The sequence below is a fragment of the Lepisosteus oculatus genome, chromosome 7 (genome assembly GCF_040954835.1).
Source record: "Lepisosteus oculatus isolate fLepOcu1 chromosome 7, fLepOcu1.hap2, whole genome shotgun sequence".
Classification (NCBI taxonomy): Eukaryota; Metazoa; Chordata; class Actinopteri; order Semionotiformes; family Lepisosteidae; genus Lepisosteus; species Lepisosteus oculatus.
This window is the reverse complement of record NC_090702.1, coordinates 17,257,651-17,546,008: the sequence shown is the minus strand read 5'-3', so window position 1 is coordinate 17,546,008 and position 288,358 is coordinate 17,257,651. Positions and strand designations below refer to the sequence as shown.

The window sequence follows — 288,358 nt, the reverse complement described above, 5'->3', positions numbered from 1 at the left end:
ATACAATCACATTGAAATTTGTGGAAAACCTAAATTAATTTAAGTGCTCGAAATGATCTTAAGGAAGCACCCAATAAGTTGGGTGTCATCAATTATCAATGTTCACATTAATATTCACCCCCTTTGCTCAGGCAAACCTCAGTTAGTTTTGCATAATTAATTGAATGGTCTCTATGTACAACGTTGTTCACATGATTTAAGAATAAATACATCTATCTCTCTGTCAGGTTGTACAATTCAAGCAAGTATTCAAACATGAAGATCAAGAAACTTTAAAAATAACGCAGGGGTAAAGCTGTTGAAAGGCATGCACCAGGAGAAGGGTAAAAAATATTGAAATTACTCTTAATATTTCTCTATAACATGGTGAACGAAAACGGAAACGCGGTAAGAGAGCTGGGCTACAAACAAGACTAAAGACCGAACATAACAAACATCCTTTACCAACCATTTTACTCGCCAATGTCCGATCCCTCGACAACAAACTCGCTGAATTGGTCCTGCAGGACTGTTTTGAATGCACTGACTGGAATGTGTTTAAAGAGGCAGCCACACAGGGATCATACACCGACATACAGGAATATGCATTGTCAGTCACTAGCTACATCAGGAAATGTGCTGACGATGTCACACTCACAAAAGAAATAAGAACCTTTCCTAACCATAAACCATGGATGAACAGTGAAGTTTGCACCCTAATCAAAGCAAGGGATGCAGCATTCAAATCAGGCAATAACTCAGAACTAAGGTCAGCCAGGATCAATCTTAACAATGGTATTAAACATGCAAAAAACACGCTCAAACAGGAATTAGAAGAACACTTCACCACTAATGACCCAAGGCGCATGTGGCAAGGTATACAGGCCCTCACAGACTACAAGAGGAAGAACATCTGTGCACCTGCCCATGATGCCTCCCTACCTAATGAGCTCAACACCTTCTATGCTCGGTTTGAAGCCAATAACACAGAACCAGTCATCAGAACTGCACCCTCCACAGCTGACCAGCTGCTCTCACTGTCTGCAGATGAGGTGAGGAGATCTCTGCTAAAAGTGAACACACGCAAGGCTGCAGGACCCGACGGCATACCTAGTCGCGTCCTCAGAGCCTGCGCCAATCAACTGGCGGGTGTATTCACAGACATTTTCAACATGTCTCTGGCCCAAGCCATAGTCCCCACCTGCTTCAAGACAACCACCATCATCCCAATACCAAAGAAAACCACAGTGACATGTCTTAATGACTACCGACCAGTGGCACTAACACCTGTCATCATGAAGTGCTTCGAGAGGCTGGTCATGAAGCACATTAAGGACACCATCCCAAACACAGTGGACCCGTACCAGTTTGCCTACTGGTCCAACAGATCAACAGATGACGCAATCTCCATTGCCACACACACAACCCTATCCCATCTGGACAAAAAGAACACATACACAAGACTACTATTCATCGACTTCAGCTCAGATTTTAACACTATCATCCCAGAGATACTAGTCAAGAAACTCAGTGCACTGGGTCTCACCACCACCCTCTGCAACTGGATTCGGGACTTTCTGACAGGCAGACCTCAGGCTGTCAAGCTTGGAAACCACACCTCCAGCACACTAACTCTGAACACTGGGGTCCCCCAGGGGTGTGTGCTTAGTCCATTGCTCTACTCCCTCTATACCCACGACTGTAAGGCCAAACACCAACTCTATCATCAAGTTTGCCGATGACACCACAGTTGTAGGTCTGATCACAGACAATGATGAGAGGGCCTACAGGGAGGAGGTCAATCTCCTTACAACATGGTGTGATGACAACAACCTCACCCTCAACGTCAGCAAAACCAAAGAGCTGATCGTTGATTTCAGGAAACTGCAAACAGGACATGCCCCTATCCACATCAACGGGACTGAAGTGAAAAGGGTCAGTAACTTTAAATTCCTTGGTGTCCATATCACCGAGGACCTCACATGGTCTCTCAACACCACCTGTCTGATCAAGGAAGTGCAACAGCGCCTGTACTTCCTAAGACGGTTGAAGAAGGCTAAGATATGTCCCCAGATCCTCACTAACTTTTACAGATGCACTACAGAAAGCACATTGACAGGCTGCATCACAGTGTGGTATGGCAACTGCAGTGCTGCTGACCGCAAAGCCCTACAGCGGGTGGTGAAAACTGCCCAGTCCATCACTGGGGTTACCCTCCCATCTATCCAGGACATTTATGACAGACGGTGCTTGAGGAAACCTCTAAGCATAATCAAAGACCCCACACACCCCAGCTACAGACTTTATGATCTGCTACCATCTGGAAAACGGTACCGGAGCATTCGGGCCCGGACTACCAGACTCAGAGACAGTTTTTACCCCCGCACTATCAAATTGTTAAATTCCCAGCCTCTCTCACTCTCACTCTCACCTCACCTCTCACCTATGATCTGAACCTCACAGTGCCTTCTTCCTTTCTTTCTTTCTTACCAAAAACCAAAACACACATTGAAAATCTACCTCTACCATACATGTCAAAAGCTCACTCCCCATAATTTCTATCCCTTTATTTTATTCTGTTGATGCATATTTTTGCACATAACCTGTTACCTTTTTGTTGTTTTGCACATTGCTTGTTGTTGTTTTTTTGCACATTGCCTGTTGTTGTTTTTATGCACATCGTCTGTTGTTGTTTTTTGCACACTGCCTGTTGTCTCTGCCTTTCTTTTCCTTCACAATTGTATTGTTGCTGTTTTTTTTCTCTTTGTACCACTTATGTCCGAGAGCTAGCTAAATAACATTTCGTTATACCATATACCATGTATATGAGTGTAATGACAATAAACTTGAAACTTGAAATTGAATATTAAAAAAGAAACACTGTACTGTTACACCGTGGAAAACCAGGAGGACAGGTTTCACAGATGTCTGCTCTTTATTGTGCATAACTCCAAACTGACACAGAACGTCAAACACCTGCCAAGGCACCTAAGTGCCGTAAAGTGGGGTGCGCGGGGAAGAGCAGGACAGGAGTGAAAGTGGTCAGGGTGGGGTTTAGGAAGGCCGCCAAACAGTGTGGCTGTCCCACAGTGAAGCGGGTGTACAGTCTGGGGAGGTATCCTTTTTCCTTGTAAATAGTTCCCTGCTTCTGCACCCCCGGGTCTTACTCTCTCTCTCTTTTCTCTCTCTCTCGGGCGCGCGGGCTGTGTGTTGGCTCGTGCTGTTGGCGGGCGGGGGCGCGGAAGAAGCGGGCTAGCAGGTGGTGACGGAGAAGAAAAATAAAGGCTTTAACTTGCTTTAAGTCCGCAAGTCTGAGTTCTTGTGTCCGTCCTATCCAAACCCGAAAGTATTACAATATGTATCTGTATAGCAGGTTGTGTACAGCTTTTTAGTATAGATTACACTTTTCTAAAATGTATTTAAAAAATAAAAACCAAATTTGATCCCAAAATCCCAAGAAAAATAAAGCTAAATGGGGAGAAAGCTATGCTGAAAGTTTATTAAGATACTTAGAAGACAAAGATACTGTATCAATTTATGTTGCATTTGTATGATTATGATTAAAAAAACACATATAATTAAACACACATTTGCGATTTAAATCAATATAAATGTTTATATTGTAATGCATACTGTACAGCCTCCATTTCTCTATAAAAATTTAAAAGATCATGTGCGCAGCCTAAGAGGGGGGTCCACTGTCAGTAACAGCTGACAATCCTCCATACACCCATGTGAAAAATTAATAATGCCAATGTAAACGTCGTATTTACAATTTGTTGACAATAGAAATGTTAGGTTCCCTAAAGCTTTGTGAGGGTTGACCCAGGCAACAAAAGATCAGTTGCACTGGTACCGATGCGACACCGAAGATATGATTAATAACCTTTTAAATCTGAAGGGAGATCTAAAGGGATCCCCCCCCACACACACACACAATAGAAGCAGGAAGCAGAAGCAGGGACTGTTGTCAGAAGGGAAGAAGGTGACTATTCATTGCTATCAAAAATGACTTAAATTCGATCATGTTGTGATATTTAGAAATATAAAAGTCAATTGATTGTCCATAATATTGCTATTCTATTTTTTCAAAGAAATGTTTGTTAAAAGAAAAGTCACAGCGCCAGTTGGATTTGAACACACAACCTGTAGGTTAGTAATCAGGCATGTAGACCAGTGGGCTACTAGGGAAGTCACATAAAGAGAGAGGCTAAACAGCCCTACACAGCCCTGTCGCAGTACACATATGTAATCATATCGTTATTAATTTCTTTAGATACGTGATTCCATATTATAATAGCAGAAAAGCTTAAAACTACCACTTTTTTACACGCTATTTCACATGTTAGTTAAAGACTTCGATACTTAAAATGTTTAGGGAGAAATGGAATACCGGTGTGTATTTTTTCTTTAAAGTACCGATTCCTGGAATCTGACTGGCTGACACCCTTCTGAAGTGGTTCCATAATAATAATAATAATAATAATAATAATAATAATAATAATAATAATAATAATAATAATAATAATAATAATATCTGGTATACGGAAAAGAAAGCGTTGATAAAAAAGCCTGGATTATCATGTATCTGATACAAGTATCTTTTAATACAGTCTTTGCTGTGCTCTTGAGGATCCTTGTGATATTTTGAGCTCTGGTTGAATGATAAGTGTCGCAGTTTAAATAATTTTCGTAGTTAGAAATTATGAAATGCTCTGTTAAAAGCAAGGGAGTTTTTATGTTCGTTGCAGTAAAAGAAAATGCCTGACAAAGTAGGGCTTGGATAGATTCCAAGTGCTTGTACAAATGTGCTAAAGAAATTATACTTTGAGTTTACAGCTTGTCCAAAGTAATTCATTATTAATACTATTAGTAATATCTTCGGTAAAGGCTTTGATGCATAAATATTTCTGATAAAGGTAGGTTGTGTACTTTTGTCCAACTGAGCAATCTTGCTTTCATAAAATATACCAACTTTTTAATAACTGATGATTAACATGCTGTAATACACAGTTTAAATTTAAAAGCTCAAATGCTGTACATGAGAGGTTAAGCTTTATTGGCTCCTTCTCGCGGTTTTACAAGGTGATGCCGGATACTTTCCGGCATGACGTCAAAAGACGCGATATACCTCGTGGTACTGCGTGATACTGCGTTTTGATGCGACACGCCCACCGGGGTATACCGCGAAATACCCCACCCATTTTGAATGCCTACATCTGTAAAAGTCATCTTCTCATGGGAACCCCAGAAATTCTCAATGAACAACATGAATGTGCATGCATGCACACACTCACATACACATATAATTAATATTATAATAATTGTAGCGGCATGGCTTATTAAAAATACAGGAATTAAGTTTGCTGCCCCCTACCAGTCCCTCTCTCCCTCATCTCAGTGGTACTGGATACAGAGAGGCCATTCCATCTGGTTCACATTTAAGGTGTTTTTCTAGCTGATAGAGTTTCCTGATAAGGAACAGCTCCCAAGGCTGAGATTCACCAGCCACCCTAATAAATGGTCATCTCTGGCGCCTTACTGACTGGGAGATTCCATGGGAGAGTCTCATCCTAAGGTTTACAACCCTAAGGTTAGAGTGCATTGTTACTCATTCTTCACCTCAATCAGCCAATCGGGAACTGGAAGGGCAGGGTAACGCCGCGTGGGTCTCGAATGCCCGTGGAACATTCAACCAATGAACGACCGTAGTTCTTCCAGATAAAACAGGCAGCAGAGGGTCCAAAAAGGGGCTCCTCCAGGACATTCTCAGACTCATCTCGGACAATCACGTGATGTCCAGTGTGTCCGAGTGCCAGGACTTTACTTAATTCTAAGAGTTGAGACTGGAGGTCGCCTGCATGTAACCAAAGGTTCTGCCCGAGGTTAGCCCAGAACCAAGCCCAGCCCTGATTCAATTCACAACAGAGTATAACAGATTTTAAATCGTCAGGCATTTCCTTGACAGGAAAGGTCTCACGGTGGATGTTGCAATGTGTCCATTCATTTCTGGAGCAACCTCTCTAATTCATGCAACTACACCGCTGTGCCAGCTTGTCATTGCTCTTGCACTGTCTGTACAAACTCCTACGCATTTTATCCAGTTGATGCCATTCTCTTCGATAAATTCTTTCAGAAGCTGAAGTATGTGCTCTCCTGTAGTTCCTGCTGGTAGTCCTCATGGGACATACCCTCAAATTCGTATCTAACGTAAACGAGCAAATTGGCCAAATCGACGACATCTACAGACTCATCTAATTGCAGTGAAAAACATTTGCTCATCTTAACGTGCTCTATCAGCGTACTTTTGAAATCATCCGCCGTATCAATAATTCTATGAGAGACTGTGTCTTTCAGAGGGGGCAGCAGGTCGACCTGTTTAGCAGCCTTTTCTCCACATATAATACGTTTCAGCTCTTTTGCCAATGGTAAATAAGGTTCTTCAAAAATTGTGTGGTGCTTACCTGCTTTAGAAATCCGCAAGCTTGCATTTTTCCTTGTTTCTGTTTCAGGAGTCTGTCTCAGAAGTTAAAAGAAGTTTTTACTTCATACACATGGAAGCGAAACACAGAGACGCTCTGCATATTTTTCTCAAATTAACCTAGAACAGTTCTTAAATACTTTTTTGTTATCAATCACGCTTTCCTGTGCTCACAAGATTGCCAGAATTCGTAGCACGCATTTCTATGCATTCCTGTGCTTCGTCATTGGCATTGTTCCAAAATCACGCGCATTCTCCTACCTCCCTATTTGCTGGAGATACATTTTTTAAATATAATTGGTCACTTATATTTGTAACACGCATTCCTATACAATGGTATAGAATTACATAGTAGCTCTTGCGTCCTCTCAAGTAGCAGCGCATGCTGTATCGTAGTAAGTAGGCTGCGTATTCTAAACATATGAAAATAGAAAATATGAATACCCGTCCCGATTTTTCAGTGCACACAACAAAGTTCCAGGGTCATATGGCGTACCACCTGCCGGCGTTCCACGTACCACTCGTGGTACATGTACCATAGTTTGAGAACCACTGCTTTAGACCATCAAGTGCAGATGTTGATTATAATTCAGCATTGTATAATTAAATTAATACTGTAAGTAGTTTTTATGAGAGACTTTAACTTTCCCAACAGAGACTTGCCAAGAGCTCTAGGAATTTTAGCAGAATCAGAAGTTGTAGACATGGTTAATAGATTTTTTCTTACTAAGTTTGTTCAAGCACCTCCAAGAGAAAATGCTGTGTAAATCTTTTAATACATTTAAGACATAGGTGACAAACAGAGGTAAAAGACCTATTTGGGTGACTGTGATCATGATATGATGTGTCTTGAAGTATATTTTGAAGCTGTCCAAAGCAAATGTTTATAATTTCCAGTAAGCAGACTTGAAGGAATAGGACACAGATTAAGAGAAATAAAATCAGATAGAATAGATATAAAGTTGGTAGAAAATGAATGGCAACAGTTTAAACAAATTCAACTTCAAAAGCAAAGAACCAAGTTATTTCAAAAAATGGTTGACTAAAACAATGAGCTAAAACAATGGTATCTCAAATCGTTCAACAAATACATTAGAATAAATGCAAAGGAAAATATAATGCTTAATATAATGATTAGAAAATAATTGCATCTAGTTAACATAAAAGAGTACAATGAATTGCAAGCACAGCTAAAAAAGTATATAAGAAAGGCCAATAAAGAAATTGAAAGGAATATTGCAACGGAGGAAAAAATAATCAGTAAAAGTTGTTTCAGTACTACAACAGCAAAAGAACCATCAGGGCTGAAGTAAAATATCTGAGGTGGAAATGGGAAATTTCCAGACCATGAAAGGTTAGTGGCTGATGTACTATATGAGCATACAGTATCACTTAGGTGTTTACTAAGAAACAAGTCAACAACATGCCCCAGGCAGCAGAAGCTTTAAGTTCTGTATTAAATAGTATAAGTATAGAGGTGGCAAGTGATTCGGGTACAACAAGAACTCAACACTAACAAAGCCTAATGGTATCTTACAAATTGTACTAAAAGAAACAAAAAGGTTTGATGCTACTCTTCCAATAACACTTGTCTTTATTATCTGATGCCGCCCTGGATGAAAGAGTAATAAATCAGAGGCAAATATGAATAAATTATTTATTAACAGTCACACAACTAAATAAGATAAAACATTATACAACATACAATATAAAACAAAAATACACTATTTACAAAATGTGGTATATCAGAAACTGTAAGGAATTTCCTTAGTCCTTATGCTCTAAAACTGTGCAAGGGAGAAAAAAAAGAGCAACACTTAATTAGCAACATACCTACAGTAGGTGAAAAGGGTTGAAATGTGTTGAACTTGACTTTTCTGACATTCAGTATTGAGTGGACATCTAAAGAAAATGTGGCAATAGCCTTTAAAGCCTGAGTGTTGAATAAGGATAAGAAAAGTAATTGCTATAACTATAACTTGTGTCAAATTATAGTGAAGGGACTTTTACAGTTGGTGTATGATTTTTCTTTTAAATCTTACCACTATTCTCATCTTAATGTGACATTTACTGATTCTCTAACCTCCTAATTTGACATAATAGATTGCTTTCATGTGGCAGCGTCAAACCACTGGAAGAGGTATTATTTGTCAGAAGACCTTTTATTTTCCTCTATAAGACACATTTCTATTGATTTGTCTGTGTAATTTTGTTTGGAAAGATTGAGCCTTAGCTCTAAATCTGACTGTTGTAAATCCACCAAAGCTCATTCTATGGGATCACAAAAATATATGTGCATCATTTTCTTTATTTGAGTTTTTTCATCATCAACGTCTATTATTTTTGTCCAGACGTGAGGAACTCTTTACAATTAGTATTTTAAATTCCAAACATGTCATGGAGTTTTATTTAAAAATCTTAATCTTGAAACAGAATAGCATTTTTGTTATACAAAAATATAAATGTGGTGCATTAGGTTAATTCTATTGGATCATGATATATTTATATATATATATCATACATGACATACATAAGAATTTGTTTTAAAATACACAAAACAAAGAAACAAATGAAAATGAAAAAGAAAACACTTATTTTTATTTACTATTTAGCTGGGCCAATTATGTTGGTATTTGTACAGTTGTGTACATCTCTAAAATATCAATTTGTCATAATACACCTACTGTACCAAAATACACCTAATTAAAATGTGTCAATGTATAAAATCCTGCAGTCATTTAGAAAATTCCCAGTTTCTTTCTCTTTTGTGGGGCCTGTCTGCCCTTACAGAGACAGCTACTGTCAAGATGCTGTCAGGAATGATTTTGATATGGCTGATTTATGCAGATATGGTTCCAATATAATTTTATTTGTAATGCATCCAAAATACATTATGCTTCAAAATTCCCTGCAAATAAAAATAATAAATGTTATATTTCAGAAGAGTGCTCCTCAATTATTTCTTCTTAAATACTGTTACTTATAGTACATATATCCACCTCATAATTGTATTTTTTGTATACTCAAATGTCTTGTGTAATTAACTGACTAGTTCTCAGACATGAGTCTTAAGTGTACTTTATGTGGAATCAATCGACAGAACAACAAAGAGTCTTCACAAGGATTTACAACACAGAGAATTCATTTATTGATATTGCCCTAGCCTCGCACTGACAGTCGATTCTCTCAAATGGATTGTCCAGGTCGGTGCTGAGCTGAACTGGGAACAAAGTCTGTGCACAGGGGGGGTGACTTCACAGTCGGCGGAAGTCACATTAAAAGGTCCAAACTTGATTTGCTCCCAGCGTAGCAGCTACTAATGAATAATGCTCTATTTAAGCGTGTCAAGTCCAACCGTATTGCTCTGGTGCTCAAGCAGACACACAGTGGTAGCTAGCTGGTCTCAAGGTCCTGCTACAGGCTAGACCTCGGGCAGAATTCTGTCTTGATGTGCAGGCTCACCCCCTCAGTTGGTACTTTGGGAAAAAGTTTAAGTCCCGAAGCTCAGACAACAAGTGTGGCAAGCACATGGTTCTGTTGTCAGTCAACCAAGTTGGTTCAGCGGAGAGAGGAGGGCGGCCAAGTTAGAGGCAATACGCTGGTTTTATGTGGGGAAAAATACACTTGGTGATTGGTGAAGAAGCTACCAGGTGAGGTGGGTTTCCATACCCTGCAGTTGCCTGATTGGTTGGTCATCTTGTTGGATGATTGACCATGCCCTGTGACTTTTAGGATTATTTCCATATGTGACTATGTCCCTCAACAAGACATCCAGGCATCAGCAGTGGAAATACATCTTAAGGGAATATTGCTAATGAATGTTGACTGTCCCAGGAAACATCCTTATCCAAAATATAAGCTCATCTCCCTCACTTGCTCACACACAAAGACCATTAGGTCATCTTGTGGCTGACCACAGAGAGGATTCTCTTTCGAAACATTCCTATGACAGGCAACAGGCTGTTTGGTTCAGACACACAAAGATTTTTAGAAATACTTAATATCACTTAATTCTAGGCCTCGTCCCTATAAGAGATAGGATGAACTGTCCATTTACGTGAAGGTGGAGGGGGAAGAAGCTGCTGAAAGAAAGAAACTTGATTAGTTTATCTGAAAGCAATTGCGGAAAAAAGGTCTAAATGATGGCATTATTGTGGAATAAAGATGAATTATCAAAAACGAGGTTTCGAAGAGCTTGGTAAAAGGGTAGTCATAGAAGTAAATCTAGTAAGTGTGTCTTTGGAATCACACCACTATTTAGAGCATTTGAAGATTGATGCAGTGTAGCTGACAGAACAAGGGAATGTAAAGGAACAGGTAATTAATTCTATGCTGAAAGATAGAGAAAAGCAACACTACATTTTGTAGAAGGCTGTGGAGCCTTCTTCAGGTGTGAGGTAGAGAGGGAAAGTAGCAAATAAATAAAGCATAGAAGAACAAAACACAGAGAAAGTAAGAAGAGGCAGGGATCAGGGGGGAAATTGGCATAAAGCAGTGAGAATGAGTAGCCAAACTAAGGGAGAACAGGAGGAGAGGTGTGGAAAGCTGAAATCTGCAAATGAATCTTCTCTAAATTTTCACCTGATTATTGTATCATGTTATGATAAGTTATCATATTGTAACTCTTTGGGGTTCACGTGGGCACCCTCGCCGCTGCTGCATCAAGTCAGCCCCCCACCGTCGGGGACTCAAACCCAGGCCTCCAGCATCACTCAACAGTGACCGAGTCTCTTGAGCCAAAGGGAAATCTCCCCTCAGCCTGGCGGCTGCGGCCCCTGCTATCCACAGGGAAGGGTGGTGACATCACCGCTCTGGTAAGCCAGCTCTCACAAGCAATGGAGGCCATATGCGTTACAATATTAACCACCATAATCAAACATGTAGCACCTTTTCTTTGATCTAAGCTAAAACATTACATTTTTAACTAAGGATTTTCAACACAAAATATTAATTTTGTGATTATCAGACAAATACTACCAAAGGTCAATTTCAGATATTTTCTCAGTTAATAATGAAAATATTATCCTTTTGTTTTGTGTTCCTCACAGCTTATAAAACCGTTTAAGTATCACATACATTTTCACTTTTTCCACATTGAGTTTACAATTAATCAGAATATTCTGATTCTTTTTATGTCATAACATAATTTTCCTACAACAAATGCATTTGATCCTTTCTGACCAGAGTCTATTGCCCATGATATTTCAGTCTCTTCAATACACAATTCCCTGCAGGTATTAAAGTCTGCTATGTGTTGCTAGTAATATATAATTGAAAACTGCACATAATAGCAATAGAGCTAAACAGCACTGGAAGACATTAATATCATCTTTATATGGAACTGCCTAACAATCACAGAATATTTCAAAGGGAATAAAATAGGGATGGTACTTAGGATACCCTACAGCAATTCATATGTTCATACGAGATTTCAAGTCTATTTCAGGAAGAGACTGGCAAAGGCAAGGAACAGTAACTATCAGATGATAGTGCAATACTGTTAACACCAAGGTCAATTGCCTTATGCCTGCTTTTGTCTCATCATAACAGGGCTGACTATCTAACTGTGCACACAGACACATACTCATAGGTGCAATCCATCTATCCATCCATTTTCAATAACCACTTTTTCCAAGGGTCATGGTGAAGTTCAATCCAATGCTGAAATTGTTATTTAAAGTTTATGTAGTAACTTGTGATGGGGGTATCCAAATGTTTAATTTAATCTCACAGTACTTCTTGTCTTTTAGGTAAGACAATAGTTATTGCTTGAAGTTTTTGATCTCACTCAGTTTAAACTGTCCCGAGCTATTTTGTCACTCTAGTACTGACAATGACCAGAATCCAGATGGCCAGACAATTAAACTAATATTTCATATTGACCAAACTGTTTCTGGTAGATTATTCAATTAGCCTGCATAATGGCCTGGGGCATACATAAAACATTTTCCCTCATACAGGGCTCCTCCTTTGACAAACCAGACTACAGAACATATTCGGGTAACTGGAGCAACTTCAGGTTTTAAATAAAGAACAGCAGGTTCATAGTTGTGGAAATATGTAATTCCCTTTTTCCTGTATACACCAGGCTAAAATAAATCTCTTAATGGTTTAGTGATGTAGTATTTGAAATAGGGAAAACGTTCCTATTAATTTAGCACCCATTTTAGGTGGTGATTTATAACTGTGTAGGGGTTTTTATTTAAAAGGAATAGGTTCTCTCTTTTGCCTCAATAGAATTTGTACCTGAGTTACAGTGTTGATTTCTGTTTTCTGTTTCTGTAGAAGGCAGGGCCCTGATACTCTCAGTCCATATACTGTACAGTAAATATGTACACATGATAGGAGATGACAGTGTGAGTTTCAGAATAATTGTAAAAATATATTTGTCTTTTTAAGCTTTCTGTCAAGATTATTAATTTATTATTTCACTATACAGGAGAACAACAACATGTCTGCAAGTACTGCAGTTTAGTATTCCTTGATTTCTTATTTTTGCATTTTAGTCTTATTTATTTAAATATTCAGCCTAGACTGTACAAAATACTGTACAGTATATAGTTTAAGAAACACTTTACAAACATGTTCAATATTATTTTGTTCTATTTTTCCTCCCTTAGAAGCTAGAAAAGGTTGGGAACATTTTTTCAATAGTGTTAAATACAAAATTAATATTGTCTCACTATGTTTGCTACTTTTATTAAATTATAAAATGGGTCAAATTGTAATTCCTGGGACCTATTTGAAGTGTTCTTCTGTTTACTGTATAAATGAGTGTCATTCTAGTTTGGTTAATCTTGAGCATATCCTGCTGTTTTTCATTTAATCACAACAGAAATATATTGGGGATTTTAACTTGTAAGGTATCTCCTGACTATTAGATTTGAATGCTTACATTACCATTTTCTCTTAAGTGAACGAGTTAAATGGTTGCTCACTCTTTTGTTTAATTGAATTCTTATGTGTTTAATTGTATCGCCTTCTACAGTATGTAACACAATTAAAATAATGTGCGCTGATCTCATTCACACAACATCAGGTCACTGAACATCTGCATTTCTAATTATGTTCTTTTTTTTCCAACTAAAGACTTACAGACTTGCTAAAATATAATCTAAATTATTTTAATTAAGAAATACATTAATAGAATATTAAACATTTGCAGGATGTTGCAGCAAACCATTACTGTCAACAGGGATACAAGAATGATAAAGTACTGTATAAAATATGATGTTAGGCACAGTATATACATGATATTTCTTGTAAGTTTAATTAAACTTAAAAAAGCCATGTCATTTCTACTTGTCACAGAAATGGCAAGAACGAAATGCGTTTTACCTGGAAGTGCTTACTGATTCATTGTTGTACTTCATGTATACAAAAAACAGAACACGTGCTCCTTTTTTTTCCAAAAAGAGGAGTGTGACGATATTTTACTGCAGTTGAAGTCATTGATACTTTGCATGTGAAAATGTTATTGCATAGACAGTACAATGCAATATACAGTACAGCATTAATACAGTAGGCAACATAGTTCACAAATTAACTATTGTGTTAAAATGGAATACTATTTTCATATTCTCGTATAAACATGTTTTGTTTTCTCTGTGGCACTAATAAGCTTCCGAAGGTTACATATAATTTTTATTTGCATAATATCGGTCATGCACTGAAATCATTGAAATAGTTCCTTAGGAAAAGGGTAGAATTAATTTTAAATTTGGTTTCCTTCATGGAAAATGTTTTGAGGCCTTTGCTACATTAACTTGGATAAACACGATTTTCAAATGCTTCTTGCCATCATTTGGTAACTTAAAACATACTCAACAACATCATTTGTGCCAAAATTTAGTTGTGTTGAATGCCAAATATTTAAGCCAATTCTAGTTAATATAAAATATTTTCATTTATTGTGAAGCATTTCTAACTGAATTTGGATACTCATAGATGAAAACATTCATCTATGAGTTGAGGAATATAGTCTTGTTGCTGCCATCTCAGGTCTGCTCCATGTCACTATCCAGTTTTCAGAGGGGTTCCCAGGTGGTAGCACACAACTGATCCAGCTTCACTGAACTATTACCACACATTAGTTTGCAAAAGATACTTGGCTTTCCAGCGTGCAGCAGCTCCATTGACCTTCAAGCACCTACAGGCACCAGCAAGCTTCCACTGATGCATCTCTTATATCTTACAGTTGATGCTAATTGTCAATGGCTGTGTCATTTACACGTAAAATACCAAGTTGCATTCTCTTGAGTGGTACAAATTCAATGCAGCTGTAACGTTGAGTCATATAAAATTAGAAATTCTAAATTTGGTGGGCATAAAAGTAAATAATGTTTTTTTTTTTCTGAGGGGAAAGGTTATTTTTATTTTTTGTATATTACTGAATTTTTGGAATACAAATATAAAGAGTAGTGAAACACTTGAAGATAACTACAATTGCACCATCCTGCATTTTTTAATCACTACTTTGTTGTAGGAAATGTACAGTACCTTGCAAAATAATACACCCCCCTCAGTGTTGTCTCATGTTGTTGAATTAAAAATGATCTATGCATATTTTAAGTGAATATTTTAATCAAAATGTGATAGCTCCGATTTAATGCTAAAAAAACTGAACATTTTTGTTTATTTTGAATGTGAACAGCTTATGAATCTCAACAAAATCTATAAAGAATATAATGTGAATTACAAAAGTATACACCCCATTTGTTAAGGCAAAACAATGTTAGTTCACATATACAATACTTTCCAAGTCACATAATTGGCTGAACGACCTCTGTCTATCTCCAATAATAGTAGTTCGCATGTTTTCAGAATAATAAATAAAAACATTTGAGTTGAATCCAAAAATGAAACCTGGTGACTTGTAACTATCAAGGTATTGTGACAGGAATGATTAGGAGAAGGATGTAAAAATGGTGTATAGATAATATGTATTTCTAAATAGAGATGTTTCTTTTGATGTTCATATTATTATAATTAATAAATAATTTATGCAGTGCCTTGAAAATAAATTATCATAAAATGCTTTACAAAACAATTCTTTCTGACAAATTAAGTTTTTAGGCTGTATCATCCAATGAGTCTGTGATTTCTTTGGGGATGGTGTTCCAGCGTTTTTGTGGCACAGCAACAAAAGGTCTTGATACTCATTGAATATATTCCAAAATATGTCATTATTAATACTGTACTACTATTATTTATGTGTCATGTGTGTCTTAGTCTTCAGCACACTCATAACTCCATACATTAAAGGATAGACTTTCATACAAAAAAGGAGCATCCTGGAAAATTATATCTGCCAATTCAACTTTCAATTCAAATTAATTTTGCTTGCATTCATTAACTGTTGAAATCTAATCTGCAATATCTAGCAGCTTTGTTGTTTTTTTTTTTCTTAATTAAATAGCACTTCCAGAATATTCCTTAATAACACTTTTATAGATTTACAGGCTGGTGAAGTGAAGGGGACCAATCAAGCAATAAACCATCTTTCCAGGTTTATTTTCAAGACATAAATCTCCAGGAATAGGAAAAGATTTCAAAGTGCAAATCTTCGGAGCTCCTACCTCACCTTTGTTTTCTGAACCGTCTCCTGACTTTTCTCGATACGAACCATGGACCTTGCCTTTGACCTCGTCTCTCCCCTAGCCCTCTCCTGGATTGGAAACCTGCTTGTTACTCTCCACTATACGAAGCATGGAACTTCCCTTTGACTACGTCTCTTGCCTAGCCCTCATTTACTTTGGAAGCTACCTTCCTGCCTCTTGACCACCTAAGGTACTGCACAGGGTTCATCCTCCCGTTTGCACAGCGGGTCATTCGTGACAGAATACCGGGCGCGGATCATGGACCCCGCGGACCTACACCCTATATCCTCCCTACTTTACCAGCACTCTCAAACTTTGTCCCAGTTCCATCACTCCCTCCAACTCCTCACGGATCAGGTCTCTTGGCTCCCCATCCCCGCAGCAGCAGCTGTCTCACCGTTTGCTGCAGCCCTGCTGCTGATCTTTCTGGACAAGTTTGACGGTAATCCTGCTAAATGCCGGAGTTTCATGCATCTGGAACACTTTCCTTCAAATCATGAAGCTATTGCCTTTGTGATTTCGCTTATCATGGCCAGGGTTCTGGATTGGGTCATGGCTTTATTGTCTAGAGGAGCCCCTGAACTTTTGGATTTTTACCTTTTTATCGAGAAACTCTGGACGACTTTTGACCTTTCTAGCTCGGACCTCTGTAATCTCTGCCTGCCCTCACTCCAACAGGGGCTACGACCCCTTCAGGACTATGTTATTGAATTTCAAGCTCTGGCCACAGCCTCTGCGTATATGCCAGTTTCGTAAGGGTCTCTCCAAAGATCTGAAGGACCACTTAGTCCTTATTCCCCTTAGCCCCCAATCTCTGGATCTTGCTATCTCCCAGGTGATGGAATTAGACACTTGTCTTCAGGCTAGGAAGATGGAACGACTTCAGGAGGACGCAGGCTTCTCTCCCCTGACACCACAGCAACCCGCAATGTCATATACCCGACTTACCCTGGAGGAAAAACACAGACACTGTAGGGAACGACTGTGCCTCAACTGCGGTTCTCCAGGTCATCTCCTGTCCACCTGTCCCACTAAGCCTCTCAGTACCTGACCGGCGTGCTCAATCTCCACAACTGTCAGCAATATCTGTCATTCTCCTGTTCTTTGTGTCCTTTCCTCTCCCTATTTTTGTCCTGGAATACTTTTAAGATCTCCCTTTCGACTTCTATTGATTCAGGTGCCACTGAAAACCTCCTAGACGCCTCATTGCATGGAAATAGAAAATTCCCACAGTTCCCCTCCCTCCTCCTGTCTCTGTGCACACCCTGGACGGTTCCCCCCTGTTGCCTGGATTGATTGATTGGCAAACCATAACCATCACCATCAGCGCCACCCATGTGGAACAAATCCAATTCCTCATCCTCAATTCTCCATCAAACCCGCTCCTTCAAGGCTACCCCTGGCTTGTTAAACATGACCCCAATTTTTCTTGGTCACGAAACGAGATCCTCGCCTGGAATCCCCGCTGCCTGTCGTCATGCTGCCGTCGTCCTATCAGGATTTCTTCAGCCCAACCTCCTCATGACAACTCGTCTCTCATTCCATCTCAATACGCTGACCCGCACTCAGTCTTCAGAAAACAAAAGGCTCTGTCACTCCCACCGCACCGCCCCTATGACTGCGCAATTGATCTTCTTCCAGGAACTCTAACCCCCAGAGGGTATATCTATCCTCTTTTGAGGGTGGAGTCTGGAACCTTGGAGGAATACATCTGGGAATTCCTGCAGTCTGGTTTAATTCATCCCTCCATGTCACCGGAGTGCACTGGTTTCTTTTTTAAGAAGAAGGACTGCTCCTTACACCATTGTATTGATTACAGAGACCTTAATAAAATCATTGTTAAGAACCACTACCTGCCTCTTATACCAGCAGCCTTAGAATCTCTACATGGAGCCTCTCTCTTTACCAAATTGGATCTCAAGGGGGTTTACAATCTGATTCAGATTAAAATGGAAGACTGCTTTTATGACCACCCACGGGCACTATGGGTACCTTGTGATGCTCTTTGGGCTTGTCAATGCCCCATCTGTCTTCCAGGCATTTATGAATGACATCTTCAGGGATCTTATCCACAAATCTGTTTTGGATCCACCTGGATGACATCATAATTTTTTCCTCTAATATTCAGGGTCATATAACACATGTCAACTAGGTTCTCTCTCATATAGTTGAAAATAATCTTTATGCTAAGCTGGAAAAATGCTCCTTTCATGTGTCCAAGATCAATTTCCTTGGCTACGTCATCTCTTTCAGGGGTGTTGAGATAGACCCATCTAAGGCTTCTGCTATTCAGGACTGGCCCACTCCCTGCAATCTAAAGCAGATTCAGCGCTTTCTCAGCTTTGCCAATTTCTACAGGCGTTTTATCAGGAACTTCAGTTCCATCGCAGCCCACACTGTCTTTACTCGCAAGGGTTCCAACATTGGCAGATGGACCCCAGAGGCCAACCAGGCTTTTCTTAGACTCAAACACCTCTTTACCACAGCCCCCTTGTTGCATCACCTGGATCCCTCTCTCCTGTTTATAGTTGAAGCTCACACATCTGTATATGGAGTAGGAGCCGTTCTCTCTCAATGCCATGGTGAAAAGAATCTTCCTCATCCCTGTGCTTTCTTTTCTAGGAAACTATCCCCTGCCGAGGTCAACTACGATGTGGGTAATTGAGAGCCCCTAGCCATTAAATTGGTCTTAGAGGAGCGGAGACATTGGCTTGTGGGAGCTTTGTGATAATTACCGACCATAAGAATCTAGCCTATATCCAGTCTGCTAAGTGCCTCAATCCTTGACAGGCTAGATGGGCCCTGTTCTTTTCCAGGTTCGATTTCGTCATCACATACAAACCTAGCCCGAAGAACCTGAAGGCAGACACCCTCTCCCACCTGCACAACCCTCCAGACCTTGACAAGATTCCCGAACCCATCATCCCTCCCAACAAGATTGTCGCTGTGGTCCAGTGCTCCATCGATCACCAGGTCAGATGTGTCCACGCCAACACTACCATTCCCTCACAATGTCCATCGGATAGGCTCTTTGTCCCCAAATCATCGCGTTCCTCCGTCCTACAATGGGGGCACGATTCACACTCAGCAGGCCACCCTGGTACCAGACGAACCCTGGACCATATCATCTGAGATTTCTGGTGGCCCTCTATGAAGAAAGACATCCCTGATTATTTCCGGGCATGCCCTGTGTGCACGAGGTCCAAGACCCCATGATGTAAGAGGACCGGTCTTCTTCACCCTCTCCCCATTCCGGATCATCCCATTTGTCAGTGGATTTCATTACTGATCTTCCCAAGAGTTGTGGTAACACCACTATCGTAGTCGTGACAGATAGGTTCTCTAAGGCAGCACATTTCATCCCCTTACCTATTTTACCCTCAGCCAATGTAATGGCGGCGCTCTTTGTCCAGCACATCTTCCGCCTCCATGGTATACCTAACGACATTGTTTCCGACAGGGGTCCGCAATTTAAAAGGACTAACCAAAGCCTCGTCACCTACTTGAGGTCCTACACCTCATCTGTTCAGGATGACTGGTCAGCACTGCTCCCCTGGGCGGAATACGCCCACAACTCGCTGCTCAATTCAGCCACAGGAATGTCTCCTTTTTTCTGCTCCCTGGGATATCAACCCTCCCTTATTCCTGAAACCACTCTGGCCACTGACATTCCTTCCGTCCGCCTCTACTTTTTGAAGCTACGACGCATCTGGAAATCTGCCAAGGTTTCTCTCCAAAGGACCTCCCTACGTCACGCAGGTGCCGCTAACCATCACCGGCATCCGGCTCCCTGGCTTAGGAGGAGTCAGTTCATAGGGCTCTCCACTAGGAATCTACACCTGTGTCAACCCTCGAAGAAACTCGGTCCTCGGTTCATCGGTTCCTTCCGCATCCTCTCTCAAATCACTCCTGTCTCCTACCGCCTGGCTCTCCCCTCCTCTCTCAAGGTTCACCCCACTCTTCATGTCTCCTTCTTGCGGCCTTTCTGTCGTTCTCCTCTTTCTGGACCCCGACCTCCCCCCCTTGTTTGATCGATGGTCTTCCGGCCTACACAGTCCACAGAATTCTAGACTCCCGTTGGAACAGGGGTTACGGACCAGAGTAGAGATCTTGGGTTCGCGAGAAGGACATTCTGGATTGGACACTTATCCTCAATTTCCATCGTACCACTGAGGATAGATCTACGAGGGCATCCGGAGCCGCCCGTGTTACACCCTCATCCCAACACATTAGCCGCATAGCACTCGCGCTAATTGTACTCCAGCCCCGAGCAAACAACACTGGCAAACAACACTGCTCCTGTCAATCAGCGCACCTTCTTCCTCGCACAATACTTAAACCCTTCAATACCAACTCTTCGCCTGGTATTGGTCTGAACCGTCTCCTGACTTTTCTCGATGCGAACAACGGACCTTGCCTTTGACCACATCTCTCGCCTAGCCCTCTCCTGGATTGGAAGCCTGCTTGTTGCTCTTCACTATACGAACCACAGAACTTGTGTTTGACCATGTCTCTTGCCTAGCCCTCGTTTACTTTGGAAGCTACCTTCCTGTCACTTGACCACCTAAGGTACCGCACAGGGTTCATCCTCCCGTTTGACAGCAGGTCATTTGTGACAGCAACTTTTGGACATAAAAATGATCCAGTCAAATGCACAGCATATTTACACCACACAGACATGCCAACACACAGACTCTAGGGTCATAATAAATGACAGAACAAAATGGTACTGTAAACCAGTAGAAAAAGCATTAAACAGGAGCTAAGGATTGAAACACCTATCGAGTTCACCTTTCCATGCTTCTTTTTTCATAATTTATTTAATATTATCAAATCCAAAGCAGAGCAGCATGGTGGCACTGTGGATGTCATTGCTGCTTCTCCGTGCTGGAGCTCTGGGTTCAATTCCTGGGGTGCTACAGTATCTGCACAAATTTTGTATGTTCTTACAGTACATGTATGTGTGGGATTCCTCAGGGTACTCTGGGTTCCTCCCACAGTCTAGAGAAATACAGTGTAATGTAGTGTGCTCTCTGAAGGCACCAGTTCTGTAGGGTTTGGGTTTTTACTGGGACAATTATTAATTGTAGCAGTAAATCACAAAATTGATTCTTTTGATGGCTTTAGAATCCAACCATGCGATATAACTCAAACAACTCACACACACAGGTACTAATACACGAGGATACATTTATTAATACATATAATATGCAATATAAAACTAACAGATCTTATTGAGAGGGTTATCAGAATACAAAAGGTATATAATCCGTCAGTTACAAAGAGCTACATATATCAAGAGGACATACGTTCAGTATATCATTCATTTAGACCGTTTCATAAATGCACTTGGTTATAACTTCTACATTAGATACTCAAAACAAGTACATAACTCTTAGGAATTAAATTGATATCAACTGGTTGGGATAACAATTGAATTCTCGAGCTGTAATGCATTGAAGTTGAATACTCATCCAATCTCTGGGGATTCAGATCTCCTGCGGGCACAAAGAAACAGTTGCAGGCTGTTGCTGTCCAATCCTCGCTCTCTGGCTGTGTGCCAGGCTGTGCTGTGCGGTTTGCGACGGTGCTCTGCTGAAGCTCACTGACCGGCTAGTTAGTGTTGGCTTTAACTAACAAAGTTTGCGCACAGGAGAAAAGATGACTGTGGGTCCCAGCAAGTCAGGAAGAGGACCGGTTCGTTCCTGATGAAGAGCTAGTTCTGAATAGTGATTCAGCTGTCCACATTTCCGACCTGTTCACGAGGCCTGCTGCTGGTGCTAACCTCGGGTGGATCCTCTGGTTACTCTCTGGCAACCTCCGCTCTCGACTCTTAGAACAAAGGAAAGTTCTGGCACTCAGACACACTGGCCGTTCCGTGGTTGTCCGGGCTGAGTCTCAGGATGGTCAGGAGGCGCGCTGCGAGAATGTCCTGCCCTTGGGAGCCTTCTGCTCCTGGGCCGTCCTGCCCTGGAATTCTCATTTGAATTCCCTTTAGAAAAGTCTCAGAAGTCCACTGAATCTTGAATCTCTTGAATCTCTCAGGCTCTCTGTGTTGCCTGTTTTTACCTGGAGGAACTTCAGCTCATTGATTGGCTGAAAGTTCCATGGGCATCAGAGTCCCACGTGGGTTACTCGGCCCTACCAGTCCCTGATTGGTTGATCAAGGTGAGAAATGAGTCACTTACTCCTGACACTTAGGAATGCAGTCCAGATGTCCATCTGGCACTCCCTAGACAGATAGGCGCCAATGGATGACCATTGATCATGATAGCCAGGCTTAGCTAAGTGCATCCCCGTCTGGGAGCTTGTTCCTTATCAAAAGAAAACATCTTAAATCAGCCTGCATGAATACTTTCTCTGTGGCTGCACCACAGAGATGGAGGGTGAGATGGGGCCTCCTTTAGGACAGCTCAGAACACTTAATTCTTTCTTATTAATAAGCCTCACCGCTACAACAGGTTGTATCTCACCTTGTACCCGTTGCTTGCCAGTGTGGGCTCTGGCCTCCCCCTTGACTCTGTACCCGATGAAGTGGTTTAGAAGAAGGATAAATGGAATCCAAAGAACAGTATGTCATATAATAACCTATTGCTTCTGAGTGTTCAGGGAATTTGCAACAAATTAGTCGCTAAAGAGATCCTGTAATGTTAGCTTAAACGTTGTTGATTTCTATGCCCAAAGGAAAGAGAACCCTCCTACTGTGCTACTGAGAGCAGGTCTCTTTAGCAGGCTCCTATCCAAGTACTTGCGACCTTGAATTGAGATCTGAAAAGATGAGGTGCCAGGGTGTTACAGACAGAGCTAAAGAAATATTATCTAGACTATGCCATCAATCATATTAGCTCTAGATCATTAAGGTATTCACTATTGGATCAGCCTTATATTACAGGTCCTTAAATAGCCTTATTTAGGAAGCAATTTTATAGTCAGGGTGACATTCTGAAGCCTTCAAAACACTATATAGAATCTAAAAAATATCAAGATGATTTCTTTCTGCATAGACAATTCAAAATGAAAAAAACAGCTGACATAAAGAAGGCACTGTGTCCATAAGAATGTCTATTTTTGTTATACTAAAGGCATAGTATAAAGTATGTTCTGTATGTCATTTACAATTAAGTGATAGTTTAAAATAGGATTGGAATAGTTATTCATTGTGTTAAAAGGAAGGAATTGCATTTCAATATTAGGTTATCAGATACATTTAATTTAATTTATTTGAAAAGGAAACAGTATTTCCACAATCCCCTGTAGAAAATGCATCTGGAATTATTAGAGAGACTTATCAGTTTGTAATGAGGTGTTAGAAAGTGACACTGGTGACATGTCTATGTTATGGATGAATTCTTTCAAGCTCATAGGGAATATCTGTCTAAACATGTTTCTTCAAAGATCAAATTAGCCTTTTGATCTGCCAATCAATCTAATCTTCAAAAAACACATTGTCTACAACAGCTATCAACAATATTTGTGTGGGTCTATTAAGTTTGAGATAAATGTTTGTCAAAATCAAGTTAAAATAAGGGTACACATCATTTTAGGCAGTAAAGTTCAGTCTTTATTCTGCAGATTTTGTCTGGTATTAATACTGTTCTGAGGACATATTTTATTTTCTTGATGATTTAACAAATACACAATATTTATTACTATTTATGACCATTCATTTACTTCATTTATTCTGTAACCAAAGCTGCACACTGAACCCTTTTTTACAAAAGGTGTCCTACAAAATTATGGCAAAACAGGCAGCAGCAATAAACAAAATAAACCCATTTTTTTTGGCCTCCACTGCACTATTCTTTATCATTATTGCTATTTCTAATACCTATTTTTGCTCTGTTCTTGAAATTCACTATATTTTTACAAGATGTGTTTCTTGATAAATCATTTTATGAAGTGCTTTATTTCTTCTTACTTTTTAATTATGGATTTATTGAATTATGTGTACACGTGTTTTCCAGCTTTTGAGTTTTTTATGTTTGTTGCTTAGCAAACAAAGTAAGAGACAAGTTATAACACATATATGAACTGAATTTTATGTAGCAATCATGTACATGTAACAAGTTAATAAAATTAAATATAAGGGAAGCACAAACAAGGATTGTAATACATGCAAAATAAAATAATTTACTTACAAGAAAGTGAGTTAAATGAAAATATCAGAATACAGAATATACAGGATATTCCTAGGAAAGAAATTCCTAGAAATCTCAGTATGATGCATTGGATTCTTAAGACAAAAAGTGTTGTTTGTAAGATAACATTAAATCAATTTGTTTTTGTATGCATGTACAGTACTGTATACAAATATCTCAATATATTATTATAAAGATCTTACTTAAATATAATATGAACAAGAAAACAAGAAAACATTTTAAATCTTCACAAGTATTGTAGGAAATATAAAAGATCATCATATTGTATCAAAGGTAGTTTGGAATAACCAGGATAAATAGACATAATATAATACCATGCAAATCAGTGTTTCCTTCATTCTCTGAAAAGTCACAGTCTCCTCTACAATTTCCAAGCAATATGGCTTGAAAATTAAACTTAATTTGATATGCAAATGTATAACCAGTCACTGATGAAGTTGATGCCATGCTTAAGAAAGTGATTAAAATTAAGACAAAGCAAGTTGGTGATGTGGAGGAAAGCATATGAATATTCATTGTTCTTACCCCGGACACGCTGCTCACACTGTGATGTGTATCTATGATTAATCACACCTCTGGTATGATTAATAATTTCAAAGGTTTGTGGGAGGAACAATAAAACATTAAAAGAGAATATCTCATATTCAATGGATTATATGCTTATTGCTTTAAACAGCAGGGAATTTGGCCAGCATCTGTCTTGCAGAAATGCTTACAGTTTGTACTCCTGACGATACCTTTTGCACCCGTAGAAGTTGGAAAGGTTGTTTGATGGCATGCCAAACTTCTTTAGTCTGCAGAGAAAGGATAGGCGCTGCCATGCTGTCTTGTCTACATGGTTGGTGTGGTGGTCCAGGATCCAATTGCAGAGAGGGGAGTTAGTCCTAGATCCAGGAGCTTGGTGATAAGCCTTGAGGTTACAATGGTGTTGAATGCTGAGCTGTAATCAACAAACAGCATTCTCACATACGCTCCTTTCTTATCTAGGTGTGAAATGATAGGGTATAGAGCAGTGGCAATGGTATCCTCAGTTGATCTGTTCTGTCTATATGCAAATTGCAGTGGGTCCAAGGTGTCAGGCAGTAAAGAGGTGATATGTGCTTTGATCAGCTGCTCAAAGCATTTCATGATGATAGATGTGAGTGCCATGGGGCGGTAATCATTCAGACAGCTAACTCTGGTTTTCTTGGGGATCAGAACAGGTGGTTTTCTTGAAGCAAGAGGGGACTGTGCATTGAGTGAGGGAGAGATTAAATATGTCCATGAAGATGTCTACCAGTTGATCTGTGCAGGTCTTCATGACACGACCAGGGATAACGTGTGGGCCAGGAGCTTTGAGTGGATTAGTTATTTTAAAGACTTTTTTACATCAGCTCTGGAGACAGACAGTTGGTATTCCCCCTGGTTTACTGGGATTCCCATACCTGCTTCAGTGTTATGGACTTCGAACCATGCATAAAATGAATTTAGTTCATCGAAGGGAAATGTTGTGGATGTTGTGTTGCTGTGTTTTGCTTTGAAGTCTGTGATGATCCGAATTCCACATGTTCCAAGCAGTCGTCATGATAGCGTGATTCTAGTTTCACTCTGTAGTTATATTTGGCTTTTTTGATGGCTTTTCTGAGATCAGATAGGGATTTTCTGTACTTGTCCTAGTCTCCAGAGTTGAAAGCAGATGTTCAAACTCTGGGTTTAGCGCATACTTTGCCATTTAGCCATGGTTTTTGATTTTGGTATGTGTGAACAGTAATCCTATGGACAAAATCTTCTATGCATTTGCTGATGTAGCTTAGGACAGTACACATATAGGTTAATGTCGTGAAAAATCTGCCAGTCAGTGGAGGCAAAGCTGTACCGTGGGTTTCCAGGTGCAGGTGGCCGCAGTACGTGATTCTCTGGCCAAAGATGATCGACAGGTGGCACTTGTGATGCATTAGTTATTAGTGAAATTATTGTTTTATTTAATCTCTCTACTATGCATCCGCTTAATATAGAATTTTACAACTAAAAGGAAATTGTGGTAGCTGAGCATAAAAATAAGAGGAGCATACCGTCTCTGAATGTCATAAAAGATATTAATTTAGGAATAAAAATATATTATACAAACGGTATATGGGTGGTAGTGGTAGTTTAAATAAAAAATACACAACAGTATTCCACTTTCTTTGTAAACATTTTATGTATCAAAGTCTTTCACTCAGTCACTTAGTGTGACCTTCCTTAGTCTTTTTAAAGTTTTTTCCAACTATCTACAGTAAATATTAGGGGTATTCAGTATGATGGAGCAATAGTATACTTTTCAATTTATTTTTTTCTTATTCAACTTAGATAAGACTCTTCAGAAGCTTTTCTTTAATGGAGAATACGAATTTAAGCAGAGAAAGCCTGCCAGCCGAAATCACATTTATAAGGAGTAGCACAAAACAGAGACACTACTTGCTGTTTTGCAATTGTAAGGATAAAATTCATTCTTCAGTGCTATGGCACAGAATCCTATATGAAAGAATGTTTTTTTATAGATTGAAGTCAGCACAGTAGACAGTTCTGAACACCACAGCACTGAAACTGTCAATCCCCAGTTTGTTGTGAGCTATCAGCATGCATTGAGCAAATCACCAGTTCTTTCATACTGTGAACATTTTTTTTTTGCTAGTTTGTGTCTTATATTTTCAAACTATTCTGACTTTATAAACTCATTGTTCACAGCGGGAAAAATGGGAAGCTCTGAAACCCGACATCTATGTCACACAAATTATGAATGTTTTTAAGCTCACAAAAACAGTGTGTTACTATCCTCTTTCACCATGTAGCTACTGTTAATTAACCTAGTGTTTCACTACACTTAAACATTTTTTAGCACTTTATATTTCCTTGTGAATCTTATGTGTTAAATAATCTCCTATTATTGGGTCTTACAAATCCATTATCTATCTTTTAAAAGTATTATACATTACTGTTCAGATTAAATCATTGTTACTGTTTTTGCTTTTGCTCTGAAGCTGAAACAAAACCAGAGCCCAGAATCTATCTGGATGTGCTTGAAAAAAAAATGCTTCAAACAGTTCAATTGATAACAAAACAGTAAAACATGTTCAGCTTCTTCAACTGATGAATGCAAGTTATTGATCTGTTCAATTATGGAGGCAGAAAATGAATGGGCTGGCCTATGCTGCTTCTGCACTATTGCCCACGTTGATTAGACAGAAATTCATTTTCTCCAGTCAAGACCTCTATGGAACATTTTAGCACACTTTATGAAGTTCAGTGCATCTCAAGATAGCAATTTAGTGCTTTAGCACTCATAGCCCACTACCAAAGAAATTACTAAATTCAACTGTGGAGACAGCTACATCAGAAGAGAGCTCCTCCAGAGTATCTTATTCACTGCCAGAAAGACTGCATGTAGATGAAGCCAGATGGCAGGCTGCCCCTGGTGAGCCCCTGTCAGAAGAAGACTAGAATTTTCAATTAGGAGATAAGGAAAAAGAATCTCTACCTCTCATGACAGCGCTAAAATGAAGCCAAAAACCTTTGCTCTGCAAAGAAAAATATCTAGAGTGTCAGTTTTGATCCTCTGGGTGCACATCATGCACATAATGGCAACGTGTTCTTAAATGGGATCGGCTAATGGCACCATTTCATTATGTCATTTACCGTACCTTGCAACAGTTTTCATATCCTTTCTATGTTGTCTCTTTTTATGAAATTACAAAATGCAAACACATTTTTTTAATTATTATTTTACTGAAATTCCTAATGCTTAAACTGAACACTTAACATTGTTAATACAACACTCACAGTATGATGGGTTAGAGTAAATGTCACTAACACTAACGAGGTAAAAACTGAAATATGATGATTGCGTAACTATTGAGACCTGTGACCTCAATATTTTATGGTAGGAACGTTGACAGAACATACAGCTGCATATCTTTTTGTGTAAGTTTCTACCAGCTTTGCACACTGGATTGATGGAATTTTTGCTCAGATAAAGTAACTTTCTGGTGGAAGTTATCAGTGGTTTTAAAAATAATGGTCATATGTCGTAGGACACATATAAAAGAACATTTTGACATATTATAGTAAAGAGAAAAAAATAAAATTAAAGACATTTAACAGGAAAAACAATACCTTGGAGAAATATTCATCAAACTCTGACAGCAATTACAGCCACAGCCAAGTTTTTGTGGATAAGAATACCAGCTTTGCACACTGCATTGGTGCAATTTTTCAGGTTGCTTGGGGATCGTTTATGGCCAGCGCATTTTAAGTCTTTCCACAGATTTTGACTCACCCAAGGATATCTATCCATCTATTTTCTAAACTACTTTATCCAGTGCAGTATCATGGGGCAACCAAAGCCTGGTGCAAGGCAAGGTACACCTTGGATGTGATGCCAACATATCCCAGGTAACTCCATGCAGATAGCACCCTAGGTCTGGATCTGAATGCAGGACTCCAATGCTGCAAGGCGGCAATTCTAACTACTGCACCACAATGCCACTGATCAGGGTTGAACAGTTGCTTGTAATGTATTGACTGAGAGACTTTACAGAGATAATTCTAACCACTATAATTATACATAGATAGAGGCTACTCATCTGATTGTGATTGAGGATTGTTAATGTAATTCTGTACACTTAAATTTATTTAACTTTACCACGGCAAAGGATTTGAATACTTATGCAATAATGACTGCCATTTTTTCATATTTACTTCTTTTCATTTTTTGCTTTGAATGTGTGGAGTAGTAGCTTTCTGTTTATGGCAACAAATATCAATTTGTCATGATTGCAAGCCTTAAACCAACAAAATGCAAAAAATGCAAGTTATAGTTGTAATGACCCCAAGTGTCAAGGGGTAAAGGGCTGTAACATCTGGGATGGTTTTGGATGCAGGTGGGTTTCTGGTGAGGGACTTAGGAAGTGTGACAACAGGTTTGGTGCAAAAGGGATTTATTCTTAAGTGAATAAGTGACCGGTACGTAAATAGGACACAATAAAACACAGAGAAAGGGAACTAGAGTGGTGCCAAAGAAAAGAAAAGAAACAAAATGGAGCTGGCTAATAAAGTGAGGGAAAGCTTACCTACCTGTATCTACCAAAACAAAAACCCGAAACATTCAGTCTTTGGCATCGTCTAATGCCCTAGCTAACCTTGACTGACTGCCCAAAACCATACAAGACAAAAGGCACTCACCCATCCTAGTGTTTCTGATACAAAGATCAAAAATGTGTGCAGAATATACCCGACAACTTAAACTAATACTTACTCAAAGGTTCACACAAATACACAAGTTTTTTTAACACACAAATCCACAACTAAACATACAAATAAGGGAAAATAAGTATAGACAAGGAATAGGGTACAAAATAATACAGAGGTTGATATAACACGTTAGGGCAAGGTAATCAGGGAAAAAAAAGATAAACACAAACAAACGAAAGTACAAGTAGATGAAAACAAACCAACAAAGCCAAAGCTATACTAAAACACGCACACACATAAAGCAAAATGAACAAAAACGGAGAAGCAAACCCAATGCAAAAGTAAAACGAAGCTGAGACAAGCAGAACAGAAGTCAAGCAAAAGGCCCCTTTGTTCTGAACCTCCAAGCTATATAGTGAAGAAGTTGAGTTCTGATTGGTTGAGAAGCTGATTGAAGATGATGTCACAGCTGCAAAGATGGTGTAGTGATGGACCAATGGGGGGGGGGGGGGTAGCTGAATACAGGAAATGGAAAAACAAAACAAAACATATGAACACACACGGGAACGTAACAATAGTGTTCATGGAAATCAAATGTGGTACAACGTTCAAACCAAAGTGTTTTGGAAAGGGAATTGCAGTGCATAGTTTTATTCAAATTTAATTCCACATTCAGCTAGATGTTTTCCTAGTTTTTATTCTAGTTGAACTTTCAGTGATATATTTTAAGCTTTATTTCTGCTAAAATTAAAAATACATTGTACTGTATAGTTGACGAATCTTAAAGGTCTGATTAACCATTCTCAACAAATTAATGAGATTTTACTTACAACAAAGACAGTGACAGTGTAGTCACAAGTACTAGATTTTGTATTAAACTTTGGTTTATTATTATATTGTAGTAAAATTCAGGATGAACTTTCCTTGAAAACCTACAAACCTGTTCACCACAAAAGCAATTAAAACATACAGTACATACAGTTTGAAAAGCCACTCAATCTATTTTCTCCTTACTCTACCCATTGTTTTTAGAACTGCATGGCCTACTTTTCTAATACAAAGATTAGTCCCACTATTAAAGCTGTTTAATTGAGGGAGACAGCAGCTTTAGATCTGTGACTTTCCCTTTCTTCTTTAGAATTGTGTACTTCCAGGTTATGCTTGTGACTGATTTTCAAGCCATTGGTCGTGACATTTACATCGCCTTGAACAAATCTCGAAATAACCATGAGCTTTTGTGCATGATCTGTTTTTTTTTCCCCAACTCTGTTTTCTGATATACATTTAACTGTCATTAGTTAATCATTCTGTCCTATTTCAACGCCCCTAAAAGTTTTTCCCAATGTGGACATACAGTAGGCCACATTGGGAGAAAACACTGGGACAAAAACTGAGACTTGATAATCACTACTCCAGTTACTGGAATGTGGGTAACCCATGGGTTCCTCTATACCTTGGCTTTACTGATCTTACAAACCCTTCGATTTCAACGATCAACAACTGAGAATCACTGTGTAGGAATCTTCTGAAGTTCAAATGCCCCCTGAAATATTTCAGTATTCTTTGCCTACTTTTTGATGTTATGTAAGCAGTGATTGATGGATTCATCATAAGCCTATTTGGAGTTAAGGCAGGAAGCAACGAAGGTTGTTTTGCCGCCCCAAATCTGTTTTGAATATTGTTACTGTGATGCACTGTAAGAGCGCAGCTAGTTCAGACAAAATGGAGATTTGTCTTGCCTGAACCACATTCCTCAGAATGCTGCAGGGGATGATATGTCACCCTCGGTCACCTGACCATTTGAAAAAAGACAATTGGAGAGGAAACAATTTAAATGCCAGGAAGTAAACTGGACTGGCTCCTGTTTTAAGACTGCAGTTTTCATCAGTTTGAATATAGCATTTACAATCCAAGAACAACTTAGGTGGACTGCCATATTGTCTGCCTGAATCCCTACTCCCAAAGAATCATGTTCTTTCATATAAGCCATGGCATAAACTCAGGAAGTGGCAAAAGTACTGCAGTACTTAAGTTGACCAGATCAACAACCCAGGATCACCTGCTGTACTAATCAACACAATCGTAAACTGAAACAGACTCTGTCATCTCTGAATCCACAAATAAGATAATCATGGTAGCTAATCATACTTGACTGTGAGGGGTGTCAGGACTGATTGATTGATAAGCTTTCCTTATTTGTAAACCTGAAACTGACATCTGTTATGGATTGAAAGCCATTGCAACAGCATTTCTAAGACAGAGAACACAGTCAAACAGTGCTCTCCAAAAGATATTGGAACAGCAAAATCAGTCAAGAGCTCTGTGTTTCTATAGCAAAGCTTCTAAAATGTTTACAAAATGTGTTGGATGAGTTCAATGGGTTCAATGGGTTGCAGTTGTCATGCAGTTATTACCTCAAACGTTTTTGTTTAAACTAATTGGTTGAACACAATGTATGTTTTTTCCTAATATGTAAATGTACAAATGGAAACATAATTAAAACATCTATTATATTCTACTCATCATTCATATAAATCTCATGATTTACAAATTGCTTAAGCTGAAACAAAAATACTTGTTTTTTTATGCTGCTGTTCCCTTTACTTTTGGAGACCACTGTACAGTATACACACAAGTACAAAAAAATAACATTCTGTCCTCTAATCAGGAAAAAAGATGGTCTTCTCTTTAAAGATTCATAGTTTTATGAATTTGTATAGGAAGAAAATCAAATACAGCAAAAAAACAATCCAACAAACCTGTCCACAGAGAACCATCCCAATAAATATTCATTGGTTCTTAAGTGGGACACCATTATTCTTATCTGTTTAAAATTGAGGCAACTAAGTCAGCTCCAGAAACTGATTGAGCATCTTGGAACAAACATCCCCTTTGCTAGGAATAATGTTTCTGTTCTTATGAAGAGATCAAAGAGTGATGTATTTTTCAGTCATACTGTTGTGTGTGAGGTATTGCAATTCACTGAATTTTGCAGATAGATTTATATGTTTTGATATAATAATAATATTATTCAGATACAAAATGACAGAGCCTGAGCAATTTATGAGAGTGTGTTGTTAGGATGGAGAAGTGGAAAAAAAGTTTTCCTCTTTGAAAATGTTCTATTAGTATCATGGATATTATGTCAAAGTCATTTTATATCTGTGTCAGTACACTCGTCATTGGGACAATATGACAATTCCTTCTGGGTTTCCCTTGCCAATTTCAAGTTATTAAATATGTTATTGCCTGTAACTTCTGCTTCCACAAATCCAATCTTGTATTTGACCCTTTTTTTCTTTTCCACATAAAGTAGATATCTCCTATATCTGCAATCATACACGTATTAAGGTTTCAATCACAATTGCACACATTTATTTAAACATTATCAAATTAATGTATTTGTTGTATAAGATTATTTAAAATATATATCTGTTATTACACACTTTAAAATATTATGTGCTGTTATGCGGTCAATTTATTGTTATGCTTTCTTTGAAAGCTTAATTTACTTATATTGTATATCTAGTTTAATTAGTAGCATGTTTAAAGACAAGTAATCATGGCTAAAGATACAGGTGATCGAAGAAATGGTACTAATTGGTAACTTGGGCTAAACCATATCACTGTTAAATCATCACATCAGTAGCTTATAACTGCAAAATAAATTTTAAAAGTTTCAGACCACATTGTAGAAATGTGGATCCACAATGACACTATAAATATGAAATGTATAACAATGAGTATGAAGAAGCTATTTTCATCTCACCTACTGAAGAATCAGTAAGAAGGGCAATGTCAGCATATGATTAAAAATGCAGATTGATAATTAAGGAATGTTGTTAAAATTGTACAATGCATTGTAAGACATCATATTTAAATATTATGTGCCATTATGGTCACAACGATACAAAAAATCAGCTACTGTATTAGCCCTGTAAAGAACAAAAAAATGTCTTGGCTCAAAGGAATGCTCTACAGAAAGAATGAAAGGACAGAACCTTTATTGTCTGAAATGGAGATTATAACAAGGACTGATTCAAATATTCAAAATTCTCAAAGACACTGACAAAGTCAAACCAGTAGATTTTACAATCAGTAAAATATGAAACAAAGGATTCAAGTAGAAACTATGTGGAAGAGCAGCTTGCAGTCTTTTTTTTACACAAAAGGGTTGTGGGACTCCAGAATAAGCTCCTTAACCATGTTATAGAAGTCTATACTCTGTCTTCTTTCAAAAAAAGGCATGATGAGATTTTTAGATGAGTAAGCAACTGAAAACTAAATGAGCAAAAAAGGTTTCCAAAGGAACAAGTAATAGGTTTATACCATGCTGAAAAAAAGAAGAAAAAGAGAACACAACGTTTCGGCCATGGAGCCTTCTTCAGGTGTGAGAGAGACAAGGGCAGTAGCCAAAGGTAAAGTAGCGGGAGAACAAAGGTTGGGAGAGGGGAGGAGTGAGAGGCAGGAGCAGGGGACAGAAAGAGAGGCCAATCAAGAGCTGTGAAGTCAGAAGTCAGAATGGGTGCAGAGAGGTGTGAAATGAAACTTCCAATGAATGGAGAAAAGTTAAAAGAACACTAGTCTGTCATTAAGAGAAGGGAGAATGTGTGATCCCAGCTGCAGACTAATTTTGGTTTCGGTGTTCTTTCTGATGTATGAGTTCGGAAAACCGTCTTTGAGAACACAGATGGAGAGATTAGAGTGGTCGTGGCCGTCAGAGGTGAAATGAGAAACAATGGGCTTGGAGAGATCTTTAATCTTCACAGCCCTGATGTGTTCTCTGAAGCGGTCTCCGATTCTTCTTCCTGTTTCTCCAATGTAGATGGCTGGGCATTTACTGCAAGAGATACAGTAAATAAGGTTGCTGTCTGGGTGATCCGGAATTGTCCTGATGGGCCTTGAATGAGCATGGTGGTGGATGTGTACTTGCAGGTGATACAACGAGCTCTGTTGCAAGGGAAAGTGCCAGGTGTGGATGGTTGTTGAGGGCGGTCGAGGGAGCTACCCACCTGAAAAAAGGTTTCCACCATGTTTGTAACTGTACTTTAATAAAAACACTAACCGTTTAGTGTAACTGTATATGTGTAACTGTATATGTAGCACATACAAAAGATATAGTGAACACAACTTAGACTTTCAACTTTCTTTAATGGCAGAGCCCTGTTAAGTCACCTCCACTACAGTACATATGGCACAGATGGTAACTTGCTAATACTTAGTGTTACATTTGTGTTAGTGAAATGTGTACAGTATGTGCCGCTTTGGTTTCTGATATTGTTTTTGAGGGGTGGAGCTTGATCTCACTCAGCCGCCCTGCAAAAATGTAGATGGGTAAAACTGGTCTTAATAGTGTGTGCTACGTTTTTTGCTGGTTTGGAGATTGTACAAGGATGGGCTGTTAGGTTACTGATTTACTGTATGCTAGTAAACATATCTCTTTGCATATCTCTAGCATATCTCTAGTAAGCATATCTCTTTGCGCAGGTCAAGAAAAGTCTAACTTCTTTCACTGCCTGCAAAGGAGCAATCAAAGACAAGAACGAGAAGGTCCTGACTGGCCAGCAATGCATCAGAACCAGATGGAGAGAATACACGGAAGAGTTGAATGCAAGCACTAGCGACCCTGAGACACCCCACAACGACCCAGTGGAAATGGAGCCAGCTATCCTGGATGAGGAAGTCGTATGGGTGCTGAAGTAGTTACCAAACAACAATTTATCAAGAAGCAACTGTTCGAACACAAGATGGAGACACCGAATGTTTCAAAATCGAGAAAGGTGTGCGACAAGGCTGTATTCTGTACCCTTTTCTTTATGCAGAAATGATCATGAGGAAATTAGATCTGGAAGAATCAGAAATCGGTGTGAAGATTGGAGGCAGAAATATTAATAATCTCCGCTATGCTGATGATACAACATTACTGGCGGAAACGGAAGATGGCCTGAAATACCTCATTTTAAGAATCAAAAAGGAAAGTGAAAAGATGGGTCTCCACCTCAACATCAAAAAGACAAAGATCATGACAACAGCTGGAAATGGAGCAGTCAAACTAACCATCAATAGTGAAGAGATCAAATGCGTCAAGGTTTTCTGCTTCCTGGGATCCATGATCGACCGAACTGGAGACTGCGGCCCTGAAATCAGGCGACAAATTGCGTTAGGCCGTAGTGCGATGCTGAGCATGCACCAAATCTGGAAGAGCAAAGACATCAGCCTCACAACCAAATGCAAAATGGTCCATGTTATTGTGTTCCCCATATCAATGTATGGGTGTGAAAGCTGGACCCTGAAAAAAGCTGACCGAAAGAGGATGGATACTTTCGAGCTAAGGTGCTGAAGAAGACTGTTACAGATACCATGGACAGCAAGGGTCACCAATAAAGAGGTTCTGGAGCGCATCAAGCCAAAAATTTCCCTTGAGGGAAAGATCACCAGACTCCGGCTCACTTATTTTGATCACGTGATGCAATCAGATTCATTGGAAAAAGCAATGATGCTTGGAATGGTCAGTGGAACAAGAAGACGAGGCCACCAAAGAACACGGTGGCTCGACGCCATCAAAACAGACACTTAGGCATAGGCTTAGGCATAGAACAGCAAAAAATGTCCAAGACTGGAAAGCGTGGCGAGAGATGGCCTATAGAATCGCCGAGAGTCGGATCCGACTGACCGGATAACATCATCATCATCAGTAAGCATATGGAGTTGTCTAATAAAGGGGACAGAATCAGAGGATTTGACATCAGGTGCATAGCAAAGCTCATCGAATTTGTGACACTGGAAGATGCAAAAGAAATCATTTAGGCTTTCGCCGCTGAAGCATTAAAGAAAGCAGAAGGCAGTCCTGGAATGGGAAAGCCTGGCACTTCTGGGACATGCAATATTTTTCTCCAGAAATGAAGAAATAAATGGATATGTTGTAAGGTACAGTATGTGCATGGACTATCCACTGATAATTTCCAACAAAACAAAGAGTAGTTTAACCTAACACCAAGGTAAATAATTAAGAGTTTAACATAAATAATGTGGTTCAAATAATATGTATGATATGGAAACCCTGGAATATTCAATATACTATTAAATATTATTTATTGACTTTAATTATGTCAGTATTTTTAAACTGCAGGTTTATGTTGATTCAACACTCTTCTATTGATAATGGCACGAGGGGAAACAATTAATTATCATAAGGCATGAATTTAGTTTTTTGCCGATTTCCTAAGACAAACTGAAATGAAGGAACAATTTTATTATGATAAATTAGGTTGTAGCCCTGTATACTTGTTATCTTTGACTCTCATTCCAGCAAACTACACCATGACTAGGCAGTAGTCCCTAGCTCTTACATAATAAACCAAGTCATGCTCAATACTTTGAATTTATGGAGTCGTGGCTTTTTTATTGGTTGCATGTAACATGGCACGAGGTTAATAGCAGTTCTCTATATAGATCCCTGAGGTTCATTTTCTTCATTTTATCAAGGTTAACAACCATGAATACATCGATCTGAATCATGTTACATTTTTTTACATCTACTGTAGATCACTACTTTTTTTTCCTGATGTGTTTGGCTTCATCACAATGTTGAAGTTTTATATCAGGCAGTCTAAGCTTGTTCTAAGCTCTCAGGATTTTATTAAAACTACCGGGTATGTATTTGTCAGGCACAAGTACCTTTTCAGTTGTCTTGGTATGCGGGGACCTTCAGTTCCTTTGGGGTTGCATCTGCACACTCACTGTTTAGCTACGGCAGTAAACACTCCCACTTTGAAGCAAAAGGAGAAGTAATTTCTACTCAAATTACCTGGGGTACTACTTTTCCATTAATGTGTAAAAACTCAGCCAATTTTCACAAAGGGCATGCATGCCTTTCTTTGTGACTTATAGCAGGAGACTACCTATTTGGTTATATTTTTCAGCTAAAGCTGTTGCAGACTGCAAAGATCCTTGCAAACAAACAAGACTTTCTCTGGTTAGTGACCAAATGCATCTGTTCTGATTTAAATAATCTCATTAAATCAAATGATCCAACAAAACAGTTATCTGTTTAAAATGTGTAATTGGATCATTGCATTTCTTTCCATTCTGAGTTCACTGAACTAACAAAAGGGCTGCGAACCAAGGAATGAGCTGCAAAACAAAGTTATGTGATTAGTGTTTTTATTAAGAATGCTCACTTATTTCTATGGTCTGAAATTGTTGACTTTTCCTACCTAACAATAAATCAATCTGTATGTTTTCTTGAGTGAAATTTTAAAAACTGTATGTTGTGTTTTGAATGTCTCTTAGTATACTGGTGTTATTGGTTTAAGTGTGTAGGCGGAGTCACTGTGCAGTGGCAGCTGGCATGCCATCGTGACCCAGCAGAGAGGCGGAAGGTGGAGGGACTGCTCTGTGACCTGTAAAGGAAAAGACCAAAAGGAGTGGAGCTTGTGCTTCCGATTGGGTCATCGGATCTTGACCCGTTCCTGGACAGAAATTCCAGGTGGCTTCACCCTGTGTGACCTGTCATACCCCTTTTTCATCTAAATCTGGCATCCTACCACCCTGCTGTGGGCGTGTGCTGGAGGGGTCAGAGCTGGGTACACCTGTCCAAGGGCATTTGTAGCTCATGGCCGAGGAAGGCTGGTCTTGGCTTGCTGTGTGGCCCTGTAGTGGAGAAGAGTGTGGAGGAGCTCGGGTGAGAAGGAGCAGACCACAGACAGGTGGGCTTTGATGCTGTTTTTGAAAGTCTGTCGTTCCACACCCCCATTCACCTTTGGGTTGTGGAATGCAGTGCAGATCTGTTGAATGCCTCGGTCAGCCAAGAAAGATTCAAACTCTCCAGACACAAACTGTGGCCTGTTATCGGTGGTGATGATGGTTAGCAGCCCCCAGCGGGGAAAGAGAGATTCCAGGAAGTCCATGACTGCCTGGATTGTGACAGATCCTGTGGAGGCTACTTCTGGCCATTTTGAAGGGAGGTCACAGGCTTCTATGAGAAAGCGCTGATGGGGCAGGACACCATGTACATCCCCACAGATGTCCAGCTGGAGGTGATCCCAGGGCTTGGCAGGCCAGTCTAGGACCTGAAGAGAAGGCAGAGGAGGCCCTCCTCTTTCCTCACTGTTTTCTGACCAGTGTTTTTCCTAGCCACCACACCAGATCCTGGCGCCATTGCTTGAGTTTAACAATGCCCAGGTGGCCCTTATGTGCTATCTGCAGGACACATGCTTGGAGACTGGCTGGAACAACTGTGCAGGTCCCCTGGGCAACACAGTTGTCGTTCAAACAAGAGAGCAGATCTTTTACACGATGGAAGGGGCCCAGTTTGGAGGGCCAGCCCAAGCGTATAAAAATGTGGAGCTGGGAGAGCAGTGGGTCCTGTCCTGAGGCCTTGTGGAATTCCTGGAGAGAGACTGTGGCCTGAAGTGGAGTGTGGAGCATCTGGATGAGGTCGGACTCGAGTGTATCTGAATCAGGGCTTTCAGGCGGGTTAGATGAAGAGCGGGAGAGTAGATCTGCAACTACGTTCTCACATCCTGTAGTGAACTTTAGTGTAAAATTGGATTGCTGGAGGCTCTCTAACCAGCGGTGGAGTCAATGATCTGTTCGTGAAGTGACAAAGCAGCACAGTGAGGGCCTGTTGGTCCATCCCTAGTATGAATGCACGACCATCCAAATACATGTGTCACCTCACTCATGCTCAGACACAGGCTAGGGTCTTTCGCTCTCCAACAGAGCACTTCTGTTCAGTTGGACTGAGAGCCTGGGAGGCGACGGTCATAGGTCGCTCCATCCTGTTGTGAAGTACAGCTGCCACGGCAGTTCTGGAGGCGTCACAGGTGATGAAGGTGGGGCTGGAGAGGTCAAAGTGTGCTAGGACATGTGGTGAGGTGATCTGGGCCTTCAGGAGGTGGATGGCTTCAGAGCAGGCGGGCGTCCGAACCCAAGGGGCTTCCTTTTGCAGTAACTGTTGCAGCGGGGCTGTAATGGCTGAGTAGTGTGGCACAAACCAGAGGTAGTAAGCAGTCATCCCAAGGAAGGAGGTGACCTGTGCTGGTGTGGTAGGCTCTGGGATGCGCTGAATGGCCTCGATGTTAGACTGCAGTGGAGTGAGGCCAGCAGGTGTAAGGCAAAAAACCCACAAACTTGATGGCGTCAGTGGCAAACACACATTTCTCTCCATTGAGGGTGAGGTGGTGGTAGTGGAGCACCTTGAACACCCTGTGGAGGTGCTCATCATGGATGGCAAGGGTTGGGCCATGAACCACAATGTCATCGAGATATATGCCATTGTTCTCTTCTTTTGAGTGTTTTGTTTTGTTTTAAAAGTCTCTGTTCTCTATTCCAGTATTATTGTTACTGTCCCACCAAGCCTCACAATGCCACAACTATGCCTCCAGTTTTGCCTAGGAATCATCAGAACTCCTCTTCTTTGTGTTTTACAAATAAAATGTCTTGTCCATATGAACATTTTGTGGATTTAGTCTCTTTTCAGTTTTTTTAATGTGCATCTGTGGTGGGTCATGAGTGGTCTGCTGTAAAAGTTTTGTTACATACACCTGCAGGTCAAGTAGGTCAGCTGCCTGTTATTTAGCAGTTTTAGTGGGCTCATAACTATATAACTTGTAACTCTATATGATGACTGCTGCATCTTTCATCTAGTTTATTATCATCCTATTATCATTTTGTTAGATAAATTATTTTTACAGATTATATTAAACCAATTTAAGTGAATTTTTTATTAATATTGTAAAATACTGTAATATTTTACAATTTTAATGAATATTGTAAAAGTCCCTAAGAATTGTATTAGTCATCTTTATTGAATATTAAGATTAAAAAATTCTACCTGACCTAGTAATTTGTTATAGGAGCTGTGCTTAAAATGTGGGGAAAAATCAAAGAGAATGTTTGTACTGTACTTATAAAACTATGCTCCTACAGATACCTAATATGCTTAAGGATAAACAGTTCAGAGACAAACATCTTTAATAAATTCCATAACAAAGCTTTGTCTTTTCTCATTGTGGATTTTGTTGTGTTCCAGGGAAGTGAATAATTCAATTTTTATACATTTATGTTTGTAGGTCATTCACCTATGAAAAACATACTAAAATGCCAAATCAGAAACGAAATGGAACAAATCTCCATGTTTGTATAGTCATTTCGGTTAATGAAATATCACTTCCTGAGTGGTCACTTATCATCATTTCAAATGGTATTTTTGGTTTAACTGAAGTTTACAGAGAAACCTATCGGCATTAGAGGGATGGAGAAAGAGATATGCCTGCTTACATACAGTTCCACCATGCTAACTTTCTGTAATACAGGTATATACAAGTATATACTCTGTATCAAATTTTTATATTCTGGTGCTATCAGAGGGCACTGAAGGAGATTAATTTTTTTATAAATTAATCCTCTTCAATTTTCACAAACTATACTGTAATTACTACATTTGTTGGCCTCCTCCAGGACCACTGGTTCATAAGGATGATAAGTGTAGGTTTCATATTTTCATGAACACCAACATTTCCACCACCTCAGAGTAGAACTCCCCCGACTATGTCCTGTTCCAGTTTCCACATACTGTATTCCGGAACAGCACTGTACTGCTGCATTCTTATTCCTTGCATTTCTGTGTCCTGTCTCTTTTTATTACTTACTGTATGTGTTTTATGCTGTCAAAGTAAATTCTCCTGTTATAATTTTTTATCATTCTCTGCTGTCTCCCTGGTACTCTTCATCATTTTCTCAAAACTTTATTTCTGCCTTTCCTTCCTTTCCTCTCTCTAACCCAGTGTTCTTTTTAAGTGGGTTCTCCTTTCCAATATTCCAATCAGAATAGGATTACTTCTTATTCTGCATTTTTTCATCTTTTCTCTCTCCTTCTCCTGTTACTCACAAAAATGGTCAAGTGCTTGATCTTACATTCTCTGGGATCTGCTCACCAAATTCTATTTCAATGGAAATTCTGCTCATTATTTAAACTTTTCCTTCTCTCAGTACCAAGACTTCATCTTCAACCACTTCCTACTGTCACCTTCTGCTGCAATTTTCAATTTCTGTCCTCTTCTACTTTTGCTTCAACTTTATGCATACATTTCTGTTGTTCTGTCCATTCACTTTATCCCCTGACCTCCACATGTATGGCTACTCACTTTTCACCCTGGCTTCCAATTCCCAGCCCTAGCTCCAGTTCATGTTCCATTTTGCCAGAAACAGGTTCCACTTTACTAAAAAGATATGTCAAACTGTCAGGCAATCTAAAAATGTTTCTCCCTTTAATTTCTCTCAGTCACGTCTTCAGCACTCACCCCTTTCAAATGTAACAACTGTAACAATCTCTGTAGGTTATTCTTCACCTTCTCCCTTCTCATCAGCCCATTTATCTCTATTTCATACCCAAATTTTAATATTTCTCCCTCTGCAAGCTTTTCAACAATTACTCTCTTCATCCACAATACCCCATTCTCAACCTACTCATTTCCCACCCTCTCCAACTTTACCCCACTGTTTTTCTCTCCTTCTCCTCCTTCACATTATCTGACATCTGTTTCTTTTTTCCAGGGCCACAAGCATTCTGGACATCCTCCCAGCTCCCTTTTCCAATGCTGTTGTCCTCAGTCTCCTTTCTATATTTCCCCTCTCTGTGACAGAGGACTCTGTCACTAGGCATGGGTAGCACAGGAAAATAACACAAACACACATTTTCCACCAACCACTTGCTAGCTAGCTCCTGAAGGTGCACAATCAGGGCTTGGCTGGTGACTCCTTTTGTGTGTCCATTCATTAATTTGAGGCACAGTGGTGCCCAGATACATACAAACATAAGCATAAATGGTGATAGTATTGTCCGTTTTTATGTTCCTATCGTGTGAATGGAGAGCTCCCTCAATTTGTGTGGTACTTACTGTTTGTTTGTTGTGAGATACTTCTTGGTTGTGTTAAAGTGTCAGTCTATGGTGGCTCCAAAGGTCCAAACCTAATCTCAAGTTCTAAAGGCATATTTATAGTGAGTTAAGGAAATACCACATGTATGCTTCAATGGGAAGATTCAATTTTCTACTTTTACTTGGGGAAAGGGTAAAAGTGAAGCGGTAAAATTTTATTTTTCAATATGGGTTTTTTTGTTTGTTTTAGTTTTGTTTTGGAAATCATTGTGACAAGACTGAATGAATTGTTAAATATTTTATGTGTAAAATCAAATTAAGACAATGGTTGATTCCAGGGGAGGGGCTTCCAAATGATATTGTTGGACGCTCTGGAGTGAAGGATTAAGACTGTCAAAGTATGTCCTGTATGCAGAGTTCTAGCTATTTCTTTTTACTTCCTGTTGTCTCTGTTTTAAGAGCTGGGGTTTTTTTTGTAAATCTTTTTGCATTTTTCTTGCTGGGAAGAAGAGCACTGTAAATAAATTGCACTTTGATATATCTGAGTGCTTTACGGCAGTACTATCATTTGGGGAAAAGGACCTGCTTTGGCCACCGCTTGGGCCATAACCTTCAGCTCTTGACAGATTTAAAAAACAGATGAAGAGATGAAGTGTAGCTAGAGATCAAAGAAGAGGTCTATTTATTTTGTCTGGATTTTGTTTTTCCTCTCACTGTAAAAATATATGTTTCTGCATTAAAGACACATTACCTGTGACAGCCACCTGTTTAAAACTCAGATTATGGTGTGTGAGTGCCACACACTCCTCTACTCTCCATTGCCCTCTCCCATCCGTTCTCTCATTTCAAGAGCCAGTTTATACTCTATCTTATCTTTTCTGTGGAGGCTTGGTCAACCTGCACAAATCAGAACTGTCCTTGACTATGTTTTTTTTACGTCTGTTTAGTTAGAACCTGTGACTTTGTCTGGGCTCTGTTGTTCAGCTCTCAACCTGAGTAATGTTTACATTGCATTGCACTAATTGTGTTTACTTCTCTGTTTCATCTTTATTTTGTTGAACTTATTAACTGGAAACAGAATCATGGAATTCACATCAACTGAGTGTCTGCATTATTGCTTTGCACTCACACTACTGTTACCCATTTATTCATTTATTTAAATTTAGTTTTTCTCTAGCACTTGCATTGCACTTCCAACATTAGTACTCTTGCTTTCTTTCTATTTTTGTTGTCCTGATTTGTAATCAAATTCATTGTTAGCTTTCATTCTTGCACTTATTGTTAAGTTATATACAGTAAACACTTTAAGAAATTGTGGATAGGGATGTCTGTTAAACAAGTAGCATTCTTTAAACTATGTTTTTATACTGATTGAAAGCTTGCCTTTCAGGCAGGTAAAAGATTAGATGTACCAAATTGACATGACAGTGTTTTACTCTGTTCTCCTTGTATTGTTCCATTTTTAATGTATAGTACAGAAAAGAGTTTGCCCTGGAGCACAAATCCCTTTCTCGGTTTGGAGCCTCCCATTTGACCCAGTCAAGCTGAACATTATCCACAGAGGTTAGTCCAGTCTGTGGAAGACAGCACTTGAAGCAGAAAGCTTAGTCTCAGAGCTCCAGAGAAATGATGTCTATTTTACAATCTACACTAGTTGGAATTTGAGTCACCATCCCACTCTCTTTTTTTCCCTAAAAGCTAGAGCAAATAATTCCTGGATTTCTTTGCAAACCAGATGTTTTAATTTGGTGAAACAGAAAATACATAAATGTTCTGATGACACCCTGGAGAAGGGATGGTTACTGAAAAATAAGCCTCTACTATTAGCAAATTTAGCTGTAACAGTCCAGAGTGGTAGTTTTTAAATATATCGTCCTGATTGAAAGTGTCATGAGTGCTTCCTCTTATAGCAACAACATGAAATCAACTTTTGCCATCTGAGCTTTACAGGGGGGTTATTGATTCTGCTCTTTAGAGATGTGTTCTTGAAATATTCAACTATATCCAGTATTTCTGATATTCCACTATTTCGGTTCATTTGATTGTGGGAATCATTTGTGGTAAACACTAGTGATTTAATTCTTTCTTGTATCAGAATGAAACCTCTTTTAAAACATCTCTCTGAAAGTTTAGAAGATAATTTACAATAATTCTGAAATTAACCACCATGTTTGAGCAATCTCTGAATGCTTTTACCAGGGGCTAGTGATTTGTGTCTTTTTCTAATCTTAAAAGACACCATAGGCAGTCTCCTCAGGTGAACCTCAATCCTTCAGTTAAAAAAAAAAGAAAATGTAAATTCCTGGAGAGTCAGACATATGGTCATTATGAAAGTGACTCTAATGCACAAGACACTTCTAAATTATCATTATGTGGATTTTGTACTGTAGGACAGAAACAAATTGACCATTTTTTCTTATATGGTGAATGTTGAATGCAAGAATTATGTTAAATCCTTTAACCCTAGCAGATATATAAGTTTTATAAGACTACTATTCATATGTCATCACTTTCAAAGCCTAGCACAAGGATGTTGAAACCCACTAAAATTTACTCCTGAACAGGTGATGATTTAGATGTTCTTATTCCCCGAAGGAGTCAAAGGCAGCTGCTCAGTCTATGCAGAAGTAAAACCCTCCTGACTTGGGTGACATTACACCTGAATGGGTGCTGGCAGTTTGGGAACACGTTAGGTACTTTATAAATCTAAAGTGCTCATTGCAAGATGGATAAAAATTGTAGAAACTTCTATTCATCTTATTATTACAAAACGGTAGCTGCAGGTCATTATTGCTATTAAATTCGATGTCTTCAGATTGAAGGTGAAAAGAACTAAAGAACACAACTGTAAGGATTGTGAAAATGCATTTAAAACAAATGGCATCAACTAGTTTCTTGTGCAATGATTTATTTAGAAAAGCTATCACTTTGGAATGGAAGTACTTGTGGGCTGTTTTCAAATGCTTTGATAATGGCTACTAACTTATTGATACAGTATGTTAATACAGCTAGACAGATGTAGTCCAATTAAAGTATCCCAGACTCTTCTCAGACCCCCCCTACCAGTGCCTTGAAATATTGTTTTGATCTTATATATAAAATATAGTTTAAATCTTTTCACAATGCCTGCTCTGGGACATGTTAAATCCCTGTCTCTGCACAAACAAACCCACAAGTAGATTGTTTACCTTTTAGGTCAAAATTGTATCTCTAGCTCTCCTGCCATTTTGATTCAATGCCTACTCTACATAAGATCAAAAATAGCCGCCTGCAGTGTTCCTCCCCGGATCATCACAGGTCATTTTCATTCAGAGATGTGGAGAAGTGGAATTACTCTTTATACATTTTCAGTAGTGATTATCCCCTTCAATATTGCTTTGTATACTTGCACAAAAGCAACAACCTGATTTCCTGTCTTTACTGTCTTACATGCTATTGATAATTTAATCTCAGTTAAGTCACTCAATCTAAAGCCAATCAAGTACTAGTGGATAGAATTTAATATTCATTGTTGTTTTTTTAAGAAGATTTATTACCTGCCACAGCACTTTGTCAAATTGCAGCTTTTTAAATGCTTGAAGACTCGATCAATATGTCGCTGAAACAAAATCTGAAGACGAGAGACCCAAGAGGGTTTTATCAGTCTTTATAGAGGGTAAGTAAAAGTTTAATGATATGGAAATCCAGAAAACTATTGGCCAAATTCTGGAACTAATAAAAGCCTGGATTTTGTAACATTATGTTATCTTTCCCTTTTTACATATTGAAAAGTATATAACTTCAGGATAATCCTTCTTTTCTCTCATTTTTTTTTCTTCAGCTTGGAAGTGTGTGCATACTCTGAAATACTCCCATCTTTTTTAGAAAATCTATTGACGCCTTACAGTTGTTAATAATCATAGTTTGTTATTTGCCTATGTAAAATTCTAATCAGCAGCTTTCTTAAACAAAAACCTATTTTGAATATCTTTAATAAGAATAAATATGTTACTGACATTTTGGGATGTTGTTACTAGCTTTAGCATTGTGGTATTCTAACACAGCATAAGTTTCCTACTAAAAGAGATTCTACCATAAGTGATTTAAATTTGAATGGCAGCTGTCCCTTGAAATATTTGCTATTCATTTATTTTCATAGCATTGTTTGATTTCTGGTTGCAGGTGAGGGGCTATAGTGGCACAAACTCCTTCTGCTCCTGTTGGTAGTTCCAGTTACCTTGTTTTATACATTGTTTTCTTCCATGTTTTGCTACAACTTGATTTGTAGTTTAACTGCTACCTATTGCTGTTTTAATTACTGCACTTGCCCTGCAATCAGACTAACACTGACTTCCTTCCTGCTGCCTGTTGAATCGAGGTGCTCTTCTAAACCACCTACATTCGTCTGATCCAAGTTTTTGTTTGTTTTTTTCAGTTTCTGTTGCACCATCCCAGGATTTCACCACAATTCTTGTAAGGTACACCTCATTTTTCATTGAAATTGCTGCATTTGAACACAATTATTTCCTTGAAAACTCTGCCTTTGAGTATCGCCAGGATATTGGGATCTTGCGACCAACGAGATATGTCCACCTCAGCACTGGATGCCGGATTTCTGGCGTCCTCTTCTAGTGGTGTTATGGTGCCTGTTTATTTGGCACCAGGCTGCTAGAAAGTCCCATGCTGGTGCTGACCTGATCAACCTAAGCACTCCTCCTCTCCTGCAGCACACTCCACTCTGTGCTTAACCCTCTGGCTCACCTAGAGTGGCCAAATCAGCATTTTCAGCACCTAACCAATGAATAACAAGGACTCTTATTAAATGACTTCATCACAGACAAAAACTTGATTTTCTATGCCTGACTAAAACCTGGCACAGACATAATGATGATCTCCCATTTAACAAGATTGTTCCTCAATGTTATGGTTTATTCAAGCAACCTCACCCTTCTGGCCATAGTAGAGACATAACTTGTATATATAATCTCCTCTGCGTGAGTCTCATTAATCTACCTCTGCCTTCTTCATTTGAGTGCCTTGTTTTAAACATTTCTGTTCTCCATTCTGCTATCATTGTTACAATTTGCTGACTCCCCAAGCATACAGTAACAATGCCTTTTTAGGTGAGTCTGTGGATTAACTTTCTTTTACGTTTCAGATTTCACGTGTTTAATAGCTTTTTTTAACTACTCTTCACACCTTAGATCCTATCAAAATGTGAATCATCTCCTTTACTTGTTTGACATGCATGTGCAAAATATTGTCAAAACATTTTTATTCCATCTCAGAAATCTTGCCAGATTATATCTTATGTTGTTTCTAACTGTGGTTGAAAAGTTGGTCAACACATTCATCTTCTCTAGGATTGATTAATGCAATGCCCTGCTCACTGGGGTATCTAAATCCACACTGAACAAACATCAGTATGTCCAGAATTCAGTAGCCAGAATACTGACCAGGTTCCTAGGACTTGATCACATTACTTCCTTCCTGGAGTCCTTGCATTGGCATCCTGTCAGGTTTAGAGTTGACTTCAAAATGCTCACCTATAAAACTTTGCATGGCTGGACAGCTCATGTGTCTGACTTATTATTGTCCTACTCCCCACCTCACAATATTTGTTCATCTGATGATGTCTTGAATTATCAGAGTCACCTTCCCTGAGCACTTTCAAATCCAGACTCAAAATCTTCTTCTTCAAAAGGGCTTTTACTTTTGCATGTTGCACAACACTCAAAACTCTTGTTTTCTTTTTTATTGTATTAGCTTTTTATCTCCTATGATTGTTGTTTTTGTACTGTAAATCACTTTAACTACTACTTTTAAAGGCACTATATAAAATAAAATGTAATATTATTAGAATTTTGACAGCAGTCTTAAGAAGTCATATGTAGCTGATAGTTAATATATTGAGAATCAAAATAAATATATCACTCTGTTTATGTATGTATAATACAGTATGTTGTACATACATAAAACTGAGTTTTGATATTGATTGAATGTTTTAGAATCATTTTAATTAATTGATCATTCAAATTGGAGAAAAACTTTTTTTTTGCCCCAAAAGACTTAATTATTCAATAGATAACATTGCACATTTTAATGTGTACTGTATAACACCAATAATCTTACTAACATGACATTTGTGCAATGATAATTTGAACTTGTGTTTGTCATCATAAGATAAAACATCTACAATTGACTCTTATACCTGTACCATTTAGATATCAGTGACCAGGCTTATTTTTGTCCAGGCTACACAAGAAGAAAGGAATAGATTTTCGTAAAACTAGAGCAAATATGCATTGTAGCTGTATAATTTATTGCTTCCATTTGTGGCCACATACACAGCTAGCCTGTGACTTTCGTGGTAGACCCCCAGTTGATCAATTTTGTTAATAGAAAATGTTAATCAGTATAATGAATTTACCTTTCTCATTAAAACCTGTTACAAAATAAAGATTTGATCATTTCCCTGTTAATTTGCCGAATGTATTTGTTGCAGTTATGAGTCATCATTTTCTTTAATGTTTTAATGTATAACTGGCACATTGCTAAACCAAAAGAACAGATGGCACATTTAAAGGGTTTGCATTTTAATTTTAAATGGGAAACATTTTAATTTATGTGTAAATTCTAGGCTTCTTCCCTATTCTTAAATATTTTCAAATGTTAAAAAAAATTAAAAAGAGGGGATATGTGGGGTTTTAATTATTCTTGTGCAATGTCTTCCTTATTTAATCATATTTGCAAGAGGGAATTATATTCTATTCAAGGAAACCTAGATAATTAATTTGTCAAGACACAGAGAGAAAAAGAGCAATACAATCTCCACCCCAGCCCATTTGCACATCATTTTTAAAATTAAAATATTTTGACTGATACTGAACATTTCAAAACAGAAGGAATAGCTTATTAACTTTCATTCCAGGGACAATGTGTCTGTAATGACACTGCCTTCTGTACCAACAAAAAATATTCCTTATTATTTCAACCACTCCATGCTCAAGTAAAGCAAATATCCATTTAAGAAGACTTCTAATAGACCAGCTGGAAAGTTGGACTAGATGAGATAACACAAGACTGTCTCTAGCAAAGGATAAATGAATGCCTTCAAGGTAAAGACATCTCTTTTGTGCTACATGGTGAGTATCATAATATGAGACTTATTCTCCTGCCTCAGGCTCTAATTTGTATCAAACATAAAGTCTGTGACTTTTAAACAAGTAAAAATAGGAAGAAGTCTTCTTGGGAATAAGCTTGATTCATTTTTTGTACCTTCTGTTTTTTGTATTTTAATTGTATTCCTGTGGAAATGTAGTCCTTGTGACCTCAGTTGCAATTAAGCATACATAGTAGAACAATGACACTACTATTATACTACAGTGGTATAATGCAAAGAAATTCAGGTGGGTAGCTGCATCGGCATCCGTAGGCTGCAAAGGAATAAGTAATAGGTTTATTCCATGCTGAAAAAAAGAAGGAAGAAAACACAATGTTTCAGCCATGAAGCCTTCTTCGGGTGTGAGAAAGACAAGGCAGTAAGCAAAGGTTATGTAGCGGGAGAACAAAAGCTGGGAGAGAGGAGGAGCGAGAGGCGGGAGCAGGGAACAGAAAGAGAGGCCAATCAAGAGGTGTGAAGTTAGAATAGGTGTAGAGAGGTGTGAAATGAAACCTTCAATGAATATAGAGAATTTAGAAGAAACGTAGTCTGTCGTTAAGAGAAGGGGGAAGGTGTGATCCTAGCTTCAGGATAATTTTGGTTATCGCTGCAATATCTTTTTATATTTCATAACAAAAGTTGCTATACTAACAAGCACTAGATATCTAAAATGACACTGAAGCCATGAAAACTGAACCTTTCTTTGAATGCACTGTTTCATATCACAGTCATGTGTACTGTAGGTATTTTTCACCAGCTGTGACAGCAGTCGGAGAGATATGTCTCAAGTCCTTAAATAAAGCTTCAGATCTTTCTTGATTTCTGAAATCTCTCTGTCCCTAGACAGCAACCAAAGCTTGGGCTGCCATGCTAGACATGCAGCCAACATTAAAAACCTGTGACAGCTGAATCAAATGGCTTGGTTGATGTAATGAGATACTTTGCTTCCATTTTTTTTTATTTATGCAGTTTTGAAAGCATTGTATATTTCCATCAATGAAAATAAAGTTACTATATACAGTAAGTATTAAGTTGGAAGCTGGATTATTGTTAAGTAATAATTTTTCAGCATGAGTTTTCAGAGCACATTTCAATGATGCAGCTGCCCATCATTTATTATATTTCAATATAATTTATGACTTCAGTCAAAAAACGCTGCAAGCAACATTTTCTTCTACCTGTGTTGTTTTGCAGTTCTCAGTAACCTGCTGGAAAACTGCAGAAGCGCTGAAATAGCCTACTATCTCATCATAACATACAATTGTTTTTTTAAGTGTACATTTGTAAAATCATAATCTGAAACATATAACCCTAGATTATGATATTTAAAGTGCTACTAGAGAGATTTTGTTAAAAGATAAGGTTTGCCTGTTTATTTGCTTTACTGTATTATATTCATGTTGTGAACTGAACTAAAACAGCAATGAATGAAACCCTGGTATCTTTATACATTTTTAAAGAATTGCCCACAAAACACTCGCTCTGAGTTTCCTTAACACAAACTCTGTGTAATTAATATACGGCAATTTTGTAGACCTGCTTTGGTTTACATACATTATAAGCATGTTGCTGCCTTGTAAAGGTCTGTGTTAGATGTCTGTTCTTAAATTAATTGACTGTTCTAAATTAATTTTAATGAAAATTCAGAATATATACTGTAGTTCCAGTGCTTTGAAACCTTTATTTCCTAGTATTCAGTGACAGCAAATGTGAATGTACAAAAGCCAAAGACAAGAACTTTTAAAGGGAATTATTATATATTTTTTAAATTTTCCTGCTTTTTAATTTTTGCTGCATCGAGACTCTCTGAAAGAGACCGTTTTGGAACTCGTTAAAGGAAGCATACCTATCACCTCTGCAGACAGTATGTGTCCTGATTATAACAGGCACTGTAAAGAGCTGAAAAAGTGTTGTGCCACCATCAATACAGAAGATTGCTTGATATTAAAAAACAGAAAATATTTTAAAATATGAAGAAAATCAAATAAATGTAATCAAAAATATTTTTTAATTCTACTGGAAAAAATAATAGATAAAAATTACTGTCTGAATATTCTGATAGGTAATTCATAACTGGAATCATATCTTCCAATAACTTGAATATAAATCTACAGTTTTGAAGTAGAAAACAATTCTAAGATGAAGTCCCTTTAATTAAAGAAAATGCAGAGTGGCTGTAAAAAATTCAGCAAAGATTTAATAACCTTTAATACATTTAAAGATTTCAGGTATTTTTCATAGTAATTTGGATAAAATTTATCTTAATTGTTTCTGTATCTCATAGGGATACTGAAGTATCAGCACAATAAAACTGATCACCTCCATTCATACGGAGGAAAAGATGCAAATTGTAATACAATTGCAAGACAGCCAAAATTAGAAGTCGTTATGTGAAGTTAATGTTCTTAGTGATATATAACAAAACAAACTCAATAATTCATGCTGTAACTATAGTGTTTTGCAAACGTATTCAAATATTTGTACTCAAATTATGTATTTACAAAAAAAGTGTATAAAACATGCTTGAGCTAAACAATATTATGGGTGGAAGCAGTTAAATGTCAACAAACACTATGAAGAAAAATCAAAAACTAAAATATGTTGATTGTGTAAGCATTCACCCTTTCTGCTACAGTACACCTAAGTTAGTTTGAGTGCTTAAAAATGTCTTGATAAGGCACACAATTAGTTGATTTGCCTTTGTGTACAATAATAGTGGTCCCCAAGATTTCAGAATAAATACATCTATGCATCTCTCAATTGAGTAGTCAATTTCCAGTAAAATGTCAAGGAAGTGAAAACCAAGGAACTTTTCAAACAATTCAAGAATAAAGCTGTAGAAAAGCACAGATCAGGACCTGGCTCATGTTGTCCATCCAAATAGAGCAGCTGGGCAAGGATGTAACCTTGAGGCAGCAGCAACTCTGACTGTTCAATGGCTGAGATGGGAGAAAATATGGGAGACATTTCCCAGTTACAGTATCCCAGTCACTCCCAGTTACTCCACAAAGTTGTCAAATCATTAAGTAGGAACATAGTCTTTAAACTATAAAGGCTGTTTCAGTTTTCTAGGGGAACTGAACCCTCAGAGTAACCTTACTAAAAAAATTAAATAAGAAAGATGTCCAAAAATTGGGAGTGGTGGAGGGAAAAATAGCCATACTGGAAGGTACAGGGTGACCTGAAGGCCCTCCATAGCTTCAGAAGGAGGCTGCCAAGTAAACATCGCCAATGTTCCCCCTCTCAGAATGTCATAATTACCTCAGACTTTCTGTAGGTGGTTTGCATTCCACCTGGACGTATTATGCAAGAGTTATGTGGTAGTTCTAGGCCTTTTCACAATGCACAAAGGTTCTGAGCACTGGGACTATAGTTTCCTGCTGCACCGAGGAAGCCAGATGCACTCTCAGCCCTGCTCCTGCAGAGAAGGGACTTTCACCCTCTTGAACCCATCAAACTGTTGTTGTATCTGATGCTTAAGTATTTTCAGTCTGATGCTCAATTTCCACAGTTCTCTCAAGTGTTAAGGAATCAGGTTCCAATAACAGGTATGTTATTGGAACAAACATTATGTTTTTTCAATCCGCTGGTCATGGATGAATTTGTCCTGTAATGCTCCAAATTTGCAGTTTGAAACAAGCTAATGCAAAGCCTACACAAATTGAGAGACTGACTCGCCTGGTCGCTAACACTGTTGGCAAAACTGAAAGTGACTGAGGACATTCAGCTGGAGGCCAAAGACAAAAGCTGTCTGCAGAGTTGAAAATAAGTGCTGTCCTTCTGCACCCAAGCAACATAAGAGGGGGGCTTGTTTCTTGGGCTCTGCCATGGTGTCTAAACTGAACACCAAGTGGTACAGTATGTCCCAAAAGACTAGATCCACTCGCTATGGGGCAAAGGGGACATGTTGTGACCCTGCAGAAATAGAGGTGGTGGAGGTTAAGAAAATTCAGACGTCCTTGTTACCCAATTTTTTGTACAGAAATGTACAGTATTAAACAAGAGAATGTTGAGTCACTACAAGCACATTATAGTGACTCCATTACTCACAAACTCCACTTAGCATGGAAACCAGTGGAAACATAAATTGAACTTGCTGTCAAACTAATATGTCAGCTGCCAAAAACCCTGGAACACCAAGAACATTAATACTAACGTTTTTACTTCTTTCTCCCATAAAAATGTTCAGTTTGCCCATTTCCGTTTTGATTAAAATATTTAAATGTACAGTATGTATGGCGGCAGATAGCTTTCAGGACACAGGAGCACAGAACATCTTCAACTTTATTCTACGCAACTGTTGTAGAGGTAGCATGACTAGCTTTCTTATGCTAAGTTTAACTTGGAGTAATTACTTCCCAACAAACTGCCTCCAAACTTAAATGTTTTACATTTTGGAGGCACTTCAAGTTTTCTGCACTTTGTATACATTTTTTGTAGTAATTGCACTATATTAGATGTTATCACAACTGGTTATCAACAGATGATATCAACAGATGATAAGGCTAATAAGAAGAGCTAGCACTTAAAATCCAATTGCATGGCGATCTGCCTAATTTATCTTTATCACCAAATAAATTGAGTTGTATATGACCCATCCTGTACAGTGTCTGCCAGCCACACTGCTGTTTCCGTTCCTGGATTTACTATTTGCCCTTTCTTGATATTCTTTAAAGTTTCCTTAAGTGTAATTGCTCTGGACACTGTAGCTCAAGCTACCTCTTCTGGTTCGCCATCTTCAGTTAGCTCTGCCTTCCATCAAGGACTAAATTACAGTTGTCCCCGAATGTGAAGGAGTCTGACATTCATAAGGGGAATTTGGTTGCACCAGGCAGTGTAGGTATTATATATGTACAATCTATTGCTGCTGTAAGAAACACCACTGGGTTGGCAATACCTACACAGTCTTTAAAGAGTCAATGATTCTGTCACTGACATTATTTAGCATTCAAGAAGTGCCATGGGTTTTGCATTCAAGTAGTGCCATGGGGTCATAAAATATAATGAGCTGACTCAGTGCAACACTCATAGAGGTTACCTGTGCCGTCCACCCTGACTGAACTTTGTGACATTCATGATCCATACTATATATTTTTCTTCCTGTACTTTAACCTAAAGATGAAAAAATCAGGGTTTCATGTAGAGTATTGCACAGAGCTATGTGAGGGTACACTAGTGAAAAAATTATAACTCCCTTTACTGTATATCATTGAATAAGTCACCACCAATTCACTGTTAGTCAGCTGGGCACAATATCCAAATATAAGTTAATTATGTCTTATCTAACTTATTAACTCAAACTCTGTAACATATTAAACATAATTTAATAAAACAATCCCAAAATTTTTTAGAATTAAAATGTCTGTATTATACTGTATATAAGCTAAAAACTATCATGTAATATCATCTTTGGTTATACTGTATTCTGTTTTTGAATGAGCCTCCCTTTTGTTATTTCTTACATGTTTCTAAGAGAAAATACAAAAGGGAATAAGATCTGTAGGCATCATCTCGCGAGGAACCAATAAATGTAGGGGCATTTACTGGGACAATTATTAATTGTAGCAGTAAGTCACAAAATGATTCTTTGATGGCTGTTAGAAGACCGACACAGTGGGATACTCAGCAACGCACAGACGGATACTAATACACGAGAATACATTTATTAATACATAAAATGTGCATATAAACATAACAGAACTTATCGTGAGGGTTAGCAGAATACAAAAGGTATATATTCAATCACGAAGAGTTACAAACTAAGAGGGAGATACATTCAGTATACCATTCATTTATACTGTTTTGTTAATGAACTTGGTTACAACTTCTACACTGGATACTCAAACAAGTACATCACTCATAGGAATTAAATTGATATCAACTGGGGTTGAGGTAACAATGGAATTCTCGAGCTGTAATGCAAAATGTTGAATACTCATCCAATCTCTGGGGATTCAGATCTCCAACAGACACAAAGGAACAGTGGCAGGCTGTTGCTGTGTCCAATCGGTGCTCTCTGGCTCGGTGCCAGGCAGTGCTGTTGTGGCTGTAGAGAAGTGGGAGAAATTCCTGCTGCGATGCTCTAGCAGTGGGCTCTCTGAAGACAGGCTAGTAGTTCTGGCTTACTAGCAAGTTTGTGTACAGAAGTAAAGTAACTGTGGGTCCAAACAGGTCACACTCTTTAGACAGGAAGAAGGCCGGTTTGTTTCTGATGTAGCGCTAGTCCTGAATCCTGAGATTCAGCTGTCCACAGTTCCGATCGTAGTTCACTTGATGATCAGGTGAGCATTCGCAGTGGGTTCACGAGGCTTGCTGCTGGGCTAACCTCGGGTGGATCCTATGGTTACACGCTGGCGACCTCCGTTCTCGACTCTTAGAACAAAGGAAAGTCCTAGCACTCGGACATACTGGCCAGAACAGAATGTCCAGGAGGAGCACCGGAGGGGCTCTGTGCTGCCTGTTTTACCTGGAGGAACTACGGTCGTTCATTGGTTGAAAGTTTCATGGGCATCCGAGACCTGCGTGGGGTTAACCTGCCCTACCAGTTCCTGATTGGCTGAGGATGAGTAACAATGCACTCTGACCTTAGGGTTGTAAACAACTTGGGATGAGACTCTCCCTTGGAATCTCCCAGACAGTAAGGCGCCAAAGATGACCATTCATTAGGGTGGCTGATGTTTCTCAGCTTTAGGAGTTGTTCCTCTTCAGGACACTCTATCAGCTAGAAAAACACCTTAAATGTGAAGCAAATGGAATGGCCTCTCTGTATCCAGCACCACTTAAATGAGAGAGAGAGAGACTGGCAAGGGAGCAGGAAACTTAATCCCTGTATTTTAATGAGCCTTGCCGCTACAGATCTATGACAAAAATGAGCTTTGTTTATAGTAAAGTTTATATATAATTCAAGATATGGCAAGAATGGTATACTAAGTGGATAAACTGGAACAATATAAAGCGCTGAAAACCTGTACAAGGTGTTCTATACTTTCTGTAAATATTTTCTAAACGTAGTGTTAGTAAGAAGGGTCTCAGGCTGGAGGTTTCTTTTCATGACCACTATAACGCTTTGAAAAAAAAACATGCTCTTTCAACCATAAAACAAGGACAGCATGCATTGCTAAACCCCTGCAGTTCACAAATTCATCCAGTTCTCTTTTCTGTTCTTTGTTGCTACCCATTCGTTCAAACGTAAGAAATCAAGTTTAGATTACCTAAGGCTCTCAGTCCTAATAGGAAATAAGCAAAGATATTGTTCTAGGTAAAAAATGCAAAACAGATAATGCAGTATAACAATAATCATCTAAGACTTAATGTATTTCAATTGTAACATTTATAATTGGCATCTCTTTTGTAGATATTTACTTTTACATTTAACATAAATCATTATTTCTAAATAAAAAAAAATAATACAGTGTAACTGGTTTAACTTCATTTCTTAATAATAGCTGAGGTATGAATCCTCAATTTTTATATTAAGTACGTCATAAAGTAAGTCATGTTTCACAAATCAATAATGAGAATTAAAGAGAGAAAAAATAACAGAGAAGATCAATAGAGCATTACCTTCAAGACCTAAAAAAAATTGTAAATAAATATCCAGGCACTTATAAGAAGATATTGGTATTTCTAATTAGACTTTCAAACACGTAAGCCTCTAGTGAGTATAAATATATATTTTTTACTCTTATTTCATTCATTCTAAATTTCAAACCGGCCAAGGTCAAACACAATGCAATCAATCAAACCCAAACAGTCACAGTCCAGACACACATACTACAGTATATTCAAGAAACCTTTATTCTTCTTAGTAACTGCTGCAATAATTGAATTTAAACCCAAAAAACAACAACTATGCATTTATAACTATGCATTTGCTTGTGCCCCATGTTTAGTAAAGAGATGCACCCCATTTCTTTGCTATTGTATTCATGATAATGAAAAATTCTTGGAAGCCATTAAAAGTTCTGCCATTTTCCATTAAAATACTGCTATTGTAGTTGCAGTATTCAGTAGGTTCCTTTTGGATTTAAATGTTTATCAGTAGTCCATGAATGTGACTATATGCAAGAGTGAAACATTTTACAAAGAACAATATCAAGTGCTTGACATTTACCTAAATAAAATAAAAATGTTTGCACATGGTAAAAGTGATTGCATAGTGAATTACAGAAAAAAGGAAACATTTACACAAAAAATGCTAAAACAAATAAGTGGTATACTAGTGGCATAATCAAATAACTATCATTTTCTAACATGTTAAAATCTGTTTAATAATACATTATATATTTTATGTTTTATCAACAATATTTCCCTTAACTAAGTTTTTTTTTTCATTCAATAACATTCATACCGTTCCACAAGGCATGGAGGTTACGTGTTATTATATTTGTTTTTTACAACATTAAAAACCATTTGATCTCTGTAAATGAATTAAGTTTTTACTATACTTAATTCAATGTAGTTCTACAACAAATGGCAAAAAAGGACATTTGCCTTTAACTGATGCCTTTGACTTTTTTGATTGATGTTTCACTGCTGGAACAGTGAATGTAGTGAATGGCAGTTTTTTTCAAGATACCCAAGGTAACGTTTTGGGCTTTTTATTGCTTTTAATTAATATACTGCTTTTTGTGGTGTCTTTGTCTTCCTTCTGTTTTGGTGTTTATTGCACAGTTTAAATTGGAAAAGCTTGTGTATGCTTCAGGTATTGTATTGCAATGGTTAAACTCTCTTGAGAGCTTAAACAGGAAATTGTATATTCTGCTACAGACCTTACTTTTTAAAAGTAAACTTAAACCAGCACTATGTTTGCACTTTACAGTATATGACCCTGCCATAGGGTGATGAGCAAGATGATAAACACCAGTAGACACTCTGGGGATTGGTTTTGGGCTCCATCTTCGTTTTAGCAGTGGTAATTATGTGGTAAAAGGATGCATCATAATACTCATTGCAAATTTTAGATATGTCATGTTTGTGCTTATTGGTTAGATATTGTTGGCCGTGAGAGCACTTGATTTCTTGTATTACAACTGCTTGTATGATTTCTAATTAGTCTTATACTTCATACATTCCTATCCGCCAGCATGAATAGCCTGGTCATTTTGTTCAGTTGTTGCATCCTTCATTTCCATTTTCAGCCTCCAAGACCTGAGGACATCATTAAAGTCCATTTGTCCCTCTTTTAACGGATATAGTCAATCATATACAGTGAATCAGGTCATAAATCTGTGTCTAAACCTTCCTTCCTTTTGTGAATGTTCAAGCCTTCCTGACCACCTTTGTGAAAAATTCAATCACCACTTTTTCCATGGTGCCACTTTGACAGGAAAACTAGTGCCCTCTAAGAAACGAGACAGCGGTTACCCCAGTAGTTTCCATCATCAAGTGACAGCCAACCTGCCAGGTAGGTTTTGACAAGAATTGATTGAGCTTTTTTGATTCCTAGCAGATATCTAAATCTCACTCTATTGATGTGCATCTACACATCCACACAGCCCATCAGCTCCATTTATCTTCACAGTCATTTTCACCTTGACAAAACTCCCCTTCATTCCACGGAAAATCCTTTTTTTGTGAGTTACAATGTCACAAAAGGTCATAATACTTTGAAATTGAACTACAAAGTTCTGCCACATGAAACAAACTGACAGTACAAACTTTTGACAATATGTGACTGTATTGTGAATTACTATTCATGACTTTGGTTTTCTTTATAAGTAGTTTGCAACAGCTTTGCTACTCCACCATATGATCTAACTGATTTAAAAATAGTGAATTTACTAAATTAACTAATTTACAATAATAAACTTAGTTAAGAATTTGATGTTTTATACACTTCCCATCTTGGAATCCCCAATTATTATTCAACCAATCCACCCATCCATTTTCTAGTGGTTTTATGCAATTTAGGATGGAGCCTATCACACAAGTAATGGATGCCAGGCTGGAATAACTCTAAAGAACTTTCTAAAGAAGCATATGAATCTATCGGTATGTCTTTGGACTGTGGCAGGTAACCAGAGTATCCACTCCACACAGATAGCACCCTAGGTCTGGAATTGAACCCTGGGCCACAAAGCTGTGAGGCAGCAATGCTAACCACAAACCATAAAGGGTCTGCTTAACAGATTAGGTTCTCAGTAGAAACACTTCCCTCTGCACCTTAAGTGCAAGATGAAGGACAATATAAACCACCAGCCTACATATTCATATTAAACCTATCACACAACAAAACATTTTATTTATAAGTACTTTTCAAAATACTTGATTATGTACAACAAAACACACAAAAAAACAAATGTAGGAAAATACAAAATAGCAAAATAAAATCAAGAGTAAAACTAAAAGTTATATAGTAAAACTACACAGTAGATCCAAGTTTTTAAAATATCTACACGAGCAAATCCAGTGAAATTGGGAATAATGTCCACAGTCATGGAGAGATTGCTCTACAGACTGTTGTATGGAGCCTGGTCTTAAAACAGATTAAATAGAACAGTTACCTGAGGAAGGACACATAAAAAAATACAAATGTATATTTTTAAAGTTTTCTTATCTTTAACAAATTGAACTTCTAGATCTTTCCTAGAAATTCTTTGACACTATTGCAGTGTTTTATGCTTTAACAATTCACTAACAGTAATCCTAGTACTACATACAGTATGTCATTTTAAACATTAATTGAAAAATAAGTCTAATTGTCTAAATCATAACTGTGTCATACTAAAAATCTTAATCACATTATTAGACTATTTAGTCTGCTTTTTGCTTGCTATCACTATTGCTAATGATCTGTGATTTTTTTAATCAAAAATAAAAAAAATTGCTGTCCATAACATGTACATTATGGATTATACAGCTAATTAGGTCCTTGATATTTGTAGTAATTATTTTGTTAATTACATTAAGTGGAGGATTAATGGAGGGTCTGTGTTCAGGGTGATGATGGTCAGTAGTCCATGGAGGTGAGGCTCTACTCATTGGGATTTTTCCCAGACCATGCAACCCTAAAGGGACTGCACTGGTGGCTGAATTCTGGAAATACTTAAGCCTATATAGTACATTTGTTGGTTCCCCAATAAGTACAGCATTAAAGTAGTCTAGAACTGATCAATAAAGCCAAATATTGATTTTTCTTTAACTATTACACAAATATTAAAAGTTAGCCTTGTATGGTCCTTAACATGGGCTTCAAATGACAGGAATAATCAGCAAGTCATAAACTATCAAGGACTGTTTCAGTACTGTCTTTGTCTTAACCCCTACTGGAAAGATTCAAATAGTATTGTAAGATAGCAATTGAGGTACAACCACCCATTCCAGAACTTTTACAAGAAAGGGTAAATAATAAATATAATGGTAATTATCAAGCACTTTGCGATCAGGCCAAAATGTTTTTAACTCAGGTGTGACAGTAGCCAACTTTAAGCTTCTAGTTACAAGACTAGATTTATTGTTGAAGTTGGTAATCAATGGTAATAAAAACAAGGATTTAGATCTGGACAATGACAGGGCTAGGAATAGGATCCAAAGCAGAGGCAGAAGTTTCACCTTTTCTAATACCTCAAGCTTTAGTTCTTTAACCCTCATATAAACAGGATTATGTGTATAAGTTTCTGTAGCATAAACTGCTGAGCCATCAACAATTTTTCAATACCCACAGCAATCATAAAGTTGAGGAATGATGCACCAGACGGTCCTGCAAGTCTACAATTAATTGGTAAGCCACAGGGGTAGCTGTTGCAAGACAAACAGTGGATACCCCAGACAGCTCAGGGACTGAGGCAATTGAAATGGAAATCTAATAAGTAAATGGATTCTTAAAATGTAGAGAGCTTTGCAAAAAATATATATTGGTGTTTTTAGAAAATATATTTCAAGGATGTAACCGCTGTGCTACGGGCAGAAGTTTAGAAAACAGTGCATCAACAAAGTACACCCTGTTTAGGTTACTTTAGAAGACAATGTACCAAAACAATATATGCTGTCTGTGTCATTAGATTAGCCGAAAGTAACTGATAAGCTTTGAAAAACAAATCTAGTGGTGCTTCTTCTTTCGTTTTATGATGTAATCTGTTTTGTCTTAGGGAAAGGGGAAGTGTTAGAAGGGACAAAGTTTTGAGCTTTCTCTTACAGCGCAACATCTTATAAAAACCCTGTACTGCTTGTAACAAATTGAGTCTCTGGTGCACTTTGCAGAGTGGCAAAAGGGCTCCCAATATTGCAATATTGAAATAAAGACCTTACTCAGGTGAGAACTCTCTCTCGTGGCTTCTTTGATAGGTATATTTCCATTACACTCAACATGATGTTTTTTCCAGTTTTTGGATAACCCATCAGTAAAAAAGTGATGGTTTAAAAAAAAGAACTTTCACACATTACATAGGTTACAAAAAGTTACAGCCTCTGCTGATTATCATTTCTTTTTTGCTTGCATGAACTTTTTGTCATAAAATTGTCAAAACTGTGTATCAATGATATTTTTACTTAAAATTTTAAACATTTCAGCACATTTCAAGAAGTAAGATTTCATTTAATAACATTAGTGTGTGGTGTAATTCTCTTTTATTATAGTTATTCCTACTATATATCCAACATTTTACATATTGGCCCATACACCCTTCCCCAGTAATTGGGTATTCAAAGAAAACATAATTTAAAAATGTACAATGCAGTGCATAAATATCTAATGTAGGACAAAATCTAAAATATAAGAAACAATGTTTTTATTTGTTTATTACTGTGTATGCTGAAGTATTAAAACATATCAGATTATACACTCTGTGTATTCAGTCCTAAGCCTCATTTACATAAGTCTTAGTTTGGCAAGCTGTAGCAAAAGCTCAGCACATATTGACTGTTCCCTTTCCAATTAAATTGCTGGCTTTTCTAAAGGTTCTGTTGCTATCCCACATTGTTTGCCTTGTATAGTTTTCATTACCCTTGGATTATGATGAACTGTGATCTGCACTTCTGTGAATATGAGTAAATATATATTCAAAAGCCATCTAATTCCCAACTTTGGGTCACATTCAAGAAGCAAAGCTGAGAAAAGTACACTGGTGGCAATACAGCATTTGTTTCTGGATTTTATGACTATAGATTTTATTATTTAAAGAAAAAAATAGCTTTTCTCACTCAATTAACCGTCTTGGTTCCAATTTATATTTCAACAGATATTTGAGGAGATAAATAAACTCGATGTTTGGCATTAAACACATTTAAAACTAGGGCAAAGTATAAGCACATTTGGTGTTCTCTCGGTTAAATGGATTGAAGTGTGGTCAAAATATTAAATCCAAAAGAACAAGATTTTAAAGTGTGAATTTTAAGGTGCTATGGCTAAATACATTTTTATGATCCCACAGTTTTGGAAAATAAGTTGTTTATCAACTAAGGTTACTGCTGTGACTCACAAAGCAGTTCAGAAGCACAATCTTCTGAAATGATGAGATATAATTTTCCACACATTGAGCTCCACTAGAAATACTGGGGCTCTCTCACATGTTACAAGCACACAAACGCCAAGCAAGTCAAATTTATTGAGACCCAGCGAGCTATCTCAAATATTTTTGTTTTTTTTTTGTTTTGTTTTTTATTGTTACTGTTCTTAGTTTTCAGTTTCTCTCTCCCCAATGTTCATGTCCGTAACTTATGATCGACAAACACTTTTAGACATAGGAACAAAATCTGCAGGACTATCACTTAGTCTGAAAGACCTGGACTGCACCAGCTGGGAGCCACTGTATCACCGGAACAAGGTAACCAGAAAGCGTTGCAAGCGATGTGAACAGAAACGCTGTAAGCCGCCTGGGCTGTAAACTAGACTAAAGACCAAATTGAACGTAACAAACATCCTTTACCAACCATTTTACTGGCCAATGTCCGATCCCTTGACAACAAACTTGATGAACTTAGACTGAGACTTTCCACACAACAAAAAAGTAAAGAATGCGTTTATTTTCAATGGCTGACAGTATTATGGTTCTCTGCCTTCCGCATGGACAGAACTACAGAGTCCGGTAAAACCAGAGGTGGGGGAGTATGCATTTTTATTAACAACACCTGGTGCAACAATGTATCTACCATCACAAAATACTGCTCACCCGCTCTGGAACTTCTAATGATCAAATGCCGCGCCTTCTGTCTGCCGAAGGAATTTACAACTGTTATTATCACTGCTGTCTGACGTTAATGGCAAAGAAGCGCTAGAGGTACTGTACACTGCAATAAACAAACAGGAATCTCCACATCCCGACGCAGCCTTTATCATGACTTTAATGACTTTAATCATACAAATCTCAAATTCCTTATCCCGAAATACCATCAGCATGTCTCCTTCCCAACGAGAGTAAAAAACACTCTGGACCACGTTTACACTACGATTCGGAATGCTTACAAGGCTGTACCCCTCCCCCACTTTGGACACTCAGACCACATCACTCTGTTTCTCCTCCCAGCATACATACAGCTGCACAGGCGAGTGAAACCAGTGGTCAGAACGGTGAAAGTGTGGCCTGAAGGAGCTGAATCAGTCCTACAGGACTATTTTGAATGCACTGATTGGGATGTGTTCAAAGAGGCAGCCACACAGGGATCACACACTGACATACAGTGCCTTCGGAAAGTATTCAGGCCCCTCCCCTTTTTCCAGACTTTGTTGTGTTGTAGACTTATTTCAAAATGGATTGAATTGATTCTTTTTTGCCATCAACACACAATACCCCACAATGACAAAGTGAAAACAGATTTTTAGGAATTTTTGCAAATGTATTAAAAATAAAAGAGTGAAATCTCCCATTGGAGATTTGCAGGCCCTGACGACATACCCAGTCACATCCTCAGAGCCTGCGCCAATCAACTAACAGGTGTATTTACAGACATTTTCAACATGTCCCTGGCCCAAGCTCCAGTGCCCACCTGCTTCAAGACAACCACCATCATCCCAATACTGAAGAAAACCACAGTGACATGCCTTAATGACTACCGCCCGGTGGTACTAACCCCTTATATCATGAAGTATTTCGAGAGGCTGGTCATGGGGTACATTAAGGACGCCATTCCAGACACACTAGACCCGTATCAATTCACCTACTGGCCCAACAGATTCACCGATGACGCAATCTCCATTGCCATACACACTACCCTATCTCATCTGGATAAAAATAACACATATGCAAGACTGCTTTTTATCGACTACAGCTCAGCTTTTAACACCATCCTTCCAGAGAAACTAGTAAAAAAAAAACAGTGCACTGGGTCTTGACACCACCCTCTGCAACTGGATTCTGGACTTCCTGATAGGCAGACCCCAGGCTGTCAGGCTTGAAAACCACATCTCCAGCACACTAACTCTGAACACTGGGGTCCCCCAGGGTTGTGTGCTTAGTCCAATGCTCTACTCCCTCTACACCCTCAACTGTAAGGCCAAACATAACACCAAAACAATCATCAAGTTTGCCGATGACACCACAGTTGTAGGTCTGATCACAGACACTGATGAGAGGACCTACAGGGTGGAGGTCAATCTCCTTGTGTGAAGACACCTTGTGGTGTGAAGACAACAACCACACCCTCAACGTCAGCAAAACCAAGGAGCTGATCGTTGATGTCAGGAAACTGCAAAACAGTCATGCCCCTGTCCACATCAACGGGACTGAAGTCAGTAAAGGGTCAGTAACTTCAAAATCCTTGGTGTCCATATCACCGAGGACCTCACATGGTCTCACAACGCCACCTGTCTGATCAAGAAAGCACAACAGTGCCTGTACTTCATAAGACGGTTAAAGAAGTTTTAGATATCTCACCAGATCCTCACTAACTTTTTCAGATGCAGTACAAAAAGCATACTGACAGGTTGCATCACCGTGTGGTATGGCAACTGCAGTATTGCTGACCGCAAAGCCCTACAGCGGGTGGTGAACACTGCCAAGTCCATCACTGGGGTTGCTCTCCCATCCATCCAGGACATTTATGACAGACGGTGCTTGAGGAAATCTCTAAGCATCATCAAAGACCCCAGACACCCCAGCTACAGACTGTTTGACCCTCTACCATCTGGAAAACAGTACAAAAGCATTCGGGCCTGGACTACCAGACTCGGAGACAGTTCAACCCCCATATTATTAAACTCCCAGTCTCTCTCACCTACGATCTGAACCCTTACGGTGCCTTCTCTCTTTATCAAAACTCAAACGTAAATTGAAATCTACAGTACCTCTACCTCACATGTCATGACATTTACTCTCTATAAATTTGTATCTTTTATTTCATTCTGTTGATGTATGATTTTACATAACTGTTGTTTTTTTTTGCACATTGCCTGTTGTCTTCTTTTCTTTCAGAATTGTATTGTTGTTTGCATTACCATCTGAGAGCTAGCTAAATAGCACTTCATTATACCATATACCTGTATATGCGTATGATAACAATAAACTTGAACTTGACTTGTTTGTTAGCTAAGATTGGTGGTATTTGCAATATCAGCACTTAGGAAATTGTGGTCACAGTTAGCCTAGCGACGCATGCCACACTCAGGCTGACATTGTATGGACTTTCCGGTTCAACCTGTGCTCCGAACAATGGCCTTTACTGGCTGAGACAACTAGGTGTCCCCAGCGTACTTTTAAGAAATCAAAAAATAAAAACAGAAATATTTAAATGGATGTAAATTGGGATTTAACAGCATATCTAATTATCCATTCCTTAAACTTTAAAGGTCTGTTTTTTACAAATGCAGATAAAAATTTCATTTCAAGTCAGGGGTTTCCACTTTTGATCCTGCAGGACAACCCATCAAGCTCTAAGTGACTATAATGTTATTTATACTATAGTATATACTAATGTTAGCCTCAATATCAGGATTAATTTGAACGGTTGAACTATTTTTAGCTCTTAAACATGTTGGACCTTGTTTTTTTTAACCATTGCATTTCATAAGTAAAAATAGTATTTTAAACATTTGAATTAAAAAAAATGCAAATATTAAAATCAAGTGACTTGGTGGATCAGTTAAGGCTAAAGTAGGTCATTAAAATCAGGAATGAATATAAAAGTGTATTACCTCCAGGACCACAATTGAGAATCTGCATTAAATTGTATAGAGCTAGATTTTTAGATTAAGGTGAATGAAATGAGCTAGATATCATGACTTTTATATAATATTATGAACACTAAATTACTTCTCTAATAATATATGCATATTGAAGTTAAGAATTTATTGAATGTTTAGATTATCCCTATTCTCAGTTATTTCAGTTATTTCTAGTGATTGTAACTAGTATTTTTCACTTATTACCGAACGTCAGACCATAGCGCTTCGTAGTCTGGATAAGGATTCAATTCCTGACAATATCTAAATACCTTAGCCAGACAGTTTTGCACTTTACATTTCACAATTTTTTTTTTAAAACATATACTGTATGAAGTGATCTAATAATTTGTTTACAACATAGCAAATCTAGCATTATATTGAAATTATATTGAAAGGGCAGACTCTATTATTAGTCTAGGGATTAAGACTACTAAAAACTATAGTTCTTTATCATGTAACTTCTTGAGTTATTACCCTGTAATGTAAGTGTACCTGTGGATACTATGAATAATCCATTCATCCTTTTTCCAATCACTTTATCCAATACAGGGTTATAGGGGAGTTGGAGTCTGTTCTTGCAAGCAACAGGTGCAAGGAAGGATACATCTTGGATGGGAACACACAAAAACACACACACTAGAGTCAATTTTCCTTAAAAACAATTAACCTATCAGTATATCTTTGACTGTGCGAAGAAACTGGAACACTATGAATAATACCAATAAAAAAGTTATCTAACTCAGCTTGGATATGGAACAATTTTATCATTCACTGTACAGTAATTCGTACCAATTCAATCAGTTACAAGAACCGTGAGAATATTAAATTAAATAATATTAGTGGTAAGACAATAAAATAAAAATAAAAAATACTAACTGGTTGGTGCACATAAAAATAACAAATGGTATAGATGCTGCAAAAGTAGTTTTATGTGTCAAGGTTATAATCAATGAAGAGCATAGTTTTAAATTATTTACTTCTTTTTGTGCACTTTCCTGTTATGATGTGGTGATGAACCTCTTATTATTATCAATGTGGAAATTCTGAAGCAGAGTAACCAATATTATTTGCGTGATCACATGAGAGCAAGGGAATGGCCTAAAAAGCATGAACATTCTTTAGGTTGAAATGTTACACATTTTTACTCATAAAATAATAACAAAAAATGTAAAGTCATTTGAGAAACTTAATGTTCATTTCAAGTAATCGTCCCTCAACACACTATTTTTGCATACATTTCACTAAAACATCCATTAAGATGATTGGTTTTATTTAAAAGTAATGCTGTACATGCAAAAGCTTTTTATTTATATATGAACCACTACATGAATATCATTCTAATGGAAATACATGAATAATTCAAGCCCCCTGGTCCACATTTGGAACCAGAAAGAAGTGGATAACATTTTCTTCTTAGGAATAATAAAAGCTATGCAAGTTTCAAATGAAACTCTCAGCTCATATTTTGAAAATAAATGAAACATCTCGTAGAAAATGTTCGACACATCTTTCTGTGTAAATCTTTCCAAAACATTTTAAAAGGCCCCATCACACACTTTACGTTGCAAATTCAAACGACTTTTTTGGCTCTATTGTTGAAGCTGCAATAATTTTGAACATTCAATATTTTAGTATAAATTATCTTTAATAAACTAAGTTTTACTAGATATCAATTTTAAAATGGCAGTGCCTGAGGGATATTCTTCCTGTTTCTTAACATTAAATTTCAACTGTCTGCAAGGCTAAACTGCTACCCAGAGATTAAACATTATGTGTTAAATTGATTATCCATTACTTGGCCTGAAGTAATTGGTCCCTATCCAGTTGATGGCATACACCAAACTACATTTAAGGTGATTCTAGTGGGAAGCCAGATCACTACAAAATGCTAAAATAAGGAGCACAACATCTGTTACTAGCAAGATATACATAGTAGAAAAAATAGTTTAAACTGAAATGACATATTAAAGGGGTAAGGTTAATTGAGCAAACAAGTGAAGCAGAAAATCAAACTTGTTTTTTAATAGTCAGTACTGTAGATTAACTGGAAGGAGTTCTGTAAAGCTGTAGTATTTTCATTATGAAAAATACCTAACATTATCATTAGTTCAGATAGCCCTACAATTAATTGTTCACTTTGCTACAATTAGTGTCCTTAGGATGATTACTTAGTTATTACCTTGTGATTTATTAAAAATGAGTCAGTTATCTTTGCAGGCCACATTTCTGATGCCAGATTTTTTTTTAAGTTGAAAGCACATAATTCTGTCATCTTGGTAGACTCCGATATTTTTGTTGCCAAAGTATTAACTAATTTTAATCTAAGTCTAATCTTATTTCCATGTACTGTACATTTAGTGCCAAATTTATGACTGCATTAAAATTTTATTGCTGACTTACAAAACATTAACCCATTTAAATTAGTAGGATTTGTCTTCTGTTTCACGTTTGTATGGCCACAATGATAGTGTTCTGCCGAATTCATCCCTGCTTACATATTCTGTTTTCACATCATCACATCTCTTTCAGTAACTGTTTATCAAATTCAAGGTCATGGTGGCCCGGAGAGTATCCCAGAAGTCTTTGAATGCAAGGACACCCTGGACAAGACAGCATACCATCGCTGGGCACACATTCACACCAGGCAGAATTTTACAGAAGCCAATTACCCTACGAGCATGTCATTTGACTGTGGGAAGAAACCAGAGCATCCAGAGGAAACCCACATAAACATGGAGAGATTCCACCCAGATAACAACCAGGGCCGGGAAATGAACCCAGGGCCCCAGCAATGTGAGTCTGGATTACTAACCACTGTCCTACAGTAGGCTGCTCTCATTCTGTCAGCAAAAACTAAAAAGAAAAAAATGAAATATTCTGATTGCATAAGTATTCAGACCCTTCAACTCAATATTTAGTGAAAGCATCTTTGGCAACAATTACAGTCACCAGAATTTTTGGTTAAGTCTCAATCAACTCTTTGGCTTTGCCTATTCTTTTTGGCAGATTTACTCAAGCTCTCTCATACTGCTTGAGTGTCTTTTATGGACAAGAGCTTTTTACTCTTTCCACAAATTCTCAGTAGGATTCAAGTCAAGACTTTGACCTAACCACACAAGGACATTGACTTATTATAATTTATTATTTAGTTTCTTATTCTTAAGCCACTGTAGTGAAGGTTTTGCCTTCTGCTCTGCAACAGGCCTGCTGAGAGGTGAATTTTCATCCTAGTTTAAAGCCTTTAACAGACAAATACAGTTTTTTATTTAGTCCTAACAAGCTTGCTATTCCCTGCTAAAAACGCATCTCCATAGCATAAGGCTGACATCACCATGTTTGGCAGCAGGGATAATGTTTACCGGGTAATGTAAAGAGTAGATTTCATGCCAAATGTAACACTTTGCAATTAAAAGTTCCAATTTTGTCTCATTTGACCAGAAAAAAACTTTTGCCTTATTTTAAAATATGACTTAAATGTGGAGATTGACATGGGTTTGTGTCACAAAAGCATTCTTTCCAGACCCTATGCAGACGACACAATCCGGGGTTGAGTGAGGAAACACTGGGGAAAAGTCATGCAAGATACGGGAATAAAAACAGGGGGGCGTGTCCAAGGAGTGCTGGTGGTCGGGGAAGGTGTAGAGAGGCAAACGATCCAGGGACGAGTCCAAAGAGAAGTCCAAAAACATGGATACATGGATGTATCCATGGCCAGGTGATACATCCAAGACAGAAGAATAAAAACCAGAACCAGGTGGGGACCGGCAGGGGGAACGGGAACATGAACAGAAACTTAAAACCATGACGGAGCCAGACGCATCCAGGACCCAGACTCGCATGATACGGGACCCGATGCAGAGCCCAGACTGGCATCTGTATCTGGCTTTTAAGGGGGAAGTGAAAAGGGGCTGGAACAAGGAACAGGTGCGGGGAATGAGGCAAACAAGGAAGGGCTGGAGCGCCCTTAAGAGGAGGGGTTTGTGATCATGACAGTTTGCCACTCTGCAAACTTTGTGGAGTAACTTGGATGTTGACTCATGGACATTTTCTCCAGTCCAAGCATTGAACACTGTAGCTCTTTCAAAGGTATTGTCTGTCACAGTGGCATCCCTCATCGGTTTCCTCCTTGCCTCTCAGTTTGGAGGGCAGACCTGATCAATGCAGTGTCTGGGTGATTTGATGCACCTTCCATTTCTTGATAATTTAGTAAATTGTACTACTATAGTAGAATATGAACTTAATTTTTGTTTGATTCTTCTATTACTTCTATTCAATGATTTAACCCTGACTTGCATTGAAAGGTTTTTGGTCTTCATGGTAAAGTCTTTGCTTAGAATTCACTACCTGACTAAGGAATCTCACAGAGACAATTGAGACAGACAATTCTTTTTTATAATTCAATCACAAGGACTACTATTACTGCACAGAGGGCATTCAACTAATTGTATTGCTCATGAATGTAATTTTGTGCACCTATATTGATGTAGGTTTGCCCCATCAAAGGATTAAAATAATCATGCCATCATGACATTAAAATTTTCCATTTGTATTTAATCTAAATTATCTCCATATCTTCTTTTTTTGCTTTGAAAATGAAAAGTGGAACGGCACAGTGGCGCAGTAGTTAGCATTGGTGACCACTGGTTTAATTCCGAACCTGGGGTTCTATCACCATGGTGGTTGTATGTTTTCCCCGTGTTCTTGTGGGTTTCATTCACGCCCTCCAGTTTCCTCCCACAGTCCAAAAACACACTGGTAGGAGGATTGTGTTCGCATGTTTGTGTCTGTGTATCTGCCCTGTTGTGGATTGGCATCCCATCCAGGATGTACCCCATCTTGCACCCGTTGCTTGCCAGGATAGCCTCCAGTTCCTTCATGATCCTGTATTGGAAGAAGCGGTTACATGAGGGATGGATCTAAGGATCCACAGTCCATATTGTGTCCATACAGTCCATACAGTCCACATCCATATTGGGTATATAACAAATATTAAATAGCTGCTTTGAAGTATAATAATTGTAAGGTTTAAAGCAAAATGTTATAATGCAATAATGAATATGAAGCAAAGTTGTAGGCTGGAACAAAAAAAAAGAACAGGTATGAATGGTTATGGAAGATGAGAAAGATTATCCAAATTAAAGTAAGAACAGCCAAAATATGTGAATGAATGGAGAAATGTAAAAAGAAATGAGTCACTCAATGAGGGCAAATGGAAGGTGCAGTGCTAGTTTAAGGAAAGATTTGGTTTCTGATTAAGTTTCACAGTAAGAGTCTTGGAATCCCTTTTAAAGGGTGTCGTTCAAAGAGATGAAAAGATCAAAGTAATGACTGTATAGCCAAGAGAGTAAAGAGTGGGACCTGCTGGCTTGGAGAGATATTTGATCCAAATATGAATTTGGAAACAATGTTTCAGCTTCATTTGTAAGAAAACGATCCTAATATAGAACATGCATTTGGACAGTTAAAGGAACTGTGGATAAGAGAACTGTACAGATTAGGTGGTCATCGCAGAAATGATTGAGGCATCTGGAAAAAATCTTCATTTTAAATGGTCATCCTGCACTTACACTGCATTGACAGAACCCTCACTTGATCCCTAGGTAGTCCTCAGAATATCAACCCCATCAGGAATTCCTGCACCCCAAAATTCTACTTGTCTTTTCCTTCTACCCCAACACCCTTTCGTTTCCAAGGTTGTCTAACAAAACTTGATTTAATAGGATGGACCCTCTTTTCCTCCACTGTAGAAACATTGTGTTTTCTGTTTCTACTTTGCAATGTACTGTAGAATTAACCTCTAATTGTTCTGTAAGAAATTGATCTGTACTCTGTTGCTTGGTGGAGCGGGATTCAAACAAGAGGACTATCCATATTTACCTGGGAGTGTGTAGTTGAGAGTGTAATCTCTAGCCCTTTATATTCTTTGGGATCTCCCTTTCAGCCAGTATGATGATTGAGAATATTCCTGCATCACTGATGCACTACTGAGGGTTCACCATGCTGTATACTGTATAAAAAATAAACATCAGCAAGTATAGTGTTACTAAAATGACACATACCAGCACCATCACACGCACCATTGCCATCACAACATGAACTACTGTACAATACTATGACAGCACTTTGACAAACAAGAGATTGTTTTCTCTCAAACTATTTTTTGGTGGTTTCAAAGCATTCATTGCTCTTAAGTGATTAAACTCTTACCTAACTGACTGCTGACACTTTGAAATCCCCAAAAGAGTCAATTCTGAATGATGTTTGATGCATGAAGTCTGATGTTTCTCAAGGCACAATACTGGTCTCCTTCTATTCAGCATTTGGATATTCCCACTTGATCAGCTATTAAGATCACATGGTCTGAATGATCATTTCTATGCTGATGACTACAACAACATCCCACTCACTAAGGTATCTAAATCCTTACTCAAACATCTCAAACATCAGTATGGTCAGAATTTAGCAGCCAGAATGCTGACCAGGTTCTATATAGCTTGGCACCTCAGTACCAGTTTGACTTATTATCTTCCTATTCTCCACCTCACAACCTTTGTTCATCTGACTCTGGTTTCCTGTTTGTCCTCCAAGTATATCTACTGTACAAACTATGGGTGAAGTGGCTTCTCTTGCTGTGCCCCAAATCCAGACTCAAAACCTTCGTCTTCAAAAAGGCTTTTATTTAATTAATGTCTTTGTCTATCCCTTTGCATCTTCTACTGTATTCTAAACCCTTGTTTTTAGTTCTGCTAATCCTGTTATCCACTTTCCTGGTTCTTTTTTCTGACTGTAAAGTGCTTTGAGAAGCTACGTTTAAAGGTGCTATATAAAATAAAGATTATTATTATCCACCCTGCAGTATTAAAAGCAGTATTTATTCTATTCAGTATATAATTACTTACTGACATATATGAAACATTATTTTACACATATTATTGTAAATTATATATATATTAATATATACATTTATATTAATTATTTTTCATAATTACTTCTCTTTACAGAGACATTATTTTTACACAATAGAAAATTCCTTCCCCATTCTCCTTGAGTGTAAAAAGAAAGAGTAAATGAAAGCATTTGTATATCATTTACCTGGTGTAAATGGAAGGGAATCAAAATCAACCTGTTAAGGGAAAGAACCATACAGTTAGATTTCCAAGGATCTTGCTCTTCAAAAATATACAAGTTGGTGCGACTGGCACTGTACAAAGATACAATTACGAATTTACTTGTTTTCACTTAGTCCCCTTCAAAAAAGGTATGTAACAGTTGAGGAAAGAGGAAAACAAAAAGATTTCCCAAATACAAATGTATTTTAAAAATTATTCAATAAATGCTACTGTATATTCCATTAATATAAATGTATGTCAATACTCTAAGAAAACACTTGGCCAGTTTATTTAATATCTGTGGAGCACTCATTATCAAAATGGAAAAACCTTGTTTCCTAAACTGGTCTGTTTTCCAGTATGTTCTTGACCATGTCTGCCACCTGGATTACACAGAACAAATTGCTGCTCTACATATTTGAAACTCTTGGAAAAAAACTAGCAAAGGTCTAATAAAAGGCCATCTGTAATACATTAATACTAGGCCATCTGTACAATACAAAACAGGCACCAAGCTAAATGCCAGTCATTTCTTGTCTTTTAAACACTCCAGAATATCATTACCTATTTTAAACTATTTGAAATGATATGCCATATATTTCTAAACATACAGTAGCCCCTAATCTCACTAAGACACAACCCCTGTTTTGCAGGCAGACTTGGGAGAAGAGAACTCTGGGGCTTACTGTTTTCAAGGTATGCCATGTCATCTTAAAATCAAATTTTGATTCTGAATTCTTCTGTTTCAGTTTTGGGTTTTAGGTTTGTGTTACCGTTCTAAAGAAAATGGATGTTTCTGCTTCTTTTTCGATGTGGTAATAGCTATGTCATCATGGTTAGGTGCTGAGTGTTATGCTCAAGATGCTGAGTACTGCAGGTTTGACATTCTCCTGGAGGTAGTAACTAGGAAATTTTATATTCACAGTGTGGAAGTAGCAAGATTAGTGGAGTATCAGGAATGCTAAAAGCATTGGCAGAGCAGTGAAATAGCATACTGCTAGCTCTGCACGTGGCCTCTGACCACGGGCAGCTTCTGATTTCCAATACCATTGGGACCCCTACAGCAATGGCTTTAGCTGCCTCTGCTAATTAAAAATCCTTGTTTTGCAAGTAAACAAATTTCACTAAGCCTGGCTTAGGGGTTGTTGTTCAGGTGCAACTACTGTATGCTCTGTTAACACTGTCCTTCTCATTATCTTCACTGTCAGAGGAGAAAAAAAATAACACCTGAAAATATGCTGACTGGGTCATGAAGACCTGATAAATATTATATTCTTGGTGTTCTAGTATTTATACCACTTACAGTTTTAATTAAAAGAAATGTATTATCTCAGATTTAGTAGAAGTAAATCCGATGTGAAGGCACTTTAGTTATGTACATGAAAAAAGTGATTTCCAAGACAAGTCATTCTGATGTAATAGCAGTAGATAAAATGAGAATGAAGATTATGGTCTCTAAAAGTTATTATTCTTCTTGTGCTATCTATACGTTTTGCTGTTTTGTTTTCAATGGTAATAGACCTGCCATGAAATATGAATAGTGGCTTTACTACAATAAGCTACTTTGTCCCCACTGTGATCATTTTTTATCTCTTTGTTCCAAATTAATTTTCCATTGATGGACTAGAAACTTCTTTACCATAGTAAATTGTCTTTCTTTCCTCTTGTACTGTACTTTATCTTTTCTCCTGTCTAATCAGATCTTTTCCTTTTATGTCTACATGTTCAAGTTCAAGGTTAGGTTTATTGTCATATGTATTATTATCGTCATATGTATCTGAATAAAATAAAAATCTGCAAAACTCAAGCATTTTGAGTTCAGTGCAAAATTCAAGTAGTGGGAGTATTTGAGTTCCAAGCAAAAACAAAGGGGTGTAAGTGGAGGAGGATTTAAGAGGTAGAGTTTAGGAGTCTTATTGCTGTGGGGCAGAAGCTTTCTTTGAACCTTTACACTCCTAAATCTTCTGAAAGATTTAGAAGAGAGAAAAGTGCATTCCTAGGTTTTGGTTTTCGATTATATCATTTTTAGTTCTGAGACAGCATGTGGTAAAGATGGTCTAGATAGAAAGAAGTTCTGTACCAGTGATGACCTCAGTAACACATTCATTGAGAATATTTTCTACAGTGTATCTGTAGAAATTTGTGAGTGTTTGTGAAGAGATACCAAATCTCCTGAGTCTCCTGAGGCATCACATATGGTCTCATGATTACTTAATCGATATGATGAAACTAGGTCAGATTGTTGGTTATGTAAATGCCCAGGAACTTGAAGCTGCTGACCAACTCCACAAAAGCTCCACTGATATACTGTAGATAGGGGTGTGTGCTCCTCCCTGCATCCAGAAGTCAACAAACAACTTTATTATTAGTTTTCCTGACATCGAGGGAGAGGTTGTTGTACTGGAACCACCAGTACCACCAGGTCCTCAACCTCTTTCCTGTAGTCTGTTTCATTATTATTTATGATCAAACCTACAACTGTGACAGAGAGAGCAGAGTCATTAGGAGCTGTAGGGGCTTGCACGGGTGATTCCGTGTTTGCATGTTCAAAAAGGGCATGAAAGGCATTAAGCTCATCTGGGAGACAGGTATTAGTTAGATGTGATTCAACATGGTTTTACTTTAAAGTCTGTGTCGGCCTGTACTGTAGTCCTTGTCACATACGCCAAGCATCTGAGGAGTTAGACTGCAGTTCTAGCTTGCTCTGGTGTTGTTGTTTAGCACTTCTGATGGCTTTCCAGAGGTTGTACCAGGTTTTCTTGTATAATTCAAAGTCACTTGATTTAAAAGGCATGGAATTAATTTAACTGTTAATCCACAGTATTTGGGTGGGAAAAACCCAGATACTTTGTCATTCACACATTTCTGGATAAAGTCTATAACGACGCTGTGTACTTGTTCAGGTTGAATGATGTGTCTTTGAACATGGTCCAGTCCACAGACTGAAAGCAGTCTTGTAGCATTTTCTCTGTTTCCTCAGACCAGCATTGTAGCGTTCTCACTAACACATTTGCACGCTTCAGTTTCTGCTTGTAAACAGGAAGCAGCAGCACAGACAGGTGATCTGATTGACCGAAATGAGGATGAGGGAAAGAGGGAAATAGGCATCCTTGATGGTTGTGTAACAGTGGGTGAGAGTATTACTGACAATATAGTTTGTTGAGTGTGCGTTTGAAAGTAACAATAATAATAATAATAATAATAAACTTTATTTTATATAGCGCCTTTAAAGGTGGCTTCTCAAAGCGCTTTACAGGATGACAATAACAATAAATAAGAAGACTACAACAATAAATAAGAAAATTTCACAAGACAGGACACAATTATAATTACAACAATACAACAATAACAATAGAGGAGACCGTGGAAGATGGTATTAAGAAGAGCAGAGGGGTGAAGAATGGAACCAGTTAAGTAAAGGCTTTTCTGAAAAGGAGGGTTTTGAGTCTGGATTTGAAGGAGTTTAGAGAAGGTGACTCTCTAATATCCTTGGGCAAGGAGTTCCAGAGCTTGGGGGCATAGCAGGAGAAGGCCCTGTCGCCCATACAATGTAGACGGGCTTGGGGGACAGTAAGGAGGGCAGAATTTGAAGAGCGGAGGTTGCGAGGTGGGGAGTAGGGCGATAAAAGTTCAGACAGGTATTGAGGTGCCAAGCCATGTAAAGCCTTGTAGGTGAGCATGAGGATTTTAAAGTCTACGCGGAATTTGACCGGAAGCCAGTGCAAGGACTCCAGGATAGGAGTAATGTGAACACTTGCACTAGATCTGGTCAGGATTCTGGCTGCTGAATTTTGGACATACTGCAGCTTGTTCAGAGTAGATTTAGATACCCCAGGGAGCAGAGCATTGCAGTAGTCAATTCGAGAGAATACAAATATGTTGATCAGCTTTTCAGCCACAGTTAATGATAGCATAGGGCGTAGTCTTGCGATATTTCTAAGGTGAAAAAAAGATGTTTTGACAGTATGCTGTACATGTGGGTCGAATGTTAAGCCAGAATCGAATGTAACCCCAAGGTTTTTCAATTTTGATTTGAGCTCAAGTACAGAGCCATCTACAGACAGGGTTACAGGACTGGCTTTACGAAGTTGATGGGGGGTACCAATAAGCATGACTTCAGTCTTGTCACGGTTAAGATGAAGGAAGTTTTGAGTCATCCAAATTTTTGCTGTTATAATAATTAAAAAATAATTTTTGCAGCATAATGCTGTTATGAACATGTATAATCACATTGCTAAAGAAAGAAAAACACAAAGTTATATGTGTTAAATTCTTTGTCTTTCTTCTTCAAGCATAATGTCAGTGGATCTATCTATTGATCTATTATGGGATTGAATCTATCGACAACCATAAACAAAAATATCTGGACACTCACTTGAAAAACAGAAAATACAAAGTAATGTTTCAGTTACTGCTTTTTTCTTCTGATATAAAGTTTAAACATGAATTTATTTTTATATTAAAAGATTACATGAATGAAATGAAAAACAATGCAAAAAGTCATGTGTTGATAAAAGATTCTGGGGTATCCACATTATTTGTACAGAAACACCATTGCTGAGTACTGAGAATTATCATATTTGTAATCCATCACTTGATAATTAATGTACAGTAGGGTTGGGTGCATTGGGTGTATCGAAAACGCTACACAGCCATGTTGTTAAACCCGATTCTGTCACTTCTTTCAGCTAGATACGCTCAATTGCTGTGTAGATCATAGACTATGGGGAGGGGGGGAGGATTTCACTGGACTGGCAGATATACAGTAGGAGCACAGAACTTAGTGCACTTAATTTAATTCTAAAAGGAAAGAGACTTGACTTTTCAAACTGAAAGCCACATCATTTTTTCAACTATTTTTATGGTCTGACATATCAAAAATAGAACTTTCTTCTGAACATACTGAAAGCGGCAGACTGGATGGAGTCAATGAGGATAAAAGTTGCTCATGTCCGGTGTTACAGTATATATGGTGGAGGCTGTGATGCTGTGAGTTACTTTCTTCCCCCTGCACTGGAAATCCTTGCTTTATAGAAGGATTTATGAAGCCTGCATACTTGGATGTTAACCATTGCTAAAAGATTAATTGTACAGTAGTTTGCGTCCTAGAAGGATAATGACTCCAAACTTTCTCTAAAGACTGCACAGGAATTTGTGTAGAAATGGAAGATTACAGTTATGGATCAGTAATCTCACTCCACAGACTTGAATAACAGAAAAAATGTCGGGATTGATTTGAAGGCTGCTTTTGCAAAAAGGAAACCAAAGTTGATTGCAGAACTTCAAGCATTTAAAGTGCTGAAGAACAGACAAAAAATCTGTGGAAAATGCCAGAAGCTGGTTTTAATATACCGTATAAAACAATTACTGCAATCTGTAAAAGAAGCAAAGATCTACTTTTGTAAAACATATAAATTTGGTATTTGTGTGGGTGGCACATTGGTACCTCATAGTGCTGGGGTCCTAGGTTCAATTCCTTTGATGAACTCTGCATGGAGTATGTATGTTCTCCCTGTATTTGTGTAGGTTTCCTCTGGGCGCTCTGGTTTCATCCCAATTTTTAATTTACTTGCTGATAGGTTAATTGGCTTCTGTAAAACTGGCCCTAGGTGTGAGTGTGTGCACGTTTGTGTCTATGTGTCTTCCAAGCGAAGGAGTATCACCCTATCCAAAATGTATCCTCTTTTGCGTCCATTGCTTTGCCTAGATACATGAAAAGATAATATTTTTGTGTTATTTTTCTAGTATAGAAATACTTTTATTGTTTGGTTTATTTTTTAACAGCCACAGCCTCAAAGTTTAAAAACCAATAAATAATTCACAAATAAATCTTAATTTTTCCAAACAGACCTAAAGGTCGATACATAGCCATGTTAACCTATTTATCTTGGTGTGCAAGCAGCAGGCAATCTTGCTTAATAAAGTATCAGCTAAATCTTTGGAGATACCACTCCTATGATAGAGTGAGGCTATTGATTTTCACTACATGTGAACTGGCATGCATTTAATACAATGCAGATACTTATAACTTTTACTGCTGAAAAAATACAGTATGGTTCAATGGTAAAACGACTGATATAAGATGCAGATAAGTGGGTGAGATTTGAAAAAGTAGGACAGTTAATCATTTAAATCAGATACTCCCTTTTCAATAGCAAAGAAGTATGCTGATTTCCAGGAAGTTCCAATCTGACTTTTTGAAGTTGATGAAAGACTGAGTACATAGAAATTCTGTAGAAAAAAAGTGTTTAGTAAAACTCCCTCAGGCTATTGCTCTATAGATCTCTGCTCATAGAAACTGATGTTTTTAAAACATCACTAAAACATATTTGTACGAAGATTTCTTCACATTTTTAAGATTCATGCAGAATGCTTCAAAAAGATTTAATAAAAGATTTAATTGTGCATCTTTTGTTTTAAAGAATATATCTTCTAGAGGCCGACACTTGAAATATTTAGGTTATACACAGGACGTGCTATATTCCAGAAACAGGACACATTTGTTTCTAAAATACAGCGCTGACAAAAGTGAAATTCCTTTTTAAGTAACTCTGAATGAGACTTCCTAAACATACTAAATTATACTTGTATAGTATATACTGTATTTTTCCACAGTACAGACTGCCCAGGCTCACTTGCTGAAAATGACAAGCACAAATGAAGAATTCTGTTGCCTGGAAGTATGTTTTAGGTTCTATGAATATAAATGACCTTAATGTGTGACAGTTTAAATTTCAAGCTTCAGTATAAATACCAGGATACATTGTTTTTGACACCTGATATTTTCATGAACTTGGGATATCTTTAAAAAAAATAACTGTTATTAGAACAAAAAATTGAAATAGTACTGTAAATTTTATGATCTGTGGAACAAAGTAGAAAGGATAGGTTTTAAAACACATCCATTCATTCAGTTTCTAACCACTTCATCCAATACAGGGTGATGGGGGAGCTGGCAATTGTTGCAAGACAGGGTACACTCTGGTAGGGATACCAGTCCATCAGAGGGCACACACAGACACGCACACATTAACGCCATGGGCATTTTTCCCAGAAGCCAATTAATCTATCATTATGTGTTTGACTGTGCAAGGAAACTGGAGCACCAGAGGAAGAACCCACACAAACACAAGAATAATGTCACTAATGTCACTAGGGACTTGTGAGAAAAGGTGGTCGGACCCTATGCAGTGCTGAGAGAGAAGGTAGTAAGAGTAGGTGTCCAAAATCCTAGGAGTGAAAGGCAGTATACGAGGTCGGGGTCGGCAGAGTCTGGTGGAGAGTATACAAATCCAAAAGAGATAGGCAGAGACAAAGTCGAAACCGGAAACAGGGCTGGGTCGGGTATCCAGAAGTCAGGTCAGTAAGTTATCCAAATCCAATAGCCGCTAGACAGAAACAAAGACGTAGCCGAAGACAAAACAGGGTCGGAATCCAGAAGTCTGGTCAGTAAGGTACGCACACAAGAGAAAAGCTAAAGTTGATCTCAACAGTGAGCGAGGACTGAGAGGAGTGAGAGGGTATAAATAGGTAAAAAGGGCGTGAACAGTGCTAATAGCTTAACTAGTGCGCAGGTGTTGACGCCGAGAAGTGCAGACGGGAATACGGTTCGTGACAAATAACATGCAATCTCCACACAGATACTGTAGCACCCCAAGTCCAGGACTGAACCAAAGGCTCCAGCACTGCAAGGCAGCAATGCTAAGCACTTTGTCACTGAAATATAAAGTACATTGTTTTGAAAATATTTCTGTATATTTAGCATATAATCAAAGCATAAATAGTTCCTCGTATATAAAGTATATTCAATTGTCAATCCTTTAAAAGTATACTTTTCTGTTATATTCAGTTCCACAAAAAAGTGCGTTAAAAGACAAAACATAATGTGAAAATGACAAAAATGGGAAAAATGATTAAATATTTGTGAAACCTGATCTTTTCTGACATGTTGTGTTGATTTTCACTGTTTGACATAAGATTTACTGTAAGATCTCTGATTAGAACTGATGTTTTTTTTTTCCTCACAATCTCATTTTAAAAGTTTTAATGCTTGTATTTACAAAGGTATTCTACAGCTCAATGTTTTAGGAATTTGGTTAAATCTTCTTTATTTCTGTCTTTTTTTACAAGATGCATATCCAATATTCTACGCCATGGTAACAGGGCTCGTTGTGCCTAATGTTACCTGTTACACTTCCCCAGTTCTCACAATAACTGAGACTAAACAGAAAGCAGTACCAAGCTGCTTCTAAGCCAATTCCACATTGATGTACATTCCATGGTGGGCACCTGTAAAGGTCATCAGATAGATCGTAATTAACATGTCAAAATCCCATTTTGTGAATTTGTTGTTTTCTTTTTGTTGTGTTTTGTGTGTTTTAGCTCAGAATGTGCTAATGGGTTCTTAGAATTATGTCCAGCAGCCATATCACCCTGCAACTCACATCTGGCAACCCACTGAAGCTAAGCAGGTGTGAGCCTTGTCAGTACCTGGATGGGAGACCTCCTGGGAAAAACTAAGGTTGCTGCTGGAAGAGGTGTTAGTGGGGCCAGCAGGGGGTGCTCACCCTGCGGTCCATGTGGGTCCTAATGCCCCAGTATAGTGATGGGGACACTATACTGTAAACAGGAGCCGTCCTTCGGATGAGACGTAAAACTGAGGTCCTGACTCTCTGTGGTCATTAAAAATCCCAGGGCGCGTCTCGAAAAGAATAGGGGTGTAACGCCGGTATCATGGCCAAATTTCTCATTGGCCCTTACCAAAAATGGCCTCCTAATAATCCCCAACTATGAATTGGCTTCATTACTCTGTTCTCCTCTCCACTAATATCTGATGTGTGGTGAGCATTCTGGCACACTATGGCTGCTGTCGCATCATCCAGGTGGATGGTGCACATTGGTGGTGGTGGAGGGGAGTCCCCATTACCTGTAAAGTGCTTTGAGTGGAGTGCCCAGAAAAGCACTATATAAGTGTAAGCAATTATTATTATTATTAATTAGAATTAGGAAGTATAGGATTCTGATTGCAATGCAAATGAGAACAGAGTTTAGCTAAGAAGCAAAGTAACCAGTAGGCCTCTCACAAAGTTGGTGTGTAGTATTAAGTAGAGGAGGATGGCACATTGTGGTTACTAGACCAGAGCAAAAGGTAAAATTACCAAACAGTATATGTTCTTGGTTGCTGTTTGTTTTACATTCTAAAGTTGTATCCTAGTTAACAGTTTTAAAGAGAAAAGCAAATATACCAAAAATAATATGGCAATAAATTGCAGTAATAATTGATCAGGTGTTTGTAATAAAGCAAAAAGTATCTGTAGCAAGGAGTTCTACTGTATGTTTATGGTGGTGTGCAGATAGTATCAGCTGCACATAAGGAGTGGCAGAACATCCCACATTTATTTCTCACAAGGCTGATAAGGTTTTTGCATCAAGGTTGATGCTTAGAGAGAATATACTGGAGCTGGTACAAACTTTGAAATGTTTTCAATTTGACAGTGTTCACATTTCAATATGGATCATCTATGGTTCATTGATCTGTATATTTGTTCCCATTTTCTGTGATGTTGCTTGACATCTGTGATTCAAAATACTTGATCTATTTCACTTGAATATTGATTTATTTTGTGCTTCAGTTATGTGCTGATGCAGACGACTTTTTGCTCCTACTATATATAGGCCAATAATCTGTGGAGACACTCAAGATTCATAAGGTATTATACTCAATTTACGTATTACAGTAGCCTACTTTTGATTAAATATAGATATTTGTGAAAGGCAGTCACCCAATTCACTTTCTGAGAGGAGTTTGCTGTCATGATTGTAATACCTCTGTAAAGATGTTCTCCCCTTTCAAACAGGTTTATGAGGCAGCCGGTAGCAGAGCCTTGACATCACACTTACAGTAGGAGTCCAATAGGAGAACTCCAAAACTGAGATTAGACGAATGAGCAAAGAATCTGAGAATTTGAGAAAGACCAGACGAACACACTGAACGTCCGAACTGCTGTCAGGGGAAAATAGAGCTAAGGAGACCAGACAAAGAGCTCCAGTCCTCCTGAGAGGCAGCCTACAGTAACTACAGTAAATACCTTTTCTTTTTAGTTCACACTGTGGATGCTTTTTTGAAAACAGATTTATTTTGTTAATAAGAATTAGAATAAAGAGTGCTTCAACACTGCGACTATGTCACCTCTCTCTATTGCTGTCCTTTCATTGTCCAGCTTGTAATGGGATGTATGAGTTTATTAGCATCAGATACAGTAGGCAGACCAAGCAATGTTTTGCAGGTGGTAGAAACGTATCACTTTGACGGTTTTTACACATGCTTCAAATACTTGTTGTGACTAGGTAGTACTCAATGGATACTCACAGTCATACACATAGTTTACTTCCCTAACAAAGAAAGAAATGCAGTCATTAGAAGAGATACTGCATTAAGGTTTGTATGATGTGGGTGATGCATTAGCTATCTTGGCAGATGCACACACAGAATGAAGGAAAGTCATTCATACAGTACAATGCAAAATAAACATGTGCATAAATAAAAATCAGTACTCTTTTTACACAAAAAAGCTATAGGAATGGGCATAGTCTTTCAAAACAAAATGGATTAAAAATTTTAACTGTCATATATAAAACTGTATCACTAATTTTCACGTTTCAAGCAAATGTGACAAGATATAACACCTACAGTACATGCTAAGTAATCAGTGCATTTGCAATACTCCATCGATTTGTCAAAAAAAACAAATATATTCAAAATAAATGTTCTGTAAATTAAATCTAATTTACCTTCTTGATATTGAATACACTACTCCCCAAATTAAATCTGGACAACAATAACATCATTTTAAGGAACATCCATTTAAATTAAAAATAAAAAAAAATGATTTCTAAATTATTTAGATTTTAACCAGATTATACTGTATAATTATGATTGATACACTTAACATAATCTGAAATAAAGCTTTTAATAGAACAACTATTGTTTAAGAATATAACACTACATATTGAGAAAATTTCAGACTTTAAAAAGAGTTAATCTCAGGTAATATAACTATCAGAAATAGCACATACTTAGAATGAGTGGAAAAAGGTAAAATAGGAATTACACTACATTTTGAAAAAGGGCAATAACTGGGAAATGCAGAGGATATTACAGTATACCTACTATATACAACATATATAATACCATATACAGCATACATGATAAGAACAACACAACATATATAAAATAATGTCAAAAAGGAAATAATTACCTAAATAATTTTCAAATATTTGTGAAATGTTTTATTTAATTGATAAAAGGCAAAATTACAAAACAGAAATATTTACTTTCCTGCAATTAACTATACATTATGGGGAACATATGATATCAGTATGGTGCCAATTGCTAAATGGTACATAATGAACAGAATTTTAAACTAAATTACATTGGACATATTAAATAATTTATGTATTGTGGAAAGGGTTTCCCCAAAATATAATTTGTCCCTGTTATTATAAAATGTGTTGGTTATTCAAGGAATTCTTTAATTAAAGAATCAATTGTCATTTACAATCAGTATATAGTGACATAGCATAACAGAATTTACTTCACAACAAGCTAATTACAATTACATTGACTGCAATTGGATACTTTTTCTTACTTATTGGGAAATGCTGACACCTGGTGGTAGACATAATTGGAAACAATAGAAAAATAAAGATGAGGACAAAGATGAAGATCTTTTATATTGATTAAATATTTTCTTAAGTTTATTAAATAGTGATGCATACACCATAATAATACCCCTGAATTGACAAGGCATAAGGAATTATATGAAGGACTGCTGAATTACTACTGCACATAAATACATTTTATTTCTGGTACTTCACTGTAGTCTTAGACCAAGTAATAAAAATGTCATTTTGTGAGATGATACAAATTGTAGACCAAAAAGAATATCCTGTACAGACAAAACTATAAACTATTTAACAAATAAACATTGTTTAAAATTAACTAAACAAGGTTCAATTGAGATTAAACAGTATACAACTTTATGTAACATCATTTTCTCGTTGTCTAGGAAACTCTGAACAATCAATTTTCAGATCTTCCAATAAAGCATAGAAACTCCAAATATCTTTTCTGTGTCGTCCTTTGTTCTGCAGCACTTTTATAATTAAGAAACTAGTACGCATTCTGTTGTATACTGACAATGAGAAGAATAAAGAAACCAAAAGATGGATAAAGCTGCTAATTATTTAGTAATCTGTCATTCAAATTCTTGTTTGCACTGCCCACAAGGCTGTTGTCTTAAAAACAATCTAGTCACGACTTGCTCTTCATGCTTTGTGGAGTCTGGATTCCACTGACAGCTTCATGTTTCTTCTGGGTACCTCTTAATAAGTCATCAGTAGTTGTGCTCCCCCACAGATCAGATAGCCTGTGCTCCTAATTACTCAGAGATGAAAGTGGTGAAAAAATAAACTGTCGGAGGTCTGAAATGATAAATTACCACATTAGCAAGAGCAGACTGAAAGAAGCTTCGATTTCAAAGCAAGATTTCAGTATGTTAATTGGTTTGCATTGTTTGATAATACGTTGCTCCCTTTCCATTGTACTGGTGTTAGAGTTTTGTGATATAAACTTATACTGTATATAATTTTAGTTAAACATACTGCTACAAATGTATGAGATCAAATAAGTACATTGTGGTGAAAGAATAAGTACATCTTAAGATTTTATGATTTATCTTGCTTAGACATATTTGACCGTCACCTAATTCTCTCCAAATAATAATAATAATAATTCCTTACAATTATATAGTGCTTTTCTGGACACTCCACACCAATGTGCAGTACCCACCTGGATGATATGATGGCAGCCATAGTGCGCCAGTACGTTCACCACACATCAGCTATCAGTGGGGAGGAGAACAGAGTGATGATGCCAATTCATAGATGGGGATTATTAGGAGGCCATGATTGGAAAAGGCCAATGTGAAATTTGGGCAAGACACCAGTGTAACACCCCTTCTTTTTTCAGGAAACACTGGGGGATTTTTTAAGACCACAGTCAGCATGTCAGTTTTACATCTTATCCAAAGGACAGCACCTTTTAACAGTATAGTGTCCCTGTCACTATACTGGCATTAGGACCCACACAGACTGCAGGGTGAACATCCCCTATTGGCCCCACTAACACCACATCCATCAGCAACCTTAGCTTTCCCATGATGTCTCACATCCAGGTACTGACCAGGCTCACACCCGCTTAGCTTCAGCGGGTTGTCAGTTGTGAGTTGCAGGGTGATGTAGTCGCTGGCCAATTCCTAACAGTAGATAATACTAACTTCTTTTGAAAATGAACATACAAAAATTATCATTAATTATTTAAAAAGTAGCCAGCATTCAATATCTTTGTGTAAAAATGTGTTGTAAGTGCATCCTTAGTTCTACTGTGTCAATTAAGAAGGTATGTAAAATTAGATGCACCAAAACATGTGCAAATCATAAGGAAGTGATTCCACTTGTACATAATATCAGAAACTTTGTTAGTTTGAACTAACAAACACTCAGGTTCATAGGAAGACACAATGCCCAGATCAGAAGACATTTGTGACAGTCTTAGAGAAATAATTGTTGCTGCTTATAGTTTGGGAAGGGTTACTGTCACGAACCGCACGTGAGCACTTAAACGTCACCAGGATTTGGATACTTTTGGAACTTTATGAAACCTTTCCGGGATTAATCTACCACAGCCTCGCATAGGGTCCTAACCAGCCACTTCGCTGTAACTCCTGACAGTTACAAAGCCATTTCCAAACAATATGAAGTCCATAATTCATGTTAAGAAAGATATTGGACAAATGGGCAACATTCAAGACCGTTGACAGATTTCTACCCATGAGTGGCTGTCCTACTAAATTCTCTCCAAGATCTGACATGAGGCTCCAGGCCTCTCATAATATGGTAAATGTCAGAGTTCATGAGTTCACCATCAAGAAAAGATCGAATAATAATGGTTTCATAGAAGGATAGCCAGGAGAAAACCCTGGCTCTCCAAGAAGAACATTGCTACAGTACATGGCCTAAGTTTGCAAAACAGAGCTTTATTAAAAAACATTTTGAACAATGTGCTCTGGACAGATGAGTCAAAGTAGAATTGTCTGGCCATAATGCAAAACTTCATTGTTACAAAAACCAAACATTGCCTTTGACCAGAAGAATCTCATACCAACCATCAAATATGTTTTGGGCCTGCTTTGCTGCCTCAGGCCCTGATTGCCTTGCTATCCATGAGTCTACTATGAATTCCTCTCTGTATCAGAGTATTCTAGAAGAAAATGTAAGACCATCTGTTTAACAGCTAAAGCTGGACTGAAAGTGGCTAGTTAAAGTCCAGATATAAACCCCACTGAGAAGCTGTGGCAGGGCCTAAAGAGAGCTGTGAATACAAGAAAGCCCTAAGGATCTGTAAGGAAGTTTGGGCCAGAACTCCTCCCTTTTGATACAAGAGACTGATCAACTCTTACAGGAAATATTTAATTCAAAGGTTGTCCCATTCATGCATTTCCCTTTGTCTGCTATTTTTCACTTCAGATGATCACACATTAACTGAATCGAATCATTAATTGAACTAATAATGTGATTCATTTTAATTTAAAATTATTTTTAGATTTTTAGAATTGTCAAATCCCAGTTACAAATGTCGATATACCCTATAAACAACAACTTCCTGTTTTAATTAGTTTGCACTTAACAAACAGGTTTAATTTTCCAAGAGTGTGATGGAGTAAGCTTAAGCTTGGTTAAAGCCTCCTCCTCCTATTGGATTATTGAATTATTGAGTTAATTAGACACACCTGCCTTAATTAACCGATTTGCCTCCTGTGGAATGGAATATTTTCTAGCCAGAAAAAGGAGCATCTGACTGGCCCTGTGCATAATTGGACATTACTCAGGAGTAGCAGAAGTCAATATATCAGCAGTCAGGAGCTGAGGGTCGAAACTCCTGCAGTTCAGGAAGAGTAAAAGTGTTAGTAGCATCCTGAATTGTAGAGTATTTACATAGGAGTGTTTATTCAACTTTTGTGCTTTAACATCAGCAGCCAGTTGGCAGTCTTTACTCCAGTTTAAGGTTAAAGAGATAATGAAGCCGTGCAAGAATTTTGTTATGGATTGGAATTAGAAAAAAACAATACATCCAGAGAAAATTTTGCATTTGTTATTCTAGTGCGTATTCCTGGATTCAATTGTATTCTGTGTAGTCTCTATAGAGCAGTAGATTAGGTTTGTTTATAGCTGGAAACTGGGCGCCAGTGGTTAATCTGAGTTTGGTGAACGAGTAGGTCTCCAATGAGACAGGGAATGCGTAATGTGTCTTCCATTGAATGGAAGGATGGATGAGCCGGGCTATGCCAAGGATTCTAGGGAATGAAAAGGAAGAGTTAATATTTTGTGAGGAAGAGGAGTGGGGTTTGACAGGAATTTGTCAGTTCTAGCTCTTTTAGAGGAAATGAGGACTAAAGACTTATTTCACAGAGGAAGACTAACTGAAGATCTGTTGCCGTCTAATAGTTCTGTGATGATGTGATGTGATGTTTTTTAGGACTGAGCAGTCTTCTCTAAAAGGGTACATCCTAGGAGTCTGGAGGGGTTCTGAAAGCCAACAGTGACAGACCCCCCCAAATGTGCATGCATAATCTAGCGACATGCTGGCCTACGTCAACCCTATTTCTGGACAGGATGTTTTATTGGGAGCTTTAAATGATCAATAAGTAGAGAATGTATGTTCAAACTCCTGATTTAAGACTTTTTATCATTCCCCACTGATTGCTAATCGTACCAGAAAAAAAATATAATTGCTATAGATTTCTATAGAAATATAGAAAGGACTGCAAACAGACCCTGTGGTATACCAGTGCTTTCAAATGCCATTACACTATGTGCCCCTTAAATATATAGTTGTAAACAGGTGGTATTCAGATTTTGAACTAGGTATTTACATTACCTTACATTCATGTGACTTTTTTTATTGTGGATTAACCTTTTATGACAGATCTTATAAAGCTTTCTGGAAATTTAAATAAATCATACTTTAGGCTTTGGACTTATAGCCCGCTCTTGTTCCATGTTCGAAGAATTCTAATAAGTTAATGAAGACCTTCTCTTTCTAAATCTTTCTAAGTTGGTCAATGTCAAGAAACACTTATCAACAATGCACCAGGATTTGCTGAAAGATGTTCTGGCAGAAGGCCAACTGTATTCAATAGAATTGAACTGAAACCAGCATTACAGTCAAAGACACTAAATTACTTTTATTGAGTTAGTGAAGAAAATTGTTATTTTAAAAGACTAATCTTTTCTAGATGCTTTAAAGGAAGAATAAAACACTGTATAAAAACAACAAATTGGAGTATGGAGACGACAAAATACTATGAAGTGAGACTGAAATTTTACATGCAATGAGTGAATGAAAACATTGTAAAGATTGACCAAAATGCTGTGAATGGAGAAAAAATATTGTATATGAAGACCCACTTACTCAAGAGAGAGATAAAAGCACCATATGAGAGAACATAATTTTGCATTAGAAGACCAACATGCTGTATAGTAAGAAACATAAATTACTATAGGGAGACTATAATCCATACAGTGAGAACTACAGTAAATGCAACATAAAAGGGAAAATGCTTTATAAAAAAAATAAAATGTTGCAAAGGTAGAAAAAAAATGTTGGGTGAATAACAGACTATATGCTGTAGGTAATAAGCTTTTATGAAATCAAGAAATGAAAATAAACCCAAATATCAGACACTAGGTGGCTGTTTGACTTTGCATTTCTAACAGATGTGAAACTGAATAATTGAACAGCCTGAGCTGTGAATTGTGAGAAAAAGAACAGACAATTACATTATATCATTAGTACAGTGAAGGCTATTCTTTCTGTTTGGTGCTTTAAATGCTGGTAGAAATTTAAGACAATGCTTACAGCCTGGACATAAGTAAGTAGAGTGACCTCTTGGATAGGCTTGGCCTATAATTTAATGACAGATTTAAATTCAACCAGCTGAACCTCTGTGGGATATTTACTTCAACCCCTTCATAGATTGAGCTATTAGTATCATCCATCCATTTTCTAACTGTTGAATCCAATACATGTTCACAAAGGAGCCAGAGCCTAGCCCAGCGAGCAAGAGATGCAATACGGGATATACACTGGATGAGACAGCAGTCCATTGCAGGGCATACACAGACACAAACACACACACTCACACCAGGGCCAATTTTCAAGGAAGCCAATTAACCTCCCAAGTATGTCTCTGGACTGTAGGAGTACACTGATGCACCAGGTGAAAACTCACATGGACATGAGGAGAACATGCAAATTCCACCTAGATAGCACCCTAGGTCAGACAATAAACCCAGGGCCCCAGTGCTGTGAGGCAGCAATGCTAACCACTATGCCACCTTGCCTCCATGTTAGTGTAATTTCTCAACCAATTATTTAAACTGGATTGTATAGCTTCAAAAATTGAAATTATATTCAAAATATACATACTGTATGAACAAAACTGTTGTATGTTCAAAATGACATTTGATTCCACACACCTATGTGAGTCCAATTAAAAACCTGTCTAACTGATAAGCATTATAATGACTCCATCAAGGTTGACCTTGCATAATACAAAGCTGATTTCACACCTCTATTTGATGTAATGTTATGTTAATTAACACACTGAAATAAAGGTGAGATCAGTTTTCCTTCATTTTAAATGTAGTGCCTTGTAAAAGACTCTTCCTATAGTTTCCCATTTTGTGAAATTACTGAATGCTAAGACTGAAGACTTCTACAGGTAAGATTAGTAGTAAATGTCTGTAAATATGTAAGAGAAAAAAAAATGGAATATAATGATTACATAAATATTCATACCAGTGAACTCAATATTTGTTAGAAGCACCTTTAGCAGCAATTACAGCTGCAATCTGGGTAAGTCTCTTCTGTCTTGGCACACTGGCCTGGTACCAAGAAGAATGGGCAAAAATTGTCCATTCTTCTTGGCAGAATTCCTCTGCATCTTCAAGTTGCTTGGGAATTTCTTACGGACAGCATTTTTCAAGCCACTCAAGGACATTCACTGTCTTATTCTTAAGTCACTAGAATTTAACTTTGGCCATGTGCTTTTGTTCATTCTCTTATTGAAATGTAATAAAAAATCATGTTAATCCTTCTTCATCAGCTTGAAAATAACTTGATAAGGATACTACAACTCAAAATTATTTTACTTTAACTGTTGTATTCATATATTATTTTTCAATAGTTTATCATGACAACAAATATTAAGTGTGTATTTGGATGGGGTGGGGGAGAGTTACAATGTTGTACACTGTACAGAATATTTCAAACATCTATACACAATCTGAAGTTACATTATATGTATTATAAGCATCAGGAATAAAAGTTTCCACCTGTGTTTTCTACTATTATAATTACTTTGATGGTTATTGATACAGTTTAGTGAGAAAAATCCCAAACTCCTCTAGCAACCTTTAATTCAAATTGATAAAAATCTTTAAAATCTTGATCATCACTGCTCAAGTTCAGCAAATACATAAGGGGTTCATGTGAATTCTATAAAAATATAAAGTAACACTCCACTCAAAATGCTTTACAGGTTTAATGGGGACTCCACTCCACCACCACCAATATGCAGCATCCACCTGGATGATGCAACAGCAGCCAAAGTGCACCAGTACGCTCACACATCAGCTATCAGTGGGGAGAAAAACAGTGATTAAGCCAATTCAAAGATGGGGATTATTAGGAGGCCATGATTGGTAAAGGCCAATGGTAAATTTGGCCAGGACCCAGGGTAACACACCTATTCTTTTCGAGACCTCGGTTTTACATCTCATCTCAAGGATGGCGCCTTTTTACTGTATAGTGTCCCTGACTGGGGCATTAGTACCCACAGAGACCGCAGGGTGAGTGCTCCCTACTGGCCCCACTAACACCTCTTCCAGCAGCAACCTTAGTTTTTCCCATGAGGTCTCCTATCCAAGTACAGGCCAGCCTAACACCTGCTTAGCTTCGTTTATCTATAAGCTAAAAGGGTCCCTTTTGTATTACAGTAAACTGATCTATCAAATGTAACTGTTACCTTAGAGCAAAATGTATAGATTTTTACATCTAATTTCTCATCTGATCTTTTGTAAAGGGTCACCATTTAATTCTGTGTCTGCATACAGGAGAGATATTATGCCAAAAAAGGAAGGTACAGTATATAGAAAATGTTCATAGATGTAAACTTTAATTCTCTGAATTCTTGTAAATTTTGCAAATCTTTTAGTGTTTGTCAGATACGAGGTAAATAAAGAAGTACACGTTGATCTTTTATTCTGCAAACCTATGCCCAGACATACAACTGGGGAAGCTATTTTTAAAGTTATTGATGTATTTATTCAAGAAAATAAATTGAATTGGAGTCGATATGTTGGAACAAGCACGGATGGAGCAAAAGCCACGATTAAGAAAGGACTTGGTCCACGTGTTCAAGCTGTTGCACCAGAAGCAAAATCAACACATTGTTATATACACGGAGAAGCACTTGCCATGCACAACATGCTTGCAGATCTAGAAAAAGTACTTGATGAAGCCGTTAAAATGGTAAATTTTCTGAATGCCCGGCTTTTGTCTCAGCTTTGTGAAGAGATGGACAGTGATCACACTCAACTCCTTTTTCACACTGAACTGTGGTGGCTTTCGTGTGAAAAAGTCCTCAATCACCTGTTTGAGCTTCGGGAAATACTTAAATTTTTTGGGGGGGATAAAACTTTTAACCTGCAGGACCATTTACATGACAGGAAATGCAGACTGGAAATGCATCTTTGCTCATTTAAAAAAACCTCAATCTGTCCTTGTAAGGGGAACACATTTCTATATTCCATTTTCAAGACAAAGGCAACGCCATGATCACAAAATTACAACTGTGGTATAAATGTCTAAGTAGTGGTGAATTAGATTCCTTTCCATCTCTTCATGAATTAGTAATAAATTTGGCTAACTAAATTGATAGCGATATGCTGCAAACTATGAAGCTAAATTTGGAAAGTTTGCAGAAAGATCTTTCTAAGTATTTCCCTGAATCGGACAACAACTTTGAATGGATAAGGAACCCTTTCATTATCAGTGTTCAAACATTTCCAAACAAAATAAATAAAATCTCACATTCAGAAGAAGAACACCTCTTGGAACTGGCTTCAGATGGCTTCCCGAAAACAAAATTTGAGCAAAATACACTGACATCATTTTGGTTGGATGTTAGTTCTGTACAGTACAGTATATCCAGCGTTGTCAGATAATGCTGTTATGTATCTTCTGCCCTTTCCAACTTCATATTTGTGAGAAGTTGGATTTTCTGCGCAAGTTGGCATGAAGACAAAAAAATGAAACCGTCTTATTGACGTGGAGCCCCATCTATGTCTAAAAATGACAAATATAGTCCCAGACATCTCCTCACTAATTTCATCTCAGCACAAGAAGTTCCATCTCTCACATTAAACAGTTTGTTTTGCTATTGAAAATTTCAATATCATTATTTTATTTTAGGTTTTTTATTTAATTATTTATAATATATTTAGTATTAAGAAATAAATACCATGTTTGCTCTAGATAAAAATAGTATAGATAAAATATTATTATTATCACTACCCCCAAATTACCTTTGCCTGAAAAGGGTATGCTGGTAAGACTAAAATCTCAAAAGGGGTATGCGATTATTGAAAGTTTGGCAAACACTGCTTTTGAGGAAGTCAAGAAACAACAACAGTAGTCCAACCTGGAGAATGAGATTTGCTTTAGGGGACAACCTGAAGAAACAATCTTTTCTCCTCCATAAAAATGCCTAAAAGAAGAGGTGGTTTTAAAAGTATCAAAGAGAATAATCAAGGCACATATCAAGTGAACTGTGAGCAGAACACAAAGACATAACTAGACCCAGAAACATAAGGGAATATTCATAAGCTATTTTCACAAGGATATAACAAAACATTTTTGAACAGAATTATTATTGCATTGGAAATTATTTAGAATTGTTATGGAGAAAGAGATCATTGGATCCTTCAAAACAAAGACTGCTGTGATAGTATCACTTAGTGGGTTTTGAAATCGATAAATTCTTAGGAGTTGAGTGGTCTGTTATAGTAATTAACATTTTTGTGTTCTATTTTCGTTTAGTGATGACATACAGTATCCTAATGTTATATCCTGTATCACAATGTGGTCGTCCTCGACATCCTGGCAAAGACGTTTCAACACAACTTGCATTGAGTGATATACTGTAGCTGAGAGTTCAATTTTTAAATAAAACTGAGCATAGTTGTATGGTTAAGGAGCAGAATAGTAAATTATAATATTTTAATTATATATTTGGACAAAAAAACCCAAAACAAACAATACAATTAAGAATGTTTTTGTATACGTTCTACAAGAACGGTAAAATACTTAAATGGCAGAATTGGATATAAAGAAATACAATTCCCATCATGCATTTGCCAGTGTTACACGAAATGAGTCATCCGGGAAGGGGGATGGTTTTAAATGTAACTGACTTGCTTGCATACAGTTCCATATGTGAAAGCTTTAATATTTTTTGTTTATTTTAAATAAAACCCCAAACTAATTTGACTTACGTTAAGGATGCGCCGTCTAGGCTCGGTCCAACAAAAGATACCGTGCGTTTTTCTGACTGAAGTGAAAAATGAACCTTCAAGAAAACGCGAATGTCAGGTGTGGTTTGTATGCGCCCATAGTCTTATTTTTAATCTAACTTTGTATTTGGAAGACAGAACATCACTCCTGCTGTATAAACTTACGTTTTTAATTTATTTATTACTGTTTTTTAGCATTGACATACTATATTGGCTTCGTATTACTACTTTAGCGATATAATGTGTATTTTTCACTGTGAACAATTGCAGTTTGAAATGAACAGTAGCCAGTACATGCAGATTAAAGTCGATAATTTAATGTTAATTATTAACATTTATGCACGACGTTTTTGCAGAGCTACAATAATAGCTACAACACCAACTTTGTAAAGGCCAATTAAACAATCTCGAATCTTGTTCTTTGATTCGAGCCTTTAGAGTTTTTGGAGACCTCTCATCCTCATATTTTTGTGATTTCTTTGCATAGCAATTTCAGGTTTTTGCAACAGAACACCTTAATCCGAAGGCATTGGCATCAGATGTAGCAAATGCGATTGCGACTGAAAAGCTTGATGGCACGTGCTGCTATGTTTCCAGTTACAAAGGTAAAGGCATCTGTGATTAAATTGAAAGCACTTTAGTGCATGCCGATGTCGTTGTGAATACCTTTTTTTTAAAAAAAAAAGGTTAATACTAGAACTAAATGATAAAATTAGGTCAACATAACGTATACATGTTACAAGAAATACTCCAGTATAGACTAATGAACGTTTTAAGTGATTCATTCCTTTTTAATTTTACTTTTGTCAGTCGTGTAGTTCGCATTATTTAAATCCTCTAGCCTTTAACTTTAGACCTTTACCTTTTTAAAACTTTAGACACTTTTACTGGCATTTGGTTTTTCTACAGAATTGTAAGAAATGTATTGCTCGACTCACTAAACAGTGATGTGGTAATAAAAACAAATCATACATCAAAATACACTTGAAACATGAGGGTGTCTCGGTAGTCAGGTACTCAGTCTGCTATGCAATGTGCCTATCTATAATAATAGTAATACCTTTGCATTATTAAAGATACTGCCATTCTGGCTGGTTTGCAAGTGTAGTCAAACATCTCGTACTCTGAACCATTTTTTCTGATTTGCTAGAAATAGCTTGTGTTGCTCTCTCAGGCTACAGACTGCTTGCATTTACCTCTGCTTGCATTATCATGGGAGTGCTTGTTGCCTTCCATAAGTGAACTTTGCTTTTATGTTGATTATAATTTGATTCAAACTTTTTAAATCAAGTGTAGTCATTTGTTAATACAGTAAAAGGACAATTTTGGTCATGCTTTATGATCTAAACTAATGTTATCCTTAAATTCATCAATCCATCAATTTCTTTAATCATTCCTTCTTTAAAGTTGGATATACATGTTTAAAAACATTCCCATGATGCATTTAATTTCACATGTGCCTAATTGGTTTGATTCCAAAAATCTGATAATTGAAGCAATATGCTTGGATGTGGGACATTTCGGAACTTTCCGTGTTGTTCCTCATATACTAATAATTTCTAACCCTGTCCTGCTTTTTGAGATCTGAAAACTTTTAAAAATATTTTATAGGACTCAGTTGACCTAAGAAAAAGTTTAGGTTGACAGAAAGCTAGATGTGGCAGGACATAACAAAGATGATTAAGGACCCTTCCCCTAAGTGAAGTGTTTTCAGTTGATTTCATAATATACTACTGACATTTATGAAAGTGAATAATACGTTTTTTATTCCTGTAGGAAAACCATATCTCTGGGCTCGATTTGATAGGAAGCCCAACAAGCAAGCTGACAAGAGGTTTAAAAAGTTCCAGTATTCTCAGAAGAATTCCACAGGTATTCATTAATGTATTCTTGTTTTACAGCAATATTGTAAGACATTGAGATCATTAAAACCCTTTAAGGTATATGTTTGATCTTAGCTTTGCAGTTAAACAATAGTTTTTTTTTTCACAGGATCTCACTCAATAGTTGAAATAATACTAAAACTAAAGAATCACAATTTACCAGTAACTATAAAAGAAAACTTCTCCTAGTCTTCTCAGCCCTAGTGTCTTTTGAGTGTTTTAGCTCAGTTCTTAGTTGCTTAATGGAGCTCGCCAATGAGATAAACGTCTGTGATCGCATGGACCAGGTCTGCGGAACCCATTTGTGCATTCTGTAAGCAGGGTGTTATGTAACATTTTCTACAGAGTGCTCTGTTATCCCAGAAAACACCATAACATTAGCTTATGGAGTGTTAATTGGCTTTTTGGAATGTCCATGGAAAGAGGAAAGTGAAAAAAAATGGTTTGCATCTTTGCGATCAAATATAAATAACATTTTTCATTTTATTTTATTTTAACTTGGTCCATGACAGTATTTTAAATTCTAGATCCTGTTTTTCTACAGAGTCTTTCATAAACTGGTTGTATTTTTCTATTTTACTATTGGCTTGAAAGCCTTTTGCCATAAAAGTATGAGGTAAGAAATAATTTGTAACTTGTGCTGCCATAGTGAGCATTTATTAGCAAGTTATTTATCTAAACATAATGTCATTCTTTCTGTCAGTTACAGTTATTTCTAGCTGACTGTGGTAAATATGATACCAAATTGGATTAGAAGTCAATCTGTATTGAGAAATAGTGGAAGTACTCCAGTCATGAACTCTGTAACTTAATAAAAGTGAAGTACAGCAAATTTAAAGCATTCTGAACACCACGGTATTGTTGTTACAAATAAATGTAAGCAGCAATCCCAGTGATGTTTCCAGTATTTAACATTGCATTCTTCTCATTAAGAATTTACATGGAGTGTTGAGGAAGACTTTAAGGCTGTTCCAGATTCTTGGATTGCTGCCCACGGAGTTCAGCGTTGCAATGGGCAGCCTCAACCTGATGAATGCGGCCACATTCCAGGTAGTCTATTTCAGGGTTCTTCTGTGGAATTGGAAATGCTGCTTGGCAGATGCTACTTGGTTACTGCTTGGCAGATTTGTAAACCCACTGCCAAATTCAAGGCTTTTCAATGCTGATAGTAATTGCAGTTATGTACACTTGTAAGGAAAAATAGAAATGGACATAGATTTTCTATTTGGGTCAAGAGATTTATCCTGTATGGAAACTCCTGAATTATCTGGTGTGTTCCATTATTTTGAAGTGAAAAGCTTTAAAAAATATTAAAACAAGCATAGAAATAGGAGATCACAGACTTAATGAAAGGAAAGAAAATCCTTAACAAGTAAACTTATTGATAATGCACTTGAACTGTGACTTGATTTATTGCTCCTATCAGATACTTATTTTTCCAGTGTTACTGTCAGTATCTGTGGTCTCAGATTTGTATTCACCTTTTTTAATACGGAGGTTATTTTTTTAAATACTACTACTACTACTACTACTACTAATAATATTTCTTTATACATGTAATTTTATGTCATTTTGATCACAAAATTCAAATAATATTAATTAATTGATACAGTTTTTAATTGATTCAGTTAAGCTATTATTTTCCTTCCTGTATTTTACAATGCTAAGAACAACCTGTCCTTTTCATCCTTGAGGAATTTCTTTCACAAGCAGTTACAATTGGAGAAGATATCTAACATGAGTATGAACAGGCATTTATGCTGGTAATTATGTAGTTAAGTAGATACAGTATATATAAATATTAAAATTACAGATGTAGTGGAAAATCAAAAAACAGGTCTCTAGCATCTTAAACAGACATACTTAAAAGACAATTATACAAATGTTTTATGTTTTCAAACATAGCAAAAAACATAATCAGAAGAGCTAGCAGACCGGACATAGTTCCTGCAGTTAGACCAAATAGACTAGATTGTCATGGAAGTTACAGACTCCATTAGGAGACCCTCCTAAGCTACTGGCTAAATCCTTGTGGGGTTAACCACTCCAACCCTATTACAATGACAAAGCTGAGTGGAAACAATAGTCGAGAAATGAGGAGAACAGATTTGAATGGACAAGTAAAGCAACAATTAATGAATGAGCGTAATAGGAACAGAGATGACTTGAAGTCCCTCACTGTAATGTTGTGTGTTTAGTATTCTCTTTGTTCAAAAAGATGTGTTGACGTGTACATATTAACAAAGAGGTTTTGGATATTGAAAATGTAGTGTAGAAGCAAAATAAAAAGATCATTAAAAATTGCTGTACTGCAAGCAATTCATTTACAGTTATATATAAACAACAGCTAAACAATCCCAGATTTAAAAAGGAAAAAACACTTTTTTTTCCTCATGCTTATTCATTTTATGGTGCGTCATCATTTTTTTTGTTTAGTGTGATTTGATGATTTTATCACTGATTTGTTCATATGAAAGCTGTAAAGAATGTTAGGAAGATGCAGCATTTTTTTCTTTTTTTCTGAAGGATGGGTTCCAGTAGAAAAAAATAACAAGCAGTATTGCTGGCATTCATCAGTGGTGAATTATGAAGCTGGAGTAGCCCTTGTTCTAAGACCTTGGGGTGAAGAAGAACTAGAAATCACCATTGTTCCCCTGTCTGAACTCCTTGAACAAACACTAGAGCTTATAGGAACTAATATCAATGGAAATCCTTATGGTGAGTATTTTTTAATGAAAATGTAGTTTGTATTTCTATATCATAAACAGCAGATATTCACATGCAGTCACTGATTACCAATATTATGGGTGAAATGAGTGCGGTAATGGTGCCACTTTCTGCACCTTTTGGGAGGACAAGCTCACTAAAGCTGAGAAGTGGCTGTACTGGAGTGCTTGTACATGGAACAATAGACAGTGGTTCACTTGTTCATGCAGTGTTCCGTTACATGAGTGTAAACCAGGTCATCAGCTATAATAATAGTCTATTTCAGGTGGGTGATCATTGGCATAGACTGGCTGATACTCCTCTTTACCTTAAGTGTCAGGCAAAAAGTTGCCATGCTTTTGTAGACCATCAGCTATGACAACTAGAGAACAGCGAAACCCACTTCTGTTTTGCCAGAAATGACTGTAATCTTGCAGAGCAGAATTGTTACTTATTTATACAAAAGTGTGCTGTGGTCTTGTACAGGGAGAGGTCTAAAAAATGTGGAATATCCAGGGTTTCCTCGGTTGTATATAGACCAGGCAGGGTGCCTGGGCGAAATGTTTCGCTGCCAGGCAAAACGAATGCGTGAATGGCAACAATGTACAAAAGAATCCCAAGTTGAAATACTTTTTCATAGTATTACACCGCAAGATCATTTGCCAGCCGGCGGCTTTGATGGTACATAATCAAATAGCTCTGAAGTGTCACAGCTTGGTCTGAAAAACGAATGCATTTGCAGCAAGTTTTAAGTTGAATAAAAATGATGAAATGATGAACATGAACTTTTGAAGAGTTATTATAGAGAGAGATTCCTTTAATTAACCAGAATGTTTTTTGTTTGTGAATAAAAGAAATAGTCCCAATAAAAGTAATAATATCAAGGGTATGCAATTACAGTTTTCAATGAAAAATCTGACTATATCAGGGTTTTGGACCTATGTGGTGAAGATGTAGAAAAACACAGGGTTTCCTCAAAGCTGAATCATTGAGTCACAGACAAATAGTGTCCGTTTGTTGCTTGCCACTTAATTTTCAAGTGGGAAAAAAGTTATTGCCTGAATGAGTGCAAAATAATAAACAGTGCCGCAACAGCGAAAAAAAGAACACAATGGCTTGACACATACAGAAAATAGCAAATAGCATATTTCAAGTACAAAGCTCTTCCTCATACAGCATCATAGGTAGACTACATCTTTAATGAATGCTATGTTGAAACTAGTTGTTGCACTCAGATAATGTCTAGTATGGGATAATATTATTTACAATAATAAGATAGTTTGCAATCTAGTACAGTAATCTAGCTGTTGGATAGCTATGGAGTGGGCGTGGAGCTGGGGAATGTAGGTTATATATGCTTTTTCCTGTGGGGAACCCTTGATAACTATTGCGAAGAGTGGTGAAAAATTGACTTTTACTTTCCTACAGTAAATAATTGTAAACAATGTATTACTGAATAGTTATTTTTTTTCTCCGAAGTGTCTGTCAGGATTATGTTGGCATGAGCATATGCAATAATGTTGCTTTCTTTCTTTGTAAAAGGAGCCTTATTTAATCTACTGTTTCATGGAAAATTCAAACTTCAAAAGCAGCACTGCCTCATATGCCTATGCATGCATAGTCTTCAAGTATCATCAGATTCTAGTTTAGGTTTTATGGAAATTTGAAAATATTAAGTCTCTGTTTCACAGAATATATTACTGAATTGTTTGAAGTATCTCGTTGTCCATTTCAGTTTCATCCTTCCTTATTGTCATCTTGTATCCTCTTTTTAGGACTTGGAAGTAAAAAGAAACCATTTCACCTTTTAGTACCACACGGAGTCCTAAAAATCAGAAATGCTCCTGCAGTCAATTACCAGCAGCTAGTTGGGTGGTTTCAGAGATGTGGTGAAGCAAATGTAGAAGGCATTGTATGGCACTGCAATGATGGCACTCTAGTGAAGGTAAATATTGCACATTTCAGCAAAGTACTTATCAATGATGAATTGATTGATTTTTGGATAAAATGTGTTTCTTTTTTTTTAGCTTCATCGTCATCATTTAGGTTTGAAATGGCCGGATGTGGATACTTACTTAAACTCTAGACCAGTTGTTGTCCATGTTGATGTGACAAGGTATGAATGGGAATTTCCAGTGATGGATTTGTTCACAGCTTTGTCACAATTTAATGGACAGAAGTTTGAGCACATACGGGACATTCAGTTTGACGTATAAGAAAATGGCAGCAACATGGAATTGGATGATCTGTAAGTGTATAAATATCATAGAAGACATTTGCATTTTACAGAGCAATAAAACAATTTTGGACAATCAACTTCATAAGAGAAACTAGCCATTGAAGATGAGATGTATTGCAAATATATGGTGTAAACAATTATTTAAACAGTAGAGGTATTGCTGAAACAGAGTATCTTAAAAACAATTTAAAGTATTTTCCTGTGAAGTGTGCTCTATGTATTGTACAAAAATTGCATTGCATGGTACAGTATGACCACAGTACCACTTAATTATAATTATGCATCAATAAACATTGGATGTCAGAAATGAAATCGAACCAAAAACTGTCTTTGATACTTTTAAAAATGTTGTACTAGGAACTTAAATTTTAGAATTAAGATGCTTTGATGTTCCCATGTTCTCACAAGAAACTACTGAACAAGCTAGACGGCATTCATTATCAGCGTCCAGAGTTGACGATTCAGTCCCTTCAAGATTCATATGGCTTACATTTTATTAACTTAAATCAATTTCAATTCTTTATTCAAAGTCATCTTAGAACACAAATGTGTCCTCTTCAGAAATCTGATTTTTTGATCCAGAAACTTGATCTATGTAGTGTACTAAATCAGACTTACAAAACGATAAAAAACATTAAAAGGACATTTAAAATAAGTGTATTTCTTAAAACCTGTGGTATATCACAAGTTTAAATAAAATGTTTTTTTTATTTATTAGATAACATTCACATCACAGCTGAAAAATACATTTTTCATTATATTACATTACAATCATAAAGTATCAGTATGTATCAGTTTAAATGTAAAATTCAGATTATGTACATTTTATGAAGTGGGTTTGTAATTTTAAAAATATACATTTCATTTAATGTTAAGATAGCCTCCAAAATTGTTTAATGTCATTGTACCGATAAACAATGTATAATAAATCTTGAGTCCTCTTTTTTCATATATATTAAATTAAAACATGTTAAGACACCAAACCTTTCTGCCTTCTAGTCAACAGACACATTGGTTGGAATATCAACCTCAACACCAAACTGTTGTGATAGTTTCTTCAGCTGTTCCTCCAGGAGAATATTTCTTTTTACTTCTACATTATAGTTGAACTTCAGATCCTCAATCTCTTCAAAGAATGTAGGGTCAAAGTTTTCCAGTTCTTTTTTCATTTTCTTTACTTCTTCCTGAGGTTCAGAAATGGAAAGTTTTAGCAAGAACAATATTATTGAAAAACCTAAATTTAAATGTAGTTATATAAAAGTATTATTTTCAGTTGATTTATGACAAGGCCAAACTTGGATAAACTATATGTATGTTTTTTTTTTCTATTTTTTCATTTAATTTGTAACATGTCATGTAAGTACTTAGCTAATGTTACATGTATAATATACACACTATATATTTTGTATTGTAGGAATATACAATACTATGTAAACTAAAGAATTTAAAACAGGCTATTATCATTATTGTACTATTACAAAATAAGCAAAGGTGGCTTAACCTTGGGAATGCTTGAATTTAGATCTACAAAGAACAGCTTTGAGGGTTACTGAAAATTGTCAAAGAATCAGATAAAGCATTCCTCGATAACCCTCTGAGGTTAGCTGCAACTACATCATATATAGCTACATTTGTACAAAACTCTTTCCCTGCACACAGTATGTATACAAAACTATTGGCTTGCAAGGAGCTAAATAGCATTAAAAAGCATATTATAATCTGTTTACCTGCATATGTCTTTTATCTAGATCTGCCGCCTTAAGATGGGTTTGCAGCTCAACCAACTCTTCCATCAGCTTATCATGTTTCATGGCTTTCTCTAGGAGTTCATCAAATACTAAATATAAAATTCAAGTTGAAAGAAGCACATTAAACTTCAGAGTCAGTTGAATGAGAGCATTTGATACAGTGGAGAGAAAGCATTTTTTCTTTATTGCCTTGAATATAAGCAATTTACATTTTATGTCTGCTCATCATATCTTCAAAGACTTAAGTCCAGATGTTTCCAAATGTGATAATACATCATAGTGTATTTTTGTGGATCCTCATGTAGTAACCCGCTGTGAATACTAGTCTTAATCTTTGATTTGTTGTTTTTCTTCTCAAAATACTATCAAGCTACTAGATACTAAATGCAAGACCTTGGTTTTCACCGAGATTAAGATACACTGCAGTTCTCAGTTACAACTTAAACAAGCTTAAAAAATGTCAATTGGCCTCCCACAATCACACTTTTTCATTATTTACAGATCAGACACTTTGTTCTGCAAAATGTACCTGTTTGAAAATCTGCCAATCTGTTCAATGATCTTGTGCAACAGCCAACCAGTTTTAGACATTTAATATCAGTTTATTTTATTTTTTTCTAGGCATATGGAGGTGTCTGTTAATCACCTGAAAGATTCTTGATGTAAGGAACTTAATATTGAAATTTCTAAGGAGGTTTTGGAAAAGAGTATAAGCAACATTCAAAGGTACTCTATTAATGTTAGACAGTACAATGCAAGGTCATCCTCTACAACGACTCTATTACTTTAAAGCTAAATTGATCAAGATACAGTCACGTGAAAAAGAAAGTACACCCTCTTTCAATTCAATGGTTTTACATATCAGGGTATAAATAACAATCGTCTGGTCCTCACCAACTTCTATTATTAGACAATTCTAGCCTCAGATAACAGAAAACACGTAACGGATTTCACTATGTCATTATTTATTCAACAAAAACTAAGCCAAAATGCAGAAACCATGTGGGAAAAATTAAGTACATCCTTACTGCTTCCATAGGAATTAAGAAAGTAATAAGCAGCCAGGTGCAGCTAATCAAATGCATTTGATTCGTTGATCATCAGGAAGTGTGGCCACCTCTATAAAAGCAGAACTTTTGGCAGTTTGGTGATCTGGAGCATTCAGGTGTGTGTTAACACCATGCCAAGGAGGAAAGACATTAGCAATGACCTCAGAGAAGCAATAGTTGCTGCTCATCAATCTGGGAAGGGTTATAAGGCCATTTCCAAACAATTTGAAATCTATCATTCTACAGTGAGAAGGATTATTTACAAATGGAGAACATACAAGACAGTTGCCGATCTTCCCAAGAGTGGGCGTCCCAGGAAATTCACCCCAAATAACATTTATGTTAAGTTTACCGTTAATTCTTAATGTATGTAAGCATTTATATTATTAATGCACGCAACCCTTTTTTCCACAGGTTTAAAGTACTGCTTTAATGCGATTCCCCTTTAAACAAGGTTTTTGCAGAACGTAACCCTTGCATAAAATAGGGGACACCTGTATTTAGTGATTTTAGATATTGTGTGTTGTTTCTTGGTTATTGTAGTCTTAAAATTTTCAAAATTTTGTTAAATGAAATATTTAATTTCAAATGAACTATTGGATGTTACAGTATATATACATAACAAGCTTTGTAGGAGTGTTGAGTTATTGTAATATAGATTCCTTATGGTTATACATCTGTAGTTAGTAGCAATTCAGCAATAAAAGCTCTGGTTGGGAAAACAAAGCCTATTGTGAAATATGTATATTTCTATTAGGGTTTTTTATGGGATTGTACTGTTTGAGCCCTGGAGCTGTTGGTAAAATAGGTGGGATCAAGGTGGGTACTGCACATTGGTGGTGAAGGAGGGGAGTCCCCATTATCTGTAAAGTGCTTTGAGTGGAGTGTCCAAAAAAAAACTATAAGTGTAAGCAATTAATAATAATAATATCATCATCATCATCATGGATCCAATAATTTGGCCAAACACTTGCTTCTCTCTATCAGGAAGCACAAGGTTTAACATTTCAGCTTGATAATGATCTAAAGCATGCAACCAAATGGACAAAGAAATTGTTAACTGCACAAAAATAAATGTTCTTGATACAGATCTGTTTCAACACCTTAATTCAATCAAACTTTTGAAATCAAGGAGACAGTTTTTTGGAAACCAAAGAGGGACGATCACATAACTCCTCTAAGAAGTGCCAGATACTCCAGAGGAATTTTGTCAGCATATTTCAATAACTAAATCAACTCAGAAAGAGATGTGCTTTCTGGAGTTTAATTATTTCTGACAATTATGACTTTGCTCTATTCAATGTTATTAAGCCTTCAGGTGTATGCACAAATTTGGAAGTTTTATTCTTTATGGAAGTTAATATTGTAAAATTAAATTTTCAAAACTTAAATGTTCAAACTGAACATTTTTATGAATGAAAGAATTTAAATGTCAGCAGAAAATGCCCAAAAAATATAAAATATATTGATTTTACCTTTACCTCCCTGAATCAGTACTTGGTGGAAGTACCTTTCTTGGTAATTACAGCTGGGAGCCATTTTGAGTCTCTACCAACTGTACATTGACATAGTGCACTTTTTCCTTTCTTTTTAAACACTTGTTCAAATCTTACATAGAAGAGCAGATAATTAGCAGATAATTAACTTCAGCTGAATACAGATTTGTTTTGTGACAAAGTTATAAGTGGAAATTCTTCTCACCATGTAGATTTCTGTTAATTTTCTGATGTTTTTTTTTTACTTGACATTTCAGAGATGGTGCTGGATTTCTATAGTTTATATAAAAGTGATTTTCTGACTAAGATAACTGACCTTTGAATTCACCACTTTCATTCCAAATCTACGAGGTGGTGGTATTTGCTTTTAAACTGATTATAGAACTGTGCAGAACAATTTAATTATTTAAAGCAACAGTACAGATTTATATTTATACTTTTGTTAAAACAACAGCTACTTTTTTAAATGGAAGCAAACAACAAAAGAACATATTGGTGTTATCAAATACATTGGAAATAACTATTTCAAACTGACATGCAGCGTTCATTATCATGAAAATCCCATTTATAAATACATACAGTATCTTACCAGGCTCAGTGGTACTGTCAGCTTCTGCTCCTCTTTGCTGCCTATAAATAGCCAACTGATGAACAAGCTCTGCCTTTTCTTTCTCCAGGCGACTGTTTGTCAGCCTTTCAAAGAGAAAACATTTAATTGTCTCAACTGTCTTATTATTTGAACCACACATTCCACAATTGTTTTTTTGTTAGCAAATAGCACATCTTCTACTTATTTCTGTCAATAACCAGATACCTACAGTATATTATTTAAAGCCTCTTTGCATTTTTTTGCATGAGCAATGCCATACCATTTGTCCAACAGTAGATAAAAATGATTTAATCTAGAAAACCTTTCAAACAGATGAGTTTTACTCTAAAAGAAACATATTAAAGTTTTTCTCAGGCACACCATCATTCAAAGATGGCAGCAATAACAGTTTCACATCTTCTAACAGCTATGTAAAAAACATGAAGTTAAATCTTTTCTTATTTGATAGAAGACCTTTACCTGAAAAGTTGCAATTCCTTGGCAAGACCTGACTCTGTTTTAGCATCCTCTGGGAAGTGTTTTAGAATCTCAATCTAAATATAAAAATGAAATTATTATAAGACACATGTGATACTGCTTATCACCAATCAGAAAGTACTTAGGAGGAAGCAGATTTTGATCCGTTTAGCAAAGTACTCTCAATAGCCAAAAAGTTACAGACCTCCATCAATTACACTTTTAGACCACTGTGAACAACAAGAACAGCTTAAACAACATGTGATGTATATGCAGCCCGGTTCCACCCTATTCCTCTAGCAGTTTTTCATAGGGTTGGGATGTGGCGTTGTTCAGACAAAGAGGACAAAATGTCTTATTCTTCTCATCCATTCACACAAAGCAAGCTAGTGATAAAGTTTATTAATATTTTTTAGAGGTTCTATAGTATTTCCACCAGTGAATGTACTTAAAAATGTAGCCTTGGAACTGATGTCTAAGCCATCATTATAAGCATAATTAATAAGCACAGAGCATCACATAGGCACAATGGTTGCATTTAGGATACGTTTCATTTCAAACAATTTTATATTACTAAGTTAGTGGTGGAAAGCTTAGAATATTATGCCAGCATGTTTTAATCCTCCAAAAACAAACATTTTCTTGTAATTAATCAAAGTTTGAGTTCACAAAAAAATGTTTACATACTAACATTGTACATATTAATTTAATAGCAAAGGGCTCACCTGCTCTTTTAGATCATTGATAACAAGTCTAGTTTTCTGTTCCCGTTCCACAGCTTCTTTTAGAAGCTGCTTCACGTCAGTGATACTGCTGTTCTTTCTGGCAATATCCGATTCAAGTTCTTTCATTTTACTCTCATACATCCTTAAAAAACAAAAATCATGCTTATCTAGATGCAGGCTGATATAATGTTTGTTATCCAATTGCAAAAATTTAAAATATATAATTCTCATCTTTAATGTTGCATCTTAGCCAAAATCATATCATATTTTATGCCTTGCTGTTCAAATAGACAAAATAAGAATGACTGAATACTTGAGTGTCTAACGCACCTTGTTACCACAATAGATTTCCAACTTTTGCTATCAGCTCCCTCCAGTTGTGGTCCTCTGCTTTCAGCAATGCTGAGCCTTTGATTGGTTTCCTCCAGCTGCACCCTTAGTTTCTCATTTGTAAGTTCCAAATTATTCTTTGCTATTCTCAGTTTTTCTGCTGCTTCTGCTTCCTGTAAAAATTATACACGCAGTCTGCATTCTTAGTTTTTGATCCGACAGTGGGTGCCCTAAAAATGAAAAGGCTAAATCTCCCTTTATTTCCAGTATTGGCCATATTACCTAAAAGCCTAAATGTAACAAAAAAATGAACTAAAGAGTGTAAAAGATGTGTATTGTTAAAAATTAAATGATATGTCATATTCTATTTATTGTACCAATTGAGTGTACCATGGAATATTTCTAAACATTTTAGGTTCAGTAAAAAGGAGGATAAAAGCAGTTGCAAGAATGTTAAATTGGTTATTTATAACAGTCTAGATGTTTTCCTGACTAACCATTACCTTTTTGAGATCCTTGCGTAAACGCTCATTCTCTGAAATTATTTTCTCCATTCCCTTTGTTTTTGACTCATACCTCATGCTTAATTGACCTCCGACTTGTAACTTCAGTTTTTCATAGTCAGACTAAAGTGGAAACAAGGAAGAAGATAAGAGTTAATACTCTGCAAGATAGTCAACACTGACAAGGAAAAACAAGTGAAAATTTCAAAAGGAAGCTTGTTATAATTTCACAAATTGTCAAATTGACAATTCACTGCTTAAGAAGAGCAGAAATTACATGAGATATAAATGGGGTCTTTCACAGACATCCCATTCTCTGACCAAATGCACATAATCAGACCATTTTTTCCTGACTTGAAAATAATGTCTGTACATGCAAATTACATTTTGATATTAAAATAAATTCTCATTTTAAAGTGAAATGCAATTAAGTTCCTGTCATTATCTATGGGAGTGATCTACTGCATATTTCTAAACCAATGAGCAAAACCCTTAGAAGTAAGTTTTTTTCAACTTGACTATAAAAGAACTGGAACATGGGACTCATTTGTTCAAAAAATATTTTAATTTGCAACCATCCGGCAACAATTGTGTTTTAGTCCTCTAATCTTTGGTCAGATGGAAATAATATTTTTAACGTTAAAGGAAGTTTAATTATCATGACAGAATAACAGAGTCTGTCTCCTCTTAGCGGCTCACTGCCTCTAATTTGATAACTTTAAAATGTGTCTGTGAAACTACCTCAAGGGACAATGAACTTGCTGCTTTTCCAGGAACCTCAGCTTTGCATAAGCATAAATGGTTTTCTGAAGAGGTTAACTGAAGAGATAAATCAGCTAAATCGCATCTGTTGGGTGGGGTAATGGTGTCTGCCACATGCAGCACTAAAAGCAATTTAAAGAAGGACTAACTAATGAAATAAATCTGATGAGCATTTTCTTGTTAGTAAATCCATTAATTATGTTTGTATCACACAAATTGTCTAATACAGTAAGATTTACAAGTCACAGACAGCTATATGTTTTACAAAAATGACTAATTTAATCAATTGTGTTGTTCACACTTGAACCTGGCTGTAAATCTTAGGTTTTTAGATACCTAAAATATACATGATGCAAGTACGTTTTTATAAATTAAAGAGAACCATAAATATTTTTGTTATACAATGCAAATTGTTCCATATAAAACTTTGTTTTTCCATGTTCCATGAAACAACATTTATATATTAAATCAGTCAAAAAACATATTGTCCCTTTTGAAACCAGTATACGATAATGCTTAAAAAAACATTTGATAGTTGTACATGTTGTTAGACAGTGAAGCTACATTACCTTGCAAAAGTAGTCACCCCCTCTCCAATTTTGTTGAATTACAAATGATGTATTCACAGGTTTAAAGTGATCACAATGTGAATGCTAAAGCGGAACACATTCGTGGGTGAAATCAGTCAAATGTTACACAAAAGTGAAAAGAAAAATACAAAACTAAAATATTTTAAATCACCTTTGGCAGGAACTGCAGTCTTAAGGGTAGGTTTCAACTTTAAACATACATTCTGATATGTAATTAAATGTGTATTACCCTAACATACAGGAATTACCCTTCATTCCTTAAGCATTGCACAGTGAAAATGTAAGATGAGATAACTTAAATAAAATGTTATACCATAACATAACATATAGTTTGTACTGATTCTGAACCTGAATGTATTGATTCTAAATGACCTGAAAAGCATGTTTTGCTGTTGTGAAACATTATAAAGGAAACATGCCAATATTGAGAAAAAGTTTTAAAGAGCACCTGGTAAGCAACTACCCTTAACTTTTAACTAATTTAAAGGGAATACAACATGAGATTCAGAAGGTGTGATGTATGATACTGGTAAAATGTGTATGACACACAGCATTTGTGAAAATACAATAAAAAGATATGATTCTTCATATCTTTTTCTCATATAAAAAGATATGATTCTTCATATCTTTTGTCTGATCAATTTTAAGAAACACTAACTCAATGATTTAAATGTTCTGAGTAATTGAAAAGATTGATAAAAGGTATTGAGAGATAAAAACCATGACAAACAGTTACAAAAAGAAGTAAAATTATTTGATTATTTTGACCCTGTTTCTGTTATGGCCTAAATGGAGAACATGGTTTGTTTTGCTTTGTGAAAATTGAAATTGAAATACAGTATATAACTGTTCAGCAGCTAAACACAAACCAGAGATCAGATCTATTCTTCAACTACTTGTGATAATTGTATGTGGAAGTACATTTTAAACTGAGAAAAAGATGGACTACCCAAGTTTGTAGCTAGTCAGCTATGTTGTTAAAATTGATAACCTGCCTTATTTCAAGAATTGGCTGAGTGTGATTCTTGTATGAATTAGCTACTAACCAAATTAGGAAAAGGGAATACTAATGTATTTCCTTGTAGCATATATTTAGCATACATTGGTGTTATAGTGGAGCATTTTAGTAGCTTTTTAGAGGAGCATTTAGTGAAGCATTTTAAACCCATTTGAACCCTTTTCCGATTTACATACATATTATTTTCCATAAGCATTATGAATTGCACATGTACAGTGTCTTGGAAAATATCTGACACTTGCAGTTTTCACATTTTGTTGCTTTAAAGCTTGCAGTTATGACACTTTGAAGTAGTGATTAATGCTATATATATATAGTGATTCATGTTATACTGTATACACACACTATTCCATAATATTCCATAATTTCCTTTAAAATTATTATTGCATAAGTATTCAAAACCTTTGCTGTATGAAACCTATATTTAGGGGCACAATATTATCTTAACAAGCCATACAATTAGTTCAGTGGTCCCTTTCTGTGCAATAACAGTGGTTTACATGATTTCAGAATATACATATCTCTCTGAGGTTCCGTGGTCAGGTAGTGAATTTCTAAGCTTTCAAAGGAAGTCAGGGATAAAGTCACTTCAATTATTAAGAAACTGAAGTTGCATTTTACCACCCAGACAGTGCTTAGATCAGTCCATGTCTTCAGACTGAGCAGCTGGGCAAGGAGGAAATGGATGAGGGGTAGAAAACATCTCAGCAACATTCTAATCTCACCACAAGGCTGACTCAACAACAATATACCTATCAACAGGACAGTGACCCAAAGCACAGGGCTAAAGCAATGCTAGAGTGCCTGAAAAGCTACTGAGCTCAATGGCTGAGATGGGAGAAAATGTGCATTAGTCAGCCAATATTTCAGTGACTCTACACAGCTCACCTATAGGGCAGAGGGACAACCCACCTAAAATCCCACATGCAGTTTGCAACAAAGCATTTAAGTGATATTGAAAACATGAAGCAAAAAGGTTTTGTTTTCAGATGAGACAAAATTGGAATATATAAATGCAAAACATTACATCTGGCACCAAACCAACACAATGCATCATCCAGTTAAGGCAGTTTGTACTGCCAAGAATGGTGGTGGCAGCCTCTTGCTGCATATTCTCTTTAGCAGAGGCTGAAAAGCTTGTTATAATTGAAGGAAAATGGATGTATCAAAGAACAGGAAAATACAAAAGGACGATCTATTTCAGTCTGCTACAGACTTAAAACTAGAGGGGAAATCCACCTTTCGGAAATGAATTGTAAATGACAGTGCAAACTAAAGCCAAGAAAGTGAATGCCATTAATTGGCACAGTTAAAGGTCTGACCTGAGTGCTACTGAGAATCTGAAGAAAGATCTGAAAATTTGCACCAAACCTTTATGAAAAGAGACTTACCCAAAAAGACACTGCAGCTTTACTTGCTGCAGAAAGTGCTTCTTCCAAATATTGAGTTCACGGGTCTGAATGCTTATGCTATCAACACAATTTATTCTCTTTAGATTTTGCCAACATTTAATGTAACTTATCCCAAGAAGTTTTCAGTTTGAGCATTCAGGTTTTTAATAAAATAATAGGTTTACAAAATGGTATAATACAGGAATGGGCAGAATACAGGGATACAGGATGGCTTCTGTAAGGACACCTGAACTAACATTCCACTCACAAATTTAGATTTCTTTAAAAACATTTAATTCTTTTTTTGCATAAGTACAGATGACTCCCAGTTTCACTTTTTAATTTGCTGTTTCATGATTTTCTTTCCCAATTTCCTGGTTTCTGTTATGTATTATATGTGTACTATTGTACAGCACTTCATGTTCCTTGTATAAACACAAATTAAATTGGAATATCATCAGCTATTAAGACTCTATACTAATAGCCGTGCATCAAAAGCACATTGTGACCAAAGCACAGGCATGCTCTCCTACATGTGGTCTGTTTTGTATTGTGTAATTATTCACTGTGTGGTTGAATTTTCTATATGTGAATCTAGTAACATCTAGTTTACTTTCCTTTTTTACTGGAGATGGTCTTCACACACCTTGGAGTGGACACAATGAAAAATGTGAAAATTGCACAAGAAAGGTTATGGAACTCTGATCCATAAGTTTTGGTTAGCACTTTAGAAAAAAAAATTTGACTCTGAACCATTGTGGAAGTGTCCTCTTTATATGTGACTTATCCAATAATTGTATTTGTTTTGATATTGTCATACTCTGTTAACTACTGTATAATACTTTTGGAAATTGTACTCTATTTGTTCTGTATTTCTTATTGTTTAGTAACCTATAATAGTCCGGGCATCTGTCAAAACAAATATGCAAATGTAAATTTCCTGTGATTAAAGGATTTATTACACACCACATAAGATAACAGCATGACAGCTATTTATAGAGACTTAATAGAGACAAAAAGCCATCTGAAGTTCTATGGCCCAACTGAGTCCATTCAGTATGAACTATAAGCTACAGACACCAAAGTATTAAACACAGTATTAGGCACTTTTCAAGTAATCCTTGTACAAGCCATTTTTGATTGCTAAGAATATTTTCTAAGAAATAGCTATGAGAACTCCACATACTCATTACCTTGAGCTTTTCGTTTTCATTTTCCAGAGCGGTCAGTTGCTCCCTGGATACTATTCCTGGTGCCTTTTTCAGTGCTTCATTTTCTCTTTGCACTCTTTCTACCACCTTCTTCATTAGCCCAATCGTTTTCTCCAGCTCAGGGACTGTCTTACCACTACGTCCGGACTGTACATTAAAAAAGCATTAATATGACATCACTTCCAGGTTCACATGACTTTATATAAGCAAAGAAGCAAAAATTATGTTTCAAAGACTAAACAGTAGACTAGAGCACTATCCTTACCCCACGGACATTGCCAAGTTTTCGCTCAAGTTCAGTCTTCTCCTTTTTAACAATATCACACATCTCCTTAAGGTCTGCAACTTGGTCCTGAAAGTCAGAGTAACTGTGTAAGTACCAGAAATTTTAAACTAAAATACTGTTTACAACCACCATCTTTTTTATTTTATCTGCTGCATTTAACTCTGTACGCTGTATAGCCTTATTTCTACATAAATAACAATATATTCCAGGTATCAAAAGACCACTTTTACTTAGTATTGGAACAAATTACAGAAATTTATTATCAGAAAAAGAATAATGTTTTTGTAGCAAGTGCACTAATATTATATTGAACAGGTATGACATACTGTAAGTAAATTAATTATACTGATAATGCTGTATCTTATCAGCAATATGCAATCTTATGGGATTCTGTATAATTAATCTCATACAGCCGGGGCAAGTATGTGCCTGTTCATTGATTTCTGAGCAACGTGTGGTCGCACAAATGTTCATAACTCAAGTCTGGCATGTAGTGCATCCATGGCTTGAACGTCACATTCCTATCTTGAAAAAAAGCCATTGTTACATGACCAGTATGTTGCATGCTACACATTAGTACATGCATCATCTTGCTACCATGCAGTCGGGTTGCCATTTATCACTACAAGTGGAGTACCATATTGGCTATACAATCATGAACAAATCATCACACTTGGACCTCCCCATCGATCCTGGTGAAGTACTGTATCCTGTGGATCACTGCCTATCATTGACAGACTAAGTCTGGATATAATGTCTTCCCAGGTTAGAAACTGCTTGCTGTGAAAACCCATATTATCTAGATAACAGGGGAATTATACAGTAGGTTTCTTTCTGTGTTTTTCTTGATTTTCAAAAGGAGTGACACTCAATAGGTCAAATCATCTGTGAGCCACATCTCTTTCATTAGTGAGGTGTTTTAACACTTACACAATAGTCACTAAAGAGTATCATGAATAGTCATTATTGATCACCTAACCAAAATGACACCAAAAGCATTTAATAAATATTCAAAATATATTCCTTTACTTTTCAAAAAATAAACATTAAAATAAAGTGATAGGTAAATAGTGTTTCTTTGGAAGTTTATTTTACTCAAACTATGTTGCTGGGCGTTTTACTTTACAAAACAGTAATGGCCAGCTGATTCCAGATTTATGTACCAAGTCAAGGTCAATCCTACTTTTAAATGAAAATCTTTAAAGAACAGATTTCTTTATCCTTACAATGTACAAAGTTTAATAGTAACTTACATCAAAACCCTTGGGTTATATTTAAATCAAAATGAAACTGATTTAATAGTTTCCACCAATGGTAAACAACTCTGGATGTAAAATGTTTTGATCAATATAGTTTTTTCAAAATATTTCCACTTACATTTAATCTAGGTAAATCTTTTCTGGCCTGTTCCAACTGGAAGCGCAATTCCAAGTTTTCTGAAGACAGCTTAAGATTTTGACGCTGCAATTCATGCTCTGCTTGAGATGGTGTATCAGAACCCCTACCAGATGTCTAAAACAAGAATGTTAAAATGTTTAATAGCATTCAATGCAGAAACGTCTTGAACAAATTTGACAAGCTAAATATAAACCATATGAATAGACTGAATTGAAAAAAGAAGCTTAGTTTATTAAAGAAGACAAAATTAGCAATTAGAAACAAGGGAAATATTCTATTCTATTATTCTACTTCTGGGGATGGTACATTTTCATTTATACAATTGAAAATGTCACTCATTCCACTTTTAATTCAGAGACTGTGCTTAGGGTTTCTGCAACTGTGGAGTGGGCTAAAAGCACATTTTTATTCTAACCTCATGAACTTCAGAGTGCTTCAGTTCTGGGTCCTCAATGTATTCGCTTTCAGGTAATGTCCCCATATCTTTATCTGAAATATAAGCTTCATGTTCTACTATTTGTGGTTCTTCTTCATGAACATCTTCACCAGTTTCAAAAGATGGTTCAAGTTCCTGTCCACATTTTAAAGAAAGAACTGACTTTTTCTTGGCAGAATCCTCCTTTACTTCATTCATATCATGTCCATTATTTTCTTCAGTGCTTCCATTTTCTCTCTGTTTTGCACATAGTTCACCCTCTTCATTAGTCACACTTTCACTGTGTTCTGAGTCAGTCTTTTCAGATACAGGATGATCACAGTCAGCAATGTTCAGTTTACCCTCCTTATCATGATCTCTAGCACTTTCACATTCATCAGGGGACCACAATACGTCAAGATTAGACCCTTCAACATCAGTCTGTTCTTCTGTCATGGGATTCTCTGCTATTCCTGGATCTCTCTCATCAAGTTTATCCTTATTCAACCCTGCTCTGTCTTCAAGGTAGGTTTCATAAAAATGTGTGTCACTTTGGTTCTTTTCTTCAATATCACTTATGCTCTTAGCTTCTTGTGGAAATAGTTTTTCACTCTCAGTAATGGTGCACTCTTTACCTGAGCTTTCATTTTTAACTGCATATTCTTTATATTGAGTCTCCTTAGGAGATGTGATCATATTAGACGAGGAATGGAGAACTGAAATTTTATCCTTAGAGCACAGAAGAAGATAAAAACAGTTGGAAAAGAAAGAAAAAGATAAAGATAAGGAACAGGATAAGAAAAACATCATAATGTTTTATGTTAAAGGTAAATGACATGAAATTAGCCAAGACTACCTTACATATGCACTTTCATTTTTAAAGTTCATTATAACTGTGATTGTGAATACATATAATCTGTAATAAACTTATGTTTAATGTTTGAACATTATTTTTTTAACCATTTCTTGCTCAACCCCTTTACATTAACTAAAAGACCATTAACTCTATTGTAAATCTAAATTTAATCTAAAGCATCAATGTTTTTTTCCTAAATTACTTTGATTAATGAAGAACACTACATATTTCTTTCTAATTTCAATGTATCCTTCTAATGTTACATACACAACAATGCAATATGCAATATCTTTAGAAAAGTAATTTAACGAATCCCCACAGTATTTTGCAAAATATTAAACACCTTTATACAGGTGTCTTATCTTAAAGGCTATTATCATGTTTTCCTGTTCACCTTGGGTTCACACTTACACAGTGCAATACAGTATAAATTACATGAAGGTATTGCTTTTCATTCTGAATGACTCCAAAGTGCTTTACACTTTGGGGGTGAGGGAATTTTAGGCAGCCCAGATTGTGCAATATCAAGAAGGATAAAAGGCAGAACACTGGGGCTAACATGCCTACTCTTATAAAAACTACCACGGAATCTTTAATGACGAAGTCAAGAACCCGGTTTAATGTCTCATCTACAGGGTGGGATAGTTTGGAAATTCTGAACCAGAGGGAAGAGTGCAATCTGCAACTAGCACCACAGCACCAAACCTTTTGTTTTTTTATATAAAAACAAATAATATATACTGCCTTACAGCTTAGATCCTGGGTTTCACTGAGACAGGAGAAGCTTCTTTGTGGAGCTTACATGTTCTCTCTGAGGCCATGTGGGTTTACATAATATCTAAGTTAACTGACAGATTTAGATTTGTACACCCTGCAATTGACTGGCATCCAATCCAAAGTGTCATATTTTGTGCCCATAGAGTCCCACATTGGGCTTTATACAGATACAAGAGAACAAAATGGCATCACCAAGGTAAAGTCACTTAAAAGGGCATTAAACCAACATTTGCAGTCAGTCTACCAGCATTTGGATATTCTGCAGGAATTAAGCAGAACCATTCATCCACAAGAAAATCAATCAACTCACACCTGGGTGACAAAGGTGGAAAAAGCTGTCTAGGGTGCCATTCTTAAGTAAATCCCATAAATGCTTGACAGAGGTCAGAGCTCCACATGTGGAAGTGCATTAAAATCGAGACTCAAAACCATTCTTTTCAGAAAAGCTTTTAATTAGTGTCTGTATCTGCTCCATTGCTCCATTTAGCACTTCTAAATATTTTTCTTTCTTATATGTACTTACTTTGTAATTTGATATTATTAGAACTGTTTTTTATACCTACTGTAAAGCACTTTAAGATACTATACTACTTTTAAAGGTGCTATAATCCTCTTCTTTTTCTTATTATATGTGCTCTGTGAATGGGGGCATTATCATCCTAGAAGACACCCTTTCTGGCAAAAAATAAATGCTGGAACACATGGTGAAGATAATCCCTTATTATCATTAAGTAGCAATTAGCACTGACCTTGCCAAAGAGTGCACCTAAACCCTGGAACCATCTGGAATCTTCAATATTGCAACCAAGTGCTCATGACTGTAGAGTTCACGTTGGTGCCACACTTGCACTTGTCTATATTACTTTTCTTAACTGCTTGGTAGTCCTTTGCACTACTTGACTCACAAACATGCATTGCCAGGCGTGATGAATCATTTGTACATTGCAATCCAACTAAGGAATGCGTTGTTATGTTTTTGAACCACATCTACAGTAGAATGTCTCAATATACAGTACATGGGATATATTGCTTTCAACATATTGGTTGTCCATCATTTAACCAGGTGTTTCCATTTTGTCATCCACCACATATATATACAAAATAGTTCCTTTTTAAGCCTCATGCAAAATATTTAAAAATAAACAAGCCGTATCATACTTGTACTAACAGCTTTTCCTGTTTTATATGTATGTCACAAGTACCAAATTGATTTCCATATGCCTATGATTTTTTATAGAAGTGTAAGGAACAAAAAGCAACTCAAGATTTCTGCATTAAAAGGGAAATAACATTACAGGACTACTGAAACTTATATTTTTCAGTAGACTATATCAGATTCTAATATTATAATTGATTACATAAGTTTCAGTCAGTCACAAAAAAGGGGAATGTGTCGAACAGAAACAGCAGCAAACGAACTGTAAAAACACCAAACACAAATCATTGATTGGGTACTCAGCAACTGAAATTTAATGTTGATTAAGACAAAGAGATATATAGGAGGTAGAATTAACACTTTTTAAAAACTGTATACATAATTCTGGACTGCAGGAAGCTATGTGTGAGGGTCTGAATGCTTATGTATTATGCATCCCAAAAGTAAGGGGAGTAACAATTTGAATTTAAATTGAGTTATGATTATGTTATGAATAAATCTAATGCACTTGTAAGACCAAAACAATGATATAGTAGTTTTAGAAAGAACCAAAGTAAAGCAACATGAATGACTGTTAGTCGTATATTTCTGCCAGGACACTGTTCTATTAAAAGCTTTAGGTAATATTTTAAAGATTTTCTTCCAAGAACAGAAAGATATTGTACTTACTGAAGGTCTTGAAAGTGGTTCTTTTGTAAGCTGCTTTTCTAGAGAATGAATTTTTTCCTCTAGGTATCGATTTTTCAGATTTAAGTCTTCCATTGCTATGTCTCGGGGCAAAGCCTGCTGTTGTCTGAAAATGAAACAATTTACAATAATGAAATTCAATATTAATAGATATGTGATTTCAAAACTGAACATCAATACATAAGTTGAGGGAAGAGTGTGTTTCAATTTATCATAATGGGAAATAACATGTTAAGAGGAGAAAGAAAATGACAGCACACTATGATACCTGACTCTATCTCCTTTTCAACAGAGAAAATCAGAATTTCTAAAGGTAGTACATTCACCAAAACATGTGTTAAATTCTAAGGCTTTTAGTACTCTTTAAAACTTAATTCTTTGAGACTTGGACAACACACTGAGTTTGTGAAAGGGATTTTACTTAAGTTTACTCTTGGTTAACCATGCATTTTCCATCTTTAATGTCACAACAGTCAAGAGACTAGAAGAAAAGCCTAATATACTACACTCACTTTATTAAAACAATTTGGTGCTCAAGGTCTGAATTTCTCCTCTTGAGTTCTTCAATCATTTTTTCAGATTCTAAAGTTCGAGCTCCCACTACCTGATCTACAGTCACACCACGGCTTTTGAGTTTCTTCTGCAGGGCTGCTTTTTCCTGATCAGTTCTAAAAGTTGAAAATATTCAGGATAAAAGTAAAAGAGCACAGGGAAATACTTTTCCATACATAAATAGCTATGACTAAACAGGAAATTCAGAAAAACACCATCGTAATGTGCAATTGTGGCAAAGGGCAATGATAGGGGTGGTGAAGATATGAAAAGGGACAAAAGTGAAGTTTTGTCATCTCTCCAAAAATTATGTTTCTTGAAATCCAATTATCATTATTAATAAAATAAACATTGACAATATTACTATCACAAATAATGATTTTGTTTAAAATCATAGTACCCCGGAAAAACATCACAACTTATTAAGCATTACTTGCTTGAAGTTTAGTTATGCAGTGACATCTAGTGTTCATATAAGCGATATATACTGACCCCTAGGATGGTTGGACAACTACAATTTTTAACTACAGTTGTTTACACCTTAATCAAATAAAATTGGCTATGGTTAATTATGAAACATGCTAAACCTACAAAAAAGTTACTGGGAGAAAAACACACTGAAACTGACCTGGCATAGAGGTCCTTTAATGTACTGAGCTGTTTTGTTAGGGTATCAACCTCTTTCTCCTTTTCTTTTAATTTGTTCCGAACACTTTCTAGTTTAGCTTGCCATTTTTTGCTTTCTTCCCATCTTATTATTTCTTCTTTTGTTGTCTAAATGAAGACAGGACATGAAAGGAATAATGATTAATGGTTCTAGAAGTTGCCTTATGTTTCAGAAAACACTCACAGAAACAGTGCAAAATCACTAAATTATGTACATTCAAGAACATGAAAAAACAAACCAAAATTAAGCCACTCTAGAGAAAAGTTTAATAAAACCATTAGGCCTAAGTCTTCTTTCAAATACAAATACAATAGGATCTCAACATCTGCAAATTTAACATAATCAGTGTGGGACCATATGTTTATCTGCAATTATTTGTGATCAGAGGATGTGCAGAGCCAATATGTGTGCTGTATTTGTGCCTTTTGAATGGTTAGGAGCTAAAACACTTTTCCTCAATTTTTGAACCAAATATTAATCTTTATTCTATCAATATGTTTTAATAGAAGGATGGAAAAATATACTATTTTTACAAAAAAATTACATTTGTTTGACAACATAGAACTATAATAAAATGTTAACACTGGATTCTAAAGTCTCACTGTCTTAAAAGAAATTCACATTATTCATGTTTGGAAATTATGCTGCCCATTCATGTTTTTTAAAGTAAGGTTTCAACATTTGTGAATTTAACATTTGCAAAAAAAAATTATTTGCGAAATTGGTCTGGCCAACAAGGTCTTGTATGTATGCAGCGCAAGATGAAACCAAGCTAAAGGTTGTTAACTGCAACTTTCAAATTAGTGATGCAACAGACTAGGATGTGAGACAAATCTAGCTGGTTGAGTAAGCCTCTCCCTGTCTCCTGTCCAAGTATCCCCCACCCAGCACTCTCTTCTAAACATGGTCTTGTTTTTATACTGCAATACACAATCCTGGTTCTGTGTTGGCTGTATAGGGAACAACAGGCTGGAGACTACTTCGTTTAGAGTACCTGTAGTTTTATTGCTCATTTCACTACAGCGGGGCATGCTAATCACGAAGGCAGAGAGAGAAAAAAGGATTCATGTTCTGTATTTTAGTTTATTAAAATTAGTTTCTGATTACTGTTGATTCTTTTAGTGGACCAATCATATCTAAATTAACTAAAAACCAACACATTAGTATTGTAATTACACTATAAGGGAGGGTTACTTGTGTCTTTTAACCATACTGTAGATACAATATACTGTAGTACATTATGGGATAGCATAGGGGTGGACTTGGTTGTATGTGATTTTGACTATTTGTTACAGTTCTCTGCACCAAACCCTCATGAATGTCAAGACCCTACTTCACTCTCCTACTGTTCTAACAGTGATTCTACTACTCTGGTAACACGGAAGTTTTACTTCAGAATTCAAAACCCGCATTTTCCCCAAAACTTATTTTTAATATTGTACTTATATGTAAGTGGAATGCAGTATTTTTCTAATTATACATATTTATATGAAGAAAAAAACATCCTGAATAAGTCCTTCAGACAGGAGCAGCAGAACTTAACTACAATAAGCAGTATTAGTATTTTCAAATTATCTATTTATATTGAGTGACCTCTTTCAATGGAGGGAAGCATTTTTTCCTGAATTTATTTTCAGATGTATTTATTTTCAACATAATCAGCTCTCATGAAGTGACACACTTGATACACTGTGTATCAATGTTTCACTGTAATTAGTGACAATAATAGAATGCGCATTTCCACACTGATGTCTGGAAGATTAAATGCAATATTTAAAAAGCTACAGTAGGTCTTTTTCAGATGTACTGTACCTGTATTTTGTATTTACCAAGTGTGGGATTAGTTTAACATAGCAGGTGCTGCAATTCACTGCAGAACTTAATGCAGACGGCATGGTGGCTATAGTTAAAGTACCTAGCTCAAAGATGTTTATCTAATGATTTTCATGCAAACTAATGGCATATAATAATAATCATCATCATCTATATTTTTGTACTTTCAAATATAAAACTAATGTATTCTTATTATTTTGAAGAACATTGTAACTGGTTTCAAACAGCACCTAGCAACTAAAAGGGACTCTTTCACTATATTTGAAGGGGAATAATAATATTCAATGAATTATCCATTAGATTATTATACTTTATATACAAATTATACTCCATAACTAGTAACTATTTATCTTACCTAACTCAAATTAATAATTATTTTACAGACACATTGTTTATATAACAATATATAATATAAGAACTAATTTATGTTCTGAAAGTTGAGTCTTCTAAGAATAGCTTGTACCAACAGATTTATCTTATGAAAGCTGAAACATGCAGTGTTAGGCAAATATGTTTTTTGTTAATTTACATAATGTACTTTTCCCCTTAGCTGTTTACAGGCATATCTGCTATAACACGATAGTGGTAGAAACCACCATGTTACAGAAAATTGTTATAGAAACCATTGGTTCAATGGGAATGAAGTTGTTATGGGGCAAATAGTAAGGATTCACTATAAGAAAGGCATTTGTTCTACAGTTATTAGTCATATTATTAGTTTCAATGTATGACTTTTGTATAATTTGTGTTTTGTGATCATTTGAAATATAAAACAGTGGGAAAAAATTAAATAAGACATAATATGCATCAGTATTTCCATCACTAAACAAAGACTAATTTTGCAGTGGAGGAGAGTGAAAACATTTTTCATTAGAAACTTTAACAATATACAGTACACTACTAAAAGCCCAGCAGCACAAATGCTATCATGTATCCTTTAGTTTCTCTCATGTCATTTTATAACATCAAACATTCGTTCTGGATTAATAGTTTTCCTTTTCATGTGCACCACACATATGTATGTAATGGTACAAGCCAAAGCTTTGGTCAGGGCCTCCTCTGGGAGTAGAAACTGGAAACACCTGGCTTAATTGCCTAATTAGTAACCTGTGTGACTGGAGTGCCTGAGAAAATCCATGAGGTTGCTGGTGGTCCAGATTGGGCCCCAGGGCCTTAATTAATCTATTGTTTGTCCTGGAACCTTGATTTGTGAGCTTTTGGAATTTGGTCTGTCTCGTTGGAGGAAAGAGGTCCTGGTCTACACTACCCTGGCAGACAGGATTCTATGACACTAGTAGAATGTCTCATACTCATTGTATGAATATAAAGCACCTACATGTATATTTATTATTTTTATTGCTGTTTCCAAAGAATTAAAATATAGTGGGTGAGGACTGTGAACAACTTTAATATGTATATAGGTTGGATAAAGACTGCTGTCAATGCATAAGAGAATATGCCAGCATCCCAAGCACGTGTTGGTTGTGCAGCAGCCTCACTGCAGCAGTTTTATTCTATGTGTGTGACTAATTCCAGTATGGTTAAATTGTGTTAGAGCCAACATGCACTCATAATCAACTGTGTTATATCCAATTTGTGGTATGGAAATGTTATAGCAGAAATGACTGTACTTAAAAGCTAAACAGAAATCAAGAAACTATTTTACCTTATCTTCTTTCATGGGTTTTCTTTCCACTGGAGGTTCTGTATTTTTACTCTCTAACTCAGATTCTAGCCTTTTCACCTTCTTTTGAAGTTCATCTAGTGTAGCACATTTTCCTTCACCATCAGACTTATTCTGAAAATATTAAGTATAAAAAATCATGAACTATACAAGGTATATTTTCAATTTTATAGAGTGCTGTTGATTTGAAGTAGTTTCAGAATTCAGGAATAATTTCAGGAATAATTTCTTTAAAATACATATTCTGTAGATTAAAAGGCCAGCCAGATTATTTAACAAGAATAACACTATCTACATTGTTAGCACATTCTAGGGTCAGCTAGAGAGTAAAGCTAAAATTCACATATTGAAATGTTCCAAAGAAAATCTAACATTTTTGGTGAAGAAACAGGACAAAAGTCTTTTGAGATTTGCTACTGGAAATTTCACAAAGATAAGCTCTGCTGTAATCACTGCTTACAATGCTTTAGCCTGTTTTAGAACAAACACATTGCCCATGCAATTGGCAAGTTAAAGGTAAACATAGTTTACATAAATATGGTGAATTCAAAAAATTATCCCTGACTTGACATTTTTTCAGCATGGTAAGAAAAAATCTCCCTTTTGCCCCGTGTGCATCAGAATAGAAAAGAAAAGCATATTATAAAGAAAACAAAAAAAGCTTAGTTCTAACACAAAACAAATTATCAGCGTGACTTCTGAAATGAGATAAATAATTAAGAGTTAGGTGCTGGACATTCAGAGACACATATATCCTACAGATGCTGAAAAGCTCACAAAGTTCTGCTATAAAATCATAATTCTACAGCTCACTTGACTCAAAACAAATCATACCTATTCAGCACTATTATAGGGAATTTATAAAATCAGCCACTATGAGGCACAGACTTGATTTGAACCTACATTATAAAAGTTGAAGGGCTCTGCTCATTGAAAGGATGCTGTTGAAACAAAGTTAGACAAAACTTTCCTTCACAATGTTAAAATGTGGAACAGAAAAATTTAAGCCTAGAATGCTTTTTTTCTTATTAAATATATACAGCTATAAAAATTAAGCTTTAGCTTTAGGTTCCACACATTCATCACCTGCAGGCTGCTGGTGAGCCTCTTGATTCTTTTTTTCAGCTCTTCATTCTCTTTGTCCAGTTCATCTCTCTCTGTCTGCAGTTTGGACTGAGACTTCTGACTTCTTTGCAATTCTCTGTTCAAACTTTCCACCTCGTCTTTCAAGGAGTTTTCCCTGTTCTTTATCATTTTAAGGCTGTCCTTGGCTGTCTGGAGTTCTTCACTTAGATCTTGAATACGAGACTAAAATTACAAATAAAATGAGGAAGAGTGACATTTATATATTGTAAAGAAATTGTCATATACATTTTGGAAGGATAGATAAAAATAAAGAAATAAATGTGGTCTGACAGTGTTAAGACATAGTGAAGCAAATATCATCCAGTATAAGAATTAAAATAAAGTTTTACTAAGGCCATTTTCTAGAAGTTTCACACTGTCCATCCTTATTTCTCATATGTTTAACCATCTGTATCATACAAATATTATTTACAATATAATCCTAGACATCATTTAATACAAGGGCCTGAAAAACAAATCTTTGAGTGCCTAGTACAAATTGGTTTCGTAAAGGACTTCAGAGCCTAATTAGATACTGTACATAAGTAAATTACAATTATGTACAGTATCTTAGAAAAGCTCAATAATTAATATTAGTCACACATCAATAGATTTTGACATATTAAAGACTGTTAATCTCCGTTTTGATTTTACAAACCTGTCTATTGTCATCTAGTTGATAAACATAATTTATTTTATTTTTATACTTGCCTTCAGATCTTTAGTGTGCTTATCTACAATCTGTTGCACATTTAAGTTTTGCTCCTTTTGTGCTGCACTTGCAATTATCTGCTGCTCTGCATGAGCTGTCATTTCTGAACGAAGTTCTAACAGTGCTTTACTGAGGGCCTTAAAAAGAGAAAATAAATATAATGGTGAAAATAAATTAAAATACAACAAAATTAAGGAGTACAATCAATTCATTTTTGATGAACTTGTTTGTATGTTGTAAACAAGTACACTTCAACATTCTATAAAAGTTACCTTAATACCACAAACTTTTTTGTTACCTTTTGTTGTTTTTCCTTCAGCATTAATTGTGATTTAAGTCTTTCAACTAGGTTTTTCATTGTAGCAGTAGGAGACTTGACATTGGCTTCTTTCTGTGCTTCCAGCTCTGTTTTCAGATACTGAACCTCCTTCTCTGTTTGCGACAGCTGTTCACGTAATTCATCAGCTTCCTCCCTCAGCTTTTTTGACTGAGTAGCATATTTTCCTTCAAGCCTGTTGTACAATAACATCTTTAGTACAGCATAAGATAACATAATTATCATTTTGTTGGTGATTGCTTTAATGTAGACCTTACTTAAGGGATACTGAAAGTAGAAAGTGAAGATAAAACTAAATATTACAATAATAATTATGGCAGTTTGGTCCAGGAGAGGCACCAGAGGAAACCAGAAGGAACCATATGAGTGGTCACACCACCCTAAGGAGCAGGAAGGTCATGTAACACCATAGTATTCCATATCAGTATTAAACCTATTCAAAAGATGTGCATATGGAACCACCCACAGGTGAGATCTAAAGAGGGATCACTTAGAAGACATCACTCAGAAAAAGAGACTCAAATCTCCTCCAGAACTCTAGGACAGGTTTATAGTCCTGGAACTATCAGCGAGTTGAAAGGAAGGCTCGGAAAGATGAGGGAAGAGAGCCTCTTTACAGTCAGTTAAAACATTCACACAAAGAAAGAAAGGATAATTAAGGGTAGAAGTGAGGACACTTTCATGTAAACTACAGGTACAGAATAAACAGGATTATGATAAAAAGAAGGGAGAAATTAAATCAACAGTATACCATATTGTACATAAAGAATAAAGAGGTAACAATTACACCTAATCCATTCATAAGTATAGGAGACTACACACGGCCAGGTGTATTAATTAGTAAAATCTATACTGTATATTAACAGCTCTTCCTCCTTATACTTTCTAGAGACATAATACCTTATTGCCAAACAAACCTGTTTTCACACAACATTAACAAATATCTCAAAGACAACCATCAAAACTTACTTGGCTTTCTCATTTTCATGTTCCTTCATTTTCATTGATGTTATTTGTTTCTGCTTCTCTAGATCAGCTGTCACTCTTTTTAATTTTTCAGTGAGAGAAGAAAGGGAGTTGTCTTGCTCAGCTACAGTTTGTTCCATCTCAGCCAATCGGACTAGGTGTTTTGTAGTAGGAACTGCAATGTTGGGCTTCTTCATCAATTCCTAAATGTGAAAACAAAAAAATGATTTCAAACTATGTATATCTTATGTGACTGACAACACATATACATAAATGATTAAAAAAGGTATTTTTTTAAATTACTAAAAGGTGCTAAAGGATATAACATCAAGATTAAGTAAAACATTTATTAAAATCTTTAAGCCTATGAAACACACACAAGTGTCATTTTAACATAAGAGCTAGGATAAGAGTTGGTGGCTTTTTGGTCCTTTTGGTTGCTCATTACTGTCTTTACTTCAGTATTGGTGATGGTATTATCCCGACTATTTCATTTTATTTCTGTCAGTGAAATGGTATTTATTTCCACTTTTGACATCATACTGTGTTTTTGTAGAATTTTGAATACTTCAATCCAAAGTCCTTCTCTTCATAAAAGTAAAGAGAAATTGTTTGAAATTGTTTGTCTGTGCCTTTGACACCCAGTTACTGTACATGTGTATGTTTTTGAATTTTTGTATATGTTTTCATTTATTTAATACAAAAAGTTTAAGTCACCATTTGCTAGCAAGGAACAATACAGTAGCATTACTGAAAACTATCGTATTAAGAGTGATATTTTGTGACCGAAAATTATACTGCTGCAAGAATGTTTTACACATAATTAAATTTAGGCTAGATTTAGGCATTGCTTGATGTGAGATCTAGGCTGTATGACCAGCCAGTAGGTCCAGCCACCATATTCAACAGTGTATACAGTATCAATGAAACCTACTGCACACACCCTCCATGTGTGCCCAAGGCTTAGACTACAAAAGAAAAACCAAGATCAGCGACGGCAGATAGCATAAATAACTGTGAGCTTAATAAAGAATTGCTAACCAGGGCTGTTTGTTTGAATTTGTTCAAAGATGTATCAGAATGCAAATCCAGTTTTTGATGCAAAACTCTAATTTGCTCTTCATGCTTCTTTGTCATATCTTCCTGTTCCTGTAATGAACATCAATTGGATTATCATTAGTACATATACAATAATTGAAAACAGTCACAATCTACAGTGCTTTGCACAAGTATTCAGACATGTTTCACATATTGCTATTTTAAAGCTGGTATTCATGATACTTTAAAATAGCAATTAATATTTGTTATATACACAGGCTATTCCACACATTAATAGTAAAACACACGAGGCAGTAAACAGACAAGTAATATGAAAGATGATTGCAAAATTTCCAAACCTTTTGCTGTGTTAAACCTTATTTCTAATTATCTTAACATAACTAACTAAATGAGCCACACAATTAGTTGAGTGGCTTGTCTGTGGTCACTTGTGGTTCACATGATTTCAGAATAAATACACATATATCTTTGTAACAGCACTCAGTCAGGTAGTGAATTGAAAGCACCAATTCAACCATGAAGACCAAGGAGCCCATGGACTCGGTGAAAAAGTTGTATAATTGCATAGAGCAGGAAAAGGGTATAAATACATATCGAAGACCTTTAATATCTCTTTGAGCATGGTGAAGCCAAACATTAAGAAGTGGAACAAACTAAGATTAGGTTGTCCTCCCAAACTGAATAGCTGGACAAGAAGGAAATTGTTCAGTAACGCCTACTGTGAGTCTGAAAAAGCTACAGAGTTCAGCGCCTCAAGGCTCAACAATATCTCAGACCACTTTAGAAAGGAGGCTTGTATGGAACTGAACAACATATTAGATCCTGTATGGAATTTGTAACATAGCACCAAAATTATATCGTAAATGTGAAAAATGTTTTGTGATCAGACAGACAAAATTTGAACTTTTTGAAATGAGTGACATAAGAGAACTTGAGTAAATCTGACAAGAACGGGCAAAAACTGCACCATGTTGATGTCCAAAATTTGTAGACTTACCCAAAAAAACTTTTGTAATTGCTACCGAAAATGCTTCCATCATATCTTGAGTTCATGGGTCTGAACACAGTACTTATGAAACCAACATACTGTACAGTATTTCAGTTTTTTCCTTTTAGATTTAACTGACATTTACTGTAATTTATCTTACCCTCAAAGACTTCAGTTTGGGCATTAAGATTTTGAATAAACTTTTATGTTTAAAAAATGTGTATCCATCATTTTGTTATTTCACAAACTAGGACATCGCAGGAAAGGTCTGAATATAGTTGCAAGACACTGTAAAAAGACATTTGGTAAAATAGCAATATGAAAGGTTGTTTTATATTTTAGGCCTTGAACTAGGCAATTTAAGAAAACCATTAATCAAATTAACTAAATGCAGGTTCCTGTCTTTCCTTTTGCAAACCCCTGTATTTATATGAATCCAAAAGACTCAGATAACCGGATCAAAGAGTAAAACACAAAATGCAAGTGTGAAACACAAACTACTGTAATAATAAAGATTATAATGCCAAGAGACAAATATAAGGCAAAGAGACAAAATGTGAGTTCCAATTAATGACTAAGCACTGTTTAAATACCTGTCTTGCTCTAGCCAAGAGGTTCTGGTATTTTTTCACAATGTCTTCTTTCTGGTTTAATCTGGCCTGAAGGTTGGCAATGGTTTGATGGGCCACCTTTAGTGCTTGTTGGTACTCTGGGTCCTCTCCTCTCTTTCCTAACTCCGCAATCAGTTTCTCTCTCTCAGCCGTAGCAGGCAGACGAAGCCTCAGCTCATTGATGACCTTGTCCCTTGAAAGCACATTTTGTTCCGCCTTCCACAGAGCTTCCTCTTTTTCTTTGAGTTTCTGTGACAAAACAAAAAAAATATGTTTGCTATATATGTCTGCTTTTTTTACCACATTTATCGTTTTATTTTATTACACAACAATCTTGATTTTGATCAAGAACTAAAATGGAGTGAGATTTAACATTAACCCCCAAAGAAAACACTATTGTCATGTTTTCTCCTCCCTCTGACACGCTATTTTTTGTTCAATCACAAAATGAATTTGATTGTAAATGACAGCACAAAAATTAATTGGGTTTCCTTTCACAAAACAGATCTGCCAAATACATTTGCGCAGTTAAAAATGAATAGTTTTCCAAAATACTTCACTTCTTCTAAAATCTTGCAAGTTGACTGTGTTTCTAGAATGGTGCGGAGATGTTCTTTGATCTTCCTTAGAGCGAAATCAAGCTGCTGAGGTAGAGGCAAGCTGGGGTCTGGGATATTTCCAGTTGCTTCTTCAAACTGCAAAAAAAAAAACTATTAAACTAAATGAAAATATTAACTAAACCACATTTTAAGTAGAGTGCATATTCACACTATGGCATCCAACTGCTTTTCCAATTACAAAGTGTGTAAGAATGATAGCATTCCTGCTTTTGTGACAAGAAATAAGTACAGAGAAATAAAAGAAAAATAATTGAGTTCAAACTTTGATAATAAATACCTAGAATGCATTAAATAATATCTCATACATTCACCAATACAGTATATACTGTAGCATATATTAGATTTACACAGTATCTCAACCTACACATTTCACATGGTGGCTAAACAAATAGAAGCTCATCACACTGAAAAAAAATCACAATCACAATTCACCCTTTGCTTTGAAAATGAACCACCCTTTTGTTGATTGTACAATCAGCCCGTGGCAACTGTGGATTCGATATCCACAATATACTGAACATGGTTTTCCCTGTGTGACTAGACTTCGCAAATGTGGGGAAGAAAGCAGCTATCTGTTGTGCTTTTTAGTTTTATCCTGTTTTAGTGCTTTTTGCTATTTAAAAACATGGTCTCAAAATGTAGAGAAAATCATTGACCAAAATGATGCCAAAAAGCCACGAGACAATATTAGATATTAGTTTATTAATTTTATAATATTAGTTTTGAGAGAATATTAGTTTCAGTTAACCTTGCCCATGGTGACACTTTTGTGTCAGTGTGAAAGTTGATGGTTTCATAGTCAATGGTTTGGATTCAAGGTAAATTTAACTATTTTATTTTACAATAATCATTTTATTGATTTTTACATGTTAGTTTATATGTGTTTATTTTGTTTAGTAAGCTAACATATCACTTAAATTGTGTGCCACAGCCTTTTTAGCCTCACTTATTATTCCCATAAATGTATGTATTTGCCAGCCCTAGTTTACTTAACTTCAGTAAATTCAGTTTAAGTTAATAAAAACCTCTATGGTAGACAAGGGATTATTGTACCTTTCTTGCAGTGCTTAGCACTTCATTCTGCTGTCGTTCATACAGATCCAGCTGTCGCTCCAGCTCTACTTCTCTCTGATCCCAAGATAGTTGTTGTTCTTCATGGAGCTAGAAGAAAAAAAAACATACATAATATATTCAGTTTTTTTAAACATTCTGCCAAACTCTGGTGTAGGTACAAGTGCTGTTGTCAGGCTTTTGGATCCTAAGCAAAACACCAATTTATCAAATATTAACAAGGGAGCAATAAAGCAACACATTCTAGATCTTTTTAGCAATAAAGATTGAAACAGTCAAAACAGTGAAGAAAACAAAGTGGAGATAACTAATAGGGAAATGTAATCTTAACACAATGTGCTTTATTCTACATTTTGAAACTGCACAACATTTCAAAACAAAAGCATAGAATTCCAGAAAAACAGACTATGACTGCATAAGACAAAACTAAAATGATAAACTTATTTAGAACAGCCAGAATCAGGAGGAAATGGATGGCAGCTGGTTATGGATGCTTGAAGTACAAAACAGATTTATCCAGTGAGTGTGACTTATGCGGGGTTTATTTTGATAAGTACTTCAAAACAACGCCAGGAAAGTAGTGGCATAAATGGTAAAATAAATCAAATATAAATAATATAAGGAGAAAGAAAGCACTCTATAAAATGTTAAAAAGTGTAAATGCAAAGAAAAGGAATATAGGCTAATGAAGTGTAAGAACAAGTTAAAAGGGATATTAGAAAGGACAGGAAAGTTAATATCGCAAGGAAGGCCAGAACAATAGAAGTAATTTTTCAGTATTACACAAGTCAAACAGTAAATGGTGATGCAATGAACCTATCTAAAACAAAGAAACTTTTTGATTACGAAATGTTAAACATATTACCAAGAAAAATTTAGACAATATGCCTCAGAAAAGATATTTAAAAAAAACAATAGCATAGAAAATACAGATGTTTTACAGGAATTAGACTCTAGTGTAGCCTAATCATAAGACATAAAAATATTTTTTTGTAGTAAGTGAATTATGCTTAATTATTTTAATGTAAAAAGAAAAGGAAATGTAATCACAAATGCACAACATTCACCAAGCAGGAAAAAAAACAAAAGTAACGAAAGTACCTTTAAAATGAATATCATACGAGCTATAAAATATTTATTAAAAATATGTCTCACATTTTTCTGCTGGATAACTTCTTCTTCTAGACTGCTAATTGTACGTTCTTGCCCAGCAATAACATTCTTCAAATATTTTATCTCTTCTTTTTGAAAGCCAAACTCTCTACTACGCTTTAAATCTTGTAGACGAAGCTCTTCCATTTTCTTATGCCATTCAGTCACCTGTTGAGAAATTGAAAACAAAAAATAAAATTTATTTTATTGCAAAAACAATATTTTATTGTAATCACTACATGGCATTTAGCCATTAATATACTGGCAGTGTTTATATATCTACAGTCTGACCTAGCCAATATTATGTTTAAATGTTTATTTTTTTCTATGTACTATATTTCTATGAACAGTATACTGATTTAATGTAGATACATCTAAGTTTGAATGCATTTAAGATTTGTAAAGAAAAGCTAATTAATGATACATTTTGCTGTGATATTAAAGACATAAACCAAAACATAATATTAAGAAAAAAGATTTTAAGAAACTACTGCAGAATCAACTCCCTAACATTATATTTTAGCTGCTTACCTTTTGTGCTCCTTTTACATCTTTCAGCGTGCTAATGAGCTCCTCCAGTCCTTTCATCTTGATTTCCAGTTCAAGGGCCTTTTCTTCAGTCTTCCTCTTTTCCTGCTCTGTTCGCTGTACATCCTGAAGGATCTTTAGTTTGTCATTTTGGAGCTGGATCATAGTTTTGGAGAATTTCTCTTGCTGTGCCAGAGGCAGGGCACCACTGAAGTGCCTCCTAAGTGATTGGATGGTCTGCCGCAGATGCTTGGCCCTGTTACGTCCCTCTAGCCTGGCATAGTACAAGGCCTGCTCTTTATCGTCTAGTTTCTGCTCCATACGCAGGCTGTAGGCCTCTAGTTTTTGCCCTTTAACCAAGGCTGCCTCCAGCTTACTAACAGCTGTGGCCTCACTCATTTGCAAAGCCACGATGTGTTGATGGAGTTTTGCTACAAGTGCTTTTTCATCAGATTGAGCCTACGGAATACAAAAAATGCATACTACTTTTAAATTACTTAACACAAAACAAAACAAATACAATTTGGGAAAGTTCTTCAAGAATTTCCTTTTCTACCTGATAATCCAGCACCTGCCTCCTAAGGGCTTCCACTTCCTTCTCTCTTGACTGCTGACGAGCTTCCAAAGCAGATACCTGCATTTTGGCTACTTCCGAGATATCTCTTAACCTGTTAATTTAGAAGAATAGAATTGATGAGAAATTGTCTGGTTTCAGTTGTTCAGTAGTAGGGCTTAATATAAATTAACAAAGATGCACTTTTGTGATCCAAGAAGACAAAATGTGACAGATCCACATCACAGACATACTTTGAAACTTCCATTTTCAGCTCTGCTTCAATTTTCTCCAGCTCCATGATCCGTCGCCTGTCGGCATCACTGACAGCCTTGCTCACACTGTTGGACAGTTCATCCCTTAATTCCTGTTCTATCTTTTGAGCTTCCAAATTCTGTTTAGTCAGCTGGTAAACAAAAATTAGAAAACTTTTTTGTGTGACAAAATCATAAGAATTAAGTATAAGTTTTAAAACCAAACAGTTTTATATTTTGTCTGGGGTTGTTTTCTTGAAATAATGTTTTGTCAACATGCACATACTATTATAGTAATACAGGTTATAATACATATTACTGTATTTTATACTAACTTCTAAATACAGGACTTAGCATCATAAATAACATGGCATTAGCATCAATAACATGTTCGTTTGATCTAGGATATCAAACTTGCAAACTTCCATCTCTCAGTGAAGCTTTCAGAAACCTGTACAAACAAAAATTTCAGTGAAGAAAAATGTCCCCTAGCTAAATCTAAAACCTTATGGTTTTATAGTATTTATAGCATTATTGAAATGTTTACAGCGTTAACTACTTTTGCTACAGTCCAGTGCAATTTATATGATGCATGCATACTGTAGATGGACAGTATTTCTCTCAAACATCAAGGTAATTAAAAGAATTAAGCTGGATACTTAATTTTTTGTCCTTTTGTTTCTTTGGATCAATATTTTATTAAGAGAAAAATCTGTAAAACACTGCTGCAAAACATACCTCTGCAAATTTAGTTTCCAACTCAAAGTTTCGGTCTTCAACTCGTTTAAAAGAAGTCCTTAAGTGTTCATACATTTTATGAGCATGCTCTGCTCTTTGTCGTTCATTTAGTTCTTTCATCTCCAACATTGTTATTTTTTTGGATATAGACAGTATTTCACTGTTCGTGATTGCTTTAGTTGCCTTATCCATGGTGCCTTCCCCACCTGTTGCAATAATTCAACACTTCTGTTACCAGGCTAATGCTTGAAGTACACCTGTACAATACTTTTTACAATTTACACGCATTTCACAACATTTAGATTAGAACATTAGATGATTTTCTTTCCAAGAAAGAAGGATTTAAATATTATCAACATATCAGATATCTCATGTTTTTCTGTGCTTTTTTACATTCTGAAACTTGGTTTTGGATCATTTATAAGTACAACTCCATTTAATAATGTAAAATACTGCACCTTAAAATCAGATAACACTTTGAAAAAATAAAAACATTATTATAATAAATGTACCAATTCTTGTTACCTTCCACAGATGAAATACTTATCCTTACATACATAATAAAAATTAGAAATGTTCAAATGAAGACATATCCATTTATCAGAAATATAAAAAGCTTTACACTAACCTAATTTAGTGACCTGTTCCCAGGCTTGCTCCAGTGTATGAAGTTTTTCCTTGGTAATCTCCAGTTCTCTGTTTAACCCATCAATTTTTTCAAGAAGTGACAAATTCTCACCCTGAAACACATACAGTATATACAGTACATTACTATTATCAAAATTACATTGCTTTTTCTTCCAAGGCTTGTGTATACTGAGCATGAAAAGCAGCTTAACATTTATAAATTCACAAATGTTGGAATCGAACACTTGCACAACCATACGTTTCACCTGTAACCTCACAAAAATATTTACCTCTAAATGTTCCAAATTGGTTGTTTTCCAAACAAGCTGGTTATCCCTCTGCAGAGTGTCTCTGTATTTAATTGTCAATTCATTGTATTGCTTATTTGCCCTCTCAAGTTCTGAAGAGGAAACACTGTTATCCAAGGCTTTTTGCAAGGCTGCTATTTTGAAAGCAGCCATGTCCTGCAGGTGGTGCAAAAAGATACGTTTATATTATCTTTAATAACTACATTTCAGCATTAAGAATTTGACAGACAAGCACTTACCTTATATCGCTGTAGGTACCCTATTCTGTCTGCTACTGCACTGTTCATTTCTAGAATTTCATTCTTCAGTCTGTTGTTCTCCTTCCTCAGATGTTGCTCAATTTCTAGCAAGGTTGTGTACCGTCTTGTCAAGGACTTTTCATTCACCCGCAACACAGTGATTTTTCGAGCTGCTTCTGAGATCTGTTTCTTTGTATCTGATGGGTCCATCTCCAGCACTTCAAGCCAGTGCTGCAACACCAAATCACAGTAATAATTACCTTTACTTCTGTTTAATGTGTGGTACCAAACAGTTTGTATAAGGTTGCTTAAATGTGTTTAAAGAACATCTGGACATACTTTTTAAAAGATTTCAATGACATTCCAGTACCAACTTCTTTTTAATCAAATATTCAGTAGAAAGACAAAATAACAACATAATATTTTTCCAGACCAACCGAATCTTTGTCGCCTTCTTTAACAATTACACTTACGGTACGAACAACAATGAGTTCTCAAAGAAAACCCTTCAACAAGAGTGACATACAGAACATGAGTGTACAATGTGGCCAATAAACAAAAGTAATGAAAATTTCTATTACATTGTACTCCTTTATTTTCACAGCATCTAATTCCTTTTGCTCTTCGAGTCTATTCTTCAATTCTGTGAACTTTTCTTTTTCATTCAGCCAAGATTCTCTTTCACTAAAAAAACACAAGAAGGAACAATTACCAAATTATCTATTCTACCAGTCAAAAGTTATTTTTCATTAATGCTACTGATGCGGAGTACCTTTGATATTCTTTGTATAGAAGTCCTTGCTGATGACGAACCACAGCAAATTTACGTTTATATTCCTCTAAAGCTTCTTCCAGCACCTTTTCAGTTGCCTCTTTATTTTTAAGTTCCTTAAAGAACAACATAATCATGCATCAGTTCAGATACATTAGGTGAAATACAAGAAAAGGGTGATTATATGTTTTCTTAACAGTAATTTATTTTATGTAGGTGATTACTTTATAAACTCTATGAAATGTACAGAGCCCCAAAAATTTAATCATGAAATATGAACAAGACATTATATAGGAAGGACAGGTGTTGTTTAAAAAATAAAAAAATAGATGCTGTAATTACAATAGCACTGTACAGAGCAAAGTTATTAATGTAAATAATTTAATTCTAGAGAACAAAAATGTCATATGTATGCGCTCTTCTATGTAGTGTTTGAAATATCAACATATTTGTTTGAACATCTCAATCTCTTGACCTCTATCCCTTGATTATTTGAGATTATTTGAGATTCTAACTCACAAAAGTAGTTCCTAAAAGGAAACCAAAGGGTCCGAAGAACCTAGAGCAATTCCAATAATCCTTCATCAGAAGTGTCAGAACCCTATAAGTGCACTGCAGGGGCATCTGGTGAGTCTAAATAATACCAGAGAATGATGTACAAAATACTAACTTCCAGAATATAAAAAATATGTTTCCCCTGTGTTTCTTAGGCCTAAATTAATTATAATAACAAAAAATAATAATTTTTATGACAGGAATAATGTCTTATGGTCCTATTTCATTAGGGAATACATCTGGGAGGTACTCTTTATATACAAATAAAACTACAATAAAAGCTGGTGATTATATATATATTGTTTTAGAGAAAGCCTTTTTTTACAAAGTGTATTCATAAAAATACTGGTACTAGCACAGTGTAAGATGATGCTTACTTGTAGAAGGCTAACTGCATATTCATTAAGAGCACTGATGACCTCCATACTAGACAAGGCCATTTCTTCTGGCAGATTTAAAGTCTTGAAAACAACACTGCTCCCTCTTGACTGTTTCAAGGCCTCTATTTCACATCCCAAGTGCTCAACCTTTAAGAAAGGAAACATATATTATAATATATTGTTGAAACAGGATTGTGTTTACTTAGGGACACAGATGCTCTCCAATTACATGATACATATATACTGTATTGTATATACAGTACCTATAAAAATTTTACACAACCTTTGCAAAGTAATACATTTTTTGCCTAACAGCCTGAAATAAAAATTTATTTCAACATGAAAACACTCAACATCCAACTGAAAAACAAATGTTCAAACGTTCTGAAAAATAATTACAAATGGAAGCCTAGAAAAATGGGTTGGATAAAGGTATACATCCGAGTACTTGGTAGAAGTACTTTTTTTGTGAATTTTGTGAAACAATTATTTTTTAATTCATCTTGATTTTAGGATGTTGGATCACAAAATGTCTTGCTTTGGAAATGGTATGTAGATTTTCTATAGGTATTATATATAGGCAATATATTAGAGATTATATTATGGCAATCAATAAGAAAAAAGAAAAATATTTTTTTCTAGGTCTATCGAGCACAAATTCAAGCTTGTCAGGTGGTATTTAGGTCATAAAATACAAATGCAGGATACAGATGTCTACAGTTGCACAGGTCTTCAAATAGAGTACCAGAAGAACTGTATGGTGTAAGCAATTCCAATCAAAGTGAAGAATCACCTTTTCATTGGCTTTGATTAGCTGGCTTGAAGCATTAGCTGCCTCTTTACGAGCCTCTTTCATTTCCTTTCTTAGCTCTTCATTCTTCCCAGTGAGCTGGTCAACTTGAGTCTTTAAGTGCACACAAGCATCAAAACCTCCTGGTGAATTTCTCACCTCAATTATCTGAAAAAAGAGATCCAGAGAAAGCTTGTATGCAAAACTTCAACATAAAAATAAAAATATTGAGTTAGTAATTAAAAATTACATTAATAAGTTCATAGGTTACACTAATAATAAGATGTAAAGTCCATATTTTACAATACACATACACTAAGAGACTGAGTATAAAATAAAGTCAAATGTAGCATACATCAAAAGACAATTAAGTATTAAAAGTAAAAAAAGCTTCAGTTTTGAAAGAAAACATTTGTATCTCTCTGATATTTCCTTAAAAACATACATTGATGAGTCTTTCAAGACTAGAGATATGTAGGACTACATCTCCTTGTGACTTCTCTCGGGCATCTTTTATTACTTGCAGTATTTCTTTCATTCCTTCCTCAAGATATTTCTTCTCTTTTAGCAACTCATCAACTGTTAAAGAAAACAAATCAAAACATGTCAAACTTCAAAATCATTGATAAACACTAAAAGACAGTACAACAATATTTTTAAATGCGTGTACTCCTTAGATTTAATTACTATATAAAAACACATTTATATAATTACCACTTACATTTAGCTTTAAACTCAGCTGAGTCTTTCATTCGGAGTTGAAGTTCTTTATCTTTGTCATTCAATTCTTTTAAAAGGTGTTCATTCTGTAAAAAAAACATTTAAATGCAATCAGGAGCTATAAAGTTTTTCTAATTTGTCAGATTTAATTGCAGTTACAAAGTAAATAACACAGCTTCGAAGTATTAAAAACACTATATGATAAAAAATACCATGCATTTAAGGTAAGAGATGAGTTCCCTTACAAACACCAGAGCAAAATATTTTGTTCACAAAGTTAAACAATTAAGATTTTATCTCTTTGTTGTATATGAAGCATTATGTACAGTTCCAAGACCCCGGAACTATACTTACAACAGCGGTTGATAAAGAAATTAGAAAACTGAAATATTTTTCACAACATTTACAGGTCTGCAAGCTAAGAAAAAAGACAATTCTAACGTGGCTACAGTTTCTTCTTCCAAGTTAAATTATAACTAAACCAGGCTAGGACTTAGCAAATCAGATACTGTACCGTATATCACCAAATCTTATTTTTGATTTCTGAATGTTTGTTACCTCCTGAAACAAGTCCTTCATTGAACAGACATATCACCTTACCTTGTCTCTCATCTCTTCCTGATTTATGGAACTAGATGTAAACTTTGCCTTTTCAAAACTTATGGAAGTTCTACTGAAATCATCTTCAAGCTGTAAATAGTCTCCACTGAGCCCTAAAAGGGTGGAAACATAATTGTATTTAAATGAAAGTGTAAGTGTAAGTGTAAATTAAATTTATCCATTGACATTATTTTGGCCCACAGCGTGATCTCGGGCAAAATCACATCTCTTACCTTTAAAGTTTATCCACTGTATTTGATATACGTAACCCTACCTTTGTCTTTTACAAGTTTTCTTATGTGCCTCTTCAGGTTAAGTCTTTCTTCTTCTAGCCTTTCAATCTGTGAGAACGAAGTCAGACACACCCATTTTATTATGCTTATCCTTATTATTATTATCCATCCACCCATTCTCTAACTGCTTTATCCAATACTGGGTTGCAGGAAAGTCAGAGCCTATAAAGGACACACACACGATACACCCAGGAGGGGACGTCTGTCCATTGCAGGACACACACAGATACAAACTAGCACAAATCAATTAAACTACCGGTATGTCTTTGGATAGTGGGAGGAAACTGGAGCATCAGGAAGAAAACTCACTCAAACATGGGGCGAACATACAAACACACCAATAGCACCCCAGGTTCAGAACTGAACTCAGCAAGGCAGCTATGCTAACCACTCTGTCCTATTATTATTGTTTGTAAAAACCAATTCTGGTGAGAGATATTTCTGTAGGGCTGGATATTAATAATGGATTCTATCATTATGCAATATTGTGTAAAATATATACCTCCTCTGATGAAAGTACTAAATTTATAAAATTCCAAAACATTTAAGGCAAGACAAGACCCTTTTCCCTTCCAAATACCCAAGCAAAATTACCTCCTTGTGAAGAATCTGATTTTCTGCTCTATATTGTTGCTGTTTTAAAGTTTTTGTTCTTCTAAATTCAGACAAATCAACAACCTCTTTTGGATTAAGTCCTGAAAAACAAAACAAAAAGAAAGCCCAATATAAGTATAAACTATGGCAAGGTCTCCTGTTTTTCAGATTCAGTTTTTTACTTAATTATTAGGCTCAGATACTGAAGTTCATATTAACATACCCAAACGTTCTCTGAAGTCTTCATTTTCATCCAGCAGGTCATTAATCTTCATTTCTTGCTTGTTGATTTCTCGTGTCAGATATTCCATTTCCTGCTCTCTTGTCTTTATCTGTTTTTTGTATTCTTTGATTTCTGCAACAGCATTTTCCAGCCCATACACACCCTGTAATTAAGAACACAAAATCTTTAAGAGAGCTAAAGCATTAACTGTTTTAAGATATGAACAATACTTACATTCGGCTGAAATGGAAACAAAATAGGGACAACAAAACTTATATATAGACAAAACTTTATAAGGAACAGAAAAAAACAACATTTTTTTAAGGAGATTGACACTTCTATACTTACAGCCTCATAAGCCGTCATTCGAGAGAGAGCATCACTAAGTTCTTTGTCCTTTTCTTTGGCATCAGACTCTGCAAGCTCTGCTACCCTTTCAGCATCCCGAACCCTCTGCTCTGCCACCAGAAGTTTTGCTTGAAGTTCTTCAGTTTTCTTCTGTTGTATTACTGTAGGAAGTCCTGTTAATGTGACGAAGCAATAATTAAAAACACAGAACTGAAATTAAATGGTGTCGTGATAAGATTGAATAATGCGCTTAGGTCTCGGTAAAATATCGTGTGGAATTTTGCTCACCACTTTACAGAAGGTATTTTTAAAACTGAGAACAGGAGACATTTCTTTACTTAGAAGGTTGTGGAATTTTAGAAGTCGTGTCACTGAAGCAAATACCCTGACTTCTTTCAAGAAATGGTCTTAATAAGATCCTTGTATCAATTGGCTACTATCAAACAGGCTAGATTGGCTAAATGGCCCGTTCTTATTTGTGACTTTCTTATGTTCTAATGTCCTTAAAGGAACAAATGAATCCACAAATACCTCTGGTTTTCTGAAGAGGTTTCTTGAGTTCTTCAATAACAATTGCATTTGTTTCCATTTCACTTGTGTATTGCTCAACTTGTTCAGTCAGCATCTTGATCTGACTATCCCTTTCTTGCACGGCCTGGGAAATGTAAGCAAAATGTAATTTGTTTTACAATTATGCATCCAAGAAAAGAAGCAAAGCATATGGCAGCAACAAGGTATAAGGTCAGAATTCATACTTGTGAGTCCCCATGTGAATTCCAGCTAACTACATAAGGCATACACTTTCATCTTAAACAGAAATTAAATCCTTTCACCATGGGATGTTTTCTTGCAGTTGTTTAAGAAATCAATTTCAGATTCACAGATGCTCTGTTTCCATAGCTAGACTAGACACACAAAAAGAGAAAAATAAAATTATGAAGGACATGCATATTGCATGATAAGTGAAGAAGAAAAACTAGAAAAAGTAGGAAAGGAGAAAATACTTACAGCACAGAGTTCATAAATGACCTAGACAGTAATCATGAAAGAGAAAGGAAAGAATGAAAATACAAAGGTAGGAGAAAAAAAATGAATACAGAATTTATTTTACAGGACAGATAAAAACAAAACTGGGCTGCACAGATGACATGCATACAAACATTCTACAACTATCAACACTTGCACTTCCTGGTCATTCACTTCAACTTTTCCAACCTGCATGACACAGATGAAGAGGATGCACTGTTTTATTTTATACATGTTGTTCTTTTAACAAGCTGTGAGCTCTGCACTGGCTACAAGATATGATGAATCTCACTGCAATAAGCACAGGTATTTAGACAAATGCAGGGATGCTGTTGCATAGCCAGCTGAGCACACTCTCAGCTGGCTATGTCAGCTCAAACCCACCCATTTCTGGTAGTACGTGGTAGTACAGGATATTGAAGACTATAGTTGTCTACGAAATTACTCAAGGTTTATAACTCACCAGTAATCTTGATTACAAAGCACCAATTTGCACCTTGAGTCAATGAAATTAGTAGCTGAGCAATAACTCCATCAGTGTATTTTTTTATAGTGTAAGGTACAAAGTACATCTTACATGTACTGTAGAGGTCACATGTATTAATCATAAGCAACATAAGAAATGTGTTATAAACTATCAATCTAAATCCAAAATTGTTTGATTTTACCACTCATTTGTTAAAGCGCAACAGTCCAAAGCCAGTAGCAAAAGGCCAAGAGCTGCAGGGATATGGTTCTAGAAAGAGACTTTGAATGAATTGCTATGTACTGTACCACCATTCTTGTATGGTGATATACTTGTTGGGCAGCAAGCAAAGGTAGACAGTTGGCCTGATATAACAGAAATGCAGTAGTGTGTTTGTCTTCATCTCCATTTCAACAAGGAGATTACAGCAAGACCTGTATTGTATCTCTTAAAAGCAGACTTTTATGGGGGTTTCAAATCCTAGCTGCTATAGGTTGCACTCTAAAGCATCTTAATATTTAATGTATCCAGGTAAGGTTAACTGTACTAATTAAAGTAGTTTCTTCAGGTCCTTGAAATGCTGATCATTTAAAGAGTTGGTCTCTTAAGACTTCCTGACTGTTGCTATTGAACAGTAGAGAAGGAGATCACAGGTCTATTAATTATTTACTCAGAGGACAAATTTAAATAACTGAACAAAATAACACATATTCAACTACAAGAACTTCCACTTCAAGTTACCTGCTGGAGAGCCATGACGTTATTTTTGTCAGAATCCAGCTGTGTCACTCTAAGTTTCTCTTTGAGCTCCCTCAGCATCTGCTGATATTCCATTATCTCATCATCCTTTGCAGAGAGAATTCTCTGTAAAATAATTAAGATTTGCAATATGTAAAAGGAAAAGATAAGTCATTTCTGAGAAACAAAATCAACCTTTTTATCTAAAGATGTTTTCACCTTCATTACAAACCTTCCTTAAATTACATCCAATTATCTATACAAACTTTTACAACCAATACTTGCATTTTCGCCTAAACAAATCACTGAATAAAACATATTACTGTTTTAAATTGATAATAACATGCACAATTATCCATAAACTGATTTGTGTCAAGACACAATTAACTTTTATAGCTCTTGTACCTCTTTCTGTATTGAGCTCTGCCAATTTAATGGCATACAAAACCCATTGAAGCTCTGCCTTTATCTCCATTTATGCTTAGCAATTAAACTTAATTAATTTGCTGTCTTAATACACACAAAAAGAACTACTACTTTTTCATTAATAATTTTATACTGCAGTTGTTTATAGGTACTTGTGATTGTAAATATTTTCAAATATTTAAACCTACCTTCCATTCCTCGACCTTTAAATTCACGGCTGCCATCACTGGATCATCCTCCTCTGCCTTGGCCTGAATCTGTGCTGTGAGCTCCTGTACCTTAGGAAAGAAAAAAGTACAAAGTAAAAATTTAAACCATTTCCGCATGTTAGCAGGCCAAAAAATTAAAATATTTTGAATTTTACAAACAAAAAACATATTTTAAACATTCAATATAATAAATAATATAAAATATGATAAATTAGTAATTATAGGACAAGGAATGTATTATAATTCCTGTGACAGTATGAACTATACATACAGAATTATAATTACTATTTCAATTTCTATGAATTGTCTTCGAAAGTATTATAAAAATGCTTATAAAGTATTCAGGTAATATTAATCTTTGAGACTGGCAGAGGCAGTAGCAGTCATAGCAATAATAATAATAAAAAACAAGGGTCTTTGCCTTAAGCAGCAGAAATGAAAAGGGAGTTACTTACTTGAAGCTTCAAGTGTTCACTCTCTTTCTTCATTTGGTCCATGAGAATGTCTGACTGCTTCACTGTTATTTTCATTCTGCTGTAATCCTCTTCCATTACCATCATTTCCTTTGTCGCATCTAATAGAGCCTTCTGGGCATTGTCATTCTGTGCTTTGAGTTCGTCCCTCTCTGCTTCAACACGCTAAATGCACAAAGTAGGCCGCAACACTTAGAATCCATTTTTCTCAACTTTTGTATGTGTGCAGACAATTGAGAGTAAGATGAGTTTGCAGTGACTTGGATATACTGTACATAGAATCCTCTTCATATCGTAAAAACACATTTTGGGTCCCATTAGCAAAGCAAACAATTAAAACAATAACACATTACAAAACTTAAATAAAACTGAATGCCTACACTGATGGAAGATAGTCATCTTATATATTTCAAAAGAAAATTGAAACACTCCACAAAGTTTTATACATACCTGCAGCTCATCCAGACACTCATGCAACTCACGGTTCACAATTGCTAAGTTCGCTTGGGCTTCTTTTTCCTTTTCTGTGTATTGAACCGTCTCTTTTTGGTCTAACTCACGTCTGTAATATATGATGTCTTGGCGTAATTGTTCATTCTGCAAAATTAAAGGATTTTTTTTGTAAATGGTATCCATTTGCAAGAAAAAAGAGCCCCACATGCCGACTCAAATACGCTTACTTCAACATACGTTAGAACTGAAGTTAAAAGGAAACTATCGTAACAGACTTTTAAGCTTCTGCATGTGATGTAGACACTGCATGACACTCAACATACTCCTTACCTTCTTTTTAAGATGTTTTATCTTGAAAAGGCATAAAGAAAAAAGAGAAATGAAATGATGAAAACAGGAAAAAAAAAATCATGCAAAGGTTGACTGCATTTCCCATATGATGGAAAATAGTAAAGATGTAAGCAGATGGAAAGGAAAAATGAACAATGAAGAGAGGATACATAAAGGTCAATATGTAATGAGTGCATTAAAAATGCAACAAGTGCATAATGGAACAAACAGGCCAAAACCTTGTAGCTTAACATCCCTCTGTATATTCTAACTACATAAACCTGTTTACAATAAGAGACAGCTTGACATTTTATCATCATGATTATATACAGGGACAAAAAAGAAATTTCTATGAATTCTTATTCATCCCAGGAAAAACAACATCATTAGAATTAATTAATTTGAACAAAATTATGTATGAATTGCATTAAAACACATAAAAGAAAGCTAATGATTATAAAGTTCTGCATATTTCATTTTAAAATTTATTGACAATGATCATAAAGCTATCATTTTGTAATGTAAAATGAACACATCATCTAATCAATTACTGGACAATTAATTGATGGTCTTTTTTAATTTACAACAGAAGACACAAGAGGAAAGAAAAGCTACAACTATCTCCAAATGTGGAACAAACAAGCAATATTTCTAATATTTATAAAATACCGAACAAGAAACTACTGAGCTATTCATCAAAATAGAGTAGAATGTATATTCATCCATCTTCTAACAGTTTTTTTTCCTATTCAGGGTCGCGAGGGAGCTAGAGACTATCTTGGCAAATAATGAGCCAATGGAGGGTATACCCTGAACGGGATGTCAGTCCATCATCAAACATACACACACACCACGGATTGATTTTCTCAGAAGCCAATTTACCTACCTGTATGTTTTTCGACTGTGGGAAGAGACCGGATACTCAGAGGAAACCCATGCAAACCCAGGGGGAACATACAAAGTCCTCGCAGAAGTTACCCCAGGTCCAGAACTGAACTGAGGGACCAGTGCTACTATGCAACAATGCTAATTCCTGCACCATCACGCTTTCCATATTACATATTAAGTTCAGTATGAAGAACTTTTACAATTGCATGTTAGCCAGTCTTATAAGGCTTCTTGGACAAATGTTTGTTTTATATTCCAGGAAAATAATGCTCAAAGCATTTTGTGAAAAAACCACAAATATTATGCCAAAAAGGAAGATAACGTTATGGATTGATAGTGGACTGGTGATCTCTGAATGACTTAAAGACAGCAAAAAACTAAAGATCTAAGAAACTAAGAGTCTACTGCAGAACTCAAAGCCGTATGGCTGAAATAATGGGGGAAGAAATAAGTGGAAGAATGCCAAGAACTCCGCTCAGTCCAAAGTACATACGTGTGCTACTTTGACATAGATTCCAACTCTATATAAAATGAACACAAGAATATAAGCACAGAACCTAAGTTATTTGGCTTCTATCCACTTTGATATATAAATTCATTTATAAAGCTAGACAGTTTTAATGAAGCAATGAGTGAAGTACCTTGCACAAGGGTACACCTGGGACTTTAAGCCAAAACCTAACAGCTACAGGTCCAGAGCCCTAAAGCTACACTGTACTATTGTGAGACACAAAAAACACATTAGGAGCCAAGCATTATAAACCCAGAAAATAAACTGTGAGAATTACAACTCTGAAGAATTTAAAAATTTTGGAAGCTGACCAAAATAAACACTAACCTCTCTTTTCAGTTTTCTGTTTTCATTTTCTGCATCTTCTGCTCGAAGAGTTAACTACAGACACAAAAACAAAACAGTACAGACAAAAAGCATATATACATAATATAAAAGATTAAAATTTTACCTGTCAGAATGACTCTTCATTTAAACTATAGTAGCCTATTACAGGAGATCAATGCATTAACAGAAATCTAAATCAATCGGCATTGTCTCTGACTCAAAATGAGTAACACTCTCTGCTGCAGAACAAAACATTAGTATCCAGATCATTCACTTATTTCCCTCTGACCTGTGAATTGTCTGAAGAACCAAATTAATACCGATATGAACTGGCTACCAAGCTTACACTTCATTATATGCAATAACGATTGGCATTTACATTTCAAAAATCCAAGTCTATTAACTTGTTTTTAACAAACGGTATACAGGCAGAAATCTCCCATTAATAACTTTTGCAGTATGTCAAAATAAAGTATCTCACGTAAAGATTAATTCCACTCTGTAAAGTAAAAAGGAGAACCACCTGGTGTGACACCTGATGAATGTGTGACACACACATGTGTTGGTTGCCTTTCTGAACTTTATTTTCATTTTCACAAAATGTCCATAACACTTAAATAAGAAAAAAGAAGGTAAATATCTAAGGCACAGAGATATGGGGATGGGTATCATTTTACTCATGTTAGACTTCAGCATACTTAAACTTGTAAAATGAGTACAAAGCTTGTCAAATCATACTTCTTCATTTGCCTTCTTCTCCTTGTTGATTTCTTTTTCCACCTGGGCCAATTCCTTCTCCTTGCGGTCCAGCTGATTCTCCAGCTGGCGAATTTCATCTTGAAGAAAGCGGGTATCTCGTCCGCCGGCAGTACGTTGAGCCATCTGGTAATTCAAGAAACAAAAAACAAAAGTGTAGTCTTAAGTTTTCACATAAAAAAATGATTGTCGATTTCTCATTTACTATAAAAACTCTCTCAAAACATAAAAAATATTGCTCCAAACATACTTATATATTTAACTGTGTTAGGAACAAGGGTATTGTACATCTCTCTGGTAGAAAGAAACAACAACCAGGGTGAATGAAGAGGAATTAGTGCTCTAATCTTCTTATAGTCTTCTTTCTATGGCAACAGATCATGCTTATCCCTGGATAGCCGAACCACAGTGATAAGAATCAATACAGTGGTGTCTACAACTTCTCTCTGTCGGGCTGCATTTTATAAACCTTACTATTTTCAGTCAGCAAATACAGTACACAAACTGTCTTCCAGTTCTGTGCAGCTTCATACTCATTCACATATAAACCAATCAAGAACTGAAAAGAAAGAAAGACAACAGAACTTTACTTTGCTAATGTGTTCTGCACTTCTGATAAAACTGAATCCTACCTCTAACTCATGTTCCAGCTTGTAAACTTTAGCTTTTAACTGGTTTTCTGAAAAAGAAAAGGCAATAGGTTAATACGTTCAATGCACAACTAAAAATGTGATTACACCTTTATGTAAATTCAGACATAGGCAATCTATCAAGTCATTATTCATTATTTCATGGATTGTAATGTACTGTGCACATTGTGTGAAAGTCCTGTCTATTGTACTGTACACATCCTGAGAGAACATCGCGAATATGAATCCCAATGTACATGTACAGAAAAACTCCTCCTATTCACGTACCAATTTTAGCTTGTTCTTCACCAGCCTTTTCTACTTCTTCTAATGCCAGATCCACTTCTTGAGCTTTCATCTTAAAAAGAAGACGAAAGTATAAATTTTCTTGTAAGACACTGATCTTAAGCCTTTCTTTTTAAAAAAAACATAAATTTTCAAGCAGTTTTGGGGGAATTGTAAGTGGCTATAATACTTTCACATGTCATTTCTTTTATGCATTTATACATCGTAGCAATCAACCATTGCTTGCACTTTGTAAATAAAGTAATTACTGGATTATAAATGTTCAATACCATTCATCCACCCATTTTCTACTTCTTTGTCCAATGAAGGGTTGAGGGGGTGCTGGAGCCTATCCCAGCAAGCAAAGGGCGCAAGGCAGGACATCAATCCATCACAGGGCACATGCAAACACGAACACAGAACAAGGACACACTTACACCAGGGACAACTTTCCCAGAAGTCAATTAACCTACCACTATTTGGACTGGAGGAAATCCACACAAACACAGGGAGAACATACAAACTCCCCACAGACAGCACCCCAGGAATTGAACCCAGGTCTCCAGCGCTGTGTCGCAGTGATGCTGACCACTGTGCCACTCTGCTACTAGTTCAATACTCACTAAGGTAAAATTAATTCTATAAAACCATAATACTAATTTAACCAGACAATTCTCACAATTACACAGGATATATAAAGCAAGGTAAGACATCAGTGTAGAAGCATGAACTTTGAGCGTAGTATTCTGCATTCATAAATTTATTCTTACCTTGATCAAGCTTGATCTAGGGGAACTGGTATATATTAATGTGTGATCGAGATAGAATAAGATTCAGATAAGGAATAAACAAGTCAGCTAATTAAGACAATGCATTGTACATTGTATAAAGTTTTTAAGTACGTAATATTACCAGTTATTGATTTATAAGCCTGCATCAGAACTGCTCAATCACATCTCCAACTGTGCTTGTAGAAAATATATTTTGTAGCTCGACTGAAAGGGCTTTAAAATTAAATTGGCAATGCAGGCATTATAAAAGTGTTTCGGAGCATATGATAATGACATGATTCTGAACTGAGATCATTAAACATTTATGTTTAATTTTTTTGTACAAAATGGTCCCTAGAGAATACAGAAATACAGTCAAACCTTCATTATGGCCTGAGTGATTCTAAAAAGATGAATGATCTTCTCCGGGCTATCACCTTTCAGATCCCTCTTCTCAACCTAGTAAGAAGATTACTTAAAGTTAATTCAGTCAGCAGAGTTATACTTAAATTACAGGAAGAAAATGAAGTGTGATCTTCTGAAATAAGCTTTTAAGATTTTCCTTCCATTATTTTGAGAAAGCTAGAATGCACCTTGTAATAAAAATACATTTTTAATAGACAATATCTATATAATACATGTTTAGCCTGGTACTTGTCAGTACCTGGATGGGAGACCTCCTGGGAAAAACTAAGGTTGCTGCTGGAAGAGGTGTTAGTGGGGCCAACAGGGGGCGCTCACCCTGTGGTCCATGTGGGTCCTAATGCCCCAGTATAGTGATGGGGACACTATACTGTGAACTGGTGCCATCGTTCGGATGAGACGTAAAACCGAGGTCCTGACTCTCTGTGGTCATTAAAAATCCCAGGGCGTTTCTCGAAAAGAGTAGGGATGTAACCCCGGCGTCCTGGCCAAATTTCCCATTGGCCCTTACCAATCATGGCCTCCTAATAATCCCCCTCTATGAATTGGTTTCATTACTCTGCTCTCCTCCCCACTGATAGCTGATGTGTGGTGAGCATTCTGGCGCACTGTGGCCAGGTGGATGCTGCACATTGGTGGTGGTGGTGGAGGAGAGTCCCATTACCTGTAAAGCACTATATAAGTGTAAGCAATTATTCTTATTATTAGCCAACATTATACATGTACTTTAGGGAGGTTGCCAATGGAGGCATGGGAATGACCACAGTATAATTCTCTAGTTCAGGAAAAGTATGAAAACCCTAGGAACACATCAAGGTTTATCAAAAGAGGTATTAACTATCCAGGCTGGCTATCACGATTAGTTATTGCTGACTATTCCCATGACAATGAGAAAACAAAATGAATAGTCCAAAAAATATCTGGGAAAGGCCAGGATACTTCATTTGAACCCAAGCAAAGCTACTGCTCTAATCTCTCCCATAAGACAAAATTTCAACAGTTTGCAGTGAAGAACTCTACAAACCACACAGGACACTGTTGGCTTTAGTTGGCACTGTGGCTAAGGATCTGCGCCTGTGGCTGGATGTTTGCCGGTGCATATCCCGATGCTGGCAGAGGAATCCTACTCCGTTGGGCCCCTGAGCAAGGCCCTTAACCCCAACTGCTCCAGGGGCGCCGTATAAATGGCTGACCCTGCGCTCTGACCCCAAGCTTCTCTCTCCCTGTCTGTGTGCCTGTGTGTCTCATGGAGAGCAAGCCGGGGTATGTGAAAAGATGAATTCCTAATAAAGTCATCTCTTAGTGAATCAAGAAAAACTTATTAAACAGAAATGCAGACATTTTCATCTACAGGGCACCAAACGATTAGACGAGCACCAATTGACTTATTGTACACAACACTGAATATGATGTTACATAATTTATCTCTTCAGATAAGGTTCAGAAAAATGGTTATGAGCCTAATCAAGGGGATCCATTGCAAATGAACAGAGAACGGGACTGGACATAGCATTAGGAACATATGGACATGGTAAAACACTGCCCTGCTTAATAACCAAAAACCATTCACATCACACCCTGAAGACATTATCAAGACACTGGACTAAGAAGAAAATAGATCTAAGATAATCACAGGTTAATTGAGCTACTTGTGAGAATATCATCTTCACCAGCATCCATGAAACAACAACATCTTCAAATTTTGGAACCTTCAGATACAAGCCAGACTTAACATAGGCATGATTAAAGTTATAGTAATCAGTAGTGTGGAGGCTGAAAAAAAGATTGAAGTTGATTAAACAGAACTTTAAAAGTCAACAGCTATGTCTATCATCGTCAAATCAACACACATAAATACCTTAAGGGGAAAATGAAAAGCTGAGACAAGATGAGATGGAGTATATTACAAAAGGAAAAGTACAATACTGAAAGAAAATGTTGCCATTAGTCACAGGGGAAAAGCCTTCAAGCCATCAGTTATTAAAAGCAAAAATCAGAAACTATGAATTCCAAAACAGCACAAATACTTGTGACTGGTAAAACAAGAGAAGACAGAAATAGATGTATCAGTGAGCAATGAACACTATTTAAAAAGTGAAAACATTAACATAGTAATAAGTCATTCGAACTGCAAGAAGAATAGAGCAGTGAGGGATTAAATGGGCAAAGTTCCCAAGAGACAGAGAAATGACTGGGAAAAATAGGTCAAAAGCTTTGCTGAAGTAAGCTGGAAAAAGAAAATGGGAAAAAAAGGACATGCAAGGGAATCTTCGGGACACCAACATCCAGTGGTGGGTATGGAAAGACTAGACATTAATGGAAAGAAAATAAAATCCACAAAAAAGAAACAAATGGTTTCTAATAGTCTGATTTAACAATTTCAATGTACAAGCAATTAATAAAGTCTGTTTTTTCCTCACTGTTTGCATTTAAGTGATTAAAAATGAAATCATAATAAGCTAACCCTGATAACTGCAACACGTTTACAGAGGTCACAAGAAGATTATCTTTTTATGCAGACCTTTTATTGAACTGACAAGCCAAAGGTAAATCTATTATTCTCTTTCACATTTTTTCATCAACAGAGTCGATCAACTAGTTTTCTACTATGAAAGTTACAAACACTTAGCAGGGCCTTTCATAAGAAACTGCAACACAAAATGTATATACAGTAACAAATTGTATTAATTGTATTGACACAACAGACAGATATTGAATAGGGCTTAAGTCCGTTAAGTATGGTAGCCTTGGTACAAACATCCAACAATGACTTTGCAAGAATTCAGATCATACACGAGCAGCCTAAGGACACGCATTATCCTGCTGGAATGTTGTTCTGTCAGGATGTTAATGTAATGCTGTGGGGTCAGGCTGCCATCTACCTCTACAATTTGAGTTCTGTAGTGACTTGAAACTCCTACCCTGACCATTATATCAACACATCCACACTGATTTGTCTGTTGTACACAAAAAATATAGACCCGTTTCACAAATCTGCACCACACTCATTGACAACCATCAGGGTGGTCCAAAGTAACCTTGAATCTTTCTAAAGAGGACTTGGCTACACAGCTGGACAGTCCTCTTAAGGTGACCTAGTCCAACCTACAATATACCAGAGGCGCAAAGACACTGTGGTCTTGGTAAACAAGCAAAGTTATTCCTTTCTGGTATTTCACCAGATTTAAATTACCTTATCATCTGTGCCCCGTCAGTTTCTATTTTAATATTTTTTACAACTGAGATGATTTAGTGCTCATGTAACAGTCAAAGTCACTTGAGTATATTACAAATGTGAATAAAAAATAATCAAAAAGATGCAAATAACATTGTATATTTTAACATTAACGGTGTATATTTTATTTACACAGATGCATATAAATCTATACATTTCTTTTGATGATCAGTACTGTATATATATTACACTTTTATTAATGATGGCAATTTTAGAATATTAGAAATTAAATACAGTACTATAATTAGATTCAAATTTAAATTGTCTTGTATAGATAAACTTAAAAGTGGTGTTAGTGGCTTCCTGTACTATTTTCAGTCAATAAATGTCTCTTGAAAGTGACAAAATTCACGAGTATATATATATAACAAGAAGAACAATACCTGTGAAATGAAATCCAAAAGTTTTTGGGCCAGGCTCTCCTGATCTGTTAAGGCATCTGGATCGACATCCATCAGTTCACCCCAGTCAATTTTTAAAGGCATCTTAAAAGCTGTGTGGTTCCAATCTAGGAAAACATGTTTGTATTTTAAGCTATATCAAAACAACAGTAGCAAAAGTAACCGCTTAAAGGTTTGTAAAAACGAATCCCCTAAAGGTATGTAGATATCTCAAAAGAGCAGGAATGCTAGTTTTATTATGAAATGGACATTTGTGGTTGCACGTTGCAGGAAAAAAAAAAGGTACATGGAAACCTATTTGGAGGGTTATATGAATGATCGTTTTTATAATCTTCTCAGCACACAATAATTAATCCATGCAACATCCAATACTGTGCATCATGATTTTATGAACTCCTGTCATGCAGCCTTCACTATAGGTACTGTAAATTATGTATCGCTTAATAAAAAAGCAGTCCGGTTTATAACAGTAACGAACAGTACCTAACAGGAGGAACAGAATGCACTTAAACATAAAAGACTAAAAAGTCCACTGCTCAAGGGGTTCAATAGCAGGGATGTATCTACTGTATCTAGTTCCCGTTATGTACTCAATAAACAAGCTGATCATCATAACCCATTCCAAGTCAGAAGCAACCCCATAAAGATTAAAAGGTATTGTGGGTGGTAGACATAAAGTTGAAAAGGGTCAGAAAACAGGAAAGCATATTAGAATTTGTGATTTATTAATCATTTTACTAAGAGAAATTTCCCATATGCAACCACGAAACCGTAGCACGACTATTGTTATCAAAACCTGCATGATTTTCAAAAGCAATGCAAGGTAAAAACAATATAATTTATTACTCAAGCCTTCCGACTTTACTAACGACAGGTGTTAAGATACAGTACACTCGCTTCTTTTTCATGAATACAAAATCAAACATCTTTAATTTAAAGTTTAAACCTCATACTATGTCTCCCAGAATATGTTGTGCTGCGATGCTTTCTGTTGCTGCTAGGCTACCACTTCAAACAGTCGAAAATCCAGCACCGCTTTACGGCAGGGAGACGCAAAAATTGCAGTAAAGTTTAAATTAATTCCTGACCGTCCCCCCAGAGCAGCGATTTGAAGTTCTTAGAGAGGAAAAAGAAAAATAACAGAGAAGGAGAGTCTTGAAAAATTCTCAGACAACGTTGTCTTTATTTCTAATCTTACTTAGGGTACGAAACGACAGGGTGAACTTACACAAATGAAAAAAAATAAATAAAAGGGAAATATCTTTGAACCAGACGCTTATGGAGGGGAAATACGTGTAGACTCAAATTCTTCCAATCGTTGCTCAGGTGACGTCAGGATGAGCCAATCATGGTTTGGGAGACGGTTGGTCTGGGACTCTCATGGATTCTCATGCGAAACCCAGTATAAGGAGCATTGCAATGTAATTCAACGCGAATTATATGTATGTATATTTAATGTTATAACGTAAGGGACATCAGTGGAAGCATTTCTTTTATTATTTGCATTAATTTGATATAATTTCCTGTGGGGAGTTAAAACAATTATTCAAAATCTTAAAACAATTGCGTTAATTTCATACTACATTTACTGATAAAAGATTTTTCCCTGCATTATAACTGCATTATTTTACTGTCTGTTAACAAGTCGAAAAGCAAGTAATGACTGAAATACAGGAAATTAAAGAAAGCTTTCTAATATAAACATTCCTCGTTTTTAATTTCAGGCCGCTCCTTTAAGAATCCCCCGTTTCCGCCCCGGAAATGAAGGAAGAAATATGTTACCTGTAGTAACATATTGAACAGGAATGCTATGTACAGTTAAATAAAATAGTGTGTTTCGTTATAGTTTAGCGTCGAGCATGACAAAGCGGTAAGGATGTGATGAATGCCGCTGTAGTCGTAGAGTTTTTGAAGTGTTTGAGAAATAGAAAAAAAAGCTTAGTGTTTTTCCCTAGAATTTCTTCAGTAAGTACAGCTTTTATTCACGTTAGAGAAGTCCGTCGGCCTCATATAACACATTTTGCCTACTACGAAATATAATCTAATACAGCGGCGGTTGTCATTCGTAGGTAGAAATGGTTTAATTATATAAGTTTGTGTAGTATTTTTTTTTTAATTTTGCGATTGTTAAGCATCCGCTGCGAATACATATTGAATAAATCAATGCAAGGCATTCAATACGCGGTCCCTTGATAGATTAGTGACTTCTTAAAAATAAATATTTATATACTTTTAAAATTTCAAAACCTATATTTCAGAAAATGTGGTCATTTAGATTTTTCTCAGTTATTTAATACTTATAATGAATACTCAGCGACCTTTTGTTAAAATACGAGGGTTCCTGATTAATTGATTACGCAAACTAGGATATTCTGGACATGTTTTAATGTTTTCGTTTAGAGAGACTTTGATGGACTACTGTAGCTTTTAGGCTGATACTGTACAATATTCTCTTTGTTAGAAAAACAAAAACATTGAGAACATTTAAAAATACTTTTAGTGTCGGATTTGTGTTAGCCAGACTCTCTTGGAGCCTACAGGTTTTATGGGTGGTATGGAAAGGAGCAGAATACAATTGGCGTTGGCAGACATAACATGCTACCATGTGCTGACAATTTAGTTTTTTCTTCACAGACTCCCATGGCCTAGTTCACACCCTCCAAAGCATTTAATCTCTGCCAGTGGCTATCAGTTAACTTTTTTTTATTCTATTATAATGTCAATGCATTATTTGTTTTATTGGAAAGAGAATGTTGTGAATTGAAATCTTATCTGTTGGGTTGTATTGGTTGTTTTGCAGTAACCAATGAACTTTTTGGTAGATGATGGCTGCAATGACTTGGAAGGAAATTGCACTGTTGGCCGGAGTAGTTGTGGCCTGTTACTGGAACAGCCTGTTCTGCGGATTTGTCTTTGACGATGTCTCCGCTATTCTGGATAACAAGGACCTGCGGCCCACAACTCCACTCCAAAATCTTTTTCTCAATGACTTTTGGGGAACTCCTATGTCAGAGGTAGGTCACTTATAAGTTCTCCAAGAATTTTGCCCTCACATATTTACCATTATAGTAAGTTTTGCTTTGATCGTGCTTCTCAGATTTTTACCAAGCTCCAAAACCTAAAATCCAAAACCCTGGTTTGGTGGAAGTAAATATGGAAATCTTAAAATAGTGGTTTCTGAGACATCTTAGTGTATAAAACTGAACCTACAAACATTATATGCACTCTGCACTTCAAAAATGTTTGGTTTATGTTTCATTTAAACTGAAATTAATTTCCTTACAGAATAGATTAAATTTAAGAGTGTCTTTTCCAATTGAGCTTTCAAAACGTATATTAAAACAGTATTTGAAAACTTTCTTTCAATACTGTTGTAGTACATTTGGGTTGGAGATTTAGATTAGTGAAATTCAATTCCTCTGACTTTTGCAGATTTTTGAAAGTTGTAAGACGTATTGATTCAATATACTTCTTTAATTCATTAACATGCATTTTGTTTTGGTTCAAAATTGTAGTTATTATTTTGATAATCAAAGCTTCAAGGGCACATTATGACCTTTTTGTTTAATGTGCAAACCAACAGACTCTCACTTTTCATTCCTAAAAAGGATATGTTAGGCTATGTTAATTTAAATTCTAAAATGCATTTTTTAAAATGTTTTTTAACCTGTCCCCCCTACCCGCACTCTTCAAATTGTGAATTGTCCTCATGAAAGCAACGCTCAGAAGGGATTAAATGAAGAGCACAAAGCTTCCTACATGTGCGTTCTGGCAATCTGGTTATTTCACACTGCAGGCTAACGCAAATTACAAGCTGGGGTACCTGCGTGTCCAAGTTAAATGTAGATTGTAATGATGCTGCAGAATTTAGCCATGTCTCCATTTGAGTTTCCATTAGCATGCCTTTTGTTTTGATGATGAAAACCAACCCATAAAACAACCCAACTACTATACATGTACAGTATTTTCAGTCAACAGAAAACAGTTTTTTCATCATATCACATTTTTCATGGAATAGTCCCTTTCTTTGCTGTAAAAATATATCACTGTACTTAATTTGTGTACTTAATTCAGTTACAGTTTGCTCTTCTTTTAATGCGGGTCCATGTCAATGTGCATGTCAGCTTTTAGCAGATTCATTATTTATATACTAAAACATGGAAGGTCTTAAGATTACTTAAAGAGAGTTTAAATTGAAGTAGAGTGTATGCTTGGTTATATGGGTGTGATTTGTGACATTAAGATAACATTATTTTATCCTAACCATAAAAATGCTATATTGCAGATTTGCATACTCATATATTGGCTCGTTGAGGTTTTAGTTTATTGCATGTGTTTGGGGGCTGCAGTTAAAGACCTTGTTACATATGCAGTGCATTTACTGAAACCCCTATCATGTAAGCTTATCTGTCAGTTTTTCAAAGAAAAACATTCAATTTGTGTGTTTCAGTAGGAATAGAAGAATAAAGTACAAACCACTTTGATTGTATCAATATGTGTTATCTTACCGTGGTTGTAACTCCAGGTAAACATGAGGTTAAGATGTTTGTTCTATATCTTAGGGACCAGTAAAATATCACAGAAGGTAAAAATAGACAAATGCTTGTAAACAGCTTTACTACCTATACTACAGAGAGGCATTTCATATACTGTAGTCTTAAGTACTGGAATGACTTACCCAGATAAAACAATTCTAAAACGATCAAAGCAGTCCAAAACCAAGAAAAAATTGAAATGAACTCATTAAAAAACTGATGAAGATGTCCACAATTGATTAATTCTGGCTCCGTAATGGTTATTTCGTAAACAAAACTGTTTTAGGTTAGTACTTTGATTAAAGGTGTCTCAGCCTAGTATTTTCTTTTTGCATGTGAATGGGTTTGAATTAATTTCTGTTTAGTGCATCTTGCAAAATCTTTTTTTTCTCTAATCCAAATCAGATATTGAACAAGCTTGGGGTTTTGGTACCTAGCCACATGTTTTCTGGGAGTCAGGAAACAAAGAGATTTCTTTGATGTCCAATTTTGCCATATAAAGTCTTGAAGGGTTTTAAGCTACATTCTTTTGGCACTAAATTAAAATGAGAGAAATTAAGAGTTGAGCTCATGTGTCTTTTGTGATGTCTTGTGCTGAACCCAAAGGTGTTGATGCATACAATCAGTCATCACTGAGCCATGACACTTTCGTTGCATGACTGAAACTGTAAAGCCTGTTTCTCTTATTGTAAGCTCATTGCTTTGCACATGCAAATGCATAAGCTTGCTTTTTGTACATTGCATGCAGCCACCATTTATTTAAGTTGGTTTTTAGGAGATAACGCTAAGAGTTTGAGTGATTTTAGATGTGCAAAAACAGTACATAAACTCTTAACATGTTCAAGAAGCATATCTCAGAATTTCATATTATATACGACAATGCATATTTGAGTAAAAATACATTTTTTAGACTATGCCTCTAGAAAATCCACACTCAGTTAGGATCATTTGTGAGAAAGGCGCAGTGGGTTGATTATGTATGCATACTGGAATTGACCAGCCACAGGAGCAGTAGTCAATTCAAAGTTCAAGCTGGGGCTTTCCCATTTATATAGTCAAGCAGGTACACAAAAGCATTTCCTGAGGAGTGATACCACTCCACTGGAGTAGTTAACATATTTGTGCAATAAGGCATTCAGCAAAGATATCACAGGACAAAGACTGCTTATTTACAACTCCAGATATCCACTCCCCACTAGTCCTTGAACATTATTTTTAAGTCCAGCACAATTTCAGCTCCGCAAATCTTATCTGACAACTTCTGTTGGCAATTTCTCTGCCCACAATATGCTCTTAACCCTTTCCTTCATGCCTAAGTCTGTTCAGACCGGTTAAATCTTATTTTTTTTAAAGTATCATAAACCCTTTAGAAATTATAAGGTTTATGTTAACAGCAAGTGCCTAATTAGTTGTGGGGTAGCCTAATTTTACAGCTGAGTGCTTTAAAAGAGAATCTGAAATTACCCAACCCCTAATAATGAATGATTTATAAGGACTGTAAATGTTTGCACACAGACTTGTCAGTAAAAGCCTCCGAAAACCAAATTACAAAAATTAATTCCGTCATGTAAAGAATTGGTTGCATTAAGTATGTTATTATCTCTCTATTCAAGTTCAACATTAAATGTTAAAACTAGCAATGTGTTAAAACTGCATGTTTGTAATGAGGGAAAACAATTAGAGTATAGATGCACTGTTCTTCTTTGTAATCTTGAAACGTGGACTGTCAATAACATTTTGAATGGGCAATTGAGCTGTTAGTTTACTGCTCTGTTTTTTAGTTCAATTGAAGGCATTAATGCTCAAACTGTTTGTGCAGCTAAGGATATTGATTTTTTCAGTAACATGAATTCATTACTAGGCCATGTATGGTAGCAAACAAGGAGGTTTAAAAATGTAAGTAGATTTGCAAAAATCACTGTACAACTCATACAAAATAACAAAAGAAATGAATGTTATCATTATCAAAGTGGATTTTCTATGTCAAAAGTTCTTCAGAATTTTAGAATCTAAAATAGCCAGCAGCCATATCACCCTGCAACTCACAACTGGCAACCCACTAAAGCTAAGCAGGTGTGAGCCTGGTCAGTACCTGGATGGGAGACCTCCTGGGAAAAACTAAGGTTGCTGCTGAAAGAGGTGTTTGTGGGGCCACCAGGGGGCGCTCACCCTGTGATCAATGTGGGTCCTAATGCCCCAGTATGATGATGGAGACACTATACTGTAAACAGGCACCGTCCGTCAGATGAGATGTAAAACCGAGGTCCTGACCCTCTGTGGTCATTAAATAGAGCATTTCTTGAAAAGAGTAGGGGTGTAACCCCAGCGTCCTGGCCAAATTTCCCATTGGCCCTTACCAATCTTGGCCTCCTAATAATCCCCATCTATGAATTGGCTGCATTACTTTTCTCTGTTTCTTGCGTTTGTGATATATTAAGCATAGATAATTCTGTTTTTTTTTCAGCTAGAATTAAAAACGTTTTTCTTGTCTAACGATTGTTCATAAGAATTTTGAACACCTTTTTATAGAACATTTACAGGAGATAAAACCATTGGACTTTTCTATTGAACAACTAAAAATGTTGATGGTGGCAGAAAGTCAATATTTTGTTTCCTAACGTGCTTCAGAATGAGATGTGGAGTATTTTAATTCTAAAGAAAGCTTGGAAATCTAATGGGTTTAATCAACTAAATTATTTTTTGTAATTCTTTGTTTTGTGTTTTATTGTACAAGTTAAGTGTTCACAAAATAACCCTCAGGACAGAGGGCTCTTAAAGCTGGTGAAATTATGTATTGTTATATTGAGGTGCTCAATATAATACTGCGGTCATGTTCTCTATAACATTTTTCTTTACAGGAAAGAAGCCACAAGTCATATCGGCCACTGACAGTCCTTACCTTCAGACTGAACTACATGTTTAGTGAGCTCAGTGCAATGTCTTATCATCTCCTGAATCTGCTGCTCCACGCTGTTGTCTGTATCATTTTCCTTCGGGTCTGTCGGCTCTTTTTGGATAAGAAATCGAGCCTGGTAGCGGCCTTGCTTTTTGCCGTTCATCCAATTCACACAGAAGCTGTAAGTTTTTATTTTATTCATTTTTGCTAACCTACGTTGTGTATACACTTAATGTTAAATTTCTGTTATAATGTAATAATCTGTTGCTTTTTCCTGAAAGTCCTTTTCTAATTTGCAAATTATATGAGAGACAAGTAATGGTGGAAAAGCTTTCTGATCCATTTTTGTAGTTCTGCAGGCTTCTATTAAGCTTATGAGGAAAGAAGTATTCTAAATTTAGTTCATCAAGAACTCAGCTACCACTTACTAGAGTGAGAGTTCAGTAAACACTGTCAATTAATTATAGTTTTATGAACATTACAAATCATGTTTAATCCTTAGTAATTGTAGACATGGTAGTGTCTTGCCACAGGAGGGCAGTCGTGCTTTCTTGCAAGTTTGATCATTTTCTCTGGGATGTTTTTTCTCTTTTATGCAAGGCAATTATGTTTTCACGCCTTTGCCCACAAAAATAATGTTTTCTGTATGTGTGATAACGGCATTTCATTCCCGTAATGTAGGATCAGACCTGACTAAGTTAGTTTCATTTTGTAGTACCCTTTTAGGACTAAAATGTACTTTTGTGTTAGACTGAAAGGCCTTTTGCTTTTATCCTGACTTTGAAGTAGTTTTGAAGCAAGACTTGAACATGGTAAAAAAAAATAGAATAGCTTTCAATAAACAATACTGTACAGCATATGATTTACCATTTTTCCCATGTGATTTGGATGTTATTATTTTCATTAGTATGGCTATGGTGAAATATTTTGGAACACCCTTAGAATTTTACAGAAGTGGATGTTTGTAGTAGCAGGAGGGCTGTATAATTCTAGTATCTTGCCCTGTAGCATTTACATTCATTCTGGCACTAGGCCCATTCGTTAACATTCGGTTTTGCTTATTTGCTTTGTAATTGTACCATGAAATAAATGATTGTACATTGTGTGGAAATTGTTGGGGTTGTGCAAATTGTTTGCAAAAGACAAATGTTCATTCAGGTATTTGTTGGTTTGCTCAGCTGTCATAGCTGTGGGAACAGTTTTAGTTGTACCACGAAACACTTCAAATCATAGTCTTTTGTTCTAGAGTGGATACCTACAGGCAAATGGCTTTGACAAGGTAGAGTAGTTCATCGGGAAAGTCCTCATTGTCATTCATATTTGGCAACTATAATTTGTGATTAACCCTTTTTTTTGAGTAGGTTTGTTTGAACATATGAATATTTTTCCTTGCATGACTAACACTACAACTGATGTTAAAAAATTAACAAGATGAATTGGAGGTTTTCAGTTGTGTATGAGTGTTGTAGACAAATCATGGGCATTACTTCAAAGAATTATCTGTAGGTTTTATCTGTTAAATTTAATTTTAGTCCCTGTCCTGTGTGTAAAATCAAAACCTTAATGGCATTTAATGATGCATTAGTAGTGAGAAGTAAATGCACAAAAACATAATTGTGATACTACTACTAACTCATGAGTATATTTACAATATTATGTTTTTCATTTCTTTTGGATACTTTTTAAAACTAAATTAACTTAACCTTTAAAACAAAATATTGGGGTTATTATATTGATACCTTCAGAAAAAAGCCAGTGGATTTTAGTTATCTAGATATATAGTTAATAGCGCCATTAAATACCTGACGGAAGGTAAAACAATAATATTCAAAAAGGTTTTCATTTCATCACAACTGGAAGGATGACGCATTTAGAGGAAGGACGGCACACTTGAAAATATATTTATGAAAATAAAAAAAATCAAGTGTTAATGTGATTCAGTTTTACCAAAATTTTATCATGCAAAATCTGGATTTAAGTTGTCTTATGAATATTAATGACTTGTACTATTCAAAGTAAATTGTTAGTGATAGTATGTGGGGAAGAAAAAAATGTTTACTGTTTAATTGTAAAAATGAAAAACTCTTTATCTCAAAAAGCTTCATGGGATCATTACTTATGATCTGCTGTGATAGCTAAAATGTTACTTAAAAGTGAGAAAGTAGGAGAAGACCAGGCATGAGTTGCATCAGTATGGGAAAGGAGGTTGATGTAAATGGTCTAAGAGGTACAGTATGTGATTTTGTGACATGCCTCTGGCATTGCTTGAAGTAACATCAGACCTGTGTAATGTGTCAGTTCAGACAGCCTCAAGGGTTCACAGGCAGTTGTAGGAGCTAAATGCAGACCAACCTGATTATACGGAAGTCTAGATTTTCTTTTTTGAGCAATATATATTGTAATAACTTAGGGAGTGTGCATTCATTGACACATACAGTAAGTAGAATTAAAGTGAAAAACTATGTCTAAACTCCTGCTTGTGTAGCAAGCAGTTTGATTAAAGCATTTATCACTTCCCTCTATAATCAGGAAAAGGTAAGTGTGGTCCTTTCTTCTTACCTGGCACAGCATGGTTTCAGAGTAAAGGACAGGCAACAAGTTTGAACACATTTTTGTAATAAATAGAAATTAAACACAAAATACAAACATAGACTATTCTGTGCAGATTCTTTATAGATCCAGCATGTCCGTTCTAGAGCTAACTTCATTCATTGCCTCAAAAATGGATGAGCCATAATGCAAATTAACCACATGATAGTTGTTTAAGCAGACCCTTCAGCTTTCTCTCTAAAACAAATGCTAAGTGAGGAAAACTATTTCTCTAAATCACATAAATACATCACAGATACAAGCTATTACTGGCAGGTCCTATAAGGAAATCTTCACTCAAAGCTAAAACCAAGCTCTGGTCTCTCTAGTGCTTAAATTAACTGACAGGGTAAAGTCACTACACTTTGAACCTATTTTGCAGGGACTGAACCCTATGGAAAGGTGGAACTCAGATGTGGCATTTTTGATTGTTCAGTTCTAGGTGATGAAAGGGTCAGTTGTGAATAACTGCATCTCTAATGTTCTAAGATAGACTTCTAAACTTCCCAGTCACTTTAGTCTGCTACTAATTTGTTTGGACATCTTTCACATAGGTCTCCAGCTGTTCCTACCCCCCATTCAAAGGCAGTACATTTAGTATTTGTGGCTAAACGTAACCTTCAGTTCCAGTTTTCTTTTCCAAGGGCTGAAAAAGTGACACTGAATTGACCTGGGTGGTGAACAGAATGTACAATTGTGTAGTAAGTTTACCCTGACACACAATATTGGATGTTAGCAATAGAATGTTTTTGTTTTAAAAGATATTTTAATTTTACTATAAAGTTAAGATAGAAATGTTTAGGGAAAATGTGTAATTTGTTGAATCTTTATATTTGTTTTATTAAAGGTTACCGGGGTGGTTGGGAGAGCTGAACTTTTGTCATCTATATTCTTGCTAGCTGCATTTTTGTCCTACACCAAATCCAAAGGTTCAGACAATTCAATTGGTAAGTTTACTACAAAATCTGATTTCATGTTGTAATACTAAATACACTGAATTATAGCGTCTGTCAGAGTTATTCTAAATGGTAAGTAATCTCATTTAATGAAAAGGCTTGTATCCAATAAATGCTTCTTATTTGTTACTAAGTATGACAAAGTTTAAGATTTTAAGAAAGGTTACAGCTGAGAGGCTGATTGGCCCATCCACTTTTTTTGTTAGGTAGAAGTTAATTAATCCAAAGATCTTATTCAGTTGTCTCCTGAGCAAAGTCAGTAGAAAGAAACCAGCTTTGACAATATGACTGGTATAACGTGTTCCAGATTCCCACAGTCTTTTTCCTGGTATTTTTAATATAGTGTTTTAATATTTAAGTTTGAATTTAATTTGATATCCCAGGTATGACAGGCTGTTTCTCCAGGTTCTTAATCTCTAAATGAGACTTTCAGAGGTGACTGATAATTTGTTTCCTTTTTTTAACTTTCCAATTTTGCTGGATACACTCATACTGTACATCTTCCTATTCATAACAGGAGTTCTAAAGTCAAAACAAATGCTCCCTTAAGAAATGTTATCAGCTCAATAGCACCGCTTCTTTTTTTAGTAATTATTGGTGACATCATTGGGGTGAATACTTTTGCATGTACCAGAATTCTTTAGAGAGAATGTCGAAACCCTACTTTGCTTAGTTTATTTTTAAAGCTTTCATAGGTGGGAGAACATTTTAATAACTATTAGAGCACATATATTAATAGTCCTTATTTTTTCCTTTACATGTCATGTCATATCCAGAAAACTGAAACTTGTATATAAGCTTTATCAATTCTGATTCTGATTATCAATTGAGTAATATTTGTAAAATACCAATTAAACAGTATTGTTCAATATTGTTGTAGTACTGTAGTTGTTTGATCACTTTCTCAAGATGTCTCATCTTTGGGTTTCTGCCTCTTTGTACCAAAATCACTAAATATTAAAGTCTCTAATTTGTCTTCTTGCTTTAACAATAGTTGATGTTTGGCAAGATGCTAGCATTGGAACTTTGGACTGTCTAGATGTGTCAACAAATTAAAAATAATAATTCAGAAAAGTAGGTGGTTAAAAAGTTAGAGACATTTGGGACCCCTCCCCAAAGTTTTTATTGTACATTATATTGAGCAATAAATATGATACTTATTGAGCAAGAAAGCTGTCAGATGCAAAGGATATTTTGTCTGGAGTTGTTGAACTTGTCTTCAAAAGAGTCTAAATTCTGACATGATGCCTTTTGACCCATATTAATCAGTAAAACCTCGGGGATCCCTGTAACACCCTTAGGGGAAAATAGTGCCACAGCAGATTTACGTGCACATTAAGACAAGGTTGCTCAATAAATCAAAGGAATATGCGTTTTAAAAAGAAAAAAAAAACACTTGGAAGTGCCATTAGGTGACAGCCCTATTGTTATTAAGCAAGAGTCACAGAATTAATTTCAGAATAAGGTTATTATAGTGTGTTTGGTAAGTGTTATGCTTGTTGCCGAGAGGAAAAGTTCATCTACTCTGGGGCACCAAATAGTGAACTAACTTTTAAATAGTCTACACACCATTTACAATTACAGTTAAGTGGGCTAGAAAATATAATGTGTAATGTTATAGTGTGTTGCTAAAAATAATGTTTGAACTGATGCTGTGGAAAATATTCAGAAACAGCATAAAATATGTATCCACTTTCAACATTGGAATATATGCATTTAGGTTTGAAAATATTTCAGTAACTCCTCATCCATACGTTAGGACCAAGATATCAACTTGCAAAGGCAAAGTCAGTGCTTGTGTTTATTATGCATTACAAATTAATTTATTTGAGAATAACCATTGATTTCTTTGCAGAGAGATCTGTAAAAACAATACTATGATTTAGGGGAGGTTACTTTTTCATCCATATGTTTTAATTTTACTGAGGTTCTTAATTCCTGTCTTAGCATTAGGACCTCAATGTATTGCGAAGTATTGCTCAGTACTGTCATTTTAATAATTGTGACTACATGTCAGTTTTACAAGGACAAAGCAATGTTTGAAATTTTCCAGATGTTACTTTTTAATGTTGAGAAATTTTCCCCACATGCAATCTAAACGTAAGAGAGCACTGTTTTTATTAAACCTTTTTGAGTAATATAATGTTTTCTAGCAAAAAGGCCTGTTTCCTCAGACAAAAAGAAAACCACAACGTAGAACTCCTGAGTGATTTTATCTAATAGTTTTTTAAAATATTTTATTATAGAATAAAATGGTTCTGCCCTAAATTATAATACCACAATTTAGTTTGACTTAATGGATTATCCATTAGTGTATGTATGTTAGGAATCTCATTTTCAGAAGCTCTACAAATTTTGAAATGATTTTACAGAAGACAGAGTAAGTCTAGTCCCTGCTGATGGGAGTCTATAACATAATGCTGTCAACAGCCATGCTCTAAAGTATGGATGATAAGATTAGTAAACAATTGAACAGTTTGGAATTCCTTTGGAAAGCCTGTACTCCAGCAATGTGTGTCCAAGGGTTCTTATTCATACACCTGTTGGCTCATCATTTAAAATATATTAGGGCTATATTAGACATGTCTGTTGACGCTTCATTGAGTTAAAATATATTTTTAGTATAAAAGCATTATTTAGATTGCCAAAATTAATTATACATTTTAAAGAAATTAACTGCTCAATATGGATTCAACCAGGTGTTGGCAAGTTAGGTGATTTAATTAGTGATAAGCTTATATCCTTCTAAGGAGTATTGCGTCTAACATTTGTCCCCATTATGTCCTCAATATTGCAAAGTTTAAAAGTTTACTGCCTAAATCTTCTGAGATTTAGTGATCAGCAGCTGTGCCTCCCATTGGGTAGCCAATATCTCTGTGGGGTCAGATACAATAAATTGGGATACAGTCTGGAATAATGCTAGTTATCCATTTAGAGTAATATACAATAAATTACTTCTGTAAAATAGTTTAAACATGTATACTATATATGTTTAAATATATATACAGTAGGATATATATCCTTAGTGATTTATACTATATTATATTTATCAAGCTTAAATATAAAAAGATATCTCATAGCTTGGAGAGGAAAATTAATTAATTTAAACATGTATGGGGCCCTTTAAAGGCTTACTTGAGTGGGTCCGGAGACAAAAAATAATCTTAAGAGAATTTTTGAGAAAATATCAAAATTGGAAATAATAGTTATCTAAAAAAGTGTGGTGTTGGTGGAAAAAAAAACTAGAAAAAAAGTATGGATGTTGTTGACTGAGTGCTGTGCTATGCTGGCCACAAAACCTTTTGCCACATTTTTGCAACATCACTTAAACGCTTTGTTGCAAAGTCAATGTAGGTTCTGAGTAGGGCTGGGCAATATGGCCAAAAACATTATCACGATAAAAAAATTCATAACGGTCAATATCAATAATTATCATGATAAATGTCAAATCATTATTTCTTTCAAGTTTAAAGGCAGATTTTTTGTCCTGAGTGAAAGTTGAAGAAACCAGACAGTTAATTGGTAAATTAAACAACTCTTTATTTTAAGAACACAACAAACACTTGCCAAACAGCAGAAACATTAAACAAATCTGAGGTAGAGAGTATTCAAGTCTTTTTTATGTCAAAATATGCATGAGTAAAATTGACAAAATAAATATCTTGATAGAAAAATTAAATACTTTAGTGTGATAAAACACACATGGAAGATGGCTCAGACAGATTGCAAAGTTTAAAGTGCTCTGTTTTATGTCTGATCGTAAAAAGCCAAAATATCTCCAAATTACCGAAGTTGAATGACCTTTTCTGTCGACGATGTCATCGTCCTTCGAGCTGGTCGTTGGCAGCACTACATTTGCTTCAGTGTCGCTCATTTCTCCACTCAGCCACCACCGTGTGGGTAAACAGCACCATGTTAGCTACCTGGTCTGCAACACGCATGCACACTCGCCCAGATGCGCACATGTGCAAAGCATAAACATATATATCAAACATTTATCGAACTTTTGTTAAAATGATATAGAGGAAAATTATATCCCGATAATTATCGTTATCGAATTATCGCCCAGCACTAGTTCTGAGATGAGTTTTCCACACAGCCTTACAGACCAGCTTTGTAGAGTGAATGGTTGGGGATGTAACTGTGTGGCAAACATTGACTTTGCCTTGGCTCAAATGTGTGAAATTGTGCTTGAGTAAACAATGTCCCAGCTTACCTGGTTGTTCAGTTAGGAGGAAAAGTCATATCTAGGCTGTGGAAGTTCAAGTAGGTAGCCGCATCAGTATGCGTAGGCTGCAAAGGAACAAGTAAAGGTTTATTCCATGCTGGAAAGAGAAGAAAAGAAACGCACCCGAAGAAGCCACACCTGAAAAATACTCCACAGACTGTTCCTTTGCATATCTAGGCTTTGTATAGCTAGTGTAGTTCCATGTTCCACTTGTGAATGTTCTAGCTTACTTCAAAGTGTACATTGTACTTTTTTTCCTGATCTGTACGTTACAACTGTACAACTTTATCTCTGACTTTCGTTGGAAACACCTTGGTCTTCATGGTTGAATTCTTTCTTGGAATTCACCACCTGACGGAGGGACCAAAGAGGCAGGTGCTCAGTATTGTTAAAATTATGAATCACACTGAAGCCAATCAACTAATTGTATGCCTCTTCAAGTCAATTATGTGCACCTAAACTAATTTGGGTTTCTCGCATCGAAGGGTTTGGATACTTATGTAATCATGACATTTTCCATTTTTCTTGCATATTATTTATATACTACTTTTTTGTTTTTGGCTTTGAATGTGCAGAGTAGGTCATGTGTAGCATGAAAGTGCTACTTTAAAGTGTCCTGATTGCAAACTTTAAAAAAACAAAATAAAAAAAATGGTCAAAGGTTTGAATACATTTGCAAGACACCGTACATGTCGATAATAACTGTGGAGTTGAAAGACCAGCAAATTTTCTGACTATCCATGATGAGGATTCTTCCATTCAACTTTATTCTTAAGTTTCTGTTGTTTAACATCATCCATGCAAAATCCATCCCAGTCTCTTTCCAGAGGTCATTTTTATTTTGTCTTGCACATTCTTTGATATCTGGCTTCTTTCTTGATTTTCTTTTCTGATAAAATCAGGTCAGGAACATTGTTTGTCCTAGTTGAAGTGAGCTCTGATTGTTCCTAAATGTCGTGTTATACTGATCTTATGTTGACTCTATAGTACAACACAACTGTTTTTAAATTGTTGGCATTTTTGTAATCAGCCACCCTGGATGTATCCATGATTTTACATGATATCCATGATATCCTGTCCTTTGTAACTGGCTCAAGGTAGATGTTTTGTAGTGCTGAGTCTGCTCTTTCAACAGTGCCATAGCTGCTGCAGAGGCCCAATCAATTTAGCATAGTCATAAGGAAACAGCTGCTTGCTAAAGTACATTGAATTAATAAACCAGCATGCTTAAAGTTTTCTTTGATCTGAAAAGTGAAGCAACTTCTGTCCTACAGATAAAATCTGTCAATGAATGGTCATAGTTGCTGTGAAGTCCTCACTCATCTCTCCTTGAATGACATTCTTCAGAAATATGTAGACAATCTCTGGAAGCAAAGACATTAGGCAACACATTTCTAAGATTGCTGTTTTAGGTAATGGGTGTGCAGTTCACTACAGCACCACTTTCATCAGATCTATCATGACCGCTGCAATTAAAAAGTCTTTATTGTAGTTTCACCTAGAGTTTGAATTTGTTCATATGTTTGGTGTATAGTTTATAACATATTCTTTTTCAACTTCGTGTGTTGAGTTCATGAAACTTGTACATTAAAATCCGCCTATATTTTGTTTAATTGATCATATTTCCAAATCATATAAAGAATGTTGTATTGGGACCTGTTCTTTCCCAGAGGAAAAAAAACATCTGTACACAGGAGTTTACATTTTCCCTGACGCAGAAGTTTTCAGTACAGATGAATACCTCAAAGCAGTTTTAGTTCATTTAATTTTGCCAATGTCATGTTTGTCCTGGGTCAAAAGTCAAATGTTGGATATGTATGAAAGAAATGAATTACAGTAAAGAGGTGTTAGAATTTTTCAACAGACCTCTTATTGCAGATAACAAGTATGGCAAGCTTTTTTGAAAGTTTTTTTAATATTATTGTTTTGCAGTCTGGACTCCTATTGCACTGACAGTGTTGTTAGTTGCAGTTGCAACATTATGCAAGGAGCAGGGAATAACTGTCATTGGAGTCTGCTGTGTCTATGAAGTATTTGTTGCTCAAGGGGTAAGGACATCCTGACATTTCTATAAATCATATCTTTGAAGATATTTCAAAACTTTTTTTTTCCATTTGTCTTTTTGTATTTTATGGAACATCGTAAGAGACCCTGTACACTGTTGGGACATTTGAAGTTCATATAATAGAAGTTTTAGAACAAGGTCTAATATATACCTATACCTGTCTAAGAGGGAAAATAGGTATGGGACACTGCTTTCAGCGTGTGCAATATTTTGTATCCCTCTCTCCTATCATTGCCCTTGCATTTGCACCTTAGCTCCTTCTACATAGGAGGGGGGTTTCAGATTTCTCACCCAGTGAACCACTAAACTCTAGGGTTACTACTTAATTGATTAGAAGTAGCCATTAGCATTTACTACGTTTCAGACATTAAAGAAGGTTTAACATTTCTTGCGTCATCAGCTTGTTATTAACTGTAAAAATAATGTATATCAAAATAAAAAGAAAGGTGTTACATTAAAGGTTTACTTATGTGGTTATTTTTGAATTATCATAAATTAAGTACAGAGGTCAAACTTAAAAATTAAGACTTTATTTTTTAGATATTTTTCCCTGTTGTTATTTTTAAATCCATCTGAAATTCCAAATCCTAGATGAAAATTCCTCAAATTTGACAAGTTTGTTAAAGGCCTTTGTGAAGTGATGTGAGAGTAAACATATCATATAGGTCACATGGCTGCAATATTTGATTTTGAGCAAAAATTGATCAAATGTAAAAATTTCCATTCTGTGTTATGTTGTGGAAGTTGAGAAGTCTTAATAAAGCTGGAATCTGCATTTTTTGAGAATGGATTTGACATCAAACACGAAGGAACACATTCTAACTTTTAATCAAACTTTTATTAATATGCTATATAATAGCTATATAAAGACATAATATTTATATTTATTTTTTACATATATTACATTTAGGTTATCAGAAGCAGAGCATGTGATTTATTAACACAGCATTCTTCTGTGTTTGTGTAAATATAGGTAGCCAGACGTAAATGTGTGGTATTTTTGTAGTCATATTTTTTTTCTTTTTTTCAGTTTACTTTGCCTATGTTGGTTGACACGTTGCTTCAAGTTCTGCGAGGAAAAGATGGTCTTCCATATTCCATTCTGCAAACATTATTAAAGCTTATTGTTCTCATTATCAGCACTTTATTATTGGTAATTATAAGGGTGCAGGTTATCCAATCTCAGCTGCCTGTGTTTACCAGGTAAGAATAATGTTAATATCACAAAATTATAAATTCACTAAACAAACATAGCTATACAGCTGAATTATTCAGATAGAGTATTACTTGTTTCTAGAAGTCTGCTTTTAAAAGAGATGCACAATCACCAGAAGTAGTAAATACAGTGCTGTGAATAAGTAAGTACACCACATGAAAAGGTGTGTGTTTCTCCACATATTTGCATTTATGGATATTTTATCTTAATTTCAACAATATTGATAAAGGTGATCTAAATTAACAAATATCAATGAAAATTATTCTTTGCAATCATTTATTCAACACAAAAAGTAAAAAAATGCAATTGTCAGCTGTGGAAAAAATAAGTACACACCCTAGCTTCAATAGCTAGTGTTGGCCCCTATGGCAGAAATCACTTCTTGTAGGCCTTTCTTGTAATTGTCTATCAGTCTCCTACTGTATATTGACTTGGATACATTTTTGCCCGCTCCTCCTAACATAACACCTTCAACTGTATGATGTTTGATGGCTTTCTTGCATGTACTGCCCACAGCATTTCTATGTGGGTTAAGATCTGGGCTTTGACTTGGCCATTCCATAACCTTCCATTTACTCTTTTTGAGCCATTCTTTTGTGGATTTGCCTGAGTGTTTTGGGTCATTGTCTTGTTGCCAGGTCCACTTATGGTTCAGCTTCAGCTTTTTGACAGATGGCCTCACATTTTCCTCAAGTACTCTTGGGTACAATGTGAAATTCATGGTTGACTCCATGATGGCAAGCTGGCCAGGCTCTGAGGCAGAAAAGCAGCCATAGACCATAATGCGTCCACCACCATGCTTTACAGTTGGTATGAGCTTCTTTTGGTCAAAGGCAGTTTTTGGTTTTTACCAAACATGACGTCTGGCATTGTGGCCAGACAGCTCTACCTTTGTCTCGTCCGTCCAGAGCACATTGTTCCAATAGTCCTGATCTTCACCTAGATGTTGTCTGGCAAACTTCAGTCGTGCATCTACATTCTTTTTTGAGAGCAGAGGCTTCTTCCTTCCTTACCTCGCATGTAGGGCAAAGTTGTGCAGTTTCTTTCGGATAGTTCACTTTGACATTGACTGAGGCAAGACTTGCTTGTAAATCCCTTGATGTTATCCTGGGGTTCTTGGGAGACTTCCTGCAGCATCTTTCGGTCAGTGCATGTGTTGAATTTGGTCGGACAACCGGGCCTGGATAGATTGCCAGTGGTTTGAAATTGTATCCATTTGTAGATGATCTTTTGGACAGTGGAGTGATTGGCTGCAAATTATCTTTAAAATACCTTTAAAACCCTTCCCAGACTCATAGGCATCAACAGTCTTTCTTCTGAGGGCTGCAGAGAGCTCTTTGGATCTTGGCATGATGTAGCAACACACCTCAATTGCTAAGACCAAACCAGACCACAGGTTTCTGATGTTTATATAAGCTAGCGCCCTCCAATTTACTCTCTAGTGATGTTCTAATCTTTTGCACCTGTTTTGGTGATTCTAATTTTAGGCATTTGATGCAATGATAAAGGTAGGGGTGTACTACCTTTTTCCACACAAGGAAATTGCAGTTCTGTCACTTTAAATAGTACAAATAAGTGCAAAATGTGATTTTTTAATTAGTTTACCTTTATCTATCACTGATATTATCAGTTTTGTTGAAATGGCGATCAAATATCCTTTTGTCCAAAAATGTAAAAAAGACAAACCTTTTCATGGGGTGTACTTACTTTTTCACACCGCTGTAGATAAAATATTACACAGTGTGCAGATGTTATTGAATTAGAAGAGGTTTTCCACTAAGTATTGTGATATTTGGTTTGAATTAGAATAAAACCTTTGTCAATGTTTTAGACACACAAGTGTCACCAGTTTTCATTTACTGACATATTGGTTGTACCGTGTCAAAACAGTATTCAAATTCCTAATCTTTCCCAATAATGTTAAACTAGTTAATTTATTTGAGACATAATTCACAGATGCTGCTGCTGAAAAACTCAACTCTACAGGATCAGAGTTGAAAACTCATTCTGTTGGTTATTTTTTTGGAATTATGTAAATTTAAGAGCAGACACAAAATTTGAAACATTAATGAATACCTCTGAAAAAATAAGTACATTTTTCTACACATCTCTTTTAACACCAGTTCAAATTTTGCTAGAAATTAAATACAGAACTCCAGACTGAAACTCAGTGCAAACTCGAAATTTGTTTACCAGTTTACACATTTAATATTTACAGTTAAAAATACAGATACATTTAATCTGTGTAAACTGTATTCTATTGAAATGGGATAATCTGAGAAGAGATCTCCACCTATTGTTAGATATTGAGTAGTATTCTAATTCCTGTCTGATATGTCCTTATTGCTCTCGCAAGGTTAGAAGGTTTAGCTAGTATTGTGGTTTCACAATGCTGTATAAACAAACACCAGTGTCACTTAAAACGTCATTCAGATTTTATGTAGTAGTGTTTGCTAGTCATGTATGATCAAGTGGCAATATGTAGATTCCTGTATACCCTCATGTTCCGTATTTCATAAAATGTTCAGATTTAAGTGTTTGTTTATTTTCCAAACTGAGTATACTAAAATATAAATCTGTGATGTTTGTTTGTTATTTTGTTTTGCTTCAAGGGTTTCAATGACAAAATCAGTCTAACAGGTTTTTTTTTTCTGGTTCCATTTATGCAGACCCGTTCTCTTCATGATCTTGTATTCTGCTGTGTTGTGCAATACATTTTTTTGTGCATAACAAATTAATCCCTTTCCAAATATCCTGCAGACAATGTCTTGTAAAGCATAAAGATCTCATGGTGGAAGTTATATCTGTGAATTCATGTTGTTCTTCATACAACAGACAAGGCAAATTAGAAAGTGTATTCGTTTATATCTTTAGAATTTTAAGTTGAACTTTAGACTGCGGCCCCAGCAATTGAGACATGAAGATAAATGATGAAAAGGACAAGTAATTGGCAGCAGCTTTACTACCTTGTAGCCCGATCTTGTCAGATCTCAGATATGTAGTTAGACTGGTTCTGGATAGCACCTGGATAGGACTCAGTAGGTGACACTTCCCCCCGGTCCAGGATTTTTAAACCAATGCCCCAGTATGTGACACTTGGCTCTTTAGTGGTGCCATTAATCAGAGTCTTTACGTACACTATTCTGACTACTTGTAACCCAGGTGGGTGCTATCTTCTAGTGGTGGTGGAGTGCAATAATTATGAATTTGATTTGTTTGTGAGTGCCACCTAACCATAAAACATCTAAGTGACAAAATATACTACCTCTATGTTTAATTGTAGTAACTTTCTATTATAAGGTATATTTCTTTTAATGGTGCACTTTTTTCTCTTTTTTTAGATTTGATAACCCTGCGGCTGTTAGCCAAACACCTACAAGGCAGTTGACTTTTAACTACCTCTTGCCAGTTAATGCTTGGCTACTCCTGAACCCATCCGAGTTATGTTGTGATTGGACAATGGGTACTATTCCACTAGTTGAGTCCTTACTGGATGTCAGAAATCTTGCCACCATATCCTTCTACTGTTTGCTTGGGATGATGGTGTATCAAAGTCTCCGATACTCTGAGAACTCATCAAAAACTGTTATCATGGTAAGGTTCAAAAAGTGAATGTAAAATGTTTGAGCTCAGTGCTTTTAACGTTAACTCTTTCTCATTTTATCCTCCAAAGCAGAACATGCCCTGTAATATGATGACACAGCCCAATGCATGTTGTTACATTAGTTTTATTTTTTATATTTAACCTTTAATGTATCAATATTGACACTGTGACATCTTCTAGGATACTTATGTGTAATGGTAAAAATAAAACATCAGAAATATGTGGATTTATTTATATTATTTTAACTTTGGTTAAAATTCATTTATATTTAATAATTATGAGTTAGTGAATATTAACTGAATAGTGCTTTCTCATCTATAAGGATTCTAAAGCATTTTATTTCAGGATACCAACAGTGAAGTGTAGCACCTACATGGCAAAGCATTGCAATTATTCTCTGTTCACATCACTGCGCAGCAGGTTAGAATGAGTATTGAAAAAATTCTTTACCAATTTAACCTAGGAAGAAACTCATGCTGCATAGAATATTAATACTCCTTTAAATTCTTAAAACCATGTAAATCCATGGATTATCATACTGCGTGATTGGAGGTCTCCCTCATCAGCACTGTGTATTAAAAAGCATTTAACTTTCCTTCTTGTTTAACGAATGTAAAATATGAGTTATAAAATCCATCTGGAGTAGCATTTGAAAAAAAAATGTTATTTTAATTTTTATGCTCTGAATATCAAGAGTTCAATTTCAATTTTAAAATTTTTTTTTTAATGGGAAGGTCATTAATCTTATATCTTGTGAAACTCGCTGTGATTCTGCCCTGAAATAATATGAAATAGTGCTGCAATAGCTTCCTTTTGTAAGCTAAATAGAGTTTATGAACTTGTACAAACGTTGTTTATGCTCTCATGATTTGTCTCAGGGAGAGGAGATTAATCTTAATTAGTATTACATTTCCCTTCTTACACTTTAAAAACCAAGGGATTTGTCTGAACCATTAAAGAAACGTTTTAAGACCATTACATTTTGATATCAGGCTGCTTGTGTTTTATTTGGCTCAAGGGCTAGTGGGTAACAAAGTAACCAAGATCTTAGTTGAAAAGTGATTGCTTAAGTTGGTGTAAAAGCAAATGCATCATTGAAGTGGTAAACTAATTGTAATTTTTTAATTAAACATTAAAAGTAGTACAGATCAAAGATCTTTTTTTTAATTAGGATCCATATTTATATTATTTAGGTAGTGAATTTGTGTTCTGTATTTCTGTACCTGCAGTCATTCATGTTATCAAAGAATGTTTGTCTTTACAAGGGAACATTAGGATTATGTTAGATAATGCGCTGCAAAGTCTGTGTACTCTTAAATAAGTTTAAGAATAAGTGTTTGATGATTTTTATGTATCGTATCACCATTGTCATTTAAAAATGTCCCTTCCTATTGGCCAGAATACTCTGGAATTTCAGTGGGTTAGTGTTAGGGTTCCACCTTCATGGTACAGCCTTTCCAAAATCAGCAAGAAAACACAAATGCCAACCTGCTCATCCTTTTTTATACAACACAAAAAGGATTTAAGTTCAAGTTTATTGTCAACGAAATGCTATTTAGCTAGCTCTCATACGATAAGAAGTACAAAAAAAACAACAATACAATTGTATAAGAAAAGAAAGACAGAGACAACAGGCAATGTACAAAACAACAACAGGTAATGTGCAAAACAACATCAGATGTGCAAAATCATACATCAACAGAATGAAGTAAAGGATAGAAAATTATGGGGAGTGAGTTTCTTGAGATGTGAGGTAGAGGTAGATTTCAATGTATGTTTGAGTTTTGGTAAGAGAGAAGGCACTGTGAGGTTCAGATCGTAGGTGAGGGAGGCTGAGAGTTTAATAGTTTGATAGTGCAGGGGTGAAAACTGTCTCTGAGTCTGGTAGTCCGGGCCCGAATGCTCCGGTACCATTTTCTAGATGGTAGAGGGTCAAACAGTCTGTAGCTGGGGTGTGTGGGGTCTTTGATGATGCTTAGATCTTTCCTCAAGCACCGTCTGTCATAAATGTCCTGGATGAATGGGAGAGCAACCCCAGTGATGGACTGGGCAGTTTTCACCATCCGCTGTAGGGCTTTGCGGTCAGCAATACTGCAGTTGCCATACCACACGGTGATGCAACCTGTCAGTGTGCTTTCTGTAGTGCATCTGTAAAAGTTAGTGAGGATCTGGGGAGATATCTAAGCCTTCTTCAACTGTCTTATGAAGTACAGGCGCTGTTGCGCTTCCTTGATCAGACAAGTGCGTTGGGAGACCATGTGAGGTCCTCGGTGATATGGACACCAAGGAGTTTGAAGTTACTGACCCTTTCCACTTCAGTCCTATTGATGTGGATAGGGGCATGTCTGTTTTGCAGTTTCCTGAAATCAACGATCAGCTCCTTGGTTTTGCTGACATTGAGGGTGAGGTTGTTGTCTTCACACCACGTTGTAAGGAGATTGACGTCCTCCCTGTATTCACACTATGTGTGAATACTACAGTGATTTTTAATCACTATGTGTGAATTCATTTAACAAGCATTTCATACTGTTTGCTAGATAGCTGTTATAAAGGCAAGGACTCCAAATTATACACATTGCATCCAATAAGTTAAAATATTTGATTACAATTATTGTGTTCTTGGTTAATATTACTTTATACTCAGGTTATTATTTTTAATGATGCAATCATATTTTTTATCATACAAAGTTCTGCCACCCTATAGTAGATATAGAGAAAATCTGATAATCGGTTGCTCGGTTTACCAAAAAGTAGATTTTTTAAAATAATTTACCAGAGCATAATTACAGCAACAACTATTAACTTTGAGAAATCATATTTAACCAATGAGAATTGTTATACTAGCATTAAATGGGTGGTTATGTAAGGTGTTTGTATTATTCTCTCATACTTTAAACTATATAAAGTAATACATTACTGACCAAGAATAATTTATATGTTAATTAACAATGAAGGCTAATAGTATAATGTTACTCAGATGATGTGTAAATGTGCTGTTATAAAAATGTAAGGATCTCTGTATTGCTTCAGATAATTAAGAATATGTATTTAAGAACCTCGATGAAGAGGGGATTCAGTGGCTGACGAGATTGCTAAACAATATTGCAAAGGAAGAGAGAATCCCAGAAGAATGGACAAAAAGCAGTATGGTTACCATCTACAAGGAGAAAGGAGACCCAATGGAGTGTAAAAACTATAGAGGAATAAAACTTCTGGAACATGGATTGAAAATCCTGAAAAGACTCAGGAAGATAGTCAGGATCCACAACTCACAATTTGTATTCTCAGCGGGGAAAAGCACAACAGATGCCATTTTTGTGATGAGACAGTTACAGGAGAAGACACTAAAAGGGAAAAAGCTGTATGTGGCCTTTCTGGACTTGGAGAAGCCATATGACCGTGTGCCCAGAGAGGTGATGTATTGGTGCTTGAGGAAGAAAGGAGTACCAGAAAGCATGGTGAAGTTAGTTCAAGCAACCTATAGAGATGCAACTACGAAGATGATAACACAACGGGGAGAGACAAAAGAGTTTGAAATCACAGTTGGAGTACACCAAGGATCAGCACTAAGTCCTTTCCTTTTCATAAACATTATTGACACACTGACAAGAGGTAAGAACAGAAGTGCCTTGGGAGCTCATCTTTGCTGATGATGTGGCACTGATGGCAGATTCAGAAGTAGAACTACAGGAGAAAGTGTTCAAATGGCAGAGGAGTCTGGAAAAGGGTGGACTGAAAATGAACGCAGAAAAATCTGAAATAATGGTAACGGAGAGAGATACTATGACCAATGTTGAGGAGACAAATGGAGGAAAACTGAAACAAGTTGATAGCTTTAAATACCTTGGATCAAAACTGGTAAAGGGAGGAGAAACACTGGAGGCAGCAAAACAAAGAGTGAAAGCTGGATGGAACGAGTGGAGAGAAATAACTGGAATAATCTGTGACAGGAAAATTCCTATAAAGTTAAAGTGCAAAATGTACAAGACTGTGATTAGACCTGTACTACTATATGGAGCTGAATGCTTGGCAGTTGGAAAGAGAGAGGAGAACTTGATGAGAAGAACTGAAATGAGGATGTTGAGATAGATTCTGCAGATTTCAATGAAGGATAAGATCAGAAATGAAGAAATCCGTAGACGATGTAGGGTGGTGGATGTGGTTGAGAAGATGCGAGAGGCGAGGTTATGGGGGTATGGACATATCATGAGGAGGGACGTTGAGGAAGTAACAAAGAGGGTAATGGAATTTGAGGTGGAAGGTAACAGAGGAAGAGGCAGGCCTAGAAAGAGATGGATAGATTGTGTGAGAAAAGATATGGAGGTATGTGAAGTGAGTGAGGAAGATGTGCTCGATAGAGACAAGTGGAGAAGAGCAACTGAAGCAGCCGACCCCAGGACAGTCTGGGACTAAGGCTGTGAAAAAGAAGAAGAAGAAGAATTAAGAATATGTATGTTGCACTAGTTGTGGACATAAGAGTCAGGTATTTTGGAAGCCTTACAGTTAAATTACAGTGAACATAGGTTTCTAATATTTCTGACAATTGTCCGGTTTCCTGCCAGTCTTGGTCCTTTGTTGTAGTGAAGCAGCAAAGAAGGGCTGTAGTCTGGGTGCTGGGACTGGTTCACATGAAGTATGTTCTCCCCGTGTTAATTCAGCATTCCAGTTTCCTTCCACAGTCCAAAGATGTACGGGTAGATGAATTGGCTTCTGGGAAAACTGGCCTTGGTGTGTGTGTTTGTGTCTTGTCCAGGGTGTATACTGTCTTGTCCCCATTTCTTGTTGGGATAGGCTCCAGCTCTCCCATGACCCTGTGTTGGATAAAGCGGTTAGAAAAATGATGGATGATTCACATCATAGTAATGGGGATGAATATGAATTATAACTTGCATATAGAAATTTGATTTGTTCATCAAAATTAAAACCACAGGAAAACAAAATATCAAGTTGGTTCAAAGAAGTATTTTAGTTTACACTATTTATGTGCTATGCCTAGGCTCCCATCAATTAATTGTCGAACCGTGTGACAGAGTGGCTAATGAGTTTTTCTGTTATTTCCGATGAGAAATGTAAACAAACCCATTATGCATCTGTCTTTTCTATTCAAACAAATGACAAATAGCTTTTTTCGTAATTGATATTAAGTGGCAGGCGTATGTATAATAATAGCTGAATTCTGATCTTCATAATTTCATACTTGTTGGCTTGGCCCTTCTGCCGATTGCCTTGAGTCTTTTCTCAAACTGTTACCTTATTAGGAACAATGGATAATTCATCTTGGAGGCATGGTGGCACAGTGGTTAGTATTGCTATCTTGCGATACTAGGGCTCTAGGTTAAGTTCCGGGTCTGGTATTGGGTTTGTATGTTCTCAGCGTGGTTCTCGGGGTGCTCTGGTTTTCTCCGCTGTCCAAGAACATACTGGTAGTTTAATTGGTTTCTGGGAAAATTGGCTCTGGTATGGGTGTGCGAGGGTCTATGTCCTCATGTACCCAGCAATGAACAGGCATCCCGTCCAGGGTGTACCCTGACGTCTTTGGCTCTGGCTCACCCTGAAACCCTGAATTGGGTGAAGTGGCTAGAAATTGGATGGATCGTTCATCCCCGTACCTGATATAAAAAAACACCAATGGTTCTTTGACATTTACATTGATTCTATTGGGCTAACTAGGTACATACAGTAAATGTTTGTATTAACATATTTGCTGGTTGCTATAGTGTGTGGGGCTAAATGGGTAGAACATACTCAAAATATGAAAATAAACTCATTTTTTAACCAGACATAATCCTGATGTGACTAGCTGCAGCAGGAGGTTCAAAAGTTTACCATGCACAGAACTTCCACTTCCTGCTTGACTTTTTGATGCAACCAGGCAACTCTGTTTTGATTCAGAAATGAATAGTTGTTTTCATCATTTGTAATGACTAATATTTAATATGCTTTTAAATTCAGCATATTTCAAATTTATTCTTGGTTTGTTTTGCCCTCATCTTCTTCTTTAATGTTTTAGCAACTTTATTTTGCGAGAAATGTAATCATTTACTGCCTGAAGCATTCTGCAGTGTGCAGGTAAACCTGACTGTTGCGGTTCAACAGGCTTGCTGAGGCTAGTACTGGTAGTACCAGATCAACAGCTCTCTGTTGATGTTGGCAGTGTGGTGTCTCCTGTACCATTGTGGCCCCTGAGCCTGCTGGGACAGGCTTATTGGCACACATCAAAGATACCGCATCCGACTTAAATCTCATGCGTCTCTTGCTTCAGCAATTTGTTCTTCAGGGAGTGTCCAACATAGAGTGTAGAGTTGTAGAGATGCATAGATTTCACTGTGAAGTCCAGAGTTTTCACCTCCACAAAGTTTTTCATTGAAATGGCATGTATTGGATGTCCTGGAAGGCTCAAATTTGTGAAATACCAGCATACATGTGTTATTAACAGTTCACCCAGAAAGCATGCATAGACCTATTACAGGCACATTACAAATCATGTAATATAAAAATGTGCTATATTTGGTAGTCCACCATGTTATTTAAACTCTGGTGGCCCATAAAATTTTTACTTTTTTGTGTTTGGATTTTTAATATGCAGTATTGGATCTGTATTAGTTCCAGATTTAAACCATTGTGCTCTTTAACAAATTACATTCTAGGATGTAGCATGAGGAAATATTTGGAATAGTCATCCTCAGAAATTAATGAATACTCTGGTTGTATTGTAATCTGGATTTATTACACTTCACTTGTATTGGCTTGATTTTGCATTATACAAGTTCAATCCAAATGTATTGACTTTTTTTGAGCTTAGTGAGTATGCACACTTACCTCTTAGGATACACGTTACTGTGATATTTTTAGGGACTGCATTCATCCATTCGGTTTATGAAAGCGCCTTTAATCAAGAATCTGCCTTATTCTTTCTAAGAATCCCGTACCCTCTACAAGCATACACTGGAAACAAATGTCAAAGACTACCTTCTCTGAACATCAATTCCAAAAGTTTGATGCTCACTTACATCAGGAATCAGTGGATTTTTTATTTATGATCATAAGTAAAAATATTCTGTATACTGTGATTACAGGGCACAAAAGACACAAACTAATCCGTTTTTTTTGTTGTTGTTGTTGTCGTCTAGGCGCTATCTTTGATAGTTCTGCCATTTATTCCAGCTTCAAATTTGTTTTTTCCTGTGGGTTTTGTTGTGGCTGAGAGAGTCCTCTATGTTCCCAGCATGGGTTTCTGTATTTTAGTAGCACATGGATGGAGGAAAATTGCCCAGAATGGGTAAGTAAAAGTTTCTTTGTCATTTGAGTGCATGTAATAGGTTAATTTATTATGCCCAGATTTATTTTTTCCCTCCCAACACCACTGATTTGGTGAACCTTAACTGTTCCATCACATTATCAAAAAATAGTTTTTATACAATTTTTGGCGAGACTTTAAAATTAGTGCTTAATGGTATTTGCCATAGTAAAAAGTAAAAATCAGGTACTTAGGTTGCCTTATAGCAAATAGCATAGTCCATAATAGACCCTGTAACTTGAAGATTACAAGTTTTAAAGTGATGTCTGCAAGGTGAACTTTGTTTTGGTTTCTGTACACTGTGCTTCGTAAATGTAGGCTTTTCTTTTTCTTCAAAGTCCAGAGTGTCTGCTTCTGCCCAGGTTACAATGCAAAAAGACTGATTTCATATAAGAGTCTCAGAGGACAAAACATTTAATTTCTTCTCAAATCTGTAAGAATGTACATTAGAAAACTCAGCTTGTTGTTTCAGTTTGAAATACAATACAAATGGAAAAGAGAATTTTAAAATATTTGTTTGCTTTTTGTTAAATAAGACAATTACATTTTGTAACATGAATAGAACTTAGTGTAATACAGGGTTTAGATCATTAGTATTATACAGTACATAATCAGTTTTGGTGATGTCTATTTACATTTAGGGATACATTAATATTTTTTAAAAATGTATTTTTTGCATTTTCCCTTTTTCTTGATTATAGTAATCTGAAAAACATTGCCTGGCTTGGTGTGGCCATTCTGCTGGCATCCCATGCAGTCAAAACAGTTCATAGAAACTGGGATTGGGAGTCAGAGTACACGCTGTTCACTTCTGCTTTAAAGGTATACAATACTTTAACTTGCAGTGTTTGCTTTAACTTGCTAAGTAAAATACGGGTTTTGTATTCATAAAGCTCGAATACTAGAAGTAAAGCAGATTTGCAACATGAAATTAATATATAATTATATATCCAGTTTACATTTATATTACAGTATTAATACTATATTTTGTTACTGTTTTATGTGTCATCTTTGTGGAAACTTTTATTTTGTGTACAATCCAGAATGTTATGACATTTTAAAATTATATTCCACAGGGACTCATTCAGAGCATCTGGAAAATGTACCTGTCCATTAGCATGTCTTCTAAATGTGGTGAAAGCCACCTATAATGATGGAAGCACATTTCATATTACGTTTCCGTTCAAAAGCAAATGTAGGTTTTATTCATGGTCAAAGTTGCTCCTGTCACTGTTGTACAAAATTGTACGCAACCAGTAAAACTGAAACATTGATACCGTTTCATGTTTGGAAAACTGTTTACATTCATATGTACACAATAATTGCAGTGTACAGCATGATGTACGTAATCAAGAGAAGCCTGCGTGTTTCTTAGCTGGAGGCCAAACAATATTGTTTGTAGTTTCTAAGCTGTTTCCAAGTGTCTTACGTAGGTAGTACTTAGAGCACTTAGTACTTAAGTGTTAAAGTGTTATTAAATAAATACTTATAAATAAAAACTTTTAACACAATGATTACTGACAGCTTGAAGAACATGCCAGTGTGGTACCTTCATATAAAGAAAACAAGAGTTGTTGGATAAAAATACTTTTTTTCAAGGGAGTGGAGGTGACCTGAGCAGAACCTCTGTGTTCAGCTGCCGTCACTGTTATCCGCAAATGTCCTCTGCCTAATTTGTTTTTACAGTGAGTTGAAATGTACTGTTCATTTAGTATACACATATCCTGAACTCTTATACCCAGTTACATTTTTGTTCAGGATGTTAATCATTCAAAACAGGACTGGTATAGCTCAGTGATTTTTATAATTTTTGTCAGTTTACAAAGAATTTTCAGCATTTTCAAATGCAGCTTTACTTTTTCATGTTCTGAATAATTGCCATAATTATTTACTATGGCAATAGTAACTTTTGTTTTAGAACCATCAGGACAAATTTGATTTATAGTCAGTGTTTCATACACTGAACATAAGATGTGGTGGAATTAAATACTTTTTAGAGAGAAATGTGTTCATTTACATGATATTGAGGGGAAGGTCTTGGTAATGGAAGTCCCTTTTTTCAAAGCAGAGAGGTATATTTTGTGTTTGGAATTGAGAAGTTCTCAGATGTACTGGTACTTTGGATGCAATATGTCATAGCTAATGTATATATAATTATTCTGATGCATGTAAGTAAACCATCTCTTAGGTATAATGGATTTAAACAAACATATTAAATATACAAAAAAAGTGCAAAAAGATTAACAAATCATACATTTACAATATGAAATGTGATAAACACAGTAAAAATCAATTAGTGTTGACTACGACCTTCCTGGTCATTAATACAGTCTTGGCAGCCCTGACACGTAGTCCTGACCAACCTCTGGATAGACTGCTTTGTTATGTTCTACCACTTTTCCTGTCCATCTACAGCCAGCTGGCTAGATTCTCCACTTGATAGCATTATTGATTTCAACGTCCCACAGGCATTCTATTGGACTCAAGTCAGGAGAGAAACATGACTGTGGAATAGCCTTAACATTGTTTTCTGCAAGTTGTACCAATGTAATTCTAGCAGTTTGTGGTCTTGTGTTGTCCTGTTAGGAAACAAATTCTTCATATTAGTTTATGGCAACGGAAAACTATTGGTTTGAGACCTTTGTAAGTGTATTTCTAAACGAGAAGGTCGTCTTCAATCTATACTGAAAGCACTTTTGTGTAAAAGGAGGTTTCTACCTATGTCATATGTCTACTGCCACACAAGTTGACTACAGTCAGTGTAATGTTCACTGCGTCACTGTGGGTAGCTGCGACAGCATGTATAGTCTGCAAAAGAGAGAAAACGCAATATTTCGGCTGTGGAGACTTCTTCTGGTGTGACACCTGAAGAAGGATTCATAGCAAAAATGTTGTGTTTTCTCTTTTCTCTTTTCAGCATGGAATAAATCTATTACTTGTTCCTTTGCATATTATTTTTATACCAACTGTTTACTTCTTATACCAGAGTTTAGATAATTGATGTAAATTATAAAAAGTAAGCATAGAAATGTTCCCACACTCATGATCCTCTCACTCCAGTCTGAGGTAACTTCTACTATGAGTACATTCTTAACCACGTTTTTGTATTTGGGTGCAAACATTAGCACGGACATTTTCTTTAAGTCCAAATATAGGCCTATTATGTCTTGTGCCCTGAAGTCATTTACTGCACTTCCTTAAAGATATCTAACAGGTTAGGCATGATCTACCTCTTCAAATTCATGTTATCTGTTAGAAGACAGATTTAATTTCCTTGTTGCACCAAGAATTGATATTATTCAATCAATAACCTAAATAATGATATAGTTCCCAATAAGCTTTGGTTAATGTAAAACTGTTACCTGTGTATCACGTAGGTTAATGTTATCTGATTGTCAGGATCTTAAATAACAGTTTTACTTTCTTTCATAAGAGATTTTGGTTCAGATATGAATGCATGCATAATCTTTCTTTTAGGTCTTTGGTTTGTTGACAGGAGATATGCACATTTTGATAAGATCAATATTGCATTTACTTGGAAGATTTTTAAAGTTCAACATGTTCTTATATTTCTTAATTTCTTCTTTAAGGTCAATAAAAATAACGCCAAACTCTGGAATAATGTTGGTCATGCTTTAGAGAACCAGAACAATTATGAAAGAGCTTTGAAGTATTTTTTGCAAGCCACAAGAGTTCAGCCAGGTAAGATTTATCCTAATTTTTACTGAACAGTAAAAAAAACAAATGACAGGCATCTAAATTTGTAATCACATATGACAGAAATTGTATTTGGGTCTAGTAGTAAAGCTAATTTCAGTTTTTCATTACTACAGTCTGCACATAATCTGTGCTGATGCATTGATTAATTGTTATTATTAATTTATCCAAATAAAGCATTATCGCATTATAATAAGTTTAAGTGTTGGAATCCTTGAGTGTTTTCCAGCAAAACACTTATGATGCATGATTGTTGTGGAAAAAAATGAGTGTTTAGTCTTCTAACACAAAAGTTTTGTTTTACATAAACACTTTACATAAAGGAAATAAAAAGTTTTATAAATAACTTACAAGGAGACTGTAACCTTGTTTTGGGAATATCTTAAAGTTAACTGAAGTACTTTTTAAGTGTTTTTCGGTTCTGGAATTGAGGTTTGAATAGGTTTGTTGAGATGTAAGTATTGTTTTGGCCAGCAGAGGGAAGCTGTGTATTTTGTAATGTTTTATTTGCGTGGAGGGAGTATGTGCTTTTTCAAACGTCTGGTTTAACAGGTAAGAGAAAAATGAATGTCATAAAAAAAGAGGAAAGACTAATCAAAAAGGAAGTAATGATTGTGGTAGAAACTTTTTGAAAAAATTTGCAAGTAGCATTTGTTCCCTGGGTAGTTCCTTTTGTTTAACTTTTTAAAAGATGAAAATGCTAAGAAAACATTTGGATCTAAATGAAAAATGAGTCTGGCGAAGTGGTGAAGTTGTAGGTATTGTCTTTACTTTGAGAAAAACTGTATTTGCATCAATAAAGCACAGACATGCATAAATGTTGTTTTCGTAGACTAAGTTCAAGTTTGTCATTATATTCATACACGGGTATATTATATAACAAAATGCTATTTAGCTAGGTCTCAGGCGGTAAGTAGTGCGAACAACAATACAAGCATTGACAAAGAAGAGAAACTTGAAAAAGATGAATCTATGTTTAGTCATTCATGTTCTTTAAAGCAGGGTTTTAGTCGGTATTTTGTGTGACTGAGAACTTCACAAGATCTTTCTCAGAGACCTCTGTGTATACCCATCGGACCCTTGATTAAGATTAGGTCTACACAGCAGATTGTTCAATCAAGCTAGGCTGCTCTGGAATCTCAAGGAGGTATATGAAATGGGATATGAAGGATAATGATGGTGAAATAGTACTTGCTTGTGATTGTGTCCTGTACAACACTTGCTGACACATTCTGATATCAATTCGATCCAAGCCTCTTTTATGCTCAACTTCTCTCACAAAGGACAAACACCTTGAGATAGGTGGGATAGAGAGATATCTCATGTCTGAACCTGTGAGTTCCCATGACTTTTTTCCAACAAATAATGCCACCAAGTAACAAAATGTGTCCATTTGATGTCAGTGTGCACAATGTGATCTCTAAAAATTAAAAATTGGTATATGAACACTGTTGATATAAAACCACATAATCAAAAGGAGACCTAATTTATGGTGAGCAGTCTTTAAAACAAAATTATTTTAAAAATACACACTAATACACATTGCGTGATTTATTTGCATGGCAGACTGGTTTGATGTGACTTTGACTTTTTTTACATTTTATTTAGCTCTTGAAGAGTATGGATCAGATGAAACAATCACAATACTTGGACTGATAAAGACAAAATATAATCCTATAGGACAAATAATTTCTTAGAATTTAGCTGTGAAATTTTTGAAAAATTAAATGCTTCCATTTGTATAGTGCTCTTCATTCTCTAGGATGAAATCCCGCTACACAACTGCTTTACTAGTGAACTTAAGAGTAAATGTAAAGAAAGCTAGTATCAGAGTGTCAATGAGGAATTTAAACCAGGGCACTTGGTCTAAAACCCATTCAAAGGAAACAAGTGGTGTCCTACCTCCAATATATTTATATATTTAAATAAAAGTTGTCTGGATAACAGTATTAGACACACTCTGTTTCTTAATTCTGTCATAAAAATTGAATTAATTAAAATTTTGGACATGTATGTTTGTTTTGTTGTGCACATCCGCTAATACCAGCACATGTTGTGTATCTATAGTAATAAAAATGGAAAAGGGGTTCTAAAGATAAAGGCTTTTGCTCATTTTATAAAAAAATCCAAAAGTTAATGCAAACAAATGTATCTCAGTCTCCACCCAGCGTTATATAATAGTTTTTTTTGGTCGTAATTAGACATGCAAACAAAATATATCAAACCTGAAGATTGATTGAAACGTGGGAGTCGTCACTGAGAAGTGCTCAGGGGCACAGTCACACCAGTCACATCCAAAAGTGTGTTAGTCACATGCATCAAAAAAAATGCTTTTATTACAGGACATTCCCAAAACATTTACACCCTGTGTGCATCTGACACAGAATACTGGCAACAGTCTTCAACTAGAACCACTAATATGGTGTTGCATACATTTTGTGTGCAGGGTTAAAATGGCTTTACTGGTGTGCGGTGTTTTTAGAGAAAGAGAATTAGTCTCAAGTTAGCATCACATTCAGAGCTACTGTCTATCTTGTTTAATTCTGTATTGCTTCTAAAGGTAACAAGTGGGACTGATTTTGTTTGAGAGAAGAGTGTCCTAGAAAATAGACTAAACCCCTTGTGATGACAGTTTGTTCAACTGGTGGAGGGGAGAATAAATCAGTATTACATGGCACCCTATAGGTAATAAGGGGAGAGCAGAGGCTGAGACGTACAAAACAGAAAAACCCGGGAGGGAGAAACCTTCCTTTTATACTGACACTTACACAGGAATGTGAGAACCTCTTGTTCATTTGGGAAGATCAATGGCTTGGCGCCCTTATATGAATAAAGGAAATTGTTCTGCATGAATAAATTGCAACAAGTGCAACAAGGTAGAGGTGACCTTAGTACTCAGATAAGTAAAACATGAAATTGTTACTGAACAGAAATATCGAATAGAACAGAAATTGTTATAGAGGTGGTTTCTAGGTGTATGGAATAACCTAGCACATTAAAGGAAACTGCATTCATAACTGGATTAGATTTCTAAAGTTAGCAACATTTTTTTTGGAGCTGGTGTACTGCATCAAATAATAGAAATTATATCAAATATGTTTAATCAATAACCAAAAGCCTTATGTATTTTTTTAAACCACATGAATAGGTAGGTTAATAAAATGCTTTTCATGCTCAGTACACTTTACTCTGGTTTCCTACTGCAGTTATAGTTTCTAGTCAAATATTCTATTCAGAAGCAATCTATTAATCATTATTGTTCTATGTAGAAGCAAGGATAGTGTAATAGTCCCCAATTGCTTTTTTCTAAACTTTTATGCCCTCCGTAAAGAAGACCTCTTTAAAGTAAAATGTTCAAATGTCAACATTTCTGAAATAAAATCAAATAAGTAAACAACTGAGTCATAATCAGATTTAAAGACTGGTTATCTGTGGAGGTAATGTAAAGTCTCATATTGAATGGAACCTGAACATCAAGCTGTTGTGGAAGGTGAATTCAAGGCATGTGTATTTTCCTTGATAAAATATTTTTTATTTAAAGATGTTTTAAACAGTATAGTGAAGAACAGCCTACCCCCAGCTAATTTGGTATTTCTAACAAAAAACATGTTGTATAAAATAAGCATATTATACACTTAATGTGAAACTGATAACCTAAGAAGATGAAAAAAATATTTATATTTATATCACTGTGCAGTAATATATCAGTAAAGGAACAACCAATGTGACTGGTGTGACTGAACTGGTGACACACCTGAAGAAGGCTCCACGGCCGAAACGTTGTGTTCTCTTTCTTCTTTTTTTTCAGCATGGAATAAACCTATTACTTGTTCCTTTGCAGCCTACCCATGCTGACGCAGCTACCCACCTGAAATATATCAGTAAGCTGCACTTTTCATAAAACACAAAGTAAGAATGCACTTTAACATTTCAGCATGAGCAATTGAGTAAAACAGCAGTGTGAAAGTCTGTTGTGATCCTTCTTATGAAATGCAAACAAATAAACCAAGATGTAAACCACACACCCATAATGCATTTCATTCTGCTGGAGCTGCTGCGATAGTGTGATAATATAAAGTAGAATATACAGTATCAGTGGGCACTGTAACAGGAAGAGAAGCACTGGAATTATAAGGGGCACTAAGTAAATTGAAAGAAAAGGCTTCAACATAGATATTATATAGATATTCTCCTCCCCACTGTTAGTTGATGTGTGGTGAGCATTCTGGTGCACCATGGCTGCCATCGCATTATCCAGGTGGGGGATCCACATTGGCCCTTTGAGTGGAGTGTCCAGAAAAGCGTTACATAAGTGTAAACAAGTGTTGTTGTTGTTGTTGTTATTACATGGTTGCAGATATGGCATAATTAGGTCAATAAAAGCCCTTCTTGCTTAGAGTCATGTATACAATTTTTGGACAGACGTGGTTGCCTGTAATTATGGCTATTGTTGCAAGAAAAGGCCTCAGTGAGTTTGAAGGGGCATACTCCAGGATCCATGCATTAATTCAAAGTGCAAGGCAGAAAAAGTGAGCAACTGCATATCAGTTGACTGCAAATTTCAACACTGGGCTTTAGCAGCCAGTTAAATCAAAACAATCTGCCGACAGTGCAAAACTGTAGTGAGGTGGCAGTGCACAAACCGTACATCAGACCTGAGCACAGGCAATGAACTGCCAAGTTGTGAAGAAATGTGATCTAGTAAGATAAATCATCCTTAATCATGTTTTATACCAGGAGTTGGCAAACTGCAGCATGTGTGTCATTATTGGCACACAAAGGGATTTTAATGGAAGTGCAAAGAAAGTGGAACATACAATAAAATATATAAGCCATGAATATATTAAGTAAACAAAGTCAAACATTGTAAAAGTGTTGAGGTTTTACTATGCTTTATGGATTGTCTTGATGCAGTCAAAATCTTTTTGTTAGAAAAATGTCAGAACTACTTAGGAATGCTCGATGCAAAGTGGGTTGAATTTCGTCCCAGTATTTTCTTTTCTAATTAAACCACACAGCTCTGATATCGGCGGTATGGATTTTTTGCCGTTTCAGTGGATGGGTGTTGAAAATTTTGAAATGCACCACTGTAAATTTGGCTTCAGTTTTCAATTTGTGGAACTTCAATAGTATCTTAAGGAAACCACCTAAAGATGTCACACCTCTTACATTATGTTAAGGTTGATTTGTGAATGTTTTTACAACTTTCACTTGATTATTTAAATGACTATTTCTTTGTGAAGAAAATAGATTTCAAACCACTGATGTTTAAGGATTTTTTTTCAGGATTTTCTATGACCATACCAATACATTTACAATACAAAATACAGTTTCACAGTCAGTTAAGTCAGTTCTTTGTCCCTCCTTTAACCAGTTAAAAACTGAACATTCAGAGTCTTACGTGCTGCTTAAAGTGTCAGCAAACAAAAGCCAAGGCAAGGATCACACTGAATGGCAAGACTTATATAGGTATTACGTTTAGATATTATATTTCAACACACTTTTTATAAATCAGAATGTAAGTAGGGCTATCATTGACATTAAAAATCTGTAAACCTAACCTATCTGTATGACCTAACTCTTGGCACGCCCTTTCTTAAAAGTTGCCAACTCCTGTTTTAGATTAACAGACAAGTGCATATGTGGCACCAACCTAAAGAACTTGAAAGCCCTTAGTTCTAGCAGTGAAGAGCTCTAAAGTTTCCATACCATTGTGGGGAAAATTTCTAAGCACCCAAACCAAAAGAATAGTTCAGTGCTAATTGCATTTTAATGGTACTAAGTGATCATCTTCACCTCATGTGTCACCTGACAAAAGGGGTATCCTCCAAGATAACAGCAACCCTATCCAAAAAGCACATTTGGTCATCTAAAGATGTTATGAACATGACACTGATGTGTGACACTTCCGCATATGTCATGTGCTCCTTAGTCACCACATCTGAAGCTAATCAAGCCTTTATGAAATATTCTGCAATAGTGCCCGAGACGGTGTTTTCTACATCCATCTGTTAATTGACTTTATATTGGTTATTCCATTCTTTTGTTTGCTACCTGTAGGTACTCTATCACATTTCTTAAGCTCCATGACACTTTCATGTGCTGTATCAAAAAGACTGGATTGGCTACTGTTGTGATCTTCAGCTTGGCACGGTAGAGGAACCTTTTAGCACCAAAGTAGTAAAGGGGTTTCACACTACAGTGAAGCGTTTTCTGCACTCTGCAAAGAGGGCAGTATAAGAACAACAGCTGTAAAACTCCATTGTGCCTTCTGGCTACATGAAGGATGAGCTCTCAGTATAACAGAAGAGTTAAAAGATTGTTTGAGTCCTGTTCTTGCATGCGTCAGAACCAGCACAGATCTTGTGTGCGCTTTCTGTATGACTTCAATGGGACTCTTGGTGGCCAGGAAGGATAATCATTTTGGTCATTTTTTATTAAACAATAAGTGGATCTCCATCTGTGCTCCTTAGCAGGTCATTAATACTCAACAGTATGCAAGTTAGATGGGCAGCTTCTATCCAGATGCGATTAAAGAAAGTATATTTCCTTCTACAACTCTCTGACACTGTTGCAATTCTGGCACTGGGCATCATGAGTAAAATTTTGGTAGTGCAGACAGCTTTAACATCAGAGTTTTCAAAGAGTTCCTGAGGCAACCCATAATAAAATCCTTTACTGAGCAGGACTGTGGATTGGAGATCCTAGTAATCCTTGCAGAAAAGAGCAGTATATGCAGTTTTGATTGCAAGGCAAGAAGCTACCTCCTGGCTTTCATTTCTTTGGTTTTTAATGAAGAACATCATGCTACATTACTCAGAGTCCTGCATAACAAGGGTGTAACCACAAAAACTGCATTCAATGGAAATTTAACTCAGTTTAAAAAATTAGTTGCCGAGTGTAAAGCCTCTTGATAATACTGCCAATGTGATCTAATGATCACATTACTCCTATCCTGGAGTCCTTGCACTGGCTTCTGGTCAAATTCCATGTAGACTTTAAAATCCTCATGTTCACCTATAAGGCTCTGCATGGCTTGGCACCTCAGTACATGTCTGAACTATTATCGCCCTACTCCCCACCTCGCAACCTTCGCTCTATTAATTCTGGTCTCCTAGCTGTCCCCCATGCCCTTCTACATTGTATGGGTGACGGGGCCTTCTCCTGTTATGCCCCCAAGCTCTGGATCTCTCTCCCCAAGGATATCGGAGAGTCGCCTTCTCTAAACTCCTTCAAATCCAGACTCAAAATCTTCTTCTTTAGAAAAGCCTTTACTTACCTGTACCATTCTTCACCCCTCTGCTTCTCTTAGTACCACCATCCACGGACTCCTCTGTATATTGTAATTGTGTTTTATCTTGTGTATTCTTTTTATTTATTGTTGTTGTCATTCTGTAAAGCGCTTTTAGAAGCCACCTTTAAAGGGCACTATATAAAATAAAGGTTTTTTTATTATTATCCTGGCAGTAAACCTGTTTTTGACTATGTTGATTTTCAACAATTGGATTAGTTTCAATTTGTAACTGTAAGTTATTTTTTCCTAAAAATAGTTGTGAAATAAGTTGCCGAAAATATTCCGTAACAATGACAGTACCTTTGACAATGATGTTCAAAGTACAATTTGTTCTAGCAAATAGTACATTGGCTGACATTTAATGCAAATTAATGTGATGCTTTTATCCAGTATCATGCCCTGAATACATGTTGACATATAGGATATTTTTCAATGCTATCATTTAGATTCTATTTTAAAATTATTTTAGTCACACTGGCATCTTATATGAATGTGAGGCAGTGTTGTGAGGAACCAATAAGTATAAATATACTGTATATTAAATTTGACATAATATAACAGTTTTGAATATAGTAAATTTGTTTGGTATTACCAATGTGGAAACAGTAAAACTACTAAAATATCATTTAATTCTGTTTCATATTTTTTTCAGTTAAAGTTAACTCTGGTTTTGCATTCAGGTATAAAGTATAAATTTAATTTCAAGAAAGTTTATAAAAAATTCCTTCAAAGGTCTCCTACATTACTTTTTTTTACAAACTGTGATAAAATGTTAAAGTAGTTAATTGTAAGTTGACTTCATATTTATGCAAGTACAAAAGGCATGTATTCTAAATTTTTAAACTGGTGTCAGGGCTAGGTAACTTGGTGTCCCATACTGTAATTTTTTTTTTCCAGCTCCTATCAAAGAAGCAACAAGCAACAGTAGTCCTTTTGTAGTTCATCGCCTCAAGGCTCACTTAACATTCTAGAAATTAAAATTACTTTCCCAGGGTTTTGCAGTGTTATCATACTATTAGCTCACAAATATTGATGTGAACTGTTTATCTTCCCTCCAGATATCAGAGTTCAATCATGCTTTATTATTATTTTATTGCACTGTAATGGTAGTCTTAGTTTAATCTATGGCTGAAAGTGTGAGGAGTTCTAAATGTTAACCTCAATGAAATTATATTGTTTGAAATAAGTGATCTTCTCATGTCTGAGAGTGCTGAAGATGTTAACAGACCTCAATCACCTGTTATGTTCACCACCTGCTATGTATTTGCTTTTAGTTTTATTCAAACTTAAAATAACCCAGTGTATATATTTGAAGTGACTTTGTATAAGTTGCTTATTTAAGAAATTAAGGTATTAAAGTACTTAGGTTTTGCAAATCAGGAAATGGAGTAAAATGGTTGATTTGAAACATGGCCCAGATGCAAAGAAAGTCTGCATCACAGGTTCAAATGTTATATTGAATAATGAATCCTTTGATATGAGAAAATGATTAACCAAAATATGATGGTCATTATTAAAATCATGAGCATTCTGTGGACAGGCTGTTTAAGATGAAATGGCTTAAGTTCTATGTCCCTGTGTCATGAATCTCAGTTTTAGACAATACATATTAAATTGGCCATTTACATCATATAGTGCTAAATTTTGTTGCTTTGCTGTTTGTCTTTTTTAATAATAGTTTGACAAAGTCCCCCCACAAGCCACTTGCACAATGCAATAACGCCACATGATCTTTCCAGCGGTTTTTCTTTTTCTCAAGAGCCTCTGCAAAGACAAAATCATTAAATCAAAAGAGATTAAATCAAAATTCATAAATACAACACACGTAAGTTTTTTAACAAGATGATTTTATGCCAGAGCTGCCCATACTTAACCTAAGCATTACAGATATTATGGATATATCAGTTGTTTATTCCTTTGTTTTTCTTCTTTGTTTTCGTCAGTGCCAACATTTTGTCAGTTTCTGTTTTCCAAGTTATGTTCAAATCCCAATTAATGAAAACAGATCTAATGAATTTGCATACTATATTTTGATTTTCAGATGACATTGGTGCCCACATGAATGTAGGAAGGACATACAAAAACTTAAATAAAACCAAAGAAGCTGAAGATGCCTACATGATTGCAAAATCTTTGATGCCGCAGGTATGTTCTAAAGATGTACAGAACAGGTATTCTAGGAAATGCAGAACATACAATACATTTTGTGTAAACAATAATATTTTGAAGTTTTAAGATACAGCATTGAAATATTTATTTAATTTCTTGACAAATACCATTATGCTTTTTGTAGGTAATGAAGTTAAATTAATATAATTAATTTTAATTTGTTTTAATGCAAAAATCTGACTTTTGAATGTACCATGTTTTCAGTGAAACAGTGTTCATAAGTTAGAAGATGAAATGGAAAAAAATCAACTTCCCTTCTTTTGGCAAATTAGACTACATTTTCCAAGACAAATGAAAATGGGATGCCTGAGTGGCCCAACAACTAAGACCAACACCTTTATCTGTGTTTGTCTTGATCAATGGTGTAATCCAAACTTGCAATCCAGAATAACTCGATATATGGAATATAACACCACTGCAGTCCCAATTCTGAGCAAATTCACCAGTCTTTCTCAAAAGGAGGTCAGATCTTGATGCACTTAATCCATTTTACAGATGGTGTTAATTCTTGGAATCGGGTCTGTAAGTTTAAAGTTCAATAAGTGAGAATGTTTTATCTGTTATTTTAATGCTAATTATTGCTTTCCTGGCACTTTCAGTTTTGTCCTAATTATGGAATAATTCTTAAAAAGACACAAAATTATACTTTACAATATAGCCAGGTTTAAATATTACATCTCTATCATATATAACGTACTGTATGAAGCACTTACACTTATTTTACTTTAGTTTATCTTTATCTCTTAGCAAATTTCCTTTGTAGCAGCAGTTCATTTCAGACACAAGAAGCAATAGGAGCATTTTTATACTAATCAGGTTGCAGTCTGGATGGAATGCATGTTAGTGCTTAAGATTTGTCATAATAAAATTGAAAAATGTTACTTGAACTTGCATTTTCTGAAACAAAAGGTCAATGGTGTTAAAGCAAAAATCCGTTAAGTAAACACTGGGAAACAGAATCTTGGTTTTAGAAAATGTGCCCAAAGCAAGTTTGTAATTGAAGTTATCAGTTATATTGGTTCTTTCAGTTGCTTTCTGAAAATAAAAAAACAACTTTGCACTCTCTTTAAAATGGTGAGTTTCATTTAATTATAACACATAGTGCATATTTCTACATGCTTCAGCATTGCTCAGTTCATAGTCATCAAATACTTGAGATTAGGCCTGGGCGATATACTGAAAATTTACCGATACCGACGTTAAGAATCTCTCACTGACCTAATTTTGATTATGTTGGTATGTTTGGTAAAAGCTTCCCCAAATGTGTGCTTTCATGAGCGGTCCCCTTAAAAAACTACAAAACTCAGTCGTCATATCCAGACACATGCTTCTGTCTCGTCCAACCTTCGTTCTTCACTAAAAACACAAAGAAGCGTGCCGGGCATGAGACATGAGCACTCATGCTAAACCCCAGTCAGGCAGGGATGACTCAACTACAAATGAAGATGAGCTGGTATCTAAAAAAGATGCATTGTCGATCGTTTGGTCATATTTTGGCTTCAGCAAACAGGATACTGAACAAGAGAAGTCAGATGTAAACTCTGTCGGAAAACCGTTACGCCCAAACGTAACACTAGCAACTTGTTTCATCACTTGAAACACAACCATGTCATGGAATACGAAGAGTGCATGGTCATAAAAAGAGAAACTGACAAGCACACTCATGGCCAAATGTGATTCCCCCAAACAGCTGTCTCTAACACAAGCATTTACTAATGTCACTCAATATGGAAAAGATTCACACAGATGGAACGAGATAACTAACCCCATTACATACTACATAGTGAAGGACATGGTCCCCATAGCTGCAGTGGAACATAGTGATTTCAAAAGACTTGTTCAGACCCTTGACAAGAGATACGTTGTGCTTTCGAGAAAATATTTTTCTCAAACTGAGGAGCCCAATTTATAAGATGTGAGACACTTAGATTTAGTTTGCACTTGATAAATATTCTAAGTTTTATATTTTTCATAAATGTTCATTGTTCGTGTGTTAAAATGTTCATTAAATGTTATTCTGTTTGTGTGGCCATGAATTATGTACTTAAATTATTTGTAAGACATTGAGATAAGATGAGGTGTGTGCAGCTTTAATACTTTTGCATATTTAAATCGTGATCTTTCAACATATCACGTAATCATATAATTTCAAGGGTTTAAAAAATTAATTCATCATTATCAAAGTAAATGTGTGAAATTATTGTGATATTGATTTGAGGTCATATCGCCCAGCACTTACTGTATTAAGATTTAGTAAAAACATTTCAGAAAGTGTTGAAAAACTCAGATTAGCTATGACTTTGCTGTTACAATACTGACTTTAAGATTTAAATTACTTAAGATGGTTATAGTGAGAGCTTTTTGAATACCCTATATTAATACCCCGTATAAGAGTGAAATGGGAACTTGTTGCAAATGCTTTCTAAAGCAAATATTTTGTAGTATTAACAATAATTTCTACACATCTGTGTAAGGAAGAAATGGCTTGGCCTCATTAAAGAATCTGTGTACAGGTTTGAACATGTAGTATGTTATCTCAATGGAAGAGAAAGAAAGATCTGGCAGAGACAGAAGGAATGCTGTACAAGTCGGCTGGTTTTAATCAATATTGATGTCAACTGAACTGTCCATAAATATAACCTTAAAAAGCATTTAGAAATGTTTTTCCCACTAAAAGTGTGAGCATACAGTATGTTCGTTATTTCCCTTAATACCACCAGTCAAGCCTTTTAAATAACAGTGCTATCAGTGTTATCAGAACATTATGTGAAATTTTGCGATGGTTAATTCTTCTGTCTTCTAACGTCTGTAGTCTGCCTTGTTTACTATATATTTGTATATTTTTAATAAACCTAAGGTCAGAATATTCCTCTGATTTGTGTGATATATGTAATTTATGTGTTGGTTAGTATTAAACCAGTATTTTATGTGTATAAAATCTGTTTTTAGTCCATGATTATGAAATAATTTGCATTAACAAACAAAATGGCCTCATTTAATTTTATTTATGAGACCCAAAGAAACATTAAAAAAGGCAGATATCTGTAAAATATAACTTCTAAATCCTTTCTAGACTTATGCCACTAAAAGTGGTTAAAGCTGTTTAAAATGATTCATTTAAAAAACCTGACTTGAAACCCTGATAGAGGAACACCTTTTTTGGCTCAAGCTTCAACAGCTGGAAGAGCTTCTGAAGACATTTTTTTTCCCCCCTTTGCACTGCTTATCATTCATATTTAGCCTTAAGCATTAGCAGGTTAATATCCCATGGATAATCTAAACAGCTTTTAACTGTGACTGTGACTACTGTCAAGTGATTATGATGGACTTATTTTTAACTTTTTCAGAAAATTGGTAATAAGTTTTTAATGCGACAATTTCTGCTTTTATTTTGAAACAAAGGAAGTTTTTTAAAGAATCTAAGTGCATTAATTTTAGTACTGTTTTCAAAAGAAGAGATATCAAAGTAATAAACATTTAGTCTTCTTACTGTTTTAGTATTACTGCAATTTCAAGGTATAATTTTTAAAGTTATGGAAAAGCAATGCTAATTGTTTTATTTGAATCTTTCATGTCCAATAGTCAATGAATGGGGACAACCTATTAATACATTGAGATTCTTATAATTCTAGTTAATGGATTGAATTAGAAAAAAAAACTGATCTTTTAGCATAGTTTAAATAATCCACCTACTGTACATCTTTTATGACAAACATGCTCACCAGAATGATGTTGGTTATAACCATATATATGAATTTTCACTCATTTTGCAATGTGGATTTGCTCACTTTCTGTTAGCTTGGATGGGTGGCGTTAGTTTTCAAGTCCTCAGTCTTCAAGTCCTTTCACAGCTTACGAAGAAGCAGTTGAACTGACCACAGGGGGACTCCAAGCTTTAGAGTGATCTTGCAAGGAAATTAAATGAACCTTGGCTACATTTAGAGTGTCATAGCAAAGGAGAAATTGCATTAAACAAAATTCTAGAACTTTCATTCCACTTTGTAATTTGTATAGATCAGAAACAAACATCCCATATAACTCTTTTTATGTGACTTCATAAAAATTGTGAAAAATACAAGTCTGGTGAATACTTTCAGAAAAAAAGTATACTTTACAGTATTTACAGTATTTGGCACGTGCTTGTTATTCATCCTGCTTAGGTGGAAAGGTAATGTAGTAATGGATTATTTGTAAGGAACAGTCTTTTTTGTGAATATACTTTCAACTAGAAATACAAAATTATTAAATTAAAAGTAATAAAGTGAAAAATAATTTACTGTATTAAGCTGGCTGTAGTTATTTAAATATTTACTGTTTCCTTTAATCATGTGTAACATCACTATATTTTGAAGTTTATACTTTATACTAAGGTTATGCATTATACATGTGTGAATAACTAATAACTTATTACATGCAGGTTTCTATTTTTTTTTTTGCATTTGTAGATCATTCCAGGAAAAAAATATGCAACACGTGTTGCTCCTAACCATCTTAATGTTTATATAAACCTTGCAAATTTAATACGGAATAATGAGTCACGCTTGGAAGAGGCAGACCAACTGTACCGACAGGCAATTAGCATGAGACCGGACTTCAAGCAAGCTTATATCAGCAGGTATGACAAATACTGCTCTTCATGAACAATACAGTAGAAAAAAAGAATCATGACGAAGCTGATGAAATTACAACTGTTACATAGCTTTTGGGATTGGTGAAAACAGACTTAGTGTTTCACAATTCCAAACAAACATTAAACACATATAATGGTTTTAAAAAGCAATGGAATTACCTTTGTATTGTCCACACTGTTTAAGTTTAGAAAGTGTCCTTTTTCGGGTATATTTCCACTTCACATCAGAAGTACAAAGCAATCAAAGTGCATACAGTACTTAACCAACAGCATTTCTGTTGATGTGTATCCTGAGCACTTTTTTGTGTTTAGTGGGCTTACCAGGGGTCAGTGTTGTGTGGATATTGCCTAAGAAAAACTACTGTGATAATATATAAAATCACAGGTACTGTATAGCGGCCTGTCATATTTCACAGTATCAGAAGGCAATAATAGTTACAAGTTCAACAAATGTTAGCAGATAAGGCAATACATCTGTCCTGGCCTCCATAAGATGCAGTGCTGATTGGGAACAGAATTGGGAACCTACCCCAAGCCTATCATGCTCAATATCCTGAAATCATTTCATTGAAATATGAAAATTTCTGGATCTTCATTGAGGATAGATAGCAATGGAAAAGTTAAGCAAAAAACTTCTATCACATCAGGTAGTTTCTTCCCGTCCAGTTTTCAACCCTTTAGGTAAAAAAATACTGCAGGCACTTTTCAGTGCTTCAATGAAAAGGTCTTAAGACGCTTGGGGAAAAAAAAACTTGTTTTATATAGATTGCTGACGTGTCTCCATGCCACCACCCTTACCCTGAACCTCATGCAATAAAGGTCTTTAAACATGACCTCAAATTCCTGAGGAGCTCCAACAAGGCACAGGATTTGAGGCCTCAGTCAGGTGCGGTGTGCCCTCTGATTGTATAGATTGCAGCACTAATCACAATGGGCATTTAGCAGGAGCGGCAGATGAATGTCAGGCACACATACAAAAGTGTCAAAAAAGTGGCTAGTGGTGGGGGAGGGGTGATGTTGAGCACATTAATGTTAAGACAAAACTTGCTATTTTTCTTTCTTATTCTTTAAGTTACTTTTATTATTTTTCAGCCCTGAATTCCATGTAACTTTAGGAGTTATCTAGTATGCATTTTGCAATATTTTGCCTCCATATATCTTTTGCTTCACCTTCACCTTCACACGCATCAGACAGTAATATAACTGCAGCAGATAACCCAGGCAGATCAGCTCTCAAAGCAGCTATAAATTCTAATTCTAAATTCATTTTTAAGATAATTTTGTTTTTAACGTGGGCTGAATTGCGGTCGTACATTTCTGCCTTACAGTCTACAACCCAACCACAGAATGACATCAACATTTGTACACATAGTTTTTTTTTTTTGTTTTACTTGCATTTCTTTTCCCATTTGTTAGACCTAGTCATTTTAATTTGCTTTTATCTTATTGTACCCACATAATTATTCCTCTTAATCTCTAATGTATATACCTTTTCAAATTATTTTTTGTTTAAAATGACTAAAGCTGTTTTTTATCGTTTGCATTCCTTGACACCCATTTCCTTGTCTTCTGAAAATCATGGTCATCAAGAGCGGTCACCAGATGCATTTTACCCTGTGCTAGGTAGTCAGTACTTTAAAGTTCATATATCTATAATCTTGCAGCATATCTTTTGGCAGATATGCTGATACACAGTTCATGCTGAGGTTTGTTGTTGTGTGGAAGTGGAAACTTGCCTTCAGATGACATTGGATGTGTGCTAAGAAGCATCGTAATGGTCTTCCTTGTGTTTTGCACTACTAAAATATGAATGCAAGAAGTGGGGTCAAATCTTAATCAGATTATGTGATAACTGTATTAAATGCCAATAAAAGCATATTAAATGTAAATAATCATTTTAATATAGGATTCATTAATAAACTTTTAAACTTGTATTTCTCAACAGAGGAGAGCTTTTGCTGAAAATGAATAAACCAGTAGAAGCAAGAGATGCCTATCTCCGAGCCTTAGAACTAGACAGAACCAACGCAGACCTCTGGTACAACTTAGCAATTGTAAACATTGAAATGAAGGAGCCTTCTGAGGCACTGAAAAATTTCAACAATGCTTTAGAGTTAAGCCCAAAGCACAAATTGGCACTCTTCAATTCTGCGCTTCTAATGCAAGAGTCTGGTAAGTAATCTGTTAATTTTATCAGCACTTTGAGAATCATTAGATTGGCACTGTTTTTTTGATTGAGAATCAGTAGATTTTGCATTGATCTGGTATGAGATTTGCTAAACATACTTTGCATCCTCTCTTTCAACCATGTAATTATGTGATGGATCTCTTTCCTAAATGGAAAACTATGCATAACAAACTACTGATAGCAGTTCAACTGCTACCATTTGATTTGGTTAATTTTAATTTTGTTTGAAGACTAAAGAAGTGGTGTTTTCTTTGCCAACACTTTGCTTTTCCTTTAGGACAAGTTACTGCAGAAATTAGTAGAATATGTGGCAGAGCCTGTATTTTAAATAGTCTTGTTTAATTTATCTCTGTTGCATTCAGCATGGGGAGGAAATGGCTTTGAACCTATCAAATAATTTGCAAACCCTGCCTCACACTTGGTATAATCAAGCCTTATCTGTCCATCAAAGCATACCAGGGTGAAACTTGGGTTTTTCAGTCTGGTACTCGAGCACAGTGAGTCAGTTTGTCTGGTTACTTCAACGTGCTCTATTTGCTGGATCACAGCTGGGTTAATCCTTAGACCCGTGCCTTTTCAAGCTGTAATTGGGGAGTTCCCTGGAGATAAAACCAAGTTTTGTTAATATCTTTTGTCTTCTGTAAATATTTTCTGGGCATTTAATAGCATTATTCACTGTATCTGCACTTTATTTTTTCATGTTTCACATTTTGTGTCTATTGAGTGTACCTTTTGACTGCTGTAAAGAGGTGTAGTCTCTGTATCTAATCAAATATATCACTTATTACTATAATAGAAACAGTTATCAGAAAAAAAATCTTCTTCCTTTCATAGGGCCTGTGTATACATATGCCCGCTCACAGGTTTTCTAAGCTCTAGATGCCACATGTCCCGGCTTATCCCATTACAAATATTGAATTGGGTTCGAGTCTGGTGAGCTAGGCATCCATGTTAAAACAGAATAATATGTGCATTACTCTTCTGAAATGCTGTCAGGTCAAAGTGAGACTACAGAAATGCCAGCAAGTGAGGTCGTAGGACTTGATCAACCAAGTGCTGTGCAGTTAAATTACCGACAGTCACTATGAAAGGAGTTCTGTAGCAAAGAGCCCTATCCAGAGCATAACACGTGGACCTCTGCATCAATTGGTCTGTTGTACACAGCAATTTAAATTGTGTTCTGTATGTCAGCAACACAACATTGACATCCAAACTGTGATTCATTTCCAAAGAGGACTTAGCTTCAATAGTGCTGATTCCAACCGAGAGAAGTTAGAGTAGCCTCCGATATAAAGATGACAGTATTTTCATCAAGTTTTACATTCACCTGTACCAAGTCAACTTACACTAAAGTGGTGATTGTGTTTATGCTACAAATAATGCATTAACCTACTTGAAAAGCTCTGGGTGGGAGAATTTCAGTTATGAACATGTTTTTAAATAGAAACTTCTGTCATTTTGTTTCTTCTCCATTTTTAATTGACTGACTGGTATATTAAGTCAAGTAAAATCAGAGCATAACTTGAATATAATACTCGAATTACATTGTTTTGACTTATTTAATGTTCACATCATATCAGAACTCCTAATGTTCTTTTTAACACATTTCAATCTGCTGTATATGACCAAGATTTAAAATTTAATTTAGTTTTTATATATTGAAAAGATCGATATAAACAGTATTATTTTAAGCACATTCTGTATCATAGCAGTAGCATTATGTTGTCAATATGCATTACATATGTCTGTCAGATTTTCTATTGCTGTAGAATCAGCATGTGACTGGAGGGTGAGTTTTGTAACAGAAACTATGTGAGTGTGACTTATTTTTTCATGAATTCCAGCTTTGCTAGAATATGCACATTGAAAATGCCTAAGGATTCTTGTGGTTGCTGTTTGATTAACCATACAAGTCATGACTAGTTGACCATTTATTTCTGTGTTAGACTAATTTGACAGATGTGGTTTAGTTATTCCCTTGGGGTCTGAATGCATTTTAGAGTTTCTTTTCTTAACAACATTTGTAACGAGAAATAAGGTATAATGCTAATTTCACACTGTGGTTTTTATTTCTAAATATTAATATAATCTTTAACCCATTTGTCTCAACACATGTGGAAACCTTGTTTTGTTTGGTTTATGATATTTTACCTGAGTTTTCAACTTAACCTTAGGAGAATAAATTCTCTAGTATAAAATAAAACATTTTAGACATTACAGTTTACTATATTCCTAACATTCACTGTTGTAGGAAGAAGAGTATAAGAACTAAATAAACTTGGCCCAGTATAAATACTGTCAACTCCTTGAAAGTAAAAAACAATTTGAAAAATTGTTTCCGGAGCTAAAGTAATCATGTAGCATATATTACATAATAAGGAGATAAAATGCAGCTGTCAAAAAGCAGTAAGTTCTGTGACTTAATTTCAGTGAATGTGTCACTTGGGAGATGGTAATCCTCTGTTCTGGAGATTGTTCAGATATATAAGTTGATGAACAAGATATGTTCATGAAGTTAGAGTTCAGTTTATCATTGTTGTAGGAGAAATTGATTTTCTTTAGAATGTAGCCCAAGGTGAGCTAAAAATCTTCCTTTATTTTTTTTTTAAATTTGATTTAGTAAACCCATATCGAATGTGTGATTGAAGTTGTAAAATTCTTGTAAAAAACTTACCTGGAAAAAGAATGTGAAACTAAATATTATATGTTAAAACTGTCTCTTTTTTAGTTCATATACTTTGCAATTGTTAATTATGTTGATTTTTTTTTTCTGGTATTACTCAAAATGTAATATAAAACATCATAAAAAATATATTGTAAGTCTGAGTAGATTTAATTATAGTGATATATCTTAATCCCTCAGGTATTTCTTAAATAGCTAATAATAAAGCACAATTTATAAGGTATCTGTTTCATCAGAAATAATGGATGCATGTAGTTGGGACAAGTCAAGTCACAATAATAAAATTGCATTTAAAAAAAAAAGTAATGTATCATGAATGAATAACATTGTTCACTCTTATGTTAGGAGTTATTAGATTTGACAGTTTAATTTATTTTCTCTAAAAAATTCTGTGTGAATCTTAAATTTAATCTCTTAACTGGTTGGTCAAGTAAGTCCTAATGTTAACTAACGTACTTGGCCAACCAGTGAAATGATGTAAATGAAAAGAGCAAAATGCCATCTGTTCAGTTTTAGGAATATATATTTATATTTTTAGAGCAAACAACAATAGCTTTATCCACAACTTATATTTTGCATTGGTAAGGTAAAAAGAAATTAACATGAACAAATATGCATTCATATTTTAGGTTTACCTTCCAGAAAAGAGTAGGGATGTCATATAAAGCATGAAAAGCAGTATGGCATAGAAGTGAAGGAATTCCACAGTTGTTACACATAGTTCTGTAATTGTTCTTATGCAAAAATATGTTTGCTAGTTTACTCTGTTAATACTGATACTGTTCCATATGTTGCTAAGTTTAAAAAAAAAGTTGTTTTTTTCTCAAAAGGGATGTGTAACACAAAAACAAAGAATAACATCTCTTTTTTACGCTCACTTTCTTAACATCTCACTCTTTTTGTTTTCTACCTCTTTGGAAATGCCAGTCATGAAACCTTTCTTTGGTTATCATATACCCCTGTCTTCTTGTTTATATTGCATCTGAAATTAGAGTAACACATTGTCATTTTCATTTATTTAACTTTACTTTAAAGCAGCTTTTCAATTAAAGTTCACTTCATGTTTAAGCACATTAAGATGTTCAGTAACCATGAGCTCAGTAAGAAAGAAGATAAAGGGAGTTGTCCTACAAAACCAGGGTAGACATAACCTCTACAACAGCTCCACATTTTTTCACATTTTAGATCTCTATGATATACAAGTTTTATTCCATAAATGTCAAAGCCATCCGGATAGACTCTTCTAAAGAATCACAGCTACCACTAGTTTGCTTTCATACTGGGTTGATCTCCTGAGTGCAGGTGGTTCATTTTCTCTGCTTATCTTGGCATTATAGACTGGGATTTCCTGATGGTGCCCGTAAAGCAATCTAGTAAATGTAATTTAAATTCAGAATTCAACACATAATTCATTGCCAAATTTAAGTTTTGTTTTTTTTATATACTTTGAATAATCCCCTACAGCAATTGTAATGCTTAGTGTATTAAATGGCATATTAAACGTGGGGTGAAGATGTCCAGGTAATCAGCATCTGCCTTGAAATGGTAAACTCTTGGGGATTGCCAGGGTGATTCTGAACTGAGTCAACTACGAGAACTGTGATTTTGTCCAATATGAAATACAGTGCAAAAACTCAAATGATCTGATAGTGGAGACTCAGATCTGGAGATAGTGCTCTCTCTCTCTCTCTCTCTCTCTCTCTCTCTCTCTCTCTCTGCTGTTTCATTGTGCAAATACAAAGACCAACAAATGATTGAATTTAAGGCAAATTCACATTACAGAAGATTGGTAGAGATATAATTTAGATCCTTCATGCATCTAATAACTGAGGTAATAGTTGCTTGTAATGTTTACATTTGTTTTCTAGGCGATGCCAGGCTCCGACCAGAGGCTAAACGAAGATTCCATATCTACATTGAAGAAGACCCCAATGATGCAAATGGATACTTTAACCTTGGTATGCTTGCTATGGATGACAATAAAAATGAAGAGGCAGAGAAATGGATGAAAAAGGCCATCAAGCTACAGTCAAGTTTCCGGAGTGCACTCTTTAATTTAGCACTCCTGTATTCACAGACAGGCAGAGAATTGGATGCCTTACCTGTTTTAAATGAATTATTAAGATTTTATCCAGAACATACTAAAGGCCTAATCCTCAAAGGAGACATTCTTATGAACCAGAAAAAGGACACCAGAGGTGCCAAAGAATGCTTTGAGAAGATTCTTGAAATGGACCCCAACAACGTTCAAGGAAAACACAACCTCTGTGTGGTTTATTTTGAAGAGCGGGACCTTCTGAAAGCTGAGAAGTGCCTGGTAGAGACACTTGCCCTTGCTCCTCACGAGGAGTATGTCCGTCGGCATCTGAGCATAGTCAGGAGTAAAATTGCAGCTCTGAATGCTGCAGCTCCAGCAGATGGCAACCATAGTCCAGCAGTGGAGGAAAAAAAAACTCAGCCAGAGAAGTCCAAGAATGAGAAGAATGCAAGGAAATCCTTCCCTGCTAAAAATCCCACAAAGAGCAAAGAGCAGTCAAAGAAGATGGGGAATGGCCTGCCTGATAAACGGACTAAGACCAAATCTACAAAAGAAATCAAGGAGATTGAAAAGAAACGGGCAGCTGCCCTAAAGAGACTAGAAGAAATTGAACGTATATTAAGCGGTGATTAACCTAAGTTATTGATGGACTATTTTTATACTACTGTCAGAATTGTTGGGCTTGTTTTGAAAAATGACATTTTCCTAGTTTATGCATGCATCAGTGCCCTAAGAGTTGAAAAAATTAATGTTATATTAATAACAGGCCCCATTTACTTTGCAAGATTGTATCTAAATTAAGAAGAGGTTTTATGTTCAGAATTGATTACTGTGAGAAATGGGACTCAAGTGAAACAAAAATTACATAACTGTTGAAATGAAAACACAGTTTAAAGAGATGGTATGTGAAAAAGCACAATGTTATTAAAACTAGAACCCATTGTGAGAATATAAGTGTGTAATGTTTTAGTTCACAATTTCACAATGGACATCTTGTTCCAGGTTTTTAAATGTTTTGTATTGATCACTGGGTATGTCTCATGTACTTTTAGTGCATTTAGTTTTCTTCAGTAGTGTGATTTAATTAGTAGAATGATTGTTGTGTAAACAATAAAAGGAAATTACAAACAATTACACTGTAGTTCTGGGGGATGATCTGTGTAATAGTTCTTAAATAACTCTACATCTGCTTACTGAATCATTCGATAAGTTTAGCTGTTGTATTACTTCATATTGGACTTCCTCTAAGTATGCTGTTTCAGTTGATGTAATACAATTTCCTTTTAGAAAGCTTTTTTTTTCTTCTGACTTCACAGTTTGTATTTAACTGTGGTTCCACGGAAACCACAGCTTGGATTATCTTGGGTCATTCATTTCATATCTGTATTTAGAAATATGTATTGTAATGCCAGAAAATAACAATAACTACCAAATGTATAATTTTGTATGGTTGCTCTTTTGAACTGCACATTGCAGGAAGGTACTGTCTCGACTTTAGAGTGCTTACTGTAAGCCCAATTTAACTTGGTTAAATTACTGTCTGTACTGTATGGGGAAAATGCTCTCTTCAGCATAATATATAGGTAAAAAACTAATATTACTGTGACTTCTTTATTTCTTTTTTTTATTAAGATTATATCACATAATGTAGAATCTTCAAAAACTTTAAACAGAAAAGAAAATAACTTTTTGTACATAGCATTTTCAAAAGAAACATTTTCTCTCTAAGAAATGTCTGTGTTTTCTGTACCATTATTAAAAATAGCTCCTTTTTAGGGTCTCCAGTATGCTTTTGATAAGAGAGGTCTTATTTTCTTGTGAGCACAATTCCTATTAAATTACATTAGGAGTTTTCACACCGAGGATAATTGGACCCAAACTGAAAAGTGACTTTGACTGTGGAATTCCATAAGACAAATCATGTAATTAAGTATTCTTCTAAATAGTGCGTATATTATCTATGAATAAGCTCAGCTCGGAATCTGAAAAATGCTGTGTAAAATATATAATGAAAATAGCAAGTACTGTACTGAAAAACTGTAAAATAACAGTATACTGCTCCATTCTAGCCTGTTGTTGGTTGACAGTATTGTCAGTTTGTAGAACTCTCAGCACCAACGGCATAGAAGTAGCAATTTTAGAACATTGCCCTAGGCCCAACAATGTAAATGCTGTAAATTCTCCTCATTTCAGATCTCTTTCAACAGTAATTTAAAATCCTTACTTAGACCAAGACAGATCAAAGATAAACCCATGTCATCTCAGAAACATTGATCTTTGTTGCACTCCCCACCTTCTGCCAAAAAAGATTGTGAGCAATTTTTTGGGATGTATAAATTATGCAAGAAGCTTAGCATGTTTGGATTTCAATGTGCAGCTTTTATGTGTGTCTTACATACTGTAGGTTGGAAGTTGTGTAGAAAGGGCATGAGAAAAAAGACAAAACTTTCACTTAAAGTGTTAAGTGTCCCAGGTTTTATGGTATATGTTAAGATTGAACTACACTCCAAACTTCATTAATACATATAAAGTATATCATAAACATTATTAATACTATAAATGACCATGAGTTGTAGTGACCTGAAAAGCCTCGGATGTGAGGTGTGCAATATATTCCAACGCTGCAGTTAGCGTTTTCATTTTTTTAGGGTTTGAACAGCGCATTTTAAAAAGTAACCTTGATTGTACAATCTATACTAACAAGGTTTCAGTCCTTAATTAAAAGTACATTATTGACATAAGACGTTGATGAATTAAAAAATATCATGTTCCATCAAAGCCATACTTTTTCTGCTCTGTAACTGACTCCATAATCTGAAAAGGTTACAGTTTGTAGGTTTTAAGAAGAGCTGAAATATTATAATTCAATATTTTTATTTTTTTATGGCACTATATATTCTCTGTACCCGAAGCAGTGTTCAAGCTTAAGTCCTTTGCACTATAAATTACAATATAAGCTGCCTTAGAAAAGCTGAACATTTTTGAGACATCACTTACACAGAAAACAATATTTTGGAATTTTAAAAAATCGTGACATTTCATGAAATTCTATATTGAATTGTACTTGGACAATATCCATTTAACATTTTTTACAATTATGCATTCTGTATCAAAGTAATGTGTGATAAGCATTATTAATGTTAACATCATATTTAATGTTAAGGTGTGATTATTTTTCTTGTTTGCTTTATTTTTCTTTAACTGGGCTTTCATTAAACTTATCTACTCTTATTTGTATTTTTGTTGTTGACAGTTAGGTATTATTCTTCGGAATAGAATCATTCAAAGACAACCTGTGCACAACTAAATTAAAAATTCAGTTTAATTTCAAAAGTATTGCTTTTATCCTCAATTCATTTCATCAGTATTTTATTATTTGTGCTTTTGCTGATGTTAAAGAATGGATGGATTTGTGACTTGTTTTAACTAAATATAGCTTTTGTAATGCAGTATTTTAATTTGTTTTTGAAAAATAAATTTTGTGTTATACTTAAATAGTAATGGGGCATATTTTCTAATAAAGATTTCTTGAAAGTTATCTAAGATGTTCAAAATTTCTTATAGAGTACAGTTTAAAATGAATGTTTCTATGTGCTATTAATCATTTTTATTTTAACTGAAACACCATATTTGTGCATTTTTCTAAGATTTCAAAATATTACTTTTAAATTTAAAGTTAGATGCTGTATAACATTCAGTTTGTGTTTTGTACATTGGAGATGACAGAAAAGAAAGTTAGAAGTTGAACTGGTTTGAGAATCTGAAATACAGAAATAAATCTTCACTTGAAATAGTTAAATAAAAAAAAACATTCTTTGCTTTTGTTGATTCAACAATGAGATGTTAATACAAAACAGTGAACACAACACTTTTATTTTGATATTTTCACATACAGTGCCTCTGAATTTATTCATCCCTGTAATGAAATAGAAACAATAGAATTAAAGAGATTTTTTTACAACATGGATAATGTTGCTTAAACATGTTAAAATGTAATAATGCACAGAACAAAAATCCATACTACATCTCCCATAGTGTACTGTGAGGTTCTGACACATCAAGGAAAAAATTTATTAACATTCTTTCTTAGAGAATTGTTTTTCAGATCATTTGATTTCAGTTAAAGAATGGTTGCAATTACAAATGTCAAATTGGACTGAGGTCACAAGATAAGCCAGTTTAAAGCATTAATTTTGTTTAATTGGATGTTTTATACAGAATGCTTTGGATCATTGCTGTGTTGGAATGTCCATTTTTGGCAAAGCTTATCTTCTTGGCAGAAAATAAAATGGGTAACTGGCCAGAATATCCTGGTACTTGCAGGATTTCATGATTATACCTGTCTTGACCAGGGCCCTAGGTCCTGCCCATGCAAAAAACAACCTCAAAACACAATAACCCCCAACCATCACCACTGTAGTTTACTGAGTGATTGTCTCAGAATTATTATTTTTTGTAACCCAGTCTGTATTGGAACAGTTGTGTATCCCCAACTGTTGTCTTTGCATTTACTAGCAGGTTTGCCAGTGTTTCTATAGTGTACATTTCTACAGTGGTAGATTCAGCTTTTTGTGGTTTCTTTTAGAGGCAGTCCCCAACTTCTGAAAGTCAATGACCATGTGCCAGTTATATTTGAAGAGCTCTCTGATCTTAATCATGATGATGCACGCTAATAATGAATGTTTTCAGTGTAGTACCCCATTTTGTACTCCTATTAAACAGGACAATTTTGGAAGGCTCTAGCTCCAGAAGCTTTTGCTGGGGGAAATATTGTTATAGATTTGTGTTGAATTTTACATCCATCCATTTTTTAGCCTCTTCTTCCAATTCATGGTCACAGGTGAGCCGGAGCCTATCCCAGCAAGCAATAACCACAAGGCAAGGTACACCCTGGATAAGATGTCAGCCTATTGCAGGACAGACACACAGACGCTCACACACTCATAATTAGGGCCAGTTTCCCTTAGAAGCTGATATTGGAGAAAGCCAGAGTACCCAGAGGAAACCCATGTGCAGAATGAGACAACATACAAACTCCACACAGAGAGTGTTGTCAGCAATGCTAACCACTATGCCACCATGCTTCCGCTTGTTGAATTTAATTTCAAGGAATACTTAAATGTGAATAAATGTGACCCTTCTGTTTTCTGGTTGCAAGTAATTATGACAAATGTGACTTTTCTCTGTGCAAAACTATTATGATCATAGTGTAAAATTATGCTACATAGTATTGTTTGTTCATATTTCATTGCAGGTAAGAATAAAGTTGGAGGGTGCCATATGCCTGTTTCTTTAAAAATGTTAACTGATATCATACAGTATACTCTGAAAGTACAATGTTGGTGGCAATGAAGTCTAACAGTTTTAAAAATAAAAGATCAGTATATAAATGAGAGGTGGCTATTTGGTACATCGAGCCTGTTTAGTAGCTAGTATGAGATTGTTGAAGTGGTTAATGATTGCTTCTTAACACAGTTTAAAGAAGTTTCTAGAAGCACCAATTAGACACGATGCTCTTCTCTATCTATTGTTTTCAAAAAGCTAGGATATAATTAAGGACATAGGTGTAATAAAACTGGGACCGTAATATGATGTCTTTTGATGTATATTTTAAATTTCAGAAATGGGGTTTTTCTAAAATCAGGGTTTATAATATAATTATTTGAAGGGATGAGGCAGAGTTTACAAGCTGTGAATTGGGAGCAGATTGATAGAGTCAATAAAAAAAATGTTGGCACTTCAAAAACATATGGGGGCTCTCTCAGCCTCACCCTATTGGTTTGGTTGCTGTTCCCTCAGATTGGTGGTTTAATGCCAAACACCTTGCATCTGTAATCTTTTAACCAAACTGCTTAAAGAGCTGCAGCAAAAAATATATATAATTTTCCCACTGTGGATTACCTCAGACCTATCTAGGAGTAAATATTAAAATGCTCAAACTGCCTAGTGATGGTCATCTCTGCTACACACAAATGATATGATTTTTGCACATATTACAGATTTATTTTTGGCATGTAGAGCTGTTTCGTAGGTCTTTTCATAGATGATTTACATGTGAGTCTAAATCTGAAGACTTTATTATTTTATGCATGTTTGTTTCCTTGGTGTCTTTTCACACTGTGGGTTTTAAGGTACAAATAAAATAACTATTATTGCGGTACAAAACAGCACCTGTTGAAAAGCAAAATGAAAACTTACGTAAACATGCGTACAGAATATGTACACAAAATATAAGACATTAGGCTTATGAATTACTCTTTAGAACTCTTTTTGTTATGGGTTTGAAAAAATATGCTTCAAATTATTTTATACTTACCCATAAGTAGGATGTCCATCACAATTTATTTTCTTTATTTAATTATAAATGTAAGACATATTACAAATGAAAGGAGGCTGTTTGGATCACCATGCTTGTTTGACTGCTAGCAGTTTAATGATCAAATTAGAATTCCATGATGTAATTCCTACAGTAGATGAAGCCATTGTTTTCGTAGTATTTTGGAGTCCACTTCAACAACAGGATTTTGCTATTAGGTATGGCTATTATGTCTGAACTAAAAGTGAAATAGCTTTGTAGAGAATTTAAGCATGTATAAAAAAAGTTAGAAGTACTGAAGCCTCTAGAATTAAATGAAAAGCTCTTCAAGCACAGGTCCTTATTTCTGCATTAAGTTCAGGCTCTGCAAAGAAATTCTATAATGTTCTACAATATGTAAAACCATGTATTTCACTGATTTAAGTAAAAACGGTTTTGAACAAGCCGTACTAAATAATGCTTTCTTATAGATTGATAATAATTCACAGAAATATATTTGCAGAATCAAGAATTAAAATTTTTATTAGATTTATCTGTGCTCAATCTTAGAAGAATGCTTCACTCACTGTCTTCCATTATTTCATATTCCTATATATCTGCATGTACAAATTTTTCACCTGCCTTTTCTTTTGCTTATTTGATTAATTGAATTTACTTGTCTTCTTACCTCTTGTCTTATGTGTCTGCTTTAAGTCCACCTCACAGGTAGTTGAATTTCATTATTATTTATTTAATCTAATCAATAAAATTGCAATATTCACTTGTTTCCTCAGAGGTAACAAACACAATAATTTCAACAATACGATTTTACAAACTGTTCAAAGTGTTTTGCTCCCAGTGAATGAACTTAAAGCTTGAAACATTTGTTTCTCTCAGCATTTAAAGACGTACAGTAGATGGCATTAATGTAGTCACTCCTCTATCCACTGTGTGAATTCCTGATTACAACGTTGTGAAAGCCAGTTTCTTATATGGTGCCCTCCAGAATTATTGGCACCGTTGGTAAAGATGAGCAAAACAGGCTATGAAAAATGTCTTTGTTGTCTATCAGCTTGATCTTACACTTAAAATATGAGAGAAATCTAACCTTTCAGTAAGGTAAAATTAGTCAAAGAAAAATAAATCTTATAAAAAAATAAACATTTTTTCCCCAAAACATGTATCACAATTATTGGCACCCCTAGAAATTTCTATGAACAAAATCTAATAGACAACCATTCATATTTTACCTTTTTCAAGCACATCTGAGTCTTTAGGAACTCTTATGTGGTCAACAATGACTTCCTGTTTCACTGGGGTATAAATATAAGGTGACACACAAGCTAAACACCCTTAGTCATCCATCAACATGGGGAAGATCAGAGAATACAAAAATGAAATGAGACAAAAGGTTGCAGACCTTCATAAATCAGGCAATGGCTAAACAAAAATAGCTTCACACCTAAAAAAATATCCTTCTCCACTAATAGGGCAATAATTTTCAAACAACTGGAGCTGTGATCAACCTGCCTGGAAGAGGACACAAGTGTATTTTGCCCCCACACACAGTAAGGAGGATTATTCAAGAGGCAAAACTTTCTCCAAGGTTCACAGTTGGACAATTGCAGGAGCTGGTTGCATCCTGGGGTCACCAAGTCTCCAAAACTACAATAAGATGCCACCTCCATGCCAACAAACTATTTGGAAGGCTTGCCAGAAGAAAGCCTCTGCTGTTGTCAAACGTAAGCACCTGGAGTTTGCTAAACACCACTTGGAACTGGATTCTATGGTCAGATGAGCTTTTTGGCAACAAACACCAGAGGTGTGTTTGGTGTTTAAAGAGTCAAGGTCATGCAGAAAAGAACTTAATCCCCACTATGAAGTATGGTAGTGGATCTGTGATGTTGTGGGGCTGTGTTTCTTCCAAAGGCCCTGGGAATCTTGTTAGGATGCATTGCACCATGGACACCATCAAATACCAGGAGATTTTAGATCAAAATCTGGCTGCCTTTGCCAGTAGGCTAAGACTGGGTCGTGGTTGGATCTGCCAGCAGGACAATGATCCAAAGCATACCTCCAAATCCAAATGGTTCACTGACCACAGAATCAAGCTTTTGCAATGGCCATCCCAGTCCCCTGCCCTAAACCCCATTGAAACCTTGTGGGGTGAGCTGAAGAGGGGAGTCCACAAGCAAGGACCAAGGACTCTGAAGGATCTGGAGAGATTTTGTATGAAGGAATGGTCTCAGATCCCTTTATGTGTTCTCTCACCTCATCCAGCATTATAAGAGAAGACTCAGTGCTGTTATTTTGGCAAAGGGAGGGTGCCAATAATTGTGACACATGTTTTTGTGAAAAATGTTTTATAAGGATTTTTTTTTCATTGAATAATTTTACCTCACTGAAAGGTTAGATTTCTCTCATATTTTAAGTGTAAGATCAAGCTGATTAACAACAGAGCTATTTTTTCATGACCAGTTTTGCTCATCTTTACCAAGGGTGCCAATAATTCTGGAGGGCACTGTAACTACGTTTTATCTAGGTAATCATCAAAACACACTGCAGGAAATCAAACGTAGACAATATATCAAACTTGTACAATATTTAAAATATTTTAAACATGTAGTACTTACAGTTTCAGTAAGAGAGACACGCATGCAGTCAACTCAAGAATTAAAAGAAATAAAAAAAAACAGTTGAAAATACCGCTGAGCACAGTGAGGGCAATAATCAAAAATATTAAAAAGTCTGGAACAGTTGTAGGTTTGCCGTGAAGCCATGTGCATATTGCCCCCACGCACAGTGAGGAACATGGGGAGGGAGGCAAATAGGAATCCAAGGATCAAAGTTTCAGAACTGCACAGTTTAGTGGGATCTTGGGGTTATCAAGTTTCAAAACCAACTGTTAGACGCTACCTCCATGTCAACAAGCTCTTTGGAAGGGTTGCACAAAAGACTTACTGAGCGCACCCCACAATTGCAGTGCCTGAACTTATTGGAACTATGATTGGAATTGTGTGTTGTGGTCAGATGAGACCAAAATTGAACTTTCAACAAGACAATTACCCCAAACATACATCAAAATCAACTCAGAAATGGTTGTAGGCACAAAAAATCAATGTTTTGCAATGGCTTTCTCAGTCTCTGGATTTGAATCCTAGTGAAAATCTGTGGTCTGAATTGTATTCAATAAAAAAAAACCCACAGAAGACAAAATCAATCAAATAGGCCTGAGGATGGTTAATGATTTTGTGTCTGAATGCCAGTCAATTTGACATGAAATTCAAATAGAAATATGGCATGCCCTCCCTCTAATATCTTTAATCTTTAATTGTGAACGTGTATATACAGTATGCACACACTGGTAGGTGTGGTAGTGTTGAAGTGACCCACTTTCTAGGAGGAAGAAGATACTTATGTTCATGTTATTGGATCCAGAGCATACAGCTCTAAATTTCTTAAGTACATTGCTGCCTGTGTTATATTAATTGCATGCTTAAAAGCTTTAACTGTATTGGAAGGAAACAAAAGTAATTATCAACACAACTTGCAATGTAATCATTTTGTAAAGATACTGTCAAAATGTCTTGGAAAGATTAAAGTGTTTTTCTTTGCTCGTCACAGAAGATTGTTTTCCCAGTTCTTTCAGTTTCAGAACTTTCAGAGACCTGAGGGCAGATAACTACACACCCTGAGGTACTGTATGCTACCTCACAGAGCAGAAAATATAAACTATCAGCATGGCACAGGCCATTTCCCAAGAGGGTGTGTTAACCAGTTTGAAAAAAGTCAGAATATGAAACTTGAATGTACAGTAATATGCTGGCTAATGTTTGCATATTGTTTAACAGTATTCTTAATATGCTACTCTATAAAATCAATCTTTCAGTAAAGCATTGCATGAACCCATTAATGAATTAAGGAAGTCGTGCTTAGGGTTGTGCACAGAGTCCATGCCAAGACAAAGTGGGGAAGTGACATACTTGAAAATGAATGTGTGTTTGTTTCAAAGATCAAACCACGGTCAAAGAGAACAGAGGGATTCCTGATCTCAGAACTGGCTTTAAAGCAAAAGACATCTGTTTCAAAAGCATCAAAGGGTTGTCTTTTGCTATTTTGTTGCCGGAAGTTGTAACTGATCCTGTCGTGAATTTTTAGTTACCCAGTTATGAAAGACTCTTAAGGCTTGGTTTATCTTTGGTTCTCATACCAGGGATACACAAGGGATTTTTAAAAGCTACTAATCAAGAACAAGAAAATTTCAAGATTTTTTTTTCTGTGACAATGTTAATGATTTGAAATTGCTTGCATTAGACTTAAGAAACACAACTTACTGTCTTTACAATTTATAAATATAAATTCATAATATAGGTGACACAGTGGTGCAGTGGTTAGCATTTGTGCCTTGCAGTGCTGGAGCCCTGGGGTGCTATCTGCGTGGAGTATGACTGTATGTGTGGGTTTCCTTCAGGTGCCCTGGTGTCCTCCCACAGCTGAAAGACATACTGGTAAGTTAATTGGCTTCTGCGAAAAGGGTGTTCAGACATGTTTTACTGAATCACGAGAATTACTGTAATGAATTTCAACAGCAGTCATTTGGTCTTCCTATTTTCACACAAAAATGTTTGTTAGCAGCATCCCTTGATGAGCATGGTGGTAACCAGATAAGCAAAAGAAGGCAGAGTGATAGAAAGATGGTAGTACATTTATTTCACAAGGTGGAGCTGTCAAATGTAAATTTAATCCTTAAATGCCTTTCTAAAAAATGCAGCTCTCTTCAGGGTTGGTGTAATCATGTTCATTTTATTTTAAAAACTACACCACAATTAGAAAATGGTGTCTGTTTAGAAAGCCACAGCTGTAGGGAATTAATGGTTCGATGAGCTACAGCTGTGGGCTTTCCTGTTTTTACAGGCTGTCTTACCTCTCAAGAGAGACTACACAAGCTCTCTCAGAACACAGAGAAGGAAAGCTGCTCCCCACATGAATGTTTGTGCTCAATGCAGGCTGGCCATGCAAGAGAGAAGAGCCGGCAACTGCGGAGGAGTTTGTGTGTTTGTTCTCCAGGGGAGTGGGTGCTGCCAGCCCAGATGATGAAGATGTGCAGGGAAAGCAGCCTGTTAGACCACAGGCACTGTGAGGAAAATCATGGAGTAGTGTGAAGCACAGCGGAAATGGAGTCCATATCTTCTGCCAGTGGTTTGGGAGAGAGCCTGCTGAAAAGTAACCGTAAAGGCAGCACAGACTGAGGGCTATGGTCAGCAGCAATGCGGCAGATTCACTGTAGGTTGTAGCAGCCCGGAGTGTGTGCCTGGAGGAGCCTGAGAAGAGGCGTGCCCTGGATATCCTATGGCTGTCGGCCACAGACGTTGAGAAGGTGTTGCCAGTGTGAGTGAGAGTAAGCGGCAAGCAGGTGAAGAAGCTTTGCATTTGGTGGTACTGCTTTGCATTGTTTACTGTATATTAGGTTTAGTTTACTGTGTGTCTACCCTGCCCTGAATGGAGGATATGATTGTTACTTTTTCCTCTGGTATCTTGTTACTTGCTGCTTTCTTTGTTGTAACCAGTTAGTACTCCAAGCATATGTGTTTCCTTCAATTCCCATGGTTTTCTGGAAATCTAATACCATACACTTCACATTTGAATCCACGACCCAACAATCTTGTGTCTTCTACTCCATGATCCTTTATTATAGTCCTTCTATGTGTCTTCTGTGTGGCAAATAATTGAGTGTAATTTTAATTCTGTAATGCATACTTGCTTTGCAGTGGTTGTGGGGAGGTTTCACTAAGCTAACTTTGCTTTTGTATGATTTTAGTTTAGAGGTTGCAATTTCATTTTAGTAGGCCTAACAGGACTACTCTAAATAGATTTATAATGTATTATAGAAGAAACAAACCTGGGGATAATGCAACAATTTAAGTGTATTTAAACGAAATTGAAACTTGATAGCTTTGACACCTCCATCATAATGCAATTTATCAACATTTGCACTATTGCAGAATAGGAAGGAAAGGGAAATAAATGTTTGACTACTTTTGCATGTTTACAGCCCTTGGCTGTGTGTCTGCTTTGTTATTCTCCGCAAGTCATGGGGTCTATATCATTTACTTCTGTGTATCACCATCTGATTTACATTAATACAGCTTGCAGATTTGTAATCTAATTCGTTCCAATTTTTGTAATCTAATTTTCCAAAACTTTGTTTTTCCAAGTGTGGGGGGTTTTGCATTTCCATATTACCTTTCCCTGTTACTCTCTCTGTTTCTGCAGTCTTGTCATGAAACTGTAAATTCAATCTGTAGCTCGTGGATGTGAAAATTTGCTATTAAGTTTGACATTTGTGAATCTCTCAGCACATTTTTAAAGACTCGGTTTTGATGTGATTTTCAAGTGTAATTCAAAAAGATCTCTGTAATTTATCTACATATCTATTTTGTACTATTCTTTTTCTGCATGTCTTTCTCAGGAGACATCTTACCAGTTCCGTTGTCCTTATTTCTTATAGAAATTAGAGTCATTTGTATTAAAGTTCAATAGACATTATAACAAAGTATTAATATTCAGTATTTCCTCCTTTGTTTCTTTGTTCACTTGGTTCCACTATACTCAATTTACAAATTTGACCCACGCTGATAGAATATTGTAATTGTGTGTGTGTGTATATGGTGCAAACTATAAACTATATTGAACTTTGGATCTTATTTTGCATCAGCATCTGACTGAAATACATTCACATGACGTGTCTTGTATAAGGAGTAAATGAGCAACCAAATGAAAATATTCAGCCTATAATGAACTTATGATGAGAAAGCAAACATTAAGTTAAAAATATATTGAAGAGATCATCAAGCATATCTGGATATTTAGCCCTGGGCCTGGAGTAGTTGACTCAGAAACAGGAAGCTGCTGTAGGTTCCAGAACAGAAAGGGCAACCTGTGACAGAACCAGAACTTTAACTGGCACAATCCCCAGTAGGGTCAATAATGATGTGCAGACTAAAAGTGACACCAGATTGTCTCAGGATATTAGATAGTTTAACCTGCATTTAATATCCTCAGTTTGTTTAAGATTTAAAACTGCCAGTAAATAAATAGTTACAGTAAGAGCACTGAAGTCTGGTTCTCCGCACACATGTGTATTCAAGGTTTTCAAGTACAGTACCTATAACTAGTTCTGTATACTGTATATTAGCCTTACAGTAAGTGAGAAAAACTGACTATAATCCTATCAAGGCTGTAATTGTGCTCTATGTCTTGTTTTTCCAGGAGCGGGTCTAGTCTGCTCTGACCCTTACCAGAAATAATGTGACTTTGCAATATTACATGGATACTATATGTACAAAATCTGAAACTAAAGGTGTAGAATATAAAAAATATATTGTACTTTTACATGGATAAATGCAATCCCTGAAAATCTAACAGGGTTTTGCTTCAGGTATTACTTTTGTTGATCAACATAATTTAAGTAGTACTGTAGGTTTTAAGTGTAAACAACTCAAAATATCAATTCAATTAAAATGAGTTACCATTTAGTAGTCACAACAAATGTATTTATATTTTTCAAATGGGGGGTTATCAAAATACAAAATAGTGAATAACAGGAAAGGACTGAACAGCTTAACCAATAAGTAAAATAAATAATTAGATAGATAGATAATACTTTATTAATCCCGTAGGGAAATTGATGAAATTATAACCCCCAACCTGTAAGGATTTCTCCAGGAATATACCCAAGCAGTGAGTATAATTAATGGCACATTAATTTTTTGTTCTTTGGCACATCTTTGGTGAAAAGAGTAATAATAAATCAGGCACACTTGGTTAAACAAATATTGATTTACAATAACAGCGAGACACATTACACTACACAGAACATAAACATACAACATGTAAATTTCTCTGCGTACACAGTATTTACAAAGCGTTTCAGAGGCTTATGTCCTGGCCGCCCAGAAAACCACAGACTGCTATCAAGTATTTGAAACTAATAATGGCTATAGACGTCAAATTAAGAGATAAGATGCCTTCTAAATGCAATACATCCTGTAGTTAAATTCCTCTCACTGTCACAAACGAAATATGAGCCTATTCCTTCCTATTAAAAAAATGCACCCACAAAGCAGGAAAGGCTGTTTTTAAATGAGGATTTTTTCACTTAAAAAAATCCAGGTTTCCTACAAACACAGAATAGCAAGCTCTAACAAAGTTAAAATACTTAGTTCCAATCTGATTTTTTGGTGGGTGATCATGAAGTAGAGACTCTCGTCTAGCACATGCTTCAGGTATTATCTGCTCCTGTCTCCTCTCTCTTTTATGGTCTGACCTTTTTCTTTTTCCTACTCTCTTTTTGCTCTTGATCTGATCTTATATGGTGTCTTGACTGTTCATTGACACTTAATCATTTACTCAGAACTTAATCAACTAAGATAAACCAAGGTCAACTTTATGACTGCTTTGATCACAGACTCTGAACCCCCTAAATGTTAGCAAACACCCCCTCTGCTTTGAAGCTGATAATGTTTGTACTGCCAGGTGTTATGCATTTTATCAAGATTCTTAGACACCTCTATCATCACCTACCTCAACCAAATGACAATGTCCTTCTTAAAGAGAAACTGCAGTCCCAATTTCTCAGACTGGTTTCAAAATTTTGGTAACAAAATTAAATAATTGACACTAATTTCACAAATTCCGAATTAAGCACAAAATCATGGACTTTGTGAAAGTACTGTATGGTCGTCACAAACCCCTGGACTCACAATGGGCAAGAGCAAATGTTTGCATGAGTCATGATGTTTAGCAACCATTTCTGCTCACTATTCACTTAAATGACTAACTAATGTGATGTACAAGTACATAAGTACAAGTACGTATCAAACGTTTCACCGCAGAAATGATTTGCATGCAGAGTTAACAAGTAAGGTTTAGAGCAATATTTGCATTGGATTGAAAGAGATGTATTCACAAGTCTGCTTGTCTACAATGTAATAGAGTCGCTTCACATCACCATAATTTATGTTGCCTCATTCTGAAAAGCAGAATATGGTGTTGTGCATCCCTGGAAATTTCATCTATTTTGTGAAGTAAAATGGAGGTTTTACACACAACTGTTCACATTTTATTTTTTATTGTGGTTGGAAATGCACTCATCAATGCAGATTCCTTCTAATCCCAAAATATAAAAATAGTATTGCAGTTCCCCTTTAATGTTTTGGTGTTCATGAGACTACAGAGAATGCAAACTACATTTTTGAAAGATTTTGCATGGCTATTGAATTCCCTGTCGCCAGTTTCAGCCTTTTTCACAAACTTTATTTGGTTTTATACTGTAGGCAGTCATCTTTCACCAAGCAGAACAATAGACTTGTTTTTAAATTCATCCCAGGAATTTGAAATCTACAAAATCATATTGACTTCTCGCATTGTGTATTGAATGATTAACTTAACAACTTCAAGTTTTAGCTCCGCTCATCAGGATTTGAATACCTTTGGGTCCTCTGTCATCAATCAGATTATTTTTATTAAATCCAAAAATATTGTTGTTTTTATTTATTTATTTTTTCATTTATTTCATTTAATGTTGTCATTTTATTTTTATGGGGCTATGTTTGTAACTCTAGAAATTTACCTTGCTAAGGTGTTTAATGTTTTTTTGTATATTTTTTAACTAATTGTTTACAGTAAAGTAAAATTCTTTATTATAAGTACTTTATACTGTATGTACTTCTGTGGTTATTTCTTACTAGACAGATGTGTTGAAATGTGTTACTGTAATGTAAAAACAAGATAAACTACGAAACATTAGAATGATAATTGTATGTACTGCATAAGTTATAACAATAACAATAAAAATATACAGTATATTGAATAATTAACGTTTACAGCTAAAATACCAGCATTCTAAACAGAATAAGTTTTTGTGTTTAACTCCATATAGCCAAATTTTATAAATCCTGTTATATGTAAAAGCAATCCCACTAAAACTATGTTGTTCTAAGTACTGTATGATATTGGTTTAGTTTTTTCTAGTTGTGTTTTCCAGTTCACTTTTATAGTTTTTAATGCTTACACTCACTGGTCAAACAGTTGTGATCAAGCATGAATAGACAAAATACTGTATTTTACCACTCAGTATATAGTTTATACTATAAAGTATATACTGTACTTTACCACTCAGTAACAGTCTATGTGAAATAAAACTGAACTGGGAATCAATCATGATTAAACATAATTAGAACAAAGAACAATCCCTTGTTGGAAAAAGGAACATATTAGAAAAGAAACTAAAAGCATGCGGTTTTAATTTGGAGTTTGGCTATTTCTGATGTTAAGTTGGCACTTGAAAATCTGGAAACGCTTAGCAGTTTCTAGTCTGTTTAAAATGACATGTTAACTTTTTAGAAGTTATGATTCATTAATGATTGTTTATTGCTTAACAGGTTTGCTGGAAGAATGACAAAGGTACTGTATCTCTTAACACTGTACTAAAACCTCAGTTTGTAGTATATAAAAACATAATTATACAGCATTTGCACTATTATGAGTAATCTGATCCCATGTTCCAGTTTTATTCCAAATTTTTACTATTATTAGTGCTACAAGCTGAAACAGTATGGGTCATAATTTATCCTTTAGTATCTGTTGTTTTTGAGAACGTGAACTGAGAATTGAAGAGAACTGCAAAGGTTAATCTCAGTCCTTACCTGGAATGAATTGAGAAGTACTGAACATTTTGCTCTTACCTCTGAAGCTGGTGGGACATTATTGCCAACTTAGATTCCAAATCTACTTCCATAAAATTCCATGTTACTTCCTGTGGTAAACGAAAGCAGCAGCACAACATTTTGAATGTCCTGCAGCATTGTGAGTACAGTGCTTAACTAAGAAATATGATAGGGTAATAAAATAATACTAAAAGAAAATGACTTTGTGCACATCCATTGTGGTGGCACGCTCCCCCCTGTAGAAATAAAAAACCTGAACATAACATATTTATGAAAGATCCCGTGAGTAAACTAATAAAAAAAAAACACTTAATAGCTCAATTTGACAATAAGTCTTTTGAAATACTTTAGGTGAAAGTGGATTTTACCATTTAGACCCTGAAGCATATCTGTTTGTCATAATGTGCATGCATACAGATACTGTAGTACAATCTACAGCCAACACAGATACAGTATGTTGCCTAAGACAACCTTTCAGGATAAAGTACCTTTTTTTGAATCTTTATTCTTGTTTGCTGAAACTGAAAATAGATATCAGCTTATATGATTCTTATAGTAAAGAGAACCAAATTATTGAATGGAGCAAGGAAAGAATTTCAGAGAATCCAAGATGCAGACAGGTAGCTCTAAAGTAAGAACTGATAAACCTGATTAGTTTAAGAAATTTTAAATATTTATAGTATTTATACTTAAACTAGTTTAACTGAAAATCTATTTCTTAAATGGCTTGATAAACATTTGATATAGTGGTCTTTTCTCACAAACAATGGAGACCAAATAATGGCCAGATCTAGATGGTATTAATTTCCTAATATTTGCTTATAGTTCCTAATGCATCTCCAAAAATGCATTATAACCAATACATTGTCAAATCAGTATGTTTACACAAATGTAACAATATCTGTTTCTTGCTCAAAGAATGCATATCAATGCTTTATAACTTCATAACTGACAAAGAAGATAAAATAAGTCAGAGGTAAAGGACAAAAATTTAAAGATGATTATTCTTAATATTATTAAATTTTTAATGGATATAAAAAATTAATCAAACTTTGAATTGATTTTGACTTGGAATTAAGTTACAATTAATTAGTTACCAAATGGTTCATCTAATCTAAACAAAATGCTTTTATACATATATTGTTATAATACTGTATATAAATTACGTCTCTAGCAAAAGTGTTTAATATGATCTGTTAAGAGATCTAATATAAGTTATTTATTTACAAATACAATAATTTGCTTAATGCTTCATCAATAATAAAAATTGCCTGGAGATCCCCTGCTAAATATCAGATAACAATTTTACTATAAAGTTAAATGCATAAAGTTATACACAAATGTATCCATCATTTCTTTTTGTCTGTACCTAATGTACATATCAGATCAACATTATATGTCAAGTTATTTAAATTCCTAGCATACAGCCAATAACAAACTAGAATCCTTCTCTAACACCACCCTTTTAGGTAAATGCTGGTTTAGATTTAAAATAACGAAAAACGAATTTGGTAAATGCTTTAAAAGGGGCATTTATGGTCACTGTGGGAATGTAATTCCTGCATATGAATGTTTATTTATCATGTCAACTATCAAACATGGGGCAATATGTCACCAGCAGCGGTTAGCATACAGTATGTTTATAAAGACTATATTAATTATTTAATGTGCACAGTTACAGTTATGTTGGGAAAGTGTCAATATTCTGATCCCATAACAATCTGAGAGTCTCATGACTTCAATTGTAAGCAATACCTTGAAAGGCAGTATTATAAAACAGAATGGCAGAGAAAGGGAATAAATCAACTGTGGCAATATGCCTAAAGTATCTCAGCAGAAATTTAAGAAGATGGAAGATGAAAAGTTACAAATCCATCTTGCGAATGTTTATTTTGATTTGTATGTAAATTCATGCCTTCTAATTGTGTTGTGCAGTATACAGAAGGAGTTGCCAGTGTCACTGAATTACAAATGATTTACAGTATATACTGTACCTTTGCAAATGACATCATTGGAGGGGAATGAATGTTTTTGCAAAGCATAGTATATGAATTACTTAATGTTAAATAACTAATGATTGAAATTAAAACAACAAGTATTAAATATGTTAAAAATGTTCCATTTTAATTTTGAAACATGATGAATGGTGCCTAAATGTTTTCTAGGAATCAGATAGTCCTTTAGAATTGGTTTAAGATTGTGAAAAAGCTACGCTATACTATTTTTTAAAATACTACATATTTATTAGCTTTATAAGAAGCACACTTTTATATTTTAAGAAAGCAAATCGTAACATGAGCTCTGTATGACACACTTGAACAGTTGTGTTCGAGTTGAAAAGGATTTCCTTTCTAACAAATGCTTGATGAGCAATTGCTTCCTTGTAATGTAAACAGTAATCTTAGCAGCACTAATCACTGAAGTAAGGTACTGTATGGTTTCAAATATTGAGACAGTGATAAAGTATTTTTTTCTTGGTAAATAGGAAATCAATTTGTGTACTAGTTACCAACTAGTCATGACGGATGTACTGTAAGACTTGGAACATTTTATGGTTTTTGACAACTGCATATAAAAACATATATGTTTAAATTATTATGTAAAAGATGGGTTTGCTGAATAAACATTATTCATACATACCTCTGAATGGAAAGGGGTGCAAAATAAATAGTACAAAACATTAGTAATATTTCTAAACTGCTCTTCAGCAAAGTAAATCATAAAGATGATGAAGATGTATGATTTTCAATACTAATCAATAATATAGTTATATACAACAGTCTTTTACAAATTGATTATCAATTCACATTTCTTACCACCTGTTTTATTGTTGCTGATGAGTTTGCTTTTTAAAGACCATCTGTGAAATATGGAACATGTTCAAATGTGTTTTATATGACCGTATAACCTTTTGAAACATTTCAGTAAAGATTTTCAGCAAAGACTTATTTCTTCCTACTCACTCATACAGGCCAGCTTTGTGAAGGGACCAGGATATTGTCAAAATGTGAACAGTGATTCATATCTTAGACATAATCCTTTACATATATTTGAAAGTCACCATTGAATTTATAGTGCCATCCTTAACCAGTTTCCCACTTTCCTGTAGTTGTATAGTACACATTTCACTTTTTAATGTTGGACTTCACTGTACTCAATGAGTCAAAAAAAACTTTCTCCTGATCCGTGCTCCTCTACTACATTGTCGTGTTGTGAAAATTTCTGGGAATCCAATCCATTTTTATATTACTGTCAGTTGTGGCTTGAAGTCTGCCTTCATTTACTTTGAATTTAAGCCTCTTTGATTACACACAGATGAAAATGACTTTACTTTTGTTTACATTTCAACATCTAAACTAACTTGTGAAAGCTGTTGCAAAGGATTAAGACACTGTACACTGTACACTGTATACTCTATATACTGTATATAGAAGTTATTAAAAATGCAAACAATGAGTATTGCAATCAAAAACATTGATTCATACAGTATATTACGAATGTCTCATTATACTGTAGTATGCATCAAGGGGTTAAATAGCATGTATTCACAATTTTACTTATAGTAATAAAAAAACAGGGAAACAAGAAATGTAAGTATTGTCACAATGTTGAGCTAATTGCAGTTACTACTGACAAAAGTAACAAAATTGGGCAAATTCTCCTTAACGTAAATGTCTCCATGCAAGAGCTGTGGGAAATAATAGGAGTGTTATGATGATCTGTATAACTGAAGGAGAACTTTGAACTCATGGCTCATCCAACTGTATCGGATTTGATTAGTGTGTTCTTCAAGCCTACCAACTGGGACCTGCTGTCATCAGGACATTCAGCAGAAAGACAAGGCTTGGTTCCAACTGAGCCCTCTGATATGAACAAATCTTTGCTGTAGTTTTTCCTCTGGTTTTTGTTACATGTTACAGCAAATTGTCTTGAACAATTTTCCTTATTACATTTCATAACTAAAAATAGCAGAGCAGTAGTTTAATTTATGCTGAATTTTGTTCTATTGTATTTGTGTATAGGCCTAAAATACATTTTATAATTTATCTAAGCAAATTCTAAAAAAGACTTGAATAGAAGTTGTCTAAATCATCAATGTCTAGCTATTCACTGCTACTTAATTGTTTCTTTTGTCTGAAACTCTAATCTCATTTTACAGATTTAGTATTTGATTCTGTCTAGAAATCAGTCATGTATTTTAACCAGACGTAGCTGTGGGGATAAGATATAACAATATAAATATGTCCACCTCCTAAAGACATGCAGACTAGGTTTGATTGAATATTCAACATTTTTTCATGGTGCTGCCTCATCTAGGTACATACTGTAGTAGTCATGTTCTGTCAGTAGTACCTTGTGCCAGATGCTTCTGGGATCGGCTCCGGTGTACTGCGAAATCCAGTGAGAAGCCACAGAATGTTAAACTCTACCACTACCACATTCAAGTGACAAGCTAAAAGAATTCCCACAAGTCTTGACCACGTTTCTCAACTTCATAAAGCTTTCTTTTTCCATAAACACAAGACAGATGCCAATAACATGTACTGTAGTTCCTGCTTTCCCAGAGAAAATATTTAACATTCAGAGCTATTAAACCAGCACGATAGCATCTGATTATATCTCAGTATTAGAGGGACAGCATTATATCCTCACAAACTACAATACATGCTGAAGCTCAAATACATGTATTTATGGTAATTTATTTTCATAAAAAAAACAAAGTAAATACAGCATATCATAATTTAGACTTGATCCACTAAGGGTAAGCAAATTTTGATTTAGTGTAAATATAAAATATCTTAAATAGTTTGGTAAAAGTCTATGTTTAAGGTCTTTAAATGAAAACTGGATTTTTTTCCCTTACTTCATTATGAGAGAAAATTGAGACAGTACACTGCACACAAATCCCTTTTCTGTTAATTTTCTCATTGCAAAAACCTATGTGTGCAAGATAAAAAACAGTGCAAATATTCCAGTTAACTGAAACTGCTGACATCAGTGAATAGTTGGTTCCAAACACATCTTTAGGGTATAAATATAGTCCTTTCCCAGCAAGGTTAATTGTACTGTATATATAGTAATCATTCGCCCTTTTGATAGACTACTAAATAACAGAGTAAAAATGTCATATGGTGACTCAGTTCAACAAATGGCATATCATTTTGATTTTTCTCTTAACTTCCCACCCAAAGACAAAAAAATCCACTCATTATGAGCTCATTTCCAAATTAACTGAATTAAAAATAGGCACAGTACTAATTTTTAAGTCACAAAGGTATAAGACTGCTTCACTAGTTTAGATAGATAGAAACATGTTATAGTCAGAAATTGTTTTGAAATTCCTATAACTATTTGACAGTTTCCTTCTTAGTCTAATCTAGACTTAAGTGCAAGTCTTTCTTAAGAGGTATTGTTTTTTTTAACTAATTTGGAATATTAATTCATAATAAGACCTCAGATTGAAATTATACAAGTACTGTATATAGACTGGGGATAATCTCTCAACCTGACCTTTATCAGCAATTTCTGACATGTGATTCACTCTGAACTGAAAATTAAAATTCAAGTGTAACATGTTGTGAAAAAGAGGAAGAATGGGTGTTGCTACTAAATCTTGTTTCTACCATGTTCATTACTGCATGCAGCGCTGAGCTGGAAATTAGGCTGAGTATCTCCATTGTGTATGAAAATGACCAATGTGGACATTTGGAAATTTTAGTTTTACTTTACCAGGCTACGCCTCAGTATTACAGACAGTGCTTTGTAGACCTTTGCACATTTTTCACTTTTTGTTCCTTTTAAGCTTGCAGTCATGGGACTTTGAAGTAGCGATTAAACAACTTATAAACACAACTCGTACATAAATTGTCACGATCGCTTCTCCTCCTCTTAAGGGCGCTCCAGCTCTTCTTCGTTTGCCTTATCCCTGCACCTGTCCCTTGGTCCAGCCTCCTTCCTGTCCCCCTTTAATAGCCAGACGCAGTCACCAATTGAGGCTCTGCATCTGACTTCCATATTGTGCGAGCCCAGAACCTGGTTGCACCTGGCTCCATTATGTTTTTAAGTTTCTATGCCTGTTCCTGTTCCCCTTGCCGGTTCCGACCCAAATCCTGTTTTTTAATCTATAGTTTTGGATGGATCACCTGGCCATGGACTTTTTGCTTGTGTTTTTGGAATTCGCCTATGGACTGATTACCTTTGGATTGTTTGTCTCGGCCTTCCCCGTGCACCAGTGCACTTTGAACATACCCTCCTGTTTTCATCCCCATATTCCTGCATGACTTTTCCCCCGTGTTTCCTCACATCTTCGGATTGTGTCATCCGCATAGGGTCCAGAAAGAACTGTTCGTTACATAAATATCAAGTAAAAAATCTAAAATTAAATAGATAATTAATATAAAAGAAATATGGAGCCATGATTGCATAAATATTCAAACCCTTTCCTGTTGCAAACCTAAATGTGGGTGCACATACAGTACTTATAATTAGTTGAGTGGCCTTTGTCTGCATGCAATAATAGTTGATTATGATTTTAGAATAAAAAAAACACCTGTGAGGTTCCAGAGAGTGTCAAACGAAGACTCTACCGTGAAGACTATGAAGGTTTGAATTTAAATTAGAGATAATTGAAAAACGAAGGATATATAAAAGGTTGAGAAAGATTAAGAAATATTTGAAACAATAGAAGGCCATTTGGCACTTCTAGCTGTATTGGTTTTTCATTGCTAATTGGTCTGCTGATGTTATCAAGCCTTCATAGTGCAATTAGCGCAAAAAAGTGGTTCCTGTTTTCTGTTCTAAATGCACTTTCTATTTATTTACTCTGATATCTTTTTCACTTTCACAGTGACGGTGTCTGCTGGTGTCTGCTGGGGTGACTTACATACAGTAATTCAAATACACTAATAGTCTCCTCTATTGAAGAGAAGTTTGATTTCCCCTAGCTTGTCAGTGTAAGACATTCATTTAAGCCCAGCAATGTATCTTTTTTCTCTTCTCTGGACAGTTTCCAGGGCAGCAATGTATTTTTATGTAACATGGTGTTCAGATTTGTAATGTACCAGATTAGTTCTTAATAGTACATTGCACAATTTTAACTCCTTAAACTGGTTTCTTTAAACCTTGTATTCACCATTTTAAATCTATAAATGTTTGCTATTTGCACATACAGTGCTTGCACTCTGCACCAGTAATGAGTTTTGTAAAAATATTATGCAGCTTCTACAGTGTTAATCTTCCTATTTTGGAATCAAATACAAACTTCCCTAATTTAGTAACTATACTAATATCTAGATAATTGATTTAAAATAGTAGTAGTACCAATACAGATCTATGTCATACTCCACTAATTACATCTCCCCAATATTTTCTCTATATCTGTCCTCTGCCTTATATTTATTACATCCATGATCTTGCATTCCTACACAATTTAATTTAACCCTTTTTATGGTTTTGCACTACATTAGCAATTTTCCAAACAATTGGTATTACTCTTGTGTTAAGCAAATGGTGGAAGAATTTTGTTAAATAATAAAATAATCTCTTGTATAGTTTGATGCTAAAAGACCATCGGACCCTGATTTTCTTTGTTTTCAGTGGTTCTAGTGCCTGTAAGAATTCTGCTTCTTCAGTGCTATTTAATATGGAGCTCTTTGTTTCCTTAGCCTGAGGCATATGTCTAGATTTCTTGCTCAGTTAAATCTTCCTTAAATTCTTAAACCATTTCCTATTATTAACCCATGATAAATTACTGTTCCTTTTGATGCTGTAATACTGAACAAAACAATTGTTTTTATTTAGAAACCTTCCGTGCTTTAACTGGATCCTGTTTTTTCATAATTTTGTAAAAGTGTTTTCCTTTTCATTGTTGTGAATTTATTATTATACCATTTTGGCCAGTACTTTCTAGATTTTGGTTTGCTAACTCCTGGTATAAATCTTGCTTCAAATAGAAAATCTTTAAACTTTTACAGTCCATGTAGAATTGTAACGTTCCACATCTCTTAAGCTGTATCTCCTTTTTGGGGTCTACTTTTTTCAAATTGAAAACCTTTGTTTTGAGCTCCATCTGATAAGATAAGATAAGATCACTTCATTAGCCATATACATTTTCTTGCATTAGGAATTTGTCTTTTCTCATACTCCAGCTTGCTCTCAATGAGACACACAGACACACAGATTGCAAGAGAGAAGCTTGGGGTCAGAGAGCAGGTCAGCCATTTATACTGTTAAGGGCCTTGCTCAGGGACCCAATGGAGTAGGATTCTTCTGCCGGCTGTGGGATTTGAACCGGCAACCTTCCAGCCACAGGCGCAGATCTTTAGCCATAGTAATAATTGCTTATACTTATATAGCGCTTTTCTGGACACTCCACTCAAAGCGCTTAACAGGAATTAGGGACACCCCTCCACCACCACCAATGTGCAGCCCCACCTGGATGATGCACGGCAGCCATAGTACTCCAGAACACTCACCACACATCAGCTATCAGTAGGGAGGAGAGCAGAGTAATGAAGCCAATTCATAGATGGGGATTATTAGGAGGCCATGATTGGTAAGGGCCAATGGGAAATTTGGCCAGGACACCCCTACACCCCTACTCTTTTCGAGAAACACCCTGGGATTTTTAATGACCACAGACAGTCAGGACCTTGGTTTTACGTCTCAACCGAAGGACGGCGCCTGTTTATAATATAGTGTCCCCGTCACTATACTGGGGCATTAGGACCCACATGGACCGCAAGGTGAGCATCCCCTGCTGGCCTCACTAACACCTCTTCCAGCAACAACCTTAGTTTTTCCCAGGAGGTCTCTCATCCAGGTATTGACCAGGCTCACACCTGCTTAGCTTCAGTTCATTGCCAGTTGTGGTTGCAGAGTGATGTGGCTATTTTCCTCAGTCTATTTTACAGTAAGTGGCTGAAGGGATTAATTCCATGTATCCTCAGACAAATTATTTTCTTCAGACCCATGATGGAAAATAGCTTTTATGAAATTGTATTCTGACTTTTGTTATTATTATGATTATGATGATGATGATTATTATACTTTTTTATTTTTGTTTAAAGAATGAAACATTTCTAACATACAAGTTAAATCTCATACATGTCCTTATGAATATCTAATACTGCAAATTCAATTCAAATGAGATTTTAAATGATCTGGTATTATTGGAGAATATTTTTTTCAAGGCATCAGGAACAAATTTGGCATAATAATGTTTCAACAAATGGACACAGTCAAATTCATCTCTTGTTTTGTATTTTTACTTAATAAAAACTATGGATTAATTGTAACCCAGTATTAAAGAGCCATGCACTTAAAATAACATTTGAACTACATACAGAATAAGACAACATCAATAATGAATTTAAACAAATTAAATACCTGACTGTACAAAATTATTTGATCTAAAAAAGGTTCAGAAAAACTAATGGATGGTAGTTCTCAGATTATATATACTATAAGATATAAGGTATCTTATACAGTATGTCTTGTCAGAAAAGATTCTCAAGAACATTCAAACCTTCTGGGGATAACCAAATACACATAGTATTTGGATTAAACTTTATTGCTGTAATTGTTTCTTTGTGTTTGCCTTTTTAAGACTTCATTTCATGTAAAATGTTATGATTGTTTTTATGAAATGATAAATTGGTTTTATATATTGTGGCATGCAGTTTCATGGGATAATGAATAATGAAACAGACTATCATTGCCTGCAAGACACATTTCTAAATCCTATTTACGGGAAAAAAAATACTTCATGTTTTTGTTAGTGAATTTGAGTTTACCCAGGCAATCAATTTATGACTGTGCTTTGGCCTAGAGTGTTCCAAACGTAATATATTATACAGACTTAGATAGGGAATATAAACAATTCAGATCAAATCCCTTTAGATTTGAAGACAGGTATTCAATCAAATCCACGGTGTTGTTCTCCTTGCTACTGCAGCTCTTACTGGACTAATTTTAAACCATGGGAAAAGGCCAATGAGATTCTGTCTGCTTCTCATATGGTTCCCATTAAAAAATCTTCTTTTAACAGATGTTAGTTATCCAAAGACCCTTCAGAAATTGAAAGCTTTTAAAAAGATTGTTCTTATCTTTTATTTAACCCAGATTTTAATGTAATACTATTAGTTATTAAAATGAATGTAAAAACAAAGAGGCTTAGCTCTTAGTTCAAACTATTCCCTGGAATATGGAACTACAGATAGTTCTGAACCAAACCAGTAACTACAGAACATATAGTATGTTATGCCAGCTAATGGGAAGGACTTAATTACAGACATTCTGTAATTATTAATACTAGAGGCTGCTGCACAGTGACTAAATTACTTGTAAACAGACACATTGCAGATTAATTAGGGCAATTATTTGCTAACGATAAAATATTTAGGAAGTCACATTTTCAAAGGGTGCAATTAATCTTTTGTTTGGCAAAAGACCACAGTAATAGTCATGGTGAGTGTTGTTTAGTATTAGTTATTTTATAGCTTGAAAGGGCATAAAATAAAGTCTCCTGGGGGAACTTTGTGAAGGACGTTGAATTATTATATGATTTTCTCACATTAGCTGGATTAAATTAGCACAATACCTTACTGGTTTACTTTAGGAAATCATGCAATACATTGTGTAAATAGCAGTTAATACAGTACTTACAGGACAAAGAAGCTACTGTACATGGACACTGGATAGAAGTGAAAAAGAGGATATAAACTGCTATTTCATTAAACCACTGTATGATGGTATTTGCTAATGAATGTCCCAGATATATTATGAGTGTATGCAAAAACTGTTTTAGTGCAGTATCGTAAATTGACCGGATACAAGTCAGACCTTTGTCAACATATTTTCTAATGTTATGCAGCTAATTGAGTGATCTTGACTGGATTTTATGTGTCCGTTGTGAGTTTTTGTGTGTATAGACCTTGGGACCTCCTTGATTGAGGTAGGGCCTGTCATATTACAATATTTCTATTTATTAAATTATTCATAAAAGTGATACAACAAAGAGAAAGTGGGAAGAAAAAGACTGAGAAGAGACACTTGCAAGTTTATGAACTAATTTTTGTTTTCAAGAACTTCGCTCTATTTTACTGATTATTTTAGCCAGTAATCCACAGCTTCATCTACACAATCATTATCTAGCAATAACTCATGAACTTACATCATTTGTGAAAGGGTGTGCATGTATTTTCTACAAATCCTGTTAAGAATAGACAAACTCCTGCATAAATATAACCACCTCCCACTATACCTTACTTAAAAATAATAAAATATACAGCACAATGCTGTATAATGAATACTTTCTTATTCTTTCTACCTTCTGTTCTCCTGAATTGTACCAAACACATGGTCTGGTGGGCATTAGGTTCTCTTAATTGCAGTATAATTTCAAAATTGCCAGGAAAGGATTTCTTAAAACTATAATTGTGTTGTGCTTATGGGTGCACTAACCCACTGCTATTTTTACAAGCAAGCATCAAACCTTAACCTTTTAAGAGATATTTTGATGTACCTTTTCCATTACTGCAGCCTAACTCTTTCAAACAGGGTCACTCTTATTTATTTGTTAAACACTATGCATATGTGATTCAGATGTTCAGATGAGACCTGTTCTAAGGCTTAGTGGAGATACTCTCTTCCGAAGTGTTGTTAAAGTTATTATTGGATACGTGCTTAAAATAGTTGCAATTTGGCATTACTCTATTTCCCTTCTTTGTTTATAGTCCACCACCAGTATTAATGTTTTACAAAAATTTTTTTTTTTTCTGCCTTGTGTCTTGGCCCTGCTGTTACCTTAATCATTGTTAACACCGCCAACACTGCCATGTGCTGTTTGTAAAAAAAACTCTCATCGCCTATGCTGGTTTGTGGTTTCTACTAGAAGATACAACCATCCATTTTCTAAACGCTTTATCTAATATGGGGTCACTAAGCCTATCCCAGAAAGCGAAGGAGGTTGGTATGCCAATCCATCACAGGATGGACACAGACACAAACACACACACTCACACAAGGCCAATTTTCCGAGAAGATAGTTAATCTACCTGTTCCAGAAACAAGAACAGATGGAGGAAACCCATGTAAACACAGGGAGAACAAGGAGATACAGTATGGTGAAAAGTAAGTACACCACCTTCAGTTTTTATAGTTTAACACAGTGGTTCTCAAACTGTGGTATGCGGACCGGCAGTGGTAGGCAGAGTGCCACCAGGTGGTACGCCAAATGACCCTGGAACTGTGTCCTGAAAAATCGGGACGGGTTTTCATATTTTGTATTTTAATACATGTCATATACACAGCCTACGTACTACGATACAGTGCGCGATAATACTTCAGTGGACACAAGAGATACTCTGTAATTCTATACCACTCTATAGGAATGCGTGCTACAGATGGAAGTGACCAATTGTATTTAAAAAAAGCTACTGTATCTCCAGCAAATAGGGAGGAAGGAGAATATGTGTGATTTTGGAACAATGCCAACGTTGTAAACACAGGAATGCATAGAAATGCGAGCTCCAAACGCTGGTGATCTTGTGAGCACAGGAAAGCGTGATAGATAACAGAAAAATACTTAAGAACTGTTCTAAGTTAATTTGAGAAAAATACACAGAGCATCTCTGTGTTTCGCTCCCATGCGCATGAAATAAAAACTTAAAATAAATATGGAAATAAAAACGCATAAAAATGCAAGCTTGCGGATTGCTAAAGCACTATTTTTGAAGAACCTTAAATGCCGTTGGCAACAGAGCTGACACGTATTATGTGTGGAAAAAAAGACACAGTCACTCACAGAATTATTGAAACGGCGGATGATGTCAAAAGTACGCTGATAGAGCGCATTCAGGTGAGCAGATTCTTCTCACTGCAATTAGATGAGTCTGTAGTCGATTTGGCCGGTTCGTTTGCTTACGTTAGATACAAGTTTGAGGGCACGTCCCTTTAGGACTTTCTGTTCTGTAAACCGCTACCAACAGGAATTACAGCAGAGCACATGTTCCAGCTTCTGAATGAATTTATCGAAGAGAATGGCATCGACTGGATAAAACGCGTCAGAATTTGTACAGACAGTGCTAGAGCGATGACAAGCTGACATAACGGTGTAGTTGCACGAATTAGAGAGGTTGCTTCAGAAATGAATGGAATCATTGCAACGTCCACCGCGAGACCTTTGCCGTCAAGAAAATGCCTGACGATTTAAAATCTGTTAGACTCTGTTGTGAATTATCAAGGCTCAAAAAATTAATTCACCTCTGCTTTGCTCGACTAAACATGCTCACCCCTCTCACTGTATTGGTGCTTTTTTATTAGTTGTTGTTACTGTTTTTTTTCTGTAAAACACTTTGAGAAGCCACCTTTAAAGGCACTATATCAATTAAAGTTTATTATTTTAATATTTGTTATATGTATGTGTGAGTGTGTGTGCACGCGCGCTCATGTTGGTCATTGAGAATTTCTGAGGTTCCTATGAGATGATGACTTGTAGGTGGTACCTGGATGCTTTAGTTGGATTAGGGGTGGTACTTAGTTTAAAAGTTTGAGAACCACTGGTTTAACATATTCATACATATTTGACCTTCACTCAGTCCTTGCCAAGTCCTAATAATAGATTAAACTAAACTAATTTGACAAAAAACACAAAAATTCTAATTTGTCATTGTTTATTTAAAAAAAATAATCCAGTATGCAGATAACTAAGTGCACCTTTTGATTCAATAACTTGTGGCACCCCCATTAGCAGCAATAACATGAATTGAACATTTCTTGTAAGAGCTGTAGTTTCCCACATTGACTGGGAAGAATTGTAGCCCACTCCTCCTTACAGAACTGCTTCAACTGTGATGAGTGAGAGCTTTCTTGTATGCATGGGGGTCCCGCCTTAAAATACATTATTGATGGGATTCTTTATGGACATTTAGTTTTAGAGGAAGATCCCAAGATGAAGAAGAATCCAGGATCAGTAGGAGGCCTGGAGGAATCACCAAGGAATCAGGGGTAAGGATTACATGCCTACCAAAGAGAAGAGAGCCACAAGGCATGGAAAAATCCAAAATTGTTGAAACTGGAGAAGTTAGATATTGCATAATTGTGCATGGGATAATAAACATTGGATCCTTAGGCTGATTCCCTTACTGGTTTAGAAAGCCTGCAGTAATTTTATTTCTATGGATGAACTATGATGAGGTAAAGGAAAATACCCTGAGAAAATTAGATCAATGTAAACACTGTCACCAGTTCAGAGCTTTGACTAGGTGGCTGGACAAGACTCTACAGGAGCTGTGTGTACACCTGAAGGAGATATTGGGTGCAGCTCCAATTGCAAGTGATAGGTGTGTGAGGTGAGGATCCAAGTCAGGAAGCATGATCTCTCCATTGCCCAAGAAGCAGCTCAGCTGGCAGATGTCTTTGTGACTGCATATCAAGAACCAAACGCTTACACTAAATGAAAAAATGACAAAGTCACTGGTTTAGAGATGTCTGAGGGTTTAAATTAAGGTAGTGGGTCTGTGACGGTTAAACCTCATGTTTAATAGCTTGATATAACTGTTAAGGTTCCTATATCATTTGTGGTCAGAAAGAACAAATAAAACCTGTATGTCAATTAGGAAATTCAAGATGGCTAATCTGAGTTACATCACCATAACCATACAGTTGGGAATGTCAGCGGCAATATGTCAATAATTGACAAATATTTGTATTAAAAGGAAGAAAGATACTTGTTTGTTAAATGCACAAAGCTTTGCAAACCCTGATACGAGAGAGCTTTGTACCCTAGGTCTGTTAAATGATAGTTTTGTAGTTGGAATCAAATGTAATGATCATGAAAATTGTTATATTACTTCTTAAGGTGAGGAAATTCTAAAGAGTATGTTTTTTTTTACTGTGATACCGAGCATAAGTATTCACTAAAAAGGTTAAAGCATTATACCTTTTTATGAAGTATATAAACTAAATATAGTCAGAAGGAGCACGTAAAAACTTTTCCAAAATAACCACAGTATGTAACTGAATGAAAGACTTTGATGCTTAAAATGTTTATGAAGAAAGTGGAATACTGGTGTGTATGTTTTATTTAAACTACCAATACCAGCCATATACAGTTTACATAATATGTTTCTGTTCCTAAATTAATGTCGTTTAGGACGTTATGCTCCTCATTTTTTTATGCTCAGCTACTAACATTTCCCTTTAGCTGTAAAATTCCATATAAATATTCAATATTAAGTGGATTAAAACATGCACAGTAAAGACTATTAAATCTTTTCACTAACAACCAATGCACCATGAGTGCCCCTGTTGGCCCATTTTGGCCAGCCAATCATGTACTGCAGTACAATGTGGTGAACTGTGGATAATTTTGCATGGTACGGGGTTGTACCGTGCATTTTGAATGGCTGCATCTGTATGGTGTGGTCCATAGAAAGACATGTAAGAGCAAGGTTCTGTCTGTCTGTATGTCTCTGTGGAGTTTGAGATTTTAAGTCATTTAAAATACTTGCAAATAGCTGAAAGTAACTTGTAACATGTATTCAAAAAGGCTGGGGTGGAAAACAGCTAGGAGCAGTGTTATGAAACTGAAGCAATATCTTCTTTCTGCTGGCCATTTGTATAGGAAATGTATTTATACATCTTAGTGCCTAAGGGCAAATGTCTTGGATCTGAGTCATACAATGCCATAGGCAAATTATTTGAAAATATGTAAAATACTAGCTAGAATCTCCTTCACACTGATTTGTTTAAACAAGAAGGCTTAAACCATGGACCTGTAACGCATATCCCCAGGAAACAGCCTATTTAATTAAATTGACTTGAAGTAAACGCCTCCCACAATACGAGTCCCACAATAAAATTATTAGTTATGGAAAGTTTGTTTTACATATGTAGAATAGTACGGTGAGCATTGAGTTAGTGTTTTTCACCTCAGTCTCACTTTGTCTTCATGCATGTGTGGCAACCTCTTCATATTATCTCACACTTTTTTTATTAATTTAAATGTTAAAATACACAATTTTTATAAAATGTGTGTTTTGTGTTCTTGTTTATACGTTTTTATGTGTTCTTCGAAGCTGGTTAATAAATGTTTTCTAGTTATATAATTAATTTATTTTATTGTTCTAAATAGTAGAGTGGATAGGGCCTTTTCTAAGGTCTTGCCTAGGGCCCTCAAAAATCTAGGGCTGGCCCTGACTGGAATAAATGAATATTTATTAAGAATAACAATAACATACAAGAAAACACAACACCAAGTTTAACATACAAGCAACTCTACAAACAAGACATCTTGGAGGCCTAATTTCTGACTAACCAGAAAAACCTCCAGGCTGCTAAGAATACTACTACGCAGTATATTTATATTTACACTGTAGTGTTAAATTATAATATTAAGGCACTTTAAATGTTTCTACAATTTGAAACCAAAACAAAATTAAATAAGAACTGCAGTTATACAAAAGCTTGATTAATTTAATAAACTTGAATAAATAATTGCAATTATATATACAATAATGTTCATTGGTGTGTTTCCTAGAAACAAGAAAAGTAATAATTATAAAACCTACCTCTCAGCCAATCTGTTTTTTTTTTCAGATTGTTAATAGTTAATAGTTTTTCTCAAGGATGAAGCAAAGTCAATTCACAAATCACAATTCACTGCCTTTTGGGTGTAGCTCTTAGGTCTACAGGTTATTTGAGGTAAGTTCTACTGTTTCCCTCCCTCACCTTCCTGGACTGACTGCAATTAAAGTTTAAATCCCCCATTTCCCCCTGTTTTGAAGATACCACATTGTTCTGCATAATGAGTCTGTATAACTACAGCAACAATCCTATACTTTTCCTCTGAGCAATGGGAATATTTAACAGGCTCTGGCTCCACCACAACTTTGTATTGAATAAAGCAGTTAGAAAATGGGTGGATGGATATTATATTTATTCTACAATAAGTATTGCAGATATCATTATTTTAATGACATGTATGTACAAGTAGACAGAAAGAGGAGCAATTGTCCTGTTGTTGTTTTTAAAATCATTTCATAAACAGAATAAGCAGCTGTAACTGTTTTTTATGTGACAGAATAATCTAATTTCTATTAATCCAGAACAATAAAACAGACTTTTATATGCAGTATAATGTTGAATCTTGGAAAATATGCTTCGTAATTCTGTCCACTTCTTCTGAAGAAATTTCAATTGACAAATGTTGAATTAAAATATATTACATTAATATAGTTTTTTAGCATTGCAACTTTTCACCTTTGTGCCACTAAACATTTCTTAAACCTGTTTGCAATGAAAAACATATTTTGTTTCCCCGATACATATTGGAATTATAGTTAAACAGTCCTGAAAGAAGAACAAAAAGCAGAGTTCTCAAACGTTAGTATAGAAAGTAGTACATAGCATTTTTCCATAGAAAATCTTTATTGGCTTACTTCAGCATAATTTACTTATTTAGTAAATTCTAATAATGCTATGAAGAATAAAGAAATAACATACATAATACTTTGTCATTAACTTCCCTGGCTGAGGAAATGATAGTGGTGGCTGAAGATCAGCACTGTCACACTTCCCATCACCTAAGAGGAATGAACGTGAGAGACAGCTGCAAGCGTGGGGTGGGAGAGTGATAGAAATGTACAAAGTTGTGAAAAGGCAGTGAGTGTTTATATGTTGAAGAGTAGAAATTCGAGATTAGAAGTTGACCTCCTGTTGAGTTTCTTCTAAATAACAGTTTCTTCTAGTGTCATATTAAACTTCAATCTCTCCCACAATGAATCTCACAAATTCTGTTTTTGTCACAAATCATTCTTGTGCACTCGGTGCAAAGAAATTCAACATGTTTCAGAATAAATTTTCTACATTCAAGGCTCTGGTATCAGGCTTGTGAAGATGAACTGAAATTAATGTCATTATTCCAAAAATGAATGTAATTATTCAATTCAATAGAATTTTATAGAATTATAAATAAGATAGAAGCTAATGGGTCAAATCTAATATGCATTTAAAATTGCATTGTAAATATACAAGTTTCTTTAAAGCTCAGTGCATCTAGAAAAAAAGTATACTTTTGTTTTTTCTTCGTATTCCTAATGAAAGTAGGTGTGTCACAGTTAGTTGTTTATTTATATTTTTATAGAGTCTATTGCAGTATTCAGTGCCTTTAAGCCATAAATACCGAATATTTATTGTAAAGTGTTACCACTATATAGAATTGAGTATATTGATACACTTGTATTGTTATACGGAATTAAATCAATCATTGGAAAGTGAAAAGGAATCATTCCTTTGATCATTGAAAAAAACTCAGACTTCAGATTTTTAGATAATGTGCAGCGATAACTAAGTTGATGACATTTATGAATACACCTAGGCATCCAGATATCCTGCAGGTAGACAACTATGTATACACCAAAAGTGTGCCTTTCAAAGTAAGATAAACATAAGGACACAAACCTACAGTATGTGCCTCTGAACCTTATACATAATATATAACATTGACCTTATTTCTACTTTTCATTTAAGTCAAAATCAAGGCAAGATGACAAAGTTCAATCCAAGTATACAACAAGACAAATGCATAGCATATTGTTACACAAGGGGGTTACGAAAATGGTGAATGTTAGCAATTGACCTAGTCAATAAGTTTAGTCAATAAATATAATAATTATTCATGACCCCAACCTGTAAGTGATTTCTCCAGAATATACCCAAGCAGTTGCAATTAAAGGGATGGCACAGTTTTGGTGAACAGAGTAATAATCCAGGCACACTTGGTTAAATGTTTCTTAACAATGACAATATGAACACTATACACAACAAAACATACAACACACAAGTTATTATACTTACAGTATATACAGACAAGGCATTCCAGAGGCCTAACATCCTAATCACCCAGAAAACCCCAGACTTCTACTAAGTATTAAACTCTTAAATCATGCCTATAGAGGCCAAAATAAGATATTAGTCGCCTTCTAAACTTAGTGCAATACAACCTGTAGTTAAATCTCTTTCCCTGAAAACCTGGATGCCACAAAATAAATAGTAGCTTATCTCCCTATTCTAAATATGCACCTGTCTTTAACAGATGCTGCCTTTAACCAAGGTATCTTTTACTCGGGCATCTCAAGTTCCCTAAAAACACAGAACAGCAAGCTCCCCCTAGTAAGGTTCAAATACTTAACTCCAGTCAGGGTTTGTCTGGATGATCATGAAGTAGATGGTCTCGCCTGGCACAAGCTTCAAGTTTCAACTCTTCTTGACTCCTCTTTCTCTTGTGGTCTGACCTTCCTTCTCTCCTTTCCTTCTCCTCTTCTCCTCTCTCTTCTTTTTCCCCATCTGTGTCTTAATGTGATCTTACAGATGCAGCCATTCAAAACAAGCGGGCGATACCGCATTATTTTGCGGTGCGCTTCACGCAGTCTACCGCGAGTTACCTTAAATTCTCGTATAGTACCTCATAATACCACATGGTACCGCAAGTAAAATAATAGTATCCTGAATTTCCGCAAGGTGGAGCTAATAAAGCTCAACCTCTCATGTTTAAGCTGTCGCCATCAAAGTCTCTAACAAAGATATTACTAATAGTATTAATAATGAATTTTACCTCTGAAGGGAAATCTTAGTAGCTGAGCATAAAATGAATAGGAGCATACTGTAACACGTGTGAAGGCCATAAACAATATTAATTTTGGAACATAAACATACAGTATATGGCTGGTCTCGGTACTTTAAAGAAAACATACACACCAGTATTCCATTTCTCCCTAAACATTTTAAGCATCGAAGTCTTTAACTAACGTGATACAGGAGTCAACAAGCATACTTTTAGAATTTGATTAAAAGGGAATATAATATGGAATCGCATATCTAAAGAAATGAATAACGATATAATTATATTCATGTACCGCAACACAAGAATAGTACATGCTGTACGATGTCTGTTGATAATGTTTGTAGGGCTTTTTCAACACTCCTCATGTAACCTTGCCGGTAGTGCTGTAGGTTAGGTGCCTGACTCCCACATCACAAGGGTGTTTGAATCCAGCTGGAGCCATTGCTTTTTTTAACAAACATTTCTTTGAAAAAATAAAACGTTTCCCTGGGTCAGAGATTAAATAAAACTTCACTCGCACCAAACAAATTTATATTTCTAAATATCACAACATGATCAAATTTAAGTCATTTTAATAACAATGAATAGTCACCTATGCGTTATAATATAAACATTTATATTGATTTAAATTGCCTCTATTTAAAACCCATAAATAAAGCTGATACTATTTAGACTTTTAATTATTTGAAACTGTACTACAGCAGCACAATGCACAATGCAACATAAATCGCTATCTTTGTCTTCTGCGTAATAATGTTCATCTCTCTGTCCAGCAAATTAACAATAGTAATAATAATGAACTTTATTGTATATGGCGCTTTTAAAGGTGGCTCCTCAAAGCGCTTTACAGGATAAAAACAATAACAACAATACTGTTAGGCTGGGAAAATTATTTTAATTTTTAAAGAAATACAAAATGAGATATAATGATGTGTTCCGGCTTAAACATTAACGAAGAGCATAACATGGGGGCGGCATAGCGGTCGGCTCTGGCTTTCCCATCTATACCGATGCACTGCAAGTACAACCCCCCTCTCTGCGGGAGTGCTGGCTGTGATGAATTAAACCCGTTTCACAGGTATTTTCAAAGTAGAAGGGGGCGAGATTTCCAGCAAAAGACACCTCCCCCCCTCTAAAACCCAGTAAGTACAGTACTTACTAGTTAAGAAAGCTAGTTAAAAAACACTTGAATTACTTATCCAGTCTCTCAAAATAAAATTATTTTTCAAGCAATGCAACTAACGTCGGGCAACGTGTTTTTTTAATCCAACATTGACAGCCACATCTTAAATCTTCTCAGTCAGCTCTTTTTTCTCGATTTGAATTGTGGCGATTCAAACAACTTGGGATAACAAGTGGTCTTAAAGTCACCGAGCTCACAGAGCTTCAACAACAGATAACAATTTCCTTAGTCCTTCCTTAGTCTTCCTGAAATTGTCAGATTATGAGTGAATAAAAGCATTTTATTAAAAACACATTTGCGTTTGTTTGGGAGCTATATTATGTATTTTTCATATGTAAGATATAATGATGTGTTCCTGCTTACACATCGCACGACTTTAAAAGCTAGAAAAACAGGTTTCGATTCACATTATCTGGCAAGTTTTGTTTTGTCAAAGGACAGCACACTCTCTCTCGCTTGCCCTAAACAGACAATACACAGGGGGGAGGGCAAGCGAGAGAGAGGGTGGGGGGGGGGGGGGGTTATATGTGAATATGATAATGTGAATTCCATCAAGTCAGGCACCTGTGAATTTGCAGTATTCCCAGGAAGAGCCACATCCCATCCACTGTTCCTCCAGAAAGCTTATGCAGAAGTGAAGGAATTAAATATGGAATTAATATGGAATTTAATATGGAATTAAACCGGTTTCACTGGTATTTTCAAAGTAGAACGGGACGAGATTTCCAGCGAAAGACACCTCCCCTCCAAAACCCAGGAAGTACAGTACTTACTAGTTAAGAAAGCTAGGAGTTAGCATAAATTATTAGTAATCAATAATATTAAATTTAGCACTGTAATAAATTGTGCTTATAATAAATTCTATTCTACTCTGAGAATGTAGGGGGAGGAAGAATGCCTGTGATGTGATGTTTTCACTCAATTGACTTAAAAAAAAAAAACATTTTTTTTTGACAGCTGGTACAGCACCCCACCACGCCCACGCGCCAGTATGATATTCTCATGTATGGGTAGAATATGTTCATTGTCTTCCAATGAATGAAGGGTTCCTTTCGCCGTAGTTGGAAGACATTAGAAGCTTGCCACGTCCGGACTGTTACACCAACGCATTAGCATGTTAAAACGATTTCATTGAGGAGCGTAGCTTTCTTAACTAGTAAGTACTGTACTTACTGGGTTCTATGTGGGGGAGGTGTCTTTCACTGGAAATCTCGCCCCCTTCTACTTTGAAAATACCTGCGAAAACGGTTTAATTCGTCACAGCCAGCACTCCCGCAAAGAGGGGGGTTGTACTTGCAATGCATCGGTATAGATGGGAAGTATACAGTTTCAAATAATTAAAAGTCTAAATAGTATCAGCTTTATTTATGGGTTTTAAATAGAGGCAATTTAAATCAATATAAATGTTTATATTATAACGCATAGGTGACTATTCATTGTTATTAAAATGACTTAAATTTGATCATGTTGTGATATTTAGAAATATAAATTTGTTTGGTGCAAGTGAAGTTTTATTTAATCTCTGACCCAGGGAAACGTTTTATTTTTTCAAAGAAATGTTTGTTAAAAAAAGCAATGGCTCCAGCTGGATTCAAACACCCTTGTGATGTGGGAGTCAGGCACCTAACCTACAGCACTACCGGCAAGGTTACATGAGGAGTGTTGAAAAAGCCCTACAAACATTATCAACAGACATCGTAGAGCATGTACTATTCTTGTGTTGCGGTACATGAATATAATTATATCGTTATTCATTTCTTTAGATATGCGATTCCATATTATATTCCCTTTTAATCAAATTCTAAAAGTATGCTTGTTGATTCCTGTATCACGTTAGTTAAAGACTTCGATGCTTAAAATGTTTAGGGAGAAATGGAATACTGGTTTGTATGTTTTCTTTAAAGTACCGAGACCAGCCATATACTGTATGTTTATGTTCCAAAATTAATATCGTTTATGGCCTTCACACGCGTTACAGTATGCTCCTATTCATTTTATGCTCAGCTACTAAGATTTCCCCTCAGTGGTAAAATTCCATATAAATATTCAATACTAAAACGGGCACAGTAAAGACATTTAAATCTTTCTATGACCGACCAATGCACCACGAGTGCCCCTGTCGGTCAACCAATCACGTACCGTGGTATTTTGCGCCGTAGCCAATTACCTCTGGTATGTGTCTGTGCCGCGGACTTTGAATGTCTGCATCTTATATGGTGTGTTTCTGGACTGCATTGATGATCATTTACCCTCAACTTTACAACTACAAATGTTTTTGATCCCAGGATTAGGACTCCATACATCTCAGTAAACATCCCCTCTTACTTTGAAGATGGAAATGTTTACACTGCCAGGTGTTATAAACTTTATCTTAAGATCTCTTAGAGACAATTAGTCGCCTATAGCTGTAACAGTACCATGATTGTAACATCTGACATCCCCTTCAACATTCAAATGATCCAACAGATGTTAAGTATTCAATACATACTAAAGCTCCTTAACTCCTGTTGCAATTGACACAATACACACAATTCTAAATATCAAACATTATCACTGCAATGTTCAGATCATGATATGTAAAGTGCTGGTTTTCTTGGAAGCTGTGATGTTTGAGCAGCTCATATTACTTTTATCTAATTTAAAAATTGAATACCATTCTTAATGCATGTAGCAGGTGGTTATTAAAGGATGGAATTCACACCTGTTTGTCATCTGTTAACAATTAATTATTATTTTTTTATTAAAGAATACATTGCTACTGTGAGCATAAGTAAACTTTCTTTTTGTTCATATTTTTAGAGACCACCTACAGTACAGTATAATAGCATTTATATCTAAACTGGTCAAGGTCTCATATCTTTAATCTCATGTAGCAACATGCATCACATCTCGCATATATTGGTTGCTCTCTGCAGCTAATAATTTCCTGGGAAACAGATATTTTTCACACCTTGTACAGAAGACAATTCTACAAAAATCATTTAACATTTATGTGGCAGACCAGCTGCTGAGAGGGTGGTAGTTATAGCTGACCTACCACTAGAGGCCATTAGGTCTCTATTGTCTGTGTACAGGTTCGCAATAGATACATTGTTTATTAAATGAAATTTATTATAAATGTTTGTTAGGGATGACAACAGCCATGGCCAATCAACCTCAGCATTAAGTAATTTGTAATCAATTCTGATGTCATTTCCTCACATATAAATTATAAGTACTATATTAATCCCTTCTCTCCCTTGCTAAACCTTTTGAATCACTCCTCCACCCCACCTCCACCTATTAAACTGATCCTTGTTCACTTTCCAGTCTGCATGGGCGTCCTAGTCTCCTCATCCTATGGCCAGGAGGTTGGCCGTCAGCCAAACGGGTTAGGCCAAACTTACTGTGACTACACTCTCTAAACCTTTCACTACACTTACATCTTGTTTCTAGTTTTTCTTAGTGAATTAGTTCATTCACATGGGGATAATTAAGACTGGTAGATAAGAGGATTCACAGCGATAGCTGGTTGTTGGGTTGTTTTAGAATCGTTTTTTGTTGGTTGGGCTTTAATCGTTTTTTGTCTACAGTACAGACATTTTTGCACTATACTTTACTGACCATACTATGTTTCATGTGCTCATTTGGTATTGTAAATGTTGTCTGTTAACATAATTGAACATAATAGCCCTTGAATTAAAATCTAGACTTTTTGTCACTACATTAGAAGAAAAATATTGCTATTTTGTCATTATTGTAGAGTTAGGGTAGTGCTTTTTTACACAAAAAATAAATTAGAATAACTGGTCAATTAGCCACTGGAAAATAAACCAGCTGGATTGCTTGAATGGCCTGGACCAATTCATATCCTATGTTCTTATGTTCTAATATTGTGCTGCAATACTGTAATGATGCACTTATTAATATTAACTATATCATAAGTAGATACGGTATTATAAAATCAATTTATTCCATTTTGAAATTGTTCATGACTATCCTGGGTGTTTCTGTGTGCTATGATGTTGTTTAGTTCGGATTTAAACTTGTTGCCAGTAGTTTAACAACAAGATATTTAGAATTTGAAGGTAATTATTTTTCTTTTATCAGATTTCTTTTTGTTTTCCAAGGTAAAAGTTTGCATTTTAAAATTCTCATTTAAGTTTTGTAAACTCATGACTGGGGTATAAACTATTTCTCATTTTCCTGCTTAAATAAAAAAACAGATAAAAGCTGTAACAGTACTATCACAAAGCATAAGTAAACCAAAACTCATCCGTTTTTGGTTGACAAATGGGGCACATTTGTCACAAATATATCTGTTTGCTTGCAGGCTAAATACATTCCAAATTCTTTCTTCTGATATATTTTAAATAAGCCCATTTTAAAATTCATTGAGTTTTATTGACAAGTTTAAGTCTTATTCATTTATTTTATATTTTTGACAGAATGGCATTTTCTTGTTGAAGTGATGCAGCATTGACACATGTACTGTACTTGTAGAAGCCAAGATACCAGACTTCTATGGATATGACAGTATTTGAAGTTAATGGAATGTTATGGATGCCAAATATTTCAAGAGATCTGGCAACTTCAAAGACTAATGGTTTATTTCAAGAAATGGCTGCATCATATCCTTGAATATCTTGGCTAATAGCAACCAAACAAGCTACATTAGATGAGTGAATGGCTTCATCTCATTTGCAAACCCAAGTTGTATATTAAAAGGTCTCATGTAAGCCTTCCATATATAGTAAATAACTTTCAATTAAGTATTGGTATATCTAAAACAGGGTTCGGGAAACTTATAAAAAGCTTTAATTTTTTAATACATCAATCTTTCCTATTTCAAAGTGATATATATGTAGGGTACTAACTACAATGTAAATAATTTTGCATCTAGAATTGATATTTCTGTAATTATTTAGTGTTTTTTTCTGATTCTAAGAGATGAATCTGGAGGTTTGAGGGTAGTATGCGCATGTTTTCTTCAGCTTGTTTTTCATGTGAAGCAACAGATGTTCAGAAAATTAAATGTAATCCTTCTCTGATCTACCTCCTTAACAAAGGACACAAATAACTTGGTGGGTGCATCGTGAGAGACTAAGTAAGTTCTGTGATGCAATTGGAAATGGAAGATTGTGAAAGACCTCATCTGTCTCCATCTGAGGTCCTTTGAAAGACCATATTGCAGAAAAATGCACGACAGCTGTATCTGTAACAGAGGTCACAGAAAATTACACATTTATTTGGTGTCGAGACTGAGTCTTTATTAAATTAATATATCTACAAATACCTTGTTTGTGTGTATCACCCACAAATCTCCCTCAGTATATTTTCTTTTGGGAACAGATTCTAGGCAAAAATATATTTCTTTTCCCACGTATCAATAGAATACAAACGGAGAAAAAAGAAAAAAAATACTAGAAAAATCTAAACATTCTGCTGTCTTCCCTTTGCTTCTAAATTCTAAAGAGGCAGAATATGCTTCTACTTGGCATCAGTGGTGAATTTGACTAAGATCTCTTAAATTATGTATAACTAATAAAGAAAACAGTTTGAAATTTAAGATGTAACAAGAACTAAAAACCTTTCGTTGATATGTAGAAAATATTAGATACAACTCATCAGGCAATTTTTATGTTAAAATACAAAAATAATAAAATTAATTTTCTCAGTCTGATCGATATTGTCTTAATAATAATAATTTCTTAAACTTATATAGTGCTTTTTCACACGTGCTTTATGGGTAATGGGGACTCCCCTCCACCACCACCCTCACAAGTATGCCTGCCCTCTAAACTGATGCTAAAAAAGACCATCTTCAATTACTAACGAATAAGTGACAAACTGTGTATGGCAAATTTGAAATCTAAATATTCACATAAATATAAAACCGCTTTAGTATCCAACTTAAGTTCAAGTTAGGCATAGAGGAATGCAGTGATGAGTAAGATTTGTAAATCAGTAACTCATTATTGTGCCCCTTTATTTGGTTGATCTCGCAATATTTTTTTTCCTTAATATCTTTAAAGAAATGGAATTCCAGGCCCAGAGATGTTAAACAGATATACAGATGCAGCCATTCAAAGTGCGCGGTACAGACACCGCAGTACAGATACCGCAGGTATGATGACACGCGATACCGCGGTACGTGATTGGTTGACCGACAGGGGCACTCGTGGTCCGTTGGTCTGTCGTAGAAAGTATTACTGTATACGTCGTTACTGTGCCCGTTGTAAATATTGAATTTTACCACTGAAGGGAAATCTTAGTAGCTGAGCATAAAAAGAATAGGAGCATACTGTAAAGCGTGTGAAGGCCATAAACGATATTAATTTTGGAACGTAAACATACAGTATATGGCTGGTCTTGGTACTTTAAAGAAAAAAATACACACCAGTATTCCATTTCTCCCTAAACATTGTAAGCTTCGAAGTCTTTAACTAACGTGATACCGGAGTCAACAAGCATACTTTTAGAATTTGATTAAAAGGGAATATAATATGGAATCGCGTATCTAAAGAATTTAATAACGGTATGATTATATCCGTGTACTGCGGCAGGTCTGTGTAGGGCTGTTTCGCCTGCCTAGTCATGCGAGCTGTCTTGTAGCCTACTGGTCTAGGTGCGTGACTACCAACTGGCAGGTTGTGTGTTCAAATCCAGCTGGTGCTGGACTTTTATTTTAACAAACATTTCTTCGAAAAAATAGGTAAGCGATATTATGGACAATCAATTGACTTTTATATTTCAAAATATCGCAACATGATCGATATTTGCGATATTTTGAACATATCTTCCCTTCTGACAGCGGTTCCTGCTTCTATTGTGTGTGTGTGTGCAACAGTAAATTTTTATAGAGAAATGGAGGCTGGACAGTATGCGTTACAATATAAACATTTATATTGATTTAAATCGTGTTCTGATTTAAATCGCAAACGCGTGTTTAATTATGTGTTTTTTAATCATGATCAGGCTAATGCATTTCTACATTTTCTGTATGAACCAGCTTAGAGGTTCATACAGAAAGACAGCTTGTGTTTAAATTGAGTGTAAGGTAATTTATGCTTCTAAAGTCATGGTCAGTATTGTTGTACTGTGCTGTACTGTGTCACATTATTTTATAGTGTTTTTATTGCGTTATTAAATCTGATGGCGCTGTGTTAGTTTCCTGACTCACATTATTTAAACTGCGACACTGATCATTCATCTCTAAATAAACTTTATTTTATATAGCGTTTTAAGCCAATAGGTAATTAGATTGCTCATAAACCTAATCACTTTTTCTACATAAACACAGCGTGATTGCTCTCTGAAAATGCTTTTCCTTTATTTTTAAAGTAGGCTCAGATTTCAACTATAGATCGTATTATTATAAACTTTTTTTGGAAAAATGTATTTTATGTAAACCATGTTTGCTATTAATTCATTTAGGGCTAAAATACATTCATTGTCTTCTAATCGAGTCGAGTTGACATTGGAAGCCTGCCACACCCGGACCGTTAAACCAACGCATTAGCACGTCAAAGCCCATTGAGCCAGTATTGGCTTTAGTATCCCCCCCTTCTCCCCTCAATTCAATTCAATTCAAGGTGTTTTATTTGCATGACAGATGGGTACAAGCAGTGTTGGGTACTGTATGTATATTGTAACGCTTACGGCAGACAGGCACTGTGTAGGAGCCGACGCACCAGAGCAGCGCCTGCAATTTTTATATTTATAACTTAGTTTTTAAAATTAGTCAAGCAATACGAAGCATCTCCTTTTACTTAGTGCCTGAGCATACTGCAACGCGTGTGAATTCCATAAACGATATTAATTTTGGAACTTAAACATACAGTATATGGCTGGTCTCGGTACTTTAAAGAAAACATACACACCAGTATTCCATTTCTCCCTAAACATTTTAAGCATCGAAGTCTTTAACTAACGCGATACCGGAGTCAACAAGCATACTTTTAGAATTTGATTAAAAGGGAATATAATATGGAATCGCGGATCTCCAGAATTTAAAAACCAGACAATCGCAAACTCGTTTTCAATAAAATTATTTTATTCATTCAGCAGTTTGTGAGAGGGACATCCAGCAGGGAGAGACACACACACCGGTTTTCATTGACAACATTGTTTTTTTTTCAATTCCTCTTTTCTAACAGGAATGTTTTGTTTGTGGACAGACTGTTAGACAAGAGGAAAAGACCACCTCCTCCTACGAAGCATTTTGTTGATCCGATCACGAATTCTTTTCCAGTCGTACGCAGCAAGGGTTGAGAATCTCCGATTCACCATCGTACTAATGGTTTCCCGGAGATTGCAAGGCAAGGCACTTTTGCCTCTGGACCCATCGAAATTTACAGATGTGGTCCACCCCCAGTAAATTTCAAAAGTCACAAGATTTCGAAACACGAGGGCGGCGTAGCGGTCGGCTCTTGCTTTCCCGTCTATGCCGATGCACTGCAAGTACAACCCCCCCTCCATCTCCTGGGTGATGGGTAGCAGTTGGACATCTGGGAGAATTATTCGTCCCACTGGCATCTGTGAATTCCGCTGTGCTTCCTGGGGGGAGATAGCCGGCGGGGACAGCATCAACAGATTCCTGCGCGGTGGTGAACTGAGAGGCCGGGATGGAGTGTCCTGAGGCGGTGTGTGCTCTGCAGGGGGCAGAGCTTCCGCCAGGCGTTGCAACCTGCTCGGCGGGGAGAGGCACTTTTCGGGAGACAGCTGCTCAACTTGACTGCTGGAACATACTGTCTCCTTCCTCTGCATTTTCAGGAGTGTCTCTAGCCTCCCAATCCTCCCCAGTAATGCATCGTACTGCTCCCGCTGCTGCCGAAATGTCTCCATACAGGTGCTGCTTCTACAGGTTGGCACCCTGGCCAGTGGCCGAGAGCAGAGACCCACGGCCTGTGGCAAAATAACATAATTCATGTAAGAAATACAGTCACACAGTAGTATTCATCAGTCGCGGAACAGAAGTCAAAATAAACTTTTCTTTTTTTCCGTCTTACCGCTTTCTTTTTTACTGTCCTGGTGGTAGATCGTTTCGCCCGTGCGGCGTTTTCTTGAAGAACAGGCTACGAAGAAATAGTTGTTTTGTCCCTTGATTTACTGATCTCCATTAATTAAATCTTGTCAGTCAGGTCTTTTTTTCTCTATTTTAATTGCCGTTTACACATGCACGACTTTAAAAGCTAGCAAGACAGGTTTCGATTCACATTAGCTGGCGAGCCTTGTTAAAAAAAAAATGACAGTGTAACATGCCACTGTTTGTTCATGAACAAAGTTATACCGAGACTTCCTTAGATACGCGATTAAAAAATAAATAAAAATTTGAATCTCCTGCGGAACACATTCCATAAGAATCAGCGGTTCTACAACATATATCGCCTTTAAAGGTGGCTTCTCAAAACGCTTTACGGGATAAAAACAACCAGAACAGCAGCAACAACAATATTGTATTTCATTGCACTTTGAAAACCAAGTAATAACTTAACTCAGTACGTGCAAATGTTTTGTATGTTGCTGTCTTGAATGCCTGCGTACCCATAAGTATCTTATTTTCCTTGAGGCCTGTCTACAGTATATTTGTCCCCCTATCTCCCTCAATTCAATTCAATTCAAGGTGTTTTGTTTGCATGACAGATGGGTACCATTCTTGTTGGGAATGTATACTTTGATATTTACACCCGGCGCGTCACCGAGGGAGCGTCTGCATTTATAACTTAGTTTTTATAATTAGTCAAGCAATATGAAGCATCTCCTTTAGCTTTTAAGTCCCTTACGGTTTTTTCGTATTATATTCCCTATTAATCAAACTCTAAGAGTATGTATCGGCTTGTCAGTCAGGTCTTTTTTTCTCTATTTCAATTGTCGTTAACACATGCAAGACAGGTTTCGATTCACATTAGCTGGCGAGCCTTGTTAAAAAAAACAATGACAATGTAACATGCCACTGTTTGTTCATGAACAAAGTTATACTGAGACTTCCTTAGATACGCGATTAAAAAATAAATAAAAATTTGAATCTCCTGCGGAACACATTCCAGAAGAATCAGCGGTTCTACAACATATATCGCCTTTAAAGGTGGCTTCTCAAAACGCTTTACGGGATAAAAACAACCAGAACAGCAGCAACAACAATATTGTATTTCATTGCACTTTGAAAATTGCATTTGAGCACGGTTTTTGACTTTCTTAAAATTGCATTTTGGGCGCGGACAGCACATACAAGGGTTAATGAACTGCGCCAAGAAATTTAAAATAGTCTTCTTTAGGTGTGAGGGTAGGAGTGGACCGCAGCAGGCATAATCAGCAAAACAGGAAAACAAAGACCTTACCTATTTTTTTGAAGAAATGTTTGTTAAAATAAAAGTCCAGCACCAGCTGGATTCAAACACACAACCTACCAGTTGGTAGTCACGCACCTAGACCAGTAGGCTACAAGCAACTCGCATGATCAGGCAGGCGAAACAGCCCTACACAGACCTGCCGCAGTACACGGATATAATCATACCGTTATTAAATTCATTAGATACGCGATTCCATATTATATTCCCTTTTAATCAAATTCTAAAAGTATGCTTGTTGACTCCGGTATCACGTTAGTTAAAGACTTCGAAGCTTACAATGTTTAGGGAGAAATGGAATACCGGTGTGTATTTTTCCTTGTGATATTTTAAGCTCTAGTTGAATGATAGGTGTCGCATTTTAAATCATTTTCGTAGCTAGAAATTATGAAACGCCCTGTTAAAAGCAAGGAAGTTTTTATGCCCCGTTGAAGTAAAACAAAATGCCTGACAAAGTATGGCTTGGACAGATTCCAAGTGCTTGTACAAATGTGCTAAAGAAATTATACTTTGAGTATACAGCTTGTCCAAAGTCATCCATTATTAATACTATTAGTAATATCTTGAGTAAAGGCTTTGATGCATAAATATTTCTGATAAAGGTAGGTTGTGTACTTCTGTCCAACTGAGCAATCTTGCTTTCATAATATATACCAACATTTTAATGACTGATGATTAACATGCTGTAATACACAGTTCAAAATTAAAGGCTCAAATGCTGTACATGAGAGGTTAAGCTCCCCCAGGCGGTTTTACAAGGCGACGCCGGATAGTTAGTCACGTGACACACGTGATACCGCGTGATACTGTGACACGCCCACCGGGGTATGCCGCGAAATACCTCACCCATTTTGAATGGCTGCATCTGTAGACCCTCACATCAGTACCCTATACTGTATATCTTAGCTATTTTCCTTATATTAGTATAAGGAGATACTTTTTAAGAAAAGGAGAACTAATCAAAGGAGTTTTCAATAACCCCCATTAAATTTCAGATTTTCACATTTTAAATGTTCAACAGTGGTTATTTTATATATTAAAGTTTATTAGAGTGTAGGAATATTGGAGTAAACTGAAAAAACAAACAAACATGTGGTTCCTAGATAAAGACTTACCAGGAACTCTGCATGGAGTTTGTAAGTTCTCCCTGTGCTCAGGTTTCCCCCCACAAGTACTGTAGGTTTACTGGTTTCTGTGAAAATTGGCCATGGTATGGGTGTCTGAGTGTGCCCTGTGATGGACTGGCATCCCGTCCAGGGAGTATTGTTCTTTGTGACTGTTGCTTGCTGAGATAAGCTCCAGTTCCCCTGTGAACTGCTGTTAGACGATGGACGGAATTGAAAGAATTACCTTATTTTTTTAACATTGTACAAATGTTACATTAAGATAATACAATGTGGTAAAAATGCTGTGATGTTTTTTTTTTTTATGATCTTGCCACACAGTTAGTTGTAATGTTATTTTGCAATTCCAGTATTAGTGGATGTTATCAACATTTTCTTATAAAAAGTGAATACTGCCTGATTCTGGGACCTGTGATTTATTCTGGACTTGGACACATCATGTGTGGAGTGTGAATAATTATTTCATTGTTTCACAGGGTACTCTGGCTCCCTTCTGTCTTCCAAAGACGTTCATTGTCACTTTCTAAATGACAACTCATTTAGGGTTGTGGTGTCACCTGGGGAAAACAGGTGTAAAAGAGATCTAACTCACACCACACTGGTCTTCTGGTTCTTCGTTGGTACGTCTTTCCAAATCCGTTTTCAGTAGCCGCAATCCGTTGTCAGTATCCTTAAATGATCCAAAGTCCTAAATCGGTATGTCCACACTACTCTGTGCCGTATCCAAGCCGTAATCCGTAATCTTTGTCAAAACCGTATCGAATAGTCCGTTATTATTTAATTCCTTTCAGTACACTCCTAAATCTCTCCTTCCTCCAAAACGCTTTCACCTTATCGGCTTCAGCACTGGCTCATCGCTTCTGGGGCATTTATATCCTGTTTCCTAATGTCGTTCAGCTGTGTCTCCCTGTTTCACTGCGTAGGCTTTTCCCCAATAACGGGTCAGCTGGTTATCCTGGGTGGCCATCTTGCCCAGGTCTATATCGAGTATCTTCAGAGTTTTGTTCTGGAAATACCAGTTATAAATGACCCTTCCCCGGGTAAAAACTGCAATAGTTAAGACTATGGAGATATATGACATTATAGAAGCACAGATTTGTAGACTTTTGGAAATGCTTTCAAAATATTGCAGAAATTACAGCTTTGATACTAAATGACAGGTGACAAGTCTCTGAATTTGAATACTGAAATGAAATATATTCTTTTACTTAAAATTTAAAGATACAATAGCTTAAATTACAACAACTGACACAGATTTTCCTCCAGAACTTGATTGACATTTGGAATGTATTTCTTTAATAAAAAAATAAAACAATGAGAAATGCACTTCAAACGGATTGTTGCTTGGCCTGTTTTTGATCCTAGCACAGCCAGAAAAAAGTAAATAGTTACTGTCATGCATCTTCTTGAACTTACAGACTCCTGTAATTAATATTTATTTTTTTTAAATCTCCACTCACATTACAGGTCGAGCAAGTGAAGCTAACTTTTATAATTGAAAAACGAAACATGAGATTAAAATTTCTTCACATGTCAAAATATAGTTATTATGTCGTGCTGAAATATGACTGTGACACTTGATGTGTCATAATATATTAATTCAAAAGGAGTGTTTTAAGCAATAAATACAAAACTTATATCAATGGTGTCTAAAATATACTAACTAATCCTCTTCATCCCATGTGGGACATAATGACATAATTATTTCTTACACCTGTTTCTGCCCTTGGCAACATATTGTACTTCATTCCAATAGAAATTGCCAGCTTGCCCAGCAATACTTGTACTGTCCTACACCAGGTGGCTTTAGAAATTTGAGGTTTTCTTGTGCCATGTGGTGTCCACCCTAGGGCCAGTTTTGGTATCTGGTCAGATTTTATTCTCAAAACATGGCCAAGCCAACAGAATTTGAAAAGATGGCTGAGATCATCAGCAAAGTAGAGATTCTCCAGGTACACTGTAGGTGAATAGAGACCACTAGAAAGTTCTAGATTTGTCTGAGATGGTTTGGGTCATTACCCAGTCAATGATGGTGAGGAAGAGGATGCGAGAGATGACATACTGTATCTCTGTCTCACTTCTGACTGTATGGGAAACCAGTCAGTGAGGGTATTACCCATAATTAAACTACATTGAAATTGGTTATAGAGTTATGATGTTAATGATCTTGGATGGAACTGTATGCCATAAGCTCACAGAATCTTCCAGACTGTCATAATATATACAGTACTGTTTTTTGAAAGTCTACAGATTTGATATACAAGGACAGGTGTTCCACTTCAGACATTGTTCTAGCATGTTACACAATGAAATCATCTGATTAATGCATCCTCATTCTTTTCTAAATCCTGCTTGTTCTTGCCTAATATTGATATCATTGCCAGTTTCCATCCTCGTGAGGAGGAATCTGCTAAATACTTAGGAACTGGTAGTAGAACGATCCCTTAGCAGGTGTTTGTCTGTTGTTTTTTGGGAATCTTGACAATAAGGTCTTTTGTCCAGCCCTGTGGGATGATTTCTTTAATCTAAATGGTGTAGAAGAGATTAGTCAGAACATCGGTGAAAGTGGTGATGTTAGCCTTTAACATCTATGCATAGATAGAATTTATGAATGGTGATCTGCTGCTTCTCAGTGCTCTGATCGCTTGTCTTGACCTCATCCATATTGGGTGAACTGGTGTCAAGGCTGATGTCTTTTTCGGCTGTTGGAGGGTTGGTTGGCTCTTCAGGGCCAGTGCAGTTGAGTACCTTTTGAAAATGTTGGATCCTTCTAGCTGCTTGCTTATGCAGTGGTAATCACATTTTTTCTTTGACAGGAGCAGTGTGGTTAGAACTGCTGTCATAGAGACATTAAAGTGATTGTATATACTATGTTCATATTTCCCATAGCAGCAGCATGCTCTACTTTGTTTGCCAGACAATCAACATATCTCTTCTCTCACTCCTTTTCAATACCTTGTTCTAGACTGTAAAGGCTTTCTGGGCCTGATGCTAGAGCCTCAGTGACTTGGTGCTTAACAGCTTTTCGTTCAATTTCATACATTGTATTTTAGTTCAAGTAGGGAGCTGTGTCAGCATGTGTAGGCTACGAAGGAACAAAGGAACAAGTAAAGGTTTATTCCATTATGAAAACAGAAGAAAAGAAACACAACATTTCTGCTGTGGAGCCTTCTTTGGGTGAAACCAGAAGAGGAATAAACCTTTACCTGTTCCTTAACATTATAGTTTTCCAATGCTGAGAAATGCTGTAAGGGTAAAAGAGCACTGGTTTGCTACACTATTGAGAACTCATGTTTTTATATTATGTAGCAATATAGAACAGTTTAGAACTACTTTTTCCTACTAAGAAATGGAAACACTAATGTTCAGAAGGCACTACAGAAGAAAGGTTACTAGTGAGAAGAGACCGTTTATCCCACAAGAACACTTAGCTTCTAATAACTTATTGATCTAAGGATCTTGTTTCTTGCTTGTCTGAATTATTTGTAGCTTTAAAATCACTGGGCTTGTTTTAGATGCTATAACATTTTGTCTAAAACAACACTTCCTTTTCTCAATTTTAATTGCTCTTCAACATAGTTATTTCCACTTGTGTTTTCTGTTTCATGTTTCATTATTGTTTCTGAAAACATTCATGGATTCACATTCCTAGTGCTTTTGATGATTTTGATACTTAAATTAGATCCCTTAATAGTCTCTTATTCTAGACTGACAGGCTAAAACAGCTAAATTCTTTTAGAGTCAGACTTTATTTTGAACCTGGGAATAGATATCATTGTTTTTCAGGAGGGATTCCAATCAGGTTACCTTTTTTGCAATGAGTTGAGATGTTGTATACAATAATTTAAATGTAGTCTGTTACGATCCCTGCCTCCGGGCAACGGAGGAGACAGAAGCAGGCGTAGCCCCTATCCATCAGTTCACCTATCAGTTTTCCTATTCACCACCACACTCCCGTCTCATCCTACTTAAACACCTGTCCTTCCCTACCTCGTTGCTCAGTATTGGTTTTTCCTTTCGAGCTTCCTGGTTGCGGTACTCCTACTCCTACTTCTACCCTGTGTTCGTCTTGGCTTTCGGTTTTCGGTTTTTCCCTTTGGACTTTGGCTTTTCGGATCTCGGCTTGGCTTGGTTACTTACGCTCTGTTTTGGATCACTGGCTACCCCTGGATTATCGGATTGCTCTACTGTCTACGACTTCGGATCACGCTTCGGCTTCGGTACTCGTTCCCTTTCGGATATCTGGCTTCCCCTGGACTCTCGGCTCGTTCCTACGATTACGGCTTGCTTTTGGATTACGGCTTGGCTTTGTTCGCTCCTGCAAGTGGGTTCACTCACTGGTTCGGTCCCTCTTACCGAATCCATAACATAGTCTTAATATTGCATTGTACATGTATAAAATATTTTGCCTAGATTTATTTTGTGTGTTATTTACTATATATTCCATATTTGCTTCCCCATGTTTCCTATTGTTACCATGAGGTGTACAATTTGCCAAACCCTTAAATCAAAAGTATCTTCACACAAACTACTGATAAATAACAAATTGTTCTTGTCTACATCAGCCATCTACAGCCAGGTATTTTCCCAGTCCTGGATTCTGACTAAATATTTTACAAATTCCTTTGCAGCTTCAACAGTGTTTACTAATCTTTTTGTTTTAGTATCCTCTGCAAACGTCACTAGTTTGCCAACAATAACGAAATGTAGATCATTGCTAGAAATTAGGAAGTGGTACTCCTAATTACTGTACATCACCTCTTTTATAGTACTCACTCATTTTCTGTACTATGCCTGTCCTACTCATTTACTATAACAGTTTACAATCTAAACATACATTTTTTATTTCTTTTTTATATGAGGAACCCTAACAAAAACTTCCCAAAACCTATATATACACACCATATCATATACTCTGTCCCCATTTCTGGAAAGATGTATCTTTTCCTAAAACTCTGCTGACTTCTCCTTGGGATCCCTATTTCCATATAGATAGTCCTCTCTTTTGCATTTTTTTCTCTTTGTTGCTTTCATACGCCTTCAGTTCCTCCGAGGATGGTGTCTACATTCACACTAGAAGTGAGGGGAAGCTTTTCAACCTGGAGCGACTCCGGGCAATGATGATGGTTCGCCAGGTTCTGAACAGGGAAATGCTCTTTGCTGATGTCACTGCCCTGGTTGCACACTCCGAGGAAAGTCTCCAGAGACTCATCAATAGCTTTGCACGTGCCTGCAGTGAGTTTGGCCTTACCATTAGCCTGAAGAAGACCAACATCATGGGTCAGGACGTTAATTATGGTCCAAGCATATTCATCGGGGGACACACCCTCAAAGTCCTGAAGGAGTTTACCTACCTCGATACCACCATCACCAGTAGCCTGTCCTTAGATGGAGAGCTCAACAAACGCATCACTAAAGCCACGTCTTTCCAGGAAGGTCTGGGAGAACCACATACTGACCATCAAAACTACGGTAAAGGTGTATCGGGACTGCATGCTTAGCATGCTACTGTATGGCAGCAAGACCTGGACCTTGTACATCCGGCAGGAGAGTCACCTCAACTCCTTCCATTTTTGCTGTCTAAGGAGAATCTTGGGAATCACATGGAAAGATTGTGTGCCCAACAAAGACATTTTCACTCGTGCACATCCCCGAATGGAAGACGGCGGAATACCAAAGGACTTGCTGTATGGTGAGCTGGCCATTGGCACCAGACCTGCAGGCAGACCTACTTTGCAATACAAAGATGTTAATGTTAATATGGCAAGAGTTAAATATGACTCAAAATGGTCCATCTTGCAATTATATATAGATAAGAGACATCATCATGTTGAATTATCTAATAATATACAGCATAGTGCAGATGGGTTCCATTGAGTCTGTAGTCTGTTTCTCCTTAAGACAATGGATCAAGGTCACTGCCCATCACCCAAAGCAAGATCCACAGGGTTGCAGGGTGGGTACCAGGACTATACTTGATAACATTATCACCAACTGTGATGTTGTACCTTAAAATCTAGCATACAACTCATTTTCATGGGTTACCTCACTACTAAAGAAGACATCTAGTGTTCACAAACTAATATTTTTTTTGGCTTGATCAACAAAATGCAGACAGTTGGACTTTTTTTTAACATCATGAATATCTTAGTATATTCAGTAACAAGCTATAGCTGATGTACTGACTTCTCTCACGTGTCTTACTTGTGGCAAGGAAGACAACTGTGTAGAGGCTTTTAAAGACAGAAGTTCAGTGATGCTAATTTTCTTGTAGAGCTGTCATGTTGTCGTGCTAGACAAAGCATTCTCTTTTCTCTTTGAATGGGGACACTCCCTGCACAGAGCAAATAGCTACCAAGCCAGTCCATCGAACAACCCAGCCAGCTTCATCTTCTCAGTGGGAAGTTTTAACTCAACAGGAACATTTGGCCAGCAGGTCTTTCAATATAAAACTTCTTTATTGACATTCTAATTCTTGGGAATTTAGCTATTATTCCAAACACATTTGATAGTTCAGTACATGATAGTAAATGTATATGTGATTTAATTATATGAGATAAATAAAACTTATTAAGTAGACTATAACATGTTATAGTCAAAAACTAATCTTTGCAATCCTTGAGTATCATGGCAGATCGTTTCACAAATATTTTCTGTTATGTTTGTTGTTATGCATATTTCGGTGTGATGGCAATAAGCTGTATTTTATATATGTAGAATCTGTGAAACTGTAAATTATTATGTGTGATTGTTTCCTCAGCGCTAGCAATTTACTGTTTGGCAATTACTCTTACATCACTACAACATACAGTACAGATGCCAATGAAAAAAGAGCTTTACTTGCATTGTCTTAATATGTAAGAAGCTAGGTATTACTTCCAGATACATACTATATGCTTCAATATAGGTAGTTCTCGATTTACACGGAGGGTGCATTCCAGAGAATTATTGGAATCATTGGGATAATTCCCTATGCAAAGGATGCGTGTGGGTAGCATGGAGATACAATGGTTAGCACTTTGTGTAGTTTGTATGTGTCATAAACACGGACTGAAATCCGTGTCAGGTCTTGTAGTAGACCCTATGCGATGTGGTAAGAGCTGGAGAAAACAGGAGGCGTGGTAAAAGGAAACATACAGGGGTTTAATAGTGCACAAAATAATAGTGACAATCCGTGAGACAGTGAACGGGGGAGACAAAGAACGGCATCCGAATCCAAACGGGTCCAAAGGCAGGTCAGGGCACTGTCCGAGAGTCCATCACTGAGTGATCCATCCTGGAACGCAACAAGGTTAAAATCCCCGGGTGGGAGGAACACATGGACAGACAAAACATGGAGGTCCAAGGGTGCGGGGTGAGATCCTCCAGACCCCGGGCTCAGGAAGCGGGAGGTGTCGGGGATGAGGCCTATGCCCTCAGGAGACGGACGTAGGGTTTCCTGGTGCCAGGTGGGCCTCGCAACATCCTTACCCTAATGATGAGCCCCGAGGACTGAAGGAGCTAGTCTTTAAATAATACACCTTAGAAGGTACACCTGGAGAACTCAATCACAAGGACAATAACGGGAGTAGTGGAGTGCCCTCTAGGGAGGGATGTCAGGCATGACAGTATGCTCTCCCTTTGTTCATGTGGGTTTCCTCTGGGTGCTCCATTTTCCTCCCAGTCTAAAAATACAGTCCCAATACCGGTAGGTTAATTAGCTTCTGGGAAAATTGGTCCTGTTGTAAGTGTGTGTCTGTGTCTATATCTGTGTTTGTCCTCTGATAAACTGGAAACCTGTCCGGGCTATAACATACCTTATACCAATGCTTGCCAGAATAGACCCCAGCTCGCCCTTAATGGATGGATGAAAGAATATATGTAAATGGAGGGTGTGGGGGATGTGTTTTGGTGCTTACTCCCAACCAGTGGGTTTGAACTTGTAAATAAATTTAATTTATACACATGCAATCATCAAAACTATTTTTATCTAGTCATACTAAAAGTAATTTCTCAGCTAAATGTTTGTAAATGTTTATCCATTTCTTGTAAAATTTTAAGAGAACACTAAATGGTGGGTGGTAAGTAATGTGGAAAATGCCTCTAGACCTTGACACATCTGGCCTATGTAATGACTTCAGGTCCTTTTACTGTCAATGAACTTTTTATATGCTTTTTATTTCAAGTTGTTGTAACATAACAATTCTTTTTATGTAGGGCTTTAGCTGATTATTAATTGTTGCTTGTTTTAATTGTTTTAAGCATAAGCACCAACATTTCAAAATTATTGGGTGTGATTCTCTTAAAGCATCTCTATGCCCCTTTTGCATAGACCTTCCTCCCAGCACAATTTGAATGAAACCCAGTAAGCAAAAGTAATATGATCCAGGTAAAAAAAAACTTTTTAGAGTCTGCAAAGGCTATACAACAAAAACCTCTTCTGTCACGACCGCTAGTCAGCGGAGATCAACCCATAAGTGAACTAATCAGCACCAGCAGCGGGTTGATAATAACAGGCGTCGCCGCACGTGTTAACCCACCTGCACATGCTCTACCGTGCGGCACGCTGCACTATTTATACCATCCTAACCCGCTTCCTGCTGCTAGGTATTGAGTCTACTCATTGAGAGCTCTACATGGCGTTTTTCCGTACCTCGTATGTTCTAGATTCTGGACTCCCCTTTTGCCTTTTCGACTTTGGACCTCACCTCTCGTCTCAGATTGTTTGCTTCCCGTGTTCTCCCCGGATTCTGACCTACCTTACTCCTTTTGACCACGACCTTGCCTCTTGCTTCGGATTGTTCGTTTCTATTGTACTTCCTGGATTCTGATACACCCTTTTCCTTTGGACCCAAGCTCGCCTATCGTATTAGATTGTTCGCCTGCCTTGTCAACTATCCACTCCTGCATCTGCACAAGGTCCTCATTTCTCTCCATCAGGGTTTCCTAACAATTACCACATAGTCAGGAGTGGTCTGTAAGGCGTATATGCTTTGCTTAGAAAAGTAAAGTAAAGACAGCACAATACAACACTTACCATACAGCCATGGTCCTAAGCTTATTCCCGTTACCCAATCAGTCCTCTTAGTTCCACTCTGGTGGCATTTAAATAACTGAAGTCTTAACAGCCACAGATTTATTCACCATAACTGGTTGGCCTCATTAAAGCATTCATCATCTTCTCTATCAAATGCCTCCAATAATGTTACTCATATTCTACACAAACCTTACTCCCTCTATGTCCTTCATTATCCAATCTTCTCTCTTCTACCTCATGAACCCTCTTCTTCCTTGAACTCAAGCTTCCATTGAGGGCCCATAGACCAAGGCATTACCAGCTGGTTTAACAAATTCACAGCAGCTTATCTTGTCACCAGGAGCTGTGGTACCAGGATTGTTTACAAATGTCAGGTGCATTCCTTGTCTTCAACCAAAGAAGAAACCAGCCATCAGAGAAAGCTGAGGCAGCTAGCCAGCCCTCACACTCCTTCAAGCTCTGTAGGACTGGAGGGGACTTTACGAGCACCATCATACCAAGTACTGAGGAAAGTATAAAATAATCCTAACCAAAATAAAGACCAAACCAAAGCCAGTGTCTTTAACGCATACAAGATAGTGGCAACAGTACCTAAAACTCAGTTACTTTTTCTCCATTTCAAAACCAGCCATTCAGCCAAAGACATTTCTTCTCACTCTATTAAAAAAAATCAATACTGGAATAATCACTGCTCTCTAGCTCCCAAGCCAAAAAAACACATGCAGTTTTATTAATTGTCACACATATCCCTCTTACTCATTATATATCTCTAACATGACTTCTCTTCAACTTTGCCCATAGCCTTAGTCTTTATAACAGTCAGACATATATTAGTAGTAATTCAGAAGAAGCAGATGAGTTGATTGAGCTCATCCATCAAGACCAGATGAAGATAATCACCTTCATGATGTCAGAAAGGCTATCTAAACTATCCTAAATATTTGTTCTTCGTGACCTTTATCTAAATTCAATAGCATGACATTTGCTATGATAAATGTTGTGAATGAAAGCATGTGCTTAAAGGATAAGGCTGGGATTTTATTGTTTCCTGGATTGACTGTTATGCCTCACAGTGTTGTAACAATAGGTTGCAGCATTTTAAAGCTGACTTGGTTGCAAATGGTTTTTGAGGCTTTACTTTGCTCTTTTCATCCAGAAGAAAAGCTTCTTACAACGTTTTAAAGTATTAAATGACTATTATTTTGACTGTGAAAAGGTTTTTTACTGACTGTAGCAAGATTTTTTTTTGAAGATTTTGTCTTCTCCATTTTCATTGAAACATGCTTCCGTTACATCATGACCATCGCCACCCTCCCAGTAAACAGGGCTTTGCTGTTGGTGTTACAAACCCAAGAACATGGGCACAACAGACCAGGGACAGTGGCCAGCTCACTTCACCTCAAGTGCACAAGGGGGGCTGGCACAGGGCAGGGCGAACAGTCCACTTAAGTCCACTGACCAGAAACCTGGAGCAGGGAGCCACCAGGGTGTTGCTCTCTTCTGCTGAGGAGCGAATTCCTGTGTCCAGGCTCCCAGGAAAAGGCAGCCCTGTGGAGGAAGTGGACAGCACACTGGAGTTGCCTGGGATGCAGGCAGGTGGCTGGAGGGCTGTAGTGAGGAAGGATAGTGCAGGTAAGACTGGTGAGAGAAGGAATGAGCCACCAAGGTCCAGAGCTGTGCTAGGTCTAGAGGGCTTCACAGAGCGGAAGGGTCTGACCTTCGAGACTGGGCAGACAAATCCAAACCAGGTCAGTCTGGCCAGAGGGCACCAGGAAATGGTCTGATTCTAGGCACGCACCCTTAAGGGGGGGTCTTCTCCAAAGACCAGGCCAGGCTGTCACTGAAGCCTCCTGAAATCCTTCAGGGAAGCACCTGGAATAGGATGGAACGTATTTCCCAGGCGTCATCTGGACTGAGCCAGTGGAGCCGTCTGTTAAAATAGGGTCACCTGTTTAGATTTGATCTCTGGTCCCCTCTCAGCCACAGGAATCCCCAGGCTGGAATCCACAGCCATGTTCAACAGCTCCCAGACGGAGGCCAAAGAAACTGGAAACCAGGAAGGGGAAGGGCTCTGCTGAGAAGCTGGAGTGATGGCTAAGAAGTGAAGATGTAAATGTCAATGCTGGATTGCTTAGGAGAGGCTGAATAGAATTTAAATATCCTCACAGCACCTGCTACATTGAAAACTCTCACTTAAGCCAGGTGCTCTGCATCACTGTCTCCCCGGAGATCAAAGCAGACCAAAGCCATAGCCACCGACCACTGAACTGCGACACGACCCCTATAGTTCCGAGAGGGCATGCATATCCTAACAATTATATATATCTATATTTTTTACTTTTGGGATTTCATTACTTAGATTTACATCAAGACGTGAATGGCAAAATTGTTATCTGGATTAATTCGAAATGTTGACCAAACTACATAACACAAATTCGATGGTTTATTTATAGATTGAGATGTCTGCATGGGTTACTCTCTGGTTAGTTGGTTTCTGAGTAAATTGGCTCTGGTGTGTGTCTGTGTTTGTGTCTGTGTACCCCCTGCAATGCACTGGCATCCCATCCAGGGTGTGTCCAGTCTTGAGACTGTTGCTTTTCAGGATAGGCTCTGGCTCCCACATGACTCTGTATTGGACAGAGCAGTAAAAAAAAAAGATGGATGGATGGATTTTTAGTTGCTTACTTAATAGATATGCTAATGCACAATACATGTAGGAAATTTACTTCTTCTTGTACGACACAGAAATGTACAGTAACAGTCATTTGGAATTATTTCTCCTTAAGCTAGGAGAAAGAGACTAACAGACAAAAATGTTTAGTTTAATTGCTAGTCAAATTTTTTGTTTCAATGTTTTATGCTCATCATTACTTCGATTTTGCATTATGTATATAATTAATATACTTTGGGCATGACATTAGGCCAATGATTCAATAATTCATGTATTCAGCTGTTCATGCTGATGCTTTTTTGTCTGAACATGTCACATACTGTATATCCTGTATATTTTATTACAGAATGACAGAATTTTTATTACAGTCTTTCAATACATGAGAAAAAAAAATTGTAACACTCCCTTTTCCAGTTTATTATTTTTTTAAAATAAAGAGATAACATATCTTTTGATTACTTTACAATGGGGTGGCAATATTTAAATGTTTGGTTCCAGATTAGGGAGTTTTTTATTCATGCTTGCTGTTATTTTTTAATACCAAGATTGAATAATTTTTTTAACTAATACAAAAACTGAGGTATTTTCCGAAGAATTTTTCATGCACTACTGGACCAGTTTTATCTTTGGTTGTATTAATTTGTCTGACACTTCCACACACATGAGTAAGTACAAATTAGGGAGCTCAAGCAAAAGTCTAATGTATATTATGCTTCATCCGATACTGTCAAGACTGTCACTATACTGCCTTTTAAATCTAGATATGGCTGTAATAACTTACCTAACATGCCTCAGGGACAGATTCTCTGAATCAAACTAAAAAAAAAGACACCACAAAGATGTACAGTATAAATCCATAAATGGGAGATTAGCACATACTGTAAATGTCAAATAACTTCGCAATATGAAAACTAATTTCAGTAATTACAATACAGACAATGCAATGCAACAAAATATGCAAATACTTTCTATTTAATTCTTTGATCCTGGAGTTAAGAATGTAAGACAGAACTACACCCTGGGTGGAAAGCCAGTCTGTAGCAGGACACACACAACGTGTCTTTAGGAGTTGGCTGGAAACCAGAGCACTTACTTTAGAAAAAAATCTATTCAAACACAAGGACAGCTCCCTAATCTGGAACCAAACATTTAAATATTGCCACCCCATTGTAAAGTAATCGAAAGATATGTTATTTCTTTATTTAAATGAACCTTCAGTGCTGGGAGTAATCCCTGTGATGGACTGTAGTTTGGATTAGAATTAGGGTTAGGATTAGGATTTATGTGGACCTTTGTCAATATATTGCTACAGAAACCTGGATTGGCTCTGGCCTCTATTGTTGAGATGTTGGTATATGATATATACTCCATATACATAATAAAAACTATATATTAATTGAAAATAATACTACCTGTTACAGGATTAACTGTGGATTAACTGTGCAATAGGTCTGAAAATTATTACATTCAATAATGTAACTTTTTATATATATAGAAATACAAAAATGTTTCAATAGCATATCTTAAATACATGCTAAGTAGATTATTAGAAGTAAACTCAAAAAGCAACAGTTTTTAATGCTTTCAGTGAGACAGTAAAACTGTTGAACTTGCCAAAGTGTTTTTTTTCTTAAGAATATTTATATTTAAGCTAGTCACTTCCTATTTACGTTTCCTGAATTTTCCTAATCGTCTCCATTGTTTGCTAAACAAACACCTTCTTTATTTAGACACTACAAGCTCCCCCACTTTTGTCTGCCCGTTCTTTAAAACAGCCATTTCCATTTCTTCCTGTTCTCATTCAAAGATTTAGTGTCTCCCTTACAACAGTCTGATAATGTCACCACTCCCAATATGTTACCCTGACTGGTTCCTTCAAACAATAAAGCTATTACAAAAAATATAGTTGGGGTTTGAAAGTTTGTCAGTGTTGAAGTGAGAATTAATGAGAATACTGGTCAGAAATAACCCTGAATATGTGTAAATAAAGTTCTTTGCAGCTCTTTGCATTTCTGCTAAAATGCTTTAAGGTAGAGGCATAAGACTAAATTTAAGTTTGGTACACAGTATATACACTGTATAGATGTGTATATGTAAACTGCTCCAGGCACATATTAATGTGAATTAAATGGTTTTTAGGTTTTAAAAATTTTGGATTGATTAAGGTTCATAGTTACAATTTTCAAAATCATCAATAAATAAAGAATTAAAGTTAACATAAAGAATTCAACATTTTTCATATTAAACTGTGCAGTTTTAAGAAATTAAAAGACCATTAGGAGAAATACAAGAATAAAATAGCTAGTGGGTTTTCTTGGGGGTTTCCTGTCATGCCCAGTATACCTAGAGGGTGCTCTACTTCTGTCTTGTTCCTTGTTCCCTGTGATTATTCATGTCTTTCTGGTGTGTCTTGTTGTGTAGCCTATTTACTGCCTGTTTCTGCTCTGCTCCTTGCTCAGCATTGACATTCAGATGTCCTGAGATCCGCCTAGCACCAGGTCGCCCCACATCAGCTGCCTGGGGGCATTGGTTTCTATACGACTCCTGATCTGCTGAGCCCGGGCTAATCCCCCGTTCCGCCGCAACGCATATGGGTCTTTTTCAGCTCTCCTGCCAATCCATGGTTTGTCCCTTCCTGGTGCAGGCTGGGTATTTTCAATGAGGCGGGTCAAACTCTGAGTTTGAATATTGGTCATGTCAGGTACCTGTTGTGACTATGATTCTCCTGAATAACTACAGTTGCTGGCAGCACTTGGGGAAATCAGTCAGCTAGTGTACTCTGTTAATAAGTGAAACAACTTAATGGGTGGCTGAAGGTTTGCAGTCATGCAGACAAAAACTCAAAATAGAATGAATATAAGCCAACACAGGTCATTTTCAAAGATACTTCAACCAAAAGAAACCTTTTTCCTGATTGCATTATAATATGGTATATTACTATAAACAAAACAATAGTAAAACACAATAATAAGAAATGTGCCAATCATATAGATTTTACAAAATTATTAGATATTAATCCAAAAAATTAAACATGGGAAGTCCTATTTAAGAGCACTGTAATGTATATAACTTTAGTTCAAAGAGATTGTAAAAATGCACTTATATTTCTTCTCCAAATATTATGCTATCATGGGTTTCTGTAAATGCTTTCTTGTTGCCCAGTGCCTTTCAGCCTTAGCAATCTATTATCATAATTTGTAACACATTATGGTATGCTAGTTCTCACAGAGATTTAAATTTCTTTAAGCTGGTAGAAAGTTTGAGGTGTAAGTACTGAGATGTCTTTTTTGGTTGTTTGGTCTAAAGGTCCTTTCAATCCCAGGAGGGAGCTATTCCATAATAAATGCCTTTTTACAGTCAGACCACAAAGGGGGACGGTTGTTACAATAACAAGGCAAGAGATCTAAGCTCTGAAAAGAAATGGAAACATTAGGTGGGTAGGCAGTAGGTCTGAGTTCATAGTAGACATTTACTTTTTAAAATCACATGATTTTCTAACCTCCTGAGCCACTCTGAAAAGTATAACTGATTTTTCATTTTAAAGAAAAAAAAACAGTAATTCTGTGATTCTAAATAGGTAAAGATTGCCTATGGATGTGCTTAACTTACATTCATACTTCTTAACTACCGTTTGTGTGTGCTGTATGGATCTGAGGTCAAGTTCTGCAATGTCAGTCTTCTCAATCCTTGTATACACAGTAAAAAAACATTTCTTAAAACTTAAGGCCACAAGTAATATAATGTCTGTTTGTCTTAACATCCTGTTCACTGCTTAATGTTATTTATTTAGCTATCTGCCAAGACAATATGATTGTTTAGATTACATACAGTAGGACAGTTAAGTGATACATGTAGTGGACTCTGGTGCTACCCTTTCCAAAGGTTGATACTTGTCTGACCAAGAAGATTAGTGTAATTATAGGTAAAAACAATTGTCACATATGTCTTTCTAAACAAATATATTTATTTACTGATTGCAAGAGTTTAAGGAACTGTGCTACAGGAAGTGTTTTTATTTGGATAAGTCATTAACCAAGGTTCAGACTGCATGGGCTTTAAAGCTCCATTGAACTGTTCATAAAAGTATGGGTGTTATACCTAACCTGTGTGCTGGCTTAATTCCAATTTGAGCTTGCACAAACAAGCAATACCTACATTTCCCCTTGTCAAACCGTCAGTTTATGCTAGGATGTAATGTTTTGTACAAAGGTACAGGGAGGTTTGCACAACAAAACATGTAATTTAATGTTTAGGTGGTGATCCTTGCTTATTTTAATATTCTTCTTCCATAAAAATATTCAAAACCTTCCTATGGTGTATTGTAAAATCATAAAATGTTTCATGCATTTTCTCTTTAAAGTTATTAAAAACCTGTATGATCAGCTGAAGACGTCTAATGCTAAGATAAGTTACAGTAAATGTCAGAAAAAAATAAATATGTAGATTGTAGATTGTCTACATAAGTATTCAAACCTATGAACTCAATATTTGGTAGAAGCACTGTCTGTAGCAAATACAACTACAAATCTTTTTTAGGTAATTCTACCATATTTGTGTAATATTTGCACATACCTTTTGATAGGTTTCCTCAGGTTCTCTCAGGTTGTTTGAGGATCATTTATGGACAGCATCCTAGTAGTCTGTTCAAAGATTCTTAATAGGATTCAACAGTAAGTAAAGGTTAGTTCTATGTTGAAAAATAGAAAGGAGAAACACATTTTTGCCATGGAGCATTCATCAGGTGTGACTGCAGAATTGTAGCATAACATACTTTGCAATAGGGGTGTTGCTAACTGAACAATGCTGGCTTTTTGTCAGACATAACTCTTAACTGTACATTCAAACCAAAAAGTTCAAATTCTGTCTTATCTGACTACAAACCCTTTTCACATATGTTTACAGTATCATTTAAATGCTTTGTTGCAAGCTCCATACAGGCAGTTTCATAGATTGTCTAGGATATTGTTGACTTGTACGCACTCTATTTCTCCCATCTAAGCCATTAAACTCTAGAACTCTTTCAAAGTTTTCTCTTTGCACAGCACCACAGTTTTTTTCATTCCACAGCTGCTCAGTTAGGAGGAACAGTTAGATATATGCAGTGCCTGGGTGGTATGATACATATTCCACTTCTTAATGAGTGACTTCACACAGTTCGAAAGGATATGTGTTGTTTTTTTATATTTTTATAGCCTTGTGCCTTAATACAACTTTCTTTCAGGGTTGTTATACAAGCTCATTGGTCTTCATGGTTGTATCATTGCTTGACTACCTGACTGAAGAAACATATAAAGACAGTTGCATATATTATGAAATCATGGGAAGCACTATGATTACACACAGAGGCTACTCATTAAACCTAATTATGTGACTCATTACGATAATTTGTGCACGTAAATTAATTAAAGTCTGCAACAGCAATGGTTTTGAATAATTGTGAAATGGTAACTTCCCCATTTTTATTTCATATTTTCTGTTTTTTCTTTTGTTTTTTGCCTTGAATGGGTGGAATATTTCATATACTGTATGTAACAAATATTTTTTTCAAAGTGTCATGACTGCATGGCTTAAAGCAACAAGATAATTTTGCCAAGTACTATAGAAAGATAAAGGCTAATATAATTAAAAGTTTTCAAGAGAACTCAGCAGAGGAGCTTGTAAGTCTTCTCTTTTCTCACTAACACACCCTTTTATACAGTACATGTGAGAGTGTATCCTTCTAATTCAGTTAACATTAAGCCAATATTAAGTGAACAGCTTACTTACTTATGGTGCAGCGTGCTGAATGGAACAGCCACACTTGTTAACAAGCTGATAATCCAAGTGCTAGAGCCCAGTGGGACTTAGTGGTAATCAGAGGCTGACAGAGAGAGCCAAAGTGGGCTGTTGAATGGAAGCTGCAAGAGATGGATAAGGCAGAACGAAGGCAGACAGAGAGTATGGAAGGAAAACAATGAATGGGATCTCAATTGAACTGGAAGCAAGCGCAGCCTTCAGGGCAGAAGCAGACAGGGGGCCTATGCTGTTGTGGTGGAATCTGACAGAGAGAACAAAACCATTGGTTCGAAGCTAAGCAAGAGAATGGATGCTGATTAGCAGAACAGGGAGAGTTGCTTCAGTGATGTAGGTTAGAACTACAGAAAGCACTAATTTAGTCTAGCTCAATGACAGAACACAGGAGCAGTGGCAAAGCAGGGTTTAAGTAGGCATTAAGCAGGGTTTGAGTAGGGGGGTCGCGATGGATTGAGTACTTGTCAATTGGTTGAATGGAACCAGAATACATGGTCCAAGTGAGTCTGAATAGCTCTGGGTGGAATGTTGCTCCCTGTGGGAATGCACTTGGTTTCCAAGGAAAGTAAGGGCTGTGAGCTCCCGATCACCCAGTGATAACACTTACTACCTGATTTTTCCCAAAACTTTTTTGGGAAAGCAGTGAAATAACAGTTGAAAATGGTTGAATGCAATTTTGGGGTTTTCTAATCACACAGCAAAATTGTAGTTAAAGTGAATCATATTTCTTTTCCTTTTTTCACTGAACCACTTTCAAACATTCTGCATAGTGAGCCCTGTACTAATACCATTGCTACTTAAAAATAATTCTCCAAATTATCATAATTTCTTGCTAAACACAGAAAAATCTTCATAATTCATACAGCAGTCTCATCTTCCAAATATGGCAATGTATTATTACAGCACATATTGATTCACATGGAAACCTATTCTAAATATAAGTATTGTAAATGTTGAGACCAGGCAGACCTGGATCTTCATATGATTTGGGTTTATTATAATAGTTTAAATGATTAAATCTGTGATAATAATTGAATACCTACAGGAATAAGAGCACTGTTAAGACCCCATGTGTCTAGGGGTAAAGGGGTGTAATATTTAGGATAATTTCTGGATGCAGATGGGTTCTGGTGAGGGACTTAGGAAGCGTGATAACAAGGGTTAGTGCAAAAGTGATTATTTTAAGGTGAATAAATGACTGTTACGAAATACAGGACACAATAACACACAAGGTAAGGGAACTAGAGTGGTTCCAAAGAAAAGAAACAAAATAGAGCTGGCTAAGAAAGTGAGGGAAAGCTGACCTAACTACAAAAAAAACCCAAAAAACATGGTCTTTGGTCTCTTCAAACACCCTAGCTAACCTACACTGACTACCCAAAACCATACAAAACAAACGCCACTCACCCATACTAACTAGTGTGAATAGTGTGATACAAAAATCAACTACGTGTGTGGAATGTACCCAACAACCTAAACTAACTCTATACACAAAAGTTCACACAAATACACAAGTGAACTATGTATACAAACAAGAGTAGACAAGTAAAAGGGTACAAAAGAACACAGAGGCTGATACAATAACAAGATTGGGTAAGGTAATGCCAAAATAAGGATACAAACAAAACAAACACAAACAAACAAACGAAAGTACAAAGAGGCTAACAGAAACCAACAAAAGCCGAAGCTATATGAAAATACACACACACAAAGCAAAACAACAAACCAAGAAAGCCGAAGCAATAACCAAAAGCGAAATGACGCAAAGCAAAACCAATGGGGACCAAAGTTAAACAAAAGGCCCCTTTCTTCTGAAAACCTCCATGTTATATACTGAATAAGATGAGTGTCACGGACGTCCAAAGGGACTAACCGTTTGGAGCAGGAGAGCGGAAAAAGACCCATATGCGTAGCAGCGAGACGGGAGGCCCGGGCTCATTAGTGCAAAGAGTTCAGGAATGCCGTATAGAAACCTATGCCCTCAGGGAGCGGACGTGGGGCGCCCTGGTGCTAGGCGGGTCTCAGGACATCCGAACGTCAATGCTGAGCCAGGACAGAGTGCAAGACCCGGAAATATATAGCCCAAGGGAAAGAGAGGGACAGGAAGGACAGCAGACCGGAAACTAGGGACAGGACAGAGAAGGAGCGCCCTCTGGCTGCAGAGGGCTGCAGAGGGCGTGACAATGAGTTCTGATTGGTCGAGAAGCTGACTGAAGATGATGTCATATGGAAAAAATGTTGTAATGATGGGCCAATGGGGGAGGGAGAACAATCAAGGTCAGGAAGTTTGGAACAGCAACAAAACACACACTGGGACATAACAAGCACTTAACCAAATCTGATGAAAAGGTTTCTGATGAAAAATTGATGTAATCATTTGTACATTTGCAACAGGTGAGAGTAACAGAGATCTCAAGTTTTGAAGATCTCCAATGTGTGAGATCTCTGAAATCTAAGAACTGGATTGCCAAAACTGCCAGCAGTTGTTAATCTACCAACATAACTGAATAAAATGCATTAAACCATACACCTGCAATTGCATGTCACGATCATAACACTGTTCAACAGCAACAAGAGAAAATAGGATAAAAAGCAGAAACTCAATGATCACCTCAATAACTAGATGTTCTTGAAATGTAATACATAACTGAAATAACATTAAACTTATGTTTCCAAGGAACAAACCATTGTCTATACAGACAAATATTGGCTATATATAGGATTCATATCTTTATTCCAAGGATTTGGTGGATATGCATGTGAATTTATGATTTTGGCATGTCAACAGCATGCATGAGACTTGATATCCCTTGATCATAAACCATGATGAGACACGTGGCCCATCATGCAACCTGTGTTGTCCACTTCACTCCACATTTTTGTAGATATAAAAAAGTGTTTGTCCAATTCACTCCATATTCTTGTAGGTATACTTCCGCTACCATCTGGATTAATACATGTGAAAATCAGGTTCTTGCATAAACCAAGATGGCTATCTGACTGCCATTGCTTTTTCTTCATTGCCCCCTCCCTTAACATTAACTCCTGCTGTTTCAATGTTTATTCAATGTTGACATTGTCATTCCAGCATATACTAATGATAACCACATTACCACTATGTGATTTTCACAAATCTCTTCATTTTGAAAGCCACTGTACTGATTCATTTGAAACCTGCAAAATCCATGCACGGCATAAGCTACTTCTGGTTTTGCACCTCTCAGGTTGCTGCAGTACTCTTCCAGCTAGCACCATGTCAGCAACTCCTGAAACGTTTGTACTGTACAGTAAGTATTTTTCTAGTGACAATACCGTTAAAATGATAAAATGAGGATCCTGCATAAACCACCATGGCAATTTGACCATTCTTTTTTTTTAAACATTAGCCTATTACTTTCTTGCAAACTGGTACGCTGATTGACTTAAAAACTTGGCAGGTATTCATCAGTATCAGACCTGCTGGCAAACTGCACCTCTCAGGTTGCATAACAATTTATACGCCTACTATCACACCTACTTTATCACCAGCTTGGCAGATTGTACCCCATAATGCAGCATTTGTTTGAAAAACTATTTTACCCAGTAACTCCAAATTGTGTAGGTAAAGTACCATTCTAGGTTTCTGTGTTTTTCTTTGTTATTTAAATAAAATGTCTGCTAAATGACTTGTATTCATTTCTTTGTGTTTATTTAGGTCAATTCTTGAAAGAAGAATGTTTGTTATGTGCCCTAAAAGAAGAACAGAAATAAAAATTAGATATTATTTTGGAATGCAATTCACAGCACAAAGTAAATCCCTGATGAGTCAATTCTGAGTCATACCACTCTCGATGACTAAAAGCAAATACTTTTTGTAGTTGAATAGGGCTTTCTTGTCTGTCTATTACTGTTAATTTCTATGTACATTAGCATACAATGGTTTAAACGGCTGTGAAAAACACAAAGTAAATTTGACTTCCAGTGATTTATTAGGTGTAGTGTGATTCATACATATTCTTAGATTTCAATTCATAGGAGTATGTTTCAAACTTAAAGCTTGCTAGTATTATTTCACTTAATTACACTTTCCAACAATAAAAGTAAGAAACATTTTAGTTCTTTTAAATATTGTACAGTATTTACTGACAATAATTTACACCAATTTACTAAGAGTAAATATTAACCTGAAGAACTACAAAGAGTAAAACTTAATCAAAAGATAACCTTTGCCACTAATAGCCTTTTGTTTCTTTTGCTAAAATGTCAGCTTTACTTGCATTCACTCCAAACATTATCAGCTTTAAATACAAGTTGCAATATGTATTGACCATTAAAAAAACTGTATATGCTTGTAAATGAGAAATAAACTACATGGATTTTAAATATTGACTAAATGTTTCTTGTATCAATTTGATTAACCGACCATGATGAAATCAAGTGGCTTTGACTGTTTCCACAGGCACTGTGCATTGCAATTACATTGATAGTGGACAGGTTATGTAACATGTTAAATTTCAAGCGTGGTAAATATCAAGAAAGGGAAACAGAAAGGAACAAATGTGCTCCACTTTTTCAGTAGATTAACATCTTGATATGTTGATAAGTCGAAGATAGAACATAGTCTGGAAGACCACTCTTCATGACAACTTGCGAAGGTTGATGGGAAATCCAAGTGTTATGGTCTGCATGGGTGTTTCTAGTCACTGCCAAATTTCACATTAAATGGATGATTGGAACCTGACTACATTGAACTACATTGCATCAAGTCCTGGGAACTCAATTGCTGCTAATCCTGTGGGCTCATTCTGACATGGCAACACTCCAGCGGGAAAATGCTTGTCCTCTTTGTGTAACAATAGTTTTCTTCCAAACAGTTGCATATAACAGTCATATGATGGATTTCCTACTTAAATTAACTCAAGACACGCACAGAGACTGACCGGGGATGGCACCCCCATGTCTGGATCGGGGTCCTAATTAAGATCTAAGGCTCACAGACTGGTGAACAGGCACATGGACTAGGCTTGTTGAACAGAATAGGACTGAATCTCACAGCACAGCATCTGTAAAGTATGTGTTTCAGATATAGAGCTTGTATTACCATCCTGTTGATCTGCTGAAGACAAATCTCTATCAGCATAAAATAATAATAATAATAATCAACTTTATATAATATGGCACCTTGAAAGGTGGCTTCTCAAAGTGCTTTACAGGATGACAACAACAATAAAAAATACAACTTATGCACAATGAGAATACACTATGAGAGGGGGCAGTAGTTGGGGATACTGAATACAGTAGGAGCACAGGGCTAAAGAACAGTTAAGTTAAGTTAAGGCTTTTCCAAAGAAGAAGGTTTTAAGTCTAGATTTAAAGGAGTTTAGAGAAGATGACTCTCTGATATCCTTGGGGATAGAGTTCCAGAGCTGTGGGGCATAACAGGAGAAGGCCCGGTCACCCATAGAGTGTAGATAGGCTTAAGGGACAGATAGGAGTCTAGAACAGCAAAGGTTGCGAGCTGGGGAGTAGGATGATAGTAGCTCAGACAGGTACTGAGGTGCCAAGCCATGGAGAGCCTTGTAGATGAGCATTAGAATTTTAAAGTTGACATGAAACCTGACACACAGTAAGTGATAACATAGGACATAGTATAGTGATATTTTTGAAGTGAAAGATGTTATGAAAATATGTTGCACATGTGGGTCAAATGTCAAGCCTTAATCAAATATCACCCCCTTAGTTTTTCAATTTAGACTTCAAGTATAGTACCATCCACAGATGTTACACCATTGGCTTTACAAAGGTAATGGGGGGTGCCAATAAGCATGACTTCAGTCTTGTCATAGTTTAGATGAAGGAAATGTTGAGTCATCCATGTTTTTATGTCAGAGATGCAATTATATAGAATGGAGAACACCACATCAGTGTCAGGTTTGGTATGGATGTAGATCTGAGTATCATCAGCATAGAAATGATAGTTGAGGCCATTTGATCTTAAAAGCTGACCAAGCGGAAACATGTACAGTAAATGCTAAAAAGTAGGGGTCCCAGTATAGAACCCTGAGGAACACCAGAATTAACGAGTCCAATTTCAGACCTTAATCCGCCAAGAGAGACAAAATTACAGCGATCAGTGAGGTAAGACTTAAACCATTTAAGAACAGTTTCAGAAAGTCCAAACACAGTTGCAAGACAAGAAAGTAAGATATAATGATTAACTGTTAAAGGCATAACTGATCAAAAAGAAGGAGGATAGAAAGAGAATCAGAATCAGATGCTATTAGAAAATCATAAGTGACTTTGATCAGGGCAGTTGACAAATTTAAAGCGATCAGTGAGGTAAGACTTAAACCATTTAAGAACAGTTTCAGAAGGTCCAAACACAGTCGCAAGATGAGAAAGTAAGATATCATGGTTAAAAGTGTTGAAAGCATAACTGTGATCAAAAAGAATGAGGATAGAAAGAGAATCAGATGTTATTAGAAGATCGTAAGTGACTTTGATCAATCCAGTTTCTATACTGTGACATTGTCGGAAACCATATTGAAGGGGTTTGAAAAGGTTATTTGCAATGAGGTTTTTATTTAATTGAATTGTAACAATGTGTTCTAGAAGTTTTCCAAGAAAGAGTAAGTTGGAGATGGGATGAAAATTGTTTAGATTGTCCAGAGCCACGTTTGTCTTTTTTGGTACAGGGGTAATTGCAGCAGTTTTGAGGACTGTTGGTACAACATCAGTGCTCAAGGATTAATTTATTATATTAAAGGACAAGGGGGCAGAGAGAAGTGAAACAGAATTGAAATAATGTGGCAGGAATGGGATCTAATACACAGGTGGGGGATTTCATACGTGAAACAAGTTTCCTGAGAAACGTTAGAATGGAGAAGTTAAAACAAAGTTAGAAAAAAGGGAAGTTAGGTTAGCAGGGAAGAAGTGTGGAAATGATATGCATTGTGGAAAGAATGGGATGCCAGATGTAGTCGATCTTGGATCTAAAGAAATCTAAAAATATGTTTCAAAATTGTGATGAGGCAGGTAATGTGCCGGGGCAGTTTGTCTTTAGCAGTTTGAAAATGGTGGAGAAAAGGTGTCTAGGCTTGTTATGGTTATTTTCAATGATGTGAGAGAAGTAGATGGATCTAGCAGACTATCTTATCCTTATATTCAGATAAGTAATCTTTTCAAGCCTGACATGTATGTTTAGGGGAACAGAGACAGAAGAGAGTAGAGGTACAGTGGCAGGACTTATACCGTATAGAAGATTAATAATAACAATAATGCACCCACCTTTGCCTGAAAGATAAAGGAGGTCAAACAACCCATATGACTGAATCATAATAATTCATTTACATTTGTCGTTTGTTTATTTAGATATCAGTGCACGTGGTTCTTCATACCTACAAATTTGAAGTCGCAAATGTGAGATATAAAGTCGGAAGTCTGAGTTGATAAGTCGCAATTCTGAGATACTAAGTCGGAATTCTGACTTACTAAGTCGGAATTCTGAGATGCTAAGTCGCCATTCTGAGTTACTAAGTCGCAATTCTGAGATACTAAGTCGGAATTCTGACTTACTAAGTCGGAATTCTGAGTTGCTAAGTCGCAATTCTGAGATACTAAGTCGCAATTCTGAGATACTAAGTCGGAATTCTGAGTTGCTAAGTCGCAATTCTGAGATATTAAGTCGGAATTCTGAGTTGCTAAGTTGCAATTCTGAGATACTAAGTCGGAATTCTGACTTACTAAGTCGCAATTCTGAGATACTAAGTCGCAATTCTGAGTTGATAAATCGCAATTCTGCGATACTAAGTCGGAATTCTGACTTACTAAGTCGGAATTCTGAGATGCTAAATCGCCATTCTGAGTTACTAAGTCGGAATTCTGAGATACTACGTCGGAATTCTGAGAAACCATAGCGCGTTTTTTCCATAAAAATGTACTCTATTAAGAATGAAAAAAACTAACACATGGTAAGTTATAATACAGTGTCATAGTGATCTAGTTTATTTTTATGCACTTGAATCAATAATGTGACTACCAATAACTTGAATTATAGGTTAAAACAATGCTTTTGTAAGTCTCCTGTACTTCCCTTTCATTAAAAATATACCATTTATGGTAGAAATCATACCCTTTTTCATCCATAAGTGAATAAATCCTGCATTTGCAAAATCACAATTTGAAGAGACTTCAAGATACCTTAATTACTGTATTTAATTTCCACAGAAATCTGATTTTTTTTGTGTTTATATGCTCTGTATAACAACAAGGTATACCTTTTCAGTTACAGATTTTATTTAAAAGTCTTTGAGTTTCACATATATTAATTAATCAAAAAATGGGTGAGAATAATTTGCCTATCCCCTCTAGCAGTGCCAGATACTTGAAGATATCCCAGGACACAAGCCAAGATACACCTTGGATGAGATACCAATCCATCACAGGGCACAAACAGACATTAAACACACATTGCCATACCAATGCCAATTTTCCCAGAACCTACCAGCATGTCTTTGGACTGTGGAGGTGAACTGGAGGACCTGGAGGAAACCTATGCACACATGGAGAGAACATACAAACTCTATACAGATAGCACCTCAGGAATGTGGCCCAGCACTGCAAGGAAGCAATGTTAACCACTTGGCCACATGTCAACCACCTAAAAACTTTCAGTTATCTCCTAACTGTACTACAAAAAAATCATCAGGTTTAAACTATAATAAAATAGCAATACACCACAAGGTTGATGCTGTGGATTCTTAATTGTTTTTGAGCATGATTCATATCTGCTTCAACTGCCAAGATATAGACATGGCATTGACAATTAATTGCTCACCTCACCTATTCAATTTTCAATTTTCAAAAATTCATGTTAAGTCATAAAAAGTTTTGCATATACTATAGCTCACATATTCATAATCCCGTTGCAGTCAAAATCAGACTCTGATTTCCTGTTTCTCCTATGAATAATAATAATAATAATAATAATAATAATAATAATAATTCTGTATTTTTATAGTGCACCTTTGGACTCCCTCCACCACTACCAATGTGCAGCATTCACCTGTCACCATAGTACAGTATGCCAGTATGCTCCCCCCACATCAGCTATTACTGGGGAAGTGAATAGAGTAATGAAGCCAATTCATAGATGGAGATTATTAGAAGGCCGTGATTGGTAAAGGCCAGTGGGAAGTTTTGCAATCTTAGTTTTTCCAAAGAAGGTCTCTCATCCATGTACTGACCAGGCTCACTCTTGCTTAGTTTCAGTGGGTAGCCAGTTGTGAGTTGCAGGGTGATAAGGCTGCTGGTGTCAACTTTTCCAGAAATGAAAAGATCAAACAGTCAGAGAAAAGGAAATTTGTGATAAAATATCACAACAAGCATTTCACTGGAACATACTGATCTGTCTGAAATAGTGACAGATTTCGCTGCATATACTGTACAGTATATACAGTATAATAGTATATAAAAATATATACTTTTATATACTATTATAAATATATACTGTATATAAATATACAGTATGATATCTATAATATTTTTAGTAATGTTTACAGTGAAATCTGTTCCTTTTTTATTATATACTTTTTGATTAATCTAAATGATTTACATAATTTATCACAGTAATTAATAGAACATTTTTAAGGAGCATTTTATCTAGTTATGGGAAAATATGTAACATTAATCCTCACATGTGTGCTACTGCTATTAGCCTAATAAAACAAAAGATTTGATTGCAATTCGGGAATATTAGTAACTGATTAGATGTACAGTATAACAACATGAAGCCAAAACTTATAAAAGGGGGGAAACTTTCAGTTTGCAATCTTTGCTTTCAACAAATGTCAGTGGCGGAAATCTAGAGTGAACCATTGCATTCTGAGAAAAGGATGAAATTACTGGTGAAGCAGCAATATCTCGCTTCTGAGTAATGTTATTTAAATAAGGTGGAAAACTATTGAGAGCCTCTTTGTGCCTCATCTGCACTCAGGACAGCCACTTGCATTTCAGGATCTACTGTATCTCAGTCACCTTGTTTTGTGTAATCACACAAATGGCAGAATCTCATGGCACAAAAGACTTGTTTCCACAGTTATGGCAGTTTAATGCAAAATGAAAAGCCATTGGGAGATAGTATTAAAGGGTTTTCACAGGAGTATTACAGAACAGGTAAAAGCTGTGATAAGCTTCCAATTACAGTCTCGCGGGATGTGCTCATTGAGCTCCGCTCGACAGCTGGGGGGAATATATTCACAGTTTGCTACAGGGAAGGTCTTTGTAAAGCAAGAGGTGGAACAGTAAACTATTGGATGGGACTGTTAGTAACATTAAACCACATGACCTGTGACTAATGTCCTGTGCAGGTTCTCTGTAACAGTTTAAATTAAGAAAAAAAAACCTTTGTCAGACATTCAAAGAACAGAGAACACCTTTTGTTAATGTATGTAACATCAATAGAAAGGCAGACATTCAAAATCAGACCTTTAGATTTCTACTTACCTCTGTCTCCTCCCCACACAGTTGACCTGGTAACACATTGTCCTTCAAAAGAAGGGATTGTACTACAGATATACTCACTTCAGTGCAATCAAACACCACTTGCTTGACTATAGGACATCATTCAGTTACAGAAACACCGCACACTTGGAGACAGCCTCTGAGTCTCTGATTTCAGCAGTAGTAAAATTGTAGTCAAATTGTGACTGTCTAAGTTTAGTTAGTATAGATGATGGTCAGTTGCTTAAATAATACATCATTCGAATTTCATACAAAGGACAGAGGGGCAACATACTGTAGCATGGCAATGGTGAATCACACCTCTTGAGTCCTGAATTTTCTTCTGGACTGTGACACGTTCTGTATGGTGTTTGTGTATTCTTCCTTTTACTACATGTCTTTTGTCTTTTCTCTAGCTTTCTCTTACAGTCCAAAGACTTATGGACACATACTCAATTACCCAAATGTGTATATAGTTGCCTAAATGTTTTGTTCTTTTTATACAGGAGTCAATCTCATCTTGTGAAAATAGACATAAGGTATTTAAATGGACCTAGTGTTATTTTTCAACACGTGCTTTGCTTCACTGGTCAGTTTCTGAGATGCTTCAAAATTATAATACAGAATAGTGCATGTTTCAAGAGCTAGTTAAGTTATGTAGCTTCCAGTATTACCACAAATGCATTTACAGGCAAATAAAATGACTATTTATGGGATGTTAGTGCTATTGATCTAAGCAGCAAAAAATGGCAGGTTTCCAGAAACATTCATGATGACACAGGATCATGACCAGCTCAAGAAGAACAGAAGAAAGCCGGCTGACATGAATGTCTTTAGGGCTAATTCCCATGGATAACTTGACAGATCATGTGTACTTCTGTCACACCAAAATAAAATACAGTGTAAATACTTAATGATCACCGGCTCTTTTAAAATGTGACTTGTTCGTGCACGTTCAAATGAAACATTACGAAAATAGGTGTAAAATGTATTGTTAATGGGTCTTTTTTATAACAGTTCTTTCCCTGTTAGGTAAAACATACTAAAGCTGTCCACATCTCCCACAAGTACTCCATATCTGTAGTAAAAATGCATTAACTGCCAAAAATATTTGGACTACCCCCACTGAGTCAAACGAAATATACTCCATTAGTGACAGGTTATACTTGGTTTGAGGAGCATGACACAAACTTCCATCACTTTGTCTGGCTAGAACAATCACAGTCCTACTCCAAACATATGGAATCAATCATTGAAATGTGCAGTTTAACTCTATAGGCCGTAAAGTACTCATCAAAGCCATAACTAAGTCTGATTCTATGAGAATAAGTACTGTTAAATTGCAAATATTTAAACTTATATGCATTTATAGCATAAATTATAAATTATATTCAAATCTTGCCTGGGCTGCTCTTACTTCTTGGCCCTGAACATTTCTCATGTGGAAGTTCTCAGCATGCTTCAATGTGAAAATGCTATTTTGTATGTGAAAATATGTTATGACTCTACAAATGTTTATATGAAATATATTATAAGATTTTTATTATTATTATTATTATTATTATTATTATTATTATTATTATTATTATTATTATTATTATTATTATATGTTGCTTTATTAAATTATAACCAATCACTGCAGGTAATTGATCACATTCAATTACCTGCATTGATTGCAATTGAATGCAGGCAAACAAGAAGAAGTAATCACTGCATTTCACACTTTATGAATTGGCTATGTAACTTTCACATGTTTTAAGTCAACAAGACATCTAATAAAATCATACTAGAGAGCTGAACATTGAAGCTGAAGCTGTGTTGAAAGTTGGAAAGCTGAAAGGGTCAAGATTTGACACTGTGCCAGTTGGAAACCAATAGAGGGGGATTGAGTGTCATCAACAGCAGAGGTAAATGGAAATAAATGCCATTAAGTAAATTGGGCATTTAAAACTACAGAGTGAAATTCTGTATTAATTTGTATTATATATTTATTGTTTTTATGAACTTAAAGTCAACATTGGGGTAATACAAAATAATTTAAAAGGTACATATATTTCTCCCTACTTCTGTACAGTATATTTACCATTTTAAGTTCATAGCCATTTCAGTTCAGTTACCCATCAGTTACCTATTAATTTTAATGCAGTGTTAAAAATGTGTTTTCTTTTTTTTATTATAAATTCTAGTGTTATACTGTAAATATTAGTAATTATGGTGCGCTGTTTGTACAGCACGTTCTTCCCATGTGTTTATGGGGTTCTTCCAGGTGTTCTGGTTTTCTCTCACAGTCCAAAAACATACTGGTAGGTTAATTGTCTCCTACTGTATAAAAACTGGCCCCGTAATGAGTTAATACATGTTTATAGCTGTTTGTGCCCTGAGATGGACTGGAGTCCTGTCCAGGATGTACGTATTCTGTTTTGTGCCTGTTGCATGCCGGGACAGGTTCTGGTTCCTCCAGTATCCTCTATTGAATAAAGCAGTTAGAAAATGGATGAATAGTACTGTATACAAGAATGATGTACTCCTAATTGAATTTTTCTCTGTATTACACTGATGAAAGAACAAATGTTCTTTTTTTATTTATGAAACGTACAGTAACCTAATACATCACGTTGTACATTGGTTGTGTACAGTGACTAATATAGCAGAAAATATTATATAATGCTAGAAAATACATGGAAATATATGACTCATAAGGATAGACCTTGGTTATAAAGTAGTTTCCCATTGTACTTCCTGTAAAAATATTTTTAGAAAATGCTTCCTTCCCCCCTGATGAATATATCATATCTTTCCTTCATAAATAACAATGAGAAAGTGGAAGTTTCAATTCAATGTATTTTTACATAGCACCTTTCACAACAAGGTTGGCCCAAGGCGCTTAACAAAGCAAGTGACCAAACATCTTGTGAATACAGAACAGAAAAGACCAGAGGACAACGGAGGAGAGGAACCAAAAACGCCTTAATAAGGAGAAAAAATACCTCTAGGGGTCCAAGGTCAACTGGCTGCCTAACCCCTTTGGGAATGCTAACATTATAAAAAATGAATAAAGGTATTAATCCATCCATCATGTCTTCTGTATGTCAGTACTCCATGCAGATCTCTGTAGACCAGCAAAATCCTCC

At 36.0% G+C, this 288,358-nt stretch overlaps 3 protein-coding genes across 12 annotated transcripts; 2 read left to right on the top strand and 1 right to left on the bottom strand.

The window, feature by feature from the left end:
- The first annotated feature begins 95,220 nt into the window (after nt 1–95,220).
- Nucleotides 95,221–102,832, top strand: rlig1 (RNA 5'-phosphate and 3'-OH ligase 1). The gene is made up of 7 exons (XM_006633611.3): nt 95,221–95,427; nt 95,836–95,953; nt 97,125–97,220; nt 98,165–98,281; nt 99,758–99,949; nt 101,713–101,882; nt 101,965–102,832. The coding sequence occupies exons 1-7, from the start codon at nt 95,338–95,340 to the stop codon at nt 102,151–102,153; spliced, it is 972 nt and encodes a 323-aa protein (XP_006633674.1). The 5' UTR covers nt 95,221–95,337; the 3' UTR covers nt 102,154–102,832.
- Nucleotides 102,707–154,915, bottom strand: cep290 (centrosomal protein 290). 5 transcript variants are annotated; one of them, XM_015352789.2, is made up of 55 exons: nt 154,839–154,915; nt 153,868–153,992; nt 150,208–150,285; nt 149,060–149,129; nt 148,775–148,821; nt 148,125–148,268; nt 147,387–147,440; nt 145,328–145,474; nt 144,860–145,042; nt 144,384–144,473; nt 143,773–143,895; nt 142,548–142,568; nt 142,071–142,194; nt 141,540–141,712; nt 141,192–141,354; nt 140,969–141,069; nt 140,356–140,422; nt 140,082–140,194; nt 139,483–139,567; nt 139,207–139,340; nt 138,765–138,929; nt 137,969–138,118; nt 137,037–137,152; nt 136,846–136,948; nt 136,265–136,495; nt 136,008–136,181; nt 135,719–135,830; nt 135,091–135,296; nt 134,353–134,504; nt 134,102–134,213; nt 133,549–134,004; nt 133,021–133,185; nt 131,848–131,955; nt 130,735–130,869; nt 130,157–130,423; nt 128,558–128,665; nt 127,520–127,719; nt 126,512–126,725; nt 126,213–126,350; nt 125,463–125,684; nt 124,359–124,490; nt 120,821–120,966; nt 120,153–120,308; nt 119,623–119,746; nt 116,165–116,893; nt 115,729–115,863; nt 114,331–114,417; nt 114,048–114,212; nt 109,094–109,216; nt 108,591–108,763; nt 108,261–108,402; nt 107,539–107,612; nt 107,059–107,162; nt 103,904–104,013; nt 102,707–103,360 (listed from the first exon to the last, which is right to left on the bottom strand). In XM_015352789.2, the coding sequence occupies exons 2-55, from the start codon at nt 153,967–153,969 to the stop codon at nt 103,172–103,174; spliced, it is 8,142 nt and encodes a 2,713-aa protein (XP_015208275.2). In that variant the 5' UTR covers nt 153,970–153,992; nt 154,839–154,915; the 3' UTR covers nt 102,707–103,171. The 5 variants fall into 5 exon arrangements, with proteins under 5 accessions (XP_015208275.2, XP_015208274.2, XP_015208279.2 ...); XM_015352788.2 differs by having other exon boundaries at nt 154,832–154,892; XM_015352793.2 differs by lacking the exon at nt 116,165–116,893 and having other exon boundaries at nt 154,832–154,892.
- Nucleotides 154,916–154,979: 64 nt separating this feature from the next.
- Nucleotides 154,980–209,585, top strand: tmtc3 (transmembrane O-mannosyltransferase targeting cadherins 3). Of its 6 annotated transcripts, none has more exons than XM_015352799.2 (15): nt 155,240–155,327; nt 155,610–155,755; nt 156,708–156,899; nt 161,279–161,497; nt 164,753–164,852; nt 171,022–171,137; nt 172,185–172,357; nt 175,712–175,964; nt 183,105–183,253; nt 183,973–184,093; nt 186,862–186,973; nt 196,324–196,427; nt 200,897–201,066; nt 203,027–203,253; nt 207,821–209,585. In XM_015352799.2, exons 3-15 carry the CDS (start codon nt 156,708–156,710, stop codon nt 208,621–208,623), a joined length of 2,739 nt encoding a protein of 912 aa, XP_015208285.2. In that variant the 5' UTR covers nt 155,240–155,327; nt 155,610–155,755; the 3' UTR covers nt 208,624–209,585. The 6 variants fall into 6 exon arrangements, with proteins under 6 accessions (XP_006633614.3, XP_015208283.2, XP_015208285.2 ...); XM_015352798.2 differs by having other exon boundaries at nt 156,686–156,899; XM_015352795.2 differs by having other exon boundaries at nt 155,610–155,850.
- Nucleotides 209,586–288,358: the final 78,773 nt, after the last annotated feature.

Coding starts and splice junctions, on each gene's coding strand:
- cep290 (XM_015352789.2), bottom strand. CDS start 153,969: ATGCCTTTAAAAATTGACTGGGGTGAACTGATGGATGTCGATCCAGAT. Junction 144,474..144,859: donor GTGAACACTTGAAGCTTCAA/GTAAGTAACTCC, acceptor TTCTTTCCTAAG/GTACAGGAGCTCACAGCACA. Junction 135,831..136,007: donor CCAATTTGGAACATTTAGAG/GTAAATATTTTT, acceptor TATGTGTTTCAG/GGTGAGAATTTGTCACTTCT.
- tmtc3 (XM_006633551.3), top strand. CDS start 155,223: ATGAGCCAATCATGGTTTGGGAGACGGTTGGTCTGGGACTCTCATGGA. Junction 175,965..183,104: donor CATCAAAAACTGTTATCATG/GTAAGGTTCAAA, acceptor GTTGTCGTCTAG/GCGCTATCTTTGATAGTTCT. Junction 184,094..186,861: donor TGTTCACTTCTGCTTTAAAG/GTATACAATACT, acceptor TTCTTCTTTAAG/GTCAATAAAAATAACGCCAA.
- rlig1 (XM_006633611.3), top strand. CDS start 95,338: ATGCGCCGTCTAGGCTCGGTCCAACAAAAGATACCGTGCGTTTTTCTG. Junction 97,221..98,164: donor TTCTCAGAAGAATTCCACAG/GTATTCATTAAT, acceptor CTTCTCATTAAG/AATTTACATGGAGTGTTGAG. Junction 101,883..101,964: donor ATGATGGCACTCTAGTGAAG/GTAAATATTGCA, acceptor CTTTTTTTTTAG/CTTCATCGTCATCATTTAGG.